The 288,358-nt window shown below is 42.1% G+C and overlaps 10 protein-coding genes, 1 long non-coding RNA gene and 3 other non-coding genes across 17 annotated transcripts; 5 read left to right on the top strand and 9 right to left on the bottom strand.

The window, feature by feature from the left end:
* Window positions 1–15,325: 15,325 nt before the first annotated feature.
* Window positions 15,326–34,520, bottom strand: LOC115785017 (protein kinase C and casein kinase substrate in neurons protein 3-like). Of its 2 annotated transcripts, none has more exons than XM_030736445.1 (10): window positions 34,312–34,520; window positions 31,616–31,683; window positions 25,657–25,813; window positions 25,294–25,529; window positions 22,709–22,864; window positions 21,449–21,624; window positions 20,533–20,653; window positions 20,384–20,454; window positions 20,185–20,264; window positions 15,326–18,451 (listed from the first exon to the last, which is right to left on the bottom strand). In XM_030736445.1, exons 2-10 carry the CDS (start codon window positions 31,673–31,675, stop codon window positions 18,342–18,344), a joined length of 1,167 nt encoding a protein of 388 aa, XP_030592305.1. In that variant the 5' UTR covers window positions 31,676–31,683; window positions 34,312–34,520; the 3' UTR covers window positions 15,326–18,341. The 2 variants fall into 2 exon arrangements, with proteins under 2 accessions (XP_030592305.1, XP_030592307.1); XM_030736447.1 differs by lacking the exon at window positions 34,312–34,520 and adding an exon at window positions 33,853–34,019.
* Window positions 34,521–42,916: 8,396 nt separating this feature from the next.
* Window positions 42,917–46,324, bottom strand: LOC115785198 (homeodomain-interacting protein kinase 3-like). The gene is made up of 8 exons (XM_030736694.1): window positions 45,957–46,324; window positions 45,640–45,831; window positions 45,371–45,552; window positions 45,076–45,199; window positions 44,851–44,970; window positions 44,599–44,685; window positions 44,326–44,513; window positions 42,917–43,911 (listed from the first exon to the last, which is right to left on the bottom strand). The coding sequence occupies exons 1-8, from the start codon at window positions 46,164–46,166 to the stop codon at window positions 43,221–43,223; spliced, it is 1,794 nt and encodes a 597-aa protein (XP_030592554.1). The 5' UTR covers window positions 46,167–46,324; the 3' UTR covers window positions 42,917–43,220.
* Window positions 46,325–47,752: 1,428 nt separating this feature from the next.
* Window positions 47,753–53,555, bottom strand: LOC115785190 (uncharacterized). Its single transcript, XM_030736682.1, has 2 exons — window positions 52,728–53,555; window positions 47,753–47,771 (listed from the first exon to the last, which is right to left on the bottom strand). The coding sequence occupies exons 1-2, from the start codon at window positions 53,504–53,506 to the stop codon at window positions 47,753–47,755; spliced, it is 798 nt and encodes a 265-aa protein (XP_030592542.1). The 5' UTR covers window positions 53,507–53,555.
* Window positions 53,556–84,794: 31,239 nt separating this feature from the next.
* Window positions 84,795–88,232, bottom strand: LOC115785193 (homeodomain-interacting protein kinase 3-like). The gene is made up of 8 exons (XM_030736686.1): window positions 87,865–88,232; window positions 87,548–87,739; window positions 87,278–87,459; window positions 86,983–87,106; window positions 86,758–86,877; window positions 86,506–86,592; window positions 86,232–86,419; window positions 84,795–85,818 (listed from the first exon to the last, which is right to left on the bottom strand). Exons 1-8 carry the CDS (start codon window positions 88,072–88,074, stop codon window positions 85,128–85,130), a joined length of 1,794 nt encoding a protein of 597 aa, XP_030592546.1. The 5' UTR covers window positions 88,075–88,232; the 3' UTR covers window positions 84,795–85,127.
* An 8,128-nt stretch (window positions 88,233–96,360) lies between these two features.
* Window positions 96,361–98,090, top strand: LOC115785125 (uncharacterized). Its single transcript, XR_004020327.1, has 4 exons — window positions 96,361–96,465; window positions 96,906–96,951; window positions 97,716–97,757; window positions 97,967–98,090. It is a non-coding gene; the product is annotated as an uncharacterized LOC115785125 (long non-coding RNA).
* On the top strand, window positions 96,743–96,834 carry LOC115785317 (small nucleolar RNA SNORD88). Its single transcript, XR_004020353.1, has one exon. It is a non-coding gene; the product is annotated as a small nucleolar RNA SNORD88 (small nucleolar RNA).
* LOC115785318 (small nucleolar RNA SNORD88) lies at window positions 97,546–97,637 on the top strand. Its single transcript, XR_004020354.1, has one exon. It is a non-coding gene; the product is annotated as a small nucleolar RNA SNORD88 (small nucleolar RNA).
* Window positions 97,794–97,882, top strand: LOC115785319 (small nucleolar RNA SNORD88). The gene has a single exon (XR_004020355.1). It is a non-coding gene; the product is annotated as a small nucleolar RNA SNORD88 (small nucleolar RNA).
* Window positions 98,091–101,096: 3,006 nt separating the features above from the next.
* On the bottom strand, window positions 101,097–204,715 carry shank1 (SH3 and multiple ankyrin repeat domains 1). Its single transcript, XM_030735698.1, has 28 exons — window positions 204,637–204,715; window positions 173,371–173,922; window positions 153,698–153,901; window positions 152,796–152,867; window positions 152,324–152,432; window positions 148,105–148,259; window positions 146,106–146,273; window positions 143,312–143,428; window positions 142,971–143,048; window positions 141,337–141,403; window positions 141,032–141,198; window positions 140,065–140,186; window positions 139,324–139,472; window positions 138,091–138,204; window positions 133,416–133,491; window positions 122,477–122,559; window positions 122,231–122,355; window positions 121,177–121,312; window positions 120,043–120,123; window positions 116,626–116,634; window positions 116,318–116,344; window positions 116,154–116,210; window positions 115,836–115,951; window positions 114,022–114,145; window positions 108,324–111,858; window positions 108,070–108,081; window positions 105,676–106,566; window positions 101,097–102,724 (listed from the first exon to the last, which is right to left on the bottom strand). Exons 2-28 carry the CDS (start codon window positions 173,869–173,871, stop codon window positions 102,637–102,639), a joined length of 7,383 nt encoding a protein of 2,460 aa, XP_030591558.1. The 5' UTR covers window positions 173,872–173,922; window positions 204,637–204,715; the 3' UTR covers window positions 101,097–102,636.
* Window positions 204,716–214,379: 9,664 nt separating this feature from the next.
* Window positions 214,380–229,441, bottom strand: kmt5c (lysine methyltransferase 5C). The gene is made up of 9 exons (XM_030736149.1): window positions 229,076–229,441; window positions 228,546–228,678; window positions 226,180–226,345; window positions 225,950–226,059; window positions 225,676–225,839; window positions 223,908–223,927; window positions 223,539–223,675; window positions 223,264–223,436; window positions 214,380–220,205 (listed from the first exon to the last, which is right to left on the bottom strand). Exons 2-9 carry the CDS (start codon window positions 228,656–228,658, stop codon window positions 214,909–214,911), a joined length of 6,180 nt encoding a protein of 2,059 aa, XP_030592009.1. The 5' UTR covers window positions 228,659–228,678; window positions 229,076–229,441; the 3' UTR covers window positions 214,380–214,908.
* A 6,225-nt stretch (window positions 229,442–235,666) lies between these two features.
* On the bottom strand, window positions 235,667–250,214 carry ppp1caa (protein phosphatase 1, catalytic subunit, alpha isozyme a). 2 transcript variants are annotated; one of them, XM_030735100.1, is made up of 8 exons: window positions 249,933–250,214; window positions 249,583–249,700; window positions 239,131–239,262; window positions 238,641–238,871; window positions 238,426–238,530; window positions 238,119–238,342; window positions 236,811–236,945; window positions 235,667–236,559 (listed from the first exon to the last, which is right to left on the bottom strand). In XM_030735100.1, exons 2-8 carry the CDS (start codon window positions 249,635–249,637, stop codon window positions 236,443–236,445), a joined length of 999 nt encoding a protein of 332 aa, XP_030590960.1. In that variant the 5' UTR covers window positions 249,638–249,700; window positions 249,933–250,214; the 3' UTR covers window positions 235,667–236,442. The 2 variants fall into 2 exon arrangements, with proteins under 2 accessions (XP_030590960.1, XP_030590959.1); XM_030735099.1 differs by having other exon boundaries at window positions 249,961–250,213.
* Window positions 250,215–253,198: 2,984 nt separating this feature from the next.
* cldni (claudin i) lies at window positions 253,199–255,551 on the top strand. The gene is made up of 3 exons (XM_030736119.1): window positions 253,199–253,353; window positions 254,133–254,265; window positions 254,490–255,551. Exons 2-3 carry the CDS (start codon window positions 254,134–254,136, stop codon window positions 254,991–254,993), a joined length of 636 nt encoding a protein of 211 aa, XP_030591979.1. The 5' UTR covers window positions 253,199–253,353; window position 254,133; the 3' UTR covers window positions 254,994–255,551.
* A 44-nt stretch (window positions 255,552–255,595) lies between these two features.
* Window positions 255,596–264,077, bottom strand: coro1a (coronin, actin binding protein, 1A). Of its 2 annotated transcripts, none has more exons than XM_030736117.1 (11): window positions 263,990–264,077; window positions 262,635–262,838; window positions 261,061–261,183; window positions 260,848–260,977; window positions 258,414–258,595; window positions 258,056–258,175; window positions 257,346–257,450; window positions 257,108–257,253; window positions 256,412–256,469; window positions 256,093–256,308; window positions 255,596–255,911 (listed from the first exon to the last, which is right to left on the bottom strand). In XM_030736117.1, exons 2-11 carry the CDS (start codon window positions 262,830–262,832, stop codon window positions 255,819–255,821), a joined length of 1,371 nt encoding a protein of 456 aa, XP_030591977.1. In that variant the 5' UTR covers window positions 262,833–262,838; window positions 263,990–264,077; the 3' UTR covers window positions 255,596–255,818. The 2 variants fall into 2 exon arrangements, with proteins under 2 accessions (XP_030591977.1, XP_030591978.1); XM_030736118.1 differs by having other exon boundaries at window positions 263,901–264,037.
* Window positions 264,078–272,632: 8,555 nt separating this feature from the next.
* paqr4a (progestin and adipoQ receptor family member IVa) lies at window positions 272,633–284,478 on the bottom strand. The gene is made up of 3 exons (XM_030736141.1): window positions 283,373–284,478; window positions 278,879–279,097; window positions 272,633–276,026 (listed from the first exon to the last, which is right to left on the bottom strand). Exons 1-3 carry the CDS (start codon window positions 283,644–283,646, stop codon window positions 275,593–275,595), a joined length of 927 nt encoding a protein of 308 aa, XP_030592001.1. The 5' UTR covers window positions 283,647–284,478; the 3' UTR covers window positions 272,633–275,592.
* Between the last annotated feature and the right edge of the window lie 3,880 nt (window positions 284,479–288,358).

Genomic DNA, 288,358 nt, shown 5'->3' with positions numbered 1-288,358 from the left:
CAGAGGGAGACCTGCATTCTATCCAAAATAAAGTTGCTTAAATTTAAGCAAAATAAGAGCCCCATTTAATTGATGGCTTTTGTTAAACGCTGATTAGGTAAATGCATTGTGTTTCACACTTCAAGACACTGTTATATTAAACCAAGATGGTGATATGTGAGGGCTGTGAGTCCCTAAATGTAACCATAAAGAACTAAAAGCATGCTTTTATTGCTAGAAGCTTTTATTAATATATTGCAGGAGTGTTTATTGAATGCAAAAATATAAAAAAAAGGATTTCAGAGGAGGACTTAAAAACATTCTGCATCTGTATTTTGCATCCTACCTTTTTATTTAGGGCTGGATCAGGTGACTGTGCACCCTCCTTTAGTTATGCTGCAATAGCTCTAGGCTGCTGGGGGGTTCCCATGATGCATTCTTCTTCACTTCATCTCTTTTCACTCCCGTTGTGTTTATACACCACTCTGCATTTAATCGTTAGTTATTATTAAACTCTGGCTCTCTCTCCCATACTTTGCCTTTTGCCCTGTCTCTCGCTGCTCTCTCTTTCCCCTTACCCTCAGGTCACAGTGGATGGCTGCCTCTCCCTGAGCCTGCTTCAGCCTGAGGTTTCTTCCTGTTAAAAGGGAGTTCTTCCTTTCCACTGTTGCCAAGTGCTTGCTCATAGGGGCTCGTGTGATGGATGAGGTTTCTTTCTAAAATTGAAATTGGATTGAACTAAATAAGGTTTCAAAACTGTCCCAGGTATGGCTGCAATCTGGGCTGAAATGGGTCCTACAGGGCAATAAACTATATGCAGTTTGAATTTGGCCACTGCATTTAAATTGCTACATGATTCAGTGCTGCTGGAAGAGGCTAAAACATTTCACTTCATTGTTCATGAAATAAACATGGGGGGAATTTTGGTATGAATGCAGAATGCACAATAAAATGTGTGCTGAGAGGTCAAGCGAAAGAAGTTGACCTTGAAGATCATAGTTCAGAAAGGCTTGCTGCTCACACTGCAGAGTTGTTTCCAACCTGTGACTCAGTGGAAGGCATAATATTTTTTTTTGTAATACAGCCATAACATTCAGCAATAAAGACTAGCACAAGCAGCTCACTTAATTTATGAAATCACCTTTGATTATTAAATTAAACACTATTTCTCCTGAGAGTTGATTTGCTGTACTTCAGCTTGATCCATTGGAAATTAAATGTTTGACTGTTAAATCTTTAAAACTGAACTGTAAACATAAACTTTTGAATCAGTTTTCATCACACGTCAGCTCACCCGTAATAAACGTAGCAGCCTCCTGTACTGGTGTTTTCCTGATGTAATTATGCGTCTTCTGTATGTGTTTGCACTTTCTTTCTAAAAGTCTTCTCTGATCATTCCCAACCTCATCATGATCACTTGTTACCATGACAACTCTCTCATAGGACCAATCGCCCACCTCTCTCTCTTTCTCTCTCTTTCGCTTTCACTAGCTGTCTTTCTTCTGTTGGTCTCATTTTCTTTGTCGTGACTCCTACTCACCCATCAGCCACTGCCATCACCTACTTTTATTTCTCAGCAGAGGATTCCACTTGCTCCTTTTACTTAATTAATCTTTTTTCCCCTCTTAGTTTCTTTCTCTTGCTCTTTTGTTCACAAGATACCTTCAGCAGAAGGCAAATCAGTTGCATTTCCTCTTGTCAGCATCACCACTCAGCATAGTCACAGCATCTGGCAGAGTACCCCTCCAGCAAACTCAGTGAGGTCAGTCCAGTCTCTCTGTGAGGTTCTTTGGGTGTGGGGTTTCCAACCTCTCTGACCTTAGCCTTGAGCAATTTGGACAGGCCCCGTATGCAGTATGTGCTAAGGTCAAGAACTTCAAAGTCTTCAGCTGAACCACAGGGGCATGAGGCATAGTGGCTGAGACTTCAAGAAGAGCCTTACACAAGCTGGGACTTGAGGTCAATGGGGCTGCAGTAAGGAAGTGGAGCATAACACAGTTTCTGTCCAACTGCTACTGGGGCATTGCTCTCTCCTTCTAGGAATTGTCAAAATCTTCTGCCTAAGTATATTTACAAAGTGATTTTTGAACATTGGGTGTTGTTAATGGTGGCTTTAGGGACAGGCTTGCATTGTTGGATTTTGTTGTCCAAGTTGGACTTTTACAAGAAGAACATTTGGTGATGCCGTTCTGACTTCCTATGTTGCCAAAACCATTGGTATGGCTTCAAAAAAGGGGATCACAAGAGAGCTGAAAATCTCTATTTTCTAGTTATAATTTCCACATGTAATTGTTTTATATAAAGAAAAATATGTAACACTTGAACACATGACTGTGTGTGAAAGGGCTGTTTGTAGTAGTGAACCAACAGAGATTTATCACCAAACTCTGCAGTTTTCCTGACCTCTCTGGGGCTTAATGTGGATTTTTTTTTCAGCCAGCAGCTTCACTGATTTCTTTCACTGTCAGTGTTTCCATAGCATCAGTGTCAGTTTCAAAGTAGGGTTTTACAGCAAAGACTCTTCCAATTAAACCTACATACCAGCCCCAAACAACACATGAAGTTAGCAACATGATGAACGTATAAATGGTACAGAGCTGTGACAACATCACTGTTGCCGTGCGAAGTAACCAATGCAGCAGGTACAGTATAATGGGACAGTTATACACCAATCAAGCGTAACATTATGACCTGCCCAGTTGGTCCCTTTTTTGCTGCCAAAACAGTCATGACCCATTGAGTCATGGACTCCACTAGACCCCTGAGGATGTGCTGTGGTATCGGCACCAAGATGTTAGCAACAGATCCTTTAAGTCCTGTAAGCTGCGAGTTGGATCTTGTTTGCCCAGCACATCCCACGGCTGCTCGATTGGATTGAGATCTGGGGAATTTGGAGCCCAAGTCAACACCTCATTCTCATTGTTGTGTTCCTCAAACCATTCCTGAACCATTTTTGCTTTGTGATAAGGTGCATTTTCCAGCTGAAAGAGGCCACGGTCATCAGGGTGCTTAAGTAGGTGGTACTCATAAAAGTAACATCAACATGGATGGCACGACCCAAGGTTTCCCAGCAGAACATTCCCAGCACCACACTGCCTCCACTGGCTTGCCTTCTTCCCATAGTGCATCCTGGTGCCATGTGTTCCACAGGCGAGTGACACACATGCACCCGGCCAACGTGATCCATCAGACCAGGTTCCCTTCTTCGTCTTCACTCAAATATTTCCACTTGCCCATTTTTCCTGCTTCTAACACATCAACTTTAAGGACAAAATGTTCACTTGCTCTCTAATCAATCCCAACCACTACCAGGTGCAATGATGAAGAGATAATCAGTGTTATTCACTTCACCTGTCAGTGGTCATAATGTTATGCCTGATTGGTGCACAGTCATCTCATGCATGGATGGAGCTGTGGCTCTCAGCATAGCAGACACCCCTGCCTGTTCAGCCCACCTCTCCACTTGGAAGTTCTTTGCAAGCTTTTTTTTTCAATTGTGAAGAAAAAGATGATAAGGATAAGCATGGTAAGGATAAGGATGATGTGATAAGGATTCCTTTTTCAGGCCAGTGACAGTGAAAGGCCAACCTATTTGTATGTTAAAAGATGAGACTGTTCCATCTATAAAGGGCAATGCTAATGAGTCTTTATGATTCTACACACTCTTACAAACTGTTCTTGTATGTATAAAGCAGTAACAGTTGGCTAATGAGGCAACAATAGAGCAGACTTTTTTTTTTTTTTTTTCCACTGTTGGGAACTTAATTCAGGAGAACGGGTACTGGAATGACTCCAGTGTGTACATGAGAGTAGTCATTTTGTTTTGAGAACAAGAAATTGTGTTTTTAGCAGGTTTGGTTGCTTTTCATAACTTGTACAACATTAAACTGATAAGGCTGATAAGGGTTCTGTTCATGAAAGCCAGGCGAGGGGCTAGCAATCAGAAGAATCTGTGCTTTTAGGGAGCGGCGCCTTGAAAAACTGGAGCTAGAACAGCTTGTTTGAGACAGAAGATGACCTGAGGATGAATCACTTTTTTTGACGTGTGGATCATACAAAGTAACTCTAAAATACTTAGTTCTCAGATTTCTGGAGCCCTGTGGAGCTGTAGCCCAAAGTTTTTTTTTTTTTTTTTTTTTTTCTAGTAATTTTCACTTTACAGCATGCAGCATTTTGATGTGACACATCAGACAAGCAGCGGTCACCATCGACTGCCAGCTGTTTCATATACACACACATGCGAGTTCGTCTTTTGATGTAATAACTCTCACAACATTTGCTTTAGTTATCACTTGGAAACAGGTGCCATGAGGGGAGGATGTCCCATCATATAACCTTAACCAGCCAATCAGCATGCATTTAGATAACAAGTGCTAATGTTTTATGGGTACAATTAAAATGAGTATTTCTTAATTTCATTACAACAATATTTGCACAAACTAAAATTGGGCTCCATTTCTCATTCAGGCCTACACCAGGAGCACCCTCTAGGTGAATTTTTGGAACCATAGAGAGTAATTCTCTCTTATTTCACTCACTTTGAGCCGTGTTTTCATCTAGCTGGTGAATATGGCTTTAATCTTCACTCTCTTCTAAACTCTATTTTGGTCTGTATTACTGTAGCTCGCTGCTCATTGCTGTACCTGTGGTGCTGAGTGGGTACTAAACGGTGCATTTTAAGAACTTTCTCAATGGAAACAGCGGCCTGCTATCAGAACTTTCTTTTTTTTTTTTTTTTTTTTAGTAAGCTCAAGGATCAGACAGCTAAATGCTGAATTGTAGATTCAGGTGATAATTCTCTGCAAGCTCAGCTCTACCAGAAAGCTGTTTTGTATTCAATATTGTGATAAATATAATAGCTTTAAACTGTGTGCATTAACTTCTTTGTTTGACTTTATCATGTTTGCATTTACTTGAAAATCCCTTGAACTTAGCAAAAGGCTCTCCTCTACTTATGCCTCTCACCCGCCAACAAAACATGTACATATTTTGTCAGTGAATGGTTTTGTTTTGGTAATGAATATCTGAGGGCAGCAAATGTCAGTTTGTATGGTGGGAGAAAAGGGTCTGACTCACTCTAGGCTGAGCTGAGGGTTGCTGAAGTAGATTTTAGTGATATTGTGAGATGCACAGTTTTCTTTCAGCCCGTGTTTCTCTCTTCCTTTCTTGTCATTTTGTTATTCTGTCTCTTCTTGTGCTGTATCTCTCTCTAATGTCTCATCCCATCCCGTCTCTTGGCGCTACAGGAGCCACAAAGCCAGGAGACTAATCTAATCATTTAGGGCCTGCTCCTGAGTAGTAAATAATTTTCTTGGCATATCAAAAGGTTTGTGAGTGTGTATGTGTGCACATTTGCAAGTATTTCACTTCGGTCTTTCTAGCGTTTTCCCCCCGAGGACAGCAGCAGCAGCCTTAGACCATTTTTTCTTCTACAATGACACACTATGGTCTATATTTCATGTCGCTCTGACTAAACTGCTCCACTGTTGAGATGTCCACTTTAAAGCTTGATGCACTCCTTCTGTATGGATTTGGCTGCCATGCCAGCAAAGCACTTTGCCTTGAGAAAGGAATTAAACCCCTGAGGTTTTTCTAAGATAGATTAAATAGGGAGGGGAGCTGAGAATGCTGGGCTCATGGGAGGGGCACTACCCAAATATAGAGAACCTGCCAAATGCCAGTGGGGTGTGGGCGGAGAGGCTGGCCTTTATGATGTGTGTCTGTACATGTGGGTGGGTGCTTGCATGCATTATGAGGATTTCGAGGATGCGTGTAAAACAATACATGTCTGCTCCTGTGTGCATGTGTGATTGTGTGTGCACATGTTACACATGCAGTGGGGGCAAAGAGCCAGGAATGGTTTTGCTATTAAGCAGCTGACCTCCACTAGTGTATAAAAGTAACATGAAAAGCATTATTGTCAAGCTTCTGAAGTTTTACTTAGCTGTTATATCATTATGTGATTGTGTTTATTCAGTATGTCATTGAACCTACTCATCTGTGTCTTTTCAGATGTTTTCTAGTTCAGGGTGAGTGAATCAACAAAGGCAGGTAATGCACAGAACGCCTTTTGAAGAAGAGACCAAATGGGAGTTGCAAAAAAGAAAAAACCCAGAGAGCAGAGACAAGCAAGAGAAAGGGGGTTTTGTTTGCCAAGTCTCACATGTTTGGTTACTCAAGCTAATGAGCAGCAATTAGACAGAAGCCAATTAACTCTGGCCATCAGACTGAGACAGAGGGAAATGATAAGAGGAGGAGCGAGGAAGTGAGAAAAGGGAAAAGAGTTGGAAGGGGGGGTAAATGACCTGGGAATCACAGCCGCTGTTATCTGCCAAGGATGTTCGTGTGTGTGCTTACATGCAAATGAGTACGTGTGTGTTTGAGTGTGTACTGATGGGATTGTGTGCTTATGTGTGTTCCAGCAGAGGGAGCTGTGTAGGCCCATGTCACTGTAAGTGCTCTACATGACCATCTGGCTCTCACTGTCAGACTGGATGCAGAACCTACAGTTAACTCCCTCACTGCCAGCATCCACATGGCATCACATCCAGATGACAGAAAAGGCCGTTGACTAGATGCCATATTCGTCCCACTGAGGACAGGCAGAGATCAGCACATCTTTGGCCATTTATTATCATCCAAACTGAAGCACTCAAAGATTTAGATGTTAGAATCACAGATATAGATGATTGATGACACACTGATGGAGAGTCTGTGCGACTCTGACTCTTATCTGGCAGTCTGTATGCTGACCAGATTGTGTATATGCTTCAGGCTGTGGAGAGAAGAAAGCAAATGGTTAATTTCTTTTTCTGACTGCTGATGCAGTGTTCCAGCTGAACCCCTTGGAGAGTCTCTTGCTCTCTCTCTTACTTACACACACACACACACACCTACAAATACACACTCTAGTGTAGTGTAGTACTTGCCATTCTTCTGAGTAGCCCGCTGCCCTGTCTTTAATTAGGCTAATTGAAATGCGAGAATAACCATTTTCTTGATTGCTCATTATTTTGGGGCAGTTTAAAATGAAAAGCATGCTTACACATGTGGAAGCCAAAAAGAGGCAAGCTTACAGTACCTCTCTCCTTGGACAACCCTCTTGCCTGGTGTGGATGGCCCCTGCAGACCGGGACCCAGTGGTCTCACCCCCCGGCCTTGGTTGGCTCTCCTTCTCACTGGGCCCTGCTGTCCTTGTACCTTTGCCATTCTGGCTGCTACCTTGCCTCTGCATTTCCAGAGGGAGCATCCCCTTGTCAGTGGCCTTAGTGTTGTTAAGTAAGAGAGTCAAGTGGGATTTTCCAGACATCCTTGAGACAAATTGTAAGAGGCGGTTTGTGCTTAAGTGCTCTTGGCAGGTCTACAGGTGGTTTGTCGGCTTTTCTTGTGTTGCTGGCAACTCTGTAAACCCCTGAGCAGGCCCACTCTTGGCCCTTAACTGTGACAGGAGCCTCCCCAGGGCAGCCTGAGCTTATAGAGAACGGGGGGGAAGAAAGAGAGAAGATTTTTGGGAAAGAGAAATACACCTGAGTGTATCTGGAGCGAAGAGCTGAGAAGTGTGTGCATGTGTGTGACAGCCTGAGAAAATGTTCATATGTTTTGTGTCTCCCTGACAAGGTGGTGAGTCATTCCCTCAACACAAACTTACACACAAACGCACCCACCCAAGCATGTATACGCACACATTCAGCTCTTGCTTAGACTGCATGGGGGCAGATCATTAGGGCTGCTCATCATTAGCCCTGCAGAGAGGGGCTGCAACAGGGTACAGTAATATTCACCTCATGATGTGAATTCAGTCATTTGTCACATGTACACATCATACACATATGGAGTCATTTGCCTTTGAGGAGCAATGCGATTTCCTCATTAACTTCTTGGAATGTAATGAGTCATTGAACCAAGTTCTGTAGCTCTGTTAATTATGGCTCTGTTTCAGCAGCTCTCTCCATGGCAACCTAAAGTTCTGCCTGTCACCACATGAGAGATGAGGGAATAAAGACATTTTCCCATTATGCTGCTACCCAAGAGTGCATATTTCTCCTCAAGACAGACCCGCTGAAGGTTATGATCTATTAGCTCCCTCTGGTGTATGATAGGAGAATATCAAGTTAGTTTCTCAAGGTTTTAGAATGCAGAATTGATCGGTTACAACTTTCATCCTTCAACACCTTCATCCAACTTAAGGTCCTGGGTGGTGGGACCTATTCCAGCTAACAATGGGTGAGAGCCAGAGTCCATCAGAGAGAGACAAACAACCACACTTTCACATCCAAACCTACAACCAATTTAGAATCCCCAATTCTCTTAACATGCATGTCTTTTCACCTCAGAAAACTTACTGTCAGTTTTGTATTTTTTTATTACTATTATTAATTGTTTAATTTTTTTGTTTGTTTTGTTTAAATTCAGTTTAGTTCCAATATAGTTCCAGACTGGATTTGATTGTTTCAGTTTAGTTTCTGTTTCAAAAGTGTTCCTTTAGGTTTTGTTCTCAATCACGTAAAAAAATGTTTTCACAATCCTGTGAAAAACTAACTGCACGTTTACTGTTTCCAGTAGAGCATTCTGGAACATTCAAGTGTGTGATGACACAATCTTCCCAGGAGTGGATATCCCAGAACATTCACCCCAAGGTCATACTGTGCAATATAAGGGCTAAGAAAAGACTGACCAAATATCACATTTGGAAGGGCAGCCAGGAGAAAGCCTCTTCTCTACAACATCAGCATGGCTTAGGTTTGCAAAGTTGCATCTGAGCAAACCACGACATCTGGAACAATGTCCGTTGGACAGACGAGACCAAAGTGGAGATGTTTGGCCATAATGCACATCACCACGTTTGAAAACAAAAAACAAACAGTATATCATTACAAGCACTACAGTGATGATTTGGGCTTGTTTTGCAGCCACAGGACCCGGGCACCTTGTGTTCATTGAGTTGTCCATGAGCTCCTCTGTATACCAAAGTATTCAAGAGTCAAATGTGAGGTCATCTGTCCAACAGCTAAAGCTTGGCCCAAGCTGGGTCACGCAACAGAACAATGATCCAAATCTACAGCAGAATGTCTGAAAAAGAAAAGCAGTGGCAAAGTGAATGATGTAAAGAAGAGTGAGAGACTGAAAAAGTTACAGAGCAAACACTTCACTTTATTGCTGCTAAAGGTGGTTCTACAGGCTGTTGAATCATGGGGTATACTTAGCTTTTCACAGGACTGCAGTCTTTTTTTTTTTTTTTTTTTTTTTTTTTTTTTTCCATTTTTAATATTATGACTTTTAAGTCATAATATTAAAAATGTCTAATGCAGAAAAAACACATGTGAAGGCCACTGAATCACAACATGTAAGAACATGTTTGTTGGACAGAAACTAAAGCTGCTTCCTTTTTATTTTCATTTAGTTTACTGAGGTCTAGTTTATAATTTTCAGTTAACTTAAATCTTTTGTTGAATTTTAGTTTACTATAATAACCTTGATTGATTACCACTGATTTTTAGCTGAACAGCTACTGTTAATTAAGCTACATCAATATAAACAGCCCATCACACACCAGACACGTTGTAAGCCAATCTTTAGCCTTTACAAAAACGTCCCATAATTTAAAGATGTAATTAAATTCAATCTAATTTCAGCCATTCACTGAATGATTTTGAAATGGCTGTCCATGCTAAAAACCTAACCATTGTTTAAAATGTCAAAAACTAGTTTATGCTTTTTATATAAATGTAAAATATGCTTCTTATGGGCTTATGAGGTTGTGTGACATACTGAGCTTAGCTGTAAGGGTCTCTGGACAGTGAAAACTACTTGCTCCAACATTTTAGGGTGTCAGGGTGAAGCAGTGGTTAGTAAAAGACCATCACAGCAGGAAGGGCCTGAACCAGCTGCTTGATGGTCTGAGGAGTTTGCAGAGGTGTTTTTGGTGGGTGGTAGTCTTTATAAGTTGGGTCTTAGGGCTCAGGCCACATTTTGAATTTTGAGAGTGGCATCAACTAGAAAATCATTAAGGCTCATTAGCATGTAAATGAGCTGTTTCCACTCATTATTGTTCTGACAAACAAGCATCTCTTAATGGGTGTGTATTTACAGTGCAGCAGTATATGTGAAATGAACTAGAGCTAATGAATGTAAACAAGCAGAGTTCAGAGTGCAGTTTCGTGGGGGCAACCAGTTTGCTCCGAAAAGCGGGACCGCTGATGTGAAAGTCAGAAATGACTGTTTACAGAAAATGCAAGAAATGAAAGAAGTTGGATACACGATGTAAACTGCTGAAGTTTATTTCTTTCTGTGTCAAGCTTACCTTTATGTTGTTCCCTTGTAAAACAGCTGAAGCATGAAAACAGCTTGCTGCACTTCAGCATTTCTTCTAATGTGACAGAAAGAGAAACTGAGCCCCGACTGCAGATCAAATTTCTGCACCGCCAATTACAAGCTTCCGTGTTGCGTCTTAAGTGGTCCGCTGGTAAAGCTGCCAAATAAAATGTCCAGGGAGACCTCGTGACTTTTACATTATTTATTTCCTCGCATCATTGTCTGCATTATTTCTAAATTTGTCTAAGTATGAACAAAGGTCATCCTCATCATGGAAGCTCCCACAATCAAAGCAAGATGAGAGTGATCGCTCTTTAATGGCAGAGTATTTACTTGTTATAACCAGTTTCTTTTAAAATGTTCTGTGGATGAAAGCCAAGGCAAAATACAAACTTCCCCATAAGAGAGCTGGCAGAACACTTTACTGCAGGAAACAAGCACTCAGGTCATGCACTGGCTTTGTCATTCCCCATAAATGTATTGCTCTGCTTGTTGGAGGGTGACTCATGACAAAGTGTTTTTTTTTTTTTTTCTTCATTTGTGAATCGACCACTGCTGGTGGCCTTTTTGCCTCACTAAATAGCGTTTTTAGGTGTCATGAAAGGTTTATTCATTGGTGAACTTCTTTATGACAGGATGTCTCTGTAGTCTTATAGTGGCCAGCCATCACTCAGTGACCCAAGGAGTCATATGCATGTTTTTGGTTTTTGTTTTTGTTTTTTTCAAAGCTGCTGGCATCTCAAAATTATGCAGGTGTCCTTTGGCATTAGCACTGTGATGCACCAGTTTAAGGCAACACTGGTACTTCTACATGTTGAAGCTGTGCACTGTCTCCAGGGGCCAGTGTCAAAGATATGTGGAACAACCTTCAGTGTGGGCTACTGTGCTGTGGGTCCCTTCAGCTGGAACACAGAAGAGATGCGACCGTGTTTATCATGTATGTTTTTTTTTGTTTTTTTTAGGTTCTGCAAGAGGCTGGCTTGAACAGGAAGCCCCATAGACTCCCATGTTAAAATGTCCAACTTTACAGCATTAAGGGTATATTTACAACCTGGTACAAAAATGGTTTTGGTCTCTATGGATAGTTTTGGATAACTGAGTTACAGATACGTGCATCTGTGTGTCGCACCTGTACAGGCTATGAAGACTGTGGAGTGTATGGAGTGCTTTCACACTCAAGTTGAGCAATCTTCCCCTAGCAAAGTGGAGCCACCCAGTCATCGCTAGTTACATCTGGCCCGACAAGGCAATGCAGTTTGTTGCACTTAAAAACACCACTGCAGCATATTCAGAGGTGAGCTGTGTATGGCTTATTTAGCGAGTCACAAAATCACAATAATTGTAGTCTCCCTCCCCTCATCCCCAACCAGTTGTGGCAGATGGCTGCCCTCCCTGAGCCTGGCTTCCTGTTAAAAGGGAGTTTTTCCTTCCCACTGTCATCAAGTGCTTGCTCATAGGAGGGGTTGTCTGATTGTTGGGGTTTTCTCTGTATTATTGTAGGGTCTTTAGCTTTAGGTCTAAAACGCCTTGTTGGGATTTGGAGCTATATAAATTAAATAGAATTGAATTGTACACATTACAGGCTCTACAGTTTTACTTACTCTTTATGCATGCTGCTGCCATCTTGCAAAGTCGAGGCTTGTCTGGCTGCTCCAGCTTTCCAAGGGGGAAGTCCAACTTTTGGGGGTATTCAAGCTGTAAATTCTGACTGGGAACTTGTGATTTCCGACTTGCTGATTCAAATGGAATGCAGCATTAACACTCCACTCCAAATATGATAACTTCTAGTTCCAAACAGGGTTATAATAGTTTTGGATTTTACATTATAGTTTAGTTTTAGTTAGTTTTTACTTTTTTTTCTCTAATTCAGTTAGTTTTAATTAGTTTTCAGAGTGGTTTTGCTCGTTTTTATTAGTTTTTATTTTTGGTTTTATGCTTAGTTTTAGTTAGTTTCAGTATTAGTTTTAGTATTTTCATACTTAATCAGGTACCCTTTAAAGATACCCTTTAAAGAAATATATTCAGCAACCAACTGTTCACAGACAGCAGAACTACATGCTAAATGTGTGTAATATTAAGGACACACATGAACATCAACAGGGAGAAACTGCTAACAATATGAACTCCAAAACTCGATAAATTCTACAATAAACTCCCAATAAAGTTCAGCCTCAGTGCAGCAGATTAACAACAGCTACATGTGGTGTTTGACAAAAACAAACTCCTTGAAGGAGTCAAAGCTCAAATCCAGCTGCATCCTGATGTTCTCTCCACCTGATGCTGCTTCTGTTTTGGAGCTAGCTTGGTTAGATGCTCGCTGATTAGACTTGCAGGGTCTTTGCGGCCTATGTAGCCTACGGAAGTGTCCGACCTCATGTCCGCATTTATGCATGTATAGCTGGATTGCGTGTGTTAATTACCTTGTGGTTGTGTGCTGGGGTTTTTTGGTCCTCGCTCTTTGTGCTGTTTTTAGGGTGCAAACATATTTGTTCCTGTTTTTTCACTTTCTTCGTTCCTTCCATTCCCATAGTTTCAGCAGCTCCCTCCAGGAATTTGCTGACATTTGTGAGTCCTTATATTGATGCTTTGATTATTAGTCCTGATTGTTATTATCTGACTGATAAAGTAGCCGGAAACGCACAAGGACTAAACACAACATTGTGGCTGCGTTGACCCGACGAGTAGTCACGTTTCTCTGGAGGTGCAGGCCGGGTTGCCTTGTAGGATGAGAGCGGTTTCCGTAGCTGCCTTGTGTGCGCTTCTCAGGTCTACTTTGATGTTGGTGTTTTTTTTCCTGACTAAGAAGTGTTCCGTACATCATCCACAACATCATCCACAACAAGACACTCGCTGCTATCTGTGCTATCATAGTAAAAAAAAAAAAAAAAAAAACACCACATGGGACTCTCTGAGGAGCAGCGCGGTGTGCGCACACACACACATGCGCACACATTTGTCCGACGGCGTTCCGAGCTTAAACTCGGAGAGAGGAAAAAAATGATTTCATATCAATCCACAAGACTTGAAAAAATAACAATATCTATAATATCAGTTAGTTTTAGTTAGTTTTGTAAACTCACAATTCAGTTTTAGTTAGTTGTCGTTTCTTCCTTTTAATTTTAGTTTTTATTTATTTCAGTTAACGACAATGTTTTTTCAATTTCAGTTTTCGTTATTTCGTTCGTTTTCGTTAACTATAATAACCCTGGTTCCAAAAAACAACTTGTTGGCAGCCATGATGACACCATTGAGGCCTCAAAAACCGATGGGGGTGGCACCATGGATAGTAGGTCCATCTTTTGTACTGTCTATAAACAGGACCCAAACATCCATCCATCCAGTGTCTTTCTGTCAGGACAAGCAAGGCAAGCAGTGCTTGCCTTCTCCTTCTATCTCAGACAGCACTGCCATAATGCTCCTTGCTTGTTAGCATCCATGCTTTACATCCTTTACTCATACTCATAGAAAACTGTCTCCATTTTACAGGCGTGTTCATCTCCCGTTAACAATGATTTGAGCTGGCCAAGCTTGATGGTAAACTGATGGGAGACCATCGTGCGAGGCAACCTGCCATTGGCTCTGCTTTCACTGCTCTGAGATCAGTTATGATCTGCTCTTTGTGTGAAAACACAGCTAGCATGAGCAAGTAAACGAGCTTCAGTAATTTATCATCGTAACAGATGAGTTTCCTCTTGCTAACCACCTTGGCCAACATGCATGACATAGAGAAGATGAGTGTCAAAGACCTGTTAATAACATCTTTAGTATATTAGTGAGGAAAGCTCTGACGATGATGGGGAGGAGACAGCAGCTCTCACCATGTCCGGTCTAATAAAACATGCAAGTTTTGACTAAGTGCAGCCTCAGCCAGCATTTTCAGGTCCTTCTTAAACAGGAGATTTATGGTGAAGGAAAACAGTACACCTCTCTGAACAGCGTCTGGGAGGCTGTGGCTGCAGCTGCACAAGTTAATCACAGCCCCTTTTTTCTGCTGCAGGAGGTAATAGTCACTCTACAAGCAGAGCTACTTAAAACCAGACAGCAGTCAGACATACTTAGAAACAAGCTGCTGAACATTTGAGTATATTTAGAGGCTCAACAGCCTGTTTCTCTCTCCTCAAGAGCTGGTAGAAAATAAAATAAATGCTCAAGTTACATTCATCAAGTGGCTATAAAAATGAATGAATAATGATGATGCAGCAAAACAAGTGTTTAGCAACAAGTTATCAGTCTTTTTGTTACCCCCAAATGCTGAATGAAAACAATATTGGAGGTTTGAGACCTTTTATTATATTCAGGCCTTTAATTTACTACTGCTGCTGCATTTCTGTGACTATGAAGCTCCTCGATGAAATCATCACAGCACTTTTCAGCATACCTTATATTCTCCTTTTTTAAGGTTTTCCATCCCTGTCAGAAATGGTAGAAACAGTAGAAAGAGTGTCAGAGCTCATATGTGATTGTCTGTGAGTAGAGATCAGTCTGCATCTGCTACAAGCAACCAAACTGTCATCAGGTATGAGCACAGGAGGAAATTCCTTTCAGGGTGACATCATTATCTTCGTTACTGCTATGGAAACAGACATTCCAGTATCGTCTTCTGCTTGTATTCATAGCAAAACAGTGTGAGAGTGAAGAGTGCAATACAGCCAGCCTCATCATTTCACTTCTTGCTATTGGCCAGCTTATCATAAACATCAGAGTGAAGTAGTTTGTTTGGCTGATGGCCATGAGCTGATGTCAGGCTACATCTGACACTGTGGAGGAGTCATCGAGATAAAGAGCAGCGTTTGACCTGGACACAGCTCTCTGACATGGACGCAAGGCTAAAATATGACTCCGTGTGTGTACATGTAATGACATCTACAGGCAGGACTCCAGAGGGTGATGTCATGGTGAGTCATAATTCACACACACAGGACAATGACTCTTTGTCTCCCACAACATACACACACACACACTTTAATTATTTCCATCCCAAATCCAATAATACTTCTTTTGTGCAACAGATTCAATTTTTATTTCAAAAGACGGGATTTAAAAGTTCATAAATTTACATGACAAAGAAAGACACACAGCAGATATTGAGATACTATAATAGGCAAACCCAGCACTTTGGTAAAGATGCTTTCTGTGATAGGTACAGTCTAATAACAGAAGATTACATATTACAGACAGACAAGAAAACTAGTTGTTCCACAGGAATTATCCAGAAGGAACAGTGTGACATGCTACGAAATATTACTATTCTCCAAACAGCGTGTAGAGAGAGATCTATGACATGCTCAGAGCATTCATTTCTTAAAGCATCTTAATGCTTTAATGATTTTAGTCCAACAATAAAGATCATTATGACCTATAATGACAGATAATAGGGCTCACCTGGAGAAAGACTTTTCCTCTATCAAAGGTGCAAAAATCAAAATAATAACATTATGAATAGATTTCATCATTTAGCACATTTCCATTTTGATGTAAAAAGCCCTTTACACTCTTCATTTTTACTTGATTGTGGTAGAGCCGCCAAGCACGGCAGGACCTCCAAACCAGGAGGGACTCTGAGGTTCAGTGCGAAGGCGCTTTCACGCAGGATGCAGCAACACCCTGAAACTTAACAGTTTTCAGTTACTTGTGCTGCAGAGTTCAATATATTTGAACCTAAAATGAAGCATCCAGCTGGCAGCAGACAGGTGAGGCAAAAAGAAAAGGCTTTCCTTGAAATGGATTTTTATCCTAGTATACAGGTCCGGTATTTAACAGTCACACAGCTTGTTGTAGTTAGGCAGATACTTAATGCCCAAAGTGACAATGAAAACAGCTCAGGCTAATGTGGAAACATTTAATATATATATAATCACAGGTAAAGTAAAAAGGTATGACAAACACAAACAGACAACATTCCTGTATAAAATATAATGGGGTATTAAAACAGCCCCACTCAGACATTTTAGTTTGGGCTGAAGCTTGCACTCAAGTGAAACGCATACCACATCTTTTGTGAAAGCCCATGAGCGGTTTACTGAACCACCATCCTGAAATATAGTGAGTATGTAAGAATATGGATGCTAATGTGGAAGTGGAGGGAAACCAGGTTTTACTGTTTGTCAGGGCAGCACTGAATCAAAAGTCAGTTCTTCAGCCTCCATTGTACATTTGTAACAAGGTTTAAAGTGTTTTTAGAATTTCCTGCTGAAACCAAATGTGTGTTTTTAATGTAATAAGTGTTAGACATCTAACAGGTACCAGGTCAGCTTGGCAGGTAATGAGTGAAGCAAAATCACATTGTAAACGGTTTCCTAAAGTACAGCGTTATTACAATGTAATGTGTTAAACCTGGACTGACTGACTGGGGTCAGTGATACAATAACCCTGAAGGGCAGAAAAGGACAAACAAGAACTTCAAAATTAATTTTGATAAACCATAATATATACTGAAGAGAGCGCAACACCCCCAAAATATTAAATACGGTTGAAATCTTCAATGGTGGCAAGAGATATACAAAGAAGATTGTATTTATACTATAATAAGTGTTAGCATAGATTATTTTTTTTATGTCATTTCTTTATATTTTTGTGCATTTGTCCTTAAGGACCAAAGTATATTATAAATTCAGGAAATACAAATCAATATAACAACACCTTTAGAGATGTGTTTTTAGCCTCTGCCAACATTTGCTGGAAACATTTGGTGTTTTAGCTGCCAAATGCTCTGTTTGTCTGCTGTAGTTGGTGCTGGTAAGATCACATACAGTGTTCTTACCAGCTGTGAGCATTTCCTCAGCTTGAGTAAGAGGGAACCAAAACTGTAAAGCTGTGAACAAGAAAAAAGAAGTAAAACTAGCAAGCTGAAATATTCAGTTGCTTGAAAATTCTTTGCGTTCTGTTCTGGCTTTGCCACTGGGATCAATCCCTACCACACACAAATAGACAAGCGATAAATTCTTAATAGAAAAAATAGTGATGAAAGCCATTTTAAGGAAACTTGGTACAAACTAAAACAGCATTGGACTTCATGGGGTGCATGTTGATGCTGTTCTGGGTAAAACACTTTTGCTGTGGGCAACTGAGGGTTACACAGGATTTCTCATAACTTCATTCTGTTCCTTTAAACCACAAAAACAAAAAGGCGATACAACTTCCTGCATCTAATAAGCTGAGTCCAACTGTACGGCTGCTTTGGAATAATTATAATCACAGTTTTAGCGTCACTTTTTTCATATGTTGTGAGGCTTTGTGAGCATTTTAATATCATGAGGCTTTAAAAAACAAAACAAAAAGCAGCTAAAAGAAAATAGCACTCTATACAGCAATTTTAGTCAGGGGAGCGACCCGGGGGGCCAGGGGGCCCATGGCCACCACAGACTATCAGAGGGCCATGTACAACTGCATAACTTAATTTTCTTTGTTTTGTTTTTGTAAGCCGAACTTGATTGATTTTTTTTTTTTTTTTTTTTTTTTTTTTTTTGTGAAACCATTTCTCTTTGCCATTGCTCCTACACACATGTATCTGACCACTTATTAAAACTGTAACGATTTAATGAACTTTACGTTGCATTCATTGCAGTCACAATGAGAGCAAAGAGATTATCTGACCTGCAGCAATTTGCCATGCAAGAAAAATAAGTCTTGAGACGATGAGAAATGATGGTCTCAGCCTGACCACCCCTTTAAAATTTTCTGGCTCCACTACTGATTTCAGCACCAGATGGATGTGTGCCTTTACACTCCAGCATGTTATGTTTTTTTTCTTTACATTAAAGCATTGTTTATTTATATGGCTTCAATACAAGTGGTCTATGCATACTGTATATATTAAAACATATCCAAAAAAAAAATCCTTCGAGATTATATACCAGTTTAATAAAAAAAAAAAAAAAAAAATCTCTGTACGCCAAAATATCCACCGACGTGTGCTCACACTCCCCATCTTTGGCTAACAGCTACTTTGAGTTTACAGCGCTGAGTTTGTGTTTTTGACATTTTGATATTTATCCAGGCTGTGAAATGTGGTGATATAACAAGATCTTTCACATTCAATCTGCATGCGGTCACTACACCACCTCCACATAGTTGGCTGGGTAAAGCCCCTCCCACCCACCATCCTTCTTCCCCCGACACCATCCTTGGTCATCCTCATCCTCAATCTTCAGAAACTCTTCACCTGCAGGGAGGAAGAGAAATGTAATTCTCAGAATTCATTTTTAAAGCAATTAAAACGTTTGGCTCTTATAACTGCACTCAAATATTTTGTCAAACCAGCAGCTACAAAGAAAGCATATCCCAGCTCAAACTGGGCAAGAAGCAAAGTTTTTCTATTAGACTAATAAATTAATCAGTAATTTCATAAAGTATTGGTCATTGCGCTTTTGAAATAAAGCTCTACAAAGTTGTGCAACTGAAAATAGACTGGAGCACACCTTCAAAGCTGTGGATTTTGAAGCTGTATTGGTGTGTGTTTATCAAGTGAGGCGCTAAAGTGCAGTTTCTCTAATGTCCATTTGAGGCTGCCTTCAAAAGCAAGTCACTACCCAAAGACTCTGTTAAAATGACCAACCTTACAGCAAAAATGAATACATTTCTAACCTGATGTATTGTCAGCATTATTCTTAGGGTTATAATGAAAGTCCAGAGAAGGTAACTAAAGGGCAACTAATCCAAACGTACAAAAGCAATCAAAGAATGAGCTATCAGGGAAATCTTATAGGAGAGAGAACAGAAAAAGAGGAAGATGGGACTTTTTATACACAGAGGGCTGATTGGGAATGAGACAGAGGTGAAAAGAATCAGATCAACCCAAGGAACACAGTGTTAAAAATAAAAACAAGAAATAACCAAAAGACACGGAACCCACAACAGACATAAGAGTGACTGAGTAACAGAAAGACGAGACAGGAAGGAACTGGCTCTATTACACAGCATGTCTTTTGTCCTGTCTCTCTCCCCTCAGCCGCAGCCGGTCACAGCAGATGGCTGCTCCTCCCTGAGCCTGGTTCTGCTGGAGGTTTCTTCCTGTTAAAAGGGAGTTTTTCCTTCCCACTGTCACCAAGTGCTTGCTGCTTTATAATTATTGTAGGGTCTTTACCTTACAACATAAAGCACCTTGAGGCAACTGTTTGTTGTGATTTGGCGTTATATAAATAAAATTGAATTGAACTAAAATAACTGAAAAAAAATAGCACTCAGACATGAACCAAAACAAGAGTGCAACACTGAAACTCATTACTAGAATAACAAAGTAGGAACAGCCAAGGACTCACAGTATAATGGGAATAATAAAGAAGTGAAACAGGAGCCCAACAATAATCAACAACAGTGAGAAGAATCCAAAATCTCCAAAACATCTTTAAACCCAGAGACCAAAATCCGGGACCAGGATACTTTGGCACTACTGGTCACTGTTTCATATGATTTTGTATACGTGGATTGTTAATCTGTGTATTTTTAAATAGGCTGTACAAATAAGTGGTTTGACATTAATACAGCAGTGTGGCTGCTTTGAATGACAGGTTCATGTCACTGAGATCAGCGTTTCCACGGTCACCATCTTGGCTGCAAAAAAAAAAAAAAAAAAAAAAAAATGGATGTGACAAAGAGGGTTGGGTCTGACTGAAAATGCACCTTCATTGGCTCCTCACTTCTGATTGACAGTTTGTTAGCCAATGAGTGTGCGGTTTCATGCCAAACCTAATCCCTATTTTGAAATACAGTATGACCAAGATTTTCAAAATAAACTTAATTTTTTTATTCAGTTTGAGCCAAAATGAGTGCCAGCCAAATATGGTCCAGAATCTGGACCAAAAACTTGATGACAATCTTCATAATGAAGCTGAGGCTTCAAGGAGAAGTGGGTGACTTCATCGTGACTACATTCATCTTGCAGTGTACAGTGTTTACCTGCTTTAAAGGACAGCTCATCCGTCTCCTGGCCGACATAATCATACAGAGCCCTTACTTTCACTCCTCCAATCATCACACTATCAGACAAAAACGAAGGAAAAAAGATGAATGGTTGTTTCCAAAAAAAACTGTGCAACATCCAGTCAGTATATGTTTAGTGTGCAATAACAGTTCCCATTCATATAAATATCCTCACCTCTTCTCTATTGTTCCTGTCTTTTCCACTTCTTTCTTCCCTTTTTTGGTTTTCTTTTCAGGTGACCATTCCTGAAAACCATTGGAATAAAAAATGTAAATAAACTGCACAGAATTAAGCTTAAAATTGCCAGATAGAAATGGAAATACCTGGAAGTGAGGCCAGTCAGTCGGCATGCCGGGCCCGTGGGTGTTTTTCCACCAGCGTAGGTCCTCTTGCTCATCGATAGCCATGAGTGTGTTGTGGAGCTCGTTGTACACGGCCCGCACGCTAAATGACACGTGATAAATGAGATAATCCAAAATCTGATTTTAATCTGCTCTGATCTGTTGGAAATTTGCAAGGAAATAATTTGTCCTTCCTATAAATTTGCTGGAAGAAGTAATTTATTCAGTAATAATCTTACTTATCAAATACAGACATGCTCTTCATGTGAACTTGCCAGCACTTTTCTCACAGCAGGAAATGGTCAGCTTCACACTACTGGAATAATCCTGTGTGGTTTAGGTGAGGGAGCTGCCATTTTATTTATAGTATGCCTCATAATACATCATAATCATCATTGTATAATAAATCCAATGATATGGAATATATGTTACACATTTTATGTGTACTCAGGATACTTAATAGTATTTTTCTGATGATTATATAATTACAAAATATTTAATCTACTTGCACTGCAATCCAAAACACTTTACTTAAAGTGTTTTCCCCAAATTAATCAGATTAATAGTGTATATAATTTCTCTCATCCCCCTGTGGCTTTGGCTGATTTTATAAAGTAATTAAGTTGCCATCTTAGCCATTATTTCCTTTATTGGAGTAGAGGAGAGTCACTGATGTGCTAATATGTTGTGGAACAGCTTTTAATTAGAGGTAAATTAAGTCAAATTATTGATTTCAACATACTTAACTCTAAATACACAGACAGACACAAGCTGCAGGGATCCCAGATAACACAAATTTGTTCTACCTGTTTAACCGCAAACGTCGATCTCCTCCTAATCAGCAGAGGCAGCAGCACCTTTTCTTACCACTACACGCCGACGGAGCACCGCGGCTCACCTCTCATTGTTGGTGATGTCCAGGTGTTTGTGGATGGAAAGGAAAGCCTGTTTGAGAAATACAATCCTCTTGCGCTCCTCCTCCTGTGATTGGTCAAAGACGGACTCCATCTCCTCCATGTAGCGAGGAGCATAGGTGTTCACCTCCTCCAGGACCTTCTCATAGCGCGCACGAACCTGGAGAGTTTTCAAACCGAAGCAGGGGATAGTAGTGAAAACCCAGGTTTAAGTGAGGAGATTAAATGATATTAATAAACAAAACCCCATTTTAGGTTTAATTAACAATATTTACAAACCAAATAATTGCAACATTGCACCTCTCATAGATTATACAGTCCACAGAGTTGATAATGAATCTATCATTTATATAACACACAGCTTCACCCACTCCCACCGGTGAAATTAAAGATACGTGAAGTAGGAGACATGTCGCAAGCTTGTGAGAACATGTGACGTGATGTAAGAAGACTAAATTCCTGAGTCAACCTCTTAGAAAGCATCTGAAGCAAACATTTCCAGCACCATTACAACCCTGGGTCCCTCCACTTCATCCCTGTTGTGTAATTTGACTGTTTTGTAAGTTACTGTGCTGGTGACTAGTGCTTGCACCTGTCCATAATCCTGCCTTCCTCCCATGTCTGCTCTTTCTGTGTTCTACCTCCTGTCAGTTTGATTCATCTGGTGCTGTGCTCCAACCACAGCAGGGCTAATTATTGCAGCTGGTTTTAAAGGGCTGTCAGGCCATCATTCAGGGCAGCTGTGATCTCTAGTGAGCAGTCTGCTCCATGCTTGGAAAGGTTACTTGCTGCCTCGTGCTTTTGTGAAGTAATTTATAGTGTGTTAAGTGTTCAGAAGGGTTCTTGCCTGATTTCAGTTTTGATTCATTAACCTGCTTGTTTTATTCTCCATTTGGGGCATTTGTAAAACTAGGACAGGTAACAGTACTTGTATTCCCGTTCACCACAGACAGCAGCTTCAGAGGAGCTCCTCTCCTCTGTAACTTCTGCTTCGGACAGGTTGGCCTGTTAATTTACTTTTTTTTGGTAACTAGAATAGTCAGATTTAGTGTTTAAACTTCTGCTATCACTTTTTGTGATGACATGACCTGCATTTTCTTTTGCCTACTTTAAAACCATAAAGGAACACAGTAAACTACTACTAATGGTCACTAAAAAAAAATAAAAAAATTGCTTCTAGCTTTACTGTGGTGAGAAACTCCACTGCACTTTTGACAAAATGTAAAAAATAATGTGTTGTGCACCTTCTCAGCCTCCTGTTGAGCCACTTCTCTTTCCTCCTGGATCTTCTTCTGTTTGTCTATGGAGACGTCAGGGTTTCCCTGAGTGTGTGCCTCTCGCTCTCTGGCTGCCTGCTCTTTCCGGCTCACCTTATGGTATGCTCTTCTTGCTTTATCCAGCTGTGGGCAAACCAAAGCATAGTGTCACTATGTAGAGTTGATGCACAATAGTGAATGTAATGGGAAAAGTGTCAGGATAGAAATACTCTGATTACAGAAACACCAGTAATCATACAATTCACTCACAGGAAGCACTTAAGCTGTGATGCACCTGAGTCTGAAAAGCACACTAATGAATAAATCCATTTCTAAATAGCAGTGCATTAGGCCCCTGTTTTCTAAATATAGTTGAGTTGAGGCCATTTGCTTAACGATAAGCCATTTGTGATGCTGCAGTCACTTCTAGTACATATGAGTTACTGATCCCCTAAGGGTTCACCTTTTAATGTAAAATTTTATTTTCATATTTGCATCTCCCTTCCTGCTCTCACATCACAGTAAACTACAGATTCAAGTGGCTCATTGCTTCTCAACACAATTCTCTGGGAACTGGGTTTTGAGCTTAAAGATCTCTGCTCACGTCACCGAAGTCCCAGACTGGGTGGGAAAATAAGGCCTGGGAATGTCGCAGGGAAAAGTTCCCAAAAACAAACACAGAAATGTCATGACGACCAGAGCTGTTCTCGGTGGAGGTGTGAAGCCATGGATGACACATAAAAGATGCATCGGTGCCCTCTAGTGGTTACAGAGACTGTACTTTAAGTCCAATAACAGAGTTAACTCAAGGAGAAACCTCCAGAGGTGAAAAATGCAGCTTAAGTGGAAGTGGCAAAAACTGCAGTTCCTCTAGTGACCACCAGAGGCCGGCTCCATGAGAGTAAGTCAGTCTCCACAGACTCATGTGTTCAACTTTACAACATTAAAATGCATGGTCCAAAAAAGCTTTTGATAGTTTTGACCTCTGTGGACAGTGTCATCCCTCAAAAACTCTGAGTAGGGTCTGCCTGGATTATTGAGCGTGGCGTGGCTGCATCAATTGACAGGCGTCCAAACACAAGCAGCTAGAGCCAATCAGAGCCTGCTAGGCCTCATCCACTACTTCTAGTTAATAAACCCGGATCTCTTCTGTGTGTGTGTGTGTGTGTGTTTGTGTTTGTGTGTGCGCGCGCACTGTTGGAGCTTTTTGGAGCATTTTTAATGGATTATCTGACTAATTGTATGGCTTGCAGTGGAATTCTAGTGTTTTATTAGTGTGTGTACAGTTTATGAATACTAACTTGCTCCAAAAAACAACAACAAAAAAAAACATGGCAGCTGGTAAAATGCTAGCCTTATGCATAGACTGCATATAAAACATGGATATAGTCTTTCAGGTCTGATAAGTGAAGCTGGAATTGCCTCAAGCACTCCTCTGGCTACAATAAGCAGGCCAATTGCAAAGAAGTCTAAAAGAAAAAGACCTGACTTCCCAATTAAAATAATTTTATAAACTGCATTTTGAGTAAATTAGATTTAGGCACCGGTGTGCTGCCGCTGGAGCACAACTGCACTTAATCAGCTTAATCTGGCTGAAATTCAGTCATCATTAAAGCTTATTTCATTCAAGAGAAAGAACAATGACAAATCAAGTGGTGAAAGATGTCATATTGATGTTTTAAGGCATGTTGATTGAGTCACGATGTCACTAAAATGTTACACCTTAAAGGTACTGGGAGCTGCTTTCAAAAGGCACAGGGTAGTCAGCATTTTTCCCTCTTGTCTGCAGGTTTATTGGTAACAAAAAGGTACATATCTTCTTATATCTTTATTTTTTTAAGACTGAATTTCACAAATTACTGAGTGACTGCAGTGGCTACCTCCGTCTTTTGTATACAGTCATTGTGCAAAACTGAAAAAAGTTGTTAGAAAAAGCATCAACAACGGTCACTTTAAACCTCCAATTTAAGCTCCACCTGGCCAAACAAACTACATAATTAGAGGGTACACAATCAGGAGCAGACACAAAACTAACAATTATAATTAAAATGTGTGAGAAGAAAACTATAATATGTTTAAATATTTGTTAGTATCATTTAAGCCAGTTCTGACATCTTAATAGTAAACCACAATGTCATACAATTCAGAAGGGACCAGCTCAATAACCTTTGGTGTGCATAGAAACACTGGTGCTTGTTGTGAAGTTAATAAGAAAAGTTGGGAACAGCTTGATTTAAACATTTTATAATAGTTTAAAATAAGAACAGCAGCATAATTTGAAACAGCTTCTAAACAAAGTTCTAAAATAAAATAATAAAAATATATAGTTCAAAGAGTAGCCATATCAAAACAGCGTGATAAATAACAGCCGAGCAAGTTAAAAAACACACACACACTGCGTCTGTTACACAAGTGGCTGCCTAAGTATTTAATTTATTATTTCACAACATGCTAAACTAACTTTAATGTGGCATTTTATATCTGTGCATGTGGCTCAGTCACTGAGATCAGAGCAGAGCTTTTAATTAATATGAGAGCTTTTAATTAGCATGAACAAATCTAAAGAATCTGACCTTTTTAAGTCTTTTAGCCCACGGCTTCTGAGCACGTGCAAACCCCGTCTCAGCGTCATGGGACTCCTTGAAGCCTCCAAATAACTTCTTGTGGAAGGTCTCCTTCTGCCAGGTCCTGACCCGATCTCCATCCTCCGACACCAGGGAGCGACAGATGGTGGCGTGTAAGGCGGCCAGCCGGTCGGCGGAGGACAGAAAACACTGCCAAGCCTTCATAAGAGAGCCGTATAGAGGACCTGAGGGAGGGAGGAGGAGATGGTACACCGTTGAAATGACGTTTGTATTTTAGTAATAATTAGGTCAGGATATTTAAAAAAGTATAATTTCCATGTTCATTGCAGGTGCTGCAATTACTGAACATACTAGAGTCCACCACTGGCTTCCACTTGTTGCTCCATTCACTGAGCTGCTGGGCGTATTGCCTCTCCACGCGAGCTCTCTCTTGGAAACACGCCACGATGTCATTACAGGCCTGGAAAGCATCTTCTGTTCGCTTCACAGTGCGCTGATAGTTCCCAGGCTGCCAGGACACAAAGACAGAAGACGTTTTGCTTTTCACATCATAAACACTTGAAGTAGATGGAAGGCTGAATGGATGTGGAGCTTGAAACTCTAAAAAAGCTTTTTAAATTATTTTTTTTGGCTTGAAAAAGTCCAGTGTTTAATCTTTCAGTTATAGATAGGAGACTCCACTCAAGTACAGCTGAGCCACGTGTTCAAACACTGTTAACACATCTAAAGCAATTTTCTTGGCAGCAACTAATAATCTCTATTGAAAGCTGATATTTAATTGCAATCCTGTGGAAAATCAATGAGAGAGAGGTGAGAAGATTGAGCCCGCTGTTCCCTTCATAATCAGGCTGCCAGCTCTGCTTGGCTTTGTTTAAAGCCAAGACATAAACAAAGCCTCCAACACATCTAAAACTCATCTAAAGCTCACTAATTGCATTTCCTGTGTTTAAAACAATGATTTGTTTTAATGGTTATATGCCAGAATATTTCTTTCTGCGATTCTAAGCAGACTCCAGCTGCACATATTTATCATATAAAAGTGTTATTGATTTTATTTAGTCAGACTTTGCATGGGTATGTTTCTCCAATTATTCCTTAAATGATTGCTCTGTTACTGTCACAGTAAGTTGTGCCATTGAGTAATGTACAGTACTGGAAGCAGTTGAACCCAGGCCTGATGTGGGGGGGGGGGGGGGCATTTCACTTCCTGTTAATCATATTGTGCAGAGGCTGCCTGCAGTTGCGTCTGGGGTGCAGCAGGGGGAGCAAGCAAGAATAAGAGTGAGTGGAGCTAAACACCTAAAACAATTAGTTGCACGTGCTTCTTGACAAAAAAAAATCCAAGAATATCCAAGAATATTATTTTACCTTTCATAAACACAGCATTGATAAAATGCATAGACCATAACTGCCATCAAGAGGCTGTTGCTTCTGTTGCTGCTTGGTTAAAATGGTGGATGCTGTAAAGTTATGGCAGGCTTTTTAACATAAAATCCGTTTCGTCTGACTATCCGTAATTGGCTGTGTAGAATTTCAGGTGGCTGCAATGGCGCTGGCCGTTCTGGGCAAAATTGTAAGAAAATGCCACAATATAGAAAGAGTTGTTCAGTATGGGATATGCGGAGAACGCGAAGATCGTGTACTTGAAGACTTCTTAAGAAATCTGCAAAGAATCTCTGATTTTATGGCAGGCCGTTTTAACAAACTGCCTTATAATCTTTCCGCCAAAATGCTCCGTAAATCTGTGACGTTTTGACTCGACAGAATACTAATTCAAGATATCAGTAATGTCATTCTGACTAGTCAGAATGTTAATTTAAGAGATTTTAAATATAAATGCCGTCTAATTCAAGATATGTCTAATTCATTTGGAGACGTCTTAAAGGGAATTTTGACTAGTCAAAATTACAGTTCTAGATATCTCTGATTTAGTTTTACCTAGTCATTATTTGCTTTCACGATATCTAGAATTTAATTTGCACTAGTCAAAACTACATCTCCTATCTAAAAATACATTTAAGATATCTTTAATTAGAATTATGACTAGTCATATTTGTAGATATCTGAAATATGTGTTGCAGATAGTAATTCATTGTAGATATCTTGAATTAAAGCCTCCATTCAACTCAATGGAAAATCTGACGTCATTTCTATTAGAATGTAATTAGAGATATCTGATATAGGTATTAGAGATATTAGAGATATCTTAATTTACTAATACGTCTAGTCATAAATCGGTTTCAGATATCTGGAATGCAAGTGTGGTGAAGCGGATTTTATGTTATTAAAACGGCCTGCCATAGTGGCACATGATGTGCCACAGGTGACGCTGCGCTGTCAGTAAGCTTCCTGTGGTAGCACAGACGCCGGCCGCAGCGTGAGGTGTGGTCTGTCCATAAAAAGGCAGACAGAGTGAGGGCAGCAGCGCGGCAGGGGCAGGGCCCTGAATGTAATAACATCTCCGAAGCAAGTGTGTTGTTTGTGGATGTGGAATTTGGAAATCTCTACAATTTTCCTGGCAGCTGTCATCAGCTCCTTCTCAGAACTCGCTCCTACTCGCTTTTTCGCTTTCTGTCAGACTCTATCTGGCTGTGACTGACACACTTAAGGCAGCTGGTTCAGTGTTGTTGTGTGCCATGCTGTGTTAAATTATTTGAGGTGATATGCTCAGTGTAAATGCCACAAAAATGCAGAGCAGACCTGAATAAACAGGTCATTTTCAAAGCCAACGTTTTACCTGTCAAACACACATTTAACTAATAACCTCAACAGTGGGGCTCCAGTTACTGGTGTTGTAGGTGTTGGCTCATAGACATGGCTTACTTGGATAGAGTACTAGGCAAATTCTCTGTAAGATGATATGAGTCTCCAGAGTTACAACAGCATGCTTTTTGCTTCCAGTGTACAAACTCCCTAACGGGACTCTTAATTAGTACTTAATTAAATGCAGGGACAAAAGAAAGGTCAAACAGTTCCCTCTTTACATGTTGGCATTGATAGCAGCAAATGTGAAACAAATATGCATCATTTTGTGCTTCAGGTAACTAGAGCAGGAGTAATCAGCACGTATAGGGCATCTTCGTTATATAATAGGACATTTTTCTCAACTAATCTTTTTTTTTTTATTTGTAATTGTAAATGATTTATTTACGAAACTTCTTTCTCCCAATGTTTCTGTTCACGTGTCGTGCTTTAAAGACAGACACCCTGACTGTAAAAGGTTTTCATTGTCATATTAACAGCCTTCAAAGAAAAGCAATCAGAGCTGTCAGTGTGCTTTTAATGAAACACTGTCGTTTTAAATGCTTTAATCAGAATCACCCGGAGTGTTTCACACGAGCGCCCTTCCTCGTTCCTCCCTCTCTTTCTTCCTTTCCTTTCTTTCTTTCTGCCTCTGTTGTGGTTTGCGCTGACTTTTCTCACTCGTCTGTGATTTAAGCAGAAACAGCTGAGGAATCCAGTTTGAGGCCAGTGGCAGCGCTGCAGAGACCCAGTTGGCCAACAGCCGAGGCGAATGCAAATCCGCTACTAGAGAATCAGTCCAAGCAACAAAAGCTGCATCGAAGGAAAAAACTACAGACTTCTGCTGAAAAAGAAAAAAAATAAATAACTGATCGCACTCAGACTAGTTAACGATGTCAGCCTGGTGAGTTTTCCATACAGTGCTGCATTAATGTCAGTGGGTGGGCTCGATTTAAATGTTACACAAATGTGGTTGTGAAATGTATTAGTTTTCCTGGGAGCTAAAGTATTAGCTGGTAGTACTGTGGCAGTAATAAAAAATAAAGTTAGCTGTGATAAAGTTTAAATAGTACATGTGTAATAAGTAAAAGGTAGTGGCAGCCAAAGCAGCAAAAGTATTAATAAAGGCTGAAATGGCATAAAAGAAAAATTTCCAGGATGTACTCCAATAAGATTTTACCACAGAGTACAGATGACAGATTCAGAGAACGCCTGTCAAAAATGTTTGTTCTATAAAAAAACAGAGAGAGTCTGTTGCAAATTAAAAACTCTTAAATCTTTAGTTTTCTATTTGAAAACAAGCACGAATGTGTTTACCAGACATGCAGGTGTCTGTTATCACAGAATGTCCTTATTTAATAATCATAAGGTGTATAAAATTATATATAATATATACAATATATAACTGGGAGAAAGGGGGGTTTTAATACTATTAAAGGGGCAATGATGCAATAACCCTGCAGAAGGCAGATCCGTTAAGGTTGTGGTGACTTTGCAAAAGCGAAAGGCTGAAGTTTGCACTGTGATGACGGGCACCCTTTGAACGTGGCGGCAGGATGACACAGACGGGAACTGGCCTGGAAACGCATCCAGCACAACAGGAGTCTTCCGAATTACAGGAGGGGGAACAATGAAAGTGGGGCAGCCAATCGAGGCCAACGGGAGACAAAGCCAATATTAAAGCGGCAGCACAGTCAGATCAGACAGTCGGGCACTCTGAAGTGTTTACAGCCTTAAAATACGGTGGCGAAACTGGGTTGTGACTTTTAAAGAGAGTGTATGGTAGTTCACAAAGTGGGCAAAATGTAACTGTGATTATCCTGAGATAGGTGCACGGTCGAGTATGCTGTAGGCTTAGGCTAAAGATAATAGTAAGGATTTATCTTTCATGTTTGTGAAAACTGATCCTTGCTACAGGCTGCTTATTTTCTCATTCTGCCTGGGTTAGTGCTGTGAAACTGAAAGAAACTTTTTCCTTTTACTCCAAATCAAATGCTGCAGAGGGGGTGAACCTGATCCCTGTTCTGCTTCATTCTGCACATTTTGTTCTGATCTCTGTTTCATATGAAGCTACATGCTGTTACCTGACCCCAGAGCTTAGCACTTGTCATCACTACACCTGGTTAAGAAATGGTCTGAGACTGGGACATACCCATTCTTAATACAGTAATGTGTCCTAAGCTTACTGTTGTTCTTGTATGGATTAAATAAACATGCTAATTAGTGAGATTTAGAAGGAATTTTGGAAGAAGTTTTACCTTTGAACTGAGCCAACCATAACAATACAATATTACAAAGAACTCCAATTTTTAGACTTCTGGTCTTTTGGAGGATGCTCATGAGTTAGTCCACGATGAACTGAGCTGTTTTTTCTTTGATGGGAGGTGTTGAGACAGTAAACATACTTGAATATTTAGGGTTTTTAGATTGTTCTGATTGTAATGCCCTTCTGTGAGTATCGGGGGCATCGAAGCACCATGAGATACTTTACAGCACCAGCCGATTTAAACCTTCAACCACCACGACCAGCTGCTTTGTGTACACACATGGACATTTCTGTTGTGGTTTAACTACTCTTCAAACATCTGTTTTAGTTATCTTTGGGAAATGTGTGCTGTCAAGTGAGTGTCTAACGTCCGTAGACGGTATAAAAAAAAAACTGGCAACGCTTCAGGGCCTGAAAAGTGAAGCCAACTCAGAAGTGCTGTAAACCTGAATTCTTCGTAATGGTCGACAGAGAACGATACCTGTGGCTGCAAAAACACTTGTGGTCCTATTCAATTAAATAGCAAAACAACCCTCACGATTGACCTCTGTAAACACTTTATGGGCTCAGTTAGTCCTTTCCGGTCATACTGGATGAAATCACTATGTTCACGTTGTTTTAGAAAGGATGATTTTCCAGGATATGCAGACCAATCAGGATGCATTAGCAGGATGCAAGCATTTTGCCTTTTCTTCTTCTTTTCTCTGGAAGCAGGTGTATATAATTATTTCAGCCATATCTCTATTCACTACACATGGGTTGCCCCCAAGGTAATTTTCTAATTTTAATAAGGTAATTTCTTCCAGGTTTTTTGCACAATGAGATTAACAGGGAGTAGAATGGCTCCTGTAGATCCAAGGCTAGTTGTTAGCAGGATATTAAGCATATATACAAATGGCAAACTATTGTTTTAAGTCACATATTTAAAAAACAAATAGGAAACAACTCTCTATGGAAGCAGGAAGTGAAAAATGGGGGGAAAAACTTGTGGGATTCAAAGACTCAATCCACTTTGCTGAGCAAAGACATAAAATCAGTTACTGAATGAGCCAAACACTCTCAGAAGCCTTCTGTGAGAGCAGTTAGATCCATGTGAAGTGGTTCAGAGTTACTGTTCACACTTAAAGAATGAAAACACAGCTCTGTTTACAGAGACATGCTGCCTGAACGACAAGACTGTTTTGACTGTTCTGGCTGCATGGTCGCTCAGATTTGAGATATGGAGGGAAAATCTATCTTGTGGAGTCTATCTTCCTGTCCCATCACAAGGCATAAACACGCAAACACAATGAGAACACATACCATCCAGAAGCTGCGGCTGTACGCATCTTCAAGGCTGTTTTCCGATGGCAGGGTCGACATCCTGTTTTCTGAGAAAGCAAAGAATACGTGATTAGTTTGGATTACTCTGCCTTTTAAACCTGACCTTAATGTAGCTACCATTATCACTTTCCATTTATTGGCTTTGGGTCATTGCAGCTACGCCGTTTAAGGCAAATGTTTAAAATAATTGAGGGACCCGGGTACTCTGGTTTCCCCCCACAGTCCAAACGCATGCAGTCAGTGGGGTTTGGTTGAATGGAGATTCTAAATTGCCCATAGGTGTGACGGTTGTCTGTCTCTCTGTGTTTCACTGTTTCAACTGTCATCCTGTTTTTCTTGCCTGTGTGTGTGTGTGTGTAACATATTTCCTCTGCATCTTTATAGTTTGTGCACTTCTTTTATTCCATATTTTCTTTAGATTTTAGCTGTCTGAATTATAATTCTTGTTTTACACTATCCAAAGCATGTTTCTTTTGTGAAAAGCTTATTATATTTTAATTGCATCTTTCTTTTTCTAAGCTGACTTGGTTAGCTAACAGTTTGGGCCGGTCCGTTTCATTTAGATAACTATTTCAGCTCACAGCTGTTTGTTATTAACTACTTCAGCTGCCATGCCTTTTCTTAGCTAACTATTAGTGAACTGTTTACCCTCTATTTACTGTTTTAACAGTTTCTCTTATATTTAGTGAGTCATTTCAACTGTCTGTTTACATATCACTGTTTGCAAGTATTTGTCTTGTACTTTTAGGTGTCTATTTACTTTTGGCTCTATCTGTTACTTTTATTGGAGTCTACTGTTTCGCTGTTTCAGCCGTCCTTTTCTTTTTCTCTTTGCTTCCTTATGTGTTTTTAGTGCTCTTAGTGTGAGCTCAATAGGTGGACATAACTCATAATCAAATCAGAGCTTTTATAATAATGTATTTGATCAAATTACCACTTCCCATAAACCCCTTGGCACCAACATGATTCACCACTGGGCTGAAGTGCCCCTGGTTGGAAATCAATTCTCTCCTGCTATTTTAAGCTCCATGACATGAAGGCATTTAATATCTCTGCAGATAAATAACCAGTGCACACTGGTCAGGACTAATGTGAGGCTGCACAGCAGGTGTAACACAGTGACTCAATCACATACAGAGGCTTCGTACGCCCATTAAAATGTTGGAAGTTGACGTGTACAGTAAATCTGACCCAGCAGGCGTACTGTAGAAGCTCTGATAACACCAGCAGACATGGACTGCCCTTTCCCAGCATTCCCAGCTTTGAAACACGAGCTATCCGAAAATAAACAGGGCCTAAGGGTCAACGCATCCAATCACATGCTCACTTTCTTCCCATGCTGGTGGCTCAATGACCAAAAACCAGCGCACTTCCTTTGAACGTACTCCTGCTCTGACCACCTCAGAAAAGAAAGAGGAACTTTTCCAGTTCAATCTTTAAGCACACGGCAGTTTTGCCTTCTGCTGTTTCAAATCCTGGATGCACCCAAAAGCTGAACTCCACCCTAACAGAGCCTTTGTGTCTGACCTGGTTTTCCTGCCTGCAGACATCTCCCCTCATGGCTCCGTTATGCTCACAATTAGATTCAGTGATCTTCCCTCAACATCCTGCTGTTCACGGGGCATCACATGCTCCACTAAGAGAATAATGTCATGCCTCTTCCCAGCCTGAATCTTTCTCAGTTTGCTTCATCCCTACCACTGAGGGCCTGTAAATTACACAACCCACATATCTGTAGAAGATCGTGAAAATAAAGAATAACCTCCCTTTTAACCCTTGACCCTGACTTCCTTTCCCCCCTTGCTAGCTGGCTTTCCTCAGGGTATGACAAAGTTTCCAGATAAATGTGGGGGTGGAGAAGCTCTGTCATATATTAATTAGTGTGGCTGCAAGATTTACCACAAACCTTTTACTCTGACTGCAACTAAGCTACTTCTGTTAGTGTAACTGCAAATTTATGCAAAGTTTATCCCATATAAGCAGGCAGGAAAGTAAAAACCTCTAATAGTGTGGGATTGGCCTGAAGATTTGAAAAACTGAGCCTGAAATATTCAAAAATATTTATATCAGTGAAATTTCCAGTTAGCTCACTGTGAAGTCTGGGATTTTTGTGAGGCATAGCCCCTTTATTTCTTACTTGTTGACTTTAAATGAGCCACAGAACTATGCATCACGTGGTTGCCTTTTCACACAAAAAAAAATATACTGTGACTTACCGCCTACAAGCACAGATCTATATCCACCATGGATCCTCCAGATTTTTTAGAATATCTTGGCATGTCAGATATGAAATTTGTTCCCCCGGATTCCAAAAATCCACTATAAATTATCAGTATCCAACATTAACTCAGACTCCATGCATCTAAAGCACTGACTTTTACACTTAAAAGACAAACCAACTGAACCCGGAGCCCATTCAAGTCCATCTGGAGCTTCGATCTAACCAAACCCTTTCACCCCTGTGTGCTTCGCACACTTTGGCACACACACTCACTCCTCCCTCTGTCCCCATTTCATCTGTCACACATAACTACACACACACGCACACACACACACATTGCATAGAGGAAATATATAGTAACGAATGGACACAGAGCAGAAATAGGAGCGCCGTCACTCCATCAGATCTCACTGATATGCATCCATTCAGCTGCGGCAGCTGATAGTTTCCTTACCTCTGAATGCCAGGACCCCTCTCTCTCATTCACCCCTGTTCTCTTCTTTTGTTTGTCTAGTTAAAACTTTTTTTTCACCTCTCCGGTCTGTACAGAGACTCTCGGGCTCCTTCCCCCCTCTGCCTTGTCTTTTTTTTCACTCCTTCTCTCCAACTTTGATTTTTCCACTCCTGCTGGACAGTGTTGCTCCTGCTCTTCCCCTTTCTTTGGCCGACTGTTCGTGTCAGATGAGTTGGCTTTTTTTTTTTGCCTCCCTCCTTTTCCTCCCTCCCTCAAGTCTCTCTCTCTTTCTCCTCCTCTCTGAGTCAAACAGCTGCAGGAAATGTATTCTCTTGTTCTTTGTCAGAGATCTTCTTTGACTTTTTCGTCTTTCATTTGGTCGCTTCACCTCCTGCAAACTAGTCCCAATGAAGTGCGTGCGTGCGTGCGTGCGCGTGCGTGCATCTCTAAGTGAGTCAGACAATAGTTGAGTCATCCAACCAAAGTTTATGCTTGGCATGTGTGTTTGGGATTTAATAACCGTGGTAACCACTTTTTACCATTTTGGCCAGATAAGGAAGCTCCATCTCTCTGTGCTCATCTTTAACCCCCCCTCCTCCCTTTTTACTCCCCACTGTTTTCCCTTGGGATCATTTACTAGGTCTGCTTCCACAGCTGGAGGATACATCCGGTGTGTGTGTGTGTGTGTGTGTGTGTGTGTGTGTGTGTGTGTGTGTGTGTGTGGGGCCTTTGAACTTTTTTCTGGTGTTTAAATGCTTTTATACTTCACGGGTCAAAAATGACCCATAAGACAATCTTTGTACCCTAGTGGTGTACAGCCCACATGGAAACACAAACAAAAACAAAGTATCACTTTTTCTAATGATGGGGTCCCTTTAGGAAAAGTCATAAAATTTCAACTTGGAAAAAAGATAGTTTAAGGTATTTTTTTCTACAGCTAAACATGGTAGTGGGTCACTTTTGACTCGCAAGACAACACAAGGGATAAAAAAGCTGGACTTCACCACTGCACTGATCTGTTTATCTATGTTAAAAACACTGTCCATTCTGACACCCAGGTTAAAAACCATAGGCTTTGCGTATTGTGTTAGAGGCCCCAGATCTACAGGAGAGGACCCACCAGTAGTACCAGGACTAACAACCAAAACCTCTGTCTTCTTGTTGTTAAAATGAAGACAGTTTGGTGCCATCCAGGTTTCATCTTAGGACCCCCCGGCCTACTACGGACCGGTGTTGCTTGCTGGTGCTGTTCTCACTATTTCCTAGCGACAGACGCCACGCACCCGCGCCTTTTTAAAAATGGCCGCTACTACACCCGACGCTCCACCACATCCCCAGAAATGAAAACGTATGCAAAGATACAGACGTGAGTGGGAAGACATACTGTGTCAAAGTGTAACATTTTTTGGCGAGTATGTTCAGTGCGCACGGCGGGCTGTCTGATATAAGGCAACATGGATCAGGAGAGCAACACCGGACACTGATATATAGAACATTACGTTATTATTGATGCAGTTTCCTCTTGTGCTTTAGTAGACTAGTTTGGGTTGATTGTTTAGGGTGTTGAGTCTGAATGATCATTAACTGAATATAAAGTAGTATTGGTATACATACATATGGCCATTGAAAGAACAAATCATGCCAGTAGATTAACAGTAAACCTCTAATTCTTGGGACTTTGGCAAAATCATGTCCCACCAAAAAAGTGCAAATTCCATTTGCATATTATTTTTAAAAATTTACAAAACATAACTGGGGGATTTTGGCACAAATATTTAGTGATTTATATGATTTTATGATATGCCCACATATCATAAAATGACCCACAAAATGATTTGTCCCAAGACAAGAGTCTATAATTTTGATTTGATGAAAAACTGTCATGATGTTCAGGAAAAGGAAGGACCCAACTGCAGAGGCAGACGTAAAATGTTTCCAGTTTTTATTTTCACAAATCCAACAAAGTTTTTGAGTGAGGAGGTCCGGGATTAAACAGGCTTGTCTCCAACACTCCGTCGGTCTGGCAGCACTTTTACTGACCCACAGAATTCTTGACTCACACCCCAACAGACCCCGGCTCAGCTCTGCACACAAACAGCAATTAATCCACAAGGCAAAAAGAACGTGGCACAACACCAAAATAAAGTGCATAGTTTGGCTACCTGGTAGAGGCAACGATCCGGCAAGGACTGAAGACTTCCTTTGGCTTAAATGCCCAGCGAGTGAGCCTCAGGGAAAACAGGTGAGTAAACAGTGATTGAGATCAGGTGTGCCACACACGGCTGGAGGAGGCCGGCCAGAGGGTGGAGCAACTGTCGAGCCTGCCCAAAGAACAAAAACACACCCATACAACACACTGCCGGCCCGGAGAGGGCGGGGACCATGACAGTACCCCCCCCTCAACGGGAGCCTCCCGGCGATCGCCCAGGCCTGTCTGGGTGCCCCCGATGGAACTCCCGGACCATGGAAGGGTCCAGGATCGCAGAACGAGGCACCCAAGTACGCTCTTCCAGACCATACCCCTCCCAATCCACCAGGTACTGAAGGCCATGACCCCGCCGGCGGACATCCAACAACCGACGGACGGTGTAAACAGGCTGGCCACCAACGACCCGGGTGGGCGGAGGGGGTTCGGCCGGAGGGCACAGGCGGCTAGATCTGACTGGCTTGATCTGTGAGACATGGAAAGAATTACAAATCCTCATGTGGCGAGGTAGGTTCAACCGGACGGAGACAGGATTAATGACAGAGCTGATCACAAAAGGGCCAATAAATGAAGGAGAGAGTTTTTTTGATTCCGATCGGAGATTGATATGCTTAGTAGACAGCCAAACCTTCTGCCCGGGGGCATACGTGGGTGCAGGACGGCGGCGCCGGTCAGCCAGTCGTTTATTCCGGGCAGAAGTGCGAAGAAGGGCAGCTCGGGTAGATTTCCACGTCCGTCGACAACGACGAAGATGGTGCTGGACTGAGGGTACATTCAAGTCGGTCTCCTGATTCGGGAACAAAGGGGGCTGATAACCCAAACTGGCTTCAAAGGGTGACAATCCGGTAGCCGAGGATGTCATGGTGTTATGGGCATATTCCACCCATGCCAGCTGAGTACTCCAAGTGGTCTGATTAGAGGAGGTCACACAACGGAGAGCCGCCTCCAGTTCCTGGTTCATACGTTCAGTCTGGCCGTTGGTTTGAGGATGAAAACCTGAAGATAGACTAACCTGAGCGCCAATGGCAGTACAGAACTGCCTCCAAACGTGAGACGTGAACTGGGGGCCGCGATCTGAAACGACATCCTGAGGAATCCCATGAAGACGGAAAACATGGTCCGTGAGCAGGCGGGCTGTTGGAAGGTTAGGCAGAGCAACAAGGTGAGCTGCTTTTGAGAAACGATCAATTATAGTCATGATAACAGTGTTACCTGAGGATGGGGGCAAGCCTGTGACAAAATCGAGGGAGATGTGGCTCCAAGGACGTCCAGGTATGGGCAAAGGTCTTAATAAGCCAGTGGAGGGAGACGAGAAGACCTTATTCCGGGCACAGACGGTGCAGGCGCCAATGTAGTCGCAGACATCTCGGGTTAATGAGGGCCACCAGAATGAGCGCTGAAGAAACATGATTGTTCGGAATACACCAGGATGGCAGGTAAAGCGGGCAGTGTGAGCCCAATGCAGCACCTTGGACCGGACTGAGGTGGGTACGTACATTTGGTTGGCAGGACCGGTCCCGGGATTCGGTTCGTCCCTTTGCGCAGCCCGGATCAAAGACTCCAGTTCCCAGGTCAAAGCCCCAATCACCCGGGACACTGGAAGGATAGTTTCTTCTGGCCGAGGGAGCTCAGGATCAGAAAACAGACGAGAAAGGGCGTCAGGTTTGCCGTTACGGGAGCCAGGGCGGTAAGAGATGGTGAAGTTAAACCTGGTGAAGAATAGTGACCACCTAGCTTGGCGTGCATTTAATCTCTTGGCCTTTTGAATGGATGAGAGATTTTTATGGTCCGTCCAGACAATAAAGGGTTGTTCAGCTCCCTCAAGCCAGTGACGCCATTCCTCCAGTGCTAGCTTCACAGCCAGGAGCTCCCGGTCACCAATATCATAGTTCCACTCTGCAGGAGAAAGATGGCGAGAGAAGAAAGCACATGGATGCAATTTATCATTCTTTCGCTGGGATATTACAGCTCCTACCCCAGCATCTGAGGCATCCACCTCCACAATGAACGGTTGTGACAAATCCGGTTGTATCAGAATAGGGGCGGTAGCAAAGAGATCCTTGAGGTGGTCAAACGTCTCCTGAGCATGAGTTGTCCAGAGAAAGGGCTGCTTAGGGGAAGTGAGAGCGGTTAATGGGGACACAACACGACTATAGTCTCTGATGAATCGACGATAGAAATTGGCAAACCCTAAAAAACTCTGCAACTGTTTCCGGGTGGAAGGCGTGGGCCAGTCCACCACAGTTTTTACCTTAGTTGGGTCTGGTTGAATGCTGTCAGGCGCAATGGCAAATCCCAGGAAAGACACCGTTTGGACATGGAACTCACATTTCTCCCCTTTAATGAATAACCGATTTTCCAGCTGTCTCTGCAGGACTTGGCGAACGTGTTCCTGGTGCTCTTGCGGGGTTCTTGAAAAAATTAAAATGTCATTAAGATATACAAATACAAAACGGTTCAGAAAATCTCGAAGATCATCATTTACCAATGCCTGAAAGACAGCTGGGGCATTGGTCAGACCAAAGGGCATCACCAAATTTTCAAAATGGCCGAGATGGGTGTTAAACGCCGTTTTCCACTCATCCCCCTCACGGATGGGGACTAGGTGGTAGGCATTTCGGAGATCTAGTTTTGTAAATACAGAGGCCCCCTGCAACAGTTCAAAGGCTGAGGACCGTAGCGGTAAAGGATATTTGTTCCGCACCGTGATCTGGTTAAGCCCCCGAAAATCAATGCAAGGCCTAAGAGTCTTGTCCTTTTTCTCCACAAAAAAAACCCCCACAGCTAATGGAGAGGAGGAAGGACGGATTATCCCAGCTTTTAGAGAGTCATGAATATATGTCTCCATCACTTCCCTTTCAGGTTTAGACAAACTGTATAGTCGACTCGCTGGGAGTGGAGCTCCAGGAAACAACTCTATCGCACAGTCGTAAGGGCGATGGGGAGGCAAGGATAATGCTAGGTCTTTGTGGAAAACATCTGCCAGATCATGGTAACAAACAGGTATATTAGAGAGATTGGGAACCTCAGAACAAGGGGTTTCAGACGGGGCAGAGGATGGAGGCTGGGCTGACAGAAGACACTGTTTGTGACAATCCTGGCTCCAGGTGGAAATTTTGTTGTGTGACTAATCGATCACGGGGTTGTCCCAGGACCAGAGGGCTCTGAGGAGAGTGGATGATGAAAAAGGAGAGGTACTCACGGTGATTGCCAGAAATGAGTAGTGAAATGGGTTCAGTTTGACACGTAACTTCCGCCAGCCAGCGACCATCAAGAGCTTTGACCTGCAGAGGATGTGGGAGGTGAATAAGAGGTAGTTTTAATTGTTGAGCAAGAGCTGAATCCAGAAAGTTTTGTTCAGCACTGGAGTCCACCAATGCCTGCAGGGTGAAATCATCATCATTGACAGATTAACTGGCACCATTAGACGTGGTAGGGAGGAGGACTCACCCGCCAGCACCCCTACTTGGACTGACGGGCCCTGCCTTTTGGCCGTCGTGGGCAGGAGAAAAGAAAATGACCCACTTCACCACAGTAAAGGCACTCACCAGCTGCCAACCTGTGACTACGTTCTTCTGGGGTGAGGTGTGTGCGGCCCAGTTGCATGGCTTCCACTTCATTCCCAAAAGACGGGCCTGCGCCCATCAATTTATCAGAAGGAACAGGCTGAGCGTGAGGATTCTTGGGTCTGGGGCGAAATTGTTTGCGCCGCTCATGGACACGGTCATCTAATTTGGTGCACATTGCTACTAACTGATTCAGAGATGACGGGAGCTCTTTAGTTGCCAGTTCATCATGGATGTAGTCCGCGAGACCTTTGAGGAAGGCCCCCCGTAAGGCTTTCACCCCCCATCCTGTCTCCTCAGCAAGAATCCAGAAGTCAATGGCATAATCCGACACACGCCGTTTGCCCTGTCGTAGGTTAAACATGCGCTGGGCTGCTTGGTCACAGCTATCCCTTTTTACAAACACGCACTTAAATTTGTTCAAAAACTCAGCATATAAAAGATCATCATTAGCATTAATAACCGTCTGTACCCAATGTAATGCCCTTCCTCTCATTAGTGTAGACATGTATGCAATCTTTGCACTGTCCGCAGCCTATGTCCTCTGGAGCTGTTTAAACACAAGTGAACACTGCATCAGGAAGCCTGGAGCCTCTTCTAACTCACCGGAGAAGAGAGCAGGAGAGGGAAGAGCTCGTTCCGGGGGCTCCGGGGAACTTGAGGAAGCGGCAGCGCCCTCCGGGGAATGCACAGTGACAGACTGCGAAGTGCTCTCTTCCAGAGGAGAAGCTGTAGGAGAGGCACGACTGGGTGAGCATAGCATTTGCAACACATTTCCAATTTCGTCCATCTTACGAGTCACCGCTGCTTGATCTGCCATCAGATGCCGGAGTACTTAATCGTGTTTCTGCAGCTGCTCTCTGAGAGATGAGAGCACTCCCTGCAGTGACGCTGCTTCCGCTGGGTCCAGCTGGCCGGATCGTTCTGTCATGATGTTCAGGAAAAGGAAGGACCCAACTGCAGAGGCAGACGTAAAATGTTTCCAGTTTTTATTTTCACAAATCCAACAAAGTTTTTGAGTGAGGAGGTCCGGGATTAAACAGGCTTGTCTCCAACACTCCGTCGGTCTGGCAGCATGTTTACTGACACACAGAATTCTTGACTCACACCCCAACAGACCCCAGCTCAGCTCTGCACACAAACAGCAATTAATCCACAAGGCAAAAAGAACGTGGCACAACACCAAAATAAAGTGCATAGTTTGGCTACCTGGTAGAGGCAATGATCCGGCAAGGACTGAAGACTTCCTTTGGCTTAAATACCCAGCGAGTGAGCCTTAGGGAAAACAGGTGAGTAAACAGTGATTGAGATCAGGTGTGCCACACACGGCTGGAGGAGGCCGGCCAGAGGGTGGAGCAACTGTCAAGCCTGCCTAAAGAACAAAACACACCCATACAACACACTGCCGGCCCGGAGAAGGCGGGGACCATGACAAAAACTGTTTAAAAGTCTTTTTAAAATATGAACTATCTCAGAAAGATGAAAGGAAAAAAATGAAAAGTCAAGCTAAAAGCTTGACTTTGATGGTGCTAGTGCTACTGTCATGCAGCAGAACATACAGTATACCATTCACTAAGTTAATTGTGCAATAGCTTGTGTGCCAGTTGTGTGTCATTGCACTTTTATATATCTATCCATCCATCCATCCATCCATCCTCTATCTTATCTGTCCTGTTCAGGGTCAGTGGGGCAGTCGGCAGCCTGTTGCAGGGCTAACACAGAGAGACAGACAACCACTGACACTCACATTCACACTTATGGGCAATTTAGAATCCCCAAGTAACCTAACTCCAGTAACTGCATGTCTTTGGACTGTGAGAGGAAACCAGAGCACCTGGAGGAAACCCACGCAGAAACAGGGAAAACATGCAAACTCCACACAGAGAGGCTGGGACCAAGGTGGAATCGAACCCAGACCTTTTAGATGTCATTCTAGCTTTGAGGTCTTTAAATAGGGATGCATGCAATGTAGCCTTATTTAAGAGCACTTTACTTGAAGCAGTCTTTCGCAATAAAGTCTTCATTGCTAAGAAAAGTATTTAATTTTATGAATGACTAATTGGTTCCTTGATCACCCGTTTACAAAAAAACACAACATAAAATGTGAGTCGGGCGACTCGGGTCGTGTTGGTCATGGCCCTGAGAAGCCGTGGTGGGCGTCCCTTATTTTCATTTGTGAAAGGTGGCAACCCTACTCTGAGGCCTCACTCCCGGTACGATAAAGTGCATCAAACGATAATGGATCGTGTGTATGATGACAAAGAAGCAACTGCTGGTGCCTTAACAGTTGTGTTGTTACTGTATGTACAATTCATGCCATCACGAGCAATTATTTGGATGAAGAGGACAAATTTAGTTGACCAAAATTTCCTTTAGTTGAATACTACCCTGATAATTCATATTATTCATATTCATTGAAGTCTTGAGTTTATAATTGTAAACTATTATAAACAAAAATATGTTTCTTTATATATTTAATATTTTCATGCAAAATGACAGATCAGTGAATACGTTCTATAGAAAATGATGCCTTAATGTTGCATTGTTATGTTATTCACTAATTTCCTGACTATTGCAATGATAAGGAAACAGTTTACTTTTAAATTTGTGTTACTTTATTCAATTTAAAAATTTCTGTAAGGTAAAGATCCTACAGTATTTCAGAGAAAACAATCAAGTGACCCCCTATGAGCAAACACTTTGTGACAGTGGGAAGGAAAAACTCCCTTTTTAAAGGAAGAAACCTCCGGCAGAACCAGGCTCAGGGAGGGGCGGCCATCTGCCGCGGCCGGTTGGGGGTGAGGGGAAAGAGAAGAGAGAAAGGAGCGACAGAGACAAGGACAAAACACAAACTGTTGCGAAGACAAGACGGAGGTTAATGACATGCAGTAGTGCAGCAGCATCATGAGATTAGCTATATTCCAAAAAAGGACAGCTTCAACATCCAAAGTGGAATGGATGCTGTGTTTCCTAAGAAGTTGAAGCTTTTCTGCAGAACGTTTTCTGCTGTTATCTTTAATCTCTAGCCAGCAGCTGAAGGATAACTGTTAGCCTCATAGAGTTATTGCCGAAGTCATATTTCGAGAAAATTGACTTTAAGAGCGAGATGAGTTCTGGAACAGCCCACCCACTTCCACTTAATCGCCATGATGCCAACGATTTGCGGGAGAAATTGTATGGTGTGCTGCTGCTGCTCCTCTTGCTTCTCTGCAGCGGTGATCATCAGCCCGACTGTCCTTTAGATCTAAAGCTGCTCCAGCTGTCTCCGTGGTGTTTTCTGGCCCTCTTTTGCGGGCTCTGGAAGGCAGTTTTATCCTGATCCTCCTCTTAGTCCTTGTCATGGAACTCTGTGTCCTGTTGGTTGAGCAGGACGGCCCAGGAGAATACCGGAATTTCTTTTGGTATTGGTCTGACGTCACGTCTGTGGAAGAGGGGGGTATTTTTTCACCCACATCTTTCCAGTCAGTCGTCCTCCTTTTTACTAACTGACTGGTGTCCTTTGTATCTTCATCAGGGTGCTTTCTTTTAAAGTTTGGTTTGACTGAAACTGTCTGGGCAGTTTCACAGTGACTGGGCCTGGAGCAGTTGGGTCTGCTTCTCTGAATTGAAGGGGGAGGACAGTTTTTTTGGGATGGGCTTGTGGTCCTGGAGGAAGGGGGCCTCTCCAGGATTTTGCTCTCAGCTGCAGGGGGATGAAGCTGCTGTTGGGCAGGTTGTCTGGTCTCAGACATGGGCTGCTGCAGAGATTCACTCACTCCTGTCCTGCTATCTGAAGACACTGGGCTGTTTTTCTTACAGATCTCTGTGTGCTGATAACAGGACTTTACACTGCAAGACAGCGAATCATTCAATATGCTAAATTATTCACTCATATGGATGCAACATTTTCACATAAAGTGAGATATACAACAAAGAGTCACGGTAAAAAAAAAAATCACATCTTCTTTCAGTTAAAAAATTGAATCTGGTCATTATTAGGGATTAAAATGTGCATAAATACAACCCCAGATGAACTGCAAAGCGTGACATATATACCATGACAAGTGTATGAAAAACTAAGTACACCCTTATTGTTTACAAAGGAGTTAAGAGGGGAATGTTGTTACTGTCCAACCAAGGTTGTGTTTACCTAAATTTAAACCTGTTTCTTTTTACTAGTGTGGGGAAATGTGTTGTACGTGTGTGTGTGCAGTGGGAGGTTAAGGGAGAACAATTGTTCTAAATAAAAAAGTGTTGACTTACTAGGAGCTCAGGTGGTGGAAGGACGCCATGTGGCTCATTTTTGCAAAGGGATGATCCAGCACCTGTTCGGGTGTAATCCGTGTTTCAGCATCAAGCTGAAGCAGTTCTTTAATCATTTCAGTGAACATCAAACGATCAGCCATTTCTGCAACTTTATCAGCATAATTTTGATGCTCGGGTTCCCGGAGCTGAAAAATGAAGAAACCAACAAATGTCAACCAAAAACACTTTTTTTTTTTTTTTTTTTTCACAGAATGGCCAAAGGGTACTTACATGTAAGAGGTCATCCAGAGAGGTAAACTTTCTTTCTCTTCTGTCTATGAACCAATTCCCTGTGTCTTGGAAAACTTCTACAGGTGTCTGAAAAGATAGGAAACTTGTCAGCAAATTGTAGGACAAATGGGCTCTCAAAACAAAATATTTGATAATATGTTAAAAATCGAGGGTTAGAAAAGAAATAGTTTGCAAATGAGTTTAGAGACTGGCATACAGGAGTAAACAGAGCAATGGTGAAGTGGTCAGTACCTTGAGTTTCCAGTTACTGGTGGTGGAATTACACTCTTTGTAGAAAAAAAGGGAGGTCTTTTGCCCAGAGTTTAACATTTTGTCTTCTGGCTTCCCTTGGGTTTCTACTATATATCTCATCTGTAAATACAAGAGAAAATGTAGTCAAACTGGGAGTCCAGCACAGAATTTTGTCATATATTTCAGTCAAGCAAAAAACAGACTTTAGGGGTACTGTTTACTCACCATCTCATATTCACAGTATCCAGGGTACAGTAGGAAACCGAGGTATAGAGTGGCAGCAATGATTCCCAGAGACCAAACATCTATGGCCTCTGTAAACGGAAGCCCTAGAATAATCTCCGGGGACCTGATGGAGGACAGAGAGCAATGATTGTAGTTGTTACATTTGTTGTCAATCACGATGATTTGGATAAGTATGATTTGTACTACAGCTGAGAAACTCCTAACAGAAAGCACAGACTCAGGAGGTTTGTGTGACTGTGTGAGTAAGAGATCAGATTTGAGTCCAGCTACTCACCGATATGGAGAGGTCTGAAGGCAAGAGCCCACTGTGGCAGCAGAGGTGACCTGAGCCAGGCCGAAGTCAATCACTTTAATTCTGTATGGCTCTTGTTGGTGATTGACTAACATTACATTATCTAGTTTGAGGTCTGCATGTATGATTCCAATAGACTTCAGGTGTTTCAGAGCTATTGCAATCTGAACGATACCCAAAAAAAAAAAATGTCATAATGAAATTTGATTTTCAAAGCACTCATTAATGTGGAGAATCAGAGTTCAACATACCTGCATGACTATTGGTCGAATTTGCGTTAAACTGAGTGGCTGAAAATGTCTTTCTAGCATAAAGTCAAACAGACTTTTGTCAAGATACTCAAACTCCAGACATGGATGACCTCTATCCATAAAAGCCTGATACCATTCAACCATGTTGTGTTTGTGGCTGTTATGCATGCTGAGCATGTATAGCATAACCACCTGGAAACAGATCACAGATAGGTTTTACATTAGTTTGACATTTGTACTGCACAATAAGTATTTCTGCAGTTTTCACAACCACTACACACATCTTTGAAAGAGAAATTTTAAGGAGCAGTTTGTACCTCAATGTTTGCCACCTCCACTGAGTAATTTTTCATTACTTTTATGGCTACGGTCTTCTTGTCAGCCATCCTGACACATTTTGCAACCTTGCCAAAAGTCCCTTCTCCAAGGATACTTAATACTTCGTAGCTGGAGAAGCTGGAGGTGAGCCGGCTTCCAGGGACTATCTCGTCTTGGGCTTGTACGTTGGAGTACATGTTTGATGCCATGACTTTTATGAGCGTCGATTTTTTCCTGTTGTCACGCCAAAGGTTTGGTGAAACTGTTCAATCTTCACTCTGCTTGCAGTCTGACAACATTCTACATTCCGTGGCTTTGTTACTTTGTGGCATTTTTACATTACAAAGGTTCAGACTGGATCAGGGACCCCTGAACCCTTCTTGCAGTCTGACAACATTCTACATTCCGTGGCTTTTAACATCAAAGGTTACAATCAAAAGTTCTGACCACACTTAGAAAATGACAGGAAACTTATAGCTGATATTAATTTCTTCATACATGTAGAATGAAGGTTTTCTGAATGTAAATCTGCTACAGAACAAAAAGATTTCAGTGTGGAATGAAATTTAATCGAATGTTTTCATTAAAAATAGCAATAATACTACAACACCTGCATTAAGTGAGATGTTTATAGCTCTTGCATTTACCACATTTGCATAGCTTTTTAGTGCCTACTTTCTTACACACATGATCTGCTGGAAGAAGCATTCATATGGCACACTGTAATAGTAGTCTGCCACAAGCAAAAGTGACATATATGCCTTTACATTATTTTTATTTTGCAATAATCAAGTGGATCCATAGCATAGTGGTTCACACATTTGCCTAGCAAGCAAAAGGTTCCCAATTTGATCCTGGGAGCAGACGGATCTTTTTGGGCTTGTGTCAGTTACATTAATACCAATGTACGCGTATATGAAACAGTTACCTAGGAAAAGGTCTTGTTTAAGTCAGCATTAAGAGGCCCAGTACACTGCATTCTTTCGAGATGACAATCTTATCTGTTTGTGTAGATGCTCAGGTGTATTGTTCAATGTTTGAGGGTTTCTAATCAGCTCATGTGTGCCACATGTATTTAAAAGATATGATATGATAAGATGCTGACACTAAGCTGTAGACCAGTGCTATTCAACTGGTGGCCCAGGGGCCAGAACCAGCCCATCAGTCATTTGCTACTGCCAGTGCTGGTGTCGGTTTCAATGAACCGGGCCTGCGTTTCCACCTCGCTTTGTGAACTGATCATTTACGTATGAGTGTGGGCGGGTCCTCGTCTGGACACGGAAGCTGAAGGGCACAAACGTGGGAGAACACGCTCCCCTTTCCTGTGCTGCAAACACATTTTACCAAACTAGTGCAGCATCTGTGTGCAGCACAGAGGTAAACACAGACAGCGATTACGAGCAAGGACGAAAAGTATGTACTCTGCGTCCTTTTATGTGCGATATGAACATTTCATGCCTATCAGAAATGGTAAATGGACTAGTTCTTATATAGCGCTTTTCTACTCAGTCTGAGCACTCAAAGCGCTTATACAACATGTTTACATTTACCCCATTCACACCCATTCATACAAGCACTTCCATGCTTATCTAAGCTAAGTGCTGTTTATTATCTAACATTGACACTCCAACGGTTGTGTCGGAGAGCAACTTGGGGTTAAGTATCTTATCCAAGGATACATTGGAATGCAGCCTAGAGTAGCCAGGATTTGAACTGGATGGAGCACACTTGAGCACCTCACCCAGGAACTCCAAGAATTCTAGGTACTCTAAACTGTGATTCATGCAAACAACAGTCAGGACCCGTTCCCCGGCCTGAAGGAGCAGGGAAGCAACCCTCTTGTCCACCAGTGAAAAATTCTGACGTACAGGCAGCAAGCTGAGGGGATACAAGGATGCCCAACCCAGCCCTCTTACCAAGAGCACCTCCAGACTGCAACAGAGTCCAGCCCCTCAGTTCAGTTCAATTCAGTTCAATTTTATTTTATTTATTTACACTAAATCACAACAACCAGTCACCTCAAGGTACTTTATATTATAAGAAAAAGACCATACAATAGGAACCAGTCTCCTCTCCAGGAGCCAGATCCCAGGCTGTGCACTGAGGTCATCCCCACTATATCTAGCCGGTACCTCTCAACCTCACACGCTAGCTCAGGCTCCTTCCCCACCAGAGGAGCCAAGCCAAGCCATCTTTATTTATATAGCACTTTAAAAACAGCAAGTGCTGACCAAAGTGCTTAATATTCAAACACAATAAAATATGAAAACATTCAAAACATTAAACATAATTAAAATTGATAAATAAAAGAAATGAGTAAAAATCAATAAAAGTCAACTCTCAAGCAGTTGCCAATGAAAAAAGGTGGGTTTTAAGAAGTGAGTTAAAAATGGACAGTGAGGAAGGCTGTCTAATATGGAGTGGAAGTGAATTCCACAGCCTAGGTGCTGCCACAGCAAAAGCTCTGTCCCCCCTGAGCTTTCGTTGTGTCCTTGGCACATCCAGGAGCAGCTGATCAGCGGACCTGAGCAACCGGGAGGGCGAGTGCACATGTAGGAGCTCATAGAGGTAAGGGGGGGGGCAAGACCATTTAATGACTTAAAAGCAAACAAAAGAATTTTAAAATGCACTCTAAAATGAACAGGGAGCCAGTGCAGTGAGGCCAAAACAGGAGAAATATGATCTCTCTTCCGTGTACCAGTTAAAAGACGAGCAGCTGCATTTTGCACCAGCTGAAGACGGGACAGGGATGTCTGGGAAACCCCTGTCATGGCCGGGGAGGAAACGGGCAAGGAAGGGCAAAAACGCAGGACTCCAGGGGTAACTTAAAAGGGCGTTTATTCCACCGGGGAAACACAAAAATACAAAAACCTTGGAAGGGAGGCACAGGGAGACGAAGGGCAGGCGCAGGGAACACGGGAACACAGGAACACAGGAACACACGGACACACAACGTCAACGACGCGACAGAGAACAAATGAAAACTGAGGGCTTAAATACACAATGGGTAATCAGGGCAAGAGGAAACAGCAGGGAACAACAGGTGAGGCAAATGAAACTAATTACACAGGGGAAGCAAAGCTAAACACAAAGCACAAGGAAATCACATTGGCAAAATAAAACAGGAAGTGATAAACCAAGGAACACGCAGACAAGTCACAACACTGGGAACATGACAAACATACAGGGAGGACAAACTCAGGAAATAAACTATTAACACAAAACGCTGGGCCAACGGCCCAGGACATGACAGTACCCCCCCCTCAAAGGCCGGCTCCCGCCGGCCAAAACCAGAAACAAAACCAGACAAGGGCGGGAGGCGGGGGACCAGGAAGGAGGGCCCGAAACAAAAACAGACAGGGAGCAAACAAAGTCAGGAACAAACCCAAAAACACAAGGAAGCACTGGAGTAAGGGTAGAGCACAAGGGCAAAAAACAATAAGCAAAAGGAACAGAACAAAGAAAAGCAATGGCACAAGCGGAATAACAGTCCAAAAACCAGAGCAAAACATGGGGATGAGAAAAAAAAAAACAACCGGATGAAAGAAAAAGCGACAGCACAAGGCCGGAGAGCTCCAATGTCCAAAACAGGGGGTCGAAACAAGGAACAGTCCAGGAGCTATGACAAAACAAAAACAGCAGGGGAAAAAACAGTCCACAGTTCAGGGGAGTCAGTGGGAAATCCAAAACAAAAAACACACAGTTCAGGAGGCCGCAGAGGCCAAGGGGCCACAAAGCAAAATCCCAACGAGGGAGGCCGACCGCGCTCCCAGCGGCGGCGGCGACGAGGACGAGAAGGAATCACTGGAGGCCGACCGCGCTCCCAGCGGCGGCGGCGACGAGGACGAGAAGGAATCACTGGAGGCCGACCGCGCTCCCAGCGGCGGCGGCGACGAGGACGAGAAGGAATCACTGGAGGCCGACCGCGCTCCCAGCGGCGGCGGCGACGAGGACGAGGGGGAGTCACTGGAGGCCGACCGCGCTCCCAGCGGTGGCGGCGGAGACGAGGAGAAGACACTGGAGGCCGACCGCGCTCCCAGCGGCAGCGGCGGAGACGAGGAGAAGACACTGGAGGCCGACCGCGCCCCCAGCGGCGGCGGCGGCGACGACGAAGACACACCAGAGCCGCAACATGCCCGGACTCCCCTGAGCCCAGGGCGGTCAAGGACACAGGAAACTCGGAAGGTCCGAACCGAGCGGGACCCCCTGGCGGCTCGGACTGAGCGGAACACTCCGAAGACTCCGGCGGCTCGGACTGAGCGGAACACTCCGAAGACTCCGGCGGCTCGGACTGAGCGGAACACTCCGAAGACTCCGGCGGCTCGGACTGAGCGGGACCCCCTGGCGGCTCGGACTGAGCGGGACCCCCTGGCGGCTCGGACTGAGCGGGACACTCCGAAGACTCCGGAGGCTCGGACTGAGCGGGACCCCCTGGCGGCTCGGACTGAGCGGAACACTCCGAAGACTCGGACTGAGCGGGACCCCCTGGCGGCTCGGACTGAGCGGGACCCCCTGGCGGCTCGGACTGAGCGGGACCCCCTGGCGGCTCGGACTGAGCGGAACACTCTGAGGACTCTGGCGGCTCGGACTGAGCAGGACTCTCCGGCGCGGAGCGCTCGGACTGAGCGGAGACCCCCATCGGCTCGGACTGAGCGGGACCCTCTGGCGCGGAGTGCTCGGACTGAGCGGGACCCCCTGGCTCGGACTGAGCGGAGACCCCCATCGGCTCGGACTGAGCGGGACCCTCTGGCGCGGAGTGCTCGGACTGAGCGGGACCCCCTGGCTCGGACTGAGCGGAGACCCCCATCGGCTCGGACTGAGCGGGACCCTCTGGCGCGGAGCGCTCGGACTGAGCGGAGACCCCCATCGGCTCGGACTGAGCGGGACCCTCTGGCGCGGAGCGCTCGGACTGAGCGGGACCCTCTGGCGCGGAGCGCTCGGACTGAGCGGAGACCCCCATCGGCTCGGACTGAGCGGGACCCCCTGGCTCGGACTGAGCGGAGACCCCCATCGGCTCGGACTGAGCGGGGCCCTCTGGCGCGGAGTGCTCGGACTGAGCGGAGACCCCCATCGGCTCGGAATGAGCGGAGACCCCCATCGGCTTGGAGTGAGCTGAGCCCATGGGCTGAACGGGGCCTACATAGTGAGGCACCGGATGCGTAGGCTGGGACCGCGGAACAGGGCACACTGCTGCTTTATTGAGCAGCAGGGGCTGCTCGAGGAATAGCAGAGGTGCAGGGGACTGCGTGGAAGCAGGCCGGGAGACGACTGGCTGCGTGGAAGCAGGCCGGGAGACGACTGGCTGCGTGGAAGCAGGCCGGGAGACGACTGGCTGCGTGGAAGCAGGCCGGGAGACGACTGGCTGCGTGGAAGCAGGCCGGGAGACGACTGGCTGCGTGGAAGCAGGCCGGGAGACGACTGGCTGCGTGGAAGCAGGCCGGGAGACGACTGGCTGCGTGGAAGCAGGCCGGGAGACGACTGGCTGCGTGGAAGCAGGCCGGGAGACGACGGGCTGCGTGGAAGCAGGCCGGGAGACGACTGGCTGCGTGGAAGCAGGCCGGGAGCCAGAGAGAGCGGGCTGTGAGCTAGGGAGATCTGGCTGCGTGGAAACAGACCGAGAGCTAGGGAGATCTGGCTGCGTGGAAACAGACCGAGAGCTAGGGAGATCTGGCTGCGTGGAAACAGACCGAGAGCTAGGGAGATCTGGCTGCGTGGAAACAGACCGAGAGCTAGGGAGATCTGGCTGCGTGGAAACAGACCGAGAGCTAGGGAGATCTGGCTGCGTGGAAACAGACCGAGAGCTAGGGAGATCTGGCTGCGTGGAGACAGACCGAGAGCTAGGGAGATCTGGCTGCGTGGAGACAGACCGAGAGCTAGGGAGATCTGGCTGCGTGGAAACAGACCGAGAGCTAGGGAGATCTGGCTGCGTGGAAACAGACCGAGAGCTAGGGAGATCTGGCTGCGTGGAAACAGACCGAGAGCTAGGGAGATCTGGCTGCGTGGAGACAGACCGAGAGCTCGCTGACACTGGGGCCTGAGAGGGAGCTGACACTACTGGAGCTACAGAAGGAGCAGGAGCTGAGGGAACTGGGACCAAAACCGAAGGAACTAAGACAGGGGCTGAGGGAACTGACTGAGAGGGCACTGAAACAGCTGACACTGGGGACCGAGGAAGAGTTACTAGAGCTGACTGAAGGCGAGGGAGAGCTGCTGGCTGCGTGGGAGCAGACTGAGGGAGAGCCGACTGCGTGGAGACTGACTGAGAGCTAGAGAGAGCTGAGGCTGAGGGAGCTGATGCGGGGAGAGCTGGCTCTGGGGAAGGTGAAGCGGGGAGAGCTACAGAGGCTGACTGAGACTGAGCGGTGGCTGGAGCGACAGCTGACTGAGACTGGGAGGTGGCTGGAGCGACAGCTGACTGAGACTGGGAGGTGGCTGGAGCGACAGCTGACTGAGACTGGGAGGTGGCTGGAGCTACAGCTGACTGAGACTGGGAGGTGGCTGGAGCTACAGCTGACTGAGAGACAGGCTGAAGAGGCACTGTGGACGACACTGAAAACTGCTGTGAAGGCTTGGACCTGGCTGCCCCCACCCGCGGAACAGGAGCGGGCGCAGAGGTCAGCCCGTCCGTGGCTGCCTCCCCCCGCGGAACAGGAACGGGCGCAGAGGTCAGCCCGTCCGTGGCTGCCTCCCCCCGCGAAACAGGAACGGGCGCAGAGGTCAGCCCGTCCGTGGCTGCCTCCCCCCGCGAAACAGGAACGGGTGCAGAGAGCTTCACAGAGGCTGGCGGAACCTGGGGCTCCTGGAGACGAGCTGGCATCACAGCAGACAGGGGCGAGCGCGACCGGGGGGGAGCGTGACGATGCCGGGTGCGCTGCTTCCTCCGCTTTCTGTTGGAGTGGGAGGCACGATTCTCTGCATCCAGAATGTCCACTAGCAGAGGAGAATCAATGATTTCTACATCTTGCGGCAGCCAACAGAGGTCGGGCTGCGCGACGGTGGAGTGGGAAAAAGTCTCATCACTTGCCGCAATAATATCGAGCCCGGTGGTACTCACGGAGGTGGTGGCCTGTGCGTGAAGCGGTGACAATGTCCGCGGCGTTATACCGCTCGGGTCTTGGGGAGAGGTGAGTGGAATGGAAGATGGCAGGGCCGGAGAGCAAGGCAGTGCCGGTGGCGATGAGGGGCCATGGAGAGGAGGAGACGAGGATAAGCCGTCTGGCTGCAGGAGAGGTGCATTAGTGATGGCTTGAAGAAAAAAATTTGAGTCCCTGCCCTGGACTGGGCGGCCAATATTGTGCAGTTCATATTGTAGGTTCTTTCGGAGCATGATTATTGAATGGGCAAGTGAAGCGGTGTGAGGATGGGTGAGGAGCCAGGTGGAGGACGAAATAAGTCCACAACAGAAAGCTAATTGTATTAACCGGTGGTGACTGGTGGGGGCCTGAACAATTCTCTCGGAGAAATCCTTGAGCTCCTGGATCTTCTCTTCTTGCTCAGAGAGGGTCCTTATATCTGCGGGGTCCATAGTTTGGTCGCGTCGTTCTGTCATGGCCGGGGAGGAAACGGGCAAGGAAGGGCAAAAACGCAGGACTCCAGGGGTAACTTAAAAGGGCGTTTATTCCACCGGGGAAACACAAAAATACAAAAACCTTGGAAGGGAGGCACAGGGAGACGAAGGGCAGGCGCAGGGAACACGGGAACACAGGAACACAGAAACACACGGACACACAACGTCAACGACGCGACAGAGAACAAATGAAAACTGAGGGCTTAAATACACAATGGGTAATCAGGGCAAGAGGAAACAGCAGGGAACAACAGGTGAGGCAAATGAAACTAATTACACAGGGGAAGCAAAGCTAAACACAAAGCACAAGGAAATCACATTGGCAAAATAAAACAGGAAGTGATAAACCAAGGAACACGCAGACAAGTCACAACACTGGGAACATGACAAACATACAGGGAGGACAAACTCAGGAAATAAACTATTAACACAAAACGCTGGGCCAACGGCCCAGGACATGACAACCCCATAATAAAGAGAGTTACAGTAATCCATTTGTGATGTAATGAGCGCATGGAATACGATTTCAAAGTCCTGTTTTGAGAGGATCTGTTTGACCTTAGCTAATTGTTTGAGTTTAACCCTTGTGCGATTTTAACATTGTGTTTACTCCCCTTGTCCTACGGGTCAAAAATGACCCGCCCTACCAGAGCAGCCCAATTGAATTTTAAATCTAAAATCTATTTTGCATGATGAAACAACCTGTTATTTATCAATTTAACTTTTTTGTTTTGTTTGGGAGCTTGTGTGATGTGAGGGGTTAGCTGCAGATCAAGACTGCAGGTGCAGGTCAAATAAAAGTTCCAGTTTGTTTGATATGTGTGTGTGTGTGTGTGTGTGTGTGTGTGTGTGTGTGTGTGTGTGTGTGTGTGTGTGGGGCCTTTGAACTTTTTTCTGGTGTTTAAATGCTTTTATACTTCACGGGTCAAAAATGACCCATAAGACAATCTTTGTACCCTAGTGGTGTACAGCCCACATGGAAACACAAACAAAAACAAAGTATCACTTTTTCTAATGATGGGGTCCCTTTAGGAAAAGTCATAAAATTTCAACTTGGAAAAAAGATAGTTTAAGGTATTTTTTTCTACAGCTAAACATGGTAGTGGGTCACTTTTGACTCGCAAGACAACACAAGGGATAAAAAAGCTGGACTTCACCACTGCACTGATCTGTTTATCTATGTTAAAAACACGGTCCATTCTGACACCCAGGTTAAAAACCATAGGCTTTGCGTATTGTGTTAGAGGCCCCAGATCTACAGGAGAGGACCCACCAGTAGTACCAGGACTAACAACCAAAACCTCTGTCTTCTTGTTGTTAAAATGAAGACAGTTTGGTGCCATCCAGGTTTCATCTTAGGACCCCCCGGCCTACTACGGACCGGTGTTGCTTGCTGGTGCTGCTCTCACTATTTCCTAGCGGCAGACGCTACGCACCCGCGCCTTTTTAAAAATGGCCGCTACTACACCCGACGCTCCGCCACGTCCCCAGAAATGAAAACGTATGCAAAGATACAGACGTGAGTGGGAAGACATACTGTGTCAAAGTGTAACATTTTTTGGCGAGTATGTTCAGTGCGCACGGCGGGCTGTCTGATATAAGGCAACATGGATCAGGAGAGTAACACCGGACACTGATATATAGAACATTATGTTATTATTTGTTGTATAAGCGCTTTGAGTGCTCTGATTGAATAGAAAAGCGCTATATAAGAACTAGTCCATTTACCATTATTGATGCAGTTTCCTCTTGTGCTTTAGTAGACTAGTTTGGGTTGATTGTTTAGGGTGTTGAGTCTGAATGATCATTAACTGAATATAAAGTAGTATTGGTATACATACATATGGCCATTGAAAGAACAAATCATGCCAGTAGATTAACAGTAAACCTCTAATTCTTGGGACTTTGGCAAAATCATGTCCCACCAAAAAAGTGCAAATTCCATTTGCATATTAATTTTAAAAATTTACAAAACATAACTGGGGGATTTTGGCACAAATATTTAGTGATTTATATGATTTTATGATATGCCCACATATCATAAAATGACCCACAAAATGATTTGTCCCAAGACAAGAGTCTATAATTTTGATTTGATGAAAAACTGTTTAAAAGTCTTTTTAAAATATGAACTATCTCAGAAAGATGAAAGAGAAAAAAATGAAAAGTCAAGCTAAAAGCTTGACTTTGATGGTGCTAGTGCTACTGTCATGCAGCAGAACATACAGTATACCATTCACTAAGTTAATTGTGCAATAGCTTGTGTGCCAGTTGTGTGTCATTGCACTTTTATATATCTATCCATCCATCCATCCATCCATCCTCTATCTTATCCATCCTGTTCAGGGTCAGTGGGGCAGTCGGCAGCCTGTTGCAGGGCTAACACAGAGAGACAGACAACCACTGACACTCACATTCACACTTATGGGCAATTTAGAATCCCCAAGTAACCTAACTCCAGTAACTGCATGTCTTTGGACTGTGAGAGGAAACCAGAGTGTCATGTCCTGGGCCGTTGGCCCAGCGTTTTGTGTTAGTTTATTTCCTGAGTGTGTCCTCCCAGTAGGTTGATGTGTTGTGATATGTCTGCGTCTCTGTCCTGAGTCTGTGCCTGTTGTTTAGTCAGTATGTTCCTTGGTTTGTCACTTCCTGTTTGTTTTGACAGTCTGGTTTTCCTGTGCTTTGTGTTCAGCTTTGCTTCCCCTGTGTAATTAGTTTCATTTGCCTCACCTGTTGTTCCCTGCTGTTTCCTCTTGCCCTGATTACCCAGTGTGTATTTAAGCCCTCAGTTTCCATGTGTTCCTTGTCGCGTCGTTGATGTTTTGTGCCCGCATGTTCCTGTGTTCCCTGTGCCTGCCCTTCGTCTCCCTGTGCCTCCCTTCCAAGGTTTTTGTATTTGTGTTTCCCCCGTTGAAATAAATCCCCTTTTTAGTTATGTTTGCTTCTGGAGTCCTTCATGTGAGTCCTTCCTCGTCCGTTCCCTCCCCGGCCATGACAGAACGACGCGACCATACTAAAGACCCTGCAAGCTCCGGCCGCTACGATGGCACTCGCCTGGCGCTGGGGGGACCAGCTTTTTTGAACGGTCCCCGGCGACGCCGCTCACCGCCCCCGCCTAAACCGCAGGTCTGCCGCGTGGGCGGACTGTTTTTGGCGCCGGCCGCTCCCTCACCTGTCACTCCGCTCGCTGGCCCCTCCTGTCCTCAGCAGTCGCCGCAGCCACGGAGGACGAGATACCGGAGGAAGCGGAGAGACGTTTTCCTGGAGCCAGCGCCCGGAATGACTCCAGAGGAGTCATTTTTCCGATTCCTGGGTCACAGGGGTCCCTGGCCTCCCACCACTTCCGCGTCACCACTGCCTGCTGCTGACGGAGGAAGACCAAGCTCCCGGCAGCATCAGAGAGAATCGCCGCGGGAGCAGAGCGGTATAACGCCGCGGAGACGGTCACTCTCGCCTCAGTCAGCTGTAGCGCCAGCTCATTCTCCGTTTCCCCAGTTAGCCGTAGCGCCAGCTCATTCTCAGTTTCCCCAGACAGCTGTCGTGCCAGCTCAGTCTCAGCCTTCCCAGTCAGCCGCAGCTCTCCCTAGCTCTCAGTCGCAGTGTTCCCAGTCAGCTGTGGCTCCAGCTCCTCCTCGGTCGCAGTGTTCCCAGTCAGCTGTAGCTTCTCTCTCTCGTCAGTTAGCTCCAGCTCCCTCTGCTCCAGCTCCCTTAGCTCCATCTTCCCCTGCACCCGCACCTGTTCCGCGGGTGGGGGCAGCCACGGACGGGCTGACCTCTGCACCCGCACCTGTTCCGCGGGTGGGGGCAGCCAGACCCAAGCCTTCGCATCGGTTTTCTGCGTTAGCTGCAGCAGCAGGGTCTCAGTCAGCTCTAGCTCCAGTCGCTCCCCCTCGCCTTCAGTCAGCTCTAGCTCCAGTCGCTCCCTCTCGCCTTCAGTCAGCTCTAGCTCCAGTCGCTCCCCCTCGCCTTCAGTCAGCTCTAGCTCCAGTCGCTCCCCCTCGCCTTCAGTCAGCTCTAGCTCCAGTCGCTCCCCCTCGCCTTCAGTCAGCTCTAGCTCCAGTCGCTTCCCCTCGCCTTCAGTCAGCCCCAGCTCCAGGCGCTCCCTGTCCACTCCAGTCTCAGTCAGCCCCAGCTCCTGTCGCTCCCTGTCCACTCCAGTCTCAGTCAGCCCCAGCTCCTGTCGCTCCCTGTCCACTCCAGTCTCAGTCAGCCCCAGCTCCTGTCGCTCCCTGTCCACTCCAGTCTCAGTCAGCCCCAGTAGCTCTTCCTCGGTCCCCGGTGTCAGCTGTTTCTGTGCCCTCTCAGTCTGCTCCCTCCGCTTTAACGTCAGTTAGCTCCGTAATCCCCTTGGACCCTTCAGTCAGTTCGGTTTTGGTCTCTTCATCTGCAGTTTTTCCATCTTTAGTCGCAGTTCCCTCAGCTCCGGCTCCCTCGGTAGCTCCAGTAATGACAGCTTGCCCAGTGTCAGCTCTTCCTAGCTCTCAGTCAGTCTCCACGCAGACTGCTCCCCGTAGCGTTCAGTCAGCTTCCACGCAGCCAGATCTCCCTAGCTCTCTGTCAGTTTCCACGCAGCCAGATCTCCCTAGCTCTCGGTCAGTTTCCACGCAGCCAGATCTCCCTAGCTCTCGGTCAGTTTCCACGCAGTCTGCTCTCCCTAGCTCGCAGTCTGCTCTCCCTAGCTCGCAGTCTGCTTCCCCGCAGCCAGGCGTCTCCCGGGCTGCTTCCACGCAGCCAGTCTGCTCCCGGCCTGCTTCCACGCAGCCAGTCGTCTCCCGGCCTGCTTCCACGCAGCCAGTCGTCTCCCGGCCTGCTTCCACGCAGCCAGTCGTCTCCCGGCCTGCTTCCACGCAGCCAGTCGTCTCCCGGCCTGCTTCCACGCAGCCAGTCGTCTCCCGGCCTGCTTCCACGCAGCCAGTCGTCTCCCGGCCTGCTTCCACGCAGCCCATAGCGTCAGCTCCCATGCAGTCCCCTGCACCTTGGCTATTCCCCGAGCGGCCCCTGCTGCTCAATAAAGCAGCAGTGTGCCCTGTTCCGCAGTCCCAGCCTGCGCATCCGGAGCCTCACCATGTAGGCCCCGTTCAGCCCAAGGGCTCAGCTCAGTCCGAGCCGCCAGGGGGTCCCGCTCAGTCCGAGCCCTCCGAGCCTGAGGGTCCCGCTCAGTCCGAGCCGTTGGGGGTCTCCGCTCAGTCCGAGCCGATGGGGGTCTCCGCTCAGTCCGAGCCAATGGGGGTCTCCGCTCAGTCCGAGCGCTCCGTGCCAGAGGGCCCCGCTCAGTCCGAGCCGATGGGGGTCTCCGCTCAGTCCGAGCGCTCCGCGCCAGAGGGTCCCGCTCAGTCCGAGCCGATGGGGGTCTCCGCTCAGTCCGAGCCGATGGGGGTCTCCGCTCAGTCCGAGCCGATGGGGGTCTCCGCTCAGTCCGAGCCAGGGGGTCCCGCTCAGTCCGAGCGCTCCGCGCCAGAGGGTCCCGCTCAGTCCGAGCGCTCCGCGCCAGAGGGTCCCGCTCAGTCCGAGCCGATGGGGGTCTCCGCTCAGTCCGAGCGCTCCGCGCCAGAGGGTCCCGCTCAGTCCGAGCCGATGGGGGTCTCCGCTCAGTCCGAGCGCTCCGCGCCAGAGGGTCCCGCTCAGTCCGAGCCGATGGGGGTCTCCGCTCAGTCCGAGCCGATGGGGGTCTCCGCTCAGTTCGAGCGCTCCGAGCCAGGGGGTCCCGCTCAGTCCGAGCCGGTGGGGGTCTCTGCTCAGTCCGAGCGCTCCACGTCACCCGAGGGTTCCCCACCAGAGCCCGGGGTCGCCCTTCTCCGCCGCCGCATGCCCCGCGGTCGGCCTCCAGTGTCTGCTCCCCGTCGCCGCCGCCGCACGCCCCGCGGTCGGCCTCCAGTGACCCCTCCTCGTCGCCGCCGCATGCCGCGTGGTCGGCCTCCAGTGACTCCTCCTCGTCGTCGCCGCCGCCGCTGGGTGCGCGGTCGGCCTCCAGTGACTCCTCCTCGTCGTCGCCGCCGCCGCTGGGTGCGCGGTCGGCCTCCAGTGACTCCTCCTCGTCGTCGCCACCGCCGCTGGGAGCACGGTCGGCCTCCAGTGACTCCCCCTCGTCGTCGCCGCCGCCGCTGGGAGCGCGGTCGGCCTCCAGTGACTCCCCCTCGTCGTCGCCGCCGCCGCTGGGAGCGCGGTCGGCCTCCAGTGACTCCCCCTCGTCGTCGCCGCCGCCGCTGGGAGCGCGGTCGGCCTCCAGTGACTCCCCCTCGTCGTCGCCGCCGCCGCTGGGAGCGCGGTCGGCCTCCAGTGACTCCCCCTCGTCGTCGCCGCCGCCGCTGGGAGCGCGGTCGGCCTCCAGTGACTCCCCCTCGTCGTCGCCGCCGCCGCTGGGAGCGCGGTCGGCCTCCAGTGATTCCTTCTCGTCCTCGTCGCCGCCGCCGCTGGGAGCGCGGTCGGCCTCCCTCGTTGGGATTTTGCTTTGTGGCCCCTTGGCCTCTGCGGCCTCCTGAACTGTGTGTTTTTTGTTTTTGGATTTCCCACTGACTCCCCTGAACTGTGGACTGTTTTTTCCCCTGCTGTTTTTTGTTTTTTCATAGCTCCTGGACTGTTCCCCGTGTTTTTGCTCTGGTTTTTGGACTGTATTCAGCTTGTGCCATTGCTTTTCTTTGTTCGGTTCCTTGTGCTTATTGTTTTTTGCCCTTGTGCTCTACCCTTGCTCCAGTGCTTCCTTGTGTTTTTGGGTTTGTTCCTGACTTTGTTTGCTCCCGGTCTGTTTTTGTTTCGGGCCCTCCTTCCTGGTCCCCCGCCTCCCGCCCTGGTCTGGTTTTGTTTCTTGTTTTGGCCGTCGGGAGCCGGCCTTTGAGGGGGGGGTACTGTCATGTCCTGGGCCGTTGGCCCAGCGTTTTGTGTTAATAGTTTATTTCCTGAGTTTGTCCTCCCAGTAGGTTGATGTGTTGTGATATGTCTGCGTCTCTGTCCTGAGTCTGTGCCTGTTGTTTAGTCAGTATGTTCCTTGGTTTGTCACTTCCTGTTTATTTTGACAGTCTGGTTTTCCTGTGCTTTGTGTTCAGCTTTGCTTCCCCTGTGTAATTAGTTTCATTTGCCTCACCTGTTGTTCCCTGCTGTTTCCTCTTGCCCTGATTACCCAGTGTGTATTTAAGCCCTCAGTTTCCATGTGTTCCTTGTCGCGTCGTTGATGTTTTGTGCCCGCATGTTCCTGTGTTCCCTGTGCCTGCCCTTCGTCTCCCTGTGCCTCCCTTCCAAGGTTTTTGTATTTGTGTTTCCCCCGTTGAAATAAATCCCCTTTTTAGTTATGTTTGCTTCTGGAGTCCTTCATGTGAGTCCTTCCTCGTCCGTTCCCTCCCCGGCCATGACACAGAGTACCTGGAGGAAACCCACGCAGAAACAGGAAAAACATGCAAACTCCACACAGAGAGGCTGGGACCAAGGTGGAATCGAACCCAGACCTTTTAGATGTCATTCTAGCTTTGAGGTCTTTAAATAGGGATGCATGCAATGTAGCCTTATTTAAGAGTACTTTACATGAAGCAGTCTTTCGCAATAAAGTCTTCATTGCTAAGAAAAGTATTTAATTTTATGAATGACTAATTGGTTCCTTGATCACCCGTTTACAAAAAAACACAACATAAAATGTGAGTCGGGCGACTCGGGTCGTGTTGGTCATGGCCCTGAGAAGCCGTGGTGGGCGTCCCTTATTTTCATTTGTGAAAGGTGGCAACCCTACTCTGAGGCCTCACTCCCGGTACGATAAAGTGCATCAAACGATAATGGATCGTGTGTATGATGACAAAGAAGCAACTGCTGGTGCCTTAACAGTTGTGTTGTGTTACTGTATGTACAATTCATGCCATCACGAGCAATTATTTGGATGAAGAGGACAAATTTAGTTGACCAAAATTTCCTTTAGTTGAATACTACCCTGATAATTCATATTATTCATATTCATTGAAGTCTTGAGTTTATAATTGTAAACTATTATAAACAAAAATATGTTTCTTTATATATTTAATATTTTCAATTCAATTCAATTCAATTTTATTTATATAGCGCCAAATCACAACAAACTGTCGCCTCAAGGCGCTTTGTATTGTGGGTAAAGACCCTACAATAATACAGAGAAAACCCAACAGTCAAAACGACCCCCTATGAGCAGCACTTGGCGACAGTGGGAAGGTAAAACTCCCTTTTAACAGGAAGAAACCTCCAGCAGAACCAGGCTCAGGGAGGGGCAGTCATCTGCCGTGACTGGTTGGGCTGAGGGGAGAGAAAGACATGCTGTGGAAGAGAGCCAGAGATTAATATCAATTAATGATTAAATGCAGAGTGGAGTATAAACAAAGTAAATAAGGTGAATGAGAAGAAACAGTGCATTATGTGAACCCCCCAGCAGACTAGGCCTATAGCAGCATAACTAAGGGATGGTTCAGGGTCACCTGATCCAGCCCTAACTATAAGCTTTATCATAAAGGAAAGTTTTAAGCCTAATCTTAAAAATAGAGAGGGTGTCTGTCTCCCGAATCCAAGCTGGGAGCTGGTTCCACAGAAGAGGCGCCTGAAAGCTGAAGGCTCTGCCTCCCATTCTACTCCTAAGTATCCTAGGAACCACAAGTAAGCCAGCAGTCTGAGAGCGAAGTGCTCTGTTGGGGTGATATGGGACTATGAGGTCTTTGAGATAAGATGGTGCCTGATTATTCAAGACCTTGTATGTGAGGAGAAGAATTTTAAATTCTATTCTAGAGTTAACAGGGAGCCAATGAAGAGAAGCCAATATGGGAGAAATATGCTCTCTCTTTCTAGTCCCTGTCAGTACTCTAGCTGCAGCATTTTGAATCAGCTGAAGGCTTTTCAGGGAGCTTTTAGGACAGCCTGATAATAATGAATTACAATAGTCCACCCTAGAAGTAATAAATGCATGAATTAGCTTTTCAGCATCACTCTGAGAAAGGATGTTTCTAATTTTAGAAATATTGTGCAAATGCAAAAAAGCAGTCCTGCATATTTGTCTCTGGAGCTTGAAAAAGGCGACTGGACTTCTTTTTGTTTCTTGAAGACGTTTCACCTCTCATCCGAAAGGCTTCTTCAGTTCTCAACCAAATGGTGGAGAGACCCAGGTATTTAAACCCCTGTGGGCGTAGTCCCCTGGAGGTGGTTATGACCCTCTATTGATCATGTGCGTGAACACATGTGCCCAGGTGTGAAGGGGGCGTGGGTCATATTTAATCAGTGGTTTCAGTTGAAACCAATTTAGGACTCCGCTCCATTGTTTCCTGTGGCCTATTGAGGTCACTGGAACAAAGGTGTGAATGGGGGTTGAGACGTCTGGGAAGGGAGCTCAGGACAGCACTGTAAGCGGGGGAAAGTTGGTGACGTAATCCACCTCCTCTGTTCAATGATGGTTGTTCACAGTGGACATAGATGGCTTCTTTCACTCCTCTTTCAAACCATCTGTTTTCCCTGTCCAAAATGTGGACATTGGCATCCTCAAAAGAGTGCCCTTTTTCCTTCAGATGCAGATGTACTGCTGAATCTTGTCCTGTCGAGGTGGCTCTTCTATGTTGTGCCATTCGTTTGTGAAGAGGCTGTTTGGTTTCACCAATGTAGAGGTCCGAGCACTCTTCACTGCACTGAACAGCATACACTACATCGCTGATCTTGTGTTTGGCGGGTTTGTCCTTGGGATGAACCAGTTTTTGTCTTAGGGTGTGACTTGGTTTGAAGTATACTGAGATGTCATGCTTGGAGAAAATTCTTCTGAGTTTCTCTGACAAGCCCGACACATATGGGATGACAATGTTGTTCCTCTTGTCCTTCCTATTCTCTGTAGTTTGTGTTTGGCCTTCATTCCTGTGCATCTTAGCTGATTTGATGAAGGCCCAGTTGGGGTAACCGCATGTTTTGAGGGCTTTCTTAATGTGTGTGTGTTCCTTATGCTTCCCTTCTGCCTTAGAGGGAACACTTTCCGCACGGTGTTGTAGGGTCCTGATCACCCCAAGTTTGTGTTCCAGAGGGTGGTGGGAGTCAAAGAGGAGATACTGGTCTGTGTGTGTGGGCTTCCGGTAAACTTCAATGTTGAGGCTTCCATCTTCCTCGATAAGCACCGCACAGTCCAGGAATGGTAACTTGTTATCTCTGGTGTCCTCCCTGGTAAAACGTATGTATTTATCCACTGAGTTGATGTGACGAGTGAAGGCTTCTACTTCATGGGTTTTGATTTTGACCCAGGTGTCATCTACATATCTGTACCAGTGGCTAGGTGCCATCCCTTTGAAAGAACCAAGAGCTTTACTTTCCACTTCCTCCATGTAAAGGTTGGCTACAATGGGAGACACTGGGGAGCCCATGGCACATCCATGCTTCTGTCTGTAGAATCCATCATTGTATTTAAAATATGTTGTGGTAAGGCAGAGATCTAAAAGTGCACAAATCTGATCTGGGGTGAGGCTGGTATCTACACAGACGTCCTGCATATTTGTTTAATATGTGCATTGAAGGACATATCCTGGTCAAAAATGACTCCAAGATTTCTCACAGTGTTACTGGAGGCCAAAGTAATGCCATCCAGAGTAAGTATCTGGTTAGACACCATGTTTCTAAGATTTGTGGGGCCGAGAACAAGAATTTCAGTTTTATCTGAATTTAGAAGCAGGAAATTAGAGGTCATCCAGGCCTTAATATCATTAAGACATTCCTGCAGTTTAACTAATTGATGTGTGTCATCTGGCTTCATTGATAGGTAAAGCTGAGTATCATCTGCATAACAATGAAAATTGATGCAGTGCTTTCTAATAATACTGCCTAAGGGAAGCATGTATAATGTAAATAAAATTGGTCCTAGCACAGAACCCTGTGGAACTCCATAATTAACCTTAGTGTGTGAAGAAGACTCCCCATTTACATGAACAAATTGGAGTCTATGAGATAAATATGATTCAAACCACTGCAGTGCAGTACCTTTAATACCTATAGCATGCTCTAATCTCTGTAATAAAATGTTATGGTCAACAGTATCAAAAGCTGCACTGAGGTCCAAACAGGACAAGAACAGAGATGAGTCCACTGTCAGAGGCTGTAAGAAGATCATTTGTAACCTTCACTAATGCTGTTTCTGTACTGTGATGAATTCTGAAACCTGACTGAAACTCTTCAAATAAACCGTTCCTCTGCAGATGATCACTTAGCTGTTTTACAACTACTCTTTCAAGAATCTTTGAGAGAAAAGGAAGGTTGGAGATTGGCCTATAATTAGCTAAGACAGCTGGGTCAAGTGATGGCTTTTTAAGTAGAGGTTTAATTACAGCCACCTTGAAGGTCTGTGGTACATAGCCAACTAATAATGACAGATTGATCATTTTTAAGATTGAAGCATCAATAATTGGAAAGACTTCTTTGAACAGTCTAGTAGGAATGGGATCTAACAAACATGTTGCTGGTTTGGAGGAAGTAACTATTGAAGTTAACTCTGAAAGATCAACTGGAGCAAAAGAGTCTAAACAAATACCAGCAGTGCTGAAAGCAGCCGAACATGAAGAATAATCTTTGAGATGGTTATGAATAATTTTTTTCTCTGTCTAAAATTTTATTTGTAAAGAAATCCATGAAGTCACTACTAGTTAACGTGAAAGGAATACTCGGCTCTACAGAGCTCTGACTCTTTGTCAGCCTGGCTACAGTGCTGAAAAGAAACCTGGGGTTGTTCTTATTTTCTTCAATTAATGATGAATAGTAAGATGTCCTAGCTTTACGGAGGGCTTTTTTATAGAGCAACAAACTCTTTTTCCAGGCTAAATGAGCATATTCTAATTTAGTGAGACGCCATTCCCTCTCCAGCTTTCGGGTTATCTGCTTTAAGCTGTGCGTTTGTGAATTATACCACGGAGTCAGGCACTTCTGATTTGAAGCTTTCCTTTTCAGGGGAGCCACAGTATCCAAAGTTATACGCAGTGAGGATGTAAAACTATTGACGAGATAATCGACCTCACTGGGAGCAGAGTTTAGGTAGCTGCTCTGTACTGTGTTGGCACATGGCACTGAAGAGCATAACAATGAAGGAATTAGATCCTTAAACTTAGTTACAGCACTTTCAGAAAGACTTCTACTGTAATAAAACTTATTCCCCACTGCTGTGTAATCCATTAAAGTAAATGTAAATGTTACTAAGAAATGATCAGACAGGAGGGGGCTTTCAGGGAATACTGTTAAGTCTTCAGTTTCTATGCCATATGTCAGGACAAGATCCAGAGTATGATTAAAGTGGTGGGTGGGCTCCTTTACATTTTGAGAGAAGCCAATTGAATCTAACAATAGATTAAATGCAGTGTTGAGGCTGTCATTCTCAGCATCTACATGGATGTTAAAATCACCCACTATAATTATTTTATCTGAACTGAGCACTAAATCAGATAAAAAGTCTGAGAAATCAGACAGAAACTCTGAGTAAGGACCAGGTGGACGATAGATAATAACAAATAAAACATGTTTTTGATTTTCCCAATTAGGATGGACAAGACTAAGAGTCAGGCTTTCAAAAGAATGAAAACTTTGTCTCGGTTTTTGATTAATTAATAAGCTGGAATTGAAGATTGCAGCTAATCCTCCTCCTCGACCTGTGCTTCGAGCATTCGGACAGTTACTGTGACTCGGGGGTGTTGATTCATTTAAACTAACATATTCATCCTGCTGTAACCAGGTTTCTGTAAGGCAGAATAAATCAATGCGTTGATCAATTATTAAATCATTTACTAATAGGGACTTGGAAGAGAGAGACCTAATGTTTAACAATCCACATTTAATTGTTTTATTTTTTGGTGAAGTTGATGAAGCTGTATTATTTATTGTTTTTGAATTTCTATGCTTAAATAGCTTTTTGCTGATTTTAGCTTTGTTTTTTGGTGGTCTGGGAGCAGGCACCGACTCTATGGGGATGAGGTTTTGGGGGGATGGCAGGAGGAAAGAAGCTGCAGAGAGGCGTGTAAGACTGCAACTCTGCTTCCTGGTCTCAACCCTGGGTAGTCAGTTTTTAGGAGGGTTAATAAATTTGGCCAGATTTCTAGAAATGAGAGCTGCTCCATCCAAAGTGGGATGGATGCCGTCTCTCCTAACAAGACCAGGTTTTCCCCAGAAACTTTGCCAATTATCTATGAAGCCCACGTCGTTTTTTGGACACCACTCAGACAGCCAGCGATTCAAGGAGAACATGCGGCTAAACATGTCGCTCCTGGTCTGATTGGGGAGGGGCCCAGAGAAAACTACAGAGTCCGACATTGTTTTTGCAAAGTTACACACCGAGTCAATATTAATTTTAGTGACCTCCGATTGGCGTAACCGGGTGTCATTACTGCCGACGTGAATAACGATCTTACCAAATCTACGATTAGCCTTAGCCAGCAGTTTCAAATTTCCATGAATGTCGCCTGCTCTGGCCCCTGGAAGACATTTGACTATGGTCGCCGGTGTCTCTAGCTTCACGTTTCTCAAAACAGAGTCACCAATAACCAGAGTTTGTTCCTCGGCGGGTGTGTCGCCGAGTGGAGAAAAACGGTTAGAGACGTGAACAGGTTGGTGGTGTACCCGGGGCTTCTGCTTAGGACTACGCTTCCTCCTCGCCGTCACCCCGCCGGCCGGTTTTCCCTGCTGCTTGGGATCTGCTGGGGGGGAACTAACGACGGCTAAGCTACTATGGTCCGCACCCGCTACAGGGGCCTGGCTAGATGTAGGATTTTCCAGGGTGCGGAGCCGAGTCTCCAATTCAGAGAGCCTGGCCTCCAGAGCTACAAACAGACTACATTTATTACAAGTACTGTCACTGCTAAAGGAGGCCGAGGAGTAACTAAACATGTGACACCCAGAGCAGGAAAGTGCAGGAGAGACAGGAGAAGAAGCCATGCTGCTAGTGAGTCGGCTAAGGGCTAAGCTACTAGCTGAGCTAAGCTAGCGAATTTCTAAAAACCAATAAAGTGAGTACCGTATTTTTCGGACTATACGTCGCTCCGGAGTATAGGTCGCACCAGCCAAAAAGTGCATAATAAAGAAGAAAAAAACATATATAGGTCGCACTGGACTATAAGTCGCACTTTTTTTTGGGGGGGGGGGGGGGTGATAGAAACCGAGACCCAGAGCAGAAATTCCATCTTGAACGGCAATTTAAAATAATAATGGATTAAAGAACAGGACGAACACCGTTACGCCTACGTTATGCTAACGTAGCACATTCAGCTACATGACGCACAACGAACACGTGTTCGGTATGTTAACGTAACATTAAGTTATTCAGATAACCATAGCATAAAGAACATACTAACAAGTTAACCAAACCATCAATCCATTGAAGTCTTCATCCTCGGTGTCACTTCTAAACAATTCCGTACACTCTGTAGACGAAGCGCCGCTTCCTCTTCTGTGTCGCGTTAGTCAGACTCGTCGTCAGCTGCAGTTCCAATTATTCCAGCCTTTCTGAATCCCAACAGGATGGTTTGTCACTGAAGCCCATGTTTTCTTGATCCATCCAATGACTTCCAGGAAAGTTGGGTGGCGCATTCTCCCAGTTGCCGTTAAGCTGTGCTCTCCATACATCATCCACTGCGCCCACAGGTTACGCAAGACTGCCTTAAAGCTGCAGTTCACGGAGATGTCAAGTGGCTGGAGAATTTTGGTTCATGTGTTATAAATGTCACATATACGTCGCTCCGGAGTATAGGTCGCACCCCCAGCCAAACTATGAAAAAAAGTGCGACTTATACTCCGGAAAATACGGTAATGTGAATACAGGTGATTCAGCAAAGAGTATGCTATTTAAAGTAGGTGAAGATTACACTAAAATATGTTATTATCCAGATAAATCGAAACAGGAACAGGAAGTGATACAATACCGCAGTGAGAGCCAACACCAAGTGACAGCCTGTTACTATTCTGTAACAACAGAAATTTCCCTCTGGGATTTTCATGCAAAATGACAGATCAGTGAGTACGTTCTATAGAAAATGATGCCTTAATGTTGCATTGTTATGTTATTCACTAATTTCCTGACTATTGCAATGATAAGGAAACAGTTTACTTTTAAATTTGTGTTACTTTATTCAATTTAAAAATTTCTGTAAGGTAAAGATCCTACAGTATTTCAGAGAAAACAATCAAGTGACCCCCTATGAGCAAACACTTTGTGACAGTGGGAAGGAAAAACTCCCTTTTTAAAGGAAGAAACCTCCGGCAGAACCAGGCTCAGGGAGGGGCGGCCATCTGCCGCGGCCGGTTGGGGGTGAGGGGAAAGAGAAGAGAGAAAGGAGCGACAGAGACAAGGACAAAACACAAACTGTTGCGAAGACAAGACGGAGGTTAATGACATGCAGTAGTGCAGCAGCATCATGAGATTAGCTATATTCCAAAAAAGGACAGCTTCAACATCCGAAGTGGAATGGATGCTGTGTTTCCTAAGAAGTTGAAGCTTTTCTGCAGAACGTTTTCTGCTGTTATCTTTAATCTCTAGCCAGCAGCTGAAGGATAACTGTTAGCCTCATAGAGTTATTGCCGAAGTCATATTTCGAGAAAATTGACTTTAAGAGCGAGATGAGTTCTGGAACAGCCCTCCCACTTCCACTTAATCGCCATGATGCCAACGATTTGCGGGAGAAATTGTATGGTGTGCTGCTGCTGCTCCTCTTGCTTCTCTGCAGCGGTGATCATCAGCCCGACTGTCCTTTAGATCTAAAGCTGCTCCAGCTGTCTCCGTGGTGTTTTCTGGCCCTCTTTTGCAGGCTCTGGAAGGCAGTTTTATCCTGATCCTCCTCTTAGTCCTTGTCATGGAACTCTGTGTCCTGTTGGTTGAGCAGGACGGCCCAGGAGAATACCGGAATTTCTTTTGGTATTGGTCTGACGTCACATCTGTGGAAGAGGGGGGTATTTTTTCACCCACATCTTTCCAGTCAGTCGTCCTCCTTTTTACTAACTGACTGGTGTCCTTTGTATCTTCATCAGGGTGCTTTCTTTTAAAGTTTGGTTTGACTGAAACTGTCTGGGCAGTTTCACAGTGACTGGGCCTGGAGCAGTTGGATCTGCTTCTCTGAATTGAAGGGGGAGGACAGTTTTTTTGGGATGGGCTTGTGGTCCTGGAGGAAGGGGGCCTCTCCAGGATTTTGCTCTCAGCTGCAGGGGGATGAAGCTGCTGTTGGGCAGGTTGTCTGGTCTCAGACATGGGCTGCTGCAGAGATTCACTCACTCCTGTCCTGCTATCTGAAGACACTGGGCTGTTTTTCTTACAGATCTCTGTGTGCTGATAACAGGACTTTACACTGCAAGACAGCGAATCATTCAATATGCTAAATTATTCACTCATATGGATGCAACATTTTCACATAAAGTGAGATATACAACAAAGAGTCACGGTAAAAAAAAAAATCACATCTTCTTTCAGTTAAAAAATTGAATCTGGTCATTATTAGGGATTAAAATGTGCATAAATACAACCCCAGATGAACTGCAAAGCGTGACATATATACCATGACAAGTGTGTGAAAAACTAAGTACACCCTTATTGTTTACAAAGGAGTTAAGAGGGGAATGTTGTTACTGTCCAACCAAGGTTGTGTTTACCTAAATTTAAACCTGTTTCTTTTTACTAGTGTGGGGAAATGTGTTGTACGTGTGTGTGTGCAGTGGGAGGTTAAGGGAGAACAATTGTTCTAAATAAAAAAGTGTTGACTTACTAGGAGCTCAGGTGGTGGAAGGACGCCATGTGGCTCATTTTTGCAAAGGGATGATCCAGCACCTGTTCGGGTGTAATCCGTCTTTCAGCATCAAGCTGAAGCAGTTCTTTAATCATTTCAGTGAACATCAAACGATCAGCCATTTCTGCAACTTTATCAGCATAATTTTGATGCTCGGGTTCCCGGAGCTGAAAAATGAAGAAAGCAACAAATGTCAACCAAAAAGACTTTTTTTTTTTTTTTTTTTCACAGCATGGCCAAAGGGTACTTACATGTAAGAGGTCATCCAGAGAGGTAAACTTTCTTTCTCTTCTGTCTATGAACCAATTCCCTGTGTCTTGGAAAACTTCTACAGGTGTCTGAAAAGATAGGAAACTTGTCAGCAAATTGTAGGACAAATGGGCTCTCAAAACAAAATATTTGATAATATGTTAAAAATCGAGGGTTAGAAAAGAAATAGTTTGCAAATGAGTTTAGAGACTGGCATACAGGAGTAAACAGAGCAATGGTGAAGTGGTCAGTACCTTGAGTTTCCAGTTACTGGTGGTGGAATTACACTCTTTGTAGAAAAAAAGGGAGGTCTTTTGCCCAGAGTTTAACATTTTGTCTTCTGGCTTCCCTTGGGTTTCTACTATATATCTCATCTGTAAATACAAGAGAAAATGTAGTCAAACTGGGAGTCCAGCACAGAATTTTGTCATATATTTCAGTCAAGCAAAAAACAGACTTTAGGGGTACTGTTTACTCACCATCTCATATTCACAGTATCCAGGGTACAGTAGGAAACCGAGGTATAGAGTGGCAGCAATGATTCCCAGAGACCAAACATCTATGGCCTCTGTAAACGGAAGCCCTAGAATAATCTCCGGGGACCTGATGGAGGACAGAGAGCAGTGATTGTAGTTGTTACATTTGTTGTCAATCACGATGATTTGGATAAGTATGATTTGTACTACAGCTGAGAAACTCCTAACAGAAAGCACAGACTCAGGAGGTTTGTGTGACTGTGTGAGTAAGAGATCAGATTTGAGTCCAGCTACTCACCGATATGGAGAGGTCTGAAGGCAAGAGCCCACTGTGGCAGCAGAGGTGACCTGAGCCAGGCCGAAGTCAATCACTTTAATTCTGTATGGCTCTTGTTGGTGATTGACTAACATTACATTATCTAGTTTGAGGTCTGCATGTATGATTCCAATAGACTTCAGGTGTTTCAGAGCTATTGCAATCTGAACGATACCCAAAAAAAAAAAATGTCATAATGAAATTTGATTTTCAAAGCACTCATTAATGTGGAGAATCAGAGTTCAACATACCTGCATGACTATTGGTCGAATTTGCGTTAAACTGAGTGGCTGAAAATGTCTTTCTAGCATAAAGTCAAACAGACTTTTGTCAAGATACTCAAACTCCAGACATGGATGACCTCTATCCATAAAAGCCTGATACCATTCAACCATGTTGTGTTTGTGGCTGTTATGCATGCTGAGCATGTATAGCATAACCACCTGGAAACAGATCACAGATAGGTTTTACATTAGTTTGACATTTGTACTGCACAATAAGTATTTCTGCAGTTTTCACAACCACTACACACATCTTTGAAAGAGAAATTTTAAGGAGCAGTTTGTACCTCAATGTTTGCCACCTCCACTGAGTAATTTTTCATTACTTTTATGGCTACGGTCTTCTTGTCAGCCATCCTGACACATTTTGCAACCTTGCCAAAAGTCCCTTCTCCAAGGATACTTAATACTTCGTAGCTGGAGAAGCTGGAGGTGAGCCGGCTTCCAGGGACTATCTCGTCTTGGGCTTGTACGTTGGAGTACATGTTTGATGCCATGACTTTTATGAGCGTCGATTTTTTCCTGTTGTCACGCCAAAGGTTTGGTGAAACTGTTCAATCTTCACTCTGCTTGCAGTCTGACAACATTCTACATTCCGTGGCTTTGTTACTTTGTGGCATTTTTACATTACAAAGGTTCAGACTGGATCAGGGACCCCTGAACCCTTCTTGCAGTCTGACAACATTCTACATTCCGTGGCTTTTAACATCAAAGGTTACAATCAAAAGTTCTGACCACACTTAGAAAATGACAGGAAACTTATAGCTGATATTAATTTCTTCATACATGTAAAATGAAGGTTTTCTGAATGTAAATCTGCTACAGAACAAAAAGATTTCAGTGTGGAATGAAATTTAATCGAATGTTTTCATTAAAAATAGCAATAATACTACAACACCTGCATTAAGTGAGATGTTTATAGCTCTTGCATTTACCACATTTGCATAGCTTTTTAGTGCCTACTTTCTTACACACATGATCTGCTGGAAGAAGCATTCATATGGCACACTGTAATAGTAGTCTGCCACAAGCAAAAGTGACATATATGCCTTTACATTATTTTTATTTTGCAATAATCAAGTGGATCCATAGCATAGTGGTTCACACATTTGCCTAGCAAGCAAAAGGTTCCCAATTTGATCCTGGGAGCAGACGGATCTTTTTGGGCTTGTGTCAGTTACATTAATACCAATGTACGCGTATATGAAACAGTTACCTAGGAAAAGGTCTTGTTTAAGTCAGCATTAAGAGGCCCAGTACACTGCATTCTTTCGAGATGACAATCTTATCTGTTTGTGTAGATGCTCAGGTGTATTGTTCAATGTTTGAGGGTTTCTAATCAGCTCATGTGTGCCACATGTATTTAAAAGATATGATATGATAAGATGCTGACACTAAGCTGTAGACCAGTGCTATTCAACTGGTGGCCCAGGGGCCAGAACCAGCCCATCAGTCATTTGCTACTGCCAGTGCTGGTGTCGGTTTCAATGAACCGGGCCTGCGTTTCCACCTCGCTTTGTGAACTGATCCTTTACGTATGAGTGTGGGCGGGTCCTCGTCTGGACACGGAAGCTGAAGGGCACAAACGTGGGAGAACACGCTCCCCTTTCCTGTGCTGCAAACACATTTTACCAAACTAGTGCAGCATCTGTGTGCAGCACAGAGGTAAACACAGACAGCGATTACGAGCAAGGACGAAAAGTATGTACTCTGCGTCCTTTTATGTGCGATATGAACATTTCATGCCTATCAGAAATGGTAAATGGACTAGTTCTTATATAGCGCTTTTCTACTCAGTCTGAGCACTCAAAGCGCTTATACAACATGTTTACATTTACCCCATTCACACCCATTCATACAAGCACTTCCATGCTTATCTAAGCTAAGTGCTGTTTATTATCTAACATTGACACTCCAACGGTTGTGTCGGAGAGCAACTTGGGGTTAAGTATCTTATCCAAGGATACATTGGAATGCAGCCTAGAGTAGCCAGGATTTGAACTGGATGGAGCACACTTGAGCACCTCACCCAGGAACTCCAAGAATTCTAGGTACTCTAAACTGTGATTCATGCAAACAACAGTCAGGACCCGTTCCCCGGCCTGAAGGAGCAGGGAAGCAACCCTCTTGTCCACCAGTGAAAAATTCTGACGTACAGGCAGCAAGCTGAGGGGATACAAGGATGCCCAACCCAGCCCTCTTACCAAGAGCACCTCCAGACTGCAACAGAGTCCAGCCCCTCAGTTCAGTTCAATTCAGTTCAATTTTATTTTATTTATTTACACTAAATCACAACAACCAGTCACCTCAAGGTACTTTATATTATAAGAAAAAGACCATACAATAGGAACCAGTCTCCTCTCCAGGAGCCAGATCCCAGGCTGTGCACTGAGGTCATCCCCACTATATCTAGCCGGTACCTCTCAACCTCACACGCTAGCTCAGGCTCCTTCCCCACCAGAGGAGCCAAGCCAAGCCATCTTTATTTATATAGCACTTTAAAAACAGCAAGTGCTGACCAAAGTGCTTAATATTCAAACACAATAAAATATGAAAACATTCAAAACATTAAACATAATTAAAATTGATAAATAAAAGAAATGAGTAAAAATCAATAAAAGTCAACTCTCAAGCAGTTGCCAATGAAAAAAGGTGGGTTTTAAGAAGTGAGTTAAAAATGGACAGTGAGGAAGGCTGTCTAATATGGAGTGGAAGTGAATTCCACAGCCTAGGTGCTGCCACAGCAAAAGCTCTGTCCCCCCTGAGCTTTCGTTGTGTCCTCGGCACATCCAGGAGCAGCTGATCAGCGGACCTGAGCAACCGGGAGGGCGAGTGCACATGTAGGAGCTCATAGAGGTAAGGGGGGGGCAAGACCATTTAATGACTTAAAAGCAAACAAAAGAATTTTAAAATGCACTCTAAAATGAACAGGGAGCAAGTGCAGTGAGGCCAAAACAGGAGAAATATGATCTCTCTTCCGTGTACCAGTTAAAAGACGAGCAGCTGCATTTTGCACCAGCTGAAGACGGGACAGGGATGTCTGGGAAACCCCATAATAAAGAGAGTTACAGTAATCCATTTGTGATGTAATGAGCGCATGGAATACGATTTCAAAGTCCTGTTTTGAGAGGATCTGTTTGACCTTAGCTAATTGTTTGAGTTTAACCCTTGTGCGATTTTAACATTGTGTTTACTCCCCTTGTCCTACGGGTCAAAAATGACCCGCCCTACCAGAGCAGCCCAATTGAATTTTAAATCTAAAATCTATTTTGCATGATGAAACAACCTGTTATTTATCAATTTAACTTTTTTGTTTTGTTTGGGAGCTTGTGTGATGTGAGGGGTTAGCTGCAGATCAAGACTGCAGGTGCAGGTCAAATACAAGTTCCAGTTTGTTTGATATGTGTGTGTGTGCGCGTGTGTGTGTGTGTGTGTGTGTGTGTGTGTGTGTGTGTGTGTGTGTGTGTGTGTGTGTGTGTGTGGGGCCTTTGAACTTTTTTCTGGTGTTTAAATGCTTTTATACTTCACGGGTCAAAAATGACCCATAAGACAATCTTTGTACCCTAGTGGTGTACAGCCCACATGGAAACACAAACAAAAACAAAGTATCACTTTTTCTAATGATGGGGTCCCTTTAGGAAAAGTCATAAAATTTCAACTTGGAAAAAAGATAGTTTAAGGTATTTTTTTCTACAGCTAAACATGGTAGTGGGTCACTTTTGACTCGCAAGACAACACAAGGGATAAAAAAGCTGGACTTCACCACTGCACTGATCTGTTTATCTATGTTAAAAACACGGTCCATTCTGACACCCAGGTTAAAAACCATAGGCTTTGCGTATTGTGTTAGAGGCCCCAGATCTACAGGAGAGGACCCACCAGTAGTACCAGGACTAACAACCAAAACCTCTGTCTTCTTGTTAAAATGAAGACAGTTTGGTGCCATCCAGGTTTCATCTTAGGACCCCCCGGCCTACTACGGACCGGTGTTGCTTGCTGGTGCTGCTCTCACTATTTCCTAGCGACAGACGCCACGCACCCGCGCCTTTTTAAAAATGGCCGCTACTACACCCGACGCTCCACCACGTCCCCAGAAATGAAAACGTATGCAAAGATACAGACGTGAGTGGGAAGACATACTGTGTCAAAGTGTAACATTTTTTGGCGAGTATGTTCAGTGCGCACGGCGGGCTGTCTGATATAAGGCAACATGGATCAGGAGAGCAACACCGGACACTGATATATAGAACATTATGTTATTATTGATGCAGTTTCCTCTTGTGCTTTAGTAGACTAGTTTGGGTTGATTGATTGTTTAGGGTGTTGAGTCTGAATGATCATTAACTGAATATAAAGTAGTATTGGTATACATACATATGGCCATTGAAAGAACAAATCATGCCAGTAGATTAACAGTAAACCTCTAATTCTTGGGACTTTGGCAAAATCATGTCCCACCAAAAAAGTGCAAATTCCATTTGCATATTAATTTTAAAAATTTACAAAACATAACTGGGGGATTTTGGCACAAATATTTAGTGATTTATATGATTTTATGATATGCCCACATATCATAAAATGACCCACAAAATGATTTGTCCCAAGACAAGAGTCTATAATTTTGATTTGATGAAAAACTGTTTAAAAGTCTTTTTAAAATATGAACTATCTCAGAAAGATGAAAGAGAAAAAAATGAAAAGTCAAGCTAAAAGCTTGACTTTGATGGTGCTAGTGCTACTGTCATGCAGCAGAACATACAGTATACCATTCACTAAGTTAATTGTGCAATAGCTTATGTGCCAGTTGTGTGTCATTGCACTTTTATATATCTATCCATCCATCCATCCATCCATCCTCTATCTTATCCGTCCTGTTCAGGGTCAGTGGGGCAGTCGGCAGTCTGTTGCAGGGCTAACACAGAGAGACAGACAACCACTGACACTCACATTCACACTTATGGGCAATTTAGAATCCCCAAGTAACCTAACTCCAGTAACTGCATGTCTTTGGACTGTGAGAGGAAACCAGAGTACCTGGAGGAAACCCACGCAGAAACAGGGAAAACATGCAAACTCCACACAGAGAGGCTGGGACCAAGGTGGAATCGAACCCAGACCTTTTAGATGTCATTCTAGCTTTGAGGTCTTTAAATAGGGATGCATGCAATGTAGCCTTATTTAAGAGCACTTTACATGAAGCAGTCTTTCGCAATAAAGTCTTCATTGCTAAGAAAAGTATTTAATTTTATGAATGACTAATTGGTTCCTTGATCACCCGTTTACAAAAAAACACAACATAAAATGTGAGTCGGGCGACTCGGGTCGTGTTGGTCATGGCCCTGAGAAGCCGTGGTGGGCGTCCCTTATTTTCATTTGTGAAAGGTGGCAACCCTACTCTGAGGCCTCACTCCCGGTACGATAAAGTGCATCAAACGATAATGGATCGTGTGTATGATGACAAAGAAGCAACTGCTGGTGTCTTAACAGTTGTGTTGTGTTACTGTATGTACAATTCATGCCATCACGAGCAATTATTTGGATGAAGAGGACAAATTTAGTTGACCAAAATTTCCTTTAGTTGAATACTACCCTGATAATTCATATTATTCATATTCATTGAAGTCTTGAGTTTATAATTGTAAACTATTATAAACAAAAATATGTTTCTTTATATATTTAATATTTTCAATTCAATTCAATTCAATTTTATTTATATAGCGCCAAATCACAACAAACTGTCGCCTCAAGGCGCTTTGTATTGTGGGTAAAGACCCTACAATAATACAGAGAAAACCCAACAGTCAAAACGACCCCCTATGAGCAGCACTTGGCGACAGTGGGAAGGTAAAACTCCCTTGACAGCTGGGTCAAGTGATGGCTTTTTAAGTAGAGGTTTAATTACAGCCACCTTGAAGGTCTGTGGTACATAGCCAACTAATAATGACAGATTGATCATTTTTAAGATTGAAGCATCAATAATTGGAAAGACTTCTTTGAACAGTCTAGTAGGAATGGGATCTAACAAACATGTTGCTGGTTTGGAGGAAGTAACTATTGAAGTTAACTCTGAAAGATCAACTGGAGCAAAAGAGTCTAAACAAATACCAGCAGTGCTGAAAGCAGCCGAACATGAAGAATAATCTTTGAGATGGTTATGAATAATTTTTTTCTCTAATGTCTAAAATTTTATTTGTAAAGAAATCCATGAAGTCACTACTAGTTAAAGTGAAAGGAATACTCGGCTCTACAGAGCTCTGACTCTTTGTCAGCCTGGCTACAGTGCTGAAAAGAAACCTGGGGTTGTTCTTATTTTCTTCAATTAATGATGAATAGTAAGATGTCCTAGCTTTACAGAGGGCTTTTTTATAGAGCAACAAACTCTTTTTCCAGGCTAAATGAGCATCTTCTAATTTAGTGAGACGCCATTCCCTCTCCAGCTTTCGGGTTATCTGCTTTAAGCTGTGCGTTTGTGAATTATACCACGGAGTCAGGCACTTCTGATTTGAAGCTTTCCTTTTCAGGGGAGCCACAGTATCCAAAGTTATACGCAGTGAGGATGTAAAACTATTGACGAGATAATCGACCTCACTGGGAGCAGAGTTTAGGTAGCTGCTCTGTACTGTGTTGGCACATGGCACTGAAGAGCATAACAATGAAGGAATTAGATCCTTAAACTTAGTTACAGCACTTTCAGAAAGACTTCTACTGTAATAAAACTTATTCCCCACTGCTGTGTAATCCATCCATCCATCCATCCATTTTCTTCCGCTTATCCGGGGCCGGGTCGCGGGGGCAGAAGCCTAAGCAGAGAAGCCCAGGCTTCCCTCTCCCCAGCCACCTCCTCCAGCTCATCCAGAGGGACCCCAAGGCATTCCCAGGCCAGCAGAGATACATAATCTCTCCAGCGTGTCCTGGGTCTACCACGGGGCCTCTTCCCGGTGGGACATGCCCGGAACACCTCACCCAGGAGGCGGCCAGGAGGCATCCTAATCAGATGCCCGAGCCACCTCAACTGGCTCCTTTCGATGTGGAGGAGCAGCGGCTCTACTCTGAGCCCCTCCCGGATGGCCGCACTCTTCACCTTATCTCTAAGGGAAAGGCCAGCCACCCTTCGAAGGAAACTCATTTCTGCCGCTTGTATTCGCGATCTTATTCTTTCGGTCACTACCCAAAGCTCGTGACCATAGGTGAGGGTAGGAACGTAGATCGACCGGTAAATCGAGAGCTTCGCTTTTACGCTAAGCTCCCTCTTCACCACGACGGACCGGTGCAGCGTCCGCATCACTGCAGAAGCAGCCCCGATCCGCCTGTCGATCTCCCGTTCCCTTCTCCCATCACTCGTGAACAAGACCCCGAGATACTTAAACTCCTCCACTTGAGGCAAGAACTCGTTCCTGAGCCGGAGATGGCACTCCACCCTTTTCCGGCTGAGGACCATGGCCTCAGACTTAGAGGTGCTGATTCTCATGCCAGCCGCTTCACACTCGGCTGCGAACCGTTCCACTGCGAGCTGGAGGCCCCCCCCTGATGAAGCCAACAGAACCGCATCATCTGCAAAAAGCAGAGATGAGACTCTGAGGCCACCAAGGAAGAAGCCTTCCGCCACCTGGCTACGCCTAGAAATTCTGTCCATAAAAATTATGAACAGAATCGGTGACAAAGGGCAGCCCTGACGGAGTCCAACACCCACAGGAAACAAATCCGACTTATTACCGGCTATACGGACCAAGCTCTCACTGTGGTTGTACAAGGACTGAATGGCCCGCAACAATGGGCCAGACACCCCATACTCCCGCAGAACCTCCCAAAGAACACCCCGAGGAACACGGTCGAATGCCTTCTCCAAGTCCACAAAGCACATGTAGACTGGTTGGGCAAACTCCCACGCACACTCGAATATCCTTGAGAGGATAAAGAGCTGGTCCAGCGTTCCACGACCAGGACGAAAACCGCATTGTTCCTCCTGAATCCGAGGTTCGACTAACGGACGCACCCTCCTTTCCAGCACCCTGGCATAGACCTTACCGGGGAGGCTGAGTAGTGTGATACCCCGAAAGTTGGAGCACACCCTCCGGTCTCCCTTCTTAAAGATGGGGACCACCACCCCGGTCTGCCAATCCAATGGCACTGCCCCAGATCTCCACGCGATGTTGCAGAGGCGTGTCAACCAAGACAGTCCTACAACATCCAGAGCCTTCAGGAACTCAGGGCGAATCTCGTCCACCCCAGGGGCTCTGCCACCAAGGAGTTGTTTAACTACCTCAGTGACCTCACCCCCAGTGATGGTCAAGTCATCCCCCTCATCCCCAGACTCTGCTTCCACTACAGAAGGCGTGTCAGTGGGATTCAGAAGGTCCTCGAAGTATTCCTTCCACCGTCCGACTATAGCCTCAGTTGAAGTCAGCAGCACCCCCCCCGCACTATAAACAGTGTGAGTGAAGCACTGCTTTCCCCTCCTGAGTCGCCTGACGGTTTGCCAGAAGCGCTTCGATGCCGTCCGAAAGTCTTTTTCCATAGCCTCACCGAACTCCTCCCACACTCGAGTTTTTGCTTTGGCCACTACCCGAGCTGCATTCTGCTTGGCCTGTCGATACCTGTCAGCTGCCTCCGGAGTCCCACAGGCTAACCAAGCCCGATAAGACTCTTTCTTCAGCTTGATGGCTCCCTTCACCTCCGGTGACCACCATCTGGTTCGGGGGTTACCACCACGACAGGCACCAACCACCTTGCAGCCACAGCTCTGAGCAGCAGCCTCAACAATGGAGGTGCGGAACATGGTCCATTCGGACTCAATGTCCTCAGCCTCCCTCGGAATGCTGTCGAAGTTCTGCCGGAGGTGGGAGTTGAAGATCTCCCGGACTGGGGCTTCTGCCAGGCGTTCCCAGCGCACCCTCACAATACGTTTAGGTGTGCCAGGTCTGTCCAGCATCTTCCCCCACCACCTGATCCAACTCACCACCAGGTGGTGATCAGTTGACAGCTCAGCTCCTCTCTTCACCCGAGTGTCCAGAACATACGGCCGCAGATCTGATGATACGATTACAAAATCGATCATCGACCTGCGACCTAGGGTGTCCTGGTGCCATGTGCACTTATGGACATCCTTGTGTTCGAACACGGTGTTTGTTATGGACAAACTGTGGTTTGCACAGAAGTCCAATAACAAAACACCATTCGGGTTCAGATCGGGCAGGCCGTTCCTCCCAATCACGCCCCTCCAGGTCTCACTGTCATTGCCCACGTGAGCGTTGAAGTCTCCCAGCAAGACTATGGAGTCACCAGATGGAGCACTCTCCAGCACCCCACCCAGCAACTCCAAAAACGGTGGGTACCCTGAACTGTCATTCGGCGCATAAGCACAAACAACAGTCAGGACCCGTTCCCCAGCCCGAAGGCGCAGGGAAACTACCCTCTCGTCCACCGGTGAAAACTCCGACGTACAGGCAGCAAGCCGGGGGGATACAAGAATACCCACCCCAGCTCGCCGCCTCTCACCGAGGGCAACTCCAGACTGGAACAGAGTCCAGCCCTTCTCCAGGAGACTGGTTCCAGAGCCCAGGCCATGCGTTGAGGTGAGCCCAACTATATCTAGCTGGTATCTCTCAGCCTCACGCACTAGCTCAGGCTCCTTCCCCACCAGAGAGGTGACATTCCATGTCCCAATAGCCAGTTTCGATAGCCGGGGATCGGTCCGCCAGGGCCTCCGCCCTCGGCCACCGCCCGACACACACTGCACCCGACCCCTACGACACCTCCTGTGGGTGGTGGGCCTGCAGGAGGGCGGGCCCATGTAACCTCTTCGGGCTGCGCCCGGCCAAGCACCACGGGCTAATGCCTGGCCACCAGACGCTCTCCCTCGAGCTCCCTCCCCAGGCCTGGCTCCAGGGTGGGGCCCCGGTAACCCTATCCCGAGCAGGGTAAACTGTTCCCTTGTTTTTTCACTCATAAGGGTCTTCTGAACCGCTCTTTGTCTGGACCCTCACCCAGGACCAGTTTGCCATGGGAGACCCTACCAGGGGGACAAGCCCCCAGACAACATAGCTCCTGGGATCACTGGGACACACAAACCCCTCCACCACGATAAGGTGGCGATTCACGGAGGAGTGCTGTGTAATCCATTAAAGTAAATGTAAATGTTACTAAGAAATGATCAGACAGGAGGGGGCTTTCAGGGAATACTGTTAAGTCTTCAGTTTCTATGCCATATGTCAGGACAAGATCCAGAGTATGATTAAAGTGGTGGGTGGGCTCCTTTACATTTTGAGAGAAGCCAATTGAATCTAACAATAGATTAAATGCAGTGTTGAGGCTGTCATTCTCAGCATCTACATGGATGTTAAAATCACCCACTATAATTATTTTATCTGAACTGAGCACTAAATCAGATAAAAAGTCTGAGAAATCAGACAGAAACTCTGAGTAAGGACCAGGTGGACGATAGATAATAACAAATAAAACAGGTTTTTGATTTTCCCAATTAGGATGGACAAGACTAAGAGTCAGGCTTTCAAAAGAATGAAAACTTTGTCTGGGTCTTTGATTAATTAATAAGCTGGAATTGAAGATTGCAGCTAATCCTCCTCCTCGACCTGTGCTTCGAGCATTCTGACAGTTACTGTGACTCGGGGGTGTTGATTCATTTAAACTAACATATTCATCCTGCTGTAACCAGGTTTCTGTAAGGCAGAATAAATCAATGCGTTGATCAATTATTAAATCATTTACTAATAGGGACTTGGAAGAGAGAGACCTAATGTTTAACAATCCACATTTAATTGTTTTATTTTTTGGTGAAGTTGATGAAGCTGTATTATTCATTGTTTTTGAATTTCTATGCTTAAATAGCTTTTTGCTGATTTTAGCTTTGTTTTTTGGTGGTCTGGGAGCAGGCACCGACTCTATGGGGATGAGGTTTTGGGGGGATGGCAGGAGGAAAGAAGCTGCAGAGAGGCATGTAAGACTGCAACTCTGCTTCCTGGTCTCAACCCTGGGTAGTCAGTTTTTAGGAGGGTTAATAAATTTGGCCAGATTTCTAGAAATGAGAGCTGCTCCATCCAAAGTGGGATGGATGCCGTCTCTCCTAACAAGACCAGGTTTTCCCCAGAAACTTTGCCAATTATCTATGAAGCCCACGTCGTTTTTTGGACACCACTCAGACAGCCAGCGATTCAAGGAGAACATGCGGCTAAACATGTCGCTCCTGGTCTGATTGGGGAGGGGCCCAGAGAAAACTACAGAGTCCGACATTGTTTTTGCAAAGTTACACACAGAGTCAATATTAATTTTAGTGACCTCCGATTGGCGTAACCGGGTGTCATTACTGCCGACGTGAATAACGATCTTACCAAATCTACGATTAGCCTTAGCCAGCAGTTTCAAATTTCCATGAATGTCGCCTGCTCTGGCCCCTGGAAGACATTTGACTATGGTCGCCGGTGTCTCTAGCTTCACGTTTCTCAAAACAGAGTCACCAATAACCAGAGTTTGTTCCTCGGCGGGTGTGTCGCCGAGTGGAGAAAAACGGTTAGAGACGTGAACAGGTTGGTGGTGTACCCGGGGCTTCTGCTTAGGACTACGCTTCCTCCTCACCGTCACCCAGCCGGCCTGTTTTCCCTGCTGCTTGGGATCTGCTGGGGGGGAACTAACGACGGCTAAGCTACTATGGTCCGCACCCGCTACAGGGGCCTGGCTAGATGTAGGATTTTCCAGGGTGCGGAGCCGAGTCTCCAATTCAGAAAGCCTGGCCTCCAGAGCTACAAACAGACTACATTTATTACAAGTACCGTTACTGCTAAAGGAGGCGAGGAGTAACTAAACATGTGACACCCAGAGCAGGAAAGTGCAGGAGAGACAGGAGAAGAAGCCATGCTGCTAGTGAGTCGGCTAAGGGCTAAGCTACTAGCTGAGCTAAGCTAGCGAATTTCTAAAAACAAATAAAGTGAATACCGTATTTTTCGGAGTATACATCGCTCCGGAGTATAGGTCGCACCAGCCAAAAAATGCATAATAAAGAAGAAAAAAACATATATAGGTCGCACTGGACTATAAGTCGCACTTTTTTGGGGGGGGGGGGGGGGGTGATAGAATCCGAGACCCAGAGCAGAAATTCCATCTTGAACGGCAATTTAAAATAATAATGGATTAAAGAACAGGACGAACACGGTTACGCCTACGTTATGCTAACGTAGCACATTCAGCTACATGACGCACAACGAACACGTGTTCGGTATGTTAACGTAACATTAAGTTATTCAGATAACCATAGCATAAAGAACATACTAACAAGTTAACCAAACCATCAATCCATTGAAGTCTTCATCCTCGGTGTCACTTCTAAACAATTCCGTACACTCCGTAGACGAAGCGCCGCTTCCTCTTCTGTGTCGCGTTAGTCAGACTCGTCGTCAGCTGCAGTTCCAATTATTCCAGCCTTTCTGAATCCCAACAGGATGGTTTGTCACTGAAGCCCATGTTTTCTTGATCCATCCAATGACTTCCAGGAAAGTTGGGTGGCGCATTCTCCCAGTTGCCGTTAAGCTGTGCTCTCCATACATCATCCACTGCGCCCACAGGTTACGCAAGACTGCCTTAAAGCTGCAGTTCACGGAGATGTCAAGTGGCTGGAGAATTTTGGTTCATGTGTTATAAATGTCACATATACGTCGCTCCGGAGTATAGGTCGCACCCCCAGCCAAACTATGAAAAAAAGTGCGACTTATACTCCGGAAAATACGGTAATGTGAATACAGGTGATTCAGCAAAGAGTATGCTATTTAAAGTAGGTGAAGATTACACTAAAATATGTTATTATCCAGATAAATCGAAACAGGAACAGGAAGTGATACAATACCGCAGTGAGAGCCAACACCAAGTGACAGCCTGTTACTATTCTGTAACAACAGAAATTTCCCTCTGGGATTTTCATGCAAAATGACAGATCAGTGAGTACGTTCTATAGAAAATGATGCCTTAATGTTGCATTGTTATGTTATTCACTAATTTCCTGACTATTGCAATGATAAGGAAACAGTTTACTTTTAAATTTGTGTTACTTTATTCAATTTAAAAATTTCTGTAAGGTAAAGATCCTACAGTATTTCAGAGAAAACAATCAAGTGACCCCCTATGAGCAAACACTTTGTGACAGTGGGAAGGAAAAACTCCCTTTTTAAAGGAAGAAACCTCCGGCAGAACCAGGCTCAGGGAGGGGCGGCCATCTGCCGCGGCCGGTTGGGGGTGAGGGGAAAGAGAAGAGAGAAAGGAGCGACAGAGACAAGGACAAAACACAAACTGTTGCGAAGACAAGACGGAGGTTAATGACATGCAGTAGTGCAGCAGCATCATGAGATTAGCTATATTCCAAAAAAGGACAGCTTCAACATCCGAAGTGGAATGGATGCTGTGTTTCCTAAGAAGTTGAAGCTTTTCTGCAGAACGTTTTCTGCTGTTATCTTTAATCTCTAGCCAGCAGCTGAAGGATAACTGTTAGCCTCATAGAGTTATTGCCGAAGTCATATTTCGAGAAAATTGACTTTAAGAGCGAGATGAGTTCTGGAACAGCCCTCCCACTTCCACTTAATCGCCATGATGCCAACGATTTGCGGGAGAAATTGTATGGTGTGCTGCTGCTGCTCCTCTTGCTTCTCTGCAGCGGTGATCATCAGCCCGACTGTCCTTTAGATCTAAAGCTGCTCCAGCTGTCTCCGTGGTGTTTTCTGGCCCTCTTTTGCAGGCTCTGGAAGGCAGTTTTATCCTGATCCTCCTCTTAGTCCTTGTCATGGATTTCTGTGTCCTGTTGGTTGAGCAGGACGGCCCAGGAGAATACCGGAATTTCTTTTGGTATTGGTCTGACGTCACGTCTGTGGAAGAGGGGGGTATTTTTTCACCCACATCTTTCCAGTCAGTCGTCCTCCTTTTTACTAACTGACTGGTGTCCTTTGTATCTTCATCAGGGTGCTTTCTTTTAAAGTTTGGTTTGACTGAAACTGTCTGGGCAGTTTCACAGTGACTGGGCCTGGAGCAGTTGGGTCTGCTTCTCTGAATTGAAGGGGGAGGACAGTTTTTTTGGGATGGGCTTGTGGTCCTGGAGGAAGGGGGCCTCTCCAGGATTTTGCTCTCAGCTGCAGGGGGATGAAGCTGCTGTTGGGCAGGTTGTCTGGTCTCAGACATGGGCTGCTGCAGAGATTCACTCACTCCTGTCCTGCTATCTGAAGACACTGGGCTGTTTTTCTTACAGATCTCTGTGTGCTGATAACAGGACTTTACACTGCAAGACAGCGAATCATTCAATATGCTAAATTATTCACTCATATGGATGCAACATTTTCACATAAAGTGAGATATACAACAAAGAGTCACGGTAAAAAAAAAATCACATCTTCTTTCAGTTAAAAAATTGAATCTGGTCATTATTAGGGATTAAAATGTGCATAAATACAACCCCAGATGAACTGCAAAGCGTGACATATATACCATGACAAGTGTGTGAAAAACTAAGTACACCCTTATTGTTTACAAAGGAGTTAAGAGGGGAATGTTGTTACTGTCCAACCAAGGTTGTGTTTACCTAAATTTAAACCTGTTTCTTTTTACTAGTGTGGGGAAATGTGTTGTACGTGTGTGTGTGCAGTGGGAGGTTAAGGGAGAACAATTGTTCTAAATAAAAAAGTGTTGACTTACTAGGAGCTCAGGTGGTGGAAGGACGCCATGTGGCTCATTTTTGCAAAGGGATGATCCAGCACCTGTTCGGGTGTAATCCGTGTTTCAGCATCAAGCTGAAGCAGTTCTTTAATCATTTCAGTGAACATCAAACGATCAGCCATTTCTGCAACTTTATCAGCATAATTTTGATGCTCGGGTTCCCGGAGCTGAAAAATGAAGAAAGCAACAAATGTCAACCAAAAAGACTTTTTTTTTTTTTTTTTTTTTCACAGCATGGCCAAAGGGTACTTACATGTAAGAGGTCATCCAGAGAGGTAAACTTTCTTTCTCTTCTGTCTATGAACCAATTCCCTGTGTCTTGGAAAACTTCTACAGGTGTCTGAAAAGATAGGAAACTTGTCAGCAAATTGTAGGACAAATGGGCTCTCAAAACAAAATATTTGATAATATGTTAAAAATTGAGGGTTAGAAAAGAAATAGTTTGCAAATGAGTTTAGAGACTGGCATACAGGAGTAAACAGAGCAATGGTGAAGTGGTCAGTACCTTGAGTTTCCAGTTACTGGTGGTGGAATTACACTCTTTGTAGAAAAAAAGGGAGGTCTTTTGCCCAGAGTTTAACATTTTGTCTTCTGGCTTCCCTTGGGTTTCTACTATATATCTCATCTGTAAATACAAGAGAAAATGTAGTCAAACTGGGAGTCCAGCACAGAATTTTGTCATATATTTCAGTCAAGCAAAAAACAGACTTTAGGGGTACTGTTTACTCACCATCTCATATTCACAGTATCCAGGGTACAGTAGGAAACCGAGGTATAGAGTGGCAGCAATGATTCCCAGAGACCAAACATCTATGGCCTCTGTAAACGGAAGCCCTAGAATAATCTCCGGGGACCTGATGGAGGACAGAGAGCAATGATTGTAGTTGTTACATTTGTTGTCAATCACGATGATTTGGATAAGTATGATTTGTACTACAGCTGAGAAACTCCTAACAGAAAGCACAGACTCAGGAGGTTTGTGTGACTGTGTGAGTAAGAGATCAGATTTGAGTCCAGCTACTCACCGATATGGAGAGGTCTGAAGGCAAGAGCCCACTGTGGCAGCAGAGGTGACCTGAGCCAGGCCGAAGTCAATCACTTTAATTCTGTATGGCTCTTGTTGGTGATTGACTAACATTACATTATCTAGTTTGAGGTCTGCATGTATGATTCCAATAGACTTCAGGTGTTTCAGAGCTACTGCAATCTGAACGATACCCAAAAAAAAAAAAATGTCATAATGAAATTTGATTTTCAAAGCACTCATTAATGTGGAGAATCAGAGTTCAACATACCTGCATGACTATTGGTCGAATTTGCGTTAAACTGAGTGGCTGAAAATGTCTTTCTAGCATAAAGTCAAACAGACTTTTGTCAAGATACTCAAACTCCAGACATGGATGACCTCTATCCATAAAAGCCTGATACCATTCAACCATGTTGTGTTTGTGGCTGTTATGCATGCTGAGCATGTATAGCATAACCACCTGGAAACAGATCACAGATAGGTTTTACATTAGTTTGACATTTGTACTGCACAATAAGTATTTCTGCAGTTTTCACAACCACTACACACATCTTTGAAAGAGAAATTTTAAGGAGCAGTTTGTACCTCAATGTTTGCCACCTCCACTGAGTAATTTTTCATTACTTTTATGGCTACGGTCTTCTTGTCAGCCATCCTGACACATTTTGCAACCTTGCCAAAAGTCCCTTCTCCAAGGATACTTAATACTTCGTAGCTGGAGAAGCTGGAGGTGAGCCGGCTTCCAGGGACTATCTCGTCTTGGGCTTGTACGTTGGAGTACATGTTTGATGCCATGACTTTTATGAGCGTCGATTTTTTCCTGTTGTCACGCCAAAGGTTTGGTGAAACTGTTCAATCTTCACTCTGCTTGCAGTCTGACAACATTCTACATTCCGTGGCTTTGTTACTTTGTGGCATTTTTACATTACAAAGGTTCAGACTGGATCAGGGACCCCTGAACCCTTCTTGCAGTCTGACAACATTCTACATTCCGTGGCTTTTAACATCAAAGGTTACAATCAAAAGTTCTGACCACACTTAGAAAATGACAGGAAACTTATAGCTGATATTAATTTCTTCATACATGTAAAATGAAGGTTTTCTGAATGTAAATCTGCTACAGAACAAAAAGATTTCAGTGTGGAATGAAATTTAATCGAATGTTTTCATTAAAAATAGCAATAATACTACAACACCTGCATTAAGTGAGATGTTTATAGCTCTTGCATTTACCACATTTACATAGCTTTTTAGTGCCTACTTTCTTACACACATGATCTGCTGGAAGAAGCATTCATATGGCACACTGTAATAGTACTCTGCCACAAGCAAAAGTGACATATATGCCTTTACATTATTTTTATTTTGCAATAATCAAGTGGATCCATAGCATAGTGGTTCACACATTTGCCTAGCAAGCAAAAGGTTCCCAATTTGATCCTGGGAGCAGACGGATCTTTTTGGGCTTGTGTCAGTTACATTAATACCAATGTACGCGTATATGAAACAGTTACCTAGGAAAAGGTCTTGTTTAAGTCAGCATTAAGAGGCCCAGTACACTGCATTCTTTCGAGATGACAATCTTATATGTTTGTGTAGATGCTCAGGTGTATTGTTCAATGTTTGAGGGTTTCTAATCAGCTCATGTGTGCCACATGTATTTAAAAGATATGATATAAGATGCTGACACTAAGCTGTAGACCAGTGCTATTCAACTGGTGGCCCAGGGGCCAGAACCAGCCCATCAGTCATTTGCTACTGCCAGTGCTGGTGTCGGTTTCAATGAACCGGGCCTGCGTTTCCACCTCGCTTTGTGAACTGATCATTTACGTATGAGTGTGGGCGGGTCCTCGTCTGGACACGGAAGCTGAAGGGCACAAACGTGGGAGAACATGCTCCCCTTTCCTGTGCTGCAAACACATTTTACCAAACTAGTGCAGCATCTGTGTGCAGCACAGAGGTAAACACAGACAGCGATTACGAGCAAGGACGAAAAGTATGTACTCTGCGTCCTTTTATGTGCGATATGAACATTTCATGCCTATCAGAAATGGTAAATGGACTAGTTCTTATATAGCGCTTTTCTACTCAGTCTGAGCACTCAAAGCGCTTATACAACATGTTTACATTTACCCCATTCACACCCATTCATACAAGCACTTCCATGCTTATCTAAGCTAAGTGCTGTTTATTATCTAACATTGACACTCCAACGGTTGTGTCGGAGAGCAACTTGGGGTTAAGTATCTTATCCAAGGATACACTGGAATGCAGCCTAGAGTAGCCAGGATTTGAACTGGATGGAGCACACTTGAGCACCTCACCCAGGAACTCCAAGAATTCTAGGTACTCTAAACTGTGATTCATGCAAACAACAGTCAGGACCCGTTCCCCGGCCTGAAGGAGCAGGGAAGCAACCCTCTTGTCCACCAGTGAAAAATTCTGACGTACAGGCAGCAAGCTGAGGGGATACAAGGATGCCCAACCCAGCCCTCTTACCAAGAGCACCTCCAGACTGCAACAGAGTCCAGCCCCTCAGTTCAATTCAGTTCAATTTTATTTTATTTATTTACACTAAATCACAACAACCAGTCACCTCAAGGTACTTTATATTATAAGAAAAAGACCATACAATAGGAACCAGTCTCCTCTCCAGGAGCCAGATCCCAGGCTGTGCACTGAGGTCATCCCCACTATATCTAGCCGGTACCTCTCAACCTCACACGCTAGCTCAGGCTCCTTCCCCACCAGAGGAGCCAAGCCAAGCCATCTTTATTTATATAGCACTTTAAAAACAGCAAGTGCTGACCAAAGTGCTTAATATTCAAACACAATAAAATATGAAAACATTCAAAACATTAAACATAATTAAAATTGATAAATAAAAGAAATGAGTAAAAATCAATCAAAGTCAACTCTCAAGCAGTTGCCAATGAAAAAAGGTGGGTTTTAAGAAGTGAGTTAAAAATGGACAGTGAGGAAGGCTGTCTAATATGGAGTGGAAGTGAATTCCACAGCCTAGGTGCTGCCACAGCAAAAGCTCTGTCCCCCCTGAGCTTTCGTTGTGTCCTTGGCACATCCAGGAGCAGCTGATCAGCGGACCTGAGCAACCGGGAGGGCGAGTGCACATGTAGGAGCTCATAGAGGTAAGGGGGGGGCAAGACCATTTAATGACTTAAAAGCAAACAAAAGAATTTTAAAATGCACTCTAAAATGAACAGGGAGCCAGTGCAGTGAGGCCAAAACAGGAGAAATATGATCTCTCTTCCGTGTACCAGTTAAAAGACGAGCAGCTGCATTTTGCACCAGCTGAAGACGGGACAGGGATGTCTGGGAAACCCCATAATAAAGAGAGTTACAGTAATCCATTTGTGATGTAATGAGCGCATGGAATACGATTTCAAAGTCCTGTTTTGAGAGGATCTGTTTGACCTTAGCTAATTGTTTGAGTTTAACCCTTGTGCGATTTTAACATTGTGTTTACTCCCCTTGTCCTACGGGTCAAAAATGACCCGCCCTACCAGAGCAGCCCAATTGAATTTTAAATCTAAAATCTATTTTGCATGATGAAACAACCTGTTATTTATCAATTTAACTCAGTTCAATTCATTTTTTATCACGTATTTTTTGTTACACAATACAAAAACACACTCACCATAATACACTTTTTTTCTTTTTTACCACAAACTTACTGTCATATCAGTTTTGTTTTACAAAGTAAAGCTTTATTATTGCTATTATATAAATGTGAAGTAATTACTTCAGAATAATTATATTGATGGCTCTGATGGCTGCCAGTTTGTCTGTCACACGCCTTGCTGGTCTTGACTCACAGTTGTCAAATCTCAGCATTCTTGAGAAAGTGTGAAAGACTTTCAGCAGCATTTTGGCACGAAAAATTGCCCTTCCACTCCCTTCCTCCCAGCAACTATATGTAGCCTCGCCACGGGACCTATATAAATCTGCTAATATCAAAAGCCCTATGTAGCCAAGCAGGTCAATCTCATCCATATTTTTCCAGTTTTCTCCATATTTCCGAAAACCCTCCAAATTTGAATTCTCCAGAATGACTTTTTCGATGGCTGGTGTGATGAACAGGAGAAAGGTGGATGAAATGTCCCGGACATGGGCGGCCGAATACCTTGTACTCCTCGACTCCTCCTGGAGTCATCCTTATGATGTTTGATGCTGCTGTTCTTCCCTGGTTGCTGTCTGAATTTGATGAGGACCATGCAGTTTTGCCGTTCTTTGACAAAAATGTCTCTGTCAGCTTGAGGGATTTCCTCTTCTTTATCTGAAGATGCATCATCCTCTGGGTTGCATTCCTCCCCATCTTCCTCTTCAGATACATCTTCATTCACTTGTTCCTCCTGAGCTCCTGAAAATATCTATCCAGGACCTGTTGGGTAGTCTACTCTTGGCTTCAGCAAGGAACCAATTAGGGGTGCTTTGATTCAGGGTACCTTTATATCCTCCATACTGAATTTGATTTTATAATGTCTGAGATTGTTTTTTGTTTTGTTTGGGAGCTTGTGTGATGTGAGGGGTTATCTGCAGATCAAGACTGCAGGTGCAGGTCAAATACAAGTTCCAGTTTGTTTGATGTGTGTGTGTGTGTGTGTGTGTGTGTGTGTGTGTGTGTGTGTGTGTGTGTGTGTGTGTGTGTGTGTGTGTGTGTGTGTGTGTGCGCGCGCGCACGCGTATGTGTGTTAAAGGCAGAGCTGCTTTGAGTGCAAAGCCCCCTAAAGTACTGCCCCACACTCACGTATGCTGCTTTTGGAGACATGAAGCCTCATGCTATGCTGAACCCGTGAAACTTCTTGCTGGAACATGCCATGTAAATAACTATACAGCTGTGCATTGCAGTGCTTACACACAGCTGCAACCGGCTCTTAGGAAACAGTAATTCTATGTTGGAAGTACTGTAATCAAATGTAGAAGCACAGGAGACAGATATCATGACAACATTGTGAGATCCTGTAATTAAAATGATAATACACAGAAAATGTCAACACCTGATGTCACGGCCCAGTCAAACTGCATTAGTGCACTGGTACACTTCCCATATTTAACCTAACTCTATTTAGACAATCTTTGCCTTCATTTTTTAAAATTAAGGTATATTTTAAAGTATGCTAGAGTAATCTTTACACTAAAATGCAGATGAACCTCTTAACACTTTGATCAACAGCAAATTCAACATAGGCGTGTTTTTGCATCTTGTTGCATCATGTTTAAACTAAATCTCATCCTGTTTGTATTTGTGTAATATTGAGAATTTTTTGTGCAGAAACACTCAAAATATTTATATATTGAAATTATATATTGCTATATGCTAATCACCGCACTGCCAATACACTAATGTTAAAAACATACCTGTGTTCAACTTTCCACTATCCTTATGGCACCAGTGGCCCAATTTCAGGTCTACAGGGCTGTAAAGCTTCTACTGTAAGAAGGTAATAGTTGTATAGTAAATTATTGTATATGGACAGACCAAACTTTATTCTGGAAAACTGCACTCTGAGGCAGAGAGGAAAATATTGTAGATTTTGGTTCAAATTGCTGCCTTTTCTATTTCCTGTCCTCTAGTGGTGACAATATGTCACTACAAGTGAACCACAGCATCAAAGTCAATCCAATAACTGCTGAAAACACAAACATTTATGAAGCCATTGAGTCAAACACAAAATTACATTTTTACTTCATTTTTCCTTTAGATATTGATGCTTTCAAAATAAAACATGGACGCTTATGTAGTTGTTGCACTGTGACCACTAGAGGGCAGAAATGCTCATGAGTCAAAGTCAGATTGTACCGCTGTTTGTACTGTCAGAAAATAACTTACTAATAATAGGAAGCAGTTTTTTTTTCTCTTTTCTTTTACATTAGTTCTGACAGCACTGCAGTGTCGTGAGTATTGCTGCCCTCTAGTGGTTGGTGGAATACAAAGTTAAACATATTAATCCAGTCATGAGGGAAGAATGTGAACAAAACGGGTACAGAAACCTTCAAACCTGTTTTTTTTTTTCCCTTTTTAATAATGACTTTAATCTCTGAGTGATTTCTCACAGCTTCGTGGCTTTATAATGAGAAAGAAGCCGGTATTTTTCCTCATACATCTGTGACCTGACTTTTGTGACTTTTTTCTTATGTGTTATTTTTGTTTGTTTGTTTGTATGTTTTGCAGATTTCTGGCTGTAATCTTATAGACTATCCAACTTTTTTTTTCTTTTTCATAAAGTTACCACTTTAATCTGCCTTGAAATCAGTTTTAGAACTTTGCTAAATTCTGTGAAATTTGGCAAAATCTTCTCCGTGGTCTTCCTCTTTTCCTCCTGCTGGGCAGCTCCATCTTCAAGGCCTAGGCTGCTGGGGGGTTCCCATGATGCAGTGTTTCTTTTTCATTCACCTCTTTTCACTCGGTTTATACACCACTCTGCATTTAATCATTAGTTATTATTAATCTCTGGTTCTCTTCCACAGCATGTCTTTTGTCCTGTCTCCCTCCCCTCACCTCTAACCAGTCGCAATTTCAATTTCAATTTTATTTACTCTAAAACGACCCCTTTCAGGGTATGAGAGTACCATTAAAAAACAAGTATATAATGATATTCATCACCGATAGCCTTCATATTACAAAGATTACATTCAGCCTGAGTTATAGCATTTAAAAAACGACCTTCTGTAATAGGGAGCCGATGGTTTCCACAACGAAATTTAGCAAAATGTATACGATCATGATGATTCAGGTTAGAGACAAGATAACTTTCCAAAGAATTTTCAAATTTAAAGTAACAATAGTTTGAACATAACCTATTACTCCGGATTTCACCATACCAATTTTGCTTATAAATATCATCAATTCTCCGACTAATGGTATTCTTAGATAGCCCAAAAAATGTATCATTCTTTTGTATACTAGTGCTTCAATACTAAGTTGACCCAATTCTCCAAATGCCATACAATTTGCTGTTCTTTTATTAACTCCAAGTAAAGTTTTTAAAAATTTCTTTTGGAACATAATAACTTGATCTAATTTGTTAAAACCCTTACTTCAGATCCATATAACAAGATGGGTACGATCATTCTGTTAAAGAGTTCACACTGGATATCAATAGGGAGATTTAACTTAAGCGCCTTAATTTTCAGACTGTACAGTGCACGTCTGGCTTGATTAATTTATCAGTAGCTTTAGTAAAATTACCATTATAATTAAATGTGGTACCTAGATATATATATAATCAGGGCCAAAATGGAAAATAGGAAGATTCCAGATTTTGCCCCTGGAGAATCCAATATTTTTGGGTTTTGCTGTATTTACAGTGAGTTTCCATTCATTGCAGTACTTATAAACACAGTTAATAGCGAGCTGTAACTCATCCTCAGATTCTGCCATAACAATAGTATCATCCGCGTAAAGAAGTACATATAACCTAATATACACTTCTACCTCCGCACTATTAAGAAACTCGGAAAACTTAGATGCAAGGCTATTTAAACCTTTGTAAGATTGACTCAAATAATTCTCAGTCGTTTAAATAAATGGCAAAAAGCAATGATGAGAGATTTTCACCTTGCCTTAACCCCACATTACATCTAAAGAAATCTGACAGTTTAGACCTAACTTTAATTCAAGAATTGGCATTGCTGTACAAATTATATGTAACGTTAAAAATTTTGCCATTAATCCCATGCCCAGGGTGGCTGTAGCTCAGTAGGTAGAGCAGGTCACCTACTGATCGGAAGGTCAGCGGTTCGAATCCTGGCTACTCCAGGCTACATGCCAATGTATCCTTGGGCAAGATACTTAACCCCAAGTTGCTCTCCGACCGTTCTGTCGGAGTATGAATGCGTGTGAATGTTAGCTAATTAAAAAAGCACATAGCTTAATTAATGATGGAAGTGCTTGTATGAATGGGAGTGCATGGGTGAATGCAAACAGGTTGTATAAGCGCTTTGAGTGCTCTGACTGAGTAGAAAAGCGCTATATAAGAACTAGTCCATTTACCAATCAATTTCTTCCACAGTGAACATCTGTCCACTAAATCAAAGGCTTTTTTATAATCAATGAAAGCACAAAATAAGCATTTCCTGTTAAACAGATATTGTTCAATAATAAAATTTAGGAGGAAGATATGATCCAGTGTTGAGTAATTCTCTCTGAATCCAGCTTACTCTTCACCTAAGATGCCAGAGCTTTCTATAAACCAAGATAGTCTAGTATTTATGGCTGCAGTAAACAGTTTACCAATGCAGCTATGCAATGTAATTCCCCTATAATTGTCAGGGCTATTTATATCCCCTTTGTTCTTATAGATGGGTTTAATAATACCAGTGCACCAATCTTCAGGTACGAGACCTGTCTCAAGCACTAAATTGAAGAGGTGAACTATTAATGATATCATCATCTCCGGGCAATTCTTCAGAAATTCGTTAACATTATCAGCGCCACAGGCCTTGTTGTTCTTCAGTTTCTTAATTATCACCTTGACTTCATCCATACCAAATGGGTGATTTATAGATTCATTTTCGGGAGCCAAAGTGATAATATTCTCCAAAAAGGACTGTTGCTCAGCACGTTTATCACAACACAAATTTCTGAAATGGTCATAAAAGTCACCAATAGAAACATTTCCTCAGTGGACGGCTGTCCCTCCCTGAGCCTGGTTCTGCCGGTTAAAAGGGAGTTTTTCCTTCCCACTGTCGCCAAGTGCTTACTCACAGGGGGGTTGTCTGATTGTTGAGGGTTTCTCTGTATTATTGTAGATGTATTGTATTACCTTACAGTATAAAGCACCTTGAGGTGACTGTTGTGTTTTGGCACTATATAAATAAAATTGAATTGAATTAAATTGAATATTTAATATTTTTATAAAATAAATGTTAATAAAATATGAAATTACTTTATTTTATTACCTTCAATGAAATACACTGTTGTAGGTTTAATATCTAAAATCGAGACTGTTTGAAGATATGGTGCTAGCATACTGTGGTACAGTAGGTGGCGACATACACCTTTAAATGGATTTACAGTCCGCCAATGAAGCCGAGGAAGAAGAAGAAGAAGAAGAGGAAGAAGAAGAAGAAGAAGAAGAGCAGAGCAGAGCAGGCAGCAGCAGGAAGCAGCAGGAGAGGAATGGTAGCAAGCTGCTTGTTTCAAAGTTGCGCGTATTGATGGAAATGGTAAGACACTAAACTTATGCAGCACTCTGTGCTTTTCGAGCAAAGCAGCTTTAAACTTATATGAAGTGTTCTAGATTTTCTCGATTCAAATCCAACCATCAGTAACAGCGTGGGCCTGTCTCCACGTGGTCAGGCTTTAGCGTGACAGCTAACAGTCCGGTGCGGTGTGGATAGCCGTTAGAATTTAATCAGGCAGTAAAACTCCAGTTATTCGCACTTTATAGTGATTAGTACCCTGTAAGTGATCATGTAGCATGCATCTAAAACAGTGTGCCCCTCTCTCCCCTGATGACTTGCACTGGGCTCTGAGTCTGGATGGAGACAGTTGTGCATCTTTGGCCCTGACAAGCCAGAGTTTCTGAGGAGAAAGCAACCCAGCGTCAGAAGAGCTGATTTTCGCCTTTACACAATAGTGACCTTTTCCTTTCTTGTCTTTTCAGGTCTTTGAAGGAGTGAAAACAGCTGAAATCAAGTGGAGTCCTGAAGGTAAGGATGCTCCTGTGGTTTGAACAAAGGCCACAGCATCACCATCTTTAGTTAATAGGGGGAGATATAATCTTATGAATCTTTACAAAAATAAAATGGACACAGATGTAGTTATGCTCTGTGTCCACTTGAGGACATTAAACACTCATTATTTTACATTGAGGTTCCTGAACATCCATCCATTCATTTTTTTCTTTTTGCCACTTTTCTTAAATAATGGGGGCAGCAGTCTAAGCAGGACACCCAGCTCTCCCCAGCCACCTCCCCCACCTCTTTTGGGGATGGACACTGAGGTGTTGCCGAGCCAGCCAAGAGATGTAATCCATCCTCCTCCCTGTTAGACATGCATGAAACACCTCACTTAGGAGGCATCCAGGAGGATGCTCCAAATGACTCCTTTCAGCTTAGAGGAGCAGCTCTACTCACCCACCTAATATATTGTCCCACACCATTTTTTCTTCAGGTTTTCTGTTTTTTTCCAAAAACACAAAAAACTGAACCAAATGTTGAAAATATGATTTAGGCAAAAATAACATTTTCCTTAAAAATTGACTGAGGCCACTATTTTAATGCTTCCTGTGGTCTGTAGCTGTCCTTCTCCCCTGATGACTTGCACTGGGCTCTGAGTCTCGATGGAGACAGTCGTGCATCTTTGGCCCTGACAAGCCAGAGTTTCTGAGGAGAAAATCAACTCCCTGCTGTGAAATTAAGATGGTCATAACAAAAAAAAAAAAAATGTAAATTCTCTGTTTTTGTCTTTTCAGTTCTGAAAAGGTGAAAATGCTCCTAGACTGGACAATAATCAGGTTTGTACCACAGAACACTCTCCTTTAATAGCTGCTTGTCTCCTGTGATGTTTTGCACTGGGCTCAGAAGTCAGTGGTGACAGAAGTGCAGCTCTGCACCTGACAAGGCAGAGTCTGAGGAGATGATGGCCCAAAACATTTGCTTTGGTAGGACTTGACTGTCTGAATTGTTGTCTGACTGCTGTCTGTTTTTTTTTTTTTTCTCTTAGGTACTGATGTTCCTGAAGAGAAGTTTCTCATAACAATGCTGTAAATCTTTGCTTGCTTATTCTTTTAAAATTGTAATAGTATCCTGTATTTGCTCTGATTCATCTAATAAAATTGTGCCTCTTATATTTTTGCTGTCACTTTTTTGCAAATATCAGATGAGGATTTGGTGACTTTGGAGAGACTTCTATAAATGTGCTGGAGTTGCTGTGTTTTGTAGTCTGACATTAAGGAGTACAGTTCTTTTGATGTACTGTTGGCAAAACCTGTCACAGGTAACGCATGTGTAATCAGTTGACATGGTGTCATGCTCATTGTGTGGGCATACCAGCAGGCTTGTTTCCAGGATTTTAAATGGAGGGGTGAGTTCATGGTAAAATTTGAAAATTGATCAAATAAATGTTCGAGTCTTTCACTGGCTGTGAGCGTGCACTGTACCTTAACAGGGAAACTGTGTTGAAGTGCAACATGCTAACAAAATGCTGTCTAGTTTCACCCATAAATAGTCTTTAAGTTTTTATAAGAAAAGAACATCTCTCATCCTCAGTTTGACGTTCTCCACGTAGGTTGCTGGTGAATGATGGGCAGTTGACCAACATGCTGCATTTTTTTTTTTTTTCTTCAAAGGTTAAATGAACTATCGTGCATCTATCATAAAGCGAGAGGTGGGGTGCATCGTGGAAAGGCCCAAGAGATTGTTGTACATGTTATAGTGATGCTACTTTCAGCTGCTCCCTTATCCACAGGGGGTCACCGCAGCAGGTAGTTGCATATTTGATCTGGCAGATTCTTTACACCAGATGCCCTTCCTGACGCAACCACCGAGGGATTTGTGTCTTCTGCCAGAATCAAACCGGGGATCGTTTTTTTTCCTGTACTGTTCTCCAGTCTTTGGAGAACAGTACAGCACTACTACCCCTTTTGACACTCAGTAACTCCTGTGAAAAGACACTGGTCCAGCAAAGTGTTTCACTCCTACCTCATAATCATTGCACCGCCCCGGGGTGTGATGTGATTAGTTTGGTTTGTCTGTTTCTGGAGAGGATCAATCAGAATGTCAGGGCCATGTTTGCAGATTTACGTTTTGGAGTTGATCTGGATTCAGGAATTTTTACCAATGAAAGATGGTGACATGTCTTTACAAATCTATATTGACTTGAAATATTAAAAACTGGGAGACATTGCCTCGATGAGCTCAAAATATCAGATTCATTTGGATTGAGATATCTATCTGGATTGGATAAGCAGAAGAGGATGGATACAAAAGTGATTTTAAGACCCCCCTCAATACAAAACCTTTGCACTTTGGGGTTATAAAGCAATACTTTTACCCCTGAGGTAGTTTAATGTGCTAACAGTTTTGTTATGCAATGATTTTTATATGGCCCAGTAGCAGAGATTACCAAATTAGCATTAAGTCTTGAACAGTTTGTTCAAATTCATCATCTGAACAATGAGCTGGAGATGAAAAGGTTCAGAAAGAATCATCTCATTCAAGAAATCACAACCCATTAATTAGAACTTTGTTTCTGTATCTTTATTATAATTCTAACAATTTATCTCTTAAAACATTTGAAATTCATATATATTTTATATGAATGTGTGTATATGCATATCACATATACATATATATTCTGTAAGTTACCTTTCATCAGTTCATATTCTCATTTTTTAAAAGATCTCTTAAAGGAAAAGAAATGCTTTCTATAGAGTCAGACCGATTCCCTCGGATATTCACTTTTCACAGCAGCGGCGAGCCAACGCTCTCAAATACGACCACTAAACGCAAAGAAAGGCTTAAAAAACGGGAAAAAAAAGTCACTTAACAGGAGGATCTTTGTATCAGCGAGATGTTTTTGAAATATCTTATCCAGAGATCTTAATTCGCTCTATTTACACTAGCAGACTTCGTGGAGTCGCGCTCAGCTCGTTCAGCCTTTCACAACCTCGGAAAGGGAGAAAGTCACAGCTGCTAATGGAAATAGGGCCGTTGCATATTATGCTGGTAATAAAACACTGAGCCGTGAGCATACTAGCACATGTTAGCGACTGCAGAAGGTGCTCTGTACAAACGAGAAGATGCAAACGATGGGTGAACACGGAGCAGAGCCCCTGATCCCATCAGATTATTAACGGGAGGGGGGAGTTACAGAGAACGGGTCGAACTGTATAGAAAGCAGAAGAGTTAAATAAATACGGTTTACCTTTTCATGTTAAACATTATTTGGAAGACAGAGATTCTTTAGAACTTTTGAGACTTTTTTTTTACATCTTAAACCATAGTTAGACCATTATTGTCATCGTCCTTAGTGCTATTTCCCTTACATTCAAATACAGTCTTCCCTTAGCCATCTGTAAAGAGCAAATACAAAATAGTCACCTTTGCTAATTAACATTTCCAACCCGTGTGGATGCATGAATGCATGTAAAAGCACTTTTAAGCAACATGACTATGAAAAGCCTTAAATCTTTTGGCAAAAATAGACCGAGGCAGAGCCCGCGGGAGAGCAGCCCCCTCCCCGATAACCCTGATGTAAAATGCACGTTTGATATGTGTTCATGGACTCAAAAGCAGCAGGAGAGGTGAAGCGTTGTTCAAGGTAGAGAGGTCATGAGAGAGCCCTTATATTTGATCTCAGCAATCGTAAGACAAGCAGGACTTGGGGGGTGCGATGAGATGTGAATGTGCCATGAAAGCTGACGGAGAAAATACGGGAGAGGAGTTAAATTTGGGTGTGTAATCAGTCACGAGGGGGGGGGCGCTTATCCAGAATTTCAAAAATAATATTTTATTGAAAGTATTTAAATAGTATTCGAAATCATTTTCACTTCTCGGAGCGACAGCTGCTACATTTTTACAGCATCTGCATAATCTTAGGTGGTGACCAACTTTTAAAAGCGTGAGAAAAATATATATTTGAGGCCTTAAAGGTTTAAAAGGTGATTTTGATTAAAGCTTCACAGTCTCAGAACAGAAGGAGCAATAAGGAGAAAGGGGAAAAAACATATTCTTAAATGTGCTTCACATTTAATTGCAATGCTTCCTGTCACATAGAAGCAATGTTAAGGGTACATTATGCATCTTCCAGTTCAAAAATACCTATATATACATATATATATTTATATATCTATATAACCATGACAATTATCTTCACCTTAGCCACCCAAAGGCAGAAACCAGGACTCTCTGAGGCTCCAATAACAGTAAGGACGATGATAGTAATGATAAATAGTAACAATAAATCTCTTCATATCAATATCAGTATTCCAGTATTCCCATTTAAAGTTTAAAAAGTGTAAGAACAATCATAGTATTAAAACTCGATATAAGCGTTTCTCTGGGATCCCCTCGGCCGGGTGTTTCCTCCTGGGTTTGTTGAGAGACAGAGAGAGGCCACTCCTGGAAGGAGCAGGGGGGATTGGGTGGGAAAGGACAAGAAAATGGCAGTTTTTACTCCTTCCCTCCCCTCTCCTTTCCAGTCTCCCTTGCAAGGAAGGTCTGAACGAGAGTACAACATTTGCCTTGATGCTGAGAAAGTCTTTCTCTGTAAATAAAATCCGTCTCTTTGCGTCGTCACAAATCCCGTCGAAAGCACAGTCTGTCTCCGTTTTGTACATCTCGCATCCAAACATAGAGTGTGTGTCTATATATAAGGTGTCCCGTAAATTCTAACACAAACACTGGGGAAGTGCTTGTGTTTGTGTTTACATGTTGGTGTATGCATGCAGGCATGTACAGAGTAACTCGGGCGCCTGTGTGTGCATATCTGCGTGTTCGTTTACTTTTATGTTGTTGGTCTGGGCACTTATTTTTGCTACAAATTTGTGATACAGTGACCAGTCTGTATATATGTCATTATAAGACTTAAGATAATAAAGAGCTATAGAGAAACACGCACACGACCCCGACCACGGGATCTGCAGTGAGGCCGGAGCCCCACCAGCGGTGAGGTAAAAACAAGACGTGACCAAACACGCAGCAAGCCACACTCAGCTCATCCACCTGCGGCCTCGTCTCCGTTTAAAGAGATGGGGAAGCCGCCGTGATAAACGTTCACCACGCACACAGATAAAGCCTCACTCCGGCACGCATTCGTCCTCATTCACCCTCAAATGCTCACTCCTCTGGGATATTTATCTTAAAATTAGCATCCACTCACACGGGGAGAGCTCTTGAATCGTAAACTTTAAAGCAGCCAGCTGAGGGGGTAAGAGCACTACTCGACAAGATGACTGCGTGACAAAAGACACCTTTTCATTTCTCCAGCCTGCCGTTTTTCAGTCTAATTGGCTTATTTCGTTCCTCTCAAGTATTTGTAATCTCTGCTGCAGCCGCAGACATTTTGGATGAGAGGGTGTTTGTGTTACTTGTATTTTGATCGGTGTGACCGTGCGTGCACGTGGGGAGTGTATTTGTGTAAATCAGCCTGCCACATGTGAGGAGTCCCAGCCGGTGTCTTTATGGATCGCCAGCCCTTCTTCCATCCTTGTATATATATTTGGGACTCGACTCTCTCTTTCTGTTGCTCTCCGTGTGAAATCTGCTCCCCCTTCATTTGTTGTGTGAATCCACCATGGATAGCAGCAGCAGTTGTGTCTTCCTCCCTCATTGGCTTCAACCCCTCCTTCCTGCTCTCTGTGTCTCTCTCTTTCCATCTCTGCATTTGCAGCCTCAGCTTCGACTCCCGTCGTCCCTCCTCCTGTCGGTCTGTCCGTCCCGAGGTGAGAGAACAGAAATGGGAAAGGGGCTGCTGGACAGCCTGAGGACAGAGGAACAAACACGGGACACGTGTGATGTTTGCAGCTTTCTGTGTTTGTTCTTCTGTGGTGTAGTTGGGAGTAGTTCTGTTGTATGACTCACGTTTTTAAAATGGAGAGAAAAAAAAATCGCTAAATCTGCTGTGACTCATACAAAACCGAGAAAGCATTGGTCATCACATTTTTACGCCTGAGGAGCCGGGTGTCTGAGATCACCCTGTTCTTCCTGTAACATCATAGTTAATGTTGTTCCAGGATGGTCATTGCAGCTGACCAGTCATGGTGCTTGGATGTCCTAGCTTTGTGACACTAATGGGCAAAAGTTTGCCTGTAAAGCTTTCTGGAAGCCGGGCGAGGTGACATCAAGAGCAGCAAAGACAGCATAAGAAGTAAAATCTGTACTATGAAGAAGAATTTGGGAGTTGGTGAGGTAACTTCATCTTTGACCTCTGAGTTGTTACGAAGGTGATTATGCTTGAGATAAAAGATCAACAGTTATAAAACCACCACCTGGACCTCAGTGCACTGACAGTAAGACACTAAAACTATAGATTTACAAAATATAGATTAAGAGCAACTTTATTCCCTATTTTTTTTTTCCTGTTGGCTACAAGCAATTTTGAAACAATTTAACTGTCCTATAAGCCTGAATTCACAGTGTTAAAAAAGGGCACCTATTTGTACTTACTGACCTTCTATCAAATTTGCAAGCAGGTTAAGCCTACATTAGACCACGAGTCACATTTTAACTGTGCATTCATACAGCACTTCATCTGCCTCACAGCTGAAAGATGGACATCAAAACATGAATTTACTGGAAAAAAAACAGGGATGAGCAATTCATTTTCCCAAGGGGACCTCGTGAGAAACTGGGACTGTTGTGGAGGGCCACACAAGTAAGCTGACCTCAATTTTGCTTAATTTTATGTCTTTATAAGCTTATTGGTGCAACCCTCCACAACAGGCTCAGTATCTCATGAGGCCCCCTTTGGAAAATTAACTACAATAGTTATTAAACCTTATGTCAAATCTTCCTGTATCTAATATGTATCTGATCGAGCTGTTAGAAATGGTCAGCTCTCATTACAGATTTCAAATAGACTACAGAGTGCACACACTCTCTTTTAATACAATATACTTTTTTCTTTAAATCACACATACTCACTCATGCTGCTTTGACTGAACTCGTATTATGTGTTTAAACTCTTTGGGTATTTCTAACATTATAGTTCGCTCTGTAAAATATGCCCGTCTGCCTCCAGTAGACCTGTCCATGCTCATAATGCTGACATGTGCTCACAGCTACACTGGGAAACCCTAGCTTGACTTATTGAGTTGATAACAACCTTTGTGTGACCTCTTAGTCTGATTGCTGATGTTGGGGTAAATTAACCCAGAAGAGGAAAATGATAACGTGGGCATAAACTTGGTTCCAGGCTTCAGGTTGTGTTTGATAAATGGATCCTTTTCACCTGGCAGACTGAGGTTTTGTCTTATGCAAATCCAAAAGTAAGTACTGACTTTTTATTTTTAGACATTCAGAAAAATGTGTTCATGAATTCACGTCTAGCAGGCTGGATTACTGCAACGCTCTTTTTGCTTTACATCACTAGGCTGCAGTGCATTTCAGAACTCTGAAATGTTATTAACTAAAACGCACTCCAGTTTTAGAAGAGCTACACTGGCTTCCAGCATCCTACAGAACAGAGTTTGGAATGCACTTATTGTGTCTAAAGCCTTAAATGGTCTTGGACCATGGTACAACAGTCTGTTACTTTACGTCCCATCTTGCACTCTTAGATCCTCCATTGCCAAACTGTTAGGCATATCATTTCCTCACAGAGATAAATTTGGGATGTAGCGTTTTCTGTTGCCAGCTTTTCCCCCCAAACTTTGGAACAACCTACCTCAAGCATGTGCTCAAACTTCTTTAATCTTGCATTTAACTGGTGGTCCTACTTAAAATGAATCACTGAATCCAATTCAAGCAAGAGGCTGCTGTTCTTCAGTGACAATAAATCTAAAGCTCTGAGGAGCTTAAGGTAAGGGCCATTCTAGGAACCCACTTGGCATCTTCTGCTGACTTTGCAGTGTAGCCAGCAGATATCTGTCCAAAGACTTCCTGTTCTTTGCACCACTAAATGGATTATTTAAAGGAAACTGAGAAGCTAAATTGTCAGATGGTTTCAAGATTGCATTACAGCAATCTTTTATTCTGAATACTTACCTTTCTGCATGTATGCGCCAAAAGAGGCTCACACATGATTGGCCAATAGAACTCGCAGTACAAACAGGAACTAGAAATCTCTTGCCTATGAATATTATCTTTACCTGGTTTCACAAGTAATATGGAGAATAGGATTGTGTAAGGTCACGTTAGTTTATGTCTTGCAAAAATAATTTTAAAAATATTAAAATTTATTTATCTCATGGAGCCCCTGAAGTCTCAAAAGGTGAAATTTTACCTTTTAAATTGTAGTGAATTTATTATCTTGTGCATGGACAGAAATAAAATTGTAAATTTTTATTTTGATACACTTTATTTGGTAGCTGTCCACATCTACGTGGTATGATTTTGTTAGGTTATCAGGATAATAGCTAATATATGCACAAAAGAAAATAATCAAGTGCATACAAGCTAAATATTTCACCACATGGTACTTCAGAGGCTCTATAGCATGTGGATATTTTAAAGGCGTAAATGTAAGAAGGAATTAAAGGTGTTCTAATCATCTGGATTATATGGAGGTGTACTGGTTAAAATCTGAAATGGCAGTAACCCTGCCATACTTACGAGAGCCAATCATAGTACAGGCAGGTAAGAGAGGTAAGAAGAATGCTTATTAATACCAGGTGGAAATGTTCATAGACTGAACAGCGTTAAACAGATACAGATCACATTTAAGAAGGTGGTGTTAAAGAGGCTTTATAGGTTGTCACTTAGCAGCCATACCTGTCCATTACACTCCTCAGGGCTCGTTCTATATTCATGCGGTGACCCACTCGTGTCACACCCAAATCCAGATAGTCGTCCTTGGTCAGGGAGGGCAGGTGGGTACCATCAATCTCGTTATCCAAGAAACGCTCTCTGTGCTCTCCCAGGTTCAGGTATCCCAGCCAGTCTGCGACATCATACTTGGTCCAGTAGGGCAGCGGCTTTGAGGCAAAGGGCTTTGTGGGGGAAGGGGGCGGTAGATGGGGGTAACTCAAGCAGGGAGGTGGAGGGAGAGGGTGCAGAGGTGGAGAAGAGGCCCCAGACAGGAAATGAGTTGGCGAAAGTGATCGAGAAACTACTAAGGTTGAGTTTGGAGGAGGCGGCGCACCGGAGGGGGCAAACAGGGGGGGTGAGGGAGAGAAGTAGGGATCTCCAAGAGGGTTACCAGGTGATGGTGGGGTGACTGAACCACGGAGATCATAGATGGCACTGTACAGAGGTGTGGTAGGGAGAAGGGGAAGGGATGATGGCCGTGGTGGGCCCAACTTGGGTCTCTCTGAGGGGGAGATGAGGGGGCTGGGTGCTCGCCTTCGCTGGAGCATGTGTGATTCTGCTTTCCGGGACTCACGACTGGGGATGAACTGGAATTCCAGGGCTTTGGTCCTGTAGACAGGTCTGTGTTTCGGGGAAGTAGGGTAAGGGGAGTAAGATGTTGGAGACAGTGGGGAATGTGAACGTGGAGGCTGAGAAGCGGATGGAGGCTGCGGAGATGTTGATCGTCCCCAGTTTTGGTACTGGGAGGCAGGGGTGGGGGACGGAGACAACGATGGCTGCGATAATGAGATTGGAGACGGCGACAGGGATCGAGCTGAGGGTGGGCTCAGAGCTGAGGCGGAGTCTTCTGAGAATCTGTGAGAAGAAAGAGAGAAATTTTCACAGGGGGAAAAACACTGAGATAAAAACAAACAAACATGCACACACACTAAGGAAAATGCTGTCCAGCTATTTTAGAGCTTGTGGATTAATTTGTACTGTAAAAATTAGATTTTAAGGATAATATGCTCTTAACTCCTTCCTTAGTGTAAATTCAAGCACATCAAATTTTATATTTGTCCAGAATAGGGCTGTCATGTTATCACAATTATCATGGCCAAAAGTGCTCACGATAATGATAATATCATAATATTTGTAGAAAATTAATTCTTTAACTATAATTTTGCAATTTCTTTTATGGATAAATGGCTTCGGCATTGGGTGGTTACATGTGGCATATAAAATGAGAGTAAACAAAAGCTTATGACCAGCACGAACTCTTAGCATTCACCAGGTCCCCAGTCAGGTCCCCCCATGATCAGATTAACATCTATCCATTTATAAGGATTTCTTATAGAAGTACTGTGAGGCCAATAAACATCTGAGAAAGTTCATTTGAATGGTGCCTTCTCATTTCTCCTATCTTGATTAGCATGTGGCTAAAATGCAACCTAATCCTATCCCTAGTAGTAAATGGTAAATGGACTAGTTCTTATATAGCGCTTTTCTACTCAGTCAGAGCACTCAAAGCGCTTACACAACATGTTTACATTTACCCAATCACTCACAGTCATACAAGCACTTCCATGTTTAAACTAAGCTAAGTGCTTTTAATTAACTATCATTCACACACATTCATACTCCGACAGGATGGTCGGAGAGCAACTTGGGGTTAAGTATCTTGCCCAAGGATACATTGGCATGTAGCCTGAAGTAGCCAGGAATCGAACCGCTGACCTTCCGATCAGTAGGTGACCTGCTCTACCTACTGAGCTACAGCCACCCCGTAGTACACAAGGCAACCTTGTGGATGTTAAGAGACAAAAAAAAAAATGTTGCTTATATAGTCATATGTTGTGCTCAATGTGTACAAAAATATAATGAAGGGAAATAGACCAACAAACTGCAGAGACTCAAGTCAGGTCAGCCACAACATATAGACACACCTTTGAATCAAGCCGCGGGACAAAGTAGTGCATTTTAACTGAGCTGCTAGCGGTAGCTCGGAGAGGAGGAGCAGCAGCAACAGCAAGACAACAAACTGGTAATTAAAATAAGAATAAGGTCCTCAAAAGCTTCATTCAGCAACATAACAGCTTAACTGAACCTATGTGAGTGGCTCAGTCTGACTTGGGTTTGTTTGGGGAAGCGAATATCTCCCAATGTGTGAGAAAAGCAGCTGCAGCAACAGAGAAGTGTAGTCACCCTACTTTAGTCAGCAGTAGTTAACTAGTTACTGAAAGGGAAGAGAGCTGTAATCAACCAAAAATCGAGGCTCTAATAATGATTGTGCTGGCATTGGATTGTTTTATAATATTATTACATCGCAGCTTCCCTAATACTGATCGAAAACAAAAGAGTGTAGAAGTGCTCTATTACCTGTTTCTGCTTCTGAGAGAAACACATGGAAAGAGCCAGAGAAATAAGAGAAGTTTACACAGTATAGACACACATACACAAGACATAAACAGACAATGCACAGTTCTTTTTCCACAGAAGCGTGCACATTGGTTGTGGGAGGTAAAGAATTCACAAGTGATGTATTCAGACATTGATAGAATGACAGTAACGAAAAATGAAGTTCATGCCGTGACAAGAAAACATAACGCAGTCAAGTTTTCACTAAGCTGTACCTGTGCCTGCTCAGTTGTGTCTGGCTGCTCCAGCTGTCCTTGCTTCTTTGCTGTAACTTGCTGCTAAGTTCATTAATGATGCTGGGCTTCATACTGGATGCAGGAGGGTAAATCTTCTTCCCCTCTAAAAGTGTCCCATGCTGGCTGCCCCCATCACCAGACATCTGACTCTCTCCCCAAAGAGGCTTCATGTCAGGAGTGCGTGGCCGCTCAAAGTATGGTGAAGTGGGACGTCCCAGGTTCTGCACGTCCCTTACTCCATATCCATCCTGGCCGCTTTCATCCTCTGCCACTCCCTCCTCGATCTCGTCCTCTTCCTGTTCGTCTCTTCGTCTGTGGGAGTGGAAGGATGCGGGTGCAGTGCTGGTTTGCCTTTGTAGATCCCCGGCGCGACCTCCCTCTCTGAACCGGTTGGTTTTTGGGTAGGTGGAGGCTGCTGCTGTAGCATTCTGCATCTCAAAAGTCTGTCCATCCAGGTAGCTCATATAAGACTCCAGAAAATCTCCTCCCCTCTCTGCTTCTCCTGTTCCACCTCCCCCTCCCATCCGTCCTCCAGGTCCTCCTCTCTCCCCTCGGTCTAGTCTGTCTCCCCGGACACCAGCTCCACTTAGAGCCAGGATGCTGTCCAGGTGGTGGTCACTGCTGCTGCGACTGTCCAGCTCATCAATCCCAGAGTCCACCACAGTCTCCTGGGACTCTCCTTTCTTGGCAGTTGGGGGAGGACGGTGGTGCTCTCCTGGCCTACGACTTGATGTGATGGCGGTGGAAGATGTTGAATGTGTAGAGTGTGTTCTCTCCTGGTAGAGCTGCGTGGAGGTGCTTGTTGTGGTGGCAGCAGCGGTGGTTGTAGCAGCACAGCTAGCGGTCGTGGCATGAGAGGCAGTGCCCCTTTGTGAGACAATGGTGGCAGCACTGGATGAGGGCGCTGCGGGACCACGGTAGGCTGGGGGAGGAGCGACAGTGTGAGGGGGAGGTGTTGGTGAAGAGCGCCCAGGAATGTGAGTGCTGTTGTAAAGGTGGTGGGACATAGAGAAGGGTCTGTGGTAAGATCCAGGAGGAGGTGGAGGTGACACTGATGGGGGAGGTGGAGGGCCTGAGGTGGGCTGCAGGGTAGAGGGTGAGGGAGGGGGCGGTGGATTGGGTGAGGTCTGGGACGGAGAGGGAGCAGACTGAGTCAGGTTTGCCACCTCACTGTCATAAGATGTGAGACTAGAGGCGGTGGAGTCTCCGGCCTGAGGTGAATGCAGGGGTGTATGAGCAGGAAACCCACTTATAAATTGTTCTTTTTGGGGGGGTGGAGGGGGTGGGGGAGGAGGAGGTGGAGGTGGTGGTGGAGGGGGTGGGACCTGCTGTTGGCGGGAGGTCAGGTTGTTGGAGAGCATTGCGCGTTGTGAATATCCTGATATTCCCCTGTCAAAGCTGTTGGCAAACTCTAAAGGGGGTGGGAGGGGGTCTGCGTAGACAAATTCATCATCTGCATCAACTGAGGGGGCAGGGGGAGGAAGAACCATCAGGCCACTTCCTGTGCTCCCAGTAGTGCCCCTTGTCTGCTGAGTAGGAGGCGGAGAGGGAGGTTTGAGAGACAGTATAGTGGCATCACTTTGACTTTCCATCCTGAGAAAAGCGGGCCTCCGAGGCTGCTGAGACTGCTGGGCAGCACTTTCAGCAGCTGCTGCATTAGCAGCTGCCTGCTCTGCCCTCCTCATGTAGCCTTCTCTCTCTTTGTCCCTCTCCCTTTCCCTAGACAGCTCCCTCTCCCTTTCCCTCTCCCTTGATCTCTCCCGCTCCCTTTCCTTATAAGTTGGCTGGTACGGCTGAGACTGATAGTGGTGCGTGTGGACTGTTTTGTCCTCTGAGAAGCGAACTCTTAGCCCCTCACGAGCCCCTCCTCCTTCTCGCTCCCTCTCCCCACCGCCACCTTCCTCGCTCCAAACAGTCCCAACTCCTCTGAGGATTCTGGGTGAGGGTGGCCGGCCGACAGTGGGTGTTGTGGCAGCCAGAGAAGAGGAGGTGACCAGATATGAGCTTGAAGACTGGGAGGTGGATGACACTGGCTGAGAGGTGACAGCAGGTGAAGAAAACACCATGCTCGACATTTGGCGGGTAAAGTGGTGCTCTGCTCCCCTCCTTAACCTGCTGTCATCCCTCAGAGCACGTTCTCTGGCAGCCAAGGCAAGGCCTAGTGGCGATGTGGGGTCAAGAGCCTTTCCTGTTAGAGGGTGAATGAAGGTGGTAGTAGAGGGTGCTGGCTGCCTGCCTGCAGCTGTGTATAAATCCGCAGGCACAGACTTAGGCTGATAGTCCAGGGCAGGTGAAGAGTACTCAGGTAAGCCAAAGGCAGGAGGCATACTGCGGGTATGATGGATGAAAGTATCCCCAGAGAACATGCCCTCATCAATGGACTTGGATGGGCGCAGCCTTGTTGATGAACTTTCAGCCTGTGTGTTAAGCGGTTGCTGTGACACCTGAGTCCTTGTCAGTCCTCCTATTCCATCACTCACTCCTCCAAGACTCACATCCTCCTCAGCAGACATGAACAAGGAGGCACTCTTTCTGCGGGCTTCGTGAAACCGCTCCCTGTCTCGCCGAGCTGCACCAACAATGGCAGCCCCAAACTGGCTGGTGAAGTCCAGGTTATCCTGGGCTCGAATAGAAGGCAAGGATGGAGGTGGGGGTGCTGGGATGGATGGTGGAGCAGGAGGCTGTGGAGCAGGAGTGGAGGGAGGAGGACCGTGTGGTGTTTTAGGTTCGTCTGCCTCCCCTGATGCTGGAACATCGGCCTCCACACTGCTTCCCTGGCTGCTCCGTCCACTGCTGCTGGTTGAAGGGGCCTTGACGATGATGGTGGGAATAGGGATTGAGCTTTTCTCCATGGAACCTTTGCCCCCCAGTGTACCCTGGCCCATGCGCAGGTCCTCTACTTTAGATTGTTTTACCAGTGGACCCTTACCTCGCCGGGCCCCTCCTTTGGGGCCACCTGCTCCAACCCCAGCTGCACTGCGGTCTGCACGCTGGGGTTGACTCTGGGTAGTCTGTTGTTGCTGAGGCATTACAGTGGCTATGCTGGATGGGGGGACGGCAGTGCTGTAGCCTCTCCTAAGACCAGCTGCCTTGGCCCCTGCACCAGCACCTGTGCCAGCTCCAACAGGCTCCCCAGTATAGGCAACCTTCCGCGAAGCAGTCCTGCTTTGAGCAGTGTGGGCAGCTGCATGTGCATACGAGGTTGTGTGGTCCACCACTCCACCACTGGGACCGGTGCTGGGACCGCCAGTCCTCTCCCTGCCTCCATGGGTGAAGTGCATTGCCTGGGAGTAGGGCTGGTAGTGAGCAGAGGTGGATGTGGACTGGGACACAGAGACAGAGGGCTGCTGTGATGTCTTCGTTCTCCAACCAAGTGGCGGAGCAGAGGAGAATGGGGGATCTGGTGGGGCCGTGGTGGGAGGAGGGGGGATGTCATCTGGGCCAGGCACCGACAAACTCCGGGCAAACTTCATGGCTGGAGGATGCAGGAACTGCTTCTCCTCCTCAGGCACTCCTACAAAGAAAAAGAAAAAATAAGGATGAATTGGGGTTTAATGATGAGCAAACAACAAGTAAGATAATAAGAAAAGTTTTTTGGGGGGGCAGGTAAAAAGAAAGAGAGCAAGAGAAGCTGAGGGTAATATATGAGAGTGTCTGTCTAAATCTGCCTGCCCAAGTACCTGCCAGCAAGTCTGTCCTCAAATCTCATGTTTGTTAGTGTATAACTCAGTTAGTGCTACATATTCAACAAGCAAGTAGCAACTAGAAAGCAAGACACAGCAGCATTTGTTATGTTGGTCGCAAGAGAGCACATGAATATTTCTTAGGGAAAGTTAGTAAAGCCTTAGTAAGCAACACACCCAGAAAATAACCCATAAGGAGAAAAAAAAAAGGCACTACTGGTTAATGGCACTACTGTGTGTTAGAAATAGTAGTAGAAGTATAAGACAAACAAACATCTTTTTTCTACAGATATAGTGGCTTGCAAAAGTATTCATACCCCTTGAACTTTTCCATATTTTGTCACATTACAACCACAAACATAAATGTATTTCACTGGAATTTAATGTGAAAGACCAACACAAAGTGGTATACAATTGTGAAGTGGAAAGAAAATTATACATGATTCAAAACATTTTTTACAAATAAAAAACTGAAAAGTGTGGTGTGCTAAAGTATTCAGGCCCCTTTTCTCTGAGTGCAACAATTGCATTCAGAAGTTGCCTGATGACTGCTAATGACTAAAAAGAGTCCACCTGTGTGTAATCTAATCTCAGTACAAATACAGCTGCTCCGTGACGGCCTCAGAGGTTGGTTAAGAGAATATTGGGGAGTAAACAGCATCATGAAGTCCAAAGAACACAGCAGACAGGTCAGGAATAAGGTTGTGGAGAAGTTTAAAGCAGGCTTAGGCTATAAAAAGATTTCCCAAGCTTTGAACATCTCACGGAGCACTATTCAATCCATTATCTGGAAATGGAAAGAGTACGGCACAACTGTAAACCTACCAAGACAAGGCCGTCCACCTAAACTTACAGGCCGAACAAGGAGAGCACTGATCAGAGATGCAGCCAAGAGGCCCATGGTGACTCTGGACGAAATGCAGAGATCCACAGCTCAGGTGGGGGAATCTGTCCACAGGACAACTATTAGTCGTGCACTGCACAAATGTGGTCTTTATGGAAGAGTGGCAAGAAGAAAGCCATTGTTAAAAGAAAACCCTAAAAAGTCCCGTTTGCAGTTTGCCAGAAGCCATGTTGGGGACACAGCAAACATGTGGAACAAGGTGCTTTGGTCAGATGAGACCAAAATTGAACTTTTTGGCCAAAATGCAAAACGCACCATCCCCACTGTCAAATATGGTGGTGGCAGCATCATGCTCTGGGGCTGCTTCTCTTCAGCAGGGACAGGGAAGTTGGTCAGAGTTGATGGGAAGATGGATGGAGCCAAATACAGGGCAATCTTGGAAGAAAACCTGTTGGAGTCTGCAAAAGACTTGAGACTGGGGCGGAGGTTCACCTTCCAGCAGGACAACGACCCTAAACATAAAGCCAGGGCTACAATGGAATGGTTTCAAACCAAACATATTCATGTGTTAGAACGGCCCAGTCAAAGTCCAGACCTAAACCCAATCGAGAATTTGTGGCAAGATCTGAAAACTGCTGTTCGCTCTCCGTCTAATCTGACTGAGCTTGAGCTGCTTTGCAAAGAAGAATGGGCAAAAATTTCAGTCACTAGATGTGCAAAGCTGGTGGAGACATACCCTAAAAGACTTGCAGCTGTAACTGCAGCAAAAGGTGGTTTCACAAAGTATTGACTCAGGGGGGCTCAATACTTTTGCACACCGCACTTTTCAGTTTTTTATTTTAAAAAAAGTTTTGAATCATGTAGAATTTTCTTTCCACTTCACAATTGTAAACTACTTTGTGTTGGTATTTCACATTAAATTCCAGTGAAATATATTTATGTTTGTGGTTGTAATGTGACAAAATATGAAAAAGTTCAAGAGGTATGAATACTTTTACAAGCCACTGTAAAGTGCACAGATTTTTGGGCCACAAGACAGGACGTTTTTGGCTACAGACAAACAGGTCAGCACAGCACAGACCTCTACTGGCCCAGAGGACAGACGGACAGGCGGACAGAGGGGCAGACGGAAAAAAACAGACAACCTCACCGATGGATTTCTGCCGCAGCATACCGTGCTGTGGGCCATGACCTGAGGTGTATTGTCCACGCTCGTAGCCTAAACCCAATCCTGATGACATCACCCCCATCCCGGACTGATCCCCATAGTTTGGCTGAAATGATAAAAATGAAAAGCCTGAGAGAGTCACGAGAAGCAGACATATATTATACTGAATGGATGAGACTAAAAGCTGTGGAACAGACTTAAATATGGTGATTCAGTGTTATACAGCTTCATGCAGATCCGAACAAGTCAAGAATAAAGAAAAACGGCTTTTTGCTTTGTTCATTTTCACTTAAACTCAGTTCTTCACTAGTGTAGCAGTTGTTAGCTTTGCAATATTTTTGTTCTTAAAGATACTTTTTGTAATTGCCCTCTAAAGAATTTGACTAAACTTTCACCACCAGGTGGCAGCATTCTTTTAGTCACTGTTTGTAATATTTTTCAGATAATATGTGCTACTGTTGTCCTCTTTATTTCTCTTTAGCTAATGCCATTTCCTCAAGATGCTTTTCCTTTTAAAGTAAATAGGAATGTGCTCCTAAAGACTTGCCTGACTTGTCTCGCTCCACCAGCGTGTCGTACATGTTGGTGATTCACTAAAGTGCTGGCTGGCCCCACTTTAACTTGAGTTCATATCTCCTCAAAACAATGCATAGATGTTTTGGACATAAACACATAGCACTTGTTTTCACACATTATCTTTATTGCTTTAGTTAATTTAGTAAGGCTTTAAACTATTTTTAAACACAGAAGTTTAAGTACCTTTAAATCCTCTGCATAGAGAACATGCTTTTGTGTCTCTGCAGTTTGCACATTATCATGGTTCGTAGCGTTCGTCTGTTGATAATTTCTTTTTGGTTGGTTCCACCTGTCATTTTGCATCTGTTTTGTCTGTCTTTGCAATTAGTTGTCAGATTTATCTTCCAGTAACAAACGTTCACTGTCACTTCCCACCGTAAACGGTATTTAAAAAATGGGCATGGCTACTATGATGTCATCCAGTCCCACCCTGAGGCCTTGAGATTAGCGTTCTCACCATTGTCAGCTTGGTTTTAAAAAACAAACAAGGAGGAGTGGGTCTGACTAAGAAACCACCTGCTCATCAGCCAATGATTTGTCAATCATAAGTTGTTAGCCAATGAGTATATCTTGGATAAACAGAATTTACTTTTTATTCGATATGACCCAAAACGACTGAGACAATAAACTCATCAGCAAAGTGTTTATGGAAGTCAAGTCAGAAAGCCACTTCTATAGAAGCAGGAGTCTTTTTGCAACTACAGCTATCGCCATCTGGTGGCCTTCAGATAGAATGCATGTTTAAAACACTTTTGTATTTTAATTTTTCCAATGCAGAAGCTATATTCACGTTTTAAACTGTCTATACTTCTGACAGTGGATACTATCAGGATTTTATCAGGATTTTATTCCAGGCTATCTTTGACTGTTATGCAAATCTGCAATGATTCTTTAACGTCTGTTGCATATATTCGACTTAAAACTGGACAACTCACACCAAATTGAATGGAAAAATAGCACAACAGAAACAAGTGTGTATACTTTTCTGTGCAATTCTTTGAAATTACTTCCATCATGTTTTTCTTTGAAATTCTTTGAATTTTATCCCACAATTTTTTTTCCAGCTCATTTTATGGTAGACGTGTAGGCACGTACTGAACACACACATGTTTGTTAATTGCACTTTCCAGTGTGTGAACCTGTTCACCCACATGGCAATAAAACCTTCATTCATTCATTCACATAGAACACTCATAAATCTGCTGCAGCACAATACACACCTCATTGCCATAGAAACTTCTTCCCCTGTCCCTTTTTGGCCCCTGTCCCCGTGTCCCTGGCGCCTCATTGGTGCTGATTGTCTGCTGAGCTGCTGCAAGAATTTCATCTAGTTTATCTGAGAGAAGAAAAAAGGGAGGAAGAGACAGAGAGAGAGAGAGAGAGAGAGAGACAAAGGAACATATGACAATGAAACAGAAAAATGAACAGCAACAAAATGAAGGAAACAATGTGCAGGAAGGGCCACACTTGACAAAGGTGGATGAGAAAGAGAGAAAGAGGCTGAGGAAACATGTGCTGACAGACACGAGGTTTCTTACTCAAAGCCATCTGATAGACTGTCCTCTTCTTCTCTGTAACTTGTGAGGATTCGAATTCTATAAGAAACGCAGGACAAGCTTGGTAAGAGACTGTGTGGTGAGTGCCAAGTCATTTTGGACGGACATAAATACAATGCCTTAAACGGGAGTGCACCGGAGCATACCTGATTTTTTTTTCCAAGGGGTAGCAGCTGGAAGGAGGACAAAAGGAGACTTAAGTTTTGGCAGGCTTGAAAGTGCAGTAGCGTTGTTAATGTGAATACTAATCATATTCCCCAGGGCCCGACAAACTGAGTCACCTCGTCAGGCTTTTCGATCTTTGATGTAAAATAACGTGCATCACACCCACGCTGTAGGACAGCTAATGCATGCACACCCGTGTTATAGTAAATATGCTTTACACATATGCAATATGCTCTACCCAACACATACACACACACACTTCTGGAAGTAGTTTGAAGCCAATTCCCACCTCTCTCCACTGTGAAATGGTTAAGATCCAGTCAGCAGGGGAGTGAGGACAAAGGAGACAAAGAAAAGCAGCATTAGTGGTTAACCAAGTGAACAGGAAGGGGTAAAGTCGAGGAATTAAAGGTGACCCTTTGCATTCGCTGGTGTGAGTGAGTTTGTGTGTGAGGGGGCTCATCTGAACTACTCATACTCAAGCAGTTATATTTCATAATGTGTGCTTTAATGAGCTTGATTAAATAATTAAATGTGATGTGCAATGTTTAAACCAACTGTGAAGGGTTTTTGTGCTTGTTTGTTTTGACTCTTACTCTGCAGAAATCTTTTCATTTTTATTTAAACAAGTGTCCAAACATATTTAAATAAAACCTGTGTGAAATTGCTGTCAGGAAAACAACACTTGGTGGACTGAAGCGCACCGCAAGATCACTTCAGTTTTAATGTCCTTGTTATCTTGCAGCATGACTTCTAGCTGAACTGGGACACTGCACCAATGACAGGGGTGAGATAGTTTAATAAGCGTCACAGCTAAATGAATTCTAATGCATTAGAATAAGCATATGGCAGCGGCTGACATGGCTTCATCACACATTGTGCTCCTCTCACCTTGATTTAGTAGAGGAGGCACAAGCAACGAGATTCAAATGCAAATTGAGAAACCGGATCTCAAGAAACTTTGGATATTTATTTATAAATGCACTTTATATTGGGTAAGACTTTAGATTAAAAGAGATTAGATTTACATGCTAAGTATAGCCCAGATGTATTGTACTATTAGGGGAGTGGTACAGCTTATGTGGGAGACTTCTGTAACACCAAAGATGGCTGTTGTCCCACCCCTGCCCCCAAAAGAACCAATCAGCAGCAGAACCAGCAATCAGTTGAGCCAGTGATGCTACACTGCCATTGTCATTATCGTTATGGATATTTCCCATCATTCCAGAGTGGAAAGACTTTCTTCTAGGACTTCTTCTTGGAATACCCTGACTGGACAGATATGATCATATGATAACAGTTCATACTGCCTGAGAGATTATTATTATCAATATTATCTGAGCATGTGTTTGTTCACACATGCTCAGATAATATTGATACAGACCCCTTGTTATGAATTGTTAAAAATATATAAAATACAGTAGCCACAAATAATGTAATGGAGGGTTTGCTTCTAATTTTCTTAAGCCTAGTTTGACTTTTGATGCAGAAACTTCTTGCTATTACAGGCACACACATATACAGATTCATTTTGATTCCTTAGCATAAAGATGAGGATCAGTGTTGAGAATTGCAAACCAGCAACATGGCTCATTCTGCTTTTAACTCAAAGTAATGACCACTTTTTTTCTTGCAAAACGGATCAAAATTAAAGCTACTTTCAGCTGTTCCCTTATTCACAAAGGGTCACCACAACGGATAGCTCCATGTGTTTGATTTGACAGATTTTGTGCTGCGTGCCCTTCCTGATGCAACTCAAAAGACATTTGTGTCTCCTTTAGGGATCAAACTGGAGAGCTTTCACTCGTTAGGTGAATGTGTAAACAACTACAGGACACTACAGAGTCACTAAATAGGATCAATATTAATGTGGCTATTAATTGTTTGTGTACAACACCTTTGTTACTTGGAGTAAAAGTATCAGATCATACATACAGTGTTACTGGTAAGATTATGGAGTCTATAGTGAGCGCTAGGGCAGCAGGAAAGTGGGTTAAGGGGTTCAGGAAACCAGTACCTGTGTGTCAGACTGGGTGCTCATGCTTTGCACTGGTCAGGTGAGATGACACCACAGAAACAGGGCAGGTGAGGGGGAGGATATGGGGGAGGGATGAAGCAAAAGGCTAAGCTCTACACTCAGATTCAACTTCAGTATGACCCTGACTTGGACATGACTCATTGTAGCTGCTGTAGTTTACAGGGTTGGGCAGGTGTCCATCATTGTTTCTAGTTTTGGATTTATCCACTCACTTTGGTGTCTGTTTGAGTAGCTCTTTGTTACACAAAGAGAGGGACTGTGGGAATTCAGCCCATCAAAAAGCCAGCAGTACACACATTGTATGATTTGGCAGATTTTTTTTTACACCGGATGCTCTTCCTGATGCAATCCCAAAGGGATTTGTGTCTCCTCCTGAGATCAAACCAGGGACCTTTTGCTTGTGTAAACCAATGCACTATGGATCCACACCAAACATAAATAAGCCTGCATATTTTTTGACACTGCCCCCCGGAGAGTGTATGCAATGGTATGAGGTAGAAGTGGGTCTGTAGAGCTGTGTGGAGCACCTGTAGGGTAACAATGAACTATCACACATGGAGATCAAGAGTGAATAAATTGATCTGAGACTACCTAACAAAGCCTAGCTGATTCTTCTATAGCAGCTTCTTATGTCATCAGTTCTCATATATTATTAGCCACTCACTGGGCATGCTCAGAACCAGAGTGTTTTAAGTGCTTGGAAGATATAACCCAATCACCACTAAAATACTGGCCAGCATTCTGATCAGCAAATGGGGGCGTTGACCCTCGTCATGCACTCTCCTCCCACTATTTTGCCTCAAATAGAGATGGCATGGCCACACATAATGCAGTTACCATAGCAACAAACCTGGAACAAAGTTTTTTCTTTTTTTTTTTCTTCTCAAAAATTACTCATCTCAATAATTTTATCCTTGGTGTGATTTTCTTCCAAATCAATAACAGACATTTTCAACAAAAAGATGACAACAAAAAAAATAAACGGAGGGGATGTTTTGCAACTTTCTCACAGATGTATTAAGACCAGATGCCTCGCTATGATGCATGTGGCACCTGGAAACTCTATTCAGGTGATGCCCAATACTCTTGCAGTTTCAGTGTTACCTTGGTAACAAAAATTTGCTGAGTGTCAGCGTGAGTGCGAGCAGGGGGGGCTGGCAGACTGCTCTGTGTGCACTGGGGTTAAGTGGGCAGGGCCAGGGAGCAGTAGGGGGTGCAGGGGGTAAGAGGTAAGAGAAGCGGGCAGTGAGAGACGGATCACAGGGTAGATGGTGACACTTTTTTTCTTTTTTTTTTGGGGTGGGGTTACCTGTAGTGGGGGTGCTGGAAGTGACAGTGTGGAACCTCTGAAAGAACAGTGAAATGCATTGAGACCGTCATCCACGGCGGCAGCCAATCTTCTTTCTTGTTTCTGTCAGTGAATAACTGCACTTTCTCCTCACTACTGTCTTGCCATCTAAATTTAGCCCTTGCTCAACTTCCCTTCACACTTTCAGCATCTTTAACAACCCCCAACTCTGGTTTCACACTGTTTCTATCATTCAACACCACCTCAATCTGTTTCTACCCAGCAAAGCACCCTGCTTTTTTGTCTACATCTCCCTAGTTCTCTTTATTTGTTGCAATTCATCCCTTTACAAACATGTTGAATTTAAACTTGTTTCTTACCCATCTCCTCCAATTCTGAAGTCATTGATTTGGACCGCAGGGCAATAGCTGGAGTGCTCAGCCTTTTACTCTGCTGGGGAACTGGAGGAGAGTGAAAAGGAAGCGGTGGTCAGTCAAGCTGTTAAAGAACAAGGTTCAGTTAACACCAGAAATCATCAACAGCAGCAACCTCCCCCCAATGTGTTCTCATCCCATATAATTCTGCTGGCATCACTGAGATATCCAAAAGACGTCCTTTGGCACTGGTTTTGATGGTTGAGTGCCAATTTAGCACATGATTTAGAACTGCACAGGAAACATGCACACATCAAACACTTTCACAGAGGGTTTTAAGTTGAGATGACAGTTTCTGTCTATTCAGGTAATGGTGGTTTGTGCTGCATCATAGTTTTTCAAGCATTCGTGGAGTGTCTGGTACGGCTGGTTGATTAGTCAAATTTTAATCTCAATTATGGCTTTGACTTCCTACAATTATGAAAACAAAATAATCTTTAAAAAAATATATATATTAACATCACTATAAGGGAAGCAAAACTTGTAGGGTTTTGTAGTGGAACCTGTGAAGAATTATAAGTTGCCTGCAGCTGCCTTTGTCTCCAAGTCACTTAGGGTCTGTCAGGGTTCGCTGTCCATAATTTAAAATCTGCAGAAGTGGCATCTCTCCTTTTGGTTGTGGGCCACATAAAAAGCTACCAAGAGTTTCCTTAGAAAGTGTGATGAAGTCCACATTTGGAGGCTGGCGTGGGGTTGATAAAGTCACTCATAAGACTTTGTTTATGCCCTGTTTGTGAGCCTTGTGTTTTGCTCACTTTGCACTTGCTTTTTACATTTGCTTTCACTTGGTGGTTGATTTGGGCACCTAAAACGTCTCAGGTTGGTTAGACATTAACACCATTAACCCTGCACACTGACAAAGGATGGCTGCACAGTGTGTTTAAAGCTGCAAGCGCTGGAAGTGAGAGATACATCTATTATGATAGCCCTGTGTGCCACAGCACCAACAGCAAAGGAAATCTCGTGGATATCTATAGGTCATCTGTAAGTGTCAACTTGTGGCATTTTGTCAGAGCCATAATTTGACACCCTGGTAATGAAAACGGGATGCATCCCTGGAAGCAGAAAGCAGATTCTTACTTTTCTTCCTTGAACCCTCCTCCATGTCAGGGTTGCGGGTTACCATTACAACCTTGACCATGAGGCTGTTACCACCTTGCCGGATCATGTTGACGACCTGCCGGTGACCAACCTTCACCACGTTCTGACCGTTGACCTGGGACACAGCACAGGTGTAGATATTCTTTACCTGTCTTTACCTTTCCTCTACAGTATATCAATAAACCAGATGGTTGACAGGGTAAAGCAGTTACTTATAGTTTACAGTTTCTGGACATCACTGTTTATAAAAGAAAAAAAAAAAACTCTTCCAGTTTGTTTTGCATATAAACTATATTTCACTTGAACCCTGGAGCACTAACATGGGTTTGGTAATACTATCACTCTCACTTTCACGTGGGTAAATCCCCTGCCGTTCGTGTTCTAGAGTTAAAGCAGACCTAATATGCATTTCATTTGATGCTCACATTAAACATGGCCAGAGTTTCAGATAATCACATCAGCACATGTACTTGTGATCCAAAGCTCTAAAGACTTTGTTTCAAACTTTCTTGTTACTCGATTCTGTGTGATGTCATTGAGAGCAGATATCCCTAATATGGCCATTTTAGGCAGAAAACTCTGGCTGTAAGCACAGAAGCCCGCCCACCTGCTTCAAAGCGTTTGTTTGTGAGGCGCAGCCAATCAGAAGAAAGTTGGCTTAAAGGAAGAGGAAAAACTGAGGGGCTGCACCAAAGCGTAGTAAAAAATAAATAATGCTCTTCCAAAGCTACTTGTACAAGAATAAAAATACAAATCCAGAAATGGCCATAAGCAGTCAACTATAATATATCTTTTTATTCATACATACACTTTGCAAAGCTTTTATGTCTCTGTCCAGATTGCTTTTGTTCATCTGACTATTTTGATGGGGATTCAGACACAAATCTAACATTTTTAAACACATTTTCTTATTTTGGAAATCAAATATATAAACTGTGTGCACTCCCATTTATTTTCTAGATCTAAATGGAAGCTTGTACATTCTTCTAAATTCACCCACATAATGCACTGGTAAATCATGGCACGGCAGTACCTCTATCAGGAAATCCCCCATCCTGAGACCGGCTCTCCAGGCCACACCTCCCTCATCCACTGACTCCAGGTACTGCAGGGCAGGGAAGGCCGGGGTGGGAGTAAACTCTTCGATAGGGGTCTGAGCTGCAGATGGCATGATAATATGAGAATGCATTAGCATTGCATGTGATAATGTACTGTATGTTCAATATGATTAAATCAGCTTTACAGAAATCAGTGAGTGTGCTCATATTAAATGTCTTACCTTTTGCCCCTCTTAGGACAAAGCCAAAACCCTCGCTATCTTTTTTCTGCAGAAGCACTGTCTTCTCCTTGATTATATAGTCACTAGCAGAGAGGAGACAGAAGAGAACAAAGATCAGACATGTTATACATCATGATTATGTTTGGAAAGGCATGTTTTAATAAATCACATCAGCTTTTTCCCAGCTACAGAGGATAACGGAGGGTTAACGTTGTAGTAGATCTGGAAAAGGTCTGATTTGACTGGCATTTTATGTACTCTGAAATATGTTGCTGTTGAGAACATTACAGATCAAATGTAAAAACTTATTGATTTTCAAAGCAAGGTCCAGTCCAAAATTTCTCAATATTAGCCAAACTTTAACCACCAATAAACTGTAACATATGCCATGATCACTAAAGCATAGTGATGATGACTTAAAACCATGTTTTGCTGCGCTTCACTTTCCTGTATGTTTTTGACAGCAAGCATGGAGCCAGTTTTTACCAGAACTTCAGTCAGAGATGCTATATACAGTTCGATGGCACTGCTTGTTGCCTCAGCAACAGCTAGAACTGGACGCAGGGAAACTTGGGTAGGTCCACACCAGAGCCAAGCTATGTAATGGTAAACTATTAGTCACTGACAGCAGAGAACAGGCACTGCCTGCTCACAGGTATATAGCATAGTGCACTTTCTGTTCTGTGCTGTGGCACAGATGGAGAATAAGCAACTTGGGGCGTGATATAAGTATATTTACTAATGTACAAATATAATGGCATTTCCTTTACACTTGTTTTTTCATATCATATATACATATATATTCATTTATATAGTTATGGTTACAGACACTCTCAGTACCTCCATGCACTGCCAAAGACAACATACAAAAAACAAAGTTATAGTTGAAGCTAACTGATAACTTTAAGGCCAGCCTATTGATAGCCTCACGACTTAATTGGCTTTGGGGACACTAATTTACAAAATTAATATAACATTGTATTCAATGAAAGCATGAACTCATCAGGAAAGAGCCATGGACAGTTTTCCACTAGACATCTATGCAGTCTGACTTCTGTTAGCAACCAGAGGAGTGGCCCCCTGCTGGTTATTAGAAAGAATGCAGGTTTACAGAACTGCCACGTTGTGTCCGTCTGAATGTGAATATACAGCGCGCATAAATAAAATCCATCCATCAGTCCTTCTTATCTGGATGAGAGGTAGGGTACACCCTGGAGACAGGTAACCAGTCCATCATAGGGTTGATACAGAGAAACGTCCAAAGAAAAAGAGAAGCACCAATTAACCAAACAGCAAGAGAAAATCTACACAAACACAAGGAAAGAAAACGTCACACAGAAAGGTCCCAGATGACCAGCAAGTTCAAAGCCAAAGCCTCCTGGTGTGCGATGACAGGGCACCACCACGCTGACTTCTACATAAAATGATTTTTATTCACATCATTGCACTTCAGTGTTTATCATACATATTTGTGATGACAAAGACAATATGATATATATATATATATATATATATATATATATATATATATATATATATATATATATATACACACTACTTTACATTTTTCTGTGAGACACTTTTTTCTTCTGATCCCTTCTGGATATTAAAACTGTAAGTTCTTTTTCGTAATGGTTTAAGCAGACAATCTGACCACTTCCTCCATCACTGAACACAATGGTTCAAGACATGAAGGGCAGGCAAACTTTAGATAGTACAAAGAGGCTTTTGTTGTCCTCCTAGCATGAGAAATCAGGCATTATTTGGGTAGTTTTGGTCCAGTTGAATCCAAGGACCAACACCACCTCTGAGGTATCTGGGGCTTGTTATTATGAATGAAAAGGCCATACAAACGGTCATTCAGTCAGTTAGTGAGTCATATAAATGGCATATATATATATATATATAAAATGTCGTTTCAGCTGTAACATACTGTAACCACTTGCTGATAATCCCATCGTGCACCAAAATAGTCCCAGCCCACTCCATCTGTTCATCCCGCTGTCTTTCTCTCTTCACTGGCTTTTTCCTCATTTTACATTTTTCCATCCTGATGGCCTTTCCATACAGCTCTCAATATTGGCTTCCTGCCCTTGTTCTCCAAACTTCTAATCATACAGTAACTTTTTTTTTCTAATCACATTTCCCCCTCTTGATCTCTTTCTCTCAGTCTATTGAGTGCATGGTGCTCTACAAGTGAGAGCCTCTCTATCTGTGCCAAGGCTGTGTCTCTTTGTTATCCTCATCCGTTTCTGTCCATTTCTGCTACCCAGCCCAAATCTCAAATGAAGGACCAAGTTAATGACTTTACACACAGTACACTGTGCATAATAGCATAATTACACAAAAATTAAGGTAGGAATGAGCAGTAGCAAAAATCTGGAGTCATTCAGAGAATTAAGCAGCGGCTATTTCCCACAAAATATAAAGAATCAGAATGGTTAAATGCAGACAGACATCAGATTTGCCCTGTCCCAACATGCAGCACAAGCAACAAGTCACTGGCTTATGTGCAATTAACAAACAGAAAGCCTAACCACAAGCAAAAATCATATTTTTTAGCATGTTTTACCACTGAAAAGGTTTAGTTTGTTGACCACTATAGTCAAAAGATGATTGTTATTCCATCTGCAGTTATTTATATTTAGCGGTATGGCTCTGTTCTATAAAGGCAGCAGCAGAACTAGAGAACAGAAGAGAGCAGGCATTGATGACAACAGATATGACAGTGATTAAATTAGAAACAGCATGAAAAGGAGCAGCTGGGCTTAAGATGGGTTGTAAAGTGGCTTGCAGACACTGAAGCAGCTCAAATAGAGCATCTTTTATGCAGTGGGCCAATCAGCTGTGTGCAAAGGTCAGTTGATCCATCAGGTGGGGTTCTGGCTCAGTGTGACTCAGCTCAGCAGTAAAATAGATGACTGATCATAATCTTTTCATAGATTTATGCAACTTTTAGAAGAGGGGCAACACTAGAAAAAAAAAGGAACTGTTACATCCATCACTGGTGTAATTAATACGCTCTGATGTAATCAGACTGTAACCACACTTTTTTTTTTTTTTGTTATTAAAAACAAATGGTGTTTTATAAATGCCCCAGCCCAGAGCTATTAATCAATCAGCATCTGGTAAGATGAAGAAAGGTGATAAGAAAAAAACAGCAGAAAAATCTGAAACCTGCTGGAGTAAAAGTTTGAAAACCAAAGATTTTTTTTTTAATTAAGAGTTTTTCACTGAAAGACAAATCTGATCAAAACTGTGAGATGTAGCTATTTATCTTGTACTCACTCAGTTTATCTGTGTGTGAGTGTGTGTGAGGCTGCATCCCATCCAAACAGCTCAGGACTCCAACTCTAGGCTGTCTTCAACGATGACATCAACTTAAGTGACAAACAACAAAGCGAGGAAGTCTTGAGTAGCTTCCTGGAAGCTTCTGCCGTGAGCTGGTCAGATGGTTAACAGACCGTTCCTGCAATCATCTTCTACGTATAAAGTAAGGGAGTTTTATAAGATGTGGTCTGTAGTCAAATAATCATCAGTTACTAATAGATAAGGAAATTTGGTGCAGTGTCTCAATCACAAAAGCCCGCCATAAACACTTTTTGTTTGCAGCCTGATCATATTAGAGTATCACAGAAAAACTCAAAAATCTTAACAACATTTCCAAGGTGTCTGCAGTTAGCTTGTTAAACTTGTAAGTGGGTTTAATTAAATGCAACACTGTTTTTTTCCCTCTTTTTTTAGGTTTCTGGAGATCACTTTGTTCTCAAGTTGACACCTGAACATAACACAAGTTTCAGTCTGTGAGGTTCTGCTATCCTATTTAATGAGGAAGAAGAGGTTCAGACCCTCTGGTGCACCTCTGTGCACTGCATCATGCAGAGGATCCAGACACTGACCTGGGACACAGTGTTGTCATCAGAAAGCGATTGAGCTGGACAATGCAGCACAGTGTACAGAGTGTCTCATGCTGCATAGGTAGGAAGCCAAGGCATTAAACAGGTTTGGCCAAGCAGGCTTCCATAGAGGTGTCAGAAAGAAGCTGGAACTTGTAATGCATGCTGCATCCTTAAAACTCCCTCACCATGCGCTGTTTCCTTTCTGTCGACAGTCTCCCTCTTTCTATCTCCCTCACACACAGGCACATGCACGCACACACACTGGTAAACATACAGAAACACTCCACACAGCAAACAGGACACAAGAACATATACAATCAACCAGCCAGCACGGGGGGGGGGGGGGGGGGGGGGGGGATTTGCCTTCCATACCTTTTTTTTTGTCTTAGATGGACAACAGCAATTATGCCATCCATCCATCCAGAGCGCACACACATACACACACATACAAACACACAGACATTGGCATGCATGCACACAAACAAACATGCCATCAATCTGCACATCAGTAAAAGCAGCAAGCGTCACTTCTCCTGGTGCAGCATTGCAAGAAAACAGTTCTTCAGAGAGCAATTCAAAGCAGAGAGAAAGAAAATGACACACACCACACACAGACACACACACACACACACATGTTCATACAGCAAAACACAGAACGACTGCACTGCTCATACACCAGGCTGTGCAGCAGCAGCACTCGTCCGTCTTCACACACATACATTAGACACACACACACTCACATCTGTCTGCAGGCATGCTTTGTAACATCTGTCAGTCTATCTAATCGATCCTGCCCTGCCATCCATGATGTCCACATGCATGCATCCCTCCCTCTGCCCCCCCATCTCCCCCCCCGGCAACTGGAGGAAGAGGAAAGAGAGGCAGGAAACAGAGGGTAGGGGGGTATAAAAAGCCATGGCAGGTACCTGTAAATGAACCAGACGCTCCTATTCACAGGGCCGAGCGATGGCCAGGAAGAAGAGAGGGAGAGGGAGAGGGAGAGATCCTCCTCGCCGCATGCCCCCATCGCCATTTCCTCCCCTCCCTCTCCTCCTCCTCCTTCTCCTGCTCCTTCTCCTTCTCGTCTTCCAGCGAGACAGTAGAGAGCGCGAGCCGCGAGAGAGGAGGAGGAGGAGAGGAGGAGGAAGAGGAGGAGAGAGAAATGGAAGAAGGGAAAGGGAGAGGGAGAGGGCCGAGCACTCCCAGCCCCTTCATACTTAAGACAGAGAGAGAGGAGGAATGGGAGAGAGAGTGAGGGATGGAGATGGTTAGCTGTGACTGCGACACAGAGCAAGAGAGAGAGAGAGAGAGAGAGAGAGTAGAGAAGGAGGGGGGAGAGGAAGGAGAATAAGGTGGCTTAAAAAGAGAGAGAGTGAGAGAGAGAGAAAATAAATGAGGTAATTTAGAGAGAGAGCATAAGAGAGAGGTGATCGGGTTTCTTCACGGGGGGGGGCTTCATGTACAAACACACACATACAGTCCGGGCATGGTAGCATTCATGCAATTAACTCACACACGGCCCCAAATCCACATACACACATTCTATCCTACTCCTCCCCTTCATGCACTTCCCCTCATGCCTCCACTTCCTATAGTTTATATGTATAGTATTCACTCTGCCTATTTATCACTGTCATGATTTCCCATTCATAAAAATGGATGTGACTCTGATAAGTCTGCTATCGAGGGAATGACAGAGGCCTCTCACATTACTGACAAGGTATTACCATCATTCAACACAATGCAAAAAGATATGCCAAATTTCATTATCTAATCTTACACAATAAAAAAAATGTAAAGAATCTAATTGGCTCATGTTTATATAAAAATAAATCTTTGTGCAGATTGTCCCGGAGCCTCTTCTGCTGTCCTCCTACTGTTATTGACCCTGTGTGCCTTTAAATCACACTTAACTAACCTCACCCCCCCCTTTCCCCCTTCTTCTTTTCTTTGCAGCCCCTAACATGAACACACACACACACACACACACACACACACACACACACACACACACACACACACACACACACAGTTTCTGTAAATAAAGAGTGAATGAGAGGGTCTTATAAACGGGGGAGGGTGGGCATCGATGCAGACAGGAAGAGGAGAGAGGACAGAGAAACAGCTGGTGGATGAGTGGCGGAAGGAGGAAGAGGAAGAGGAGGAGGGTGTGTGTGTGTCTGTTTGTGTGTGTGAGAGAGAGAGAGAGAGAAATACAGATTCTCCCAAATAGGCACTCACATCATCTCTTAGTCAGAGGCTCCATCCACGTATGTCGTAGTTGTTCTCTGTCGTCTTACCCTCCCTCCCTCCTTCTCTCTCTACGTCTGCTCTCTCTTTCTCTTTCATCCTCTTGCCTCCCTCCTGCATCCAAGGACGATCACAGCTCTTGTCCTCTCTTTTCTCACATCCCTGTTTATTTGTTTCTCTCCCTGCATGTCAGGCCATACCACTGTGATTTTGTGTGTATAGCATGTGAGTCCCTGCATGTGTGATGAGAGAGAGAAAGGGAGAGAGAGAAAGAGAGAGGGAGAGGGAGAGGGAGAGGTGGGGCAGGAAGCAAATGTTGACAGAAGGTCCACATGATCATGTGTTTATGTTTTTCTGCATGTCAGGCTGTTGTTCTTTTGCACGTGTGTGTGTGTGTGTGTGTGTGTGTGTGTGTGTGTGTGTGTGTGTGTGTGTGTGTGTGTGTGTGTGTGTGTGTGTGTGTGTGTGTGTGTGTGTGCATCCACAACAACGCATGTTCTGAACGAGACACAACAAACCGCCACAAGAGCATCTGACGAGATGTTCTGCAGCTCCCCTCCAAACTCTGTGCCCCGCTTGTCCTTATTTGACCCACTGTTGGCCCGAAAAACGGTCTCATGTGGGCTGGCAGAGGAGCAGCCGCATGTACAGATTGTGTGCAGTTGCTCAGTGCATCTGTGATAATGACACCGAGAGCTAATGATCTGTCAGTTCAGCTTTCATCTCTTTTACTGAGAGCCGAAGTGTATGAGGGTTTTAATGTTAGTTTAAAGTTAAGCATGTAGCAAAAGCAGCGTAAATACAGTAGCAGAGGCAGGAAATCCCTCCAAAACAAAGTGCTTTAAAACAATAAACAAGTTGCTCCATGCACGTGAATTTATAAGCAGATTCAGATATGTGTAATCCATTCTCGCTTTGAGGAAATCCTTTTGAAATAAAGGGTAGACTGAACAAGCTCAACTTGCTCTTCTTGCGTGTCGTTTCTTACAGACTAAGGGTTGAGTGTCTAGGGCTAGAGGGACACCTGGATCTCAATTATATTGTGATATTTTCTTAAGAACATCAACACAATGACTCCCAGTTGTTCTTCTTATCTAAATATCTAAAAAAATATTCAATCAAACGAACACGAGAAACTCTTTTTTTTTTTTAACATCACTGACATGTTGTCATTAATTTTGTTATAGAACCACTAAAAGTTTCTTTAAGTTGCCTATGTGCTGTCTAATTGGAGAATATGATTACCAGTGCAGAACAGTTTGTAGTATGAATGCTGGTGACGGGTGGGTGCACTAGCAGAAATTCCAGGCTCTGTAATCCTCTGATATATTTACCACCCCTCGTGTGTCAGTCAGCAGTGTCTTTTGCTCCCAGTAGTAATCGCTTCAATCCCTCACCTCAGAGTTGAGAATAATTTATTATTTGTTTCTTGTTTTCTTTTGCCGGTTGTTGGTAAAAGTTCCTGAATTTCAGAGCCCCTCGACACTCTCTGGCTGCTGCTAGTCCCTCCCTGTTTGCATGCTTCTTTAATTAAATCGGACGCAGCTCATTACAGAGCAGCAATAACTCTGCTGAAAATATTTGTAGTGTGATAATGATAGCGTTCAAATGTTCAAACATTTCTCTTTTTGACAGTGCTGAATTTGAAGATCTTTTTACCAAAGTCAGCGAAAACAAAGAAAGATAAAAGAATGGATGTGGAATTATTTACGGGAAATTATTAAGATGGCACAGTTTGACCCGTGCTGCACAAGTCAGGCTTCAAAATTTATCCAGCTGTCAACAAGAGAAGTGGATGAGATGGACAAAGATATGTGTGTGTGTGAGATAAGCCACTATGATGACAATATGAGGCATTAAAAAAAACAACAGAGCAAGACCTGATCTTGCTTCTTAATTTGCAACAACACCTTCAGACAGTCCTGTCCACTGGACAAATCCTACCCAACAGAGTGAGGCCAAAATAGGGGCTGGGCTAATAACCTACTTCTCCTACTTTCTGTTGAGCATGAGCGTCAACCATGAGCTGTACAAGAGCAGGGCTTCACCAAAAAAAAAAAAAAATCATCCATCCTCTGAGTGTGTTATCTGAGCTTATTTTTTCTGTTTTATAGCCTAGTTAATTATCAATACATTCTGGCTCATTTTGGCTAAAAAGTAAATATCAGCATCACAAAGAAGATTCACTCTTGTCTTGTCATTCCAATCAGGGTGAAGAAACTTAAAGCAGGGCAAAGGGCAAACTTCTTCCTGCTCACACCTCCTGCTGTTTCCACAAAAACACAGTTCATGTCTCTTGCCACCTATTTGTAAACACAAAATGCCTTTCTTCCTTCGTCCAAGCTCTTCATTCCCCTCGCTAACCCCTCCGCTCCCTTTTGAGTGCCCTTCACTGTCTGACCTCCAGATGGAGGCACCACAGGGAGGAGAGGGTGATAGAAAGAAAATTAAAAAGTACAGGGGGGTTAGCAATGCAGTGATAAATAGAAAGTGAGGGAGGGATGCAGAGATGGTCAGGAGATGTGGCCAAATATAGAGGGATAAAAGGAGGAATAGGTGCGATATTACATGTAGTGATAAAGGCTGTGAAAGTGGGCCCGTGTGAGGGCGGCTCTGAGTCAGCCATGCCTGCCAGCCTGCCTGGTCAAACCAGCATCTCTGCTACAACGGTGCCTTTAATTATCCATGATGTGTGTGCTATAGAGTGTGTGTACAAACATATGTGTTTGAGTTTGCATTTCTGAGTGTGTCGCTTCCATGAAATGTCACTGTTGATGAAAAGCCTGTTAATAATAAATGATAGTGTGGGTATGAGAGAGAAGCACAGTTAGAGCAAATGCAGGCCTTTTGGTTAAAGTTGAGGAATCAAGACAAATAATGATATGTAGCAGCATGATAGAAGAGGCATGGTTTCACATAAATAAGAATTAATCTGATTGATAGTAGATTTATTTATATATAAATAAATCTGTCTTTGCTCAGTCGGAGTTCTGGACACTGAAACTGCCTCAGACCCACTTGCTGTGACGCTATAAAAGAAGGCACTAAAGTGAATGACATCATATTAAGATTAATTATTGGGAAGAAGTCAGTACCAGACTTGTGTATCCAGAGAGGATGTTGAAAAGGCTGAGTATTAAACAAGTGCCCTCAGGGGCTAAAAAAAAAAAGAAACCTAATATCAAAAACTGCAGTTCCTCTGATGGCCACTTGAGGGTGGCTCCAAAAGTGAGTTAGTACCCATAGAGCAAAATGCTTAAAATGCTCAAAATTACAGCAGAAATAAACATGTGTGGCAAAGCATACCAAAGATATTTGTGTCCAGTTTTGATAAATTTTATTAACCTGTTACTTAGCCCTAATTAGCAGGTATCTGTGTGGATCCATACACTGCAGCCTGCTAACCAAGCTTCCTAGCATCCTCTCGTTTAAATATGGCCACTTCTGGGTCCAAAAACAACAAAAGGCTAAAGCTGAATCTTTAAAATGTCCATAAACCAATTGGTGACATCACAGTAGCTATGTCCATATTTTATATGCAGTCTCCATGTATGTGCAAAGTAGCCACAGTTTCTCTATCAGATGTTTGGTTCCTAAAAAAAAACCAAGGTGATGACAAATGTAAAGTTTTGTTAAAAATCTGTGAAGTTGCCCTTTAAGAATGAACACTGTGTAAGAACGGATGCTGATTAGGTCACAGTGGGCGGATGACTAACTCTATTAACACAAAAAAGTACAATAATCTTCTGTCAAAAGTTAAAGATCTCAGCTGGTGTTGTGGGATTATTTGCGGCTGGTCGCACAGCACAGTAATGCATATGCATTACTTCAGCTTACGTGGTCATCGGGGGCAGTAATGATTATCTGGTGATTTCATAACTCCGGTCAACAAAAAATACATTTCAGATGTATTAGTCACCAAAGTGCTCTAAAAGCACCAACAAGTTCACCCACCCTAAAATCTGCAACCCAGCAAAGCAGGTCTTTGGAGCCAAAAAGCAGACACAAAAAAGATAAAGCTTACTCTAAAACCCTGATATGGCACAAATTTACCTCTCCGCACAGGTTAAATTCAGCAAAACCTGCTAGTCAAAACATAACTGGTACACCTCTGCCTGGAGGATGACTTCAGCAGCAGCAGCAGGCAGATCAGCTTCTATACTGGAGGCAGCGAACCGTCACACATCGTCATCTTGCTGCATGAATCACTCACAACACATCACATCATCAAAGTATCGCTGGAACTTATGAATCATCTGGGTAGATGGATACAGTATGTTACGATACAAACAAATCCCCTGCCAACATGTGCTGTATGTCTAAACAGTGAAGCAGCAGCGTCATAATGAAAAGGCTGTCAGCTCTCAGTGCCCCCCCAGGAGGACTGACGAGGCACATCATGCTCTTTAGCAAAGTACATAACCCCTCATTTCCTGAGCTGCTCAGAGGGCAGCGGTAGAAAACAGTGGTAGTCATGTTTAAACCTTTATTTATCCACAATGGGACATTTTCTTGCATCACTCTGGTCACACTTAACAATCAGCTGGAGCATCTAAACGCCTCTTTTGTCAATCCAAGTGCCCCAAAGTGCTTTTGTGTTCAGCTCAGATGCCCCTCTGTTGGGTAAGGTACCGCTCTGGTGTGACCTCACCGTAAAGGAACCCTGTGAGTGGCTAGGGGGCGTTTGTCTATGCCCCTGCTGCTTAATGAATCTGTGCCGACCACTGTGTCTTTTGATGAAACTGGCAGCTGCTCAGTTCAGTTTTCAGTACATGCAAGGCAGCTCTTACCTGGGAGCGTCAAAGCTGTCGTAGGATCCCACAGTGTAATGGCGGAACAGCCTTTTGGCACGCTCTCCACGGCTCTCTGAAACATCAAATCACATGGACATCAGTACAGTGTGACCTATAATTACATACATTTGTTTTATTATATACATAACTGCTAATACTATAATAATCTGGAGCCATTTCTCTGTCTTTTGTCCCCAAGTCACCTGTAAAATACAATGAATATGCACATTAATCATGGAATAATGATTAATTGACTGGTGTAAAAGCAATTGTATTGATGAGTTTAATGAGTAGGTTTAAAAACAATTTAAAGGGTACCTATTGTGCCTTTTCCCAGCTCCATATTTTTTTTTTATTCTTACTTTACTGGAGTAGCTTTCCATGGTTCTTAGTTCAAAATAATCCTTATTTATCTTATACTGGGCTAGGGCTAGGGCTGTGGTAACCATAGTAAGCATTTCCCCTCCCATTAACATTACATAAAGGCAAGAAACGCAGAGCAGTCTGAAGTGTGAGATTTTGGCTCACAGGGATTATTTATGCATATACTGACCTCATTATTTAAAACTTTGGCCATGCTGGCCATGTAATATGAGCATCTACCAGTATAACATACAATGATCAGGCATAACATGAATAACACTGATTATCTCTTCATCACAGCACCTATTAGTGGGTGGGATATATTAGGAAGCAGGTGAGCATTTTGTCCTCAAAGTTGATGTTAGAAGCAGGAAAAATGGGCAAATGTAAGGATTTCAGTGAGTTTGACAAGGGCCACATTGTGATGGCTAGATGACTGGGTTAGAGCATCTCCAACAGCAGCGGTTGTGGGGTGTTCCCAAGCTGCAGTGGTATCAAAAGCAGTTCCAAGGAAGGAACAGCGGTAAACCATGGACAGGATCATGGGTGGTCAAGGCTCACTGATGCACGTGGGGAGCAAAGGCTGGCCCATGTGGTCCGATCCAACAGACAAGTTACTGAAGCTCAAAATGCAGAAAAAGTTCATGCTGGTTATGATAGAAAGGTGTCACGCTACACAGTGCATCTCAGTTTGTTGCATGTGAGGCTGCATAGTCTCACACAGTCAGGCTGCCCATGCTGACCCCTGTCTATCGCCAAAAACACCAACAATTTGCACGTGAGCATCAGAACTGGACCATGGAGCAGTTGAAGAAGGTGGCCTGGTCTGATGATCACCTTTTCTTTTACATCACGTGGATGCATTCATGTGTAATAATAACAATAATAATAACTCAGTTCATATGAATACCCCCTTAAGATGAAACAAATACTTGAAAAATCTTTCTGGAATGGGACTGTGTGAGGAGCATCTGCTACACAGTTGTTAAACTGTAATATAAATAGTTGCTTGTACAAATCACCCTTGGGGGTCATTATTTGAGAGAGGACGGTTTCTGATTTGCTTTATAGTTGAACAATAATCAGTTCTGTTTTTTAACCACACTAGCAAAGAGCTATAGATGTTATTGTCCGTCAAAGTCAAAATTTTAAAGTCATTTTTTCCCCATATACCTGTTTAACTACAGCACTCAGATGCATGTATTGTTAATCAATAAATGTTAGCATGCTAAAATCTGCTGTTTCTACAGATGGTTGTTCACACCTCCTCCAGAGTCAGGATTCTTGGCATCATCTTGGCCTCTCTTTTCCTGCCTACATCAACAACGTCTCATGTTTAGCCTACTTCCACCTATGGGCCATTTCAAGACTACGTCCTTTTCTTTCTCATCATAGCCCTCAAGTTCTTGTCCATGCCCTGATCACCTCTTGATAAGATTACTGTAATGCCATTTTCTCTGCCCCCCCCCCCCAAAAAAAAACTTGACAATTTGCACCAAATTATACAGAACTCTGCAGCAAGGATTATCACACACACTGAGTCCACTGAGCATGTTACACCTCTCTTCGTCCAGCTTCACTGACTCCCCGTTCTCCAGCACATCCAGTACTCTGCTCCTCACTCTTAAAGCCCTCCATGACTTGCTGCCCCCATATCTGTCCAGATCTCCTTCATCTTCACACCTCTTCCAGTGCTCTTCCCTCAGCCTCAGCTGCTCTCCTGACGGCCCCTCCTTTCAGACTTGGTATTATGAGTGTCAGAGCACTTCATCTTTGGAGCTCACAACCACTTCACCTCCACTGACTAGACTCTTTTAAACAGTTTAAATTAGAGCTCAAAAACTCACCCATTCACATCAGCATATCAACTATAACCCTCATGTTTTATACACTTTTCCTGGATTTTAAATCTTTTCAGCTATTGTGTTGTTAATATGGATCTTGTTGTTAATTTTGTTTTAGATGGTGACCGTGAGAGTTAGGAAAAGTGCCAACAAATAAAAATAAAAATATTATTATTAAATAATCAGCACAGAGTAAACATGGTAAGCTAAAGTGGACATGCAAATCATAATCACAGTAATTATATTTGTTTAAAATTTCTGTTTAGTGTCATTAAAAATATTTACCACTGAAAGAAGCATAAAGTGTATGAGTAGAAACAGTTAAACAAGAACTAAGTCAATCTGCAGACAGCAGTGCTTTGAGCTAAATGTTAATGTGCTTATTTTAACAATGGCAGGAAAAGCAGGGAGCGAGAAAACAAAGGTGATACAAGTTTTGGAGGAAGAAACGACAACCTGACAAAACAAGAAGAGAACAAACAGACTAAATACACAACAGAGAGAACAGGTATAAGGAGCAGGTGAACCCAATGAGATATTAATGAGGGTGGCAAAAAGAACAAAGTAGGGAAGTAAAACCACCAGAGGAATTAGCCTTCAAAATAAAACAGGGAAGGAAACACAAACATGAACCTAGAACATACATGGCTCATGATCAGTACCAGTGAAAGGTTTGGACACACCTTATTATTCAGTGGTTTTTCATTATTTAAAAATTGTCTGCATTAATACTAAAGTCATCCAAACTATGAAGAAATACATATGGAATTATTTCATAAACAAAAAGTGTTAAACAAACCAGAATATGTTTTATATTTTAGATTCTTCAAAGTAGGCATCTCTTGCTTAGATGACAGCTTTGCACATATTGGCATTTTCTCAGTCAGCTTTATGAGGTCGTCATCTGGAACGGTTTTCAGTTAACAGCTGTGCCTGTCAAGAGTTCATTTCTTGAATTTTTTACCCTCTTAATGTGTTTGAGACCATCAGTTGTGTTGTGAAGAGGTAGAGTTGGTATACAGAGAAGAGCCCTATTTGAGTAATGTTCTAATCCATATTATGGCAAGAACTACTCAACTAAGTAAAGAAAATGGACAGGATCCTCAAGCGCAGTCACAAAGACCATGAAATGTTATGATGAAACTGGCTCTCATCAGGACAGTCCCAGGAAAGGAAGACCAAGAGTTCCCTCTGTTGCAAAGGATAAGTTCATCAGAGTTACTAGCCTCAGAAACCACAAGTTAACAGCACCCCAGATAAGAGCTGACCTAAATTCAACTGTTCAGATAAGACTGTGTGAATCTGGTCGAATTGCTGCAAAGAAGCCACTTCTAAGGAAGAACAACAAGAATAAGAGAATGGCTTGAGCCATCAAACACAAGGAATGAACATTAGACCAGTGGAAATCTGTCCTTTAGTCTGATGAGTCCAAATTTGAGATTTTTGGTTCCAAACACCAAAAATCTTTGTCTTTGTGAGACACAGAAAAGGTGAGCGGATGGTTCCTACATGTGTAGTTCCCACTGTGAAGTATGGAGAAGGAAGTGTCATGGTATGGGGGTGCTTTCCCAGTGACACTGTTGGGATTTGTTCAAAATTCATGGCACACTTAACTAGCATGGCTGCCACAGCATTCTGCAGCAGCGTGCCATCCATCTGGATTGCGCTTAGTGGGTCCATCATTTGTTTTTCAACAGGACAATGACCCCAAACACGCCTCCAGGCTGTGTAAGGTCTATTTGACCAAGAAAGAGGGTGATGGAGTGTTGGGTCAGATGACCTGGCCTCCACAGTCACCTGATCAAAACCAACTGAGATGGTTTGAGATGAGTTGGACCACAGAGTGAAGGCAAAGCAGCCAACAAGTGCTCAGCACCTCTGGGAACTCCTTCAAGACTCCTTCAAGACTGTTAGAAAACCATTTCAGGTGATTATCTCATGAAGCTGAGAGAATGCATAGAGTGAGCAAAGCTGTAATCAAAGAAAAAGGTGCCTACTTTGAAGAATCTAAAATCTAAAACACATTTTGGTTTGACACTTCTAAGTTTACTACATGATTTCTTATGTTTTCCTTCATAGTCTGGATGACTTCAGCATTAATTTACAATGTAGGAAAAAAATTAATAAATAAATAAAAACTTTGAATGAACAAACTTTTGACTGTTACTGGTACTAAAGTAAAAGGATGTGTAGATTTTTTTGATAAAATAAATAAAAGTGGAAAATCCTGTGCTTAGAATGCTAAATGTTGTACAAACCACCCTTAAAACTTAATGCAAGCGTAAATACGTTTCTAGTCTATGACATGGCCAGACTGCACCAAACCTGCCTCAGGTTTATAGGAGATACCAAACAAGCTGCAAATTCAGAGAGGGTACATCCCAAATTCCCCACTGAAATGTTTTCTAGGCGACTGCTTCCTCCTGTGTGTGCGTTTGTGCGTGTACACAACTGCTGGTGATCACCTGATCGGTTGTCTTGGCTTCGAAGCACCACTTCCTCCACGCAGTCAGAGGGAAACCATCCCGTGCGACCTCTGACTGTCCCTTCCCAGTACCCGCCCTCGCCAACACTCAGCACTAGAGGTGGGGGCAGGAAAGAGAAATATGTCAAGAAAAAAAAGGTAACGCAACCCACACAAACACACACAGACACCAATGAGAAATGAACGCACGCAAAAAGGCAACAAATACTGAAAGCAAATAAATGTAGACACACGTGAACATGCAAACCTCCTACATACTCACCAAGACATACATACCTGGCGACACCTTAGACTCACTCACAAACACACACATATTCATACCTGCAGACATTAAATACAAACATATATAGAGACCTTACACTCATGTCAGGACGTGACCGTCTAACAAACTCATCTGAAGACTGGCCTGGACATAGATGTGCTCACGAGACAAAGAAGCTGGGCCTTCATTTATAAACACTCGTGGCTCAAAGCAAAAACCATTTATAAAACCATACTTTGATGAGAAAGTCACTGTTTTCTTAGCATCATCTGAGAATGCTCAGCATCTCCTGGCTTCATCAAAGAGCTGCTACTGTAATTCCAACTCTGCAGCCTTACACGGGTTTTTTAGCCACTTGTTGTTTTGTTTGCCTTCTGCAAGTCATATAACACAAGTTATGTGTGGAAAACAAAAGCAGAAAAGCTGAACGAAGAATGAATATTGAATTTGCTTGTGCTGTTCTGTGCCTTATTAGATGTATTTGTAAGTATTTGCTTGATATGTTTTACATATCAATAAAACCTTGATTGGTATATATACCTGTGTGGTCATTGAATATTTGCCACTGCAGTATTAATAAACCTGATGATGTGTCCAAAATCCTTTATCAGCTAGCTAAACGATGCTGGTCAAGCCCTTATAGTCAGCAGCTCATATATTATAAGGAACTCTTTTGAGGCTATGCCAAATTCCCAGAGATTCCAAGTTACACTTCCCAGCTCATGTAACCACATGTTACATTAAATAGTTTCTGCAGTGTTGCCTTGCATGTCTCTAACTGTGCTTTTTTGTGTTTCTTTCTTACAGTCTACTTGTCCCAAGTACTGGGTGAGAAACAACATCGCAAATACTTCATCAGACAGAAACTTTTAGTTGACACAGAAGACAAAATGTTTTGAATGCTCAGGCACACAAACCTACACATGGCGTTAAAAATGGCATTATACTCACCTTTGACCCTGTCTCCCTTGTTAAAGCTGATTTCTCGCTCTCCCTGCGCAGAATGTGATCGAGTGGCTACAAAAACACGTCCCGGGACGGCGCTGTAGAGGCGTCTTCGCTGGCCCGCAGTCTGTACAGTGGTGGTGGCAGGGCCGGGCCTGGGAGGGAAGGATGATTTAAAAGAGCCAATTAAAGTTCAGGAAGCTCTGCAAGCATATGTGGCCAGAACTGAGCTGCTGACTAAGCTCTTGGGGTACATCAGCTGAAAATGTTTGGGACCCAGTGACCTAATTATTACTTATTTTGTTTTACAGAATAAAAAGGAAAGTTGCTGTACTTCATGTGTGTATTTCTTATGATCTTTCTGGGAGTTTTTCAAAACTTTGCCTACAGTGTGCAGTTTTCTGTTGTCTAAGTTCTTTAATATATGAATTAAGTAATTAGTGAATTCTCTGAAACATTATACATCGGAATGACTATTAGTTCCCATCTTCAGAGAATCCTACCAGCATGAAAGCAGTTCTCATTATAAAGTTAAATGCTGCTCAGGAAAACATTCGAAAACACCTAATAAACCATACTGAACTCCTTTTGTGACTCTGGTAATTCACTTAAAACATTTTAAGATCTCTTTATGGACCTGTCAACACCCAGCACAAAGCTTCAAAAACACTTTGCGCGAGCCATTTGAATCTGCAGTGAGTAGAAGCAAAGCTCCTGTTTAACAGCATCTTGGCCTTCTCCACTCACCCCTGCCTCCGACTCTGTCTGCTCCGGTCCTCTTTGTCTCCGATCCGCCCACGGGAAGGGGAGCGCGTCCTTGCTCCTCTGGGACTGCTGGAACTCCGTAGGGTTCCTGTATGCTTGTAGCCCTGTCAGTGAGAGAGGGAAAGGTGAGAAAATCTGTTTATGAATTTACACATGTGTGCATGATGTTTTTTTATACTACTGCAGCCATATTAAATAATCAGCTTTGATATGCTGCTGTTGAATTACACAAAATTTAGATAATACATCATGAACTATAATTAAACACGATAAACATAATAGATCAAGGATACTCGTTGAAAACATTTAGCATATTTACTGACTACAACCCTAAAGAGGATGTTAATGACAACTGGTGTTTAATCCTCTACTCCAAACCACAAAACTATATAAACTGTGAGCACAAAGCAAGGTGCTGCAATTAGCAGTATTCACCACTAGAGGTTGATAAAGGTCATCCCCTGCATTGTATTGGGCACATGTTCCAACATGTTGGAAATGAGTATTTTACAGGCATTTCTCCAAGCTGCAGGTTTAAGGAAATAAAAACTCAACACCTAAATCCTTCCTTTTACTGGATTAATCAAATAAAAGGTGAATCAGAGAACAAACTCCACAACCCATTACCAACCTTGGAGAATGGAGCAGAGAAAAACTAGTTTTAATGGATTAAATTATGTTTGCTGTGTGTTTTGTATCATTCATTTCTTAAATACGAGTTACTAAAACGCTTTCAAATCCTTTTTTTAATCTTTGAAGTCCTGTTGGTTTGTCAGCTGCTGTCTCTAAACTTTAAAACTAAACTTTCTAATCAGACTGATTAAATCATCCAGCTAAAATCTATTTTATAAAGTTACTAAATCGACCCACAGATTCTTCCTGTGTCAATAATTTAAACTCTGAACCTCCTCACACACACACACACACACACACACACAAACGTAGACACCTGCACAGAGACGATGTTGGTGCCCGGGGCATTGGGCACTGCCATCCAATCAGGCAAGTTCATGCTGCTGTCGCTGTTGGCCCGGAGGAAGGGATGGGGAGGGATTGTCAGCGTCCTGGAGCTCTCCCGCCTCTGGGGGGCATACTTTGGAGACTCCACAAAGGGGACTAGGAGGTTTGGGGAGACAGGAGAGATAGTGTGACTTTCTTCTTTTCACATCCTCCTCCATACTGTGACCCGTGTTTCTTTACACTCTCCGTCCACATGCTACATTGTATTCATCAGACATCAGTCATAGTGCTTACCCACATCTGTATCTCTGTGGTTTTTGATGATTTCTCCCAGCTCAAAATGGCCGGACATAACAGCCACCTGATAAACAAAAAGCACACAAATACACACAATAATTTTTATTATTCTTATGCAATTTTCATTTAGGTTTAGGATAAGTCTAATTAGGAGTTCCTCAAAATTATATGATATTTCATATGATATAGAAAAAAATGTTGAACAAAATGTTATTGATGCTTGCAGGTTGCAGGCAGCAGAATTTTACAAGTTTAAGTAAATAAAGGGCATTTTTCCATCCTTCTGTTCCAATGAGCTACTGTCATTGATGACATACAGTACTTCCTAATATGAAGTGACTGAAACAAGGTGCCACCAGCAGCAGCAGTAGCATCCAGTGATAGAGACAAAGTCAAATGTAAGCCCAAAAGTAGCTTAGGTGGTGTTTTCCAGGGAAATCTTAGGAAAAACTGCTTTAGACTTTAGTTTAATGACAACAAAAATAACTTTGTAACTCATCAGGAGCTGCACAATACTGTCACAAAATAAAACTGAAAAAATTCAAGCTTTTAAACAAGCTGCTTAAAGCCATCTTTAACCACCATGTAGTAATTTCCATCCACCATTTGTTCTTCCTGTCTTCTGGAGAGCAGCTAGCCAGTGTTCCAGCAAGGCTCAGTGGAATCATTTGTTTACACTGATTACCAGCTGTTAGCATCTCCTCTTTCACAGCCTGGTTGTATCTGGTGATGCATTTTATTTATTTTTTTACATTAAGTGGTGAAACACGTTTGTTGTTTCCACCTTGAGCTGGAACAGTTCTCTTTGTTGGAGGTTGATAAAGTAGCTCCCTTTCGCAGTACTAAATTGTTATTGGGTTCACACTGCTCCCGCTCTCAGACATGCCTGGGCTTGTCTTGTTGTTGCCCGCATCAGGGAACGAGCGACTTGTTTTAGGCAACGTATGCACTGAGGAGCTGCACTAAAGCCAGTACAAGATAAATAATGATGATTTTTGAACTGTGAATTATGCAAAGCTACTTAAACAGAGCCCGAGATTAAAATATATTAGAGTTGGGAATGAGCACAATAGCACCGCTTTCAGTTTGCTTTGTTAAAATACAATTAATAACATGAATTCAATGAATTAAAATAAAATCCTTAATGTTTATAAAATCCTTGATGTATAAAATTTAAAATAATATTTTGTATAATTTTCTTTTGCAGCTTCTACAGCTCTAAGGTGTTCATAATGGTTTTAAATTGTTAGTTATTATTTATGAGTCATAGTTTGGACAGTTTTCGCCATTACAAAATAATTTGGATTTTTTTTTTATTATTATTTTAATAAATAACACGATGTCAATACATCATCAAATTTCAGTGCTTTTTCCATATCGTTGTTCGTGTTGTTTGAGCATGCATGAAAAAATATTTCCTCAGCTGTTTTTTCTCTTTCAGGACTTAATGTTTCCACATTTAAGAGTCACATGCATTCCCAGCACCTGAGGTGTCTGCATGCATTGCAGCATAATAATGGGCTGAAGTGAAATTAGGCACCAGCACTTTATGCTATGCTAAGCTAATAAGACACTAAACCACACAGCCCACCCAAAGTACATAATTTCCCAGCCAGACACTCAGCATTTACCTGAAAGGGGGTCTGCCCGCTGTTATTCTTTGTGTCTTTATTTGCTCCCCGGTAGAGCAGAATTCGTGCACAGCTTTCCTGTAAAAAACAACATTGATAAATGTAACTTTAATGCACATTCCCTCTGCTTTTGGCATTCCCTCATGCAATCATTACTTTTATTCAGTTTGTTGACCAAAACAAGAATGTGTGTATGCGAATGTTGAAACTAAAAAGCAGGTTAATCTTTTTTTTAAACCACTTAGTGAGCATTAATGTCATTATATTGAATCTATTTTTTTTAACTGTTATATCAGTATACTTTGGGAAAGCTGATATTTGATTTGTACTCTGTTAAATACCTTGTTGTATAAAGCACAGATGTGCAAGGCAGTGTTTCCAGAGGCATTCTGGGAGGAGGAATCCGCCCCATAGAACAGGAGGTGCTCTAGATGCTGCGAGTTACCATTCTGACAGGCCTGAGAACCAAAATATTTTGGAAGTAAGACACAAAGAAAAAGAAAGCAGGAGGATGTGGAGAAGATGAGGCATTTTGCAAACCAAAAACTAAAATCAGATTGAGGTGAGAAAACAAGATCCACAGAGGAGTCAAAGAGGAAAGATTTATGTGGTTGTATATATAGAGAGAAGAGAGAGGAGGAGCGGTAAACAAGGGTACACAGGAGACGGTGGCAAAAGGTGATGGTTATAAAGCAACGCCAAATGTAATTAACACCACCTCCAAACTCAGAGGGTAAGAAAACAGAGAGAATACCAATAAACTCAGCACAAAAAGTCAGGAAATTTGTGTTTGGTTGATTAGTTCTTTGTGGTAACAATGCTTCTTTGCAATAAATCTTATACTGTTGGAAGGCCTGTTTATTTCCCTTTAAATGGAGCTACATGGCGCCCGAGTGGCTTAGTGGTGAAGCCGGTGACCACATACATATGCCGTGTTGCGGTGCGGGCGACACGGGTTTGTGTCCCGGCCTGTCACCAGTTTGCCTGCGTGTCTTCCCCTGTATCTTTCCCCCATTTCCTGTCTGTCTGCCCTGCAGATAAAAGCTGCTGTGGCCAAAAATGCAAAAAAAAAAAAAAAATGGAGCTACATTTGTAAGGAAATGCATTGCAGTGTGTGACCAGCATGAGGAGGAGGTGTCAGGCTGTGGTGGCTGTGTATGGTTTTGCCACATGCTGCTGAGGTCTCTGTTTGTTAGATGAATAAATTGTTAAATTGCCAATACGTCTTGTTTCTTCAGACTTCAATCATTCAATAAATGAGACCAAACAAGAGTCAGTGGCAGAAAAACCTGTTTGTCATTGGCAGAGAAGAGTTGGCAAGTGCAGCCCACTTACTCAACTCTGCTGCTCAACCCACAAATGCATTTTCTGACAAATGTGGCTTCATTTAAGGGGAAATAAACAGGCTTTCCAATGGTATAAGATTTATTGCCAAGAAACACTGTTACTAAGTTTATAGACAGTACACTATGACAACAACAAAACTATTGAAGAAAAGAGAGAAAATATAGAAAAATAAAAAGTGTCATTACATGGATAGAACCATATTTTATCATGATCTTAATTTACTAACTGATTGCTAATATAATACAGTATGAATTCATGGAGGAAATGTAAGTCTGCACTCAGTCATTTTAATATTTCATTATAATGTTGAAATAAGGACTGTGGTTAATGCATGCTTTGAACATTTTTACTTAACATGTAAGTAAATACCCCACTCATGAATTTTGCAGCTATTACCTATCCTAGAGAAGCATTTTCTAACAAGTGGCTAAAAATGACCCTACAGATGTTTTCCAGTTATTTTAGTTTTGCATTTTTCATTTCTAATTTTAATTTGTTTCTTTTTTTGTTGTTGTTGCTATTAATTAATGTTAGTTTCCAGATTTGTTTTGCTTTCATCAGGTTAGTTTTTATTGTTAAAAAATGGCAGTTTTAGTCATGTTCATGTAAATATCATAAACTTTGGCTGCCACAGAGCTTATTTTATTCAATAATCCAAAAGCCTAGATTTAAAATGTAAAAAATCACCCTGGCTCTTACTCGAGAGCGATGATAACTGCCAAGCTGACCAAAAACATGCTGTGCATTCAAATAAAACAGAAAAAAAGTCTCCCAGCTGAACCCCTCAGTGCATTTAATGCATGCAAAAACTATTTGAGTTACAGCCCCCCCAAAGTACATAGGGATGGATTTTTTTAAGGCACTTACACTTTATCCTTAAACAACATTTAACCTCTACAACAAACTGCACACTCCACATGGTGACATGTATCTCAAAGGTTTACCCAAAATGCACTTTATGAAGTTTTCTTTAGTGAATTATTATAAACATCATAAACATCAAATTGGTGAAGTTTGTTAATTAACAAATTAAAAAGTGCAAAATTTTAACCCATCTAAGTCACAAAATTCATAGTTTAATGGTATAATTTAACACACCCTCATTAAATGTACAACAGCAAAAATAACAGCTGATTTTGAGGGGCTTGGGTGGGAACTTTTTTCCAGATTTGGTTGATTTTATATGGAATAAAACTGTACCCAAAAGTAACAGAGCAAATGTCACATCCAAAAATCTTGATCTCAGTGTTAAAGCCTACTTAACGCACGCACACACCAACAGTTTATCTTAAAGTTCATGTCTGGCCAATAGAGCTGAAGAGACAGATGCTTGTGCAGTGAACACACTGAGATGAACAGGCTGATACCTCCGTTTTTCCTCTTGGCCTTCCCTGTCCACTTCACAGCTGTTACATGAGGCCACTGAAGCAGGATGGGTAGGATGGAAGGTGAAAAGTGAAGTGTTTGATGGCATGAATGGGTTTGGACGCAGACACACACTGGAACACAGAATAGACTGGCACATTACAAACAGTGATGTGGCAAACTTGTGCAATATGAACAAGAACATAAGCTCCAAATGCCCAGATGCCTTTTTCTGGTGCTTTCACATCTCAGCTCCCAAACAGATGTAAATTAGGCCACTGACCTCATTAGACTGAAAGAGTTTACTTCAAGGATCTTCAAACAGAAAGTTTTACAGTTGATCTGGTGTTTATCCTTTATGGAGCACACAGGAAGTTAACTGTATTTATTTTGCCCTGAATTCTCTTTCAAAAACACGTTTACCTGATGTGTTTCGTCCCAGCCGTTCTCGTCCCTGATGCCCAGTTTGGCGCGATGGTAAAGCAGTGTTTCGCAGCAGGAGGTGTCGCCCCCTGTCAGCACAGTGTGGTAAAGAGGCGTCAGCCCTCGCCGGTCCTTATAATCTGGGGATGCACCCAGAGAGAGCAGGACCTGCGGGATGAGACGAAAAAAAAAAGGAAACCTTATGTGAAGCTTTTGTTAAACTCTGACAGTAATGATAATGATAAATTACAATAATAAATAACCGGGATTTAAAGGGGACATGTTTGAAAAGAAAATCCACTAAACCCAAAGCTATTTTCACTTGGTTTGCATCCAGAAGAACATATTTATATTAAAAATGGACTTCAGCCTTTTGAATGCCAAAAAGCTAATTTCAGAAAAAGGAAAAAAAAACCTCATTTACCAAATACTACACCCTTGGTGGATAATGGATAACAAAGGCAGTAGGAAGAATAACATGCATACTGAAATTTGGATTACCATGTGTCAATAAGGGGTGCAGTTTTGTTTGTTTGTTTCTGTGTTTTCCTTTTTTTTTTTCTGGTAGCAACAAAGTGAGAGAAGACCATCGTTTCTTTCTTTCCACTCAGATTCAGTGTGTCTGGCATCAAAACAGGACGAGCACTACTCCTGGCTGACGGACAGTTTTTAAAAATCAGCAACTGCTTCACACGCCGCCATTTTTATTTAGGCCCTACAGCAGCTTCTGCCAACTTTAAATTTAAAATGTCTCAGCCATAAGCATTGCACACCAAATGTTCAGTTGCTGGCTGTAAGCTCCCTGCTGATCCTGAATACTGAGAACAGAAGTGAGGTACTTTTATTCCTGATTTCACTGCCCCACAACAACAGGAAAATCCTTAGACTTAGCATGTTGCCTGGCTAATGTAATTAGCTGTAATGCTGGTAGGCCCAAAGGCAGAGGCCCCAGGACAGTACAGGCCCCCTGAGGGCTGACAAAGTTTAAACTACAGAAATGTGCAAAGTTTGCAGCAACAGTAGGAGAGACCTGACTGCTCCGGTCTCAATGCTAGTATGAAGAAATGTATCGTTTTAATGAAAACATTGCTCATTGTGTAAACTAGAGGATCCTACAAGAGTTTCTTCTTGCTTTGGCTCCATTCAAACTCCTGTTCCCAGTGGACACTTATTATAGGGCTACATTTACACTTAAATCTGAGGTTATAATACACAAGCAATGTCATTCTGCCTTGCTTTCTTCTCGAGAGGGCTGAGGTAGCTCATTCCTTTTAATACACTGAACTTGTCCATTTTCATCATGTTAAAATAGTATTTTGAGCCAAAACTACATGTAACATTTAAAACCTTCACTGAGTAAAACAATAAAACAGCAGGGAGAAAAAAATGTCTAGGTGATAGTTTCCTAATTCAAGTTGAGGAATATTCATAAAACTCATAATAGGATGGAAACTCATAGGTTCAGAGAGGTCCCACAACACCCCAGGCTGGAGAAAATGATGGATTCAATCAGAGTGTGATGTAAACCTTTGTGCAGTTTAGCCGAGTTTCTTTCCTTTGTGGAAAACACGGGCTCCAACAATGTTAACGTATGTAATTATCTCCCCCGATGAGTTTCTCGTCTACAGCTACCTGTATTCTCAGCAAATCTGGACAAACGCCTAAAATGTAAATGTGCCAGAACCAGGCAATCTGGATGTTAATGGCTTTCTTTCTCTCTGGCTGAATTATTTGTTCATATTCATGCATATTGTGTGTGGGTGGGTGTGGATCGCTGAGTGGGAGGGTCTGTTTGTTCAGGTTTCAGCTTGTTTAGATATATGGTAACACAAATGAAGAAAATACAGTGTCACTTTGGGGGCAAATATCCATCTTGCAGATTTACACCCTCTTGTAGGCTGATTTTTTTTTCTCCCTGTTTGTCGCATAAGAAATAAAAATATCACTTTTCACAGCCAGATAACAGCATGAAATGACATCAACAGATACAAATGCTTACCAGCAGGGCTGTATGGTGGTGGCCTCGAACAGCCTTGTGTAGCGGTGTGAGTCCATCTTTGGCACGGAAGTCGATGTGGGCCCCTCCATCCACCAGGACCCGGATGGCCTCTCCTCCACCTGGCTCACACTGCACTGCCAGGGTCAGAGGAGTCTCTAAAGAACACACACAGAGACACACACGTGTGTAGCTTTATTTAAAGGTCAGAGGGACTGTTAAAGGAAAGGGATTGTAAAATCAGATTATTTTGGGTTGTTTGCTGGAGAACAGAAGCTTTTTCCAAGCTGCTGAGACAGAAATGAACATTGAAAAAAAAAGAATTATTTTTTTATGTTTATTTTTCATGATTTAGCAAAGAAGAATGACATGCTTCAAAATGAGGTGAAGAAGAGTTTGTGTACCACAATACTGAAGCTGAGAAAGTGCCGCACATGTCAAATGAGGTGCGCTGTAGCAAATACCTACATATCTAACCTAGAATTTACTGACAGGCATGTAAACTCCTTGTGTTTTCCCCAGTACATTCAGACCAAATCTTCTGTTTCTGAAAAAGAAAGTATGCATAATCTTACCTTCAGAGATCCTGGATCCATGTGAAGAAAAACATGTAATAACAAGGAATGAATTAAATGACCGCTTTAGTTCCACCTGCATAAATGTGCACAACTCACTGTAACCATCAATCTTGTAATTACATAATGATGATGATGCTGGTATCTTACTGTGATACACAAATTCTCTTTCTGTCCACAAACTCCCCCTATACAATCAGATGTTGAGCAACCAAACCTGGCACACAGGTACATCACAGGCCCCTGAATGCTTTTTATCTATCAGATATGATGTTGTCATCACATAGCCTACCAACCACAGCAGACTAAAATTACCCATTTTTAAATGTATTCAGGGCAAAAACATCCATCCATCCAGGCAGCCACCTAGCCAGCCAGTACCTGTCCCGTCTGTTATACGGTGAGAGGGCGGGGTACACCCTGGACAGGTTGCCAGACTATCTCAAGAATAACACAGGGAGACAGACAATAATTCATACTCACATTCACACCTACAGCTAATATAGAATCACCACTGGGTGATGGGTGAAGCTAGTCTTTGGACTGTAGGAGGAAGCCGGAGAGAGCCTACATAGACTTGGGGAGAACAACCAAGCTCCACATAGAAAGGCCTCAGCCGGCAGGTGGATTTGTACCTTCTTGCTTTGAGCTCGCTGTGCCAACCACCGCTGCACCACTGTGCTGCCCACAATGGGATTTCAAGCAATGTAAATTGATCCAGCCTTTTTTTTTTCAGCTGTCATTCTATGCACTTTAGTCAGGTGTGTATTATTGACATGGACAGGTAAATTGTATGGCATGTAATCAAGTTATGAAATCCTCTTTTATTATATGGGTGTATATTTGATTGAATAAAATATTGCATACCAGTTTTTCATCTTATGCTTAATGGGGATGGGCGGAGTCTGCCTGATGAGCGTAGTAGTACAGTTATTATTATTATTATTATCCAGATCAGCCAACTTTAAGCTTTGTCAGAGTGTCAGAGGAAATACAAAAACCTCTGGATTGGTTTCATTGAGCAGGCAGTAATATTAACTTCCAACAGAATATTTTTTCCTGCCAATGCACTGATGCTTTGCCATTATCCTGATATCATATAAAGCAACAAAGAAACTCAAAATATCATTTATTGCTGCCAAAAAAAAAGTGCTGTGTCGCAACACTCCTGGCACACTCAGTCTGCTCCAGAAAGAAAGTTCACCGGCATCTACAAGGATAAAAACATTCAAAGCACTCCCAGTGGAAACAGGGTACAGAGCACTGGCTGCAAGGGAACCAAAGAGGAAAATGACTGAAGGCTTTCATCACTGAACACTTTCTGTGGATCTCAGGCTCAAACAATGTTTTGACTGCACTTCCTCTGACGTTATACTGTCAGGATGAGTCAGGGAATGCCCATTTAACAGTATCCTTGGCAGAGATGGACATGAGTGCCTCCCGGCCAGAGTCAGGCTAATTATGGCAGAATTATTTCATGTCCTAATGAAGGCACTCTGTGTGAGGCTTCTGGAAACCCACGGAGAGAGTTTCAAGGAGACGGACAGGTCAAAAAAGCATTAACAAGGTTGGATATATCTCTGTCTGCGGGCTTTTTATCACCTCTTTGCCCTTCATAGACCTTATGCTGCATTCACTGTTCTAGGTCTTCCTGTCAGAACACAAGTAATTTCAGGGAATTCAATGTACAGACTTTGGTTTGTACTAAACAGCTTTTTTAAAGCAAATCTAAACCCTGATTGTACAAGAATTTGTTAAACTGGTAAATCTAATTAATTTATTATGCTCCTCTTATTGAAATCACAAAGTCATTTACTGTGCTCGACTCCACAAAATTGAAAGCAGAAAGACAGAAACCAGGATCCAATATCAACTCATCCATTTTCTTCCACTTATTTAATTCAGGGTCACAGTTGGGCTGGAGTCTATCCCAACTGTCACAGGGCGAGAGGTGGGGCACACCCTGGAGAGATCAACCATCTGTCACAGACAGACTGACAAACACATTCACACCTACGGCCAATTCAGAATCACCAATTAACCTAGCATGCATGCTGGGGTACCCAGAGAGAACCCACATAAGTGCAGGGAAAGCATGCAAACTCCACATGGAAAGGCCTCGGGACCTTCTTGTTGTGAGGTGACGATGCTAACCACTGCACCAACATGCAGCACTATCAAATTAAAAGCATTAAACAGCTGAGATATCATTTTCAGGTGTGCAGTCATTCATAAATTCTTAGTTTTCATGTGGCACAACATCATTGGTGCTGAAAATGCCAGATAGTGGTTATATCAGATGCACTAAAGAGACTTTTCATTTTTTCACAATTGTCAACAAGGTGCTGAGCATATCACTACATGAAAACACAATTTTCTGACTAGGATGACCCTGAAACTAATAACTGATGGATCGACACTAACATTAGCTAAATATCACTCACTATCGCTCACCCGTGCTTAGAAAATGAGGAATTTCAAGTCCCAAAGGGCAGAATTCCTGATCAGGTCAAAAGCTCACCAGCTGTACCAGCAGTACATTTTTATCCCATTGGCAAAGTGAGGGGAGTGCTTCTCTTCAAGATGTATGTCGTAATATTTTACAGTAGTCTGGTGGATGTGGCTCAGAAGAATATCTGTGTTAATTTTAAAGGGTGATGAGAGTTTCTGGAGCATGAAACAGATGGAAAATGGTCACACTTCTGCTTCTGTTCTGTGGAGTGTACAAAATGCTGGGCTAGCATTCCCCAACAGCAAAGGTGGTAAAAGTATAACTTCTTGGATGGAAGGATGGATGGATGGATGGATGGATGGATGGATGGATGGATGGATGGATGGGTGGATGGTGCCAAGTGCCAAGTGTTGTTTGGAGATATGAGCTGTGATGCACAGGTAGTAGTTTCAGACATATTGCTAAAACCACATTTATTCTTAAGATATTTCAGGTTGTTCATTTGTTTTTTAAAAGGACGTCTTTACATTAGAGAACACAGTTATGAGGCTGTTTTAGTGCTCCAGCCCATTTAGCTAACTGATGCAGACTTTGATTTGACTGAACCATGAACAGAATGCTTGTGACGGAGGCTCATAAAGGCTCTCTGTCTCCACCTTGTGCTGTGCATTGGGAGTGTGTTTCACACCTATGATGACAGGCTGTGTTTTGTGTTTTGACACTTGCTCCCCGAACGGCTGGAGTGACACAGAGCAGCGCACCAAAACTGTAAATGAGCCGTCTGCTGTGCCCCCCTGAGCACTAACAGGATCCAGGAAAAGCCACCAAATTGTGAACAGCACTGGCTCATATCCTCACAAAGTGTTAGGCCAACATACTGCAGAGCTGAGGGCAGAAAACAGAGGGGCTTAAAGAGCTTAAAGAGTCTATACAGGAGAGCTTCAGGTTGCATAGGTGCTGGCTCTCTTTGTGCTGAGTTAGCTGCTCGGGGATAAATAAAATGACCTTACGGAAGGATCATCACCAATCTTTTAAACTTCATTTCACAAATGTGTTGATTTTATTTTCTAAAACACTTTGGAAACTGTGCTGCACTACAGCTGCTTCATGTTATCGCTGGACAAAGAGAAACTGGGCCTCTGTGGATAAAATAACTAAGGGCTCGAGGAAAGAGGGGCGTCACAGGTCTCCTTACCACCGGTGTCAGAATCCTGATAGTTGGGATCGAGGCCCTTGTCTAAGAACTTGGCCATCTTGTCCACAGCGCTGGTTTGAATGTAATCCATGAACTTCTTCAGGCTGGCCTACGTGTAAAAAGAAAATGAGTATTAGATGGGTATGACAGAGAAATAATCAGAAAGAAAGAATTATTTCATGAAAGTAAAGCAGTATACAAATAAATATATATTTCATGTATGAAAAAGTTTTTTGTTGATTGCCATTTTATATCTTTGGATTGTCTAAATTAAGCTGTAACTGCTTATTTCAATATGATGAACTTGAAGTATATTAAACATTGCTCTACGGTCAAATGCATACGGCATCACTGGATCATCTGCACACATGTACTAATGCATGCTCAGTGACACCCACACAGACAAAGATATGCATACGGTGTAATATTTAAACATGTAACTCATATCACACATTAGAGATCAGTTTCATACCTTGGTGTGCAGTTTGGCCAGCTGCTTCTCATCTAGATTTGTCTGTTTGTACACCCTGGTTTTATAACGAAACTGAACAAGTGACAGAAAAAGAGAAAGGAAACCAAGAGTTAATAATAACACAGAGGGCCTTTGTCCTCAATTCTCTTAGCTTTTGGCCTAGATCCACAAAATAGGGCCTTGAGAAGCTTTATCTGGTTTGCTACACAGGCTTCCTTCTCTGCTGCACTGATGACATGAAATGTGGAAGATACGGTCTGGCTTCAAGTTGTTTAAAAACAGTCTAGAGCCTCTGCTGAGTAGCAATGCAGCATGAAAAGAAGGTGACTATACAGATTAATGGATATAGACCTAAACAGATCAAGGAAATGAAAGTTGTAAGAAGTGAATGTGAAACTGTGTTTAGAAATCAGGGTTTTATGTACACTAACTTAAAAGAAATAAATCTCAAGTGACAGTTGGTGTTCATCTGGTCCAGCATGTGTTGATAAAAATCTGGTGTCTTTCTGGACCTGAATAGAAAAAGTGAGTTAGAAAGCATGAAGGAAAAAAGCTTACAGTAATAATCTACTTGATACATTTTAATGCTGTCATACACCAGCAACTTTGCTGGGTGACAGTTGAAGTGAAACCTCAAAATAAGTTTGGTATAGATAGATAGAAATAGTATGTCAGCAGCTTGGAATGTAGTTTAGGTTAATTAACTTGGGTAAATAAACTTTTCTGACTTTTCCTTAACATATCCTATATTATTTTAAAATTCTGTTTATAGGATACACATTAGAATCTGTTTTACTGCACAAAAGTGACATCTTGTGGGCAAACAGCTACATTACAGTCTGTGTAGTACTGCAGAAACAGAAATGTTTTGTGAAACTGTCAATAAGAGAGTCAGATAGTACCTCCAAATATGGTACCCCTTTCTCAAAGGATTGTGGGTACTCTTTGAGCAGCCTCTCCTCCTCCAGGAACTTGGCATCGTGGCCATCCGTGGCAGGCTGGAACAGACCGTAGTTCAGAACATCCCGCAGAGACTCAGTCAGGGAGCACAGCACCTGTTGCTTTGCCTTCCACACAGTGGCGTCTGGATTAAACCGCAAACATTTCTGCAAGGAATGCCAAAGTAAATATAGCAGTTTTTGAAAACAGTTGTGGTTTGCAAAGTTTAATAGATCTACAGTGTTCTCAGCAAGGATATGGATTCAAAAAGGCAACAAGTGGGATGTCAATCAACAAAACTGATTTTAAAATAGGTAGAGATGCAGCTGCACGCACATCGATCTAGAAACTAGAAGCCTAATGGAATCACATACACTGATCTAAGAAAAGGCACAACTGTTCTTACACCATATATATTTAAACCTGTAAACAGGACCCTGCCTGAGGACCTTAAACTGATCATATGAGCTGAAATGGCCTGTAAAATTTTGTTGCATAATCTGTGCCTTTAAAATGAACAGTAACTATTGAAGAATGAGTTAAAGTGGGAAACATTTCTGAACCAGGAGCAGTGCAGAAGACCCAGGAGGCAAACCAGCAAACTGTGATTTATGTCAGTGATTTGCAGCATATTTGGATGATAGCCCCAAATGAAACAGTGCTTCTTAGTATAGCCACCAAAAAGTAATAATTCCCATTGAACTTACTATAATGCCATTGTTTTATTCAGCTAAGAAAAGTAACTTCTGCCTGAACCTGCTGGTAATAGTCACTTTTCAGGTTATAATTACTTTGCTCACTGGTGGTGGAGGGAGGTCGGAGGTTATGTTTTCAGTCATGTTTTGTGTCTGTCTCAGTGTTAGCAGGATAACTCGGAAAATCATGAACGGATTTGGATGAAAATTCTGAAACTTATTTATGACTACGTATGACAACATTATATCTATTGCAGCGTAGTGTCAGCACATAGAAAATTTGGGATGAGTGAGCTAAGGATTACGGATGTTTTCAGAATTGGTTCAGCAGTTTCACCAAAGTGAGGTTTTCCATACACAACAGCCTTCTAGGTCAATGGTTGTAACTCAAACAGATCAAACAGGGGAAAAGTCTTATCTCAGCTAGTTACAGTAAACCAGAGCTGGTTTTGATCTCTTGTATTAGGATATAATCTAGCTCCTAGTAGACTTGATAAGCTGTAGCTCAGCAGTAAAGAAGTCAGACTAGTAGTTCAAAAATGACTGATCTGGGCTCCAGTGCTTCTCTCTCTGGGAGTAGTGTTATACCATCTCTGAATATGCAAAAACTAACGTTAAAAACACAAACGCCTTCTCGTCTATAGGTTGAGAGCAGGTTAAGCTTGTCAGTGATAATTTTTTAATGGTGTGATGGTCCTCCTGCTCTGCCTGGACCTGCCAGGTGTTCCCCCCCATTCTCTTTCTCTCTTTCTCTCTGTTCCTTTGCGCCTGTTTGTGAGTTAATCAGTGCAGCTGAAGCACCTGGCCAGTCTCCCTGGAGCATTTAGGAGCTGGATGTCTCAGTCTTTTCTCTGTCTCCATCCACTCAGCTCCATGTTTCTTGTTTGGTTGGCCTCAGCTTTGTTATTTTGGATTATACATCCAAAAAACACCTTCCAAACACTCATCCACCTGCTAATTTGATGATATCACTAATACAACTCATAACATTAAGTATTTTGTTGGTTTGTTCCCATTAATAATTAGTTTACTTTACTAAACGCTGTTATTTGTCACAGCTTTTGAGGAGGACTTTTGACAGGGTGGGCAAAATGCACATTTGAGTAGGCTAAGCCCAGCCCTGAAAATAGTTACCATATCAGCATTAACAGTCAAATTATGTTATACAAACTATTCTGTCCCTAATTTAAAAAGAATGCAAAAATCCAATGCATGAAAGGTATTTCTCCTTACCAAGTATTGGGAGCCTTTTCTGTGACTTCATATGGTGATCAGATGTATCCAGTTTGGTTTAATAATCCTTGTGATGTCTACAACTGAGGCGGAACAACTCAAACCTGTGCTAGGTTCCATCACTCACACTGTACACTGGGATATGAAATAGCCCATTAAGTCCAAGGAACACTCTGTAGACATACATGATTAAAATGCTGTGATTAGGGCAAAGGTTTAAAACAATTTCTAAATCTTTAAGAGTCCCAAGAGCACAGTGGCCTCAATAACTGTAAAATGGAACAACTGTAGACCACCAAGACTCCTCACAGAGCTGAAGCCAAACTGAGTGACTGAGCAAGGAGAAAAAAACCTATCAGACACTTAAGAAGTCCTCCACAGAGATCCAAACATCTGCTGGGAAGAACGATGATCTCGGCCCAATTTCATCAAGCAATAAGTTGCTCAGCTGAAAAGCACATGACTGTCACGTTGGTGTGTGGCAGGAGCAGGAAGACCCCAAAATGTAGGACTCAGAAGTGGTGAACTTAATGTATTTTTATTGTAATGAAGATCATAAACAAATACACTCGGCTGGGGCCAGAACTAAACTACGGGACACAAGGGCCGGCGAACACACACAACGGATACACAGACAACACGACAAAGAACAGAAGAAAACTGGGGGCTTAAGTACACATTAGGTAATCAGGGCAAGAGGAAACACCAGGGCACAGCAGGTGACGCAAATGAAACTAAAAACAGAGGAAGCAAAACTAAACACAAAGCACTGCAAACAGAAGACTGTCAAAATAAAACAGGAAGTGACTAGACAAGGTACACGTAGACTTGACACAGGGAAACACAAGGGACTAGAAATAAACAGGAATACAAAAGAGAACTAATAAACATAATCAGAGAAATAACTGAAATAGAATCAAAAGAACACAAAACACTGGTCCACCGGCCCAGGACCGTGACAATGACAGTCTGCTTGCAGTTTGTCAAACTGTACTTGAAGAATTGAGAATATGAAGAAAAACATTTTCTGGACTGAACAGAACTCCAAATACCGAGTCTGCTGAAAAGTAAGTGCAGCTTATCATCTGCCTAAGATCATCTGTACAGTGAAGCATGGTGATAAGAGCAGGCAGCAGAACTGAAGGATGAATTCATACAGAAGATGGCAGTTCACAGATGGTTCCCATCTAATCTGACAAAGCCTGACAGGATCTTTTAGGATGAACTGCCCAAGTCCAGGTGTGCACCGCCTGCAGAGACTTACCCAAGAAGCCTCAGAGCTGTAACAACTGTCAAAAAGAATTCTACAAAGTATTAAATACTTAGTCTGGAAAGTGCAAGTACATATGAAATTAAATGGAAGATAATATTCTCTCTCTTGCACCTCCATATTTTTATTTTTGAACCCAACAAGAGTGCGTTCTGAAGGTATCATAATAAACAACATATTACATATACATAGTTGCAAGTGTCAGGTTCTGTAAAAACTAGAGATCTGTATAAATCTGAAGGTAAAGAGGTTCAAGTCAAAATATTTGACTGGTTCTTATTTTGAAACTTAGGTTCTCGCAGTAATAAGTTAATTGCATGCTTAACCTTGTTTTTTTTAAACTACAAAACTCCAGTGCTGCATGTGTAACGTGATATTGAAAAGGTTTTATTCTGTCTGGTTTTATTGAATGAGACATGATTTTTAGGCGCTTTTGACAGAACTCCTGGAGCACATGAAGGTCAGGTGATGAATCTGTGTTGCATTACTTATGAGAACTCTATTCATGTTCCTGTTATTTCTGGCCTTCTGATTAACATAAAAAGTAGTTTATGGTTGAGTAAATGAAACCTCATTTTAAAATATATATTTATTATTGCCAACCTTTCTTGCACGCAGTAAAAACTCTGCAAGAATCCTCTTGTGAATGCAGAAATGTATGTTTGGATGCCTCAGAGAGGTCAAGAGCTCAAGCTCTGTGACAGCTTATGCTCTCTCTGGCTGCAGCACACTGAGGCTGGTGCCCCCCTGAGCCAGAAGGGGGAGACAGCGTTGGAGTAAAGTGGGTGATTCCCAGAGGTCTCAGTTTGGGATATGAATGTCAGTTTGGTGCAGCTTTAAGTGTCTCCAGTGGGGTTGTGAATGGCCAAATGCATAACGGTCCAGAAGCTCAGTCAGCAAAGTGGAGCGTAACTCACTACACAGATGGCTGACAGAAGGTTTTTTGGCACTGCTCCCCTCCCGCCTCCCTCTTCTTGCCCAGAGTGCAGTTGGGCTGCTATCTGACCTTGAGGCAGCAGCAGGATGGCTGGCCCACGCAGAGCACACCCAGCTGCAAAGATCTCTGTGTATTGCTGCATTAGGCCCACTGCATGGGCTCGTGTCTCTAGCCAACATTTCATGCAACACACAACACTCATTCATTAATTGTCACTCATCTTAATCTCTTCACACAAACACACACACACACACACACACACACACACACACACACACACACACACACACACACACACACTGACACACATTTCTGTGTGTGTCTCTGTGTGTGTTTGTGCCCTGCAAAGAAAAAGAGATAAAAACCCTGCACAGGGGTTTGTGTGCAGAGGAGTAACACAACATTTTCTCCCTCTATTTTATTCAGCGTCTCCATTCGCGCACAGCCAACCCGGTCACCACGGCAACCGGTTCATTAGTGGAGCAAGCTGCTTGTTGCCATAGAGACATCCCTGTGTTCCCTAGGAGATGTGGTACTGGGAAGGTGTGCATGCACTTCTGTGTGAGCATGTGCATCAGTGTGCATGGGTTTCTGTGCATGTCCGTGTGTGTGTGTGTGTGTGTGTGTGTGTGTGTGTGTGTGTGTGTGTGTGTGTGTGTGTGTGTGTGTGTGTGTTACAGCAGCATGGTGAAATAGACCAGAGTAAAGGGGAAGGGAATATCTTCGACTTTGGTTTTGGGAGAGGGAGCAAGAGGATGAAGAAGTGTGTTTTTTAGAATTAGATTAGGCTTCTCTATCTCTCATGCAAACACACACACACTCACACTCACACACACACACACACACACACACACACACCCACACACACACACACAAGTGTGTTTTGCTATCTTTGTGGGGAATTTCCATTGACTTCCATTCATTTCTACAGCCTAAACCTTACCTTTACCCTTTTCCTAACCCTAACCATCACATACCTAACCCTAACCCTAACCTAAACTCAATTCATACCTTAGCCCTAACTCTGACCCCTGACCCAAAAACAGGGTTTCCCCTTGTGGGGACAAGGTTCCAGTCCCCACAAGGAGCAATTGGTCCCCACAACGTAGTATATGTCAGGAAAATTGTCCCCACAAGGTATTATAAACATACGCACACACACACACACACACACACACACACACACACACACACACACACACACACACACACACAAGCCTACACACAGCACTTACAGTCCCATCAAAGGAAGCCAGCAAACACTTTAAAGTGAATCGCAATCACAGCAGGAGGGAATGACGGTTAAGAATTTGGTTATCCCAGAGGAAGAATATTCCCACAGTCAACCAATAACAATATTAGACCATAAAACACTGATTATCATCATAAAAGATTTCTGTAATACCCCTTCTTTTGGTCTAAGATGTTTTTAGAGGCTTGGAGACTTTGCTGTGGCAACTGTGTTACATATTGATCTGTATACCTTCAGGAAAATCATTGATCCTCTAGCTTCTAACTGAACCAGCCAATTAGGGAGCATCACCCATTCATTAGCTTGAGCATGCCTTCAGAATACTGCTTAGTTCAGTTCTCATGGATCCTCCTCTCCTCCACGCATCTTTGTACTGTACAGCCTTTACACTGTGCTTCTGGGTTTGGGATTTATAACACTGAAAGCTGTGTAATCTGTCCACCTAATGTACAATCGCAGTGTTTGGAGCACCCTCTACTGGGTAGAGAAACTTGTATGTTCGATGACAATTTAGCTTCTAAATCAGGGGTGGCCAACTTCAGGCCTCAAGAGCCAGTGTCCTGCAGGTTTTAGATGTGTCTCTGCTTCAGCACACCTGAGTCAAATATAGAAGTCATTAGCAGGACTCTGGAGAACTTGACTGCATACTGAGGAAGTAATTCAGCCATTTGATTCAGGTGTGTTGGCTCAGGGACACATCTAAAACCTGCAGGACACCGGCTCTCGAGGCCTGGAGTTGGCCACCCCTGTTCCAAATGAATCCATGCATGCTCATATAATAGCTAATCGCTTCTGCTAATTCAGTGCTTTGTAGATGTCTGTTTGCCTACATTTACAAAAAAACATAGTTTTACTTTATAAAATGGTAGGACAAAAGGCCAGTTAGTGTCATATGAAATTAAAGAGAATCTGAGTCATTCACACTTCGCCATTTGTTGCTTCATTGCTTGTTCAGGTTGTGAGAGGTTTTTTTTTTTTTTGTTTTCTTTTTTTGGGATATTTTACTCACTTTGCTAAACTTTAGAAGGGAACATCTAATTTCTGTGTACTTGTGGTTCATACCCAAATAATCCACTGATTCTGAGATCCAAACCTTTGACTGGTACTGTAAGTGTCAAAACATGACTATTTTCAAAAAATGATTTTGACACAGAAGGAATGACGGGCCTTAGAAAAATCGGTGGCTGTGGCTCAGGAGGCAGAGCAGGTCCTCTACTAATCGGACGGTTGGTGATTCAATCCTAGGCTGCTCCAGTCAGCCTGAGCAGACTGTTTCCTCAGACAAGATACTGAACCCCAAAGTTGCTCTCTGATGCAACCATTGGAGTGTGAATGTGTGTGAATGTTAGGTACAAAGTACTTGAGTGTAGAAAGAAGTGCTTGTATGAATGGGTGAATGTGGCATGTGGTATAAAGTGCTTCAAGTGCTCAAAGTAGAGCAGAAAAGTGTTACATAAGAACCAGACCGTTTACCAAAAACAGATCAAACATCCAGGATACAAATGCATGTTTCTGTCACTTTACACCACAGACATTAAATTGATGCAGTCTTCCTCTTGAAAATATGATGAGCTACTTTCACCGCAGCAGGTAGCTCAACTGGCAGATTTTTATACCCATCACCCTTTGTGATGTAACCCTCAGAGGGATTTGTTTCTGCTTCTGGGATCAAACCAAAACATTTTCAACTTCCAAAAGGAGGCAGTGGCTCCATAGTGTAGTGGTTTACACAACCGTCTGAAAATAAGATATATGCCCTGATATCAATGCTCAGAGTTAGTTATAGAAAAAATAAATTGTGAACAAAAGCAAGATTTTGGCTTTAGACAGTGACACCTGACAGAGGTGTAAAATTGTTTTGGTTGCAGAGGTTAAATGTACTTTTCAGCCTGTAGGGACTTCAAGGTATAAAGAGATTGGACAATTATGAGGAGGTTAGGTACAAGCATTTGGTTATTTTATATACAAGGACTCACACATTATACTCATCTCCATCTCAGTCCATCGGGGTGGCTGTAGCTCAGTAGGTAGAGCAGGTCACCTACTGATCGGAAGGTCAGCGGTTCGATTCCTGGCTACTCCAGGCTACATGCCAATGTATCCTTGGGCAAGATACTTAACCCCAAGTTGCTCTCCAGCCATCCTGTCGGAGTATGAATGTGTGTGAATGCTAGTTAATTAAAAGCACTTAGCTTAGTATAAACATGGAAGTGCTTGTATGAATGTGAGTGCATGGGTAAATGTAAACATGTTGTATAAGTGCTTTGAGTGCTCTGACTGAGTAGAAAAGCGCTATATAAGAGCTAGTCCATTTACCATCTCTATATTTTTCTTCTTGGATGCTTTGCACAGTTATTCATGATTAACTTATTCATCTTACACTGGACATCGGTGTGTTTCCTTAGTTCACCAACGGAAACAAATAGTTTCTTCATCCTTCCATTTAAGCCTCAGAAATGCTATTTGGTTCTTCGAAATGCACTTTGTATCCATGCAGGCTTGCATGCCAGCTAATCTGTACTTCTTATCCAAAATGCACAAAAAGTGCTGACACTTGAAAAAGTCCTTTTATTCTAAGTTGAAGTGACATTACAAATAAAAGTCATACATTTTGAATCCAACAAAGATGTATATTCAGAAAAAGATAAATCAAATGTGAAAGTATTGTCCTGCTGGAAAAACATGACCATTTGGTTTATAAAATATTACATTAGGCTGTTAATATTAAAGCATCAACTCAAAAGCTGCACTTTTAGTCCAAACCAGTCTCCAACCAGACAGCAGTACTTTTAAGTGGTTGCAAGCCCAAAATATTGGGAGTCACTGGTTTAATCTTTTGGAATAAATTATTTATTCTCTCATATTTTATTAATCTGAGATGTAACTGCAGGTCTGAAATAAATGTAGCAGAAGCACAGCACTTCCCTCTGAAATAGTGTAAATGTATTTTTCACCACTGATGAATCTTCATTTAGTCAAAGGAAAACGTTACCTCTGACTGATCTCACAGGGAAATTTGTTCTCTACTCTTAACCCAAAAGTATTCAAAGTGGTGTGCAGCCATTGTGTCATCAGCTGTAAACCAGTGCTTTGGTCAAGGGCGTCGTAACAGGAGCGTTAACTCCTGCGGTTTTTTTGAGGACAAGATACAGCAGAGCATCAGGAGAACATGCAAACACCACAGAGTAAAAACCCAGGCAAATGCATCATATGAGAGAGGCAGGAATCCTGTCATGATTTTTTTTTTTTTTTTGTCAGGGTTTCTGGTGCAGCTATGACATCTGGATAAATAGATGGTTCAAGGTTATGTTTACAAATACAGCTTAATATTTAAAAACAGGAAAGGAAAAACGATCAAAAGGCTAAACGGGCAGCTCACTGGTGCAGTGGTTAGTGCCACTGCCTGTGCTTGTAGGGGTTCCCTCTGGATACTCCAGCTTCCTCCCACAGTCCAAAGACATGCATGTAATTGGTGATTGGCTGTAGGAGTGACTGGTTTATTGGTTTATATAGATTAACATGACTGTAAACATAATCAGATTTTTGCAGTTTGTGGAGTTTTGACTCATCAAAATCTGAGATTTACTTTTCTGAACTCTGCATTTGCTTCTCTGCTGGATTTGGCTTCTCCATCTGTTCATCAGCGATAGAAAAAAAAAACCCAAAAGCAACAGTGAAGTCAGACTCTTTGTTGTCTCTTTATTTCACCGTGTTCATCATAACACAGAATGAGGATCCTGATTTTCACTGATGTACTCCAACTCCAAAAAACATGCAAACATACATGCACCCGGTGTCACAGCTTTTCCAGCACTTAAAACTTCCATATGATTCTTAGTTTTACATTAAAATCTTTATGCATCTCTAAGCCCTTCTGTTTCTCTTGTGAGTTCATCATTATGCAGACCAAAAATTCTGTCTTGCCTCCTAAAGCTGTGATCACACTTTCCCACTCACATACGCCCACTCACTCTGTCCATGCTGCTCTTTATCTTCCCCTGCCTATCTATCTTATTCTCCCTCCTCCTCCTCCTCCCCCCCTCTCTCTCCATCTTCCTGTAACAGCTCTGTCACTTATCTATGCAGAAATAAGAGTCGGTCCTTGCTCTCTTGTTCCACTCTCTGTCTCTAGCTCTCTTTATCTCTGCCCCCTCTGGCCTTTTTCTGCAGGCCAATTGCAGGGGGACTAGGAGCCTTTAATGAGATCTATGGGGAAATAACCCCCCCACCAAATACAAACACACACACACACACACACACACACACACACACACACACACACACACACACACACACACACACACACATGCATGCGCCTGGCATGTCGTCATTTAACTTCTCTCTCCCTTCTGACTCTCCCTGTAAAGCACTCCAGCCAGCTGCTTTCTCCCTACAGCACTTCAGAAGAATGAATTAGTTTTAAAGCATTCCTGTAATCCCTTATGTTCCCTCTTCTTTCTTCCGCCACGCCTTCATCGTCTTTCCATCACTCTCACATTCATGCTGTCCTCCCTCCTGTCCTCCTCCCATACTTCCCTCTCTACTATCTCGGTCCTTCTGTTCACCTTTGGGGCTCATCTTTCCATTAACATGCATACCCTACAGTGCTGTAGCACAGTGCTTTGGACTCTGTGTCTTGTAGTCTGAGTTGTTCACACATCTTAACTAGGCACTGGAAAATGATAGTGTGGAAGTATTTGTGAGGCCAAATCCTGCCTGAGGGCTGCAGCTTTAACTTGAGGGTTTGAAAGAATTCAGCTCAAGTCAAACAGCGTAGAAAAACTCATCTGTCTCATGCTGTTTAATGCTCTCAGCGGGCAAATGCCAACTTGACTTGGTGTGCACAAGTCTGATGATCTAATAAACCTGCAGATATGACTGCCTTCACCTCCCACTGTGACGGCATTGTACAAACTCGTGATACACAGATCTGGCTCTGTGCACATGACTGAGCTAATGTACCAGCAGCTTTTATATGTGCTACCAGTTGATGATAAGGTAGGATAAGCAAAATAGATATTTTTATGCTATTCTATCCACTTGAATATGAATTGTACTTTTATTCAGAGAAACCTGAAGTTAGTGAATTTGACCCTAAAAAGTTTTGGGTTCAGGAAACAGACACCCGCTCTGTTTTTAAGATTAGGCTTCAATTTTTTTCTTTTTGATGAAGCTTATAGTTAGGGATGGATCAGCTGACCCTGAACCATCCCTCAATACTGCTACTATAGGCTCAGACTGCTGGGGGACTTCCCATGATACCATGTACTGAGCTTTTCTCTTTTTCACCCCCATGCAGTTATACGCCACTGCTGCATACAATTTTGTGTCTACTCTCTCTTTTAATTTTCCTGTTTATTGTTTGTGGTGTACCCCTGCTCCTTATTTCTCTTGTATTTCTTTCCCCTCATCCCTCCAACCAAGCCTGAGTGTGGCTCTGTTAAACCCTTAGGAGATAATCTGATATTTCTAGGATTCTCGCTTTGATATTGTGGGTTCTTCACCTCATCATATAAAGAGTCTTCAGATGAGCGTTGTCAGGAACTGGAGCTGTAAAAATGAGAGTGAATTAAAGTGACTTTATTTATTTGACAAGCCAAAAGACTTCTGCTCAGCTATATTGTAAATGTGGCCTCTGCCTCAGCGCACTACTGACTTTCATTAAAGTTGAATGAATCAAGGTCTACGAGCACAGTCATCAGTGCCACCTGCTATAGTAAGGTGTTATAAAGCTTAAGCATTCAGATACGTCATTTATAATGAATGGGGTGAAATGAAACACACAAACCTGAGTTACTAAGTTATGTGGCAGACAAGTCACTATAAGTTGTGTTAAATTTACCACTGAAAGCAGGCCTCATTTTGGGCCCAATATGTGTGTGTTCATTTATTTGGAATGAGACAGGAAAGTGTTATCAGAATGAGTATGTAATCGGCACAGCTGGATGGCTCAAAGCTGTGAACTCAGTGCCAAAACTCCATATGGATGTGGTACAGTAACAGTATCTTCATTAACACATGGACGGCTCAGGATCTGACAGTAAATAATGTTTTGTGTTCTTCTACATGACATACACAAACACAGATTTTAGAGTTCAACAGTGGAATAGTTTGTAATCAGCCTCACTGGATAAATCCAGTCTAAAGTTGAGAGAGTCACTCCTGATGTGTGGATTCTGTGCTGTACACTGCTACAGCAACAGATGTGATATTTATCACAGCTGATTGCAGTATTATTGAAACAGACTGCATGTAAGTGTCAACTCGACTCTGTTCAATCAAAGACCAGTGGCAGACTGATTCTGTCTAATTGCCGTTTTTGTCCCCATTTTATCACCATCTTGACTAGAGAACTGACTGCAAAAGGTCTCAGATTTGTTGCCCATTTCTTCAAAGGCAAGGAGATCACAAGTCACAAAGACTTTGGTTGCAGCGGTCTCCAACCACTGTGTTCACCAGTGTGACTGTAGCCTAAGCCAAGGAGCTGTGAGGACGGTAGACTTATTTTCCTTTAAAACATCTCAGGCTGTTGATTGTGTGTTTTATAAATGCATTATTTATTTTCAGACTAATTTTTAGTACTAATACTTCTTGATGCATTTTTGTAGGTTATTATGCATTGGTTTTACTGGTCTGCTCCACAGACATTAAACTGGGCAGTATGCAGCTTATTAGCTAAAGTACACCCCAGATTTATGACACTGTATCATATTTAATTTATTTCATATATTTTCAGTTCAACATTCAATCAGCAAAGTGCAAAGTCTGTAGCAGTAAAGTAGTAAATATAAAAAATATACTGCAGTACATGCTTAAAATATCCACCACTGAGCATCACTGTGATCTCTGAACTGGTAATTTGTAGGTCAAAACGTGCATTTGAACAAAAACCATTAAAGTAGACTAGATTACAAATACGTGCATTTCAAAGATGATATTTTAATCTGACTCAGGTCACAACTTTGACTCATTCAAATACTGATGACATCTAAAAACACTTTAACCAGAAAACTGTGGTCACTTCGCAGACGAAGGGTTGTGTAATAAGCTTTCTTCAACATGGATTTGATATGGCGGAAGTATCTTGACCTTTAGTGAATAAAATGTGAAATGGCTGTCACAGTGAAAAATAATATTCTACGTAACACCCCTACCTGTCTCTCGCTTCTTCTTAACCTCTAACCACCACCTACTAAAGCCCAGATTTTTGTCCACATGGATCAATGTCTCAAATCCCCTCTTGACAAATATAATAAGCTGATACATCTCCTGCTCCTTGTAAGCATCAGCGCACCAGCAGTGCGGTCTTGATTGATCGTCATTTGTAAGAGATCTCCCCAGCAGGATTGTGCAGCTCTATTAAGGGAGTTTTAAAGCAACAAAGGTAAATGCCACTGTATGGGAGTAAGGACATATCCGCAGATCTTTTCACTGAAATGGAAATGTTGCAGGAGAGTCTCAAAGATCCAGACTTTTTTTATCTGCAGTGATGTAAAAAGAAGGTTTCTCAAGTTTAACTTTAAGACTTTATAACAGTCTGACAGCAAGATATGAAATAGTCAAGATAAAGGAATAATTTTGGTCAAGCTCATGGATACAAATTGCCCCATTTTTTTATGACTGAGCACAACTTTAAGTTTGATGTATTTCAGTGGGAAGTATATTTCATATCTGCAGCATGTACACTGCTCAAAAAAATTAAAGGAACACTTTTTAATCATTGTATAGCATCAGGTCACCACATGTGACAAGAGGATGCAGGCAGTTCCTGGAGGATGAAGGAACTGATACCATTGACTGCACCCACACTCATCTGACCAAAAGCCAACAGAACACCTCTGGGACCTGATGTTTCAGTCCATCCAATGCTGCCAGGTTGCCCCCAGACTGTCCAGGAGCTCAGTGATGTCCTGGTCCAGATCTGGGAGGAGATCCACCAGGACACCATCCATCGTCTCATTAGGAGCCCCAGTGTTGTGAGGCATGCATGCAAGTATGTGGGGACCATACAAACTACATTTTTTACAGGATGTCTTTGAATTCAGCCTCTGTAGGTTGATCGTTCTATTTCCATCAAACGATGCGGCACCTTTCATTCCTAACACATTACTCAGTCCATATCAGCATAAATATCCAGCATGATTTTTTTCCCCATTGAGATCTGATGTGTTTTCAGTGCTCCTTTAATTTTTTCGAGCAGTGTAAATTCTCAAGAGTCTTCAGAGAAACAGGGTCATCCATGGCAACCAAGAACATAGAGCTTTGAAATAAGTAGCAAACATTTTCTTCAACTTGAACCATGATCTTTTTCCGACCCTAAGTTTCTAATGACACAACTAAAGTTTAAAAATGCATCCCCGCTGGTGAAATGATTCACTACACTGCCGACCCTCCAGCCTAGTAATGCATATCAGTAGACAGGAGCTCGGTCACATGAAAAATCATGTTCAAGGGCATGAAAAAAAAAATGAAAAAATCGTGTCCAGAAACACAAATTAATAGAGTAAACATTTCATAAGCTGCCATGAGACTGCTACTGTTATTGCAACAGTCACAAGACACAAGAATGATAACATCTCACAGTGTGGCTACAACTTAGAGCTACCTATTAAAGTGAGGCCGATGCAGAAACCTCGGTTCTTTCCTATGGCCAACAAGGGGCAACTCCTCTGTAAAAGAAGTCATATTGTACAGAAATATATGGTAAAACAACCTTCATCTTCTCTAATCTGTAACCTCAGTAAACACTGTCCCGATGGGTTATAGTCTGACTAGTTTCAGGTCTTAATGAATACAACAACATGATACTTATTCTGAATTTATAAGACTGCTAAAATTGCTCATTATGTTGGCACCTTTAGGAAAAACGCAAAGCTTAAAACATTCAGAAGAGCTGCCAGTTTGAGCCTTTTTATGCCATCAATAACTCATGTTTGTGGACACACTGAAAGTTTTCCCTATGATCCAAGATAGATTTTACAGTCAGAATGCTTTTTTTCCTGTCTCCATACATATACAGTCCATCGTGCAACAACTCCACTGGAATCATAATATAAATTGCCATGTCAGAGTCAATTGGTGTAGGTCAGTTTGTAATCAAACTGCATCTAATGCATCATTTCAGAGATGCACACCACTGATTGGTAAACATTAAACTTTAGAGCTGTATTTCTACCAAAAAAAAAAAACTAATTAGCAGTGTCTGTGTGTATTTATGTATTTCCTCGGCATTATTGCATGTAGATACTCTTCTATCACTCCATATCCTCCTCCCTCTATTCATAACATCTGCATTTGCATACTACAGTCAGTCCCTTGACTCATTATAATGCAATTAACACGCAATTAGGGTTTATTGAGGGCGAATTAGCTGACATGCAGAACAGACCTAATGTAGTGGGAAGGTGAAGGAATGTAACGTGACATTAGTGAGAGAAGAGAGGAGGTGGAGGAGGATAAAGGCCAAGAAATGGACCAGGAGGGATAAATGTGAAGATCAGAGGTTTTCACTCTGAAAGTACAGTTTAAGGCAGAGAGAGAGAAAGTAAAAAACGACTCGAGGAGGCTGAGACAAGATAGGATGGGAGCAGGAGCAAAACACAGTAAATGTCAGAGTTATAACTGGGTTATAACTCTCATGACCTCGGGGAGTAAGACAATATGTACTCAGTCAGTACATCCTGGCAGGAAGTCTATAAGGTTGTGGTTTAGCTCTTTCTTATATTAATGTTTATCTGCAAGTGTGAGTGTGTGAGTTCATGTGTCTCATCAGCTCAGAGATAGCGAGCAAAAAAGTGAAGACATTAAAATAGTGCACACTAATAGTGCAGACAAATGTACTAGATCGCTGTTACTTTTATTTACCCCCAAAAAGCTATTTTTTAAATCAAGCTAATGAATGTGATTTCAAGCCTTTTATAGGTTCAAAAAAGTAAGCAGATTACACAAATTACAAGAGAAAAATCAGCATCTAATTACCTTAAAGACATATATTTGTTTATTTGATTTAACCCTTTGCACCACCACACAAAAGAAGAAGACATAAAAATCTTTCCTATTAAAAAGCTAAAAGCTTGACTTTAATCAGCCTTTTTTTTGTTTTTTGTTTGTTTTTCTCAAAATAAAATTTGAAGGTCTTTCAGTGGAGCCCATCTATCTCTTAACTTTAAAGAAAATCATTCTGAGCCACATCAAAATATACCTGATTATTGCCCATTCTCAACTTCTCCACCTGGTTTCATCAAAGACAGAAAAAAAATGTCACGGATCACATTCCTCTGCCTCAGCTCTCACCTTGGTAAAGAAATCATAAAAATCTGAGAAATGTTACACATTTCAAAGGGAGCCAATATGCTCATTTCCAGCTTCTTATTCTTACACTTGTATTTGCTAAAGCAGCTTTGCAGGATTCACAGTTCAAATTATTCTTTATTTAGCTCATACCTGAACCTTTCAGTTCATCCTGTGTCTGAAACAAGCTGGTGGGGTTGTCACCTTGCAGGTAGTCCCGAGAATCGCTGACCCACCCTGAAGCCTTTTGGTTGCCTTCAACTCAACGTCTTAACCTGGATGACTGAGAACCTACAGAGATGTTTAACAGCTGGGTGGGGCTTCTGTGCTCACAACCAGAGCTGTCAGCCTGCCTTGGCCATATTAGGGACTTCTGTTCTCTATGACATCAGATAGAGCCAAGAGTAGAAAAACTGAGTGCTTAGATCAGACTGAATCCAGAGCTTTCAGCTCTGCCTGCACACACAGTGATCTGATTGAAATTCTGGGCAGGTTTAATATGAGCGTCCGCTAATGGAGCAGTATATATGATGGACATCAAGGAAAAACAGAAGAGGTCCACTTTAAGTTTAGCTGATTATTGTGATACTGAATTTCTATGAGGTCATACGCTGAATTGCATGATTAATCTTGAGGTCTGTGCTTAACCAAGAAAACATGGAACTTCAGATGTTTGTTACAGAGATTTTTAGTCTTTATTGCAAATGCAGTGTGAATCTTTTATAAATTTTGGAGGTTCAGATGTAAAAATACAGAAAATAACCATTAAAAAAATTGCATCATTTCAGCTAAAAGTCAACATCAATCTGAAACCAAGTGGTTTCTGTAGCGCCATTTTCAGTTCACCTTTATTTTATTTCTGTTTGTTTCACTTCATCAATCTCAATGCATCTCTAACTCCTACATCTACCAACCTCTTAGCTTCCATCCACTTTGATCTACTTCTATCTCTCCCCATTTACCTTTACCTCTATCTTCTTTGTACATTAATCTACTCTGTCTCCATCTCCTTCCCCCTTTCTCTTTTTGAACCCATCTCTCAGTGCCATTTTCTAGAACAATCTCTATCTTTCTGTCTTTATGCAACTATCTAGTAAATTTCTGAGGTTTCGCCCCCAAGCACAAGTGAGCATCTCCCTCCAAACCATTTTCATTTATTCATGTTTTTACAATAAAACTTTGATTCTGTTGTTAGAATAAATAGGGAGCAGTGAATTATTTATGGTCTGATTTTAAAAACACCAAATCTCACACACACACACACACACACACACACACACACACACACACACACACACACACACACACACACACACACACACACACACACACACACACACACACCAAAACATGGCTGAAAACACCCATGCACAGATCAATAATAAATCACACAGCAGCAAGAGGGAGGAAGAAGCGATGAGCGAAGCATTTATAGTGCTCTGGGATGGTAAATACAAAATATGGACACCCATGCTCTCATTTGCAGCCGTGTTGTTGCTGTTGGTTTATAAAGCAACCAATAAATACATCACAGAGGCCTCGATCACTTAACACAATCAGGAAAAGAGGACAGACAGCAAATGCCTGAAGCTTTCTTTTTGCAGAGCACAAAGGTAGTCTGGTGCAGTTTTAATCTGGAAATGAGCAACGATGCAGCTTGAGTGCCTCACATCCACGACGATTTGCTCTTTAGTGAATTATCAGTGAGTTTCATTTGAACAGATCACTCATCACAGAGATACAAGTGGGGAAAAGTCAGGAAAACGCCTGGCGGTGATTTCCGCCTGATTTTTGTGAGTTGTTAAAGTAAAGTACTGCACACGGAGGCAGCTCCATCTCCAGCGTGTGAAGCCAATTTAGACACACTTGTGTTGCAGTAATGTGGTGCAAGACCGCATCCAGGAAATGGAGAGCGATGGCAGATTGGTCTATCATGATTGTGGACAACCCTCTTAAAACCAGTCACACCTAAAAAGGGCTTTTCACGGCGTGCTTTATTACGCCATTTAAAATCTCTTTGGCAACATTAAGCCAGGGGCTACGCTTCCCCCGCTCCCTTACTCCTCTTTCCACTTCAGCTTCGCTCTATTTGACTCTGAATCTTTTCCTGCATTGCAAAATCAAATTCTCGTCCATATACTCTCATCTTAATTGCTTTTGTGTGCGTTTTGACTCTGCCTCTCACGCTCCTTGTCTTTTCTCAGGAGCTGGGTCACCTTGAAAGACTCTCTCTCTCTCTCTCTCTCTCTCTCTCTCTCTCTCTCTCTCTCTCTCTCTCTCTCTCTCTCTCAGAGAGCCACTTTGCTGACAAGTATTTGCACTTATCTCAGTTTTTCTTTGCTGATGCAGTGAGAGAGAGAATTATACACTCCACCCTCTGAGACTGTTTCTTTCATGCTGCACATTGCCCAGTTAGACTGAACTGACCACATATACTGTCATACATTTGTGGAGGGATTAAGGAATGATTGGCCCCAGGGCAACAATGCCGAACATGGCTCCCTCCTACCTAATACCAGGAAGCAAACTGCATTGAGTCAGTGCAGAGCCATAGATGTTCCACAGTAAACCTGAGGCGACGTGTATTTCTTTTGAAGGTCTCATGAAGGCTTCCTTGTTTTCACACCTTTAAAATTTTTATTTTTTCACAGATCTTTTACTCAACCCTTCTATCTATTTCTATACTCACTAAAAATGGCTGCATTTTTAGTGCTCTTTTATGAAAGCAAGCATCAAATCTGGGATTTTTTTTTTCCTTTGTCTGTTTGCTTGTGTTTTCTAAACCATGCCACTCTGATTCTCATTTCAGGGATGTAACACGTTGCAGTTTTTCAATGCAACTGGAGTGTGTCTGTTACTCGCAAAGCACAGGGTTATGAACAGTTAAAACACACAGTGGAAGGAGTGCAGCAATCTGGAGTCAGACACTGTGATTGTAGAGGTTTTTTCAAAGTTTTCTCTAGAAAGTCTCATCTTTTCAAGCTGTTGTAGCATCACCTTCTGTATGATCTAAGAAATTCTGAGCTCCTGTACTGATATATCAATGAAATTGCCCACTTGTATCATTGTATCTTCAACCCGGCAGCAAAAATTGAGAAGCCGAAATGACATCAAATTGCACCAGCATTTGTAATGTCACTTTTCACGCTGCTGTTCCCAAGGTTAAGCCAGCCACCACTCCAATGTCCAAATGCAGCCATTGTGGGTCTCTAAAACCAAATAAATGCATCAAGTTGCTGATGCCAAAAGAACACCATGTCCATAAAGGTACTACACAGAATGCATCTGACCAAACAGCAAAGGGAAGAAGGTCTTAGTTGGAGTTGTGTTGGCAGTCTGAAGCCTTTGCTCAGCTGTTATCAGTTACCTTATATGCATATACGGTATGCTTCTAACTGAAAACATCACGAACCACAGCATTCTGCGGCAAGTGATTAAAATTCCCCTGAACGTCACCGACAACCCTCATCAGTCCATCTACCTACTTTTTGTTTATGATTTGTTTAAGCTTCATTTAGTTCCCTCACTGGATTTGGATCGGTTCTGTTTTTATCATATAAAAATATTCAGTTTTAGTTTTGAGACTATGTGTGGTGTTTGTTTGGAGCAGGATTTAAGCCATTCAGAGTATATATGGTGTTAACATTTAAGTATTATGTAGACATCCCAAAGTCTCCCTATGCTGGTTGTGTTGAAACAACTGACCAAACCACCAAAGCCTAAAACTAAAGAACTTTCCCATGCACACAATATCAAAACAGTTATTTTTATTTGATATTTTTTATGAAATAGAATAAATGGATTAAAGCTGATATTTCATTAAAAAACCTTGTGTTCCATGATTCATAGCTAAATGCATCTTCAATCTTAGGTGTTAAAACTGTTGGAAAAGCAGGGTGGATTTGATGCTCTGTTTATAAACGTGTCAGTGATTGTTTCTGTGCACCAACAGCACTCACCGTTTGCTTAATGTCTGGGATGCCAATGCGAAACACCATCATGGCAATGTGGGCGTCCTCAGATGGCAACGAGCTGGCACTGTGCTCCTTCAGCCTCCTCTGCTGCTGCTGCTGCTGTATCTGATTGGCCTGTTGTTGGTGTGTGGATCCGGGGTTAGATGAATAGGGGTTTCCAGGGTTTCCTGGTCGGACCTGCCTGTCCCCGGTGGGACGTCCAGCCATTTTACCTGACTGCCTGTGTGCCTCGCCTCTGCCGCCCCTCGAGAGGCCTCCACGCCTGACCTCCTCCAGCATCTCCTCCTCATCGTCTTCCTCCTCCCCCTCCAGCTCACCATTTTCTTCCTCTTCCCCTTCATCATCACGCTCATCTTCTTCCATTTCCTCTTCTTCCTCTTCCTCCTCTTCTTCCTCGTCCTCTGCCCCAGGATAGAGATGTCGACTGTTTCCTAGCATCCTTTGTTGCTCCTCGTCGCTGGACAGGGGACTAAATGGCATCGTCATGGCGACAGAGAGGGCGGCAGCAGTGGCAACACCATCATTCCCAGAGAGACACTGCACAGGGAAAAGAAGGAGGAGAGGACATGATCAGAACAAACTGCAGAAGAAAAGTTTTAAGTAGAACATCTATACAGCATCACTCTAAAATAATCTGGTCTCTATGGTAACAGACATGCAGTACTTCTAACCCTGAACGCATGATGACATACTATTCACACCTCATCTATAATTGAAGCCACTTGTGGTGTTAATTTTCAGCTCCCAGACTCTCGCCAGACATTAAACTCAGAGCAAGTTTGAACCTTCAGAAGCTTTCTGTCTCCATTACATGCTGGTATTTCACTCTGACAGATGGGACTGTGTCAGTAAGTATTACTGTACTGGTATAGACTCTTAAGGAGTTACAACTGTGACAACTTTGGAGTACTACACACAGGCCATATATAAAAGGTGGACACAGAGACATTGCACAAGAGAGACACAGCGCTCAAAGAATCCTGAATTGCGCAACAGTAAAGAGAAAACTGCTCAGTTATGGCAAAAATTATAATCCCAGCTGTTTAGGTCAGTAACTGCTGATCACCCAGACCCTGAGTGAACCTGGTGAGATCCTCGAAGATCAGCAGACAAAGGCAGCTGCAGGTAACCACTAATGCTCCTTTCACAGGAAGCGTTGTTACAATTTTGGTGTCTGAGTTTTGTTTCCTGTTTTTTTTTCTTTGATATCTCATCCTCATGTTTATAAGTGCTCAGTTTTCTCCAATTTTTTTCATGCTTCTTTATCTGTTTATCCCCGATTTGTCCTTTTTTGTTGTTTTACTTTGTTGTTTTACTTCCTGACTTTGTTGTTTTCCCACCTTTGTGATTGTCTGTTCTACTCTAACCGGACGGGCACATCAAATTCCCACTTTTACATAAAAATATTTGTTATGTAAAACAAATATTTCTTTGTATCCAAAAACTTTGAAACATAATTTTGCTATCTTTGACCATGCTAAAACATCTTCCAATGATCCATGAGCAATTTAGTGATTATCTGTTCATTTTCCAGTATGACATAGCACGACGTCAAATGGCAAAGGTGTTGCCTAATTGGCTTGGGGTATCAAAAATAAAAAGTATTCTGAGTACAAACAGAAATAACAAAGTGTATGAAACACAATAAAATTGTACCACTACCAAAACTTTTGGCCTTCACTATTATTTTTGCGCTTTCTTTAGGGAGTTTGGTCACTCAGTGCCTTGAAGCTAGGAGACAAATCTAGCATCATTCTGTAGATGGACTTTTTTTTTTGAGTTGGTGCCTGTATTTGGAGAATTCTCACTATTTTTTGGAGCTTTTTCAGACAGGACCATGTTCTGTGTGGTGTTTTCTGTCTCTACTGAATCACCAAGGCCAGACTGGCTGCTTGTTGCATACAGAGGCTCACTCTGTTCTCTTATTTGAGGGAGAAAATAAAGAAAACTGTGGGATGGTCATACCAGCTGCAACATTCCTATTTTGATATTTATTTTATACTTTTCATCTGCATCTTCTTAATAATAATCACCAGTAAACCAACACAGTATAATCTAACACTACACGGACAATGTGTCAGCGCACATCTACAGCGCAGACACTTGTAATGGACAATAGCACTTCATGTAACATAAAAACCATACACTCTTGCTCTTGCCATCACCCCTGTGAGAGCTGAGAATCCACTTCAGAGTGCCAGTGAGCAAGATAACAGATCTGTCCCTGAAGGCCTCCGCTTGGCTCTGTGCACTGTTTCAGGATTTTCAGCACCACTACATTCTGGACAGCTCCACACAGACCCAAACAGCTGAATAACAAACGGCGAGGAATGCAACGCTCTGGTTGAAACGGGAGGATAGACAAGTCAACAGAGAGAGATGCAGAGAAAGACAAGGAAAACATCTCATTTATCATCTCATTTGTAAGCAATTACACAAATTTACTCAAGAAGCTCTAATTACCAGTCATTTTGCAGATTTTTACATGAAGATCTAAGTGCCTTTCTCAAAACTGATCTGAAAAGTATGCAGTATCAAGTATTAAGTTGGTTTTGATTTGACTTAAATGAATATCAGGCACATATAATGAGGGAAATCTAAATTTTAAATGGTTGTTTGTGTGTGTGTGTGTGTGTGTGTGTGTGTGTGTGTGTGTGTGTGTGTGTCACGAGGCAGCTGAGAGACTCAGGGGAACTCGGAGTCATGTTGTGATGGAAAAAATGTGTCAGACTTGTAATGTTGAGGCTTCGGCTTTCCTCGTGGGAGCGAGAGTTAAAACCACCATCTGTCCAGCTCAAAGAGAAACAAAAGGGTTGAATCAAACAAAACTACAAAAAAATGAAACAGCAAATGGACGAGTGGATGACATGTTTGATGTTCATATTAATATCCAGCCACAATTATGGAAGAAACTTGTTGACAGCTACCAAACATGTCTGGTTATTTGACCCTGTGTGGATTAGAAAAAATCCAAAATAATTTCAAACTTGTCCACCCAATTCTTGTTTTTTAAAGGTATTCAAAATGTATGCTGTACAATCATTCCACACTGGGAAAAGAACAGTTCAAAGAAATCATTAAAAGCCCGAAATTACCATCACATTCATGCCCAAGCTGAGAGTATGTAATCTTCTGACCACAACTGTAACCAGCTTAAAGAGCTGCCTTGATTCAAGTATTTATTATTTATTTCATGCCACATCATGCACATTGATCTGAATAGCTGAAATAAATCTGTTTTATGGAAAAAAATGTAGTTCTTACTACAGTGCAACAAAAAAAAACCATGATCTAAAGCCTGAGTTTGAGACTGAACAGCTTGCTATTTTGATACTTTGTGTCTGCCTTGAGATGATATTCCATGTCAGCCTTCTCTCGCCTTTCATTTTCTCCTCACTTCTCACACACACACACACACAAATAAACTCGCTGAATGCAGAACTGGTTGTGACAACTACTGAGTGGCTGAAAACATTTCTGTCTCCATCTTTTAAAAACCTCAAGTTTCTGCTTGCAGCCAGGAAAAATAAGACAAGTGTGTACTGCGAACTGTAGAGCACAACTTCCAGATTATATCACCCACCAAAGATTGTCGGTCCCTTCATAATTTGCATTTTATTATTAATACCCTGAAGCAGCATTTTAAATATTTGTTTTGGTAAAAGAGTTTTTATTTAAGACTTTCCACAGAAATATTTGCAGGTGTTGTGATTGATGCTAAATGAACATGGAAAGCTGACACTGACTGAATTAAAGGAAAAATCTCAACGTTGTTAGCAATTCTGTGTAACACAAGGGACTGATTAAACAATAACATTTTTGCATGTAATTTAGCGCTCACTCATACTCATGCCCATGAGTCCAAATGTTTAATCGGCCCCAGCAAACTTGGTTTTAACGGCCAGGATATTTTTTTCTTTCTTCAGTAATTAAACACAGCACTAGCATATACATACAGAATGGTTCAAAGTCATTATGGAGATCACTGTGTCTCACTTGAAGATAAAACATAAACATCACAATATAAATTCACTAAATGCTTTGCTTAAAGCTGCTATAAGACCTGATATTAAATTACAAAATTACGTGAGTGTAAATACATTGCATTTCAAAATAGCTTTCACTGTCAGATGGGAATTTCCACTCACTTCCTCCCCTTTTTTTCCCATTTTCCTTTGCTATCCCAACTTGCCTGACCCTATCCCAGCTGTTGTGGGGTGAAAGGCATGGTACACCCTTGAGAGATCACCAGTCTGCCCCACGGCTAACGCATAGAGACAGACAAGCGTTCATGCTCACATCCACAGCCAATTTAGAATCACCTAACATGCATGTCTGTGGACTGGGAGTACCCAGAGAGAACCCACACAGGGACAGGGAGAGCATGCAAACACAGAGAAGGGCCCCAGCTAGCTGATGGAGTCAAACCCAGGACCTTCTCGCTGTCAGGTTGTGCTCTGTCACCTGCTAACCCAACTTATGTTTGGTCAGAGGGAAGTACTGCAGCCTCATACCTAACTGAGTTTGGGAGAGACTACTAGTTTTGCAGTGCACAGGAAAAAGGGCCGGATGTAACAGGGACTACTGTATTCTAATCTACCATTTAAATCTTTTTTAATGATGAAAAACACAAAGTACATACATTCGTGTTTTGGGGAATATGTGGGTGGGCCTCCAACTGTGAATGGGCCCCTGGGTCTGTACCCAGAGAAAATGTATGATTCAATTTTCATTTTTCTGTTTTTTAGTTAACAAAGATACTTTTGAGGGTTGTTTTTTTATTTTTATTTTTTTAGTGTTTTAATTTGTGTTCTTTAATTAAAAGAATGTAGAAAGGTTATACAGTCACTACATGATACATGGACTGTGGGCTTCATATTCACTCAATAAGGGAATAACAATTAAAAAAAACTAACATTTTTGATCTACTGCAGTAAACAGTAACCACCATAATAATATAAATGTAGTGGAGCAAATTCATCAAACAGAAGTGCCTGAGATCACAGCGCTTAAGTATTAACTCAGCTCTACTTGCAACTCTGACTCAGATATTTTTAAGTTTTAAATTTCAAGAAAAGGTTAAAACTCCTTTAAATGACAATAAAAACTGATGAGGCCTCTATGGAAGCTCACGGGGGAATGAACCATCCACAATAAAACTAAACACAGAGAATATGATGAGAGGAGGATTGGGTTATAAATTTGTTTTTTAGGGAACTTATGTATAAAAGAGACAAAAGCAATGGGATAAAGAAGAAAAGAGAGCTGCCCGACTGCTGCAGTTTTGTCAGAAAGCTGACCAATATAGCGATATAGCATGTGCCCACATATGATATGATAATAAACAGAAGTGAACAATCCACATTTTTGCATCCTGCTGAGTAATCAAAGATGTGTCAGGAAGGTGTGAGGAGACAGAGGAAAGACAAATAACAGAGACAGAGAGAAAAGGGCAAGTTTAATATGGGGTGGGAGGTTACTGCACATCGGTAAGAGCAACTCGAAGGGTCATTGTGACATAAATTTTAGTCATCTGCTCGTGTTTTTTTTTTTTTTTTACTGCAAACACACTGACTGTACACATGCCAGAAAAAGAAACTGGACTTTTGTTTCCTACACTCCATAAGGCTGACAGATAAGTCTTTTTTTTTTTGCTTTCAAATTAAATCTTTGCTAGTGCTAAAGTTATTACTGTTCATCTTGAAGAGGATATGAATGTGTTTACTAAACATCAGGCACTGACACATTTCTCTGAAAGTAGAAATATTAATGGGGGTGCCACAGGAAAAGTCGGCTCATCATTAAAATCAGTTGGATAATTCTTCAGGGACACATAAACATTTTGTGTAGCTCATCACATACTGGTGCATCAACAGTCACATTCCAATGCACTCAGTGCATCTTAAGATTATTCTACACACTACCCAATCTGCCTCCTTATGGAGGCTTTGCAGGGCAGTGCCTTCCACACCCGGTGCCTTAAAATGTAACCAAAACTGGTTCTGATAAACAGCCAGTTTTAAGGCTTACCAAGTGTCAGACTTTAATCCCCCATCCCATATACTGGCACACTGTCCCATATTTTGATCAGCTCGACACAACAGTCAACAGATTTGACAAAACATGTGGATCAAAATAAGATCCATAAAACCCTCATTGAGTTTGCTGGTCACTGTGGCATCTACACTAAGGAAATCACAAAAGCCATCACTGAGCACAAGATATTGATATCTGTAGTGCTTATCATGGCAGTCTCTTTTATAAATAGTGAGTCACTGATTCACTTTGAACCAAAAAAAAAATTATGTCCAGCTGAACATGCTGGAGAAAAGGGAGGGGGATCTTCAAAGTTCAGGTGGTTTATGCTCTTGTGATCCATTAAGTCTTAGAATCTGTTCATAATTGAATCAATTGGCAAATTAGTCTGATTTAAACTGGTTCCATTAACAAACAGAGCAGACACAGCCATCCTTAGAGGCAATGTGCTATATATGAGGTGAGAGCAGCACATTGCAGAAAATACAACAAGAAAATGGCACACGTGGAAGATGAAGGCAGAAGAAGAAGAGTGAGAGAAAGAAGAGGAAGGATACAAAAAAAACTGTGGAGATATTGTGATGGAACAAATGAACTCTGAAGGAGGAGAGCGAGGACGGGCGTTGAATGTGAGAGGTGTCTGTCAAACCAGAAGGTGTGAACTCACAGGGCCGATGGTGGAGAGAAGAAGACAGTGAGGAGGGAAGGTCAGGCTGAACCATAAAAATACTGCCAAAATTATTTTTTATTAAAGCTGCCAAAACCCGGAGTCAGCACTGTTTTTGGATTTGGCCCTTTCCCACATTTTCGTGCCAAACACTTGAAAGGAGAGCACCTTTTGATAGAATTCAATTCTGTCACGTTGGAGAAAGCTCTGAAACATTATCTAGACACTCGTGAGATGCTGAAACGTTCTAGTGAAAGCCATAATGTAATTTATTTTACAGTGGGGAGCTCCTTAAACCAGGCAGAGCAGGTTTCAGTGCAGGTTTTTAACGAACTCGTACCTTGAAGTTGTGAAGTAAAATCCACCCACACTGCACAGTGATCATCAGCCTTCTGAAATGATAATCTGAAAGTGGTTGGCGAGACAGATCCATTTGTCACACAATCTTAGCTATTTACTGGTATATTTTTTAAGCTAGATACTATAGTGATCCAAAGGGAGGGAGAAGCAGCTAAAAAGTTTTAATCCAAACTGTAGAGAAAAATCACTCATCATCAATTAAGCTGGAACAGGTCAGAGGGAAAATTATGAGAGGGAAAGTGATAATCAGCTCCCAAAAGAAAAGTCATGATTCACACATAAAAGATCCTCATAATGAATCTGTGTGTGCGCACTTATGTGTGTCTATCTTAGTGATGAGGAAGAGGGCGATGGAGTGATTAGATGCTGCCTGATGCCAACAAGTGATAATCATCTCCTCAGCCTTTGTATCTGGCTGTAGAAAATCTCTTTCTCTCGCCATTCTCCTTGGAGAGCTGTTTCAGTTTTGGGTCACATCATTAACACTTTCAGTCAGTTCTGCAACCCAGAACTGCATTAACCCCGCCAGCCTTCACCTCACGGAGCAATCAGACTGAGGAGGAGACGTCAGCTACACGAGGGAAGTAGCGAGAAGGCCGTGCAGGAACGGTGAACAGATACAAAAAAGCATAATGCTTTTTTACACACATTAAAAGAGAGGGTCGTGCTGTTACAAGGTGTTAAGACGTCTTATTCTTCTGTGATATGTTGTGTCAGTGTGAAGAAGAAGCAACGTGCGGACAAGACGTTTCTGGATTCAGCTGCCGATTATCCGTACAGTAAGCAGTACCTCATTACTGCATGCTTTACCACAACACATAGAAAGATTAGAAGATTGAGGAGCTGAGCACAAAGACTGGAAAAGAAGAACCAAGTCCCAAGAACAGTGCTGAGTGAGTTTGGCATCCACAGAATAAGGATCACTTGATGTCCCCCTGCCGGGGAAGTTCACATCATTCTCATTCACAGGGCGTCAAATACTGACATTTTCTAAAAGATGTCTTTAGGAGTCCAATTCATCACACATGGCCGCCAGGACAGCACACCTTGGTGTCACATCAGAACATACTGGGTCATTTTTCTGCATGAAGGTTTTACGCCTAAAACTCACCAAAAGCCAGGTGTATAACAAAACTAAACAGTGAGAAAAATTTGAACCCCTGGAGGAATTATTGATATTTTTTTTCAGTGTATGCACCCAGAAAACTGATTTTACAGGAACAACCAAGCAGCCAATGCATTTTAGCGACTAAAATAATCATTTATGACCCCATTATAGAACATTTTTTTCATTGTGTTTATCATATATGCACCGTTTGTTTCATCTAGAGATTATGAAGCATTCATCACTTTGGACATCACGTATCTTCTTCAAGGACAGTAGATCTTGTTGCTCTAGGTCTGCTAGCCATGCTTCACTGCAGAACATCACAATATAGTTATCAGAAGTGAGAAATTAAAATGAAAATCTGAGCTTATAATGTTTAAAATAAAAAGAGCAAAAATACATTTTCCCACACAACTTCACGTTGTCTTCCACACCAATGGACCAATCCCTGGAAAAAAGTATGAAAATTTGCAGGAGAAGTCGACTGAAAATGCAGCTTTAGGCATACAGATAGTGGTTTCCAATATTCTTCTAAGACCAACTTCTTTATGAGCAAGATATCAACAAGTCACAGCTTCCTGCCAAGAGCATAAATCTTTGCTGCACTTTTTGTATAGACATAAATAAATGGTAATTTGTGAGTTCTGGATACACTGCTAGGCAGATTTAGGGGAGCTGCTGAATAAAAGACGGTGGTGGGCATACTTTGTTAACTTTGGGCGTAGCTGAGGAAGAATTTCTGACCCCTTTCCCATCTGTGTTAAGCTAAATTAGTGAGCTTTTGGCAGTACCTTCATTTTTATCATAAAGACACGACAGGGTGATTAATCCTTTTACCTAACTCTTGGCACTAAACTGAGTAAAGTTATTTCATAAAATGTCAGACTACTACTTTGAACACCTTCCTTTAATTCATAAATGTACTTACAGTAGATCGATAAGTGTGTTAGTGTGAGACAAACACACAATGAGTTAATGGACATTGGCAAAGTGAAAACTTTATTTGTTCTGCCGCTGGCAGTGTTGCGCTTGCGTGGCCCTGCTTTCACACGTTTGCCGGAGATTCATTTGTACTCCTGAAAAGATCTGACAGCTTTCATATTTATCTGCTCTGTTGGCAGCGTCGCTTTCAAAAGTGTTTGTCATTGAGTCTCTTATTTCAGACACAGCAGTATGTTATGCAAACACAGTCTATGTCAGTCTCTTTTTTTACATGATGATTTACAACTGTGCTGTGCATGCAGTCATGATATTTCTGCATTTTAAGCATGTGGAACAACATTTCATCACCTTTTTAAAATAATGGCCTAAGTCATTTTTTTTAGGGTTTTCAGAAAAGACAAAAAACTCAACGAAAAATAGAAATCTACATGATTTAGGCAAAAATAAAACGTTCATCAAAAAATGACTTAGGCCGTTATTGTAACAAGGGGATGATTTTCCATCCATCCATTTGCTTCCGCTTATCCTGTTCAGGGTCGCGGGGGGGCTGGAGCCTATCCCAGCTGTCATAGGGCGAGAGGCAGGGTACACCCTGAACAGGTCGCCAGCCTGTCACAGGGCCAACACAGAGAGACGAACAACCTTTCACACACACATTCACACCTATGGGCAATTTAGAATAGCCAATTAACCTAACCCCAGTAAGTGCATGTCTTTGGAATGTGGGAGGAAACCGGAGTACCCGGAGGAAACCCACGCAAGCACGGGGAGAACATGCAAACTCCACACAGAGAGAGGGAGAGGCCTGGGCCAAGGTGGAATCGAACCCAGGCCTTCCAGATGGTATTCTATCTGTGAGGCAGCAGTGCTAACCACTGCGCCACCGTGCTGCCCCGGGGATGATTTTGTCTTTTCATATTTGCTCTTTAGGTGGTCTGTTAAATGCGTTTATGATAAAATGCATTGGTTTGTGGTATATGTGCCCCAGTTGAAAATTACTCCTCAGCCATCTGATCAATCAGTGTAATTTAGATTTTTTTAATTCAGTTTTTAATGTTGCGTCATTCAGCTGCTTTCCCAAGAGTCTCTCATCCCACCGCTGGACAGGCTTCAGTTGCACCGTCTTGGACTGTAGCTGGGAACTGCAGTTCTTCTTCTGCTTTGAGATGTACTCCAGACCCTGCAGCAGGTGGAAAACTGGCTCACGTGCCGCTACTCTGACCTCACTGAGGCTACAGACCAGAAAAAGACCAGCAGTTCTTCCTGCTGTTACAGGCTGTGGGCTTGTAGTTCATCCACAGGATGAAGAACCAATTGGAGAAGCAGCTGAATTTTATTCTGTTATTTATTGTCACAGAATATATATATATCATTATTATTTATAATTGTAATTTTAAAAGCATAAGCACCGCCCCTATTTTTGCATACATGTGCACACACACACATGCAAGGACAACCTATTGCCACCAATACAGTCTATTTCTGTGGGAAATATTGTGCTACACATGCATTATGTTGAAAAAAAAATCTAGTATAGTGTCAAAGCGGGCCACAAAGTCAAGCTGATCCCAGCTGAGCACAAAGATGGCTCAGCCTTCTATGCATCTTATTATTATTATTATAGGTTCTACGCATCTACAAGCTGCTTTGCAACCCACCTCCACCCCCAGCGCCTCCTTTCATGGAGTGTCTGACTTAATCATGTCTGATGTCATTGATTTCTGCTCTGTTTTCTATGTGGAGGTGTTAGTGCTGCTTTTTCTATCTATACCGGCCCTGACTGAAATAAACTATTAGAAGATGATGCCGTGCTGGAAATACATCAGGCTGAGATCTTGTTATTTAAGTTGGATCAGTCTAAGAGTGTGTGGTGGACAAATAGCAGAAAGTAAAATCACAGGAGCATTAGCTCTTTTGGCAGGACTGAAATGCTTTGTGTATCACTGCTTTGTAATTACCTTTAGCAGAATTTGAATTCCAGGGGTATATTTACTCAATATGCACTTGAGCTCAAATCAACAAATGAAACAGGTGGCTGGCAGCTCTGAGTAGTATCACACTTGTCAGATATGAATTGGTAAGATATTCATGGATGGGGAACAAGTGAGATGAGCCATTAACATCTGTTTTTGAAAGACACAAAGCTCACAGGAGAAAGTGGTATGTTTGACAAATCTGTGTTGGGCAAGGGAAAGATGGATTTGAACCCTGTTAACACACAGCAACTAGGAAAAAAATGTAGCCTATATGAATCCATTCTTGTAGACACAATCACGCATCTGTGCCACTTTAACTTTCTGCTGAAGGCTGAGGGTGATAAGCAGGGGGAAAAAATGGGGTTATGAGGCAGCATTTTCAGTTATACTTGAGAGGTTTTTGTGTGGCAGAAGTGAGAAGGAAATGAGGTAACTTTCCTGGGTGACTTGCCAGAGTCTTGACCTCGTTCTACTAAGCTTCAATCTATCTGCAGTCTGTGTGATGCCATCAAAAGACTGACATCCCACCAGCACAGTGACATCTAACCTCCCTCCCTTTCTTTTTATCTCTCACAAACACACATCTATCTTCACACGCTCTCTCTTTCTCCTTCTCCTCTCTCTCTGTGGTTCACCCTCTTTTATGTAGGACATAGTGTGCATATAGATAGATATTTTCAGTGTCTTGGTCCCCAGGAAATTTCACTGGGAAACTTCCAAAGAACAGATCGCCCCACTTTCCTGCCACTAAACTGGAACGGCCAATTTCCCTCCTTCCTTGTTTGACATCTACACACAAAATGGCACTCTGATGCACACAAATGGACACAAATCTGTTGTACAGCCTGTCTGTGTGTGCAGCAAGGTCACACAGACACATACAAGCCCTGTAAAGATGTGGATACACAAGAATAAAGCTACAGTTGCACATGCATGTGACTGTCCCTCGGCACAAAGACTCCATGTGGGATCTGCAAGTCACATAAAACACCTCTAAACTGTAGTGACCCAAGGATGCTCAAGCAAAGGAGAATGAAGCCACGTGTTCTACGCATGCTCTGATGTAACCATCCCTCGTGCCATTAAACTAGGGTGAGCGCTGGTGGAGGAACCTGGTTTGAGTTTGAAAGGAAGTGTGCAACAGCATCACTGGTGTTCTCATCATGGAAATTTCACAGAATTAGGCTCAGGACACCTCCGAAAAGAACACCAGCACATTTGGTGTCCCAGAATCTCCCTTCTGTGCAGCCTTCACTCGCCATCCCACCATAACTACACTCAACATGCTAACAGGAACACAAGCGGCAATGCTAGAGTTCCTGTTAACAGTGGCTGGTGGCTCTGTGAGGCTATGTTCAGATACAGTGGTGCACGCTGGGGATCAAGCCGGTGGGAAGCAGGTGTGATATTTACCATGTTTACCTCAAGCAGCAACTTCCAGGGCTGAAAAATTAAGACTGCGTGGCTGAAATTATAAAAGCCGTGATGTATCACGAAAGACGGGCTTTTCTGTTTTCAACATCCTGTTCTGTTCATGTGTGCAAGAGAATGCTACTATCTTTATCATCAGCTGTATAAATGTTTTTTCACCACAGCCATCTGACGGTGAAAAATTGCCAAACGATGAGTGCATCCTGGTCCATCCTCCTTTCTGATGCTAATAAGGATAATAATTCATTATTGTACTCCTCGTGACTTGAAACTAAGTGACTGAAGCAATAAAGTCATCGAGAAAAAGATTATTGAGGTCCCAAAGCAAGACTCCTATACCAGAAGTATATCTGCAACCAGAGCGTTACAAAGTTGCAGCGTTACAGTTTGTCTGGGATTGATTTACTTGTGGTCAGTCTGCTTGGTTTTACTTTGAAAGTTCCACTGCTTTTGTGTGTATGTGTGTATATGTATATGCAGTTGTATAGACATGTGAATGTGTGTATGTATGTATGTATGTATATCTTTGAGTATTTTTCTCCCCCCCTTTTTTTTTTTCTTTTCTCCCCCCTCTTCTCTATCCCTTTCCTTGTTGCCTGTCAGGCCTGGCATAAATAACTAAATAAAAAATAAAATACAAAAATTAACAAGAATAGCCCATAGAAAACTTAGAGCTGTTCTTGTAAAAGCAAATATGTTTGGTACAGCATTGCATTCAGATCATCTTTCCAATTGCGAAAACAGCCAGACATGACAGGCTAAAAAAAAAAAAAGAAAGTTCCACTGCCGGTGAGTGCTGGACTTTCTTGTCTGGTGTTTCCCTACCAGCAGGCTGACCAGTTTTCCACCAGTGTATTTCACCAAGGTCCACCAAGGTCTACTGTTTCCTACTGCGCTGCTAACTTTATTTTTTCTCTCGCAAAATTTTAAAGAATGTTTAAAAATGGTTAAAGAACCTAGTAATTGTTATGATGGTGACAGCAGTTGTTATTCTATGCTGGATGCTCACAGAGACTGCAGCACAGAACAAGGATTACTGCAGAAGCAGCTGCTTATATTGCTCCATTTTTTATTTGTCACGAATACTTGACCAGGGAAATAGGGTGCTTTTTATTTATTGTTTAATAAAACTTGGACCTACTTTCTCACATACACGCCACCTGCCCACCACAGATAAAGCCTAATTCTTTTGGAAACACTGAGTTACTTCAATCTATCTTGTACCATAAACCAAAAACAACACGTTTTAGCCAAGACATTCATGCTTACAAGAATTAAAAACCTCTTCACAGCAGCACAAAGCCCAAAGACATCTATCCAATTCTGACTCCCTCTTTGAGCATCAAAAGAAGCAGCATTGTGGTACAGGGAGAAAATGTAGACATGTTGCAAAAAGGAATAAAACACCCCCCCAAGAGGGATTCCTATATATAGACAACAGTGGTTTATAGTGAAGATGTGAGTGGGTGTATGAAAGTACATAAAAACACGAGCAAAAATAAGCATGTAGGCTCATCCTGAGGGGTAAAAGTGACCCTGTAGCCTAATTCCCTGTGGATCAAAATGGTGTTACTTCAGGCTACCAAATCTAGTTTTCCAACAAAGTGTTTTACAGTCAAAACCGTGCTTTAGAGAATAGTCATTTCAATTTAATAAATGTTAGCTGGAAGCAGCCTCATTCAAGTCAGGAAATTCATAATTACCCACAGTAATGTAATAAGATTTCTCTTTCTCTTGTGCCTCTCAGATGGCATTCATTCTTTCTTCTGTGGACCTCTCAGGTCACTTGTAATGTTGATTCATATACAAATGCTCTAATCCACTTACCCTATAATCAAATTGAAGTTAGGTTGTTAATTCATAAAATCTTGACAGCAGATGAGCGTCTGAACCAAACACAAAGCTGCTCAGATTTTACCCAATAACCAGCAGCAGTTCTCATTCTGAAAACCTTTTGGCAGTTATAGCATAACAAACTGTAAAAGCTATTGCAGAAGCCTTAATTTTATCATGGCCTTAAACATTCAGTTAGGTTTGACCCAAAAAAGCTTAAATGGTAACTCTTTAGTTTGTCTTCTACTTAGTCCAAAGTAACAGGCAGATAAAACACAAGAATTTCATTCTCCAAAGCTGAAACTTAATGTCTTGGAGGGTGGGGGCCACATAGCAAGTCAAATAAGTGGTCATATAATCCATTAAAATGGTCCAAAAGGCACCAACAGCACAAACGCACAGGAGAGATCCTTTTGAGTGACTCGAGTGAGAGGAAATGAGTCCCAGAAGACAATCAGATACATCTCCCTGTGTCTGCACACCTGTCAGTCAAAGCTGCTACAACCTTCAACTTTAAGCCTCACCAGTATCCAGCTGGAGGAGTTACAAAAACATCACCCACATGTAGCTGTCATGAAGAGGGGAAATTTTACCACAATGGAAACACACTTTTTAATGGAGTAAATCTGGCCATTTTAACATGGGAGTCTATGGGGATTTACTTGCTTGTGGAACCTCAAACGAGATTAGAGGAACTGCAGTTTTTGCACCTTCAGTACTGGCTTCAATAACACAGAGGAGGCGGCGCATCTCAAAAACAGCGCTGTTAAACGGGAGGCTTCATTATTGTAGCTTGTATATTATTTTGTTTATTACCTTCACTGTTTGGTTAGATTACAGCAACAAAATATCTCAGTGAGCTTAAAAGATAAAAAAGATAATCACATTAGAATGCAAATTATCTGCAACAAGATTTACTCCATTTTCTTTGTTACCATGGTGACAAGTCCTGTCAATCACCACTGCTTTTCTGAAAAAATGAGGTGCTGTACATGCACTAACTCATAAGACTTTAAAGGATGATGTTTCTGATGTCATTAGTGTTGCTCCATCATATTGACGTTGCTCCAGTGTCATCATTGCAACTGCCAATTACAATGTTGGGATGTCAGTGATGTCAGAGATTTGCAGCTCTGGTGGAGCTCTTACTGGAGCAGACTGTGAATATGAGGTCAACTAGTTAAACACAACGACCATTTAAAACCCTTTAAAAAAATCAACCACAAATTTCAGGTCACCTTAATCAACTTTTTTTTTTTTTTTTTGCAATGCATTCAGATATGAATACAGTATATTTATGAAAAGGGCATGCTCTGAAACTTCAGTTAGCAAAATATTAGTACAGTAAATGAGTTTCTACACATAATAAATAAATAATATCATAAAACAGAGGAAAGGTCACATCTTAAAATGTCATGTTTAGTCCTCTCAGCAGCATGAAAGTGGAAGATATACAATCAAGCATGAAATGAAAGGAGGAAAAGAAAAAAGAAAAAAGAAAAATGATTGTAATTGTTAGCTGCTGAATATTTTTCTGTTCTTCACCTACTTGATCATTTCGGCTCTGCTTAATAATAACAAACTGAAGCTTCGTAAAGCACAAACGCTGTTGATCTTTACACATGTGGATCTGGGCACAGTGTTTGTTCAAGCTCCTGTCTACAGAAGAGATGAAGACAGCCGATCAGCTGGGGAGCCAGAGAACTGAGATCACTTTCAAATAGCTTGCTAATTAATTAGCTTTATTCGTCACCGCCGCTAAATCTCCATGGGACTGCACAGAATCTGTTCTTTTTTTTTCTGGCTATCAGCTATATTGCAGCCTGTTTCAGAGAGCTGAGTAATACCCTCGGTCGCACAGACTCCTGTCTCTGGTCTGGCTGTGGAGCTGAAGTGGTGGCTCGGCACAAAGTTGCAGGACCCACTTGCTGCTATCTAGGCCCTCAGTGAGGGCCATGTGGGGGTTTTAGTTGGCAGAGCATGGGGAGGTCATGAATAAATAAGCCAGAATGGGAGTAGCTGTAGGGAAGGAGGCTGCCTGAACATATGAGGGGCTGTGAAATATTAAAGGACGCTGCTCCACTGCTCCAGGCACCAAATGGGAGGCTGACCATGTGGCAACCTCCGGGTCATCTCTGTTGTATTCTGTAGGCCCAACCAACTTCACATGTCTCCCTGTCGGTCACGTTCACCACAGCCTGCTGGATTTCTGTTTTGCTCCTCTCTTCTCAGAACAACGTCCTTTGAAGTGTTGTCAGAAACTGCCAACCGTCAGCAGAGTCGGCAAAGCAATTCGAGTTTTGATCTCGACCCGCTGGGAGTTGACCAAAGCTGGGTTTGTGATGAGCATGCAGCTCTGACAACACTAAAGACAGGTTTTATACAGTAGTTGGAATTCAGTGCCTTCCATAAGGAGACAGGAGAGTGATTCATACTTAAGAACACTCAAAATGAGGTAGAGAAGGACAAAAGCAAGACAAAGCTGTCATGGTGTGAGAAAGCGTTCTCTGACCGAGTGAAGGGAGATTTCAGCTCCCTGCGGTGCAGCAGTGGCTGAATCAGCACTTCTTCGAGGAGGGTCTGTGGCTTCACGTTTCAACACTTTTGAATGAAAACTCTATTTTCTCAGATACAGAATCCCAAACACAGCTTTTACCCATTAACGCTTCTGCACAAGGGGCTTTTTCCATATAGGCTATGCAAAGGCAGTTAGCATTAAGAGGTTTATTTTATCAACTTCACACCAATATTTGTATGTTACAGTAGCTAACATTTTCCTTGAGATTTCCATTTTTATGCTATTTATACTACAACACAATTGCATGTGTGAGACAAATATTGTGCCTTTTACTCCAAAACACATTTATGTGACACCTCTGGGTTTTGTTTACTTTGAAGCACAAGGTTCTCTCCTGCAAAACATACGATATCACTCTTAAGAATAATAAATCTCTTTTTAGTTTTACTTTCAAAAGGCAAGAAATGTTTGGGGTTTTTTTTCTTTTTTTTAAATCTTGGGACACCTAAATAAGCTTTTTGCCATCAAGCTGATAAACATCTTATGTGTTTCAATCTTCAGAAATTCCTTTCCTGACCAGTTTTCTTCTGCTGCCCATTCTCCACCAAGTTTCATTAGCTTCAACATTGTAGTTTGTTGTAGTCTTGCTGACAGACAAAAATCACTGACTTCCAAGAAGGCCACACATGGACAAAAAAAAAACAAAAACAGCCCATCATAATCCAGCCCAGGATGTCTTAAAAGGAAAAGAAAAAAGAAACCTGTAGCATTTTGCTTTGAATTCCAAGGCAAATGACTGCAATGTCTCTGCTGAATTGATTCCAATGCAATAGGTATCATCACTGACCTGTACACTGGTGCATAGAATACAACTAGCAGGATACAGGTTGATTTAAATATCAGAACATCTATGTGGATTTGTGTTTGGTTACATTTGTTTCAGTTCTGTTCTCAGGGTCAGTGTGGCCCTCTGATAAAAAGGACATCTCAGGAGGGAATATCGTCTTTAGAGTGACCATGATGCCTTCAGAAATGCACAGTAGTGTATCATGTCCCTGAAACATTAATGCATCAATACATTTAATAAAGAAAACAGCATTTATGTTGTATGTAGATATAATACATCATCATAATCAAAGAAGTAATTTTCTGTTTTTATCTGATATTTTTAACTAAAATATTTTTTTGTACTTTTGTTACATTTTGACTTGGGTAGATTAGGTATTTTTCCACTATTTGGTTAACTTTAAAAGTTGTACAACAGAGAAAAGTAGCTAACTGAGTTACAAAAATAAACAGCCCTTTTCAATGCTTTGCATATTAGTTATATTATCCAGAGGCTGTGTATCCTACTTTACATCTACCTTGACTGGCTTTGCCTCATTTCAAAGGGAGATGATTTTGTTTTGGAGCTGCAGCATCAGCATCATTCTCTTCCTTAGTGTTGTAGAGCTTTACTCAGCTTGAAGAAGCTTCTTTATATTTGAAGTCATAGCATTTCACCATGTTCTCATTTCTACTTAAGTACTGGATCTGAATACTTTTTCCTATAACTGGTCACAGAGCTGCACACACCTTCAAACAAGCTGATCTGTAAACATGTCTTTATCATAACTCCGTCTGGTTTCTCCAGCTTTGATTTCCTAACAAGCCTCCTCTCCTGTTTAAAAAAAGAACTGTTTCACATCCTTGTCCTTCACTTTGAGGATTCACTGGGACTTTTGATGTGGTCTTCTGTGCTTTTTGTTATCTGGCTTGAAAGTGGCAGATAAGTAACAAAAGCAGAATGACTTCGAGCCACAGATTCAATCAGACTTCATAAACTCCAACCAGAGGAAGAAAATCGTCACATATCGGCTGTTTTAATCTAAGCTATGTGGGCCAATCAATACGGTCTCACATCAAACGGCTCCTGTATAGGCCGCATCCCCTTTGCCTCTTTCCATACGCCCTCGCTTGTCTGCTTCTTCTGACTCTGCTACAATCACCTTCCTCCTATAGCTTAGACTAACAACTATCTAATCGTCGGTGGCACTTCTTTTTGCCTACTCGCCTCCTCTGATGAAACACCTCAAGTGCAGAGATCACAGGAGAATGTGTTGAATATGTGCAAGTATGCCCTCTCTGTCAGCTAAGCTGTCTAATGTCCAGGCAAGCTGCAACAGTGTACTGTATCTCATATATCACCTCCCATTCACGCTGCCACAGCCCCCTTCCACTGTTACTATAAATACAACCAGCTGTGTTTCCATTAATAATGCAGCAAGACGCCCAAGCCTTCCCTGGCCTGTACAACGCCGATTCATCATCTCCCATAAACTTTAAAACACCCACTGCTGCCTACTGCCGGTGCTAACGGACACACAGCAAGCAGCTGCATGGTGCATGCACACACACCAACACACACTTCTCTCCATGACAAGTTCACTGGTGAAGGAGGAGGCAGGCACAGAGAGAGAAAATCAGCATGAAAACCAAAAATAACACATTGCATCTTGATGACAGACCAGTTACAGTTTGACTGTAATGAGATATGGAAGCAGAGGGCTGCCGCTCAGTGGAGATGAATTGAATTAGGCTCTATTCTTTCTTGCAGTAACAAATTGAGGTACAATAATGTGGTTTAGAAGCAGTTCCAGAGGCAGAGGAAATTAAGCTTGGTTTTTCAAATGTCATAGTTAATCACTACAATGGAAAGAGAAGAGCCAAGCTGAATCCAGCTGAAGTCTTCCACAAGGTCTGTCCCAAAAAAAATTCCAAATAAGGACAAAGTCCGCCTTCCAGATATTACTGTTGTCCATTATTATTGTTATGTGAACATATCTACAGCTATGAGAATGCAGGCAGCCTGTATAAAGTTTAGGGCTTTTTTATTCATTTTTACATAAAGGAGTCTTTATAAGTATTAAACTTGTATCTGCTCCCTTTCTGACTTAAAACACTGATTTACACGAGTTTGTGTATGTCTGATACCAACCTTGTTTTTGAACTTTATTTGTTTGAAATAAACCATCTATCCATCCACCCACCCATTGATGCATTCATCCACCCACCCATCCATCCATCCATCAATCCAGCAATCCATCTATCCATCCATCCATCCATCCAGCAAACCATCCATCCATCCATCCATCCATCCAGCAATCCAGCAATCCATCCATCCATCCATCCATCCATCCAGAAAACCATCCATCCATCCATCCATCCATCCATCCATCCATCCATCCAGCAAACCATCCATCCATCCATCCATCCATCCATCCAGCAATCCATCCATCCATCCATCTATCTATCCATCCATCCATCCATCCATCCAGCAAACCATCCATCCATCCAGCAATCCATCCATCCATCCATCCATCAAGCCATCCATCCATCCATCCATCCATCCATCCATCCAGCAAACCATCCATCCATCCATCCATCCAGCAATCCATCCATCCATCCATCCATCCAGCAAACCATCCATCCATCCAGCAAACCATCCATCCATCCATCCATCCATCTATCCATCCATCCATCCATCCAGCAAACCATCCATCCATCCATCCATCCATCCATCCATCCAGCAATCCATCCATCCATCCAGCAAACCATCCATCCATCCATCCATCAATCCATCCATCCATCCATCCATCCATCTATCCATCCATCCATCCATCCATCCATCCATCAATCCATCCATCCATCCAGGTCTTTGAGGTCCAGATAAAAGATTCTGTTTTATTTTGGACATTTTAAGAACCCTCATAATTATACAGCAGTCACAGTAAAATATCTATTTGTTTGCGTTCCTGGACACAAACTGTCTTTTTTTTTTTTCTTTCAGTTAGCATGACTTTGTACCTTTTGTATTTTCAACAGTCCAAACAACACCTGGATGCGTCACCATGGCAACCGAGAAAACAGCACTTTAAAAGACGTGTTAAGGGTTTTATTTTAACCCAAACATGATATTTTTGTAAACTTGACACAGCAGTTTTAAAAAACTTAAACCTAAATGAGCCTAACCCAACACAAAAGTTTTAATGCTTAGACTAAACCAAAAAAGAATAGAAATGAAGTGTGAAACAATGTGATGTGTATGATTCGAGCTTAGGTGTCTGATATGAGCAATGAATGAACTTTTGACCATTCACCAAGCAGTCCAACCCTTCCAAACATTGACTTTTTCACAAATTAAAGATCAAAAATATGAAGTCCATGTCAAGGTTTGCAGATTGCAGACCCAATTACAGATTTCTGGGAAATAATTCTTTAAAAAAAAAAAATCTACTAAGGAAAACAGAGGCTTTAAATTAGACACAGGAGGTAATCAGTTAGACTGGAAACACCAGGATAAGGACACAAGCTGGAACTAATTAAGACAACAATGATGGAAGTAAAACTAACAGCAAGGCACAGGGACAGAGGGCTAACAAAATAAAACAGGAAGAAACTACAAGGGGACTCACATAACAGAAGCAAAGTCTTCACAACAAGGTACAAGATGACACCAGGGAGACTAGACTAAACTAAAATACAAGAAATAAACACTAAATAAAATGACATGACAAAAGTAGCAAGAAAAAAAAACAATCAGTCAATTAAACAGAAACTAGAGACAATCAGCACAACCATAAAAATCCTTACTATAATTAGAGAAATAAAGAAAATCTCAAAACTGTAAACTAAAGAGTCTCAACAGAAAACTCATAACAACCTAACAAAACCCACAGACTGTGACATTTCATGTATGGACAGGTATCAGTAGGCTAGATGTGATCAAACAGATGAAAAATAACATACAGGGACACAAAAATAATGGAAAGGTGGGCAGGTGTCATCATTTTGTAAATCCATAATTGACCTATCAACTCACATTAGATAAATAATTAATGGACTGATGTTTAAACAGCTTGTTTCTGCTCTCAGCACAGTTACAAGAATGTTTTGGGGGGGAAAAAATCATTTTGCCTGTAAGAAAAATTAAAGAATATTAGTTCAGTTTTCCTCAGATTTATAATTAATGCCACATTTGCTAACATAAAATCTGGGCTTTTTTTTGTCACCATGACAAGTTCATTGGTGAAGTATGAGGCAGGCACAGAGAGAGAAAATCAGTATTAAAACCAAAAATAACACATTGCATATTGATGACAGACCGGTTACAGTTTGACTGTAATGAGATGTGGAAGCAGAAGGCCGCCGCTCAGTGGAAGTGAATTAAATTAGGCTCCAGTCTTTGTTGCTCAGACTCAGTAACAAATTGAGATACAGTAAGAGGTCGCAGAGGCAGAGGAAATTAAGCATTTTTTTAATGTCATAGTTAATCACTAAACTGGAAAATGCAGAGCCAACAGCTAAACTATGGACAGCTGCAGGTGTTTCCACAACAGGGACACACTGGGACTGAACTGAGGCACCTTTCACAAACAAGGAGTGAACCTGACACGGGCTGAAGCTTGCACAAAGCATCAAGTCTCACACGATGACACCAGTGTCAGTGGACATCTCAGTGACACCACAAAGGTCCTGCATTGAGCTGACAGGAGACACATTAACGACCGACTCAAGCATAATGAAACAATTCAAAATCTGCCAACAACACCACCTGCTATTCAAAAATGGCTTGACTTCAAAATATGCTAGCGTACGCCTTCTGAAGCTTATATGTTTTACTCTTTAGTTAAATTAAATGAGCCTCTCACAGAGCAGAGAACATGAAGTACTCACTGTGGCTGGAAACTCTTCTGAATGCTGCTGCAGGGAGACTAAAATTGGGATTATCAGCAAAAATAGAGATGTGTTTTTGTCTTTGAACTCATTTGAGATCAAAGAAAGAATCAAAATTGATTTTTTTTATTATCTTTAACATTTTTGGCTGCTAAAACACATGTAAAATATAAATGACTGTTTGGACAGAGGAAATCAACCATTATTGTCACATTTATTTGGAAAAAAAAAAAATCACATACACTGACGTTTCAAGTGGACCTACTATGCCTCTCCTTATTCCCAGTCATACACATAATGTTTCAACAGTATGAGACAGTTTTTTTCTACTCTTGGCTTTATATGGCATCAGTGAGAGTGGATATCCCTAGTATGGTCGTGTCAGGGACAACGTTCTGGCTGCCATTCATACCTATTACTTACGAGAGGCAGCCAATCAGAAGTAAGTACTCAAAAGAAAGGGAAGGGAGCAAAAACAGCTGGTTTCAGACAATACTAAAGACAATACTACATCAAATCTCACTATGAGGTAAGTTAGGATTATTTTCAACTGTTTTCAATCAATATATGTGCTCAAGATATGAGCATTCCCCTTTAAGTAAAAAAATCAAACACTAATGCCATTGAAAAATCATTCACTGTGCCCATTAATTTTCTGTATTGTTGTTGTAGCTGCCAATCCCTGAGGTTGAATTTGCTGCCTGAAAACTGATACAAACAGTGCTTTCAAGTAGGAGGCTCATATCTGCTGTCTTTCCCACAGGACCTGAATGCAGCATTACATCCTCCGGCTGACACTTATGCCTCTGCCTTCAGCTTTGTGCACAGATACAGAAACACACACACAAATTACACTCCACCCTACGCTCTGATCATCATCCTGGGCCAGCGTTGCTCCACTGCCGCCATGCATCTGCTGCTCCTGCTAAATATAGCAACCCCACTTTGATGATGCAGTGATTACTGTTGGGAGAACTTAAAAAGCCCCCCCACCCCCCACCCCCCAAATCCATGCCTCTCAGTGGTGCAATTAGCCCTAATAAACTGAGAGTGAATTGATGATGCATGGAGGACTCTGGTCAAAGCCCTCCACCCTCAAACGCCCAACAAACCTCCCCTCTAATTATCACCCACTGAGACAAGGTATGAGAAAGTGAGAATGAAACATAATATACAAGACAAATGACAAGTACTTATGAAATTAATCACACACATCAGCATAAACTGCACTGTTTTTAGTGCTCTGGCTTCTATCCACAGTTGGCAATGTGGAGAAATATTTCAACAACCTTTGTACTGAGTGACTTAAATAGTTCTGATGATCTCCAAAGCAATGCCATTAGATAAAAAAATTTAATCTGCCCAATGGTTAGGTATAGGATTTAGCACAGAAAAAAAATCTGCACAATGGCATTCTCATTAGGCTCAAGGGTCTTTTGAATAAAAATTTATTTAAGCAGTGGAAACCTCCGGGTCACTCTCAGGAGCTCTGTGAATTCCAGCATGGTACCGTGATAGGATGTCACCTGTCCAGCTGTGAAATGTCCTCACTACTAAATATTCCGCAATCAACTGAGCAGAGGTAGCCAACTTTCTGCAGTCAATCACAGAATGGGTTTCTGTGGCCAAGCAGCTGCATTCAAGCCTTACATCACCAAGCGCAATGCAAAGCATTAGTGGTGTAAAGCTTGCCACCACTGAACTCTAGAGAAGTGGAGACATGTTCTCTAGAGTGACGGATCACAGATCTCCGTCTGGCAATCTGACAGGTGAGCCTGGGTTTGGTGGTTGCCAGGAGAACGGTACTCGTCTGACTGCACTGTGCCAAGTGTAAAGTTTGGTGGAGGAGGGGGGTTATCGTGTAGGGTTGTTTTTCAGAAGTTGGGCTCGGCTCCTTAGTTCCAGTGAAAGGAACTCTTAATGCTTCAGCAGACCAAGACATTTTGGACAGCTTCATCCTCCCAACGTTGTGGGAACAGTTTTGGCCCTTCCTGTTCCAACATGACGCACAAAGCAAGGACCATTAAGACATGGATGAGCCAGTTTGGTGTGAAAAAACTTGACTGGCCTGCACAGAGTCCTGACCTCAATATAGAAACTGTGAGCCAGGCTTTCTTGTCCAACATCAGTGTCTGACCTCACATATGCACTTCTGGAAAAATGGTCAATATTCCAATAACAATACTCATAAAACTGGTAGAAAGTCTTCCCAGAAGAGATGAAGCTGTTATAGCTGCAAAGGGTGGGCCAGCATTATATCAAACCCTATAGATTAAGAATGGGATGTTACTCAAGTTCATATGATGTGAAGGCAGACGAACAAAGACTTTTGGCAATATAATGTATAAATACGTTTACATCTCGTTTACACCTTTCTAACATCTATAATGGTGATTTTTTTTTAATAATCGCCCTTTTAAGTTGTATTAAAGGTGAAATTAAAATTATGCATAATTAGAGGCAAGGCCACTTCTAGTGACAAATGTGTGCCAACTAGGCCACTATCTTTGTGCTAGACATCACCTGAGCTCATTAGAGTCACTAAACTGGCTGTGTTAGTGTTGGTGTTACCCTGTAGAGCACTTCTAATGGAACTGTTTGACAAATTATATGACATGCTGCATGGTCAGCTGTACTCATAGCTCATCCAGTTCTGGCCTTTTATTTACCTTAACATATCTGCATGCTATTTAGCACTAAATAACAGGTAACTTAGGTAGCTTTCACTATCTCTTCCAAATGTGTTCACTTTTTACTTTAAAAAAATCCAGGATGGAGATGGCCGTAATGCTTAAACTCAGGCTACTGGGTGAAATCAAGATCATCATCTTTAATGGTGCAAATGAGAAAACGTTGACTTCTGAACGTACCAAACTACAGTGACATCAAACTTTCAGCACTGCGGCTGTCTCAGCATGCAGAAATGAAACTCAAACCTTCAGCTGTAGCACATGGATGCAGATTTAATCATCAAAGCAGCCCTGCACTTTGGCAAACTGTCCAGGATGTATCCTGCTTCTCACACCAAAACAGCTGGGATAGACTCCAGCCCACCACACAACTATGAATTGGATGGATGGATGGATGGATGGATGGATGGATGGATGGATACAGCCACTTAGACTGATAACATTCAAAGTCTTTGCATATGATAAAGACTATGGGATGGGGTTGTTTCACATTAGAAAAAATATTAGTTACCATAACTGGAAATGAAAACATTTTGAACAATAAACTACTAACCAACCATCTTTTCTTTTTTACAAAAGCATCCCCAAATGTAATCAGTTGCACAGTTCCTCAAAAGCAAAAAAAAAAAAGAACAACCTCGTGTCCTAAGGATAGGAGAATTTTGAAATGCACGAGGTGTCCTTGTCACAAGGCCAGACTGAGATTTGAAAAGCTCCAGTGAAAATTGGCTTTCACGTTCACTCTATCAAAACTGTAATTTAAAGAGTAAACAGTGATGTTACTGAACCTATTCCCTCTACCACGTGTAATGCAACAGTCATGAGGCACAACAAGGCTGCACCCATCTTAGTCATAGTCGTATTGGGCGGCCTCTTCATTGAATGCAGTGACATATGTGGCAGCCTTCGAAACATGCCAGTGGATTGTGTTTTATTAGCAGATAAGGAGGGCCTTTTTTTCTCAGTGGAGAGACCGCCAACACAAATGCAGCAAAAACATGTTCACTTGGTATAAAACGTATTTTAGTTAATGAGCCGCATACAGCCCAGTTCTTCAAACTTCACTGCAATTTTCATCCAGTGAGCCAGACTGGACTGTTTGGCGAGCTGGTTTGTGCCTCCAGGCCACATGGTTGTTGCTCCTGACTCCATAAAATGACACTGAAGTTTAGCTAAAATTGTTGCCTAGACACAGCTCACATTTTTCTTTCCATAAATGCAGATAACCACCTAAGCCATTATTAACCCATCACGTTACCATGCCAATATCTTTCAGGCTCTATTGTTAGCAGAAGTGCAGTAGGCATACCAGGTGATTTTCTGATCAGCTTACATTCACCAAAGCTTCTAAAGTTACACTCACTCCTAATCATGTCCTCCCTTCCAATCAAACAGGAGGTGTTTCATCACTGACAAGCATCAATTTTCTGCATCACGTCAGGTGGAGAAAAATGGACTGTAAGTAATGATAGCACCTCTGTCTCCCAAACACCCTGACAGCCTATTAACACCAGACAGAACCATCACTCTGGTATGATGAAACAGTCGCAGACGGTGAAATGATTAATAGACACCGAGACAGAGCTAGTCACTAAGAGAAAGGTGGATAGAGGTAAACGACAGAGGAAAAGGAAGAAGGAGAAACAAGAGAGAGGACAACAGTGAAGTAGGACAGAGCGCAGGGGACGCCTGTCTGTCCCAGATCAGTCGTTTACAAGAGATGGGGAAGGATTGAGCGAGATAGGGAAAAAAGAGAGAAAAGAGTGAGAGAGCAAACGAGATGGCTAAATCTGGAGTTATGAAATACATCTCCCTCTGAGCAGTGTGGCAAATATTGAAAAGAAAGTCGTGCTCCACTCCCTGCACTTGGGCAAATAAACCAGGAGAGAGACTGAAAATAAGAAGACGCAATCCCTTAGAGAAAACAAAGGATTTGACAAGATGTCACCACAACAACAACTGAACAGAGGGATAATCAGTCCAAAAGTCACAACATTCATCCCCTTTCTTTCCTTCCCACGCCCCTGTGGAAGAAGACTCCAAATAAACATGGATTGAAATAATCCAATTAATTCCAATTAATCAAGATTTATCTCCGTCAAGGCCTGTTTTTCGCCCATGAGTCAGGTAAGCTCTGCCCTAGCGTGCTGATAAATCCTCTTTTTGTCAAGCTTTGTTAAACTGAATGAGTGGCGAGAAGAGATTTTGGTCCCTTGATCCCCAAAGAGGGATCTGCATGGGTGGAAATGTCAACTGGGTGCTGTGTCCTCTGTGTGCATAGTGGAACTAAAGTGTGCCGTTTCACAACACTTTACCAACCAAGAAGGAATTAATGGTATTTTCCTGCTAACATGAGCTGAATGGCGACGCAGCTGCAAGGGCAGCAAGTCGTGCCTGATTGTTGGACCTTGACTCTCTTTGAGCCCGACAACATCTGAAGTACAAACGACATGAGAGTCAGTTAATCAACACTCTACAGAGGCGTCGGCCTGTTGAACCACATCGACTAAACTCAGCTCCCAGGGAGCCGAGATAACAGATTTAGATTTGGTGAATCTGGGCCGCACCTCCAAACTTCACTCCCTCAGACTTCTCTTTCTGTGCCATTCTGAGGCTTCAGATACTATGTTAATACGGCAAACCTGAGGACATTTAGAGACATTTATGTTCCTGCAATACAAGCTACACCAATGTGCTCCCTATGGCTAATTACTGGACCAAGAGGTAGAAACATAAGGTATATAAGGTGGCCAGATCCCAACAAATTAAATGTGAGACAAACATTAACAATGCTGAGAGCTAGCCTGAAATGTTGACATATGATTTAACAAATAAAAATCTGCATGTAAAGGGTTTGGCATGGATCATGTGAAGGAGACACGTAGTATATTTTTTATTGAATGCAATGCTCCCAATTTCATATAAGCATAAATGAAAGATAAAATGTATTTTGTGATCTTATGTAACAGCCTTTTTACACTTGTGTATTCCCTTTTTGTGTCACAGCAGCTGTTAAACTGCTAAACTGTCATCTTTGGGTTTCAGTGGGAATCACATTCTGAGCCACATGTTTCTTGTGAGGCAAAATATATAGACACATATACAGTACCAGTCAAAAGTTTAGACACACTCATGCATTCATATGAATGCAATTAGGTAAGTGTGTCCAAACTTTTGACTGGTACTGTACACATACAGTATAGATAGCCAAAATCAAAATGTGGGACATTATGTCAGCATGTGGGACAGGAGAACAAGGGATAAAAATGATGTGCAGTGCCACATAAAGTGGGACAGCTGTAACCCTGTGTGTCCATATTTACCTGTGAGGGTCATACAGTTTCTCCAGCAACAAAATTTGTACATGTTCACACTGATTTTAAGGCACAGGATCAGAAAATTGACTGTGTTCACCAAGAAGAAATTAGGTAAAATATTAATTTCACTCTTTGATTTTTTTATGTTTTTACTGTTTAGGTGGTTGGCACTGTCCCGTCACAGAAAGATGGTCCTGAATTCGAATCCAGGGCGGGGCCTTTGCAAAGAAATGCAAGGTGTTAGGTTAATCAGTGCTTCTAAATTAGCCATAGGTGTGAATGTGAGTGTGAATGGCCATCTGGCTCTTTTAGCTAACCCTGTTATAGACTGGTGATTTGTCCAGGGTGTGCATTGGCCCTAGAACAGTTGGGATAGCCCTCCTATTCCAGCTGTTACTGGATGGATGGATGGATGGATGGATGACCTCTGTAAAGTGCAAATAAGGTTGCAAGTAGATACCCCCTGTGAAGGGTACCATGGCAGAACCTTAGAGCATACTGCCCCATTGAAAAGCCACTGTACTAAAAGTACAATAAGGTTTTGTCTTTTCTGCAAAGAAAAATGTAATGGATAAATAAAATGTTTGTCACACTAGAGAGAACTTTAATAATGAATTTTAATAGTTAATTTTCATCCTTGCATGACTATTGTAGCATACACTGGTGTGAAAAAAAAAGTGGGCTAAAGTGAAAACTAAACATTTGCTTTAATTTAACCTGGCTGAGCTCTTGTTTGAGTTTGGCTGCATTTTGCCATCTCACTTTGATGGTTTAATGTGTTTGTTTTTTTAAAATATATCAGTGTTTTTCTGGTCTTTAAAGAAGGCTCTGACCTTTGTGGGCTGAACTCAAAATAAGTATGTGGGTTAGTCAAGTAAATGGGATATCTGTAATAAAAGATAAGCACAGGCGCTGTAAAGAGTTATAGATGCTTGTGAAAAACAGCCAAATGCAGATCTGCCATTATCTCTCTATGCAGTGAGTCCATCACCTATGTCCCCCAGAAAGAGTGGATTTGCCAATTAAATCTGAAACTTATGGGTTTGTATTATAATGTGCCATATATTGTGTCTGTGCAGACTGAAACTTATTACTTTTATATGAGCAAGTGAAGTGCCGCTGACACTGATCTATGGAGAGCTGGTAGCGTGCATTAGTGTGCAATGACTGCTTGACATCAGCATGTGATGAGTGTGTTTGAACTTAGAGCACCACTCAAAAGCAAAGACTGAGTTGTGTATTTGTTCACCAACACTTAACTCCACCATCACTACACGAAAACGCTCCACTTTTACACCTCAAGCCAGCCGACAAGCTCCTCTAAAACCACAACTAATGCACTGATGGTGGTGCAAATTTCCATTGTCATGTGAACACATTGCACACACAGCATGAATTGCATGTGTGAGTTTTCATTGTCGAAACCTCTTTTGTGTGAAGTTTCGCTTCATTATGCTGAAATCCACCCTCCTGATCTGCACAGCACTTTTCAATAGAGAAGCAGCTTGTGTGTAATTATTTGTACCATGTAAAGTGACCCGCTATCACCTTCCTGTGCCGCTGTGTTCAGTAGAGACAAAGGCATCTATAGATAGGCTGAACTCGGGTGGCGAGATAATGACAGGAGCAAACCGAACACATGTTCCCTGCTGGCAAGGTGACCCTTTTCTTGTAGAAGCAGTCACTCAGGTGTGAGGACAGCAGTTTGGACAATAAGTTCTTCTGCTGTTTAATTCATGGCAAGCCCACTGTGTCTGTTCCCGAGTACATCGGTCCACACGTTTCTAATGCAATCATGCATATGTGTCCATGTTCATCCATGCATACCATGTGCTACAGCCAATATGTCAGGTTATCCAAAGTGGTTTACTTGGTGATTTTATGCACTGTTTAGCCTTTTTAATGTGAACACTGAGCAGTGAATTCCTCTGTGCAGCAGATCATCAGCAATCCTTGGCATGCATGCAAATCTATGTGGGTGGGATTATCAGTTTGATACAATGATAAATCTATGAGCTGACATATCTCATATTTCTCCCTATATGAGTTTTTAGAGCTGATGCACATAAATTAACTCATTCCTTGTCTTGTCTTTTATTGTTCTTTCCTGCCGTTCTGCTTTCTTCCTCTTCTTCTTTTATTCCCCACACTTTTCTCCCTCTTTTCTTTTGCCTCTATGAACCTGTGAAAGACTAAACTGGCTACACTGCTGGCATAAGGAGTAATCCACTGCCAAATACTGCTTCCGTTTGCCTTGCCTGTGTCTGTGCATCCCTCAGCAGATCCTCTAATTTTTGTGCAATTGCTGCATATTTTCATTTAAAAGCTGGGATTCTACATGCACAGACAGCCATGTGACACAGGAATTAATGTTTCACATCAATGCAGTAAACTTGAACATGCAAACCCCCTCCCTTCCTCCCACCTCCTGCTGCGCACACACACACACACACACACGCACACACACACACACACACGCACACACACACACACACACACACACACACACACACACACACAGAGAGACACCCTTTGGACTCCATCATCATCCCTCCACAAAAATAAAATCATACTCTTTTGCTTTGGCATGCACCCTACTCCATTTCCATGCATGTCAAGGAAAAAAAGAAAAGCAGAAAAGCCAGAAAACATTCTTACTGTCTTCTACAATCCCTGATGAATTACAGAAATCCCTCCTCTGGAAAAAAGGGGACAGAAGTAGAAAAGAGAGGAGGGGGGGGGAGCCCAGCGGTTGCCAGTTGCAGAGGAATAAGGAGTGAGTAGGGGCGAGCAGGAAGATGTAGTGAAAAGGAAAGAAAAAAAAAAGAAAAGACAACCACTGCTGCAACAATCAAGACCCTCCTCCTCCACAACCGCCACCACCACAAGAAATTACAAGGCGTCCGGCGTGCTGCTGTACGCGGAGGTATGGAGCATTATCCTCGGCTCCCAGCTCGTCCTCCAGCAGCGGCAGCAGCTCTGTAGTAACACTTCTATCTCTTTGGTCCGGCAATCTCCCCATGCCTCGCTCACTATCATCCCCTCCTCCCTCCCTCCTTTGAGCTTGTTCACAGTGCCCCCCTCACCGTCTCTCTCTCTCTCCTCTTTCTCTCTCTCTACTGGTTGGCTGGCTGCTCTCCCTCACCCCCCCTCCCTTACCTCTCCGTCTCACTCTCCATCCCTCTTTCTCTCTCTCTCCTTCATCATTACCCAGATACAGGGCATACCCCTCCCTCCTTACATCTGTCTCTCCTCTCCTCCCCTTCCTCCTCTCCCCCTTTCTCTCACTCCCTCTTACTGTCTTTGATGTTTTGGAGTTAGACTCTTAGCTGTGAAAAGAATCTGCTTCTTTTCTCTCTCTCTCTCTCTCTCTCTGAAAGCACCACAGAACAGAGAAGAAGAGTGGGATCCACCCAACAGTGCAGAGATATACACACACCACGAACACTCACGCACACAGATACAGAAAAGATTATCCAATAATCACTATGCAATATCAGCAGCAAAACCACACATGTCAATTAGAGCCACAATTTTCATTTATTTCTTCCATAATCTAACAATTTATCCAAATCAAAGATACAGAACAGTGCACTGTGCAGCAGTTCTCTCACACGGAGATATATGAATAAAGAATGAAAGAGATGTCTAAAACAGGATGAGGGAAGCCACTGCTGCAATGCATATTATCATACATGGGGGGGTGGGGGTGGCGAAGAGGACCGTGGGTGGAGAAGGAGCTTTCTACTGATGAGCTGAATTGAATAGCAAGTAGAAGCCAACTCCATTATGCCAATCAGATCTCAGTAGTTGGGTACTGTATAATCAGGAGGAATCTGATCTCCAAGTTACTGCTCAGTGTGATCAGTATAAACTCTGGGCTGTTGGCTTGTCCTGTGCTTGTTTAATCTGGAGTGCGTGTGGATCCCAGAACCACAGAAACACCAAGAAAACATGTTTGTTTCTGTTGATGCTGACAAGTGTGACTCTGCAAGTGAAATATTAACACAATACCACTCATTCAGAATCCAGAGATGAAAAATAATTACCTTTTTTTTTGGCTCGTTTTGCCTGTGTCTCATTGGTCTCACTGTGGATTTTTTGTAGCCGTTTCTTATTAATGTTGCCTCATTTACTGTAAATGTGACTTTTTTTCTTTTTTTTTTTTTTACATTTTGTATTTTATTTCCACATCCTTTAACTGAGATACAGCAGTAACATGTTTCCTGTGTATGGATTCTTCTCCCTTGATTAAGCATGCTTTATAGACATATCCAAACATTTTCTTTACCACTTATCCAATTCAGGGATGCGGGGGACTGGAGCCTCCTCCAGCTGTTCCCCCATCCAGAGGGAGAGGTGGGGTATGCTCTGGATAGGGCACCAATCCATCAGAGGCTTTCGAGTTATTGTATAGATATTATATTATTTTTATGTACTTAAGTTTCATTCTATATTATTCATTTCATTAGGTACACCCTGCTAGTGCTGGGTTAGCCCTGCTTTTGCTTTCAGAACTGCCTTAAATCCTAATGGCACAGACTCAACAAGGTGTTGGAAACATGCCTCACAGATTTTGGTCCATATCGACAGCATCACACAGTTGCTGCAGATTTGTCAGCTGCACATCCGTGTTGCAAAACTGCCGCTTTGTTCCGTTGGATTGAGATCTAGTGACTGTGGAGGCCATTTGAGTGCAGTGAACTCATTCTCTTGTTCAAGAAACCAGTTTGAGATTATTGGAGCTTTGTGACGTGGTGCTTTATCCTACTGGAAGCAGCTATCACAGGCCGGACACCCTGTGGTCATAAAACAGTGCTCAGTCAGTACGACGAGGCTCAAAGTGTGCCAAGAAAATATCCTGCAGACCATTACACCAGCACCACCCTATCTTCAAGTGTTGACACAAGGCAGGCTGGAGCCATTCTTTTGTCTTGTTTATGCCAAATTCTGACCCCATTGACTGATTAGATATTTGTGTTAATGAGCTGTTGATCAGGTGTACCTAATGAAGTGACCGTTTATTGTATTTTATACACAAATGTGCGTTATTGATATATTTTTTACTTTATTATTATTTCCTTTATTGGCTAATTGTTCCTATTTTTTAGATGCGCTCTTGTGGTACTTGTGTGGTACACGCTTATCACTGCATATTATTTGTTTTGTTTTGTTCCGTCTTCTCTGTGAAGCACTTTGTATTTCACTAATATCCATACAAGGTTTTATGCAAATGTGATTCACTGGTTGATTGATCAACAATGTTTCTAGTGAGGCTGTGATTTATTAAACTCCATACTGCAGTGCTGTTTTATTTGATTATGCACCTTGTCTTTGATTATGCCAACAAAAACCTCAAAGTCCTGTAAAGTTGCTCAAACTGTATCTGATTCAGACACCCTGCAGTCAAGGAAATACACATTTCATAGTTCGCACTGTTAACATGAGCGACGCTAATGCAGAGTCATGGATTCATACTTCAGGCATGATGATCCAACTCAAAGGTTACACTGACAGGAAAACCCTGACATCTCAGCTCTTTAAAGTGGGTTTAATAACAATAAATATCACCAGCCTTCACTGTATTTTGCCTCACCGGCGTAGCATCCATTAACTCCGAGGCTGTGCGTTTAGAAATGGATGCGAATGAATCCGCACACAGCGAGGCCTGTCCACCTCTTCACTTAGTCGGTGACTCATACCGAGGTCACTTTCATACACAGTATCACAAGAATTACCATCTGATCTATCAGGTTCAATAAATTGGTTCTGTGCTGAATTTTAAGCCTGCATATGCCTGCCTGTGACTGATGAAATCTAGGGGCTTTTCTCATTTCTCTATTTTATGCCCCCTTGGCTGCTCGGCGCTCCTGCCTGTGAACTGGAAATCAATCTCAGTGCGCCATCTTGAAGGATGTCTCAATTCTCCAAAATGCATTTGGATGAGAGAGGGGAGCAGAACGGAGGCTTGAGAAGAGCTGTGACCGAGGATGTAGGTGTATCCGGAAGGAATGAGGCGCGATGCTGTTGCACAAAAATGTCAATTTTATGAGGTAAACATTTTTCTTTAGAAATTTCCGTCACGCTTTTGAGAAGAGAAGCCAGGACAATAATCTAGTGATTCTAGTTCAAATGAAGGTTTCACTTGTCGTAAAATACCTTTCTGTAACTATTAGGACATCTTTAGTTATCAGCAGGAGAGAATTTCTGTCACCTTCAACAACCACAACCAGCTGCAGCTGTACAATTACTGCAGCTGATTACGTTCGTTTACACATAAGGTGTCCTTTGGCATATTCACACTGGACTGTAGCATAAATTAAATTTATTGACAACTGCATTTGTCAATGCACAGCATTACTGTTGTGAAGGGGTGTGGTTTAAGCCAAACTACTAACTAACCAATGAGTTGAAGTCAAAGTGCAAAGCACAAAGGTCCCCTAGAACCTCCTGCCTACCCATCACCTCTCCAACCTCCATCTGTGGACTTTGTATGTCTGATAAGTATGGCTGCTATCTACCAACAGCCATTGTAGCTGCCAGTGCTGCCAGTGGGGAGATGGGAGGAACCAGACAAAGCTCCATTCACTGGCAAGCGCCGCCTGCTGCACCCGCAGCAGAATTGCAGCCAATTTCTGCTCAGTGGGATTAATAGGAAGTGGAACGGCTCCCATAGATGGGCTCTGATCCTTTGCAGAAGTGTTTCTACGCCTGAGGCATGAAAGAGGCTTTGCACAAAGCTGAAAAATCAAACACAACTAAGTATTCTTTTCATTCATATGTTGTTTTAGTTATAAAAAATAATAAGCTGCATGGATATAAGCGGTGCCGTTCACCGCGTATATCATTCTTGTCACATTCATTTAAAGCAGGCCTAATTTCAAAGTTGTCCAAACACTGAGAAACTCATATGACATCTGAGATGAGAAAATCTAATAGTATAGAGGATGCAGCTGTGCCACATGCCATAAAAAAAGACTGCTTCAAAATGACAGAGGCGGGACTAAGACGTGAGAACAGGAAAGAAGGATGTACAAGCTGAGAAAAGAGAAGAGGCGTGTGTGTGTTTTGTTCATTATGCTCAGGCTGGACCAACAGACTCAAATGGATGAGTGTTAAAAAAAAAAAAAAGCAGTTCCAGTAAGCTATAAAGTAGCGCCATGCTTTATGTATAAGACACGCGGCCCTGGCCTGAACATGAAAAAAAGTGGAGTTGCTTTCATAGCAGACAGTCAGGCTTAATAGAGAAAGATAGATACAATAAACATAAGAGCATCTTGTGCAGCTGACATATTTATTCAGTTCCCTCTGTCAGACACACGGGGTTTTGTTACAGTCATAATTTACACTAATGCTCTGACACCTCAGCCAGCAGCCGGTCATTTGAAGCCTGTGCCACCTGTCACCTGGGAAATAACATGCAATGGCAATACACCTCTCCAAAGCTCTCTCTCTCCCTCCTCTGTGTGTTTTCTCCTCTCTCTTCTCAGCCTAAACTTGTTTCTTGGGGTGTTTTCTTGCTACTTCACTGCTGCTGCTGGCTCCAGTAGCCCACACTCACACTTAGCCCTCCAACAACTTCACACAGCCAGCCATTTTGCAGGGCTACAGCTGTCATGCACATGACAGGTTATAATCCCCAGAGTGGCGAACAGAGGGAACATAGAGTCATGTGTCTACATACAAACGAACCAAGCATGTGCTGCAGTTTGGGTTTAATGGAGTTGTGATGCAGGCGAGAGCAAGATGAAGGGGGTGTCTTAATGAATAATTAAAAGTGTGGAAACTTTGGGTTAAAATGGTTGGAAAATATTTGATGTGCCACAGGATGGAAATCTACTGAGTTTTGTATGAGGAAACGCTGCAGGGAGCAGAGAAAGTTAAAAGCAGTGGTGACCAGCATGTAAGCAGTCGAGAAGTACTTTATGAATACATTTACAGTTCAGCTTAATACAATACAGAGCGAAATATTATTTACTTTTAAGTCAATGAGTTCTTTAAAAACAGCTTTTATTACTCTTTTATTGCCTGATATGGTGCTTTTGAATTTTTTTTATTGTTCATGTTCTTCTATTTTTCTTTACCTTTCTATTTTTTATTGCTTTTACTAATATTAATAAATCCCAATTAGTTTATGTGATACAGCCGACTAATGAAAAGAAAACGTATCACTTTCTTTCTGTACTTCACACATTACAACAACCTGTTAACTGCGATGGATCGTGAACCGGGAAAAAGTTTTGAAAAATCATTGCTAAATATTATATAATAGATTACAATGAAAAGATGAATAATTTGTCTCTTGATACAAATATTTAAAATAAATGCATGAAATATGTTTTTCCTTTTTGCCTGCAGATGACTCCTTAAAGTCATCTCTACCTTGACCTAATGATGTAATCCGTAAAAGAGGACATTTAGCTGATGATATGGATCTGATCTACATTTATGCATCTTAAAGAAAAGAATGTGAAATCACGGTTTGATCATTTGCTGCAACCAAACGTGCATAAATCTAAGCAGAATAAAAACGTGTATTTAGTTATGACAGCCTAAAACACTGATCTTTAATATTAAATTTTGTCAGTTTTCCCCTTTTTTTTCTGTCTCTTTAATCGTATAAGATCTCCAAGACACCAGTTTCCTCACTGCTATAACGGATAATCTCTTTTTTCCCATCCTCATTATGAGAAAACTGTTATAGTTGGCAACAGAATTAACTGCTCGGCTGCTACCGAGAGCTGGAAAGAAAGAAGTGGGTCATTTGTTCGGAGAGAGGAGGGGAAGAGCAGAAGAACGCAAGTGCTGGTTGGGTAGGATGAAAGCATAGGTAGAGAGGAAGGAGCTAAAGGCTGAGCACTAAACAGGAGGGTGAACAATGGAAATTAACCAGATGAATAAATCAGAGCTGGAGTGAAAATGAAGCAAAGGAAAGTTGACTGCAGAGCAAGAGTTTTAACTGAAAGTAAAAAAATAAATAAATAAAAATCTGCACACTTGACAGCATCTATTGAATGAATTATTTAAATTTCTGCTTCTGACTGAATGCTTTGATGGGTACATCCCTTCAGTATGGCCCCACAAAGGAGAAATACTCACACAAGTAAAAGTCCTCAACTGTATATTTTACTTGTATAGTGTCATCAACCTTTTTTTTTTTTGCCCTAATATTAGATTACATACATTTGTCTTGCCAATAAAGAAACAAAAGACACAACTAAAACAATACTTGAGTCAACGGTGCCTTTTTCTGCCTTAAAAACAGGTGTGGCATCTCAAATCTGCACAAGGTTTTGAAAATGATTCCATCTTGGCGTCACCATAAGTTGATGAATTGAAACGGTTTCATTTATGATCGACATGAACGAATGACACGTGTACATTCAGGCAGGACACTCCCCCGAACAGAAGAAAAGCAGGAACAATGCTAACCACTGCACCACTGTGCAACTCCTGAGCGAGAGCTTCGCTGAATCTGCAAATGAAGTAAAGCTGCCAGGTGATCCAGTCAGCACCCCCCTGTTTAGCTGTGTAATGTAGCATCAGTACACTTTAGCATGGAATTAATAGTGTAACTTATGATGTTCTAAAGAGGCACTGTAGGGAAGGAAAAAAGAGCTTGCAAAGTAAATTTGATTCATTGACTTTTTTTAAATTTCTGAAAAATATTACAACTAAAAAAAATATTAATATTAAATAGTATACTAATAAATTGCTTAGTGAAAAGTACATTTACTGCAATTACATACCACAGGGAAATATTGTACTGTTGAATCAAGTATCTGAGTTTGTCATCATAATCTCAAAGAACATTTGATTTTTTTTTTCTTGCAAATGTTTGAGTTTTTTCTCAGAATATTTCCACCCTCCTCCGGCTCTGTTTTGTGGGTACTAAGTTGCTTACATACAGCAACTGACCCAAAGTTAGAGCAGAGCCACTCTGGCTAACAGATGTGCTGATGCAGACAGCTGTGGCAGATATCAGCTGGCTGGGTTTGACCTGAGCCAAATCAAGCCACCGAGTCGGTCCTGTCGACCCCATTTTTGCACTGATGGAGGTACTTGACAAATAATGGCTCCCTGTGTTGTGCAGATCAGCGAAGAAGTCTGAGCTTCAGTTTGGTTGAGTGAAATTCTAATATTAGTCTGGTACTTTGTACTAATTAACAGTTATCTGTCTGTGCATCACACACAGCTTGCTAGTGTTAGCCGATAACTTAGCACTCTTGTCCAAAAATGGTAATAGCAGGACAGAAAACGGAAACAATCTTTCAAAAGTGGATACAAGTGACAAAATTTGTCCCTCTGGAGCCTTGAAAATTTCCCAATGTAGCTGTCATTCCCAACGGAGAAGACGAGTCTTAGAAGCTTCTTTGTTTCAGGTGAAACAAATAACTGCAGTGACAAATATGCTGCATGCTGGTCCAATAGTTCAATACTAATTGCAGGTCAAGGGGTTACCCTTTAATCCCTTTGACAGCACTATGACTCATACAACTAGGTTTAGACATTTAACCTCCACCCTGTCACTTGAGAACTGGGTAACCAGTGAGGAGTGTAAAAGGTACACCCAGGAGACGTGATTGAAAAAAGTAGCATTACATGCACTATTACATCACAATAGAAACTTGTTTCTGCCACTGAAAAAATATATGTAAATATATGTATTTTGGCATCCATAAGTCAAAATTTTGAGTTAGGCATCTAAAAATATTACTACTACTGACTTGAAAATTTGAGTTATTGAGTCAAACTTTTGGGGCAGCATGGTGGCGCAGTGGTTAGCACTGCTGCCTCACAGTTAGAATAACATCTGGAGGGTCTGGGTTCAATTCCCAGGGCTCTCCCTCTCTCTGTGTGGAGTTCGCATGTTCTCCCCGTGCTTGTGTGGGTTTCCTCCTGCAGTCCAAAGACATGCACTTACTGGGGTTAGGTTAATTAGCTACCCCAAATTGCCCATAGGTGTGACAGTAGTCTTGAAAATGGCCAGTCTTTGAGTTTTCAAGTGGCTCATGGGCTTTATCAAAAAAATAAAAAAAAACTAATACTACTACTGGCTGAAACACTGAGGCTTCAAAAATGCAACACCCAGACACTGCTGGGGGGTGTCGTGATGGCTGCATCCATTTTTATACATACACAGTCTAGGAGGGCACTCAACTTTTTAAACCCTCTTCTTTTTTTTATTAAGTACTAAACATGATGGTAACATAAAGACAGTAAAATAAACTCAGACCAGATGTCACAGTCTGCATAAGCTCATCTTTCTTGTAAAAGCTAATTTCATATATTTAGATTCAAGGACAAACATGGGATGTTTGAAAAAGTTTGGGAACCCTTTGAAATTTGAAGGGTGCGTGCATCTGTTGAGAACCAAACCGCCAGAGTAGCGGTTTTTGGATACTTCCTGCTTGTTTTCCTATTACTGCTAAAATATAAATACAAGCAGTATTTAAAAAAAAAAAAAAGAGTAAAGGAGAGAGAATACAAAAAAAAAAAGAATTAAGTGTCTTTAATGATATAGGCTACATTTGTACATTTCTACAGCAGACTTTCAATAAGACTAACTGCCAATAAGAAAGAGAACGTTTTACCTGTGACAACAGAAAAACTGGATGTCAAAAGCTTTGAAATTAAATACTCAGTGTAAATATTCAGTTCAGTATTTTGTCCCATTAAATAATAGAAAACATTTAATAGCTTGAACAATCAATGTGAAATATAAATTACATTAAAGCACCTTTTCAAGAATGAGGATATTAAAATAAATAAATTGGCCTTTCCATATCAAGACAGTACATTTTCATGGTAGTAATGTAAGGCTGTGCAGTCACACTGAATGCTCCCCGCCCACTGATGTAAAACATACAGTACGTAATGACACAACGTGACTCCCACAATCAACAGCAAATAACTCTGGTTACAATATAAACACCTATGGATGTGTAGCTCCATCAGCAACAACAAAATATTAGTAACAACTGCAGACGTGGTTTCCTTCAGTTCTTTTTCTTAAAAGAGAGCAAATAAAGGACAAAAGTGAGAGGATTGTCACTTATTTCTGCCACCTGGGTGAAGTCCTGTTAAAGATCTTAGCAAGAAAAAGCAAATCGCAGTTTCTCACTCACTCGTCATCCACGCTGGGAAAAGCTGCAGCTGATGGAACACGTCTACAGCCAGTAAAGCTGTCCTACAATGAAATCACTTAACTGTACACCATTCATGCACGAGCCTTTCATTTATGCGCCAATGATCCTGCTTAAACCTGGCAAACCAACAGTCGCGTGATCGGGTGCAGCGACACACATCGTACACTTTGATCCCTCAAGACCTGCAGACCTGCCTGCCAAAAGCATGCACGCACACACAGGCACACACACACACACACACACACACACACACACACACACACACACACACACACACCAAGTGAGAAAAGCTTACTGTGAGTATAAAATCGAGGGTAGAGGGTGTTTTGATGAGTACTTCAAAAAGTCACAAGAACATATCAAAGATCGAGGCACAAAGCTGCCCGTTTAAAACCCACCAGTACAAGTACCAGCAACCGGTGACGGTGGCTCCTGCCTCCACTGCTTTACATGGTGTAGAAAAATTCATACTTACTATGTTACAGTACACAGAGAGTGCCTGTTTACAGGGCCCCCCCAGACACAAATATATTTAATGCTTTGTTTTATTTGTACACTGGAAATTTGGTACTCTAAGGAAATTTTAGTGAACACACTATTTTAAAAATCATACAGCAATTAAAACACTCATAAGCTTGTTTTACATAAAACCCTGTACAAGTTAACATTACCATTCAATCAAAATAATTATTTAGAAAAATGTCAGAGTTTCAATAGCTCATTTTTTACAAAACCATTTTTTTGGATGTGAGAGAGATACAATATAATTCCAGGGACTAATTCAGTCCGAGTACTGGAGATCTAAGTCCACTGTGCCGTCTGTCACCACTAACCTCACCCTCTTGGGTTTAGTGGCACCCATGGAGTGTGATGTTGTAACAGGTCCATAGTGTGATGTGCCTTGGTGTTCCCCAGGCTGACACTGCTGCTGCATGTCTTTCCTGCAGTGCTCATCCTGACCTTTGAGCCCTGAAAATCCAGCCAGAGAAGCTGGGTTAGGCAGCTGGGGTCCACAGGGCTCAACGACCAGCCGCCCCTGTGTGCCTGAAGGCTCCATCAGGCAGTGGTAGGTGTAGTTTGTTGAGCCCAGTCCTGGGTAGCCCTCAGCACCGTCCCTGAGACCCAGGGTCAATGAATGGTCTCCACTGAAGTTTAGTACGTAAGGAGGACCTTGATAGCCATAAGGGAAAGAGGCTGAGGAGGCTGAGGACTTACTTGCTGGTGCTGGTGTACCAGGTGGTGTATTGTGGACCACTTGGGGGCTGCTGTGCTGAGACATGGGGGAAAGAGTAGAGCCAAAACTGAAATCAAAAGGATCTTGCTGAGTGTAACATGGCTGGTGTTTGTCTGAGGTCGGTGCAGTGGATTTATCCTGTTTCATACTCTTTTCCTGTGGTGACAAATAACTGTCGGACATTTTGCTAGGGAAGAAGAACTGCCTTGGCAGGACAGAAAAATTTTTGTATGCCATGTTGGCTTCACCACTTTCATGTTTGTCTGATGACATCTTAGTTTTACTGTAAGACTGAGAAATTGGGGAGTTGGGTTTATTGAAATGAAGGTTGGACCTGTTGGAGGGACCAAGGTGGATGTCTTTTTCAAACCCCTGAACAGGTACATTGCCTTTCTGATGACTGTCTGCACTAACGCAGAACCTCTGACTCTGATGAGTTCTCTCTACAGCACCTGGTTTTGCACCGAGCATTCTGCCTGTGACGGTCGGGCTGCCAGCAGCCATGGTGTCTTTGCAGGGTGCACTGTACAAGTTCTGACTCTGGTTGCCCCCCTGAAACTTAAGCACCCTGTGAATAACCGTAGACGTTTTCTCTGGAAAGTTGAATGGATTGTCAGGAGGATTGGGATTTTTCACAGTGAACAGCTGAGGAGAGAGGAATTTGTTAGACATTTGAGAAGACTGGACGGACTTTGTTAAGCAGCCCTGGGACACTCCTCTAATTGTGTTTGGCTGACTGCTTGGAAACGACTGGGATTTATTGGGAATGGTCATACGATGGAAGGGACCCTGGGTTTTAAGGTTAGCCGGGGTTTTTGATTGGCTGGTGCTGGGCTTTATGTTGATGGGGGGTTGGATTAAAGTAACAGGACTTTGAGGTGTAACAGAAGAGGATGCTGCACCAAGCAACCGAGGTTTGCTGGGTGCCAATAAAGGTTGAGTTTTTAGGTCTTCTCTGGACAGCCTCATTCCTAGATTTTTATTTATAATTCGATCTTTAGCCACCAAGTCAGAGTTGCCCGGGACTGAATAACTGAAACTGGGGTTGGGTAGGTTTCTGTCTTTGGAGGTATCCTTCGTTTCACATTCCAGAGGAACAGAGTCATTTTTGGAAGGCATTAGGCCTGGAAAAAACTGCAGATCATCACTGGTAAAGTTATTTCCAGGACTCGGAGGGCCAAGGTATGGCGTTTCAGTGGTCCATGTGTCGGTAGGACTGTGAGAGAGCGGACTGCTGAAAGGATCTGTGGGCGGATCCAGGGAACACAGATCTGATGGAGACGATGGAAGTATGTTCTGTGGCTGGTAATACCCCTCAAAGTTGAGACACTGAAAGTCAAGAATGTCATCACAGCAGTTTGTGAAGCTGGGCTCACTAGAAAGCATGTTATCTGCTGTTGCAAACGGGGGAGACTGTGACGGGGGCTGGATGACAGAATTAGAAGAGACTGTGGGCTTTTCCAAAGTCTGAGATGAACACAGGCCCTCAGAAAGCCGAGAGAGACTGTTGTCAATTTGCTGGAGAGTGTGACTAAGGCAAGTGGTGGGTGTTTCGACAGGCCCACACTTGTGTGTTCTGTCCATTTTGTGCCTTTGTTTCCTTCCTCCGCTGATCATCTCTGGCCTTTCAGTGATTCTGTCTGCAGCCAAGGATGCAACTTCAGTTTTACTGTCATTGAGAGGCGAGGACAGAGACAACGGTGAGAGAGACAAAGAAAATGGCGGCGGTTCTGTTTTCAGAGAGCTGTTGTTCAGTCTCTGAGAAGATGGGCACTCTTCTTTGAGCTTGCAACAATCAGGAAATCCTTTTTGTTTACCTAAAATGTGCCCCTTCATCTCCGTCTTAATAATGGTCTCTACTTTTAGATCAGGCTGTATGAGCTCCTCTTTACTGTCCACCTCCCAAATATCCTCCATCTTCCTCCGCAGTTTAATTACCGGTAATGGACAACCATTTAAATCCAATTCCAGCTCTTGCTTTTTTTGTGGCCCACTTTCAAACAAGCAGCAACTCTTTACAAAACCGTCTTCGATTTTTGTTTCCTGCCCTACCGCTGACAACAATGCACTGTCATTTTTCTGACTCTCAGTTTTTTCTGGCAGTTGCTTGACTCCAACCACAGGGTCCCTATCGATTTTCTCTTTAACCTCTACTTTGTTGCTGGCAGATTCACTGGGCCCACATACATTTTCAAGGTCTTTGTCTGATTTTGCAGAAATAGCAGAGAAATTTATAGCTTGCTTTTCATGTAGCTTCTCCCCTCTTTTTTTCAAACGATGCAATCTGTTTTTTGACTTCTTACTAGCCTGCACGTGAGCCTGAGCTGCCTCCATCTCCATGTTTAAAATGGATACTGAATCCATAATAGCTTTAAAAGGATCAAATTCCACCAACTCGTCTCCTTTTTCTGCTTTTAATGCCATATTTTCCAATCCTGCACTTTGCATTTCCCATACTTTCCCTCTTCTCCTCTTTAGTCGAATCTTAAAAAAGTCTGAATTCATCTCTTCTAAACCGCTTTGTTCAAGCATCAATGTTTTCACCTGATTTTTATTTTGAGATTCATCTAAAGCAGGGCTTTCAGAGACATCCTCAGCAGGTTCGCTCTCTTTATTACTCTCTAGTGTCTGTGCTTTCCTGACATCACCTTCGTCCTGCCTCTCTAACTTACACTTACGAGCATTCCTCAGTAAATGGCCACGCTGAGCTTCAGCAGGTCTAGAGCGAAGGACTCTGTTAAAAGGCGTTTGTTTCACAATCTTTTTGGGGGCTAACCGCTGCATTTCTGTTCTCCTAACTTTGACTTTATTCTCTCTTTTCACTTTGCCACTCTCCCCTGAAGAAGGGGCTAGGTCCTGCCCTACCACTGCAGGCGATTTCAACTCTGCAGCATTTTTAGAAACCTGATCTAAGGAAGAATTTAGACTTTGTTCAGAGTCTAATTCTGAACTGCGAAATGTACGTTTCTTCAGAGGTATGTTGGACTGTGTGTGCGCTGGTGTGTTGGTGTCTGGAGTAATCGTAGCTTTTGCCGAAATAAGTGACTTGTGAGGTAGTGGGTTGAGGCTAGTGGCCGGTGGGTCATTTTGCCTCTGCGGCAACTTAAGCTCCAAACTCCCCTCACTCAACTCAGTCTTAACTGTAGCTGAAACGTCTTTGCTCAAGTGTCCCTTGGTGCTTGGTTTATCTTCTGCTTTTCTTTTCACTGCTCTGGGCCTTATCTTTCGTCTCCTTATAATCCTCCTCTGCACTGAATGATGGTACCTACCTCCATTTATTTCAGTTTGTTCTGCTTGCTCCTCAACACTCTCTTTGGAGGCTGAGGTAGAAAACCCTCGTCCTACATTATCTCCCTTTAATCTCCCATCTATTAATGACTTATCTTTCCTTAAAATATCAGATAGCAGAACCTTTGCCTGTTTTATAACAATGTCATCTTCATGCCTACTTGCTGGCTGATTACTCAGACCAATTTGTTCTGATCCTTCAAGAACTCCTTCCTGCACACAAACCTCCCCGGCTGTATTTTTAACACCCTGGATGTTTTTTTGCCATTCACTGGACATTTTGCAATCTGACTGTTTCACTTCTTCCAGTTTTTTGTTACTTTTACCTTCTACAGCTTTTGATACGGCTTCTTTCTGCCCTTCTGTTTTGTCTTTTAAAACCTCCTGCTGCTCCTTTCTTATAAAACCAGTCTCATCTTCTGAAGCCGTTTGTATTTTGATACATTTGTCGCTCCTCTTTTTCTCATTGTGGGATGAGTCACCCGTGTTCTCGCTTGTATGCCGCTTCCTTACGCTACCTTTATCTATGGCCTTGAAAAACATTTCCCTCACCCCTCTGTTACCGTCAGCCGTGCAGATCTCTGAACTTCTGCTCTGCCTCTGCTGAAATCTGGACATTCGTTTTTCTGTTGCTGGACCCGGACCCTGGCTCTGCCTGCTCCTTCCTCTTACTTCCCCTCTTTCTTTCCTGTCTTCAGAGTTTTTTCCACCTTCTGAACTTTGTGGCACTGACAATCTTGTCAGATTGACTGTAAGGTATTGCTTCAGAGATATTAGTGGATTGTCTCCAGTCTTCTTCAATCCATCTGTGTTACTCGCAGATGAAGCTCTGATAGTCTTGCACTCAGTTTGTTTAGCAGCTGGATTCTGAGTCGTGGTGATGATGCTGGTTTCGACGCTGCCACACGTGTCACTCTGGCTTTCTGTGACTGCAGTTTCAACATTCTCTTGCTTTACTGTACTGCAGATTTTGTCTACCTCATCAGCATGGCAAACAGTTGTAGTGTTAGTTGTGTTACTGGACTTCGTCTGGTGTGTGAAGGCGGTGCGAACCATGCTTTTTGTTCTTGAAGAGGTCCTCATGTGAACGGGCTTCCTGCCCACCACTCTGACGGGTCTCCCATTAGGACCTGCGCCTCTTACTGCAGGTCTGCTTTTCTGACAAACTGACATGGAGGAATTCAGAGTGAAAGGCTTCAAGTTCACCGTACTGCCCTTACTTTCTTCCCCAGTCATATTCAGTCCCCTCGGCCGGTTATCGCTTGGCCTCACTTCCTCCAGTTGTAGCAGGAGTGCTCTCTCTTTGCTTTTTGGATCCTTACAATTGAGTAAAAACTCCAGAGAGTGGCGCCGCACTCTGACTCTAAGGTCCTTTAGAGTAACCTGGGACAAAAGTGGAACAGTCCGCCGCTGTTTGGCTGTAGAGGAGGTCTTTAGTGGGTGCTTTCCTGATCGTCTTTGCTTCTCTTGCCTCCACTTCTTTGTCTGACTCAGTTTTCTGTTCTTCAAGGCATTTCTCCTCATCTGCTGAGTGAAGGAGTTCCTTGAGGGGATGGCTATGAAAGAGAGACAACAACAAAAAAGCAAATTAACTTTTTGGTCTTCTATATAAAAGCACTTGTTCTGCTTTTCTATCCTTTGAACCACTTTATACACAGAGTCTAGTCTATACTGCAAACAAAGCTTGTGAAGACAATGATGGCAAAATGCATCAAGAAGGTGTAGCATTTTTTTTAAAAACAGAAAAAAACAAAGCGTGTCCACACTGCAACAGTGGAACACTTAACAAGTTTAAAATTAACCTTCTTACAATCTAAATACTTTAAGAAACTCCTTCGAATATGGCAAAAAAACATTAAGTCTTGATTATTTTGGTAAATATCTGTAATCTTATTTAACAGTTATTCTCCAACCTCCAAAAACAGTGGCTTTTCACTGGGGTTTCCTAGAAGTTATTTAAAGGAAAAATAAAAATCTAAACTGAGAAAAGAGCTGGGTTTGGTTTAGAGTTTAGTGTCCTCTGGTAGGGGTCCAGACTAAGGATTTTTTTTTTTTTTTTTTAACCTTGTTACACAAAAATAACCACCACTGCCTCGCCACAGGTTCCACCAAGGAAGGTCTGAAAAGGTAGATCAGGTGAGAGCCCCTCAGAGCTGCAGGAAAAGCATTCATGATTCAAGTTCAACTACATAAAACGTTAAACAGCCTTTACTCCCTCTAGGCAGATTTTGTTGACCAAAGGCTCTCTCAGACATTTTGGGTAGAGCTGAACTAAACTGGGTAAGTTTGGGCTTTGAAAAAGGTGATCTCGAGTCATATAGTGATGGGAATTCCAGCTCTTTTCAAAGAGCCAGCTCTTCAGGCTTGGCTCCCAAAGAAGAGCCGGCTCTTTCAGCTCCCAAATGGCTCCTTAGATTTTAATTAAAAAAAAAAAAAAAAAATTGTAAAATGAATTACTATTGTAAATGCATTAGGTCTATATCAAATGTTTATTTATATACTCAACATATAATAGAGTGCTCCAAATACAAATTATAAAACAAACAAAAAAACAAAAAAAACAAGAGCTTTTGAGGAGTTGACCCTGTTTCTCCTGACTGATGACCTGCCCTGTTTTGTTCTTCTAATTGCACTGAGGGATGAACAATTCGTATATGGCTGTGCAGGTTGTTTGTGGAGCCTGCTCGATATTAAATTTTAAATTTGCAGTCTACACTCTGTCTATCGGAATAATCCTTTAACGCCAGGCGATCGCTGCTGAATCGCGGGTTTCCTGACCTTACTAGCCGCGAACAGCTGATTAAGAGGTAGAGTCTCGCTGCAGTCAGCTGGTCAAAGGAACTTGATCAGCTGTTTTTGTACCGTAACTCCGCGACCATTCGTGCTATCGAAAAAATTCAAACGGTTCCTGAAAGCTCAGAAATTGCACTTCACAGTCATGTAGTGGTATTACGGTATTTGTTGCAGGAAGTCCACAAACGCCGGTACTTTTGAAGTACGCTGTGTCTCGTTCGACATGTTTGGAGGTATAAGGTTAAAATGTGTCTAGTGTTTACTACGTCTTCCCTCACTTATTTTCCTCACCGTTCCCGCGTGTAGCCTCTATATGTAACTTCCTTTAGCTCTTTCCTGTCTTCGAGCGAATTTTGTAGGAGCCCCTCCCTCTCTGGTGTTTGTTTACTCACTGCACAGTATGTCCGTGGACCCTCCCCTCCCGATCATATGCTACCATTCATCTTAACCAATCACGTGCGGCTTCCACATAAAAAAAAAATGAAACGAACGAAAAGAAAAAAAGCAATGGCTCACTACCAGGAGTCGGCTCCCGTCGTTCACTTCAAAGAGCCGGCTCTTAGAGCCAGATCGTTCGCGACCACTAAAGTCAAAAGACAAGACAAAGTAAGAGCTTTGTAGCAAAAATGAATGATGAAAAGTAATTTAGTAAGTTCATCCTGATTATCTTCCTTTCATAATCACTGGAAGCCAAAATTGTCATTTGAATTAAAACTCCAGCCCAGCTCGGGTTAATGCTCCTTCTTTTCATCTCCAAATAAAACATCCACAGGAACACCGATCAAGCTTGAGGGGAAAAAAGAAAAAAGAAGGTACTCTATTCTCCCTCCAGGATTGCATACAGTCTAATCACAACTAAAGCTCCACCATTATTAATCATCCAAATGGATTAATGAAATGATAAATATAAATATTCTAATGAGGAGTTCTGATCCGTTTGCGAGTGGTCCCTCTTAATGTTTATGTTGCCCATCCCCGAGGAAAATCCCAGCTAATTATTTTAAACCCCACATAATAAATCCTTTGTTTTCATATGATTACATAAGCATACGTGCAAGACCTAACGCAAACAGATAAGAACAAAAGGATATTAAAAGGTTTAGCTTTATTTATAAATGAATAAGTAAACATATTTGTAGATTGTGGTGGCCACGCATATATTCAATATTACACCCTTTTTAAAGGTATTAGATTTTACAGGTTATGGATAACTGCACTCTGTGTTTCAGACTTTCATCTGGCAACAAATAGTGAGACAAGGTTGTTGATTAACAGCTGACTGGCTGCTGATCTTCTTCTTAGTTTATCACAGCACAAAAATGTTCTGCGAACCCAAATGACTTTTCAGCAGCAGATAACCAAAGTTTTAAAGCAGGTTAAAGGTCAACTCATGATTCTGAACCAGATTTCTATCAAAATTGGCACATAAAGAGTTCCACATGTAGATTTTTAAAATGATGGTGTCATGATAGCTTTGCAGTTTTAATATCCAAAAGCTGCAAATGTATGTAAAATCTGGACAGAGGATTTCTTTTAATCTGAATGATGTCACATCAGGATTAAAGCTGCACCAAAGTAAAGAATTAGGCAAAAATCAATCAATCAGCATTTGAGTATTTTCACAGTAACAACAGGGATTTTCCTCAATTTCAAAAAGGCCTTAAGCACAACTACATACAGTTCAGGTCACGACACTGTGTTAACTTGCCCAATAAAAGTCTATGGATTTTCCCTTTAAGTAAAAGACCTCTGATTTTACTCTGGGGGAAGCCAAAACCTTTTTAAAAAGGATTACTTCACAGGATATCCCAAACTGGTTACCTTTAAAGATTCCCGAGTGTATTCCTGGTGTTACCGGCCTTGTAGAAAAGTGACCTTTCTCTCTGTGATGACGAAGATATCTCTCTCTCAGGCGGTACTTTTGACCCACGGGGTCCTTTGTTTCCTCACATTCAGGCTGTTTCCCTCTGTGTTTGAAGTGACCCTCTCCATTCCTAAAGAAGAGTTAAAAAGGGTTAAAAAGGTATGAATATGAATAAAATCTGCTGCTCTGGGGACAAACAGAAAGACAATGTCTGATCAGATGATGGACACACCTCTCACAGGTGCAGCATTCACACATTTCATTGCCTTCACCAAAAAAGCTGGCACCATAGTAACATGTGATCTCTTCCCCAGGTGCTATGGGTCGAATCACTTCAACGCAAGCGATATTCTTCTCACCAGGGACGAACTGGGCGGTGAAAAAGGAGGAAAAAAAAACAACAAAGACAAAGACAAAGGTTGGTTGGCCCATGGGAAACAACAACAAAGCAGTTAGAAGGCAGAAGGGAGGTCTAAATCTCTACTTAAAATACAACAGTTAATATGTAAATAACATGTAAGCATTTATCAGAGTACTACAAAAATCATTTCAATTTGTCAAGTGTTGTAAGTGCATGTTGTGAAGCATCATTGCAGATTACCTTGCAGTTTGGTTTGCAGTCTTCAGTGCAGACGGGCAAACAAAAAGAAACATATAAAAAAAAATTTCAGGTTATTAATAAAATCACACTGTGACTGAAAAACTCAAAATTTTGTTGTAATTGCGGTTAGAATAAAATATTCTTTAGAAGTTGGAACCAAGACACGAAACACAACAGAACAGCTTAAATACAGAATGGCTAAATAAAAATAAATTATGACAAAATAGCTCAACAAGGTAAAATAAATAAATTATGCCCAAAAAAAAAAAAAAGTAGCTTAATTAAACAAAAAAGTACAATAAAATAATGTGGCTCAATAAGTATAAATCTAAATGAAATACAAATACTAAATAAAGGCTTAATATATTAATATCATAACATATGGCATAGTGATTTTATAAAGTTAATTAGCTGAAAATTTAATAGAGCACATTGAAAATGTAGTAAAACGAGCACAGCATATGCCAGGTGGCATTAAAGTGGTTCAATATAACAGGGTGTGACGTGGTGAGACAGCACAGGGCTAAAATAAACTGACAGTTGATTTTGTGCTCAGCAGATGTTTTATGCTGTAAAGAGTTATTGCATGAGGCACGAAAGATCTCCTGAATCTTTCTTTATTAGTGCGAACCAACATGTCATCTGCTAACACGATTTTCTTGTTCTTGTAACTAAGACGTCAATAAAGCACATGAGGAACAGGCAGAATTTGATTATAATTTGTAACTGTAATTATGATGAGGGTACAAACATGGGTGCAAACACGCTGACTGCTATCCCTGCATCACTGCACACTGTGGGTGAAAACTAAGTTTATGATAAATCTCTTTTTGGTACACTCTGGTGTACCCTACAAATTATGTACATTCATCAGTTTGAGTAATGAGCCTAAAGTGGGCCTATTATGCTCATTTCCAGCTCCATATTTAGGGAAGGTTTGAATGATTCAGTTAAAAAAAAAAAAAAACATTATTCATCTATTATTGGGCTTTGGTGAAGCTGCTCAGTTCTGAAACAAACTGTTTTCGATCCCTTCCTCCTTAAGCCAACTTCATTCTGATTGGCTGCTTCTCACAAACATGAGGTTCAAGATACACCCTCTCTTTGTTCCTTTCACAGAGAGCAAAGAATTGGAAAAACTGTTCAAAATAGAGCCGTCTGAAGACTGAGCTATTGGCCCACAGAGATCAACTGCATGGACACCAACTACATCATTTGAAACTTGAGCTACGATTAAAACGAGTATCCATCAAATGAAGAAACCTGTTTTTTTAATGAAGTGAATTTCCTTTATTTATAATCAAACTGATTAAACTAATGTAAATAAATATAAATTAAAAAAAAAATCAATGTGAACTGAATTATTCAAGCCAAAAACAAATACTAAAACTCAACTAACTGCACAGCCATAAGTACACATATAACAGGAAATAAGAAAGCATAAAAGGTCCTCTTTATACTTGTGTCCAAAAATGCCAGGAGGTCAGAATGATTTTTTTAATAGACTGTAATCAAATCACAGCTGCATTTGCTGTAGAAATCCTACATTTAAAACCTCTGAATTGTAAAAGAATTACCTGCACATAGAATGAACTCATTATTTGAAACTCTGGCCATGTTCAACGAGTGTGTAACAGTACATATATGGCAGAAAATAAAGAAAAGCATAATAGGCCCACTTTAAGAGAAAAGGCATGACCTAGATTTCCATTTAGATATATATACATATATGTATAAACCCATCAGTCGTGATGGTAAACACACTCACCATGGTTAATGAAGGCTGCAGGCCCAAGCCAGAGCTGAGCGCAGCGTTTACGTGTGGAATACATCACGCTAAAGTCATTGACTCCTGCCCTCAGCACAGCACTGTCAGCAGGGCTCAGCTCTGCTATGCAGCCCAGCAGGACCTCCACCCGCTCTCCTACAAACCTGCAGAGAAACAATTCAGGCGTCACATATTCATAGCCCTAAAAAAACAACACAGTACAAGACGCAGTGCTGCAGCAGCGGCAGCTCGTGATGCTGCTGCATGTGATTACCAGTGCCTAGTGGAGGTTATCTTTGCTCCGTTGGTCTCTGAGGAGTATCTGTCACAGGACTCTATCTTGACACCGCTATCCAACAGGAAGGCACTGAGGTAACGATAAACCTGCAAATATCACAGATGGTTGAGATTGTGCTCTCACACTCAAGAGTCGGTGATAACCTCATACAAACCTAACATAGATAAAATAAATGTTAACACACAACATTTTTGCTTTATGCCTACATGTTGTCTCAGCAGCTCCTGTCGATGGCTCCCCAAAGCATTAAAGTAGTCACCAGCCAGTTCGCCCACCGTCAGAGCCTCAAATGTAGCGTTAAAGTCATGCGTACGCTGAAACCGCAAAAGGGTCTCTTTGAGGTTACCCCAACGTCGGATCTCTGGTGGGGGGCTAAAAAAAAAAAAAAAAAAAAAAAGAGAAATAAGAAGAGCAGAAATGCTGCAGGACAGAAATGAGGGGGTACAGCATTAAATTTAAGCCTTAAATCATAAAAATACTTTTTAAAAACATTATTGGCTTCAAATGGAAGAATGTGAACACTTGAGAAACTTGATTATATTATGATTATGACACAAGACCACAAAAAAACCCACCAAAATCAGCCACACAGTCAAATTTACAGTAGAACTAAATGTTATCTACATTTATGTTGTTATAAGCTAAGATAATGATTAGTAAATGTGCATCTTTGCCAGTAATCTCCCCCTACTTCCCCATTTTATTGAATATGGATGCACGTAAACATGCCCAACATGTGCAAGCAGTTTTTCCATGGGCCTTTGTGGAGTCACTACACCCATACGTTTGATTGGTCAAGATATAGTTGAGACAAAGAGGCCGTGTTACCTGACTTAACAGAATTCTATGCATTTTTCCGTTATCTCTATCCATATGATAAACAAAAATGCATTTTATATGCATTTGCTTACTTTATTACAATCCTAAACTGGATTTAATTAAACGTATTTTATGCAAAAAAAAAAAAAAAACCACCAGCATCTATTGGCCTTTGTACCTTCAGCGTTTACAAGCTGCTGTTTCGCATCATTTCTGTGTCGACTGAAAGTTCGAAAAGTTCTGAGATGAACAGCTCACAAGCTTGTTCAAAGTCCAGTTATTATTTAGACAATTTTTCTTTCTTTGAAAAAAGGAGGCATTTATACCAGTTACAGTAAAGTAATAAAAAAAGAAATTAAACTGGTATCGTAATCAGCAAAGCAAATTTTAAACATCTTATCTGCCCAAACTTTTTCAATCAGTGCATCCGCAATCATAAAAATTATTTTAAAAAGTGGTTCTGACTAACCATTGATAAAATACTTCTTTTTTTTTAAACTAAACAAGAGTTTGCTGTTGGAACTGTGAGCGCATTCATTAAAGTAAAATTCAAGTTTTTCTTTTTAATTGCAGGGACTGAGACAAGAACGTTTACTTGGCCACATTCTCATCATTATTGCATAATAACTTTCACCGAAGATACAGTTTTTGCAGTAGGCCAGAAGTGTCACTGCATTACAGTCTAATCGAAAGCAATGTTTTATAGAGCTCGGATGCAGCTTTAACAGGAAGGAATGGATCGCAAATTCCTGGAGTGATGATTAAGCTGAACAAGTGCTCGAACAAGTTAATTTATGACTCACGCTGTATATGTCAGTGTGCTGTGGTGATACTTTTAATCGCAAAAATGTTCACAAAAATTCTCTGAATTCATCAATTTATGTTTACAAATTTTAATATATTTTTTAAATGTTATTGGCTTTTGTTTGTTTAAATAACAGGAATTAACCGACTGGTGTGGGGACGATAATGGAAATTTGTATTGGGTCATTTATGAAAGAATGAAAGTAACAATGATCCTGAAAATGTATGTATTTTTCTAACACTACAGGCTTTTATTTTGTTTTCCATTTCTAATAACTACATTGTAATAGTCTGCGGTGAACCATGACTAACAGAACTGGTGTGGCAACATTTACTGCCACAGAAGCCTCGAGCCAGACATTTAAAGCCTGAAGTAAAAATGAAACCAGCTCAACTGACAGAAATGAGTTGGCAGAAAGTGACAAACACTTTGAATGTTTCTGGACAAACTCACACATATACAAACAATGTATTTGTTGAGATTTAGTTTGAAATAGAAACCTGGAAGTAACGAAGGATGAATAAACAGCCTCACTATGAAAACTTCATTGTGATTTGTTGTTGATCAAAGTATTATAGCATCACCAGTTCATCTAATGTAATAGATAGGTTCCTGTATAGACAGATGATACACTTAGTGTTTTTTTACTACTTTTTGCATAAAAATGAACATAATAATGACATTATAACATTTTACAATATCTCCCCCCATATTGATAGTAGTATAAAATATAAATAATTTGGAAACAAAATTGACTTGCTGAGCAGATACAACACACTAAACTAAATGTTTAGTGTGTTGTCTTTACTGACATTTTGTCAGTAAAGACATCTTAGGGACTGTTACCCACTGCTATTTTTTTCTAAACCGGCAGTGATTACATTCTTTGCCAGCCATTGCACTGGGTAGTACTGGACTCCATGATCGTTGCATTGTTTGGCAGAGTACCTGATGTTCATTTTGTGGGTGCTGAAGCCCAGCAGAGGGTCCAGCACCAAGCGGGTGGCCAGGTCATCCGTCTCACACAGCTCCTTCACACTCATTCTAGTGCTTCCGTCCATCGCCTCCCACCATCAGCATGCTGAAACCACAGACATCAAAGTAACGCTGTGACAGCAGCAGCAGCAACAACAAACCACAATCAGCTACGAGTTTTGCATTTCTGCACATCACACAGTATTTGCATTACGTTTCTCACCGGTGCTCATAGGCAGCCTGCCATATAACCGGTCTATATCTGTATTATAACACGATGAAGGACAGTACATAATATGGTTCCGTGAGACGGGAATGTGGTTGTGTTTCTACTAGCTTCCACAGTGCATTAGCTTAGCAGGATAAATATGTTATCAGCTGAGGGAAGGAGCGGAGAAGCTAATGCTATGGCCTGCAGCTACAGAAAAGGACTGCATCCCAGCGCTGAAGAAACAGCGCAGCGATGCACGCTTGACACGCTTATGCTGGTTTCCAGAACCTACCTGGGAGTCTTTTGTAGTCAACGAAAGTATCGTCAGGTGGACCGTTTAGCAGCAAGCCGCGCGCTCGCTTCGCTCCAGCTCTCGCTCTGCTGGCTGTAGGAAAGTTAGCCTAGCAGCAGCACAGCCCGCTAGCTCTCCGCCGCCTCGCTGGCTCTCCCCGAAGATGGAGTCTCCTCGTCGCTTATGGAATTTTTCCTGCTTCGCGCACAGCTCCAGATCCCAGCCTGAATTTCAGGAGGGAGACGAATGCACGACACCGGGGAGCAAATAAGCCACGAAATGTTTGTGTTTTGTAGCCGCTAACTAGCTTTTGCAGGCTCGTCTAGTAGCAAAAGTTGATGATGAGCGACGTCCAACGCAACCTAACTAGCTGTTAACCACGCCCCTCGTGCTGCGCCATTCGCTTAGGTCAAGGTCAATTTTACAAATCAAACCAGGGGCTTTGTTTTAAGCTCTGTGATTGGCCAGACCATTCTATGGGCGGGGCCAATCCTTGTACTAGGTTTACTACGACGTGCAGAGGTGAGTGTTTTCTGGTAAAACGGCCTCTACCTCTATTTGGCTGCTGGAAGGCATTTCACACAATCACTCGCAGCTAATAGTACACAGGATGCAGTCATCAGCAGCGACACCATAACCTGCCTGAAAGCGCTGTTAATTACACATCTCAGGCTCATCGGGAGTAACTCAGTGCTTTAGAATGTAAAATTTACACACTACAATTAAAGGCTAGGCAAGGATCATTTTAAGTTGTAATTACTGAGATGACATTCTTTAGATTGCATTAGGCCAATAATAAACACAAATAATAAGCCACTCTACTGTCTCATCCATAAATTTGAAACACCTTTCTTTGTAAACCTAGTTGTTGAAAAAGTGGTTCCAAAATATTATTTAAAATACAAAATAGCTCTTGAGATTCAACCCCTAAATTGCATTTTTCTTGATGAAGAGGACAAATTCATCTCAAAGTTTCCTTCCTTTATTTATATAATCATATTTATCCTCGACTTTCACACTCCATTAATTTCCACTGCCAGCATCTTTTTCTGAGAAAACAAAAATACTAGCACTGATTTGCAACCCTGATTCCATACATCTAAAAAAAACAAAAACAAAAAAATTGCAAACGTGTTAAAAGCATACAAAATGTTTTTAACGTCATTTCATAAGTATTTGTCACAGATGTGTTATCATCTCCAAATAAAAGTAATATATCCATTCAACCCTGTTACTCTAATTTCAACCCTGTTACTCTAATTTAACCTTGTTACCATGTCATTTTTAATAAAGTAATCATAAATGTTTTTCTTAGTTCTATCAATTGTCTCTGTAATAGTTTGAATTATTACCCCAACAATTATTAGTGTTGGGGTGGCTGTAGCTCAGTAGGTAGAGCAGGTCACCTACTGATCGGAAGGTCAGTGGTTCGAATCCTGGCTACTCCAGGCTACATGCCAATGTATCCTTGGGCAAGATACTTAACCCTAAGTTGCTCTCCGACCGTTCTGTCGGAGTATGAATGTGTGTGAATGCTAGTTAATTAAAAAAGCACTTAGCTTAATTAATGATGGAAGTGCTTGTATGAATGGGTGTGCATGGGTGAATGTAAAATGTGTTGTTTGAGTGCTCTGAGTAGGAAAGTGCTATATAAGAGGTAGTCCATTTACAAATTAAAGAGTAGACTTGAGAAAGCAGGAAAAGTATTTATTTTGCAGTCATTTTTGCATTTTTTTAGCTTACAAAAATAAATGCCAACTTCTGGACCACATGTGAACATGTCGCACAAAACAACTCTCAGCTTTTTAAGGTGGTGCCTCTAAGCAGTCTTACATCTTCACCCTGTTCTCCCATGCTGCCAGTAACCAGGATATGCAAACCTCTTCTATATCCGTATGTGGTAATCTTGCTTCTACCTTTTTAAAGTTCACTTTAATGACCACTCACAGTCTGAAAAGCACATTTTGCACACTTTTCTTTAAATTAGAAATGTGGCTTTACACAGATTCTGATCCTTTCTGAGCTCTGCCAACCATTTCAGCCCTGCTGTTTGAAACACAATCTATCTTTCTGTGCTTCTATTTTCAGACACACTGTATGCAGACACCTCGCTCTTCCCTGGATTTTTGCCAGCCACTAATCTGGGGTGCTAAAATGTCTTCATTCTACGGACAGGTTTCAACTGGAAAGGTAGTGCTGCTGCATATTTTAAAGGGTGTCAACCATTCAGGATCCCAGTGACGGCGCTTTACGAGGAGCAGAAGTGGAAAGCAGCAGTGGCTCTGTCATCCCAAAGGCTCAGCTGGAGTATTTTAAGTGGCTGGATGACTTTATTCACATTATGGTTCAGCTATCAAAGAGTGTGTCTTTCACCTCCTTGGAACAGGAAACTGTAGCTCCCTTCAGCACCGGAGGCAACTCCTCTGGTTGTCCCGAGTTATGCTTTCTCTTTTTATTACTAGATTTATTTAACCCTTAAGCAACCAAGCTGTTTTAGTGACTGTTTACACATCCAAGCTTGTGTTTCATTTTTATACTTTATTATTAAGAAAACTGCATGCATAGCATACAATGTTGCTGAAAACTTGAGATCCCCTAATCATTCCCCTGTAACACTATACGCATGAAGGGTGACAAGGAAAAAAATGCACTGCTGTACACTCTAACTAGCTCATGTCACAGTGTGATACAGCAGCCAAGAATGAGACCAAGAGCACATCTTTCTGTAATTTCAACTCTTTTCTATCCATCATAGCAAAATAAACCTTCCTAGCAACCACAAATGCAGCTGGTGTCAAGAAATATAACAACATCCTTGCTATCAAAATTTCTCTGTCCTACATTGTCCCACACGAGTATTCTCTGCCCCACATTTCATTTGTTGGGATCATGATACTCCCCGCTAATGGTTAATAAAGTATAAATCAGGACAGAAATGATAACAAAGGACACGAGCCTCTGAGCAGACACACTACAACCTCCAGCTGAAAGTTTTCAGACTGTATGCTGCATGTTTCCTTCACAGCCTTCAAGCCTTTGCTGGCTCCCTAAATTTGCACAGATGCACCAAAATGTTTCAGAACCCGTGCAGGATGTCAACCCGCAATGTGAGAAATAAGCCACCTAATATTAATTTTGCATGCATAAAATGCATAGAAAGTTCTATTTAATTGGCGATTGATTAGAACCCAGCCAGAGGCCACACACAGAAGGCATGTAAGTACATACAACTCACTGGTTAAAATCTGAGTCAAAAACTAAGGAAATCTGTTTGTTTAGTATGGAGCGGGTTCAGCCTGGTCATTTAAGGGTGTGTTTGCTCTTTAAATGGGTGAATGTTTGTTTATGGACAGACAGCAGAGAGCTACAGTTTTCCAATCCCATCACATTGCGATTTAATTCCAATCTCTTTGTTTTCTTCTGAAAAAGTTAACCTCTAGAGAGTCTAAATACATGAAATATCATTTGGTTGAACTTCTTTGTGTGCTTTTTCCTGGCTAAAGAAAAACATATTGAATTACCAACTTCAATATCTTGAATTCCTTTCATTAATTAAATTGATTACTTTTGAACCACATTTGCAGGTTAAATAAGTACAACTAATCATTTCACTGTAGTCACCTTTATTGTTGAAAGGTGAGTGTGTGCATCTGCCAGCTTCCTGTTAGTAGACGTGGTGAAAGCATTAATGTGAGCCCCATCAGGCTGCTTGCTGTCATAGCCTTTACTGTGACTGACAGACACCCATGTGTCAGTTTTAACCGTCCAATGATGCGAGGGTAAAATTAAGTCAAATCTTTACATTTCTAAAATTAAGAAAAAGCTAAATAAGCACGTGGGAGGCTGTGATTCTAACTGTAATAAAACAGAAGGGGCTGGCAGCATGATGGTACCATTTCAATTTTCCTTTTTAAAAAAAAAAATCATCCAGTTCACACTCAACATGATCAGCTGTCAGACTCTTTGATTTTCTAAAGCATCTCTTGGTGCTGTCTGAGCCAGCTGAAATCAGATAAATAAGTAAATGCACATGCAGGGGATAAATGGGCCAACCGTGCCACTGACTCATCCTCCAAGTGTTTGACAGACAATGAAGCCAGCCCCCGCAAACGAAATAAAGCAAAACAGCCTTGAGGCAGGAAAGATGTGGAAAAAGTTGCACTCTCACACCCCTCCAACGACGCCGCTTTCACTCTTCGTGCGAACAGCTTTTAGTCATAATCGGAAAGATGCAAAGAAAACCAGACACAAATGTACAAATTGTTTTATTTCTACCTTTAAACAGACACAAATCGTGATTGACTTGAAAACAAATGAAATACAAATAAAAATACTGTTAATTTCCATTGTGTTATCTTAATCGTAATAATCATTTTTATTTCTACCCAGCGACAGTGCATGGTGCAAAACATCCCTGATTGATTAAAAAAAAAAAAAGAAAAAGAAAAATCCTACACTAAGAAGCTTTGCATTATTTGGGGTTAAATTTATTAGTAAAAACAAAATGGAAAGAAAATGTGATGAGAGCGCAGATCCTTAGAGGTAACAACTGTAAATATAGAGAAGCAATCTAAAAATTTATAAGCAGAGGTTTTTACAGCTATGAAATGGAAGTGAAAGTGGCCTTTATTGGACCATTGATCCAGGAGCCAAAGGTCTGCAAGTCCCACATCTCTCTTACAGGGGCCACTTAATGTTGTGGAAAACGTCTCCAGCCTTGTATGAACCCATTGTCGTCCTATAATCACAAAATCCCATATTTTCAGCTCTCTTTGTAAACCACATCAACTTAAACACTGCCCCCAGAATTCACCAGCAGGCTGAGCCTGGGCTTAATTTAGCCACTTAAAATTTTGAACAAAAACTGAAATCACTCACACGTACATATATCCTGTAATAATGGCATTTAAGCTTATATTTTACTCAGTACACGAATCATACCATTTTATTTGAATATATTTAAATTTCACTTCCTGAGTTGATCTTACTCAATGTGAATCAAACATGAACACACAGTCTGATGCCCCCCCCACACACACATACACACAACAGCCTTCTCCTGCAGTTAGGGGTTACAATGTATCCTGTTAGAATACCATCCTGCACAACTTTCTAGCAGCCACCACCTACACTGGTTTGGTAGAAATCACTGTAAGGCTGGAATGACTGGTTTTAATACCTGGAAAGCTGCGGTTGTGTGTGTTCATATGAGAAAACGAGGACAGATGAATGAAATCACAGATCAATTATGTAACGGGGCAAAAGGTTATCAAAAAAGGACAGTGAGACACCCTGAAACGCTGCAGAAAGATTTTCCAGCAGTTGCAACAACCTGTGCCGAAGCATGGCCCGCCTTCACTGGGAACACCCTGTATGCCAACGGGGGAGAGAAAAAAGAAGAAGAAAAAAAAAGGACCAGCTCTGACATAGAAGTAAGAGATTGTTCCTATTAAAAATTCATGAATGTGGAATCTGAATCAAGTCAAGGTGATTATATATGAGGGGCAGCAGGTGCTATATTCGAATAATATTCAACAGCATATATTTAACTCTGTCTATGGCTCTTATTTGTTTTATTTTCTGTGGGAATAAATTCTGAACATACTTAAAGCAACAATGACTGCACTCACAAGCAACTCCACAATCTGGCCAATATATTTTACAAAGCGCAATCTAAGAAGCATAGAAAATCATCTACCTCACTGCCATACAGCACTAGCTGCTCAACCTCGCTTATAACTGAAACTTAATGCTGGATTCAATTGGAGTTCACTGTACATGATTATCTTTAGTATCATCTTCATGGTTTTTTCTGCTCAGACTCCCCATGCACACATAAAGGCCAGTTATGATTAAAAAGAAGTTCCTTCCCCAATATCAGGCTTTAGCTCATGTTTTGCCAGTTTTAACTTGCATGCAGCCCCTCATTTAGTGTGGGTTTTTACATTTAAATAAACCCACTCTTCGTTTCATCATAGAACACAAAGAGTGAAGTGGTCTCAGCTGGAGCATTTTGAAAGGTTAATGCGAATGAATCACAATCTCCATTTGTTTTTGTTTTTTGCTTTTAATCACAGCATAAATGTGGGGAGAAAAAAAAAAATCTGGCCACTTTCTTCTCAGCAGGAATCTTGAGTATCCTGTGCAAAGTTCAACACGGACTTAATGTCAGAGTGGCGTCTATTTGTGCAACATGTTAACTGCACGTGGTGATGCCATTACCTTCCTGGTCCTGTCAGTCTTCTTGCAAAAATAATAATTAGCTGTATCAGAAGCCAACAATCATTAGAAAAAATAAACTTTTTTTTTTTTTTTTGGATTAAAAACAGCAACATCTGGCTCAACCAGATTTGTGTCGTTTGTGTTGTTCATGATTTTTCCACTTATCTGTAAATGCCACTTTGTTTCCACTAGGTGTAAACTACACCAAAATTACACATCCTAGCTTCTACGTTAGCTTCTACGTTATAAAACATCTCCAGTCAATTCAAGGTACCACAAAGGAAAAAAAAAAAAAAAAAAAAAAAAAGAAGCAGCCATTATGCGTGACAAATATAAAGCAATGGCAAAGTGATCAACATCATGGCATGCTTCAAAAAATGGTTATGTTTATTCATCTTCAGCTTTCAGTGAACTAAAAACAAGAAAAAAATAAAACCACATTGGTTTCATGTATCTACAAAGAGGAAGAGGGAAAAAAACAAAAAAAAAGCAAAACTATTTCACATCCATAAATCATCCTCAAAGCACTGGTTTTCAAAACTGGAAGAGGAAAAAAAAAATATTGTGAATCCATTTCGTTCAAGGACTCACCTACACATATATGTACTGATGCACCCAGTGTGGGGTATGTGCCGTTAACGTCTGACCGTGCAACTTGATCCCAAAAAACCCAGCACCCTCCCCTCCCTCCACACAGACATACATGGACCTCTGAAACAGGATGTACAAAAGCTTGTGTTTAGCATTAAACAGTGCAGGGCCTTAACGTAAACAGCTAAGACTCTTCCACTCCTCCGCTGCAGGTTTGAACTTACATGAAGGATGAGAAGAATTCACCTCTACAAAATGACAGAAAAACCGAACGCAGGGCACAGGAGGAGGCAGAAAACATACGTACAGAACACAGCAGCTCCCTCTGCATCATTCACACTTTTTTTTTTTACACTCTCATGCACACAAATTCACTCAGTCAGCCAAACGAACAGTTAAAAATAGTTTTAGAGAGAAAAAACATGATTGAACCCTGGACAGTTGTTTTCTTTGTTGCCGTTTGGTGACGAGGGAGACAAGTTTGGGAGGTAGAGGAAAAAAAAGCATTGGGCCAACAGGGGGTGGCAGGTCATGGGAGGTGGACCCCGCGGGTGTTATTTCTTGGCCTTGGCAGCCTTAGCTGAATTTCGTGGAGGGGTGACCGGCCTCCCTGATCCCATTCCTCCCCCAGCACCATAAGGATATAATTTCTTATCTGCTGGCTTCAGAATCTGTGAGAGAGACAAAAAAGTAATCAATTAGATCAACGGATGCACACAGTGAACTCTAAAGCAGTGAAAGCAGAGGCTGAGCCAGAGACTGGGGTTGAACTATACAGGTAAAAAAGTCAAAATAAAATGTCAAAATGCAGGCCAATACTACCACAACTATTTCTTTGTGAGCCATACTGTATTATTTTAGTTTGACACTGGTAAACAAAACAAATTCGTTTCAGTATAAAACAAAGTTTTGTTTTGCACACCTGGAAGGAGCACATGAGCGTCTCATCCACACTCATCATGGCACCAGCGTTGTCGAACTCTCCACAGTAGTTGGGAGCAGAGAACAGAGTGACGAGCTGCCTCTTCGCAAAAAATTCATAACCGTCTTCAACCACCTGAAGATAGAAGGGAGACCGTTAATATTACATACAAGAAAACAGAAAAGAGACTCATTCAGATTTTTTAGATTAACTGTACATCTCTACACGGATGTTAGAAAATATCGCACAATACCAACTTTCTTTGTTCACTTATAATGAAATCAATCTTTTTTTAACAAAAAATAAAAAATGGAATATACTCCTTGGCAGTTTCATTAGGCATACCTCAACAGGGCTTAACAGAGTGTCTAAAGGTAATAAGGTGCTAAATTTAACAATGAGACCATTTTGATGCTAATTTTAATGGAATATAAAACCAAACTATGACGTAAACCAAAAGTGAAAAGATCTTCTTTCCAAGTAAACATACTGGTCAGTTTAAAAAAACAAAAAGGTTCTGACTGAGTTTAAGAATTCTGTTGTCTTAGATGTATCCCATCATCCCTTGTTTGAAACACCCTCACAGTTTACTTTCTCACTTGCTTTTAACACCAATAGTATTTTTTGTTCAAAAGAAGTTATTTAAACTTGAAACCTCACATTTCTTTCTAAAAGCAGGCTGGCAAAGCCAGGCTTCTTCATCTACAGGCACCAGTATAGGCAGGTTTTTTTGTTTTGTTTAAACAGGCATGACCTACAGCTGTTAAATTAGCTTATGGATCTTCTTAATCTACTGTTCAATGGTATAAAAGTGAACTAAAACTAAACTAAAAACTATTTAAAAACCATTTTAGTTAAGTGAAATTTAAAACTAGCCTTTATAAAATAAAAATATATCAAAAAGATGCTTTTTATTTTAATACTTTTTATGCATTCAACTTTGAAGAGTTAACCCACTAAAAAATTAAACATATAAAACTACTATAACTCTGCTTGTGTTACCCTTACACATAATCAAACAGGACAGCCTGTAAACTGTAAAGCATGGTCTTAACAATTCACAGTGAAACAAATACACAACTTAAAACATTTAAAACCTGTTTAAAACCACCAGAAAATGCATCCTTATTAATAATAAGAATCAAATTAACAACTCTTTGAGAATGCTGATCAAATCTCCTATACAGGATTGTGCCTGAACTGTGTTACTGAATTGTATTAAGATTTATTCCCAGTGTCTTTCCATACAAAAATAAATGATGTCAAATGACAACTTCATTTGACAGTGACAAAACTAGTAAACATTACCTGATGTGCCCTGCATATTAGGTCCATGTCATGTTTGTGCAAAAATTTGGCCACCACATCTGCACCGAATGTGAAGGAGACTCCACGGTCGTTTTCACCCCAGCCGAGCACATCTTTGTCAGGATCAGCCCACAGCAGGTCACACAACAAACCCTGATCAGGCACATCTGTGGGTCGCATAACTCTGCGAATCTGCTCCATCGACTGGAGATCAGGAGAGAGGCCTGAAGAAAGAAAAAACATGTGCCTACCTTAACCTGGATTTAATGGCCTAGTCTTCAAAAAGTCCTGTATTAATGAGGCTCACCTCCATGACAGCAGAAGATTTTCTCATCTACAATGGCAGCCACAGGTAAACAATTGAAGCAGTCTGTGAAGGTCTTCCACAACTTAATGTTATACCGTCGCTTACCTACCAAAGAGAGGAAAAAAAAAAAAAAAAAGAGAAATAAATATTACGTGCAAATTTCAAAAGTGTACATTTGTTTTTTTTCTACTTTTAGAGGCTTTTTGTGTACTTACACTCATCATAAAAGCCATAGATTCGATTAATAGAAGCGCATTCATGGTTGCCACGCAGCAGGAAAAAGTTCTCTGGGTATTTGATCTTGTAGGCTAGAAGCAGGCAGATGGTCTCCAGCGACTGTTTTCCTCTGTCTACATAGTCTCCCAGGAATAAGTAGTTGCTTTCTGGGGGGAAGCCGCCATATTCAAAGAGCCGGAGCAGATCGTAATACTGACCATGGACATCACCTGCAGGGGGCAGCAGAGATGTGCATTTTAAAAACAACATGCTATGACTGCTGCCTGGTGCAAAGGCTTCTGCCAGAAGAGCCCACACTTATCAGCTGATAAAACCATTCATTACAGACAAGCAAACCATGAGAAAAACCTCTCATACTGATCATCTTCTCCTGCACCAGAGACAGCCTGCAGTGAATCCTCTAAGACCTGACTACATCATGTCTTTTTCCCGTGAAACTCGCCGACCCCTCAGTTCATTAAAACTCACCACAGATTTTCAGGGGAGCCTCTAGTTCGAGCAGGATTGGCTGGCTCAGGAAGATTTCACGGGATTTGAGGCAAAGGCCACGGATTTCGTTCTCGGTCAGCTGGACGTTCTTCCCTGGCCGAGATCCCTTGACTGAAAAGAGGTTTTAAAGAAAGAAAAAAAAAACACATAAGGGGACAGAAATTATGGGAGATTCAGTAACACCACAAAGAGACGAGATCTGTAAATAAGACTGAATGAAGACTGACGTAAAACAATGAAAACGTGATCCTCGGATTTTGAACCAGACCACCAGATTGGAAAATTAACACCTCCCACAAACCAACTGCTCACAAATTCTGTTAGCAGACCAGTCCAAGAGACACTTCAGCAGGTAGACACATCATTTAGAGGTAATAATATGCTACATATTTTGGAAAAAACAAGGTACTAACACAAGATACACTTTTAACGCTTACCAAAACGTAACACCACAACATGAGCTTGTCAAGTATGCAAAGAGAGGCAGCATCTGAGAAAACCTGATCAGTGGAAAATAGGTTGATATGCTCAGCCTCAACAAGCACATCTTTCTGCTTAGGTTGCAATTCAAACCGAAGCTAGAAGATGTGAAACCCACTTCCCCTCCTCGCTAATGTGGCTGCAGCAAAGAGATAGCAAGCACTTAATTAGGACTGTAAATATGCACTGTGAAGAAGCAACGATTGGCACGCCACTGGATGCAAAACCAATGTCTCAAATCAAAAATAAAGCAATGACACAGGCTGTATCAAACATAATCAGGGTTTCTGCACCATTTTAAACAAAATCAACCTTTTGAAGGATTAAACAATGTATTATACTCCAGATTTTAAAAACAGGCTAGAGATTACTACTACTTGTTCAGTATACAACTATAATCTACCTACGTACCATCTATTAATCCCTAAAACAGTGTTTCATTATTTTCTTTGCAAACAAATGACAGCTAAATTGCAAAATAGTAAGACAATATAAGGAATTTGAAGACGTGACTATGGTTTGTGGTCAACAATTACTGCTCAGAGCTTCCGCCAGTATATGACAAGCCTGGCCTGTTATAACTTTCCACAGTGAGTTTCAATTTTTAACATTCGACAACACCCTGTCTGCACCTTTAGACACATTACTTCATGTTGCAACTTGCAGCAAAGTTCAACAGAAATCAACCTCATGTAACAACTGTGACAAACTAAACATGCAGCTCATCTGTACACACAGCTTTTATAACTTGTTATTCTTTAACTGTCATTATATAAAACAAACCTGCAGGGGATGGGAGAAGCAGACGAGATCACTTTTCTTCACCTTTGATCTTAATAAACAGGCACTTCATGTCATGTCTTTTTACTCATAAATGTTATGTAATGTGATTACAATTAAAAGCATTGCTGTTATTGACCCAAGAAAACACTTTCTTTCACTCTACCCAGGTTCACTGTCTCAGTGGTGCTACAACCTCAAAGAGGATTAACCAGCTTAACTACAAACTACAACATCTCTGCTGTTGTGTTTCAACTTCAACCTTGATTGGGGGAAAGAAAAAACAAAACAAAACAAAAAGCTAACTTGGTCTTAATTTTGTACTTTTTTTTAAAAATTCCACACCAATCTCTTCTTCACAGAAAATGTGTGAAATGCTTGCACTGTGGGATCCTGCACCAGTGTCACTTTCCTGCCGTGTTTTCCACACCACTACCAATAGCCTCTATTTCAATAGCCTACCGTGGAAACAGGTTACTGAGAGCAAGAAAAGACATTGATTAGTGAGTGCTGCTTTAGCCTGTTTGTTTCACAGGTGAACTCATAACTATGGATTTATGCTTCAGCAGGAAATCTATGTCATAACCACAAACCCCTTTGAACCCTACGCCGTAACTTATGGCGTAACCTGATGTGCACTTCCCTAGAAATGTCGGGTCAATCAAGTCCGCAACGATTGTGATTGGCCTGTTCAGCAGTGTTAATTCCGCTCGTGCATTTCCAACTACATTTTTGCTGCAGTTTTTAAAATTTATTAGAGAATAACAATCATCTCAGTATAAAAAAAATAATGATCGTAGTATCAAAATAAGGACTTGCAAATGTCAGCAAATTCCTGGCGAGAGATTGCTGAAACTATCAGAATGGATGTGAGGGAACGTACAAAGAAGTGGAAAAGCAAATGTGACAAATATGTTTGCACCCAAAAAAAAAAAGCTAACCACAACAAAGAGTGGGGACCCAAGAGGGGAAAAAGGTCCCAGCATTTTATTTGTTTCTATCAGCACAGGACCACACACTAAATTACAGAGCTCTTGGTAGAATCATAAATGCCGGCAACAAATGTACATTATGTCGTAGACTCTACAATTCAGTGCACCAGTCTAAATCAGCCCTAAGTTGAACAGACCAGCAGCTGGCTAATCAACTTGCCCCGACTACTCTTTTTTTTTTTTAAAAAACTGTCCCAGCGTATCAGGTAATTGGTGATGTCAAACTCTGCACACATGGCTTCCTGATCTGTACGGGTAACCGGATTTGTTCTACAAATATCCTTACATTTGCATTAAGGGACAAGAGTAATTTTTATGGTGAACAGAGTCAGCAGCAAATAAAACTGTGCAATGAAAACATTTATGCTAAGCCTGTGGTGTCAACCTGCAAACAAACCAGCAAAACACATCTACAATCATCAATTAACGTAACAGGAGAAAAAAAAAAGATAGAACATGAAAACACATTTAATTCCCAAAGCAAATTTTATGGGAAAGAGGACTTTAAGACCTAATTTTGGTTCAAATGTAAGATTTTAATTTTTACTGATCATCTTTAAATGGGCTCAAAACAAGCTCTTAGGATATGATGATGTTCATAAGCTTCATAAGAACTCAGATTAGTAAACATATATTTAAGACAGAGTCTGTGCTAACTTAACAGACCTGTTAGTTATGTCCACGTGATAAAACAAAACACTTAAAAAAAGTTTAATATTTTTGTCTGTCCTGTTTGTGTCCTTTTTTTTTTAGCACCTGTCAAACTCTTTGATGGATGCTAAAATTTTTCATATGCAAGAAAAACTTTGGATAATACTCTGCTCCTGTCATTCAGTCTTTAATGAATGTATGTTAAGAATTCAGTCAGTTTTTCCAAAGTCTTCTCATCATATGTTTTCACACTTACCACACAGTCATGATAAAGACTTGAACAAGTCCAGGTAATTTTCCTGACAAACTGTCGGTCCCACATCACATAAATAGTTGAAACAACTTTAATGCTAGAAAAAGTAGGAGTGTGATGTAAATAAATGACAGCCACAGGAAGAGAAAAAAAAAAAAAGGTAGTTGAAGTCTCACAGGCAGTGTGAAATGATTCAGACCAAAATATTTGCCCATTGACACACCAGCTGCAGGGTGTGGATGTTATGCCATGTGAATCTGCATTTCAGTGCGCCACACACTTACACAAGACTGCTTGCGATGGAGTTTGGACTCAGGTTTGTTTGTATCACCGACAGAATCAATCACACCCCCGCGTGTACATGTGCTGCTTGATGCCAAAGCAGCTCCTGACACAAACTGTACAAGCCTTCTAATGAGACGACTCATTCCCACCCAGTAAATTTCTACACAGGCTAATGAACAGAGTAATATACTTTACGGAAACAGAAATGCCTCCAACCATCTGAATGACAATTATATTCAAGCTGCAGGTAAACAGAGCTCTCTCTAATGGGACTGATTTAATGGTTGTCAGGTGTTCAAAAGCTCACAGATGAACACTTCCACGTTTAAATACCAAAAGAGCAAAGCAACACACTATAGCTCTTTTCAAACTGGATTTCTCTGACAATATTAAACTTTTAAAATGACTCTACCTGCTACTCCTCAACACAAGTTCAAACGCAAAGCTGCATAATTATATCTGAACTGTTAGTTCCTTGGTTAATGCTGATGTCAATCACTGTTACTGTTATCCAAAACATTACATTTCAAAGGTATTTCCTTGGCACCCACCAAAGTAGTTTTGGTCTTCCCCTAAAGGCAAATTAGCAGGTTTATACCAATGATAAAATTTTGCATTTGTGTGCAGCAGTCACCCCCCCCCCAAATGACCATTTTGAGGCAAGAAAAATCCTAGTTAGCTGTCATAACCATTAAGCAATAAACCCATTTCAAATGTGCCCTACATAAATCAATTTAACTACACAAAACCACATTTAAATTAAATACTATTCTAATGCCACCAGAGCAGTGGTGGTGATTTGATCTCAGTATTAAAAATGTTGTTTTATTATACTTTGAACATGCCTTGTGGTGAAAATGCATTTCTCTGCAATGAAAACATGGCAGATACCATCAACAAGAGCAAACATTTAAGTAGCACTGACTGTGAAGTAGTAGACATCCTCTTCTGTTATATCGCAAACACTTTTGCACAGTCAATCATAAGCAAATTTATTAAAACTGTCCTGAACAAAAGATTTTCATATATGAGCTCTAGACAATTTCAGGTCAGATATGTGGAACTATTCAGTTTAGCACTTTGCTCCATTACAGGCAAATGAAAAGCCTGATAAGCCTTTAAAACAAGCTGGTTACTGACAGAGCAGTGCACAGTAAGACGATGAAGAGCAGAGCAAGCAGCCATGCTATGGCCTTACCACTGCCATGTTTGAGGTGGAGGAATACAAGTGAATATTTATTACTACGGCTGCTTTTCTAATTTATTTAACGTATTATTTATAAATAAAACACATTTTACATTTTCCCATTACATTCTATTTACATATCTTATATAGAAGGACAATAGTTCTTAGACTGATTTGAATCAGACATTAGTGTGATACTTTTTTTCTGTAAATTATGATCACAAAGAGAGGAATACACAGGCCAAACAAGTCATTAGCCAATGAGTGTGGCTTCACGTTTCACAGTCAGATCCACCGCTCGCTCATCACGGCTGGTTTCAAAACAAATGGTGACAGTAACATATGCTTTGTAATGAGTTTTCACTAACCACAGGTGACGACATGGCTATGTCTGTCTATTGTCCATGACCACAGCCTGACGTGCACCTTCCTAGAAATGTAACATATTGTGGCGACGCAGACCCAAACAACTTTGGAAGGTCCTTTTGGTGTTTATACTGAATTTAAACCACATATTTTGTTCAGCACACGGATGATATTTCTCAAATAAAATGTAATAAACTGTATATCTACCTTGCTCATTATGTTAATAAAAAAGCTTGTATTCTGTCAATGCAGATATGCCCTTTAGACTCAGTCATGTTTGAAGACTTGTCTCCTTTGTGCTTTTCAGTAAAAGCAGCTGTTAATGGTTTATCAGGCCCAACATGACCAGCTAGCTCAGTTTCACTTGTGATGGCAGACTAATGCAGACACCAGCACACAAGTATGAATATTAACAAAAATGTCACCCACTACAGTACTTGAGGTGAATGTTTGTTGTGATTTGGCACTATATAAATAAAACTGAATTGAACTGAATTAAATCAATGCAAAACTATAAATTACATTTAAAGAATTCATAATTGCTTTGTGGGTTTTGAGAGACTGTTTTTCCTTTAACTGTCAAACTGTGCTGCTGTTACAGTTGAGACTTAATTAAAAGGCCATCTCACATTAAAACTGATGCAGGTTTAACAGTGCTTGCAGAGGACTATTAAAAGGGAGGGAGAGAGTAGGAATCAGCACACTGATGGAGAATAATGGCACTGTCCTGAAGTGACAACTAAAAATAGTGAAAAGCAGGTATAAATACTGCAGCACCACTTCTCACTTTAAACCTGGATTACAGAAGGCTAAGCACTGACAGAGCTTACTCCAAAGTTAGCCACACAAGCCAGTGGGCAACAGTAAGCTTATCATGAGGGGGTGCAGACAAAAGGCTTTCCAGTACACTGGTCAGGCGGCCGAAAACAAAGCGATGGAGCGCCACAGAAAAGCTGCGGGGATGTCGGGGGGTGCTGGAATCAACAGTTGAAATGGTCCGGCGCTCCCTGACTCAATGCCGGGTGTTCTGGCCTGGCTTATGTGATGTGATGCTCACAAGGTATGCTATTAGCAGCACACGCTAAGAGTTCACTTAGCTCTAGATCTACACAAGTAATCCAATTGGAACTTGCTACCCAAACACATTTAATTGGTTCGGTCTTGAAACACAGCCAGCATGGAGGAGGGTTACCTTGTTGTCCATATGGGAAACTGAACTAGCATGGGGAAAATTTATCAATCTTTGATGTTGCGCTTGCAGTGGGACAGTTACTCCTGAGTCTTCTGCTGCTTTTAACAGAGAACACTGGCAACACAAATATCAGCTTATGAGAGTTTATCCTCAGCAATAAAACCACAAACATGGTTAAAAAAAAAGAAAAAAAAGGTCACATAGTTACATAAGTAGATATAAATACAGCCACTATCAAGAGTGTTTGCCTTCTCCTGTGTTTGGCAGACAGTCTTATCACAGCCCAAGTACAACAATCTATGTACAAAACATTCCAGCAGCAGTAGCCAGAATGGCCCACAGTCAAAGTCACACAGGCTCCCTGGGAGGTACTGTGACTGCACATGCATATTTGTACATAATCCCAATCACCTCCACCAGCTCAGCTTAGTCTGATCATGCAGGGCCTATATTTAAAGAAGGTAAACAAACTGAGAGCTAAGGTCAAATGCATTAGCAGCACTGAGACAACAGCACATTAAGAGAACTCACTACCCCAAATGTTTCTTTATTTACTGGTAAAAACACCTTCTTTGCATGTATTGGAGAGGTGCAGTGGTAGAGACAGGAGAGTGGGTGGAGAGTAAAGGTTCAACCTGCTGAGAATCAAACTGAAGACTGACTGCTGGCGTCATTTATATCCCTGTGGTAAAGCCTCCAACCACTCTGCTATCAGGTGGCCCCTAAAGGCACAATGTCAATGAATCACACTGTGTGGGAGAGTTTTACCTCATCCATAAAGCACCCTGAAGTAATTTTGTAATTTCTAATGCTGGGTTATATCAGAGGTCGACAACTTTTCAATGTGCATGGAGCCACAAAACACATTCGGACTTTATAATGAAAGCAGCAAAGCCTTTTATAAATAAAATAGACTGGACTTTACAAATAAAAGTATAGCCAACATATATAATGTTGATCCAGTGACAAATTCACAAAAAGATTATTCTATATCAACTGTTTCACATGGGAAAACTCATAATTGCTATGCCCAGTGCACTGACATGTAAGGACAACTACAAGAGGTCACAACCTAATTTCTTCTAACCGCTACTTGAACTGTATAGTTGGGTCTGAGTACATTTATTCTTCTGTTTGATGTCCTCAGGGATCCTGTTACACAATCACCATGCGGATGTGAAGATAAAACAGCACTGTTTATTCCTCACACACTTCCAGCCATGACAAATTTGTCTTTACACCCCAATTCCAGTTAGCAGTCAGATTTAAAGCCGACATCTCCTGCACAGTTAGCACGGAGAGCAAATACAGAATACTGATTGCTTCGTATCTGCTTCAGGAATGTCAAGATTTTAGCAAAAATATTGCAATGCATTTGTTTACAACAACTACATATTTTACAGTCACAAGATAATTATAATATAGATTATATTTTTGTAAAGAAAAAAGAAGTTATGTCAGCAATTTATATTGTGCTTCAAAGCAGCAGTGAAGGAACAGAGAAGGCCAAACACACACACATATACACAATAGTTATGAATACCTAGGACTCTGGATGCTGCAATCACTTCTAAGACTCATGTGGAAGACAAAACTGGATGTTTTCAGCAGCTGCACGATCACTGTACAATCCTCAATTTTGTCTCTGATTATGGTGATACGGTTTACACTGATGCCCTTGACTCAGTAACACAAAGCACTGTGATTCTTATCTCACTCACCACTGCAAAAGAAAGCTGACCTGTCTTGTGTTTATTTTAGGGTTGCAAAAAAAGATTGTCAGATACTAATCAACACCAAAAATTACTATTGGATTAGATACTTATTTGTACAGTATTGATACCAACAGTAAACTTGTCCTTGATTTCAGCATGAAGCGAATTTCTGCTGAAGTTGAAATTTTCTAATGCCTGTGAACCTGGATTTGCCTCACGATTTTGTATGTAGTTGTGCAGTGGGAAAACTTTGCTGTGCATTTGGTATAACATGCTGTAAAAGGTACAGCTTGTGTTAGACACTGCAGTGGCCTGGCATTGTTAGTCCTATATTTAAATTTAATGAAAGCGCAGCAGTAACCAGGCAATCACTGCAATAGAGCCTTATAAATAACCTAGGGTTGTCCCGATACTTTTATCGATTTCAAAATCAATACTGAAGGAAAATACGCCACACCATTTTTTACCATGGAGTAAAAAATACAGTGATTACAACAACACTATTTTAAATTTGTCTGCTTTGTCTATTTATGTTACAGGTGGGCAGGACTGATAATGTTTGCTGTCTTGCTCCCAACTTAACATTATTTTTTTATTATTAGCCATAGCTGCTACCCTAATGTCACCGTAACATAGTGCTAATGTGACTATCGGAAAAAAGTATTTTCAGCTGCTCTGTTATTTCCCAGTGTTTGCCACAGGATAGATCCACATGTTTGATCTGGCACAGATTTTACATTGGATGCCCTTCCTGATGCTACTCTCCCATTTATATGCAGGCTTGGGACCTCCACTAGGAGTAAACTAGCTTGTGATCCAGAGGCCGGATTTGTGTCGACATTAATGTATGCGCCAGCCAGGTTAACATTTATGATAACCATTTAATATTTCAGTGTTGTTGAAATGGAAGCATTACTGACCTATCAGAATCACTCAGTGCTGTGAATGTTAACTACTGTTCATGTGTTCAGCAGATAGTGAGGAGAAGAGCTGTGTGCCAACTGGAGGAGGTGAAGACAGCACTGTGTGGAGCTGTGTTTCAAATTTGCTTTTAGATAGGAAAGAGATTTCAAACAGGAGGGGTTCAGAAAGAAAGTGAACACAGGTCTTCATGCTAAGTTGAAAATATGTTACTGTAACTTGATTCCAAGTGTTGGTTGCCCTTTTCCTCATGAGTAATAGGAGGTGAAACTTTAAATACTTCACTGCCAACAAATAGAATGAGCTACAAATATGAAGCCACATTATGATTTCACAAGAAAATTTTACTTATACATCTGCAAAATTTCTTGTACATTCTTGATCTGCGATTATCTATAGTCTCTTTGTATTATTCTTCGGTCTGCTCCGCTAATTAAAATAAGTATGTACCAACCAAAGCCTTTTAGTTTGTACACCTCACTAACAAGTCCCTCTGGGAAGCAGACTGTAAACATACTTCAGAAATGCAACTGCAAAACAGCAAAGCAAAAAACCAAAACCAAAAAAAGCCCACAGACCACCCAAGCCTGTGAGAGCAAGGTTATTATGGTCGACTTAAATGAAAAGTAAAACTAGGTGTGAAGAAACATTTTAGTTAACTTAAATAAAAAACAAGAAATATTCTCAGTTCTAGTCTTTGACAACTTGATCACATTGTTTGTCACAACCTACTTGATGAGGCTTTGGTACATGTAATTATTAAGACTCATGATGTCTACCAGAGTGTGAACCAGCTGACTTCATATTTTAACATATATTCTGACCTGAAGAATATGTCTGACAAATAACCTCCAGAGTATACTCAAGTAAAACTAACTGATGCTAATAAACACTAAGACTAAACACTTGTGAAACAAAAACCTAAACTAAAATCATAAAGCCCACTATGAAAACTAACTGAAAGAAAACTGAATTGGAAAACGAAACATGCATTTCGTTTTGAGCAAATACAAAACTATAATAACTGGTGAGGAGCAATGGTGGGAAACAGGGTGACTGCAAAACCACTCTTACTCAAAGACAATTAACACCTAAAATAGAATTATTCCACTGCAGCTACTCAGGCTGGGTATTTCTCCTGAATAAGGTCAACTCCGTTATAGAGGGGAAAAAAAAAAAAAAAAATCAAAGAAAAAAAGCCCAGAAACCCAACGCAAGTAGCGCACCAGAATCTGCAATTTGCATAAATAGGTGAGCAACGCTTCTCTTTTCCCGTGCTACATCACCATAACGTCACGCATTTCCCCTTCTTTTGTAGACAGCACAACAACAATAATGCATCTCCAATTAGAACGGACCAAAAAAAGCCATCATCCACAATCTGTAAGGTTCACTAAACAATCTGTAAAAAGCAGATGTGTTTTGGTTTTCAACCGCTGATCCAAATTCAGCCACCGAGCCTGAGAGTAGAACAATCTTAAGTAGGCTACTACACTGTGACCGCTTTTAACTGCAGCTGACCTACATGAAGTACACAAATTCACTGCCACCAAAATACGGTATGATACAAACGAAACACTCGGCTGTGAAGCGGGTTAGGTCCTCCTTACCTTCCAAGAGACGCTGAATTATAGAGTCGATGTTTAATTTGTCCGGCTCCGCCATTTTCTTTATTTTCTGACGTTCTCGGGCTCAAGACCTTGGTTTTCTGTGTGTCACCGTAGATTTCTGGCGGGGGGGGAGGGGGGAGAGGGAAGGGACGCTGAGAGTTACTCAAAATATATGTCGTAATTCACTGAATAACTCACACTTGCTAATCAAGCAATGTCAGGTACAGTCAATGAGCTTAAGCGAGCTTCTGCTAGCCGCGCTAGCTAGGTAGCTATTAGCTGAGTATCATAAACTAGCAGCAGAAAACCTGAACCGCGGTTAGTGAGCAAAGGTTAGCTGAATAATCAACCTTAGAAAGGAATAAAATGTCTCCAGACCTCGTCGTCGGTTTAATACCAATCTTCCGGCGTTGAAATCTGTGTAAATATTTATCCCCTGAGTTCAGCTTTGGCCCTTTTCCCCACGGTTTGCCCGGGTCGCTCCACTCTTCCCCCAGGAACTTTAAAAGAGGGCCGTTTCTAGCGAAGCGTTTACGGTAACATAGGAGGCTGAATCAAACCGAGCTCCTCACGCGTTTCTCAAAAGGTGATAGGGCCATCGCAGAGCTGAGCTCCCCAATCTTTGCATCTGACTGGATATACGCTGAGTCCGTCTTGCACGTAGGCCCCGCCCACAGCCGTTTACAATGGCATCAATGAAGATTTAAAGGAAAGCTCAAAGTGCGCCATCCAGTGTTTAGACTTGGAACTGCACTTTAAAACCTAAAACCATGGTTCAGAGCAATTTGTCGGACAGAGCAGCGTCCACCAATGCGTTAAAATCATTTAAAACTCAGCGGGAAAAGACATTTTACTTAACTGAAATAAAAACTAAAAACTAGAGTTTTAATAGGCGCCAAGACAACTTTGTGTGTTTATAAAACTAGACTACTACTAATAATAAAGAAAACAAAACCTCAAAATGAAATAAAAAATAATGGAAAAATACAAAACTATGTTAACTGTGGAAGCTGCACAGTCCAAAGAAATATAACACAATTTTTGAAACAATTGTTCTTAATTATTCTGAACTAAATCTAAAGAAGTGTTTAGGATTTCTCCCCTGATAACAGCAACAATTTGGAAGAAAGAGAGAGAGAGAGAGGCCACTCAAAGAATCCTGAAGGGAAACCTGACCTGAGGCTAGAAGCACACCATAAGTTTCGCATAGTTTGCGTACAGACCCTTTAGAGAGAACCGGCCCACCAAAAGGTCCATTTTGGCCCACTGGATGGTTTTGCAAAGTGTAAAAATTGCAGTGAAGTCATTAATTACTGAAAATGTTCAATAAAACTGCTAATCCATTTAAAATCTCCCAAACATTAACTACAGCTATCAACAGAATATGAAGAAACAATCTACTTAAAGATTATATTTTCAAAATCCTAACTTAACCAAACCAGACTTCCTTTTGAGGATAACAACATAAACATAAACATAAAATTCATTTGGTCAGGTGGAAACTAGCTTGATTGCCCATTTTTGCATAAATCCAGGCTCATCCTGTCATTAGAGGTTTACCTTGTGTCAGTAGGTTGTTATTTCCAAAGCGTATCACCTTTAAATGATGTGATTACCTGCTGATGTGGCTGTTGGATTGGATTGCTTGCAGAATTTATCAGCATTTGGCAGGTGGGAGGTGTTAACTTCTCAGTCTGGTGGTCTAATTCAAAATGTGAGGCTCACATTTCAGTGCTTTTCATCAGTTCTCACTCTGTCTGTCTTACAGCTCAGAACAGTAGTTGGAAATCCAGGGCTCAAAGCAAATATTTCACCCTGGAATATTCTACAAACTCACATTCTGCAAGAAACTAGATCCCCCAACAAGTTACCCGTTGACCTGCTGAGTGTGGTGTGCTGAAATTTGCCAATTTTTATTTATTTATTTTTTCGAATTTTTCTCCAGCATTTTGAGTCCTCACAACTTCATTTGCACCGGAGGTATCAACATGAAAGTTTCCATGGTGTAAAATGCACTTAGACTAAATCATGTTTGCAGCCAGTCCAAAGGTCACAATCTAAAGCTAAAATCAAATTTTTATTCATTTTATTATTATTGATTTTCCCTATCACCACCTTTAATATCGCAGGTCTAAGAATCAGTAAGAAATGATGGCTAGAAGATGAGCCTGGTATCAAAATGTAGATATAAAAAAATTCTGACCTATAATATACTGTCACCCATCACCCATGTAACCTAAATTCAATAAGGAAAGATCATTAGGAGGAACTGAATATGATTCATTGATATACAGAATTCAAGCTATTTGGTGATTAGACTCAGATGGCCCACCATAGCAGAACGGAATCCCAGCTGTGATAGGAGTTAGGACAGGACCCCCCTGAGTCTAGATGCTGGCAGTGGTGAAGATAAAGATGGAGGCTTGGATGGAGCACCGAGTGAGTTGGGTAAGGTGGGTGGCACGAATGAGTCTGCAAAGGAGAATGACAGGTAAGTGGTGAGATTTAAAGTATGCACAGTGGAGGCTGATTGGTTTGAAGAAGGTGGGCAGGAAGATGACTGGACCAGAGCAATGATGACATCTTTGAGTTTGACCGCATGTGAAAATGGAAGTGAGGAGAAAGATAAACTTGCAGCCGAGCGCCTGGGAAAGCAGAGAGAGATTTCAAATCTTCTTTATTGAACTCATGTGTAAGCTTCATTTCAAAAGTAGATTGTTTTATGAAAACATATATTTTAACCAAAACGACAATCCCTGAGCCTAACTGAGTAGATGTTAGAGATGGCTGGATCATGTCCTCAGAATCGTTCCATCACACAAAGAGCTCGGCACTGGAGGTAAGGGAGAAAATGTAGTAATGGACAACCACAAAGCACATGTGAGCAGAAGATCCTTTCCCATAACTGGAGCAGTGTGATGAAACTGGGCCAGGACAGGCCCTATGCTGGCATTCAAGGCATTTACTGACTAACAAAGAACAAACAGAAATAAAAAAGCTTTTTCTTGCTGTTGCTGAGACTAAGGATTGATTCTTACTGATTTATGATTTTGAGCTGATGTTCAGTTTCTGTTAAGACACAGTAAAATTCAGCTGTGTAACACACAATAATAGAGGCCACATTCCTCATGATCCATGAAACCCAGCTCATGATCTTATGTAAAAAAAAACAAAAAAACACTCCATGTCAGTTTCCAAAACTGATCTCCTTACACTCATCATCAGAGTTTCGATACAGGTAAGTGTGTGTGTGTGTGTGTGGGGGGGGGGGGGGGGGGGGGGTGCAGGTAGGGAAAGGTGGGTGGTACTTGTGTAGACTGAGAACACAGAGGGGAAAAAATGAGGCATCATCCAGATGACTCACGTTTCTTTTTTGGCCAACATGACTACAACCAAAATATTTTGATTAGCATCAGCATCACTGTCATGACTGCAATCACACAAACCTCTGTCTGTGCTTTTTGACTTCTGATGCTGAGGCACGTTAAGCTTTGTTTTTTCCTAAAGTCTCTCTTTTTTTTTTTTTTTTTTTTTACATTAATGCAAATTAGGTAAGCCCACCTTAGCTCCAGAGCAGCACGGTATAGGCCACGACCAGCCAGGTCTTGTGCTGTTTGAGCTCAGCTCCTCCTACACCTTCCTGTACATATACCTCTGCACAACGCCTGTACATCAGGAAACAGCATATTCAAAAACACGCACAGACGAGAAAGAAAAGGAATAATCTCCACAGGAACCTTGTCAGATTTTTTTTTTTACTTTTCACAAAAGGTAGGAAACTTTTATTCACTTTTTATTCTAATGGGCCGCCTGATCTCTGAAAAGAGGCAGAAATCTGAAAAAGCTTGAAATGTATTTTTGCTCCATGCAGTATCATCCTGTTACAAATCTGACTGGATTTTTTTTTATCTTTTTTTTGTAATTTCACCAAATTTAAGGTGTCAGAAACTGGATTTAATCACAAGAAATATTTTGTGAGATGGAAAAAAGTTTAAAAAATGTGCCTGAACTTGTGTTTTCTGATGGTAAAAGAATGTAAAAGAATGACCATAAAGGTGAAGAACAAAGATGCTGCATCAAAGAGTTTATTTATTTATTGTTTATCTCTTAAATCACAGTGAAACAATTGCAAAATTCAATCATCTTTAATTCATTAAAAATCCTTCAATTTGTGCACAAAGCTGTAACTTCTGTCGACTGCGTGTTTGTTTTACTTCCAACTTTTTTGACTCAAGGATGAGTCATACAGTGACCTTCAAACAAATAAGTAAAGCAGAGATGAGCTCCACCCAGGTGTGGTAGTTCAGCTGCTCCTGGGTGTAGATCCAGGACTCCTGGGCCAGTCAGGACATGAATTTGTTTAAAAAATGTTGCCCTGAGCCACATTTCCTGTGAAAGCCTATCAGAAGGAAGTACTGAGGAGACTCAAAACGACTCCACCTTACCCAGAAGAATGAGTGCTTTACTTTAATAGGAAGAATTAATTAAAAAAAAAAATTTATTGAGCTGCCTCATGCCTCTGTGTCTTTGCTCCATCTTGTCTTTTGCAGAATGGGATCAGCTGGAATTCAGATGGGATGCATGGTCCTCGGAATCCTTGGCTTAATTGGGATCATTGTCTGCTGCGCCGTCCCCAGCTGGAGAGTGTCATCCTTTATAGGATCCAATATTGTGACAGCACAGGTAATTAAACAGACCCATTATTGTGTAAACAGTATTTAATTGTATCTGCTGATTGAGTTTGTGTTACCTGATGTTGAACAATATTTTCTTAGCTCAGTAAGTGTTTTGAGAATTATAACTTTCTAAAGTAACTCATACATGTGTGCTCTAAAGTTACGTCCACTACAGAACATAGATGGAATGATTTATATGATATCTATTTCTTCCTGTTTGTGTCTGAGTAGAGTAGTCAGGAGGGCCTGTGGACCACCTGTGTGGTGCAGAGTACTGGCCAGCAGCAGTGCAAGAACTTTGACTCCCTGTTGGAACTGGGTGCAGAGCGGCAGGCTGCCCGAGCCCTGACCGTCATCAGCGGCATGGCCTGCTGCCTCAGCCTGCTCATTCTTTTCTGCGGGGCTGACTTTACCACCTGCGTGGAGAATGAAGACATCAAGCCGAAGATCAGCCTGGTAGCCGGGATCGGCATGCTGCTGGCTGGCATCCTGGTGATCATCCCCGTCAGCTGGTTTGCACACAATACTGTGAGGGACTTCTACAACCCCATGTTGACTAATTCTTCGAGGATGGAGCTGGGGACGTGCATCTTTGTGGGCTGGGCGGCAGGCGTGCTGCTCCTTATAGCCGGAGGTCTGTTGTGCTGCTTCAGCAGGGCCAAACAAAGCAGCTCAGGAGGAACCGCAAAGTACTACAGCAACAGTGCCTCAGCCCCTAACAAAAACTATGTGTAGCCGTGTTTTTAAAGGGACTGGTGTTTGAGAGAAAGGAGGGAGTGGTAATCTAGTTGGACTGGGGAGCAGTAATATAAATGACACCAGCAGAAAACCAAATATTGAATGCTCATACTCCAGCTTGAACTTCCATACTCACAGAGCTGCTGGTGATGGTTTAATTTATAGGTAAAGCATAAGCTATGAAAGCGCAACTTTTTTTAAAGTTAACAATTTTGGCTTTATATTCTCTTAATTTTTCTTGAAATATTTTATATTATATATATATTTGAAAATTATATAGAAGTATAAAATGTGTTTAACTTGTTTTATACATGAGCAATCAAACTCTCTCGCCTTCTCTTTCTTTTTTGATATTTTTATTATCTGCTTCTAAAAAAAACTTCTAACCAAACGCACCTCAGTAAACCTCAGGGAACATCTGGTGCACTTGTTTTTCTCTGGTTTTGTTCTCAAGCGTCCACTTTATATTTCACATATAATCATAAAATGTGTTTGTACTCATTTTATTTTGTGTCTCATTTTGTATGAGAATTAATATAAATGCTTAAAACTGGGTCTAATGTGTTTCATGTGTGTTTTTTTTAAGAGTCAAAATGTACTTTGAAAATACAGAAGATTTTATTTCAAACTAAAAGCATATATTATTATTGAAATTGTTCATACAAACCAAACAGACAAATTCAAGCTTTATGCTAAAAATAGTTTTGTGGAACCTGCTGTCTGAATCTCTCCCTTTGCAATCAAAAGTTAACCAAACTTTTTTTCTCTGTAGTTTTTGCTCCATCGTTCTCTTGTGACTTCTCATCTTCGTTTCTTCCGAGCTTAATGCTTGCTCTCCAGCTCTTTCACACGCTTGGTCAGCTCCTCTACTGCTTCTTTCAGGTCCTTCACCTCCTTCCTCAAAGACTGAACCTCCTGAGGAACAGAGACAGACTTACGATTGGGTGGAGTCTGATAATATAAATATTGTAGAAGCTGTTAATGTTCAGCCGATGGTCTAATTAGCAGCCGTGGTTCAGCTGAAGCCAATGATATAATAATTATTGAAAGATTTTCAGAAGTAAAACATTAACGTCCTTGGATCTAAAAGACTCACCCCGCTGTTGTCCTGTTGATTCCCCGCAGAAGCGGTCGTAGTCTTCAGAAGACTCTTGTGAACTTTGAACTCTTTAGCTTTGGTGGTAGCTACAAACCCATCCTTCAGGGATATCAGAATGGGTGGAGCATCTTTTCCTTCAAACCACTCATCGGCTTCGGCCGAGGGCTCAGGACCAACGGTGTCTGGGTACAGATCCTCCTGGAACAGGTCCGACTGCACGGGCAGAGAAGAAGAAAGGGAGTTTGAGTTAAGATTCTGCACAGATTTCCTTGAAACAAAAACTGATGAATTAAAATACATGTTGCTAAAATGTTACCTTGCGGGGCACCGTCATGACTATAGGCTCACACTTCCTCTCGTGGAGCTTGTAGAATCTGAAATTAGAATTAGTTATTTGCATGTTAGGTTGTTGTGTCAGATTAGGCTGAAATAATGAGCTTCCTTTAGAGGAAGCAGAAAGATTTTGCCCTCGAAATGTCACAATTATAAATGAGATAAAGAGTCTGCAGGTATGCTAGAAGCCCATCTCACAGTGCTTTGAGGTATATGATCAAGTTAGTATCATGCTCATGTTATGGTAACACATCCCATTCTGCATTAGCATTTGCTAACATAAATCCATCATGGGGAGGCATGTGAAAATTTCATTTCAGTCCCAAATGCAAATGTGAACTTGCCAGTGGGGCAGATGAATCGTAAAAAGCAAACGCGATGGATGCTGTCAGAGTGACATCACCCTTTGCCTTGTGGGGTCTTGTTATGGGAGCTTAAGATTTCACTATCTTGGTGCTATGAAAGCAGGCGTGAGGCGTGGATGTGACAGTGAAAACGCACATTCACTGAGTTATTTAACGAGCATACCCCCGGATCATCTTCATTCTGACCAAAATTTACTAAATGAACTTCATGTTTTCTTCACTATGACCCAAAACTGGCAACTGAGCCTGCAAAGTCTTCACACAGGTGTTTACAGAGGTCACAGAAAGACCAAAAAACATTTAAATATCATCACCTGGCAATTTCACATTTGTTGACCTCCAGGCCCCTCTTGGGCATGTAGCCCATCCCCTTCTGGCTCTCCTTGCTGCTGTACATAGACAGGTAGTGGACATAAGGAGCTTCATCTGTCACCTCGAAGTAACGGATGCTGCTGTCGCCCTGTAGGTGACAGGATCAGCAAGAGGTGCTGTCTAAGTCTGTGTGGGTGAGAATGATACAGAAAGGTTCTCATTTCATAATCTAAATCTTACCTTGCCACAGAGGTAGACGACCCCAGTGTCTGGGTCAAAAAATGGCAGGAGGACGCCACTGCTGGTGTCCAGCTCCTGCAGGGTCAGCGGCTCTTTAAAGTCTTTCTGTTAAAAGAGATTCAGATAGAAAAATATTTAGTATTTAATCACATGTACTCTGACGTCCTGCATATCCGGCTGACTGCAGGTAAGCCGAGGTTTAAAATTGAGGGTGATATTTCAGCACAGACAGCCTCAACGCTGTAATCGGGCTGTTGTGAAACAGTAGTGCTTGTAAATGGAATGAGATACATCCCTAAAAACAAACAACAGAAGTTTGGATTCCACCATAAAGGTCCAGCTGTGAAGATTTTTGCACTTTTTTTTGCTCGTTATGTAACAGGTCAAAATGATTCACGAGTAGAATCCAACACTAGAAGGCCGGTATTACGCTCATCCGCTGAAGGAGGAAAGCTGAAGCTGGAGGCGTTTTTGTGCTCAGCAGTTCAACAAGTACAAGATAAAAAAAGAGTCTCGATACTAAAGTAGGAGCACATGTCATTTTACAAAATCTATTTATGAGTAAGCCCAAAATAAAATTATTTTTTTTTACTCAAACACTAACAAATACATAGTTCATGTTGTAGAGAAACACAATAGATTTCAAAGCACAGAGATCAGGGGGTTTAGGATGTGACTGAGGATTATGAATTGTAATCGCTGGAACTCACCGGATCCCACAGCGCCACCTGCCTCTCACTCATGCGGCTGAAGCCGGTACTGAGGATCTTCCCGTCGGACACAAACACCGCCCTGACTGGCCTGGAGCCCTCATGAGGTTTCTCCTTCTCCTGTAGTGAGAGGTGGAGCAGAGATATTACATGTTACAAACACAAGCGTGCTTCTGGTTTAAATGTTCTGACATTGTAATTTTGTGTCTGTGTGGACACAAAATTACAAATCATGATGTAAGATGGCATCTAAGCTTTTAAATATTTAAGTAAAATAAAAGTGTCATATTAAAGCAGTTATTTTCACTCTCTTTTTCTTATGATCATCATTATGCACAACAAATCAATTAAAACCTACGTGGACGACGGTGCCCTTGCGTGGGTCCAGCACCCTCAGGGTCTTATCCTTGCAGGAGGTGAGAATCCTGGAGCCGTCCCTGTTCCAGCAGGCGCTGTAGATGAGGTCAGTGTGCACGCTGTCGATCCTCACTGCCGCTTCCCCACAGGCCACGTTCCACAGGATCACCACGTTATCACAGCCTGCACGGGCGCGGCAGTGACATCAATGGCAGGTTAAAAACAGAGCGAGAGGCTTCTGAATTCAGTTGAAGTAAGTAATGCAGTGTTTCTCCTTTGCTGTTTTAAAAATCAGCATCAGGTGGAATTCAACCTGATTCAGATTTTCACTTTGAAGTAGTCGAGAGTTTCAAAGTTTCACGTTTGCAGTAAACAGAGCGGCAGTGATAGCTGCGGGAAAGAGGAACGCACAGAAAACAGAACTGAACACTGTTTGCATTAAATAAAGCCCCTGACATACATTAGGATACCAGAGCACCATAGAAAGATCTGGCTCAGATTCAACCTCCAAGTGGTCAAATATTTATATAACCTCCTTTGTGATTTTTTTTTACCTTAAATTGACAGATTCATGGTTGAAAACATTTGACCTCTCCTATAACTTTTTAGTTTTTCTTTCCATTGCTGTGACAAGGAGATATATATGGAAATATATGTATATTTTTTAACATTACAGGCTTTGATTTTATTTTAAACCATGACTAACAGATTTTGAGTGTTGAGTTTTACTGCTTTACTACCTTAATATTAAATGTTTCTGCACAAATTATTCTAATGTTACACATCTACAAAAAGTTTGTTCCCTTGTTTTCTTTGAAACGTACAGAGTGAAGAAAGAAAGGGTGGAAAACAGCGTGCCTGTGATGAATTCATTATAATCCATTGTTAAAGTATCAACGTATTACAGAGTCACCATTTCAACAATAGTTTGTTGTTAAAATGAGCCATAAGTTTTAAAGAGCGTTACTGAAACATAGACAATTTCTTTTGTAAAAAGTAACAATGACTGACTAAATAAATATAATTTTGTTCATACACTTTGTGTTTTTAACTTTTTGCATAGCCTTAAAACATTTTTGACTATCTGTCATTGATAAGGGGAGCATTATACTGCATAATTTACACTGGGCTTGTGATATTCTGGTGAACAGTATTATGTAAATTTGCTTAACAAATGAATTTGACCACCTCCCAATGTCAAGTTTATGCCACATATGTGCATTATTGTTGTTATCCATGAATTTTCACATTCTCATTTTTGATTAAGATGCCAAATTACAATTATTTACAGAAAAATTGGAAACTTAAGCTTGATTCCTTTTTTGACTTCTCAGAGAAATCCAGTGTCCTGCTGTTTTAGCTTTAAAAGTTTTTTGACTGATTTCTAAAATACTAGTGTTTTCTTGTTTCTATGACAGGTGGTCTAATAAATTTGTTGAACACAGCATGCAGATGATCTTGTCCGAGTTTTGCTGGTCTCTAGCAGCTCTTCAGTATATGGTCTGTTTCTGGCACGGAATATGAACACATATGCTTGTGAGAGCATCTTATTTTATCTATTTGTTTGTGTAAAACTAAACGTCCCCACATATACCTTATAAAGTAAACAAGTGTATAAGGACACCCAGTAAATATGCATGATAACACATGCAACTGCAGTATTTTCTTTCTTTTATAATCTCTTTACCTCCGTGCACAGCCTTGTTCACTGTTTTATTACAATTTTAAAAAGTGCAATGTCATAATTTGTGGATCTAAAAAGAGAACAAATGTCTGGAAGGTGAACTATTCTGGACATCTTATTACAGTTCAAATTACACATGATGAAGACATTTAAAGGAAATGCTGAATGAAGCACAAGCAAACCTTCGAACACAAGTTTTGACCCTGTGCCAATTGTGTAAAGATGTCTACTGTACGCTGTATGCTGCCCCCTGCTGGGCAAACCGAGACATCAAGAAGTGAGTAGTGAGGTTACTTCCGAAGATACCTGAGAAGCTCAGCAGGAGTTGCAAAACTGTATTAACCTCTGAAAATGAAATCACTGCGTTCTTTTTAAGTCTAAGATTTAGTACCATACACCACCAATCCCAGCTTCTTTTTTTCTGTGCCTATTTATTTTGTGTGACTTCTTGTTTTTTGCTTTTTAATCTGGATCACTGAGTCTGTAATTAAATTGAAAGATTAATAAAGTGTGACTACAGTGTCTGACAGACTGAGGGTTCAGAGGGTTCAGTCCACGTAATACTGAGAGCGGAAATGTCACGACACTGCTGAGCAGCGTTCAGAGCGAGGAGGGAGGGTGGAGGCTGTGAGAACTTCCTGTTCAACAAAGGTGTGAGTCTCATTCAACAAAACATCTGTGATACGATGCACTTCCTCATTATATGTGATACATTTCTATGTTTTTAGTAACAGTTTTCAGTAAGTAATACCTGCACTCAGTAGCACATTATGGGCAGTCGGGTGCCAGCTCAGGATGCCAACACGTTTGGAGTGACCTTCCAGCTTGACAACGGGATCTGTGAGTGGTGAGGTGAGCCCGCCATCCGGGATCTCCCAAATCTATTCACCAACAAAGACTTTTAAACATCCAGTTTTTGAAATTACAAACTTTAGTGAAAGTTTAAAGGCTTGAATTGCCTTACCATGACACTGCAGTCCTCAGAGCCACTGGCAATGATGTTGTCATTATGAGGACAGAAATCGATGTCCAGGACGGGACCTGTGTGGCCACATACAGTAGGGTACGACATGTCGATACGTCCTGTCTGCAGAGGCAAGCATCAAGGAGGATAATGACCACAACCATGCAGTACAGAAACACTGCAGCTACAAAAACTAAAGAAGAAAAAGAAACTGCCAAAAAGAAAGACAAAACTAGTTGAGGAGAAATTCATCAGCTGACATGAATTACACAGCTGTGCCTTCAATTACTCCTGATTTCCAGTAAGTGGGTTAGAGAGGCGATTAGGGCCAGGAAGATGAAACCCAGTCATGAAGCAGTCTGGGCAAAATGACAATTCCACATCAAATTAAAAAAAAAAAATCTAAATCTAAACATGCATTTTTTTTTCTTTTTGTATAATATGCCAATCACATTTAGCTCCATTTAGTTGCATTAATTCTGGTGAAAACCTGAACAAATCACTGAGCCCTAAGGCAAGATGACACAGCCATGCCAGCACCACTCTCAAAACAGCGTGAGTTTTTTTCCACTACAGCGCAGCTCTGCAATTTTATGCCCAGTGGTCCTTCCACTTATTTCTGTCCTTTGGGAATCGCATGCTAGATGAGAGATAAGACCATGAATAATGCGGTTTCCACAGGCTTCACAAAGGTAAATTTAAAATTGTTTAAAATCTTTAACATCATAAACTGGAACAATATAATCAGTAGGTAAAATAAGGCAAAGGTGTTCACATTCTTGTCACTTTCTCGGTGATTTATAATGATATAATTAGTTGCAGGAGATGGACACAAACTCGTTTCTGCTCAGATACAATGGACTTCCTATAGCTAGCTGCAGCAGAAAGCAGTAGTGACTTTGTTTGCTGTAAGTCTGATAAAGCTGAGAAAAATCTCCATGAAAAAATATTAAACATCTTCCTGCAGTGCAGTCCAAACATAAAGAAATACTTCATATGTAACTTCACTGTAAGCATTGTCTGTGCCTGCACAGAGTGAACTTCACCAGCCTGAGGGAACAAAAAGGTGATCAGGACGGACACCTCATTGAGTTCACAGGTTCTGACAAATTCAGTTGACCATTAACTCGGCCACAAGGTTTGCAATTTTGCACTTTTTCGGGTCCATAAATGCAATAAAAGAGCTGCAAGCCACCAAACACCCTCGCTAACTGACTGCACAATAACTGGGTTGAGGCCACATCCTGTCCTCCTACACTGAGCTCACAGCAAACTCCTAATATGGTGAAAACTTCTCAACAGCAGAGCAAGTGACGTGTAGACAGACTCAAAGACGGCATCAAACTTCCTTATTTAGCTGAATGTGTGATGGTGAGTGGCAGCGTTCAAATTTTAAAGGGCAAGTGCAGTGGTAAAAAGCCAAAAAAGCAACTCCCTAATCTGTGTCTGAAATGGTCAACACACCCAAACATGATATTAACTACACGGAAGGGCACCATGTCAAGCAGTGGGTGCATTTGTTTTTTTTGTTTATTTGTTTATTTGTTTGTTTCCTGGTGATTCCTGGGACCCACCTTGCTCAGCGGAAGCACCATGAAGGCTCCCCCACCGCTGGCGTCCACAATCATGGCCACGAACTTGGGGTTAACAGAGCAGAAATTGCTGTCCCAGGTCATCTGGGAGATTCTGATGTCATCATAGCACTGGTCAGCTTTCACAGCCTGGCCAAAGACGTGGCGGAACTTACTGGTCCTCACAACCTTCCTGGACATGGTGAACTGAGAAAGAGTGAAAAAGGGGTGCAAAAGAGGGAAAAAATTAATGCATGCAAGAAGCCTGTAGTGAAGCCTGAAATAGGACGTATTAGTTGAGAGCGATTTATTTTAAAAGTCATCATTAATAATGCATATTGTATGTTTGTGCGTTTCGATTTCATGCGGAAATAATCTGACAGACACAAAGCTGATGAAACCGTTGAAAGACTCGACAGAGGAAAGCTAAAAAAGGAAGAAGCAAAAGCTTTCACAACTGCTTCCTCTGTGACTGGTACTCTGGAAACATATCTCCTTCTCTTTTTAATATATTTCTCTGAAATGCACAAATATTAAAGAGCATTCTGAAGACAAACACACAAAACAACAGCATAAAGACGACACAAAAATATCATCAATATCAAAATTATCATCAGAGCTGCACATGCAGTATCCTTTGAAAAAGATACAGAAGCTGCCTGAGTGGCAGTTACACCACATCCTTCAAAGAGAGTAACAAAAACCACTAACCTCTCAGTTCATACAGTCATGCTATTATTTCATTCCCCAAATGTAGGCATGCTTTAAATTACATACTTGATGAAGTAAGCTGAAACACATCCAGTAAATGCAAATGTCTGGATGCGCAACGAGACCAGAAGTTCAATCAAAAGCAGCTGCAAAATATACAAACTTTGCATCATGTAGCAACACTAATGGAAATTAATGAAAAACATTAAATATGTCTATCTTTACCTCCATTTGTAGAGTTTACTTCCTGAAATCTGCAGCCGCGCCTAAGCTCAGACTTGGTAGCCTATAACAGTTTTGCTGCATGTGCATCACAAGACCTCTCAGACTTCTCTGCACCTAATTTAATAATCCTTTACAGAGTGAGCCATAATTTTATCAGGACTCTAAATGCATGTCAGTAATCTCTACCACTATCTCTCTGTGTTGTGATGGAAAACACTGACCAGTACAAAGTAGGAAACAATTCACTGCCTTGAAACAGGAGTAACTCAGGCCATGTGGATGATGAGAAAGAAAAATGTGTCATCTAAATCACTGACATATGGTTATCTTCACCTATTTCCCTCTTTGTAACCAATGCACCAATTATAGGTAAGATGATATCTTCAAGACGTTGAGACTGCAGACAGATGATGCAGGCCTACCTGGGAGTCGTGTGGGGGCGATTCAGCTCAAGGAGTTTTGGCAGCGCACCAAACGCCCTGCCACCAGAATGAGGACTCAAGAGGAGACTGTAGGTTAAAGTACATGACAAATGACAGAGAGGAAGTGAGATTTTCAAACGAACGTGGAAGTAGGAGGTGTCGCCTGTGACATGAGCCGTCTGCAACAAACTGCAGAAACCAGAGAAACACAGTGAGATCGTTTGTAGGATTAAATCAAGATTAAAAAAAAAACTTCCAACAATACAGATGCACTGATAAATACTACCAGCCTAAGAGCAAATAGGATAACCTTTGCTGATGGCAGTGGCCAATTGTTACATCAGTTTTTGAGTTGAAGGACTTTAAGTTACTATTTAAAAGACTGTACATTTGCTTCCCTGGCATAAAGGAGGACAAAAATTATATGAAAACCAACCAAAAAAAAAACCCCCAAAAATACTGTCATCAGGAAACTGGTTTTATACACTAGTCTCAGCCCAGGTTTTGAGACTCAGTGTATCACTAGACTAGTGTGATGAAATTAATTAAAATAATTAATTAACTATCTTTATTAATACATCACTTTGACAGCAACCTACTCTCACATCAAATCTAATTAGACTTAAACTGGCAATCAGCTGTTGCAGCAGTCAGCAGTAGATAATCAAGGAGATGAAGAAAGTAGACAGGAATACTGGGAGGCTACAGCTAAGAGAGAGGTGGCAAAGTCAAAGGAAAAGGCTTATAGTGAGTTTTATGTGACACTGGACACTAAGGAAGGAGAAGAGGACTTGCATCGATTGGCTAGACAAAGAGCTTGAGCTGGAAAGGATGTGCAGCAGGTTAGAGTGATTAATGAAATGCATTAATGAGTGTGTGCTGAGAGGATGGAAGGAGTACTTAGAGGAGCTGATTAATGAAGAAAATGAGAGAGAGGACACATGGAGGAAAGTTAGTGAATCAGGAAGGGCAGAGGATTAGTAAGGAGGAAGTGAGGGCAGCTATGAAGAGGATGAGTATTTAGTCCAGATGACGTACCTGTGCATGTATACAAATGTCTAGGAGGGCAGTGGACTTTTTAAACCAGATTGTTTAGCACAATCTTGGAGAGTGAGAGGACGCCTGAGGAATGGAGCAGAAGTGTACTGGTACTGATTTTCAAGAACAAGGGTGATGTGCAGAACTGTAGTAGCTACAGAGGGATAAAGTTGATCAGCAATATCATGAAGTTATGGGAAAGAGTTGTTTAAGCTAGATGAAGAAGATAGATGATGAACAGTGAGCAGCAGTATGGCTTCATGCTGAGAAAGAGCACTGCAGATGTGATGTTTGCTTTGAGAGTGTTGATGGAGAAGTACAGAAAAGGTCAGAAGGAGTTGCACCATGTTTTGGTGGATCTCGAGAAAGCATATGATAGGGTATCACATGAGGAAGTCAGCCCCTTCATGTTTGCAGTGTTGATGGGCAGGTTGATAGATGATGTCAGGCAGGAGTCTCTGTGGACTGTGATGTTTGCAGACAACATTGTGATCTGTAGAAGAGAGCCTGAAGAAGTGGAGGTATGCTCTGAAGAGAAGAGGAATTAAAGTCAGTAGAAGCAAGACAGAATACATGTGTGTGAATGAGAGGAAGGCAGGTGTAACAGTAAAGCTACAAGGAGCAGAGACAGTGAAGGTGGATGAATTTAAATACGTGTGGTCAACCGTCCAAAGACAGTCCACAAGAGGAGAGAAGAAGGGAGTGTAGACAGGATGGAGCGAGTGGAGATGAGTGTTGGGGTGATGTATGACAGAAGGATAGCAGCAAGAGTGAAAGTGAAGGCCAAACATCTCTACTTTGGTATTGTTTGTCCTAAAGACATTGTTAAAGAAGTCTTGTTGTTTGTTCAGATGCAACTAAGCCATGCTGCCATGCTCTTTTATGAAAGAAGAGTCTTTTTCCTGTCAACCCTTCCAAACAAGCCACATTTGTTCAGTCTTTTTCTGTCATGAACTTTAACATTTAACAGGCCTGTAGAGTCTGAGATGAAGCTCCTGGTGGTGTGAATTTGCTGGGACATCCACTCCTAGGAAGACTGACAGCTGTCTTGAATGCTAGTGAAATAGAATAGAATAGAATAGAATAGAATGCCTTTATTGTCATTATACAGAATGTACAATGAGATTGGAGGGCCACTCCTGTTCAGTGCCATGCTTTAGAAAGTTTTCTAAAAAATTTTCTAAAATATAAAATAGAACTAAAAATATACAGAAAACAAAACATGTATGTATAAATGTATAAAAATATATACATTGTAAAAACTAAAATATATACATATAATAATTAAGATTGTGAGTATTGCACTTGGTGAATGAATATTGGATATTGCACAATATAGGAGTGATAGATATTGTTATATTGCACAGAGATGTGGGTATTGCACAGTTAGAGTGGGTGAGTTCAGGGTGGTGATTGCTCTGCCAAAGAAACTGTTCTTAAGTCTGTTTGTTCTGGCTTTGGTGCACCGGCAGGGCCGGAGCAGATGAGGTGTCTCAAAGCAAGCAAAGAAACAGTTAAGTTCCCATGCTAGCGACATGCTCAGGTCTTCTGCTGTCACATCACAGCCTCTGTAGTTTATGATGTTGTGTTGTGCTGAATGCCCTGCTACACCTCCCGTGTGTTGTTGCTGGACAGGTGGAACTCTATTCTCCTCCTGTAGTCCGCCTTGGCTTTTTTAATTCCTCTTTTCAGGTCAGCTCGAGCAGCACTATATAGAGCTCTGTCACCTGACCTGAAGGCAGCATCGTGGGTTTCGAGGAGTGAATGGACCTGGCTGTTCATCCAGGGTTTCTGGTTGGGGAAAACCCAGATGTTTTTGTTAACAGTCACATAGTAGGTAGGCTGTCATCTGCGACAGAAATTATATTTCTTACGCAGACTAAGAGTCTTTGGGGTAAATCAGAAACATATGTTTTTATTCTATCAGGCCATATTGGAAAGCATCATCGGGTTTGGAATGTCAGTGTGCAATCTCTCTGTGCAATTAAAAACCAAACTCAACCGAATGGTACAAACTGCAATGAAAGTGATAGGTAAGACCGATAAATCCTCCTTGCATTCCATTTATGAAGAGTCTGTACTCAGATGTGCTCGGATGGTATTGTCTGACCCCACTCACATCCTCAACCTGCAATACGAACTGTTACCATCTGGCAAATGGTTTAGAACCCCGGCTTGTAGACTTAACAGATTTAAAAACTCATTTGTTGCTACATCAATTAGATTATTAAATAAAGTAGGCATATAGTTTTTGTCATGCTCCGATGCTCTAGCTAACTGATTTGTTGGCTCGTTCACTGTAGGAATGTATGTGGGAATCCAACATGTGCAATATGTGTTCTAATGTTTTAATGTTTCTGACTGTTTTTATTGAATTTTTTTTTTAAATTTAATTTAATTTAATTTAATTTAATTTTTTTTTTTTTTTTTTTTTTTTTTGGGGGGGGGGGTTCTTATGCAAAACCACCAAATCTGAATGTATTACACAATATCTAATTCTAATTTTAACCCTGACACCAAGTCTGAACTCCCTGCTGAAGATGTGACAACCAGACAATTTTTTTTTTTTTTTTTTTTTTTGTGAAACCAAACACCAACCCTAACTCCTAATAATTATACCAACCCTTCACCCTCATACACAGGTAGTGGAAGTGGGAATAAACAGAGACCCTACAATACAATATTATCACAATACTTCACTACACTATTATTGCGATATTTTTCATTTTAATTTTGCGATATGCTGAGTATTGCAATATTAAAATTGATCACATTTTTTCAACTGCAAATTATGTCCTCAAAGTTAACCTTTGTCAGTATCTGTTTTAACCAATAAGATAAAGTTATCTCACTTCAGTATTTTTTTGCTGCATAGTGAGATTGTCAAGCATACAACACTGTCACTAAAACCTGCCACAAATGTTGCCACAAGATGGAGTCAGCCTGCGCTTGAATGGGGTCAAGCTGGCAATCACATGCAATCTGCTTCTGATAATACAGCACTTAAATCATCATAAATCACATATCTGTTGCTGCCTGCATGGACAGTAATTCATATGTAACTGTTACACTTGTCCTCAGCAGCCTTCCAGTTCTATAGGAATACAATCAGAATACAACCAGTTGCCACTTGAATCGAGTCCCCTCAAGTTGTGCTCATTGACAAAGACTCATTCAGACTGAAGGCAACATGTGTCAATCTGTGTGCATTTATAAATTATGCAACTATTATTTGCAAACCTTTGACAATCTCTGTGAGAATGACTCCAGCCAGTCCAAGTCAGACTGTGACTGTGGGCAGAAAGACTGCCTCCTATCAGGCAACCTGTGCAATCGCATTGTGATCCAAAGTAATTGTGAGTGCAACATTCTCAAGCTCTGTGCAACCATTTACTCAACATAAGTTGCAATTGATCATATGTGCAAAATTTGTAATAAAATCATCAGGTAGCCACGAATTTTTTGCAGATGCAAGGAGGTTTCTGTCCTATTTTTACTCATGTGACTGAGCCATTAGCTTCCTCTTAATTAGAAGGTAGCTTTGTCAAGCTAAGTGTGTCCAGTGCTGAATGATTTTTTTGGTTGAGCCAATTTCATGTAAGTTTGTTTGGCTAACATTATCTCAGGATGGTGGTGCATGAGATAAGGCCTCTTGTTCCTTGTATTCCCAGAGTATTTTAATGTAGTTAATAAAATATCAATATTTGGTGTCCCTGTATTGATACAATATCGCGATACTATACTGTATCGACATTTTCCCCCATCCCTAGTAGGCAGGGCTGTCCTAAAAAAAACTGGAATGCATGGGAATGCCTACTCAGGAAAAACTCATAAACATCATAAAAGAAACACAGTAATAAAGAGGAAAAACAAGATGGTGTGCAGACAGATTTAAAAATATAGACTTCAGTTTATTGCACAATCGTTGCTGGAGACTGAGGAGTGTGAGAGCCTGTCTGTTACACAGGACACTAATGTCACACCGACGTGTGAACTACAGCACAGGAACAAACTGTCTGAGTTCGTGCACATTAACTGGCAAGCACGCAGACTGGATAATGAGGCACTCTGGGAATGCTATCAGCTTCCCGTCGGTGCAACAGGAGAAAGTAAACTGGAAAACATACAGATTTCATGCTTGCATGGGTTCTGCAGGAGAGCTCATACACACATGTGTACATACATGGTCTGGAAATCTAAATAAATAACCCTGGAGGATAACTGCAGACCAGCAGTGACAGTATTACCACCTGTTAGTTAGTTTCATTTGGCTGCAGTTCAGCTACAGTAATGCCTGCATTAGTGAACATGAACTTCCAGTAGATGGAGCCACACTCACTCGTTTGACACATTAAGAAAGCCATGCAGATATGGAGAGACAATAACAGACAGACCCCCCAGAAAGCTCCCTTCATCCTTAAAGAAAGGGCTTGTCTCATTACCTGTACACAAAGACCAGTGTCATTATAAGGATCCACAGAATAACAGCAATCATTAATAATCAGCATATAACAACACAGGTAATCCATTATAAACAGGTTGTTAACAGGCTGTCCGGCACCTGTGTAATATTTAAAAAAACAAAACAAAAAAAAAAAACAAAAAAAAAAAACAGTTTTGTTAGTGATTTTTTTGTTATACATCATGTCATATTTTTTTTCATTAAACATACAGACAAAAGGACAAAGACCAATTTTCTGACCGGATTCCACTCCTGTAACATGGTTTTCAGAGAAATCCTCCACCTTCCTTCGCCCTTGTGTCCAGCCTGCCAGGTGGGTTCCCAGCATGAACAGACCAAACTAAAGAGGGCAGGTGAGTCTCGTAGCCATGTTGCAGACAGCAGAGGTCAGGCCTCAGATGTTACAGCTACTGTTATGGCACCCTGAGAAGCGGGAGACTCAGGATGTTGGAGTGAGCCCTCCATTACAGCGGATCAGAGAGCCATTTTGACAAACACAAACTGACTTCACTGTTACGTATCCTTCGGCTGATAATGCATAGATAGACCAGTGGTAGTCACGAGGTATTCACATGCCCACCAAGATTCCCCTGCTATGGTCGCGAATATCTTTTCTGTGTATCTAAAAAAAAAAAGCAGTTACATTTAAATGATCAGAAGCATTCTTAGTTAGGGCCACAAAAAGGTCAAAGAACTCTACATTACAACTGAGACCAATGCCAGTATTTTTTTTTTTCCAGTGTTGTTCACATATACATGGTCATTGCTAATCAAGCACATAAACGATAGCAATCTAAAGCTCCACATCAAGCCACGCCTCCATCCCTCGCCACCCGCCAAGCACCAGGCGTTCATAGACGATGTTTTCTGGGCTAAATCTGATTGGCCAGTCCTTAGCCTTTAAAAAGATGTCCCCTTTATGTCACAATTTGGTTAAAAGGTAGAAGGTGAAAAGTTCACACCGCTACAAAGGCTGGAATTCACATTTTCCCATCTTCTGTTTATTAGAGGTATAAAAGACGTCTAAATGGCACACAGCCTGCGAGGCTAAACTTAGGTTAAATCTGCAATTTCAATATTGACCAAAATAAGTGAGTTTAGGTCTGAACTGCTGGTTCTCTGAGGAGTTTGGAGAGGCATTTCTTTCCAACCAAATTTAGCTGTAAAAGGGAATCTTTTTCTCAACACCTTTCCATCTTTCTAACCAAATCTCAACTTTGTGTAAAGTCTTCAACATCTTTTGAGTCTTCACTGGGTGGGTAATCCCATTCCTTCCCATCTTCCTTAACCAAATCTGTGTGTTAAAATGAGTCACTGTATATTCTTCTGCACTGTCTGTGTATATAATGTACATAAATGTATTTACATTATTTATAGGGACTTTAAACGTGTTTCAGAATTGACTTGAATTCAAAGCCCTTTGGAGAACGATGAACAGTGCAGTTTGTTTTGATCGCGATGTATTGCCTCTGATCTGTTCAATCCTCTTACTTTAGGGGTAACACCACCCTCCAAACCCCACCCCCAACTACCCACACAATCATTTCCAGGGGCGAGTGAATGATCTGTTGCTGGCTACAGTGAACTAACAATCAGCTAACACTATGAGACATCAGTTTCTGTTTCACAGCTACTTTCATGCAAATTTTTTTTTCATTCAGTGGCCAAAAATACATTAACTTCAGCTTTTACATTGTACTTATAATCATTACTGTCAGAGTGAGACTAGCAGACAAACATCTGACTTTTTACCAGGGCGAGGCGAGGGGCTGGTTGGGGTTAATGTATGCCATACAGACTCTGGGAAATCCTTCATCTGTGAGTCAGTGTCACAGAAAGCAGACGTTGCTAATTGGCGAGATGAAGTGGGGCCGACATGATTGGTATCTAGTCAGTGGGAAGCTGTGACTATCATGAGAAACAAACCCAATGCCTTAAATAAAACAAAAAGAAATACATTTTCAGTATGAAATGAGGCTTCAGAAGCCAGTCTTGAACATGACTGAAGAGTGCAACGCTTACTTTTACACTTGAAATACCACAACAGAAACAAGCCTGAACACACGCACCAAGGTGCAGTGACTCATACATGACAGGAGGGCGGGATAAGAGGGGTTCATTCCTGCTTACGTAAGCCAGCTTAGTGTATCCTCCACAACTTTAAAAAGACTAATAAATGTCAAACATCTTTTCAGGCTTTATGAAAAGTGCAAGCAAGTACAGATAAATAAATAAAGAATGTGGCAATAACAACTGACCATTAACATTTCAGGTCAATATATATATATATATATATATATATATATATATATAAATAAACATCTAAATACAGTACAACTACATTCATGCCTGAGGACATAAATAACTTCAGAATAGACGCCTGTTTTAAAGGTCACATTGCAGCTATTTTCTCGCTGAGCTGCAACGTGTAAAGACAGATCTTTTTCAACAGTATTACTGTGTGACTGAGAAGTCACATATTGTTGGGGGGTGCAGAGAAAATGCAGAGCTAATCCTCCAGATTTGCATGGTTTAAATAAAAGAATGGATTTTCTTTGACCTCTTATTAGATCTGTCAGCCGGAGTGATCCTGCACTGCAATGATGTAAACTGCCCAAGCAAGTGAAACTAAAATTAAAATAAATGCATCTGAATAAAACAATCAGTAAATATAATCTATTTCTTTAGTATATAATTTTATTAGGGGTGGGACTCGATTAAAAAATTAATCTAATCAATTAGGAGCTTTGTAATTAATTAATCGAAATTAATCGCATTTTAATCGCATTTAAATATTTAACATGATAAATATTAATTTAAGTTTGGTTGATGAATGAATCAATATACATAAGCTTAAACTTCAAAATTTTGTTTATTTTCCCCACCAGTCTACTACACAGACCAATGAAGGGCGGAAGTGCTCCTGTGATAAGCAAACACCTGAAATTAAAGTTAAGCATCATAACTGGATAGTTTTAGTCAACAATAATGTCTCAGTATAGTTGGAAATTAATCATTCTCTCAGCTGAATTCCTTGATGTTGAAATGTGTTATGCTTGTTTTAACAGCTTATTTTGAATAAAGACTTAAAATTAAACCACAAAAAGGAGAAAAGGTTTGTTCTCCGTTTAACCAGCTGTTTTTACACAGCTGTGCTTCGCACTCACGGTTGCTAGGCGACATGAGCTAGGCAGAGGTGAGGGCAGGTGACGCTGATATGAAGGCTAGCTGCTCACTTCCGGCCTTTGGGGTCTTCGTGGGCTGCGAGGTCTACGTAGGCCGGGTCCTTTGAACGATGCGGCCCCTGAATTTTTGACATCGTGCGTCGATATAATCTGTATGCCTGGAACTCGTGCACTGAGAAACGTTCCACGGTGCAAAGTGCGATTAAAATGCGTTAAAATGTTTAATTCGTTAATTTCCCCGTAATTAATTAATCGAAATTAACGCGTTAAAGTCCCACCCCTAAATTTTATGCATTTGGGGCCCAAAGACAAATAATTACAAACAGCATTAATAAGTGGCTACCCACCTACTTTTCAGTGCTGCCACATATCGGCCTATATCTATATATGTGCGCACTGTGGGCATGTCAGTGTAAAACAATGCACATTGGATGGCTTTTATACACAACAAACGGGCAGAAGACTCACAAAGCGCTCAGCCTCTGCCTTTAAAAAATAATTACATCTCGCACAAATGGAGACTGTGGTTTTCCAAAAGGAGGTCATAATAAATGTAAATGCAGCTCATAAACATCACTTTCTTTTCTGATTTAAAAATGCCTGAATTTCTTTGGCACTGGTGCAAACAATACAGAACGATCCCGTCTGGTGGTCCGAGCCACCTAAGCAAGTAAACTCATCGCTGACATGCTTCAGGAATGAACCCCTCGCCCACCTTCACCATGGTGACAGTGAGGACCATTCAAACGAACAAAGAAGAGGCAGTGGCAGAAAACAAGGAAATACACAGTCCTGTAAAATTCAGTCGGTTGGACGAAGTTAAAACTCTTAAAAGTGCTTTGTACATGTTGTATAAAAATAAAGGTGCATGGGTGTGCGTGCTGTGTGTGTGACGTGAGATATGGATGGGCTGCACAGGTGGAGACAATTACTGTGATATCATTTGGAAGCGGGGCTATTAAACTTGTTTGGGGACAGGGAGCCTTTTACCCCAGGAATACACCAGTGACCATTTCTCATGCATTGGCTAACAAACTGATGGGAAGGGGGGGTCAGGAGCTTTTGATTTGGTCTGCATAAGGTGTTTAATTTCTAAAATAGTGCTGGGCGGTATGACCACAAATTTGTACATTGCTGTATTTGTTAAGATTCTGTCTGTTTGTCTGTATTCAACTGTATTATTACTATTAGTATTATCAGAATTTTTTCTGTATGATCAATTCTTTATATATTAATGGCATTATCTTCTGTCTGGCGTATAAATATAAAACATTTTCATGTCGTCACCTCTCTTCTTAACCTACATGTATGAGCACAGCGAGACAGCGGTGAGGTGTGCAGTAGGAGTGACATTGGTTCAAGAGGGGTGGAAATGAAAGTCAGAACAAACAAGGCAGAATACATGTGTGTGAATGAGAAGGAGGCAAGTGGGAAGGTTGAAGATGCAAGGAGTAAAGGTAGTCAAGGTGGGTGAGTTTAAATACCTGGGGTCAACCATCCAAAGGAACAGCACAAGAGAGGTGAAGAAGAGAGTGCAAGCAGGGTGGAGCGGGTGGAGACGAGTGTCTGGGGTGATTTGTGACAGAAGGATAGCAGCAAGAGTGAAAGGGAAGGATTACAAGATGGTAGCGAGACCTGGATCAGAATGGAAGAGACTGCAAATTCCCAGCTTTTTTGCTCAGGAATTTTACTCCCCCCTCACCCAGCCTCTTAATTTGTTTTAATTAAACCTTCAGTGGCCCTTACACACAGTGGTAACCATGAGTTTGAAAAGTTAATTGAGACCCCATCTCAATCCACTCCGAAGCAGTGCACATCCAAACCCTTTCAAAAGCCACACTAAGTGTGCCTGTTCACTGGTATAGGCCTATTTGAAATATTCACATAAATTAAATTACAACCAGCAACCACCCAGCACTGTTTCAAAATTGACAAGACACCTTTGCTGTTCCGGGGTCTGACTTCCTGTCCACCTCATCTGCTCTGTGCATCTGAACACAGCTTCCATAAAAAAATAACTCAAGACACAGAGCAGGTTCTGGGACGTGCTGCGGCCTGTCAGGTGGATTCACAAGTGTTGTCTTGAGTGGGCGAGCTCAGCTTCAGACCTGGAACACGACACCAGCAGGCTCGGTGTATTCCTGAAGTTACAGGCAAGAACATTTTACAGGGTCCTGCTCATAATTCCAACACTGGCAATCCGCATGCTTACTACCATTTGTACTTGTACATGTCAACATTATATGTCAACATTATAAAACATAAAATCTAATATTTTTTGATACATATCTGTGTCAGTTTCGACTGGTCCAAAGATAACGGGTGTGATTAAAGGACACAGTATACTTGATTTGTTGGATAAATAGTCTCCATTTGTAAATATCCGATTTTTAAGATTAGAACATATTTTAAAAAATTTAAAGGAAATTTATCAATGGTTTTTTTGGCTGTGGGTCATGGACCCTACTTTCAGAACCACCAGTTTAGACCGTTTTAATCAGCTACATGAAGTAATGCTCTATCATTCAAGCAGTAACCTTTACCTAAGACGTTATAGGGTTTAAAACTAGGTTAATAAGTTGACTTTTTAAATTTTTCTACTTTTTTAAGTGTTTGTGTATGAATGTGTGTGTGTCTGTATTCACTCTTGCGTCCATGTTTGTGGCAACTGAGCAAGTCAGAATGGTTGTGCGTGTTACTCGACATACTTTTACCTGCATTTGCACAAATCAAGATGGATGAAGATATGAACATTCTGAGTTTGAGCATATGAAGTGAACACATGCACAGCATCAGTTCCCATGATCCCCTGTCCTTACCCATCCCTTTCCAGACACCCCCCTCCCCCCTGAAGTCTTTTAGTGGGGTATGTTCCAGTGCTCCTTGTTAGGGGCTGGGGGGGGGGGCTGCTGTGTGGGTCAATCTGAGGGACAGTCGTAGCTGGTGATCCACAGCAGGTCGTCCAGCACGCCCCAGTGCAGGTAAAGGATGGAGATCACCACCAGTACATGCATGATCTGGTGGCTGTTGCACCAGTAGTCAAAGAGGCCCGGCCAAAAGCGCTCCGGGATGCGCGTGATGTTGATGACCCCGCCCAGCACGGCCAGTGCGTCCATCATGAGAAAGTGGCGTAGCGAGGTGGGACTGCCGCCACCCAGGCCTACCCAGCGGAGCAGGAAGAAGGAGAAGCGAAACAGCGCTTGCCAGGCAAAGGAGCGCAACCGCCGAACGCTGCTCCGAGCTGTGACGGCGCAGTAGATGGCGTGGCTGGACAGCAGGATGTAGACTAACAGGGCCACAGTGCGGATGAATGGGTAGCACAGCAGCGTGGTGTAGACGATTGGCAGCGCTCCTAAGACAGGAAAACAAGCACAGGGAAGTCAGACCAACGATGAAACCATGCCTCATAAAAAGCACAAAGGTCGAATTGTTAACCTGTGTGTGCATTTTGTGTTTTGGGGCTGATTTTGATGCTTTCATCAATCACAGTTCAACTGTGACAAAAACTGGCTGAAACAAACTCTCAACAAGTATTATTATTATTTATTTTATTTTTTTATTACAGCCTGTTTTCACATTACAGGAAGTGTACAATGAGGTTACTGAAACAAAAAGGCTGTTCTCTGTTCTGGAAAACAGGAAGGCAACATTTGCAGTGCAGAGCTTTACAGCATGAGCATTACACTCACATTTGCCACTGAAAACAGAAGCATGTGGACTCTAAAATGTATCTATGAGCATGAGTGAATAGAAACGATTATAAAATCTGGCCCAAGAAGCCTCGGTTTTTCTCAATAAAAAGCCTGGTAACACAACAGTGAAGACCATGCTGTCATTATGGTTCTGCAGCCTCTCCTCTCTGACACACACACACACACACACACACACACACACACACACACACACACACACACACACACACACACACACAGCAGGTAGCACCATAACTGAGAAGGTGGACCCAGGTGGAGTGAAATCATTTTACTAGAGTTAATAACAGCAGCATTCATTAATCTGATCATAGTCAAAACCTGTTTGGGTAAAAAGCTAATAAGGGTCCGTCATCAAACTACCTGCCTAACAAGCTTAAATCTGTCAGGACAGCAGAAGCTTGTGTGCTTCCTCCTGTTTTCTGTGTTCTCCTGTGTCCAGCGTTATTTATCTTTTAGTTGCTTCATGTTTTATTGTGAAGTTTAGTTTTCCATCCATCCATCCATTCACTTCCGCTTATCCTGTTCAGGGTCGCGGGGGGGCTGGAGCCTATACCAGCTGACATAGGGCGAGAGGCAGGGTACACCCTGTACAGGTCGCCAGCCTCTCGCAGGGCCAACACAGAGAGACAAACAACCATCCACACTCACATTCACACCTATGGGCAATTAAGAGTGGCCAGTAAGTGCATGTCTTTGGACTGTGGGAGGAAAACGGAGTACCCGGAGAAAACCCACACAGACACGGGGAGAACAAGCAAACTCCACAGAGACAGAGAGGCCCAGGCCAAGGTGGACTTGAACCTAGGCCTCCCAGATGGTATTCTAACTGTGAGGCAGCAGTGCTAACCACCGCGCTGCCCAAGTTTAGTTTTCTCATGTGGTTTTTTTTTGTTTTTTGGGGGTTTTTTTTGTTTTTTTTGGGGGGGTGGGGGGTATTTCCTGCCTTTGTTTAGTTTCCCTTCTTTTCTGATTTCTCACCTTAGTTATTCTCACCTATGTCTCATTTCCCAATCAGCCCTATGTTTGTCACTATCTTCATTTTTCCTTACCCTTTCCCTTAACCATGTCTTGTTCCCTTATTTTGGAGTTCTGTTATTTACTTGCTGATTATCCTGCAACTTGTCTGTACAGCTTTTTCCCGTAAGTCCATTAATATTTCTTTTGTTTTACTCCCTGCCTGTCATACATTTGAGTCTGTTAAAGGACCTCAGCTCAACTAATCCTGACACAGTTTTCTTTACGCTCACAGAAGTTCAATAAGGAGGATCTGTAGGCACTCGTCTGCCTGTATTCCTGGGGATCTGGGCTGCTACTCTGTTCTTTTTGTTTCTTCAACCCTCCTCCTTCCCATGTCTACCAAATCGTGGTTGTTCAGAGTCTCTTGACTTTGCTAGAACTCTGCTCTGAAACTTAAATTTCAGGGTGTTTGCTAGAAAAGTTTTTAGATCTGGCAGCTGCAACAATGAATTTAAGGGGATGGGGTAATTCAGCACAATTAAATGCTTTAATGATATTTACTAATTGCTAGGTGGGTGATTGCGCAAGCCAAGCACAGGATGTCACAAGCTAGTGTGCTACTAGTGCCAGCCCTGGATAAACCGGCAGGGTTGTGTTAGGAAGGGCACCTAGCATAAAAATCCTTGCTCATTCCAATATTTGGATGCTTATGTCCCGCTGTGGCGACCCCTGGAAAACTTGCAAATGAGCAAGAAGAACACTAATTGATAATTGTGCAGTGGCACACAGAACAGACCTGTGTACATGCAGCTCTGCACACACATGAAAAGAGATGAGGGGGACACCGAGGAGATTATTTCCTGCCACCTGCATAAAGAGAAAGTTTAAAACATATTTAACCTTGTTAATATTATACACTGATGAATAATTTAGCCTACCTTGATTAGTGGGCACAAGTGGATGGATATCAGCTAATTAGGTAAAACAGTAGTAAGTTTCATGTTTAATCTCTTTTTAGACTTTCTTATTGATTTTCCAAGTAATTTTTTTTGGTTAAAAACAGTTAACATGAACAGCAGGCCTCTAAGACACATTAGCTAGCATAAGGATTTTAGCTTTGATCCTAAAGATTCATAAAGATAAATAAAAACGCTGGTAAAACGCTGGCACAACCTGAAAGGTTATTCCCATGCTTCGTCACAGTATTAATAATTAATGTACTGTACTATCAATATCTGTGTAGTAGGCAAATCTAAAAGCCTTGTTCAAAGTACACAAGTCCATAAATAAAAAATAATGCACCTGTCATTTTTTCTTACAATAGGGCGATGTAGGCAGCATAGACAGATCAATAATCATTTCAGAGCTCGGATCATCGCTTGCATTAGACAACTGAGTCAGTGTGTTGTGACAAATCAATACTCGTACACCTCCGAGCAAAACACTTGCACGGTAAATCACTGACAATCAATTCCATCCTGGAAAAAAACAGATCAGCAATAAGAGAACGATGGCTGAACCCGCGAAGCCTCACCCAGCGTGTTGATCATGCAGATTCCACACACGTCCAGCTTGAGGAGGGTGTGGTAGACTGGTTCCCCTCCCTCATGGTTCATGAAGAGGTGGTAGAGAACAGAGCCAAGCTGAGGTGACAGGCAGGCCAGGAAGTGCACCACGCCTAACCACGTCACGCTGATCTGAGACCAGGGGATGTTAAGAGGCAGCAGCACCAGGAAGCAAACCAGAGGAATGCCTGGAGAGTGAGCAGGGAGAGAAACAGGGGGAGTGGTGGTCATTAAAGAAGGATTTACCTTAAAGCCTACCACACAACAGAAGACTTTAAGAACACTTATAAAACAATAGGTCTGGCTCCTTCTCACATATGAAGAATGCGGTATAGCTCAAAAGTTTTTAGTTGGCCTGGAGTCAGCCCCATAGATACATACATACATAGATAGATAGATAGATAGATAGATACATACATAGATACATAGATAGATGGATGGATGGATGGATGGATGGATGGATGGATAGATAGATAGATAGATAACATACTTAACAAATCTGATGGCATGTAATTAAAACTACTAGAGCACTATCTTTTCAGGGATTACTTCTGCTTGTGAGTGTCCAACGGATGATGTTGCCTGAGGTAATATGCACGCACACTGGTATGAAAACCATCCGCTCAACTCTGACAAAAGCAAATTAAGGTGTCGTGTTTATGGTGATGGATTATCTAGCTCAGGAGTTTCTGGAACCGGGGCTGCTTTTTCACACTGTACAAGAATGAGTAGCTGTGAAGGGCTGCTGAGTGTGCACAGACACCAGCAAGAAGAACCGAAGGGGAAACCTACATGATTGGCACCAACCTATCAGTGATTCCCCATTGAGAGAAAGCCAACGCTCCCACTAAGCTCTAATCCTGATGCAGCGAAAGGCCACACTGCTAATGGCAGCTCCCATTTAAGTTTCTGTTTGGCAGGGACTTTGGCGCTGACTGCTACGTGAGCAAAATGCAGACCTTGAAATCTGATCTGCTTACATACAGCTGTTATCACTCTGAGACACACCTACAGCACTCCCTTTCCCTCATTTCTGCTCTTGCTGAAGTCAAGGCAGGTGATACAAGGAATGGCATGCTACAGTAACACATCTATTTTAAGTGCGTTATCTCACACACACACACACACACACACACACACACACACACACACACACACACACACACACACACACATACACACACACACACACACACACACGCCAGCATTTGCCCTGAGCTGGCGAGTTGAAGTCAGGCGTGGACACAGCGGCGGGACAGAGGACCTGAGTACGTGAGCTGTGGGCAGGATGTTTTCAGTTTATATGCAAAACAAGTCAGCTCATGAAAGGTAGCTGAAATGTTACTGCACAGTAAAAAGAAGAATTACAAGCACAGCTCAGCTGCTTTTTCTCAGATGTGGAAAAAAGCAGACAAAAAAAAGCTCATTAGATTAAACATTAGTGTGTTAAGTTGAGGTCACATGCTAAGCTGACATCACTGGAGTGCAATAAAGACATCCAGAGCCACTTAGCTCATAATCACTGCTGCTGTTTAACTGCACTGTGACTGCTGGATGCTGGAGCGCCAGAACAAAGTTAAATTGCACCATCCAGATTGCACATTGACAGGAAAGGAGAGAGCAAAAGACACAAGTCATGCTGCTGAGTGCCACACTGCAGGCTGTCTAATCATCTCGGTGTCAAAACAGAAAAAAAAAAAACTACCATGCAAACTGACAACAGGCCTCGATCTCACCTTTGGCTGCACAGACTAACACGTTGCTGCAATTAATCTGGGCTTGCACCAAAATATAAAAAGAACTGAATATTGTGCAACCGCAACATTCGGGAGCAGATGAGAAACACAGCTCTTCTTGGCGTTTTCCATTAAGTGCGATTCAGCTGAACAAACCCTGATGTCAAACTGCTTTTTAAAAATTCAGTCCACGTTTAAGCTGCTTGCTTGCAAGCAGAAAGACTTGGGGAAATATGGCCTTTTCTTATCACTTATCAACAAAATTCCCTCTTTGCAAATCTGCCACGCACTCAACCTCTAATCAAAAGAAGAATGCACCTTTAAATGTCTTTTTGAAAAGTTTCAAAAAAGGTGAGAAAGTGACAGCTTTTGAAATAGAGCCCTTTGTATCAGTTGGGCAGTACTGGTGTAAATCAGGTGCATCAAACTCATTTAATTTCTGATTTTAAGTGGGCCGGATTAGGGATGCACTACTTTGATATTTGGATTGGATATCAGTTAAATCCTGACTCAAAAAAGCTAAACTGACCAAAGGGCCAAAGTCTTTTCACAACCATACACACTGCCTACCTGGTGGCCATTCCATAAAGTGCAGGTTTGAGGCACTTCCACACAAGTTTTGCTTTTCAGACCCAGTGAGCTCAGGTGGAGTGAAAGAAAAAAGTTCAAAGAATCCAAAACAGCAGCATTGTTCCTGTAATCACCATTAAAACCTTTACTGGGAAACAGCTGGAGAGAGCCCTTCATCAAAACACCTGATAAAAAAGCGCCAATGTGAAGAAAAGCAAGGATTATTGCTGCTGCCATCTACAGTAAAGCTACAGAAGTTGAAACGAAATATGCAGATGAACTGTTAAGTCTGTTACGATGTTAAAATCAGGCAGCTTGCTGAATGGCAGTGATACCTGCAGCAAGCAGGGGGGATATTCTTATTTAAGTACACGTTTAATAGTGGAAACGGTGGGTCTTAGATTGCTTAGGTTTAGTCAAACTCCTGATCAGACTGTGATCACCACATTTGCTGTACACAGGTGTGCAACCGCATAAGAAAATGACTATGCAAAGTTGATCCAAGGTTATTTCTTTGCAGGCAAGATATCAGGGAGCTAACGTTTAAACCAGCAATGAGACGTATACAACATGATGGAGTTTTATCAGTGTGAATCCTGACTGAAAGAATAGTTTAAAACTATCAGTGATTAGCAAAGACCATTTATTCTTACAAAGCTAAAAAAAAAAAAAAAACTGTTTAAATGGAGGCTGATTTTGCCCTCCAAGTCCCATTTCTTCCTCACTGTGAGGATTAAAGCTTATTCATTTAACACTACCTGGCAGACAATCAAAGCCAAAGTATCATATTGTAGCTGGGAAAAGTTGTACCTTTGAAAAACACCTTGAAATTGTTATCCTTTCTTTTAATGCACAGAGATTAAAGCATATTCTTTAAAGCATCCCCATTTCAGGGTTTTTCCTGCATTAAAATGAGCCTTTGGAGGGTGACTGCACACAAGCACAATTAATAGCATATAGGTAAGATAAGGACTCTTTGTTACCTCAGTTTATACAAGTTCATTCATTTTCATGTTATTTTTGGCAATTTATTATAAATTTATTTGAAGCTTGAGTAAGTTAAACCCTATTAAAAATATTAGAAATATTTCACCAAGAGAAAATCACTATTTTTTTTTAATCAGCCCTGTTAAAATCTGCATTTAATAAAACATCCATGTACAAAACTGAAGAATGACCTGAGAAACCTTAAGTGTAATTTCAACAATATGCCCCAGTTTTTCCACATTCCTCCAGTCTAATATTATTAAAAAAGAAGTGTGACAGTACAGTGGACAGGGCTGGAACCCATCACCTTACTTTACTGTGGTATGGCAGACAGTAAGAAGGCTGTAAAACTGAGCTTGGCTTGGACTGAAATAACAGTTTGGACAAACATTTTCATGATATGAGGACGTGATCCAGCTTCCTGCTGCAAAACATAATAAAAATGTCAAATTTACCATATGCCCTTAAATTTACTGTATGCACCTGACTAAGCATTTGTTACCTTTGGTGGCCAAACTGGAGTTGCAAACATTGGCTGATGACAGCTTTTCAAAGTGGATGATTTGCTGCTTTTGTTGTCACACATCACTGAAAACTGAATAAACTGGTAATAGTGGCCCAATCTTATTTTATGCTTGAGAGTGAATTTGTTTATTTTGAATTGTTAAAAACCAAAAAATGTCTTAGCATGCTGGTGATGACTGAAGATGGTTTTTAATCATTTTTGGGGTTTATGAGTCTGCTGCCTTTTGGTCCTAAAGCTTGAGACTTCAAGCAGGATTATTTCTTTAGTACTCTTGGCTCTGGTTTCTTGTAAGCCTATTGGGGTTGGCCAGATTGTCTTATGCATAACAGAATAATTTAAAAAAAAAAATCAGTCAATCAATCAAACCATGCTATGCTTTTGTGTTCTGTTACTGAAAGTTTAACATGAATAATACTGGAGAGCTGCAAAAGCAATGATAACTGTAAATTTCCGTCATCTGGAGTGGGGTTGAATAAAGTAAAAACAACAAAAAAACTAGAGTCTGAGTCCTGTGCGCCTACACGAAAGCTTCCCAGCCAGTGTTGCAGAGTCTGGCATCCTTCTGCAGGTGCAGGGTGTATCACCCAGTCTACACAAATCTCCCCTGCTGACTAAGCACTCCAACCTGCTTTTGTTGTACTCACCGTGAGTGTATATGTTTCCAAGTTCATTGTGCAGGTAAAACAAGCTTCTGATGCAGTCCTGCACGGAGGAGATTGGCCGGTATCCCGTTAGGACGTATTTGTTGAACTGAAGATGTGGAGGTGAATTCGCCCAGTCCAGCAGCCTGGGTCCGTTTAAAAATGCCATAGCAAAGAGGACGGTTAAAAGGACGCCGCCGAATAAGTAAAAAACTGACTGTACACCTATATACACGTTCAGTAAGATTATTGCGACTAAAACTTTATGGGAAACCATTGGTATTGGTTGTGAGTGTTTTTAAATTTATTTTGTGCTGTTAGCCGCCTAGCTCGGCGCTAGCTAGCTCGGGACAAGTCTCTTAGCGTTACCCGGCAACGGTGTGTGCGCGCCGCCGCTGCTCACTTTGAACCGCCGGTACCTGTGCGAGTGTCATCCGCAAGGCTGGAGACAGACGCGGCCAGCCACAGGCATGATGCAAGCTCCCGGCGGTCATCACATTTGGCATCTAAAGTGTCCGTGTGGCACCTAGAAGTGCTGGGCGGTTGAGAGGCGAAGGATTTGCGGTCATGTTAAAGCCATTTCCCCGTTAGTTAGCATTCCGGTGCAGCGGCGCGGGCAGGGATGCTGGGAGAGCCGCCCCAGCATCCAACTCCAGATGATGCTAGCTTGATCCCAGCGGTCAGATGTGAAATAGAGGACTAGCAGGTTACACCTTCATTGTAATGAAGGCAGGCGGGCGTTGTATGTTCAAGCCAGCCCCTTCGATGCTTCTATGTTTCGTAATGCTGCTAAAAAAAAAAAAAATTCAGAGGAGATCCGTGATTGTGAAGCGGAGATTTTGAAGGACTGCGGGCTAGCAAGCCGGGAAGTCGGCTACCAGCGTCCGGTGGATGGGGATGTAAAAGCGGATACTCGAGCCGCCTTACTCTAAACATCCATAGTCTGCTTCATACGGCGAGCGTTCAGTGTCTTCGTCGGGTGTTTGATCCGATTATAATCCAGCATTATTTCTGTCTGGCTGTTTTCCTTGAGGTGCGGAGTCCTCTCCGGCGGCCTCGAGTCTTCCCTGCATCGTCTTCCAAGAGTCAAGTTGCACGGACTGCAACCTGGACACTTCCGGTCCGTGTTTTCAAAATAAAACCCAGGAAAGTTAATCATAACTTCTACAACTAAACCACAAAGTAAAACAATGAGTGAAAAATGCACTGCGGAGGTGGAGGTATGCTTTGTACAGAAAAGGAATGAAAGTCAGTAGAAGCAAGACAGAAAACGTGTGTGAATGAGAGGGAGACAGGTGTAACAGTGAAGGTACAGGGAGCAGAGGCAGAGAAGGTGGATGAGTTTAAATACCTGGGGTCAGCCATCCAAAGCAGTGAAGAGTGCACAAGAGGGATGAAGAAGACAGCGCAGGCAGGATGGAGCAAGTGGAGACAAGTGTCAGGTGTGATGTATGAGAGAAGGATAGCAGAAAAAGTGAAGGTTTACAACAGTCAACGTCTCATGGCCCGTGTGTTGTCAAAAGCCTCTAAACGCCACTTCCCATTGCCCACAAAAGCCTCTGTATCCCTAGAACCAGGCAGGACGCAAGATCAGAGCATGTGACTTCAAGTATTTCCAGCACTGGATGCATGGAAATTATTTCTCTAGTCGGCAATTTTTGATATGATATGATCAATAAAATGAAACGCGTTCACATACACCTCAGGAAGTATATAGCTGTGGTCCTGGACATGATCAGCAACAATTCTCATTTAGGCTGTGGTGTTTCAGCTGCCAAAAAGATATCCACCACACTATTACACCACCAGCAGCAGCCTGAAACAATGATACAGGTAGGATGGAGCCATGCGTTTTTACACCACTTTTGTTGATCGATTTTCGGTTAGCCTGTGCAAATTGTTGCCATGTTATGCATTCAGAGACGCTCTTCTTCTGGTTGTGAAAAGTGGGTATTTAAGTTGCTGTTGCCTTTCTATCATTTTGAAGCAGTTTGGTCATTATGCTTTGACCTCTGGTATCATCAAGGTGATTTCTTTCTCAGAGAACTGCCGCTCACTGGATATTTTCTTTTTCAGAGATGGTTATGAAGGAAAACCCCAGTAGATCAGCAGTTTCTGAAATAGTCAGACGAGCCCATCTAGCACCACCATGTCCAAAGTCACATAAATCACCTTTCTTCTCATTCTGATGCTCACTTTGAACTTCAGCAGGTCATCTGGACCATGTCTACATGCCCTAAATGCATTGAGTTGCAGCCATGTGATTGGCTGATTAGATATTTGCATTAACAAGCAGCTGAACAGGTGTTCCTCATGAGTGTATATTGAACACATTTCACTCCTTTGTGGGTGTTTACAGTATGCATCAAAATACATTCATTGTTCGGATATGCTTGGAAAGATCTCATTGCAATAAACACACAAGATTATGATGATGTACTCTCATGCAAGAATAATTAAACCTCTACCTAATTTTTTCATTTGTTTTTGGCATTTTGTTATGCTTTTTGAGAACATATAGCATGTGAAAACAACATGCATTAATGTTATAACTCATAAAATTGCAGGAGTCATCCTTAAGTTAATTTTCTCCTTAGAATTTGCTTTTAACCCAGTGACCCAAATCAGTGAACCTAAACCTCTGAGTCTCTGGAGCTTGAAAAAGGCGACTGGACTTCTTTTTGTTTCTTGAAGACGTTTCACCTCTCATCCGAAAGGCTTCTTCAGTTCTCAACCAAATGGTGGAGAGACCCAGGTATTTAAACCCCTGTGGGCGTAGTCCCCTGGAGGTGGTTATGACCCTCTATTGATCATGTGCTTGAACACATGTGCCCAGGTGTGAAGGGGGCGTGGGTCATATTTAATCAGTGGTTTCAGTTGAAACCAACTTAGGACTCCGCTCCATTGTTTCCTGTGGCCTATTGAGGTCACTGGAACAAAGGTGTGAATGGGGGTTGAGACGTCTGGGAAGGGAGCTCAGGACAGCACTGTAAGCGGGGGAAAGTTGGTGACGTAATCCACCTCCTCTGTTCAATGATGGTTGTTCACAGTGGACATAGATGGCTTCTTTCACTCCTCTTTCAAACCATCTGTTTTCCCTGTCCAAAATGTGGACATTGGCATCCTCAAAAGAGTGCCCTTTTTCCTTCAGATGCAGATGTACTGCTGAATCTTGTCCTGTCGAAGTGGCTCTTCTATGTTGTGCCATTCGTTTGTGAAGAGGCTGTTTGGTTTCACCAATGTAGAGGTCCGAGCACTCTTCACTGCACTGAACAGCATACACTACATCGCTGATCTTGTGTTTGGCGGGTTTGTCCTTGGGATGAACCAGTTTTTGTCTTAGGGTGTGACTTGGTTTGAAGTATACTGAGATGTCATGCTTGGAGAAAATTCTTCTGAGTTTCTCTGACAAGCCTGACACATATGGGATGACAATGTTGTTCCTCTTGTCCTTCCCATTCTCTGTAGTTTGTGTTTGGCCTTCATTCCTGTGCATCTTAGCTGATTTGATGAAGGCCCAGTTGGGGTAACCGCATGTTTTGAGGGCTTTCTTAATGTGTGTGTGTTCCGCACACACATTAATCAGCGATGTAGTGTATGCTGTTCAGTGCAGTGAAGAGTGCTCGGACCTCTACATTGGTGAAACCAAACAGCCTCTTCACAAACGAATGGCACAACATAGAAGAGCCACCTCGACAGGACAAGATTCAGCAGTACATCTGCATCTGAAGGAAAAAGGGCACTCTTTTGAGGATGCCAATGTCCACATTTTGGACAGGGAAAACAGATGGTTTGAAAGAGGAGTGAAAGAAGCCATCTATGTCCACTGTGAACAACCATCATTGAACAGAGGAGGTGGATTACGTCACCAACTTTCCCCCGCTTACAGTGCTGTCCTGAGCTCCCTTCCCAGACGTCTCAACCCCCATTCACACCTTTGTTCCAGTGACCTCAATAGGCCACAGGAAACAATGGAGCGGAGTCCTAAGTTGGTTTCAACTGAAACCACTGATTAAATATGACCCACGCCCCCTTCACACCTGGGCACATGTGTTCAAGCACATGATCAATAGAGGGTCATAACCACCTCCAGGGGACTACGCCCACAGGCGTTTAAATACCTGGGTCTCTCCACCATTTGGTTGAGAACTGAAGAAGCCTTTCGGATGAGAGGTGAAACGTCTTCAAGAAACAAAAAGAAGTCCAGTCGCCTTTTTCAAGCTCCAGAGACTACTATGACCTGGATAACTGAGAATCTACACAGACACCTAAACCTCTGAGGTTATTGTAGGTTTGGGGAACCATTTTTCATGCTCTGCGTTTCATCCGACATTGTTTTTTTTTTGTTGTTTTTTTCCAAATATACTTATTAATTTTCATTTTTTAGAACAAAATACAACCCAAAGGCTCAGTAGTACATTCTATAGAAAAATAAATAAATTATAATTAAAAAGAAAAAAAAGAAAAGAAAAGAAAATTAAAAAATAAAAAATAAAATAAAATGAAGAAGTAAAAATAATAATAATAATGGAAATTAAAAAAAAGACATATTTTTCCATCACTTTTTAAGTTAGAACCTTAAGAGGTAATAAATGCTCAAGACAAGATGGTAGACACATGTTCTTCAGTATAGTCCAGAAAGGGTTTCCATATACAACCAAAAATGTCAGTCTTAGAGTGGACAAGGCATGTTAAAAAGTCAAGTGGGATGTATTCCAAAATAAGCTTCCTCCACCCAAAAACAGTAGGCGACTTATTCGAAATCCATTGCAGTAAAATATTCTTCCGAGCACAATAAGTTAAAATGTTATGCAACTTACTCTTGTTTTTGTTCTTAATACATTTACTCAGTAGACCGAGGAGAAGAGACACTGGATCGAGACTGATGTTAATTTTAAAAATTTTCCTAATTTCGACCAGAATGGATTCCCAATATTCTTGGATCTTAGGACATGACCAGAGATGGCGTGTGAGGCTACCTTCATGTAT

This window comes from Archocentrus centrarchus, chromosome 8 (assembly GCF_007364275.1).
Source record: "Archocentrus centrarchus isolate MPI-CPG fArcCen1 chromosome 8, fArcCen1, whole genome shotgun sequence".
NCBI lineage: Eukaryota > Metazoa > Chordata > Actinopteri > Cichliformes > Cichlidae > Archocentrus > Archocentrus centrarchus.
Note: the sequence above shows the minus strand (reverse complement) of the source record. Positions and strands in the feature narration are given on the sequence as shown.

What these genes read in the sequence shown, in the direction of transcription:
- kmt5c (XM_030736149.1), bottom strand. Translation starts at nt 228,658, where the DNA reads ATGGACGGAAGCACTAGAATGAGTGTGAAGGAGCTGTGTGAGACGGAT. An exon ending in AGGAGCTGCTGAGACAACAT is followed by an intron (nt 226,060 to 226,179) that starts GTAGGCATAAAG and finishes TGATATTTGCAG; the next exon opens with GTTTATCGTTACCTCAGTGC. An exon ending in ATAACCTCCACTAGGCACTG is followed by an intron (nt 225,840 to 225,949) that starts GTAATCACATGC and finishes GTTTCTCTGCAG; the next exon opens with GTTTGTAGGAGAGCGGGTGG.
- paqr4a (XM_030736141.1), bottom strand. Translation starts at nt 283,646, where the DNA reads ATGGTTTCCCATAAAGTTTTAGTCGCAATAATCTTACTGAACGTGTAT. An exon ending in TGGAAACATATACACTCACG is followed by an intron (nt 279,098 to 283,372) that starts GTGAGTACAACA and finishes CTCACTCTCCAG; the next exon opens with GCATTCCTCTGGTTTGCTTC. An exon ending in CTGCATGATCAACACGCTGG is followed by an intron (nt 276,027 to 278,878) that starts GTGAGGCTTCGC and finishes TTCCTGTCTTAG; the next exon opens with GAGCGCTGCCAATCGTCTAC.
- coro1a (XM_030736117.1), bottom strand. Translation starts at nt 262,832, where the DNA reads ATGTCCAGGAAGGTTGTGAGGACCAGTAAGTTCCGCCACGTCTTTGGC. An exon ending in TCGTCTACCTCTGTGGCAAG is followed by an intron (nt 257,254 to 257,345) that starts GTAAGATTTAGA and finishes TGTCACCTACAG; the next exon opens with GGCGACAGCAGCATCCGTTA. An exon ending in ATCAACAGGACAACAGCGGG is followed by an intron (nt 255,912 to 256,092) that starts GTGAGTCTTTTA and finishes TCTGTTCCTCAG; the next exon opens with GAGGTTCAGTCTTTGAGGAA.
- LOC115785198 (XM_030736694.1), bottom strand. Translation starts at nt 46,166, where the DNA reads ATGGCATCAAACATGTACTCCAACGTACAAGCCCAAGACGAGATAGTC. An exon ending in TGGAGGTGGCAAACATTGAG is followed by an intron (nt 45,832 to 45,956) that starts GTACAAACTGCT and finishes ATCTGTTTCCAG; the next exon opens with GTGGTTATGCTATACATGCT. An exon ending in GATACTGTGAATATGAGATG is followed by an intron (nt 44,971 to 45,075) that starts GTGAGTAAACAG and finishes TTGTATTTACAG; the next exon opens with ATGAGATATATAGTAGAAAC.
- shank1 (XM_030735698.1), bottom strand. Translation starts at nt 173,871, where the DNA reads ATGACGATGCCATTTAGTCCCCTGTCCAGCGACGAGGAGCAACAAAGG. An exon ending in AAGGGGTACCATATTTGGAG is followed by an intron (nt 152,868 to 153,697) that starts GTACTATCTGAC and finishes TCACTTGTTCAG; the next exon opens with TTTCGTTATAAAACCAGGGT. An exon ending in TCAGGATTCTGACACCGGTG is followed by an intron (nt 148,260 to 152,323) that starts GTAAGGAGACCT and finishes TGTGTTCTTTAG; the next exon opens with AGACTCCTCTGACCCTGGCA.
- cldni (XM_030736119.1), top strand. Translation starts at nt 254,134, where the DNA reads ATGGGATCAGCTGGAATTCAGATGGGATGCATGGTCCTCGGAATCCTT. An exon ending in CCAATATTGTGACAGCACAG is followed by an intron (nt 254,266 to 254,489) that starts GTAATTAAACAG and finishes GTGTCTGAGTAG; the next exon opens with AGTAGTCAGGAGGGCCTGTG.
- LOC115785017 (XM_030736445.1), bottom strand. Translation starts at nt 31,675, where the DNA reads ATGTCGACCCTGCCATCGGAAAACAGCCTTGAAGATGCGTACAGCCGC. An exon ending in ACAGCCGCAGCTTCTGGATG is followed by an intron (nt 25,814 to 31,615) that starts GTATGTGTTCTC and finishes GTGTCCTGGCAG; the next exon opens with CCTGGGAACTATCAGCGCAC. An exon ending in GAAGCCAGTGGTGGACTCTA is followed by an intron (nt 25,530 to 25,656) that starts GTATGTTCAGTA and finishes TCCCTCCCTCAG; the next exon opens with GTCCTCTATACGGCTCTCTT.
- LOC115785190 (XM_030736682.1), bottom strand. Translation starts at nt 53,506, where the DNA reads ATGACAGAACGACGCGACCAAACTATGGACCCCGCAGATATAAGGACC.
- ppp1caa (XM_030735100.1), bottom strand. Translation starts at nt 249,637, where the DNA reads ATGGCGGAGCCGGACAAATTAAACATCGACTCTATAATTCAGCGTCTC. An exon ending in AATTCAGCGTCTCTTGGAAG is followed by an intron (nt 239,263 to 249,582) that starts GTAAGGAGGACC and finishes ACCTCTTTTCAG; the next exon opens with TCAAGGGATCTCGGCCAGGG. An exon ending in CGCTCATGTGCTCCTTCCAG is followed by an intron (nt 236,560 to 236,810) that starts GTGTGCAAAACA and finishes TCTCTCTCACAG; the next exon opens with ATTCTGAAGCCAGCAGATAA.
- LOC115785193 (XM_030736686.1), bottom strand. Translation starts at nt 88,074, where the DNA reads ATGGCATCAAACATGTACTCCAACGTACAAGCCCAAGACGAGATAGTC. An exon ending in TTCGACCAATAGTCATGCAG is followed by an intron (nt 87,460 to 87,547) that starts GTATGTTGAACT and finishes GGTATCGTTCAG; the next exon opens with ATTGCAGTAGCTCTGAAACA. An exon ending in CCAGTAACTGGAAACTCAAG is followed by an intron (nt 86,593 to 86,757) that starts GTACTGACCACT and finishes CTATCTTTTCAG; the next exon opens with ACACCTGTAGAAGTTTTCCA.